At 39.2% G+C, this 288,358-nt stretch overlaps 3 protein-coding genes across 15 annotated transcripts; 1 reads left to right on the top strand and 2 right to left on the bottom strand.

Annotated features, from left to right (window-relative positions):
- Positions 1–7,389: 7,389 nt before the first annotated feature.
- On the bottom strand, positions 7,390–105,115 carry LOC134211007 (transient receptor potential cation channel subfamily A member 1). 6 transcript variants are annotated; one of them, XM_062687518.1, is made up of 16 exons: positions 104,703–105,115; positions 103,226–103,554; positions 102,957–103,124; positions 67,942–68,189; positions 40,535–40,730; positions 40,169–40,465; positions 38,679–39,488; positions 38,056–38,370; positions 37,860–37,970; positions 19,489–19,683; positions 18,977–19,378; positions 9,599–9,715; positions 9,127–9,298; positions 8,779–9,057; positions 8,590–8,720; positions 7,390–8,157 (listed from the first exon to the last, which is right to left on the bottom strand). In XM_062687518.1, exons 2-16 carry the CDS (start codon positions 103,346–103,348, stop codon positions 7,984–7,986), a joined length of 3,738 nt encoding a protein of 1,245 aa, XP_062543502.1. In that variant the 5' UTR covers positions 103,349–103,554; positions 104,703–105,115; the 3' UTR covers positions 7,390–7,983. The 6 variants fall into 6 exon arrangements, with proteins under 6 accessions (XP_062543502.1, XP_062543504.1, XP_062543503.1 ...); XM_062687520.1 differs by lacking the exon at positions 37,860–37,970 and adding an exon at positions 20,114–20,221; XM_062687519.1 differs by having other exon boundaries at positions 103,226–103,540; positions 104,916–105,115.
- Positions 105,116–122,249: 17,134 nt separating this feature from the next.
- On the bottom strand, positions 122,250–137,738 carry LOC134211004 (otoferlin). The gene is made up of 18 exons (XM_062687509.1): positions 137,381–137,738; positions 137,076–137,202; positions 136,818–137,007; positions 136,098–136,756; positions 131,545–131,670; positions 130,817–131,353; positions 130,451–130,588; positions 129,973–130,371; positions 129,657–129,914; positions 129,051–129,506; positions 128,633–128,835; positions 128,030–128,251; positions 127,828–127,973; positions 127,310–127,772; positions 127,106–127,226; positions 126,714–127,007; positions 126,551–126,651; positions 122,250–122,614 (listed from the first exon to the last, which is right to left on the bottom strand). The coding sequence occupies exons 1-18, from the start codon at positions 137,554–137,556 to the stop codon at positions 122,389–122,391; spliced, it is 4,842 nt and encodes a 1,613-aa protein (XP_062543493.1). The 5' UTR covers positions 137,557–137,738; the 3' UTR covers positions 122,250–122,388.
- An 8,604-nt stretch (positions 137,739–146,342) lies between these two features.
- LOC134211005 (tetraspanin-18) lies at positions 146,343–280,315 on the top strand. 8 transcript variants are annotated; one of them, XM_062687516.1, is made up of 8 exons: positions 146,343–146,536; positions 147,690–147,756; positions 207,995–208,030; positions 250,042–250,203; positions 250,377–250,475; positions 277,725–277,853; positions 278,900–279,262; positions 279,572–280,315. In XM_062687516.1, exons 4-8 carry the CDS (start codon positions 250,138–250,140, stop codon positions 279,722–279,724), a joined length of 810 nt encoding a protein of 269 aa, XP_062543500.1. In that variant the 5' UTR covers positions 146,343–146,536; positions 147,690–147,756; positions 207,995–208,030; positions 250,042–250,137; the 3' UTR covers positions 279,725–280,315. The 8 variants fall into 8 exon arrangements, with proteins under 8 accessions (XP_062543500.1, XP_062543496.1, XP_062543494.1 ...); XM_062687512.1 differs by having other exon boundaries at positions 146,343–146,623; positions 147,693–147,756; XM_062687510.1 differs by having other exon boundaries at positions 146,343–146,623.
- Positions 280,316–288,358: the final 8,043 nt, after the last annotated feature.

Raw genomic sequence — 288,358 nt, 5'->3', positions numbered from 1 at the left:
GAGCATCGTGAGGCAGCGTTGCCGGAAAAGGGTGCGCTCAATGGGGCCACTCTTGAGGACTGCTGGAATACAGTTAAAGCAGCCATTAACGACGCAGCGGAGAACAACGTCTGGTATATGGGACGAAGTCGACGGAACGATTGGTTCGACGAAGAGTGCAGACAGATTCTGGAGGAGAAGGACGCAGCGCGGGCGGTCGGGCTGCAGCAAGGTATCCGACAGAACGTGGAACGTTATAGACGGAAGCGGATACAGCAGACCCGCCTTTTTCAGGAGAAGAAACGCCGCCTGGAAGAAGCGGAGTGTGAGGAGATGGAACAGCTGTGCCGTTCTCAAGAAACACGCATGTTCTACCAGAAGCTCAACGCATCCCGCAAAGGCTTCGTGCCGCGAGTTGAAATGTGCCGGGATAAGGATGGGAGCATCTTGACGGACTTACGTGTGGTGATCGAAAGGTGGAAGCAGCACTACGAGGAACATTTGAATGGCGCTGAGAGTACAGGCAGTGAAAGTCAAGGCTGAAACTGAACAGTTACCGGAGGAGTGGAAGGAAGGGGTCATATGCCCATCTACAAGAAAGACGACAAGCTGGAGTGTGAGAACTTTCGAGCGATCACCATCCTCGAAAAAAAAAACCAGCCGGTATCGTTACTGTAAGGCAAAACTTTCAAAAATACCGTGAATACCAGGTACCATCTGTTAATTGATTTAAAGGCGGCATACGACAGTACAGACCGCGTAGAGCTATGGAAAATTATGTACGAGAACAGCTTCCCTGGGAAGCTTACCAGACTGATCAAAGCAATGGTGGATGGTATGCAAAACTGAGTGTAGATTTCGGGCGAACACTCCAGTTCGTTTGAATCGCGCCGGGACTAAGACAGGGTGACGGACTTTCGTGCCTGTTATTCAACATTGCGGAGAGCCGGGTGTAACAGCCGGGGTACGATTTTCAACAGCTCCACTCAATTTATTTGTTTCGCGGATGATATGGACATTGTCACATTTGCAAAGATGTACTGGTGGTGAATGCATCGAAGACAAAGTACATGCTTGTGGGCGGAACCGAGCGTGACCGGGCCCACCTGGGAAGCAGTGTTACGATAGACGGGGATACCTTCGAGGTGGTCGAGGAATTCGTCTACCTTGGATCCTTGCTAACGGCTGATAACAATGTTAGTCGTTAAATACGAAGGCGCATCATCTGTGGAAGTCGGGCCTACTACTAGATTCGCCGCCGCACCAAATGTGTTATGTACAAGACGCTAATAAGACCGGTAGTCCTCTACGGATACGAAACATGGACAATGCTCGAGGAGGACTTGCAAGTATCGGAATATTCGTGAGACGGGTGCTAAGGACCATCTTTGGCGGTGTGTAAGTAGACGGTGTATGGCGGCGAAGAATGAACCACCTCACCCAGCTCTACGGCGAACCCAGTATCCAGAAGGTAGCTAAAGCACTTGGTTAAGTAGAAAAACAACTCCTTATTTTTTAATCTTTTTCCATAAATTTCAAGTAACCAAAATGGTATGAATTACCGCAAAGTTAGTGCAAAATTGATTGTTTTTGATAGCCCATCTTGATTGAATGATTAGATCATTTAAACTGGTTTTACACAAATTCAAACATGCACTATCGATTTTTCCTTTTCCACTTCCCCCAGTGTACCTTACTTCGTTACAAAGATACCCATCGACCGAAACTTGGAAGGTTCGGCCATTCAGGAAAGTAGCATAATTTGAGGCATGCAGAGAAAATTTTCGAGAGGACCACATAGCTTTTCCTTGGGAGATGTTTTAGCAACCAGTTACGAACGGAATCGTGACCAGGAGTCTTTTTGACTTTCAAGTTCCGGGCAATACACTTTATCTCCTTGGGGCGAACTAGCCAAAAGTTGTCCGTAGCTGCCAAGGACTGGTCGATGTGATCCATTGACTGCTGTACTGCCTCGATGGTGGCAGGGTCACTGGTGGATTGATTGTTGTGAGCAATAGCAAAACATTCAGCTTTTTCCTTCGGACATGCACGCAAGATATCGCCATTGCGTAATGGTGGACTATACTTACTGGTTTTCTTCAGCGCTTTGGTGATGTGCCAAATTTTGTTGTCTCCGCGTTCCATTTAATTGAGTATTTCACCAAATTTGTTGAATCTTGCATTGGCGCACCCCGAGCAGCACAAGTCAGACAAAAATGGTTACAGCAACTTGATTGTGACTAAATCTCGTCACATATCAGTTGCAGAAACCAATGAGGAACATGTGTGCTGCTAGGGACTGGTCACGAATACGATTGGATCAATGGATCCCTGGTTCTCATCCATTGTCGTCGACGCCTGTTTCGAAGTTGGATGAGTAGTTTGGTTTCATTTGATATTGTAGCGGTTTCGTAAGGACGAGGAATGAATTGCGGAACAGAGGCCGACTCAGCTTCAAGAATAGCGTTCTTGATGTAAGCGAATGCCGCGTCGATATCGTTTATGTCCCGAATTTTGGCTACAACTGGATCATTTGGGTTAAATTTTGAACCCGCCAATCTTTGAAACGTGCGCCAGTCAGCGTGTGCATAGCAGTATACAGTGCAAGTGTTTACCGCAGGAGTGGCTGTGATATTGATTTCGAAACTTACGGGTAAATGATCTGACAAAAGTTCATTCAGGACAATTGGCTTCGTCATGTCTGCCATGTTGTTGGATAGAACAAGGTCCAGGGTGTACGGGTTATCACGGCCGGACGGGTGGAATGTCGGTGAGTCTGGGAAATTGACATTGAAGCTAGATCATGACGCTTCTTGATACAAGATATTTCCCGCGATGTCTGGCGTTGAAATCTCCGACAATGAAGAAGGGATTGTCGATGAACACCATAGACCGAATATCGCGCCGAAATTGCGACCACCTGCACCCCGATGACCTCCAGGAAAACAGGCAGCGATGCTACAGATTTGATTCCCACCATCAGTTAAAACGGAGGTGCCAATGACTTCTGTTACTTTAGTAGCGACATCAAGTTGTTGTTGCTCTTCTACCAGCGTCTACGCTTGAAGGACGATTGAGACGAACGCAGTAGAAATTTGGGTGAAGAAAAAACGTATTCGGCCGCAACCAGCTTTCGGTTATTATTGCAACATCTATGTTGTGTCGGTGGACGAAGTCGAAAAACTCTAGATGTTTATTATAAACGGAACTACCGTTCCAGTTAACTATACGCAAAGTTGACGGGTTAGCCATTGTACACGTATTTCATGATCAGCTCTGACAAAGCTAAAAATTGCTGCTCCTTGGTGCAACAGCCTTGCAAACGCCGGAAGAGTTCTCTGGCTAGGCAAAGAAACACTGTAATGCTGAACAAATTTGGGTTCGAAGATTCGACAGTCTGGGAACCTTGCGCACTGCACAGCTTGAGAGAAAGACAATCCATCAATTACACTCGCGTTATTATGGTATGGTTTAACGGTTGGAGCATTTCTGATTGGATTTCGTTGCGCAATCGATGCTGCCTGGTATCTGTATGCTTGGAAGTACGCCGCCGGGTTTCTTCTAGCTGCTTAATGTAGTTCGCGCGACTGGGACAACCTCAATTCCGCAGCAGTGACCCAGGATTGATCCCTATTAGACACCTGCCGTGATGGGGGCACTAGCCAAGCATTCCGCTGTCTGGTAGATCAGTACTCGATTCTGGAAGTAGCCGGTACTCCGAGACGTAGCTACGAGTTAGCGATCTCCACCCAGCAAGTACTGTTGAACACATTCCGCACGGGGGCTGTCCACAAACCAAGTAGACCGATTTTCACATTTTTAACTCCCCTTCTCCCTAGTAAACCATCGTCGAATTTTCTGATACCTCATTCTCCCCCCTCTCCGTAGACTTTTTCCCAATTTTACAAAATATCAATTAAATTACCATATTTAGACGCGCCACTTTTAATTCGCATATTTCTCCAATAAAAAATAATTGCTTATTTTGCTAGATCAGTGATCCCCAAAGTGCGGCCCTCGAAGCCTTTTCCTGCGGCCCGTTTTCTGAGAATAGACTGCATGTGGCCCATTGATAAGCATTATAAGACATGAAAAGCTTTTTAATATTACCATCATCTCAGTGCACTCGGGAACCTGTCAAGATCACGTCACTATGATATTGAAGAATGAATAATAATCGTGAATAGTTTTATCATAGTTTTTATCATAGATGATATGTAGGCCGACAGAAAATATACTTCAATGTTATCGCTGTTTATGATAATAGTAAATTTGTATTTGATCTCGGGAGTTTCAAGTAGGCTGTGATTAATAGCGGACGCAAAAAAAATCCGTCAAAGTTTTTCTCTTGTTTCAAATTGGTTTCAAAACTGTTAAAAAGTTTAAATAATTTAGCTGTTGCTGCTGTTCTACTGTGATTTTCGAATGGCTTTTTGAAGAAATTGTGAGCTAGGACACCGGATTGTGATGAATCTGAAGTTTCCGGAATCTTCGCAAATTTCCCAACCAAGCATATACATACATCATAGTTTTTCAAGCGTGGATCCACCGTTCCAGCTACTGATCTGGTGAGCCCGTTTCAGTTTATTATATTACGTCCATCTAACTACGATTGGGGAAGGGGACGTGAAATGCACGTCACGTAGATCAGCATCAGTGACGTAGAATAAGAGTCGAAAATTGTAATTCTAGTGGTACATTGAACAGTTTTCTTAAGATTTCAGACAACAAAAAATGATTTCAATTCAGTTAATCTATGTTATTCCAGCGTCCTGGGACATATAGTAGAAATAGGACAGCCCTTATAAACGCTCATCCAACCGTGTCTGCACTCCGGGCGCTAATAGGTTAGAACTATTTACAAGAAAACTGTACCTCTAATATTACCACAATAGAACTGTTCCAAGTAATCCACGACTAACTTTGAAGTTTAATAACTCATGAGCTCTACTTCTTACCATGTGTTCAACTTCGCTTATATTTTCTCAACCTTCTTGTAATACTTGTAATACAGGAAGGTATAATCATGAATAATTATGAAAGATGAAAATTGGTGGTATGTGAGTCGTTTGTTGAAGTTGTTTACAGTTTTCCTATGGAGATTCAAAATATGCTGCAAATATTTATCATTTACGTTGTTTATTTCACTTGTCATTTTTTATTGGAAAGTATTCAGAATGCAGAAAGACGATGTTGAAATAATGGTTTATATTTTCATGGGCCTCTTATTGAAATAAAGTCAGAAAGTTTTTACTGTGTGCAGGAACAACTCACTATGGGGATTAAGGCGGACATTAATCGGAAAATCGACTTTCACCAATCAATATTTCATTATTATTTTTTTTTCGAAAGTAGATATACCAGATGAGAAAACACCAAAATTGCAGGTCCCTACGAGTTATAAGATGGGGAGAGACCTTAGAAACATTTCTTGTTCATTAACTATCCTGACGGAGTCACGGATTGGTTCCGGTTTCATATGTTGGATACCCTGCTTTCGGATATCAGTTGCTCCAAGCTTTTATTAAACTTTGCGCTATTTTAGGATTCAATTAAGTATAATTCTTCATTTCATAGCTTACCCTTCGCTCTCCTTATTTAAAGCCTCATTCTCGATACTTCCATCTCCTCGTTCTTATACATCTCGTTTAGTTGCTTCTTAATGTTTCTCTGTTTTACGAGAACATCTCCCTGAAGCATTACTTTCTGGTTGTACCGAAGGGACGATGGGCTTGGCGGCAATGCTTCTGCATGTGCTTCTGCCTGTCGTATTGAGGCGGGTTTGCTTCTGCTACGACAATAGAGGCTTGTTTGCAGCCGTTTGATCATTTATTCATCCACTTAGAATTCATTTGTTGATCAAAATCATTATCATATCAGGGGGGAAGGGGAATTTAATTTCTTTTTGCTCTTTTTTCGTTTCAGAGAGCGAGCAAAGGCGCTTAAACCTAGGCTATTAGCCAGGGCAAGGCTAATACCTTCGCCCCATCCGAGGAAAATCATCGGCAAGGATAATGGAGTGGCATAAATTTCTTAGCAAAGTCACTCCCAACGTATTTCCACAAATTTTCTATCATTTGCTTATAATGATACTCCTAAACCACATACCCTACCCACCATCCAATTCCTTGACATCTATGAGGGCGTCGGTGAGTCGCTGGCCTCTCGTTAAGTAGATGTCATATCATCATTCCCTTCCCTTTCCTAATAACGGAGAAGATGGGGTGGCCGGCAATGATAGCTTTTATGTTTTATCATTCTGGACCCCCAATTGGATTTCCATTGAATCCCAAATGGAAATCCATAAGCAATTGGGGTAAGAAAGGTAAAGAATATACATGACAACTATCAGTATGCAATCTACGAAATACTCCGTTACAACGCAAAGCAACGCAACGCAATAGTAAATTTGTATTTGATCTCAGATTTGAAGGATGATTCAAGATTGAACTACAGGTAAAAATAATGTAGTCATACACTGCTCCGTAATAAGAATGCTTTTATTTTTCAAAATAAGTTAGGTTTTGGCAAAAGTGAGCTAGAATTTGGTGGATTATCACCTCCAGAAAATAAGTTGAATATCAACAATGGATACTGTTCAGAATACCAAACGAATTCTTTTCAGAATCATTAACAGATTATGCTCAGAACCTTCAAACGGATTCTGTTCAGAATCTCAACAGACTCTATTTGAAATTTCAAACAAAATCCGAAAAGATTCTCTCCCAATTCTCGACCGGAATTCCGTTCAGAATCCCGAAAAGATTCTCTTTAGAATTTCAAACGGATTCTGTTTAAAACCATGATCCGATTCTGTTCAGATCCCAAACGAACACTTTTCAGAATCTCGAACGAATTCTATTTCGAATAACAAACTGATTCTGTTCAAAACTCCAGATGGATTCTATTTAGAAGCTCGAACGAATTTAGCTCAGAATGTTGAGCAAATGTTTTTAAAAATCCCAATAGAGTTTTAGGTAACCCCTTCGTTATTTGCTACAATAAGTTATATTGAACAATAAACCTCGAGCATGAAGCGGTAGCGAAAGCGATTGCCACATGGGAATCGCTTAGAATACCGTATAGAATATTTTCTGCCAACTAAGCCGAAAAGATGCTATGGCGAAAAAACATTTTCTCAAATATTCAATAATCCGTAATATGCAATATAAACTGAAAAACAAATCTTACAAATTGACTGCGGCCCGCTTCAACAGCTCAAAACTTCTGTGCGGCCCTTGAGTAAGTAGTACCTAAGTACTTATGCTGGGGACCACTGTGCTAGATCTTAACCACTTTTGCACTTTTGTTTTTTTTTACTATAGGAACTCAAGATTTTGTGTTTTTCATAATATATCTAGCTGTAAAAAGGATTTTCTTTCTGAATAAAAGCACACGCGATGCTGTAAATACATTTAATGTGATTAAGATTAAGCTCAACATGACACAAACGTTAATAAGTTTTGTTTTTATATTAGAAAATTGACCATCTCGATTATTATGGTGCACAGAAAAGCGTGACAAAAGGCTGTGGTTCTATTATAGAAGTCGAATTCAATGGTGAATATTTTTGGGAAAAATGCCCGAATCAAGTTTTATAATACATTCGTAAATTTCATTTTAATGCAAATACAATCCTACACAACCATGTTTGCCGATTATAGTCACAGACAATAAATGCCATAAATAATGCAGGCACATTAAAAAACACTTAGTCCAACCATGTTTCCAGGAGTATTACAACATGTACCATCTTAGTCTACGAATCGCTGTTTAGGCTGATAATACATGAATAAAAACCGTATCTTCTTGTATTATATGCTCCCTGAATGCCGTCGATGTGTTCAATAGCCATTAGACAGCTTCTGTGTGGGGTTGTATCAAATAAATATTCCAAACGGTTCTTAATAATATTTCCTGTATGCTCCTACACAGCGCGCTCACAATGCTGAACTCTTGAAGTTTTACAGTTAAAATGTCCAATCGTTACACAGCTAAATAGATTCATTTGCCAATCGATTTATTGAAGCTCATCGCAGCACGAAGCTTTTTGCGGATTCTCGGTGAAGACCAACGCGATGTGGCGCCGCCGGGACCTCGCAGGGCGCCGATACCGTTGAAATCTCTGGAGGCAACACCTTCGTCCACGTCGTCAGCCTCTGTTTTGATTTCCATTTTCTGTGAAGTGAATTTTATAAATGTAGATCTTTCACTGCTTTGTCTGCATGCATTGTCTTTGATACTTTAACATTTAAATTTAATTCGACTTACAAATAGAAAATTTTGACTGAGTATTATAGAAATAAAATATATTTGAAACAATTTTGAAGCTAAACAAACCGAACCCCCAAAAAATCCCAAAAATATATATAATCTTCCGGAACATTCTGTCAGTAATAAATAAATCTCCCAAATATTCATTCTTCACTTATGAATAGTTAAATAATGTTTCATTTATCTAAGATTGGTGGTCAAGTCTTGAAAATAATGTTTAAAGTAGGTATTATAAAACTGATCGTACGCAACCTTTAAGCAGGGTGCAATTAATATATTTTAATTATCGTCTGTGAAACTTAAGATGTATTTTAGTATAAACAACGTTTTTGTTACCTGAACAATTAGACGAAGCAGTTGATGTTGGTTATCCAACGCAGAACTTATTTCACGTAATTTCCTTTTATGCTTCTCTAATTCTGTAACGACGTAATCTTCATTGTTGTCCAGCACGAAATCGATTCCCCCTGCATATATAATCAGTAAATTACCCAAATTAACATACTCGAAGTATCTCGTACAAACCTTTGCATTCATCGCTGAAGGGGTTGCAGAACCATTTGCGCAGCACCGAATCCAGGAATCCTAGTTTACATTTCTTCTCGTTGGGATATTCAATCAGCTCCATTTTATCAACCATTTCCAGCCACATTTGCGGTAACTTGCGCTCCAACTCTGTGTGGAGAACCACCTGCATGGCCAGCCGTTTCAATTGAGCATTACGTCGAACGGACTCGATATCGCCAACCGCCAAACCAATGAGCAAATTCATCAACAGGATTGGCATTAGTATCATGAAAAGGCCTAGATTGAGACAAACCAATAGGGAAATTTATGGACGATTGAAAAACATAGCACTAGAAACGGTCTTACAAAGAATTGCAAACGAAGGGATGGGATAGAGGAGGTGGTTTTGATAGAACGGCTGCACATATGTTCCGAGAATATCCATCTCGCCAAGCATCATGGAAAACGTCCTTAGCAATGACATCGGTATGGACGAAAACGACAAATGGTTTACTTGTGTGTCCATCATCTTTGACACCTGGAAGGAAAGGATAAGTTCATTATTAAAATGGGAAATCGAAAAGAACAGTGCTACGCCATATGTATGTACGAATGAGATTAATTCAAATCATATCAACTTATTTGAATTTAATTATATTCCCTAAATTTTAAAACTCAATTTAATGCAATTGTCATATATAATACTTAGAAGATACTACCCAAGCTCATTTTTGATCAGAGGTAATTAATTGTTGAGCATGTATTCAAATTAACTCTTTTAATTGCTTTTTTTGTCATACATAGAACCGAACAAATAAGCCACCCTCTCAAACCTTACCTTTGATAACAGGATGTAAAATGCGAGGCCGAAGGCAATTATCAAGATTGAAAACACAGTTAGCACTTTTATCAGCGTTTGAAGAATCTCCAGGAACATCACCACATATATTCCAACCTGTTGAAATTAAATGAAACAAAATTAATAACTGTAACGAAAATGTGAGCTATTGCCTCATAATAACACTTCACATTATGATTTCCATGATTTTTTTATGGGTTGGGATTGCTTAGAACCCATCACTAATTGCTTTTTTGAGAGTAGCATACCTTTTGCAGGGAAATTGGTTATTGTCATGGAATTCCGGTAATTTAATGCAAATTGTTGAGGTTTATTTTTAATTCAAACTTCCAGTAACCCATTGAGCAACAAATTAAATATTTGAAAAAAAAAATGTAACGCTGGAAGTTCCCCCTTCTATCAATTGTGTAACAATTCGGCATCCCCCTGTCTAACATGAAAAGCTCTGTTTTTGAATGAATTTTACATTACACTTTGATTATTTAATGGTAATTCAACGTTAAATAAAACAAACATAACAAACTTGGAATAATATTTTTTTGAGTGACTTATTCTAAGAGTCAGTCAGTATGGCACTGGCTGCAAATGTTCATCGATGCTTATGATGGTAGCCCGTCGTCATATTCAACGTATCCCACTTCATTCATATTAGAACCTTCGTCCGTTTTGCCTCCTGGTCCTCGATTATCATCATTTCCTCGTTTACTTATTGGATGGTTTCTACCATTATGCCCTGTCGTATGGATTCGGTTATGTTGATTTAATATAACTTGTGAAGCAAAATATATTCCACATGTCTTGCTAATACTGCTTTGCAGAGCCTTCTGTACTGAAGGGCAGTAAAAATCATATGGTAGTTATTATAGGAGAGAACAGTGCATTATGTATCCACTAATAAAATCACTAACTTTTTTGTAGGACATTTTTGAACGAATTTTACGATTACAATTCCATATTAGTTGTACATTATTGAATTGCAATGGAATCCCTTCATTTATACTTAAATTTACCGATTTGCGATTCTTTCATCTCACCCGTAAAATTGGCGTTCAATCCGTTAAGACTAAACAAACAACCATGCGTTCACCATTATTTTACATGCAATTGCGTCATTTTATACCACCACTCGGGTGTTTTGCTCCAAGCCCATTATAAGAACTTATTTTAAATGCGTTAGAAAGTCATAAAGCCTTGTTGTTTTGGGTAGGAGATCATTGACCTTCCGTTCCAGGACTAATAGTTTTGGCTTGTTTTAGAATAGTTACATTCTAATAAAACGTGTTAAAACAATGCGACGAAATGATTAAAAGACAGTCTGAGATGTGCAGTGAGAAGGTGGGGAGATTTGATCTCCGGGGAGACTTGATCACCCCCTGTTTTATCGAGAACTAAAGTAGATTTTTTCTAGCGTATTTAGTATATATCCTCTAGACAAATGATATTTATGTGGTGAGTTATTTTTTGGAATGACAGCCTTATTTATTCTGCAGGGCGGATTGTATGTTTTGACCTTCCTAAAGATTTTTTCATTCCTCGCAAAATTTGAACAACTTCTCATAACAATGACCAAATGCTTTCGTTTTTTCATAGCACTAAGCCATAAATATGATTAATGATCTGTACTGATGAAAATGTCAACATTACATCAAAGTTTTAGGATATTTGGATTTGAAGTTATTGCCTCAATATGGGGACACTTGATACCCCATTAGTCACCCATACAAAAATAATAAATCTGTTCTCAGGCTTCTAGTTTTTTTTGTAGATTTGACAGATTTGATGAAGGGTTGGCAGGAAATAAATTTTATCGCATAGATATCATAGAAATGGGATCAAGTCTCCCCAAATTTTAAAATTGCATCTGCTGTCGAATTCAATAACAAAAATCTTTCATGTATACGCACAGTAATTCGAAAGTTCCGCGTATTTTGAATTGTCATAAAGACTGGAAGAGCAGAAAAAATACCTCGAATTTCATCAATTAATAATCACACCCGAAAGCAACAATTAATTCTATTTCCTCCGCGTATCTCAGGTTTACTGCGTGCAATGACCTATTCAGAAAGCTGAGTAGGAGATAGTGTAATGTCTCTACATTTTCCTTAAGTTCACCAAGTTCAATCATATCCTGACAGGTACGCATAATTCGACCTCAACAGTCAAGTCGTACTCAGTGTCCATTATCTACTTTGAGCCAATTTTGAAGGAAAAAAGCAGAAGGGTACTGCCAAAAAATCGCGAATCATGTTTTATTTGGTGGTGTTCTAACAACCACGGTACAAACCGTAACGCTGGAAGTAAGTCATTAGTTTTGAAACATTAAATATAGGCATTCTTATAATACACGGCAGACTGCGATGAGCCGGATACCAATTTCATACGTATGCCAAAGAGCATCCAAAATTCCAAAGCAGTTAAAGTAGAGAGAATAGATAACTCGGAAGATGCCGTAGTCTTCGTTGTATACACGATGTCTTATGGAGCTGGCGAATGATACTCCATTAGGCGTAGCTTTACCAAAAGAAGGCAGCCAAGGGTAAATATTCTAGGAGTTCCAGAAAGGATATACACCAGAAATAGGGACACTTATTCATGGAATATTTTCGAGGGCCTTCTACACATATCTTACCGAATGGATTTTAACCGTTGTGTGACCGGCAAAAAAAAACACCCTTAACAGGCCGGCAGGGTACCCGGGTACCCACGAAACTAAAATGCTTATATCTCTGGAAATTTACAACCGATTTCAACAATTTTGGGCTTATTCGATTCAGAATTTTCTCTTCTATAAAGATGTTACCAGGATGAATCGATCCGGTCAATTCGATTCCTGGAAAATCCGGATTTCCAGGAACATGTCCTGCATAAACGATACTGATCGTGGATTTCGATACCTAATCAGCTATACGGGTATCAAACTTCTAGAAATTTCATCAGTAGATTGATTCTTATCGATTTGGGTCCATCAGAAGTGCAGATTTTCGATTGGCCATTCCAGAACAGGTTCCTCGAGGGGTCATAGGTGGCCATGAACATTGTTCAATGGAACATCAACAATATGGGTATCAAAATTCATGAAATTAACTCTTGCGTATGTCCTTGATGATCCTAGGCTCACCAAACAAGTTGACTCAGGAGTGGCCATTCTGGAACAGGTTCCCCGGGAGCCGGGGGTGCCCAAAATTATTTCTCATTGGAACCCCAACAATATGGGTGTCAAACTTCTTGAAATTGTCTCAAGCGTTTATTTCTGATCTATTTAGGTTCATCAAACAAGTTCACCCCGGATATCCAGTTCCGGAATAGGTTCCCTGAGGAATCAAGAATGTCCATTAACATTTTCAGAGCTCATTGTTATAAATCAATTTATCTAGCAATGTCAGTGCAAAATCAATGTAAGGACCACTCATTGACGCCGGGTGACCAGCAGGAGACCCACCATAAGATTCCGGACACTCGGAGATATGATCGATTCCAGAAATTCTCGCTTAACTTTTCAAAAGGACCTAAGTAACATTTTTTTCATGAATTAATTTGAGTACTGCAATCGAAAGCTGTCATGTTTTTCTGTTGATTGCGCTATTCAAATTAATTCATCAAATTAATTATCCTTGGGAAGCTCCGAATCTGGAGCAGTGGTTAATTCTTGAAATTCGTCATTTGTTGTGAGAGCCCCCAAATGGTGCTCCAGAAGTGCAGAGGCATCCAGAGCAGAGGTCAATTATTGCAGTTCGTTCTAGAAACTTTCGAAAATCGTTTGTAATAGCAGTATAGAAGCAGAGTCTTTGATCGCGCTTAGAATCATAGGGGCGTAACTGTATTGAACGATTTCTCTTCATCGATTTTTTATTTGCTTCAGGTAGAAGATGCAATCATCCTTCATTACAACCATGAACTTTCGGCAAACTACCGCAATTCACTACATTGATAAAAGGAAAATATCGTCTAAGATAAATCGATCAATACAGTTACGCCCTTATGATTCTAAGCGCGAGATTGCGAATATCATTCATTGATCCCGAGTGGTCACCAAGAAGTCCTCCTGAAATACCGGAATTCCCGAAGCAATCGTCATTTCTTACATTTTGTTTTCAACAGTTGCGTAATCGTGAACAATTTTTTGTAACAAAGTAAAAAAGAAGGATAAGATAGCGGGCTTGGTAGTCATAAGGCTACTGCTTCTGCCTCATACGCAGGAGGTCGTGGGTTCAATCCAAAGTCCGTTCCATTCTCCTACTTTGTATCTTTCTTTATATTTATCTCTAGCAATCGCCCGAACTGGAAATGGACTTCCATACCATTTCCATTTCTTTTCCTATACCTTCAACTTGACTATTCTAGCCGTTTCTGCTAGAATTAGAAATGAACTAAAGAGCTCGTTTCCTACATCAAATTAGAAATTACATCAGTTGCTTTCTATCTATAACATTGACAGTAACCAACACGGACCTCTGCCTCTCGAACCTTAACCCAACAATTCCAATAAATTCCGTACGAACAGAGGTATATTCGGCTTGCAGTGGGCGAGTGATTGCATCATCATTTCCACCCCCTTCCCTACATTGACTTGCATTCTGAGTCCACTGATAATCTGTGTGAAACAAAAATCTGTAACTAGATGCGCTCCCTCAGTAGATGAAGAAACTGGCTAGTCTAATCAGTTTCGTCGTTCCAGTTTCAAAATCTACCTGTCTGGCCGTGAAGGCCGATGAGATGTCGACGGATGAGATGTTTAGCCAGAAGAAGGACACTATCATTACATGGTCGCATATGCTCATGATCTTTGCGGATGACATTGACTACATTGGTAACGATCACAGGGCAGTAGTGGAGGCTTTTGCCCTAATGAAGAGGGAGCAGGCGAAGATAGGGTAAATCATCGACTCTACCAAGACGGAGTACATGGTTGCGGGAAAAGATAAAGGTAGGCGTATTGGTGTTAGTGCTGAGGTAGTGCTTGATGGGGAAGATGTTGAAGAATTTGTTTATCTTTAACACATGACATGTGACAATGACGTTTCCTGTGAAGTGAAAAGACGTATTGCTGCTGCGAATAGGGGCTTCATCGAATTCTGGAAACGAAATTTGCTCTGATTCGTTAGGATGTAAAAAGAGGTGGACCGGAAAGCTTTTGGGGTTTTCGAGCGAAAAGTGCTACGTACAATTCTCGATGGGAAATTAGAAAAAAATTGTGGCGCAGACGCATAAATCACGAGCTGTATCAAGTGTAAAGAAGAAAATATTGTGAATCGTATAAAATACGGCAAACTCCAGAGGGCCGGTCACTTAGTGCGAACGTCGGAAGAAAGAATAGCAAAAATAATATTCACCAGAGATCCGGATAGAGGCCAGCGACTTCGTGGCTGCTGCACGCGGTGGAATCGGACCTGGGAACCCTAAACGTTTATGCTAAGTGGAGGAACATCACCCAAGATTGACAATTATAGAGCTCTACAATACGTCAGTCAAAGGTTGTTTAGAGCTTCTAGTGGAGTGTCTTCACTTGTAATAAGGCGGTTTCGAACTATCCCATTTTATTCCACCACTTGAAATGAACGAACGATTTATTGAAAGTCGCAGCATTATTGGATGTATTGTGGCTATCCGTTTAGATTGCATCAATTATGCTCTCACATTTCTCAACAAGCGATTTCTAAAAACTCACAACTTTCTAGGACGACTTAAAAATTGGCACATCTTCGAAAGTTCCGAAGCTTCCAGATGCTCACCTAACGGCCACACGGTGTCAATGAATGATCCTCGAATTGAGTTTGATCGCACACAACTACAAAAAAAGTAGCAGCTTTCTAGGGCGAGTTTCTAGAATCTAGTGCCCTCCCGGGGTCAACGTGTGGTTCTTGAAATGATATTGCTCTCATTTTTTGCTCATAGTTTTGTGAAACAGTACGGTTTATGAGAATACATTTAAAAATTGGACCATTTATCGGAGTTTTGCTCTCACATTCATAACAAACCACTGTATTCTAGGACGATTTTCAAGAATTTGTTTTTACTATGGGTGTTCCGGACATTCAGCGCCAGATGACCAATGGTCAATGCGTTGGTCATGCAATGATTTTACTCTTACTATGCTACAACAAGTAAAAGTTTTTAGGATTCCCAGAATTGGCATTACGCCAACAATAGATTTATAAAAAAATCGCAACTTCAAAATATAATCGTCTACACCTGGTCATTTCTCCTGATGTTCCAGAACTTTCTAAAACCACTTAGTGGCCATCCGGGATGAATGAGTAGTCTTTGTATTGATTTTGTTCGCTCATTGCTTCGCATCAAACTTTTAGAATCGGCAACTTCTCCGGATGTTTCGGAGCTTTCGGTGGCCCACTTAGTTGCCTTCTGGTGTCAAAGTGTGGTCCTTGCAATGATTTGGCTCTCAACACATGGATTAAAAAAGCCTCCTTTCAAGAGGCTCGGAAGCCTAAACTGCAGCTTTCTATTTTTTTACTTATATTTATTTATATTGAAAAGTATTTATGGCCACTTAACACCCTACGGGGACCTGTTCTGCAATGGAAACTATAAAGTCAGCACGTCTGGTGGCTCTAAAACAATCAGAAACACACTGCTGAGGCAATTTCAAGAAGTTTGATGCCCATATTGTTGAGGTTCCATTGAAAAATGCTTATGACCATTCTTGGCCCCACTGGAAACCTGTTCCGAAATAGCCACTCAAATTTTCACACATCTGTTGGAACCAAGATAATAAACAACAGCCTGCTGTGGAAGTTTCAAGAATTTGACATCCATATTGTTGGGGATCCAATGAGAAATGTTTTTGGCCAACCTTAACCAACCCCCCCCTTCCCCTCCCCACCCGGGAAACTTGTTCCAAAATGGCCACTCCGGACTCAACTTGTCAAGAACACACGTTAGAAATAATTTCAAGAAGTTTGATACCCATATTGTTGATGTTCCATTGAAAAGTGTCCATGGCCACCTATGATCCCTCGAGGAACCTGTTCTGGAATGGCCAACTGAAGATCTGCACGTCTGATGGACCCAAATCAATAAAAATCAACCTGCTGATGAAATATCAAGAAGTTTGATACCCATATTGCTATTTACCTATGGAAATCCACAATCAGTATAATCTATGGATGACATGTCCCTAGAAATCCGGATTTCCCGGTGATCCGAGGGTCCGGACCGGTCCAATCCTAAAACAGCATGATAAAGGACAAAATTCTGAAGCGAAAGAGCCCAAAACGGTCAAAAACGGTTAAAAATTGCCTAAGATATAAGCATTTTAGTTTCGTGGGTACCCGGGTACCCTGCCGGCCATTTAAAGGGTAAAAAAATGTCGGAACCCCTCCCTCCACCCCTCCTGAATCAAAATTTCAGTTAACCCGTACAATCGATTTTGGCCGTAATTATTGTGGATATGACAGAGTTTCAACCTCCTACTATGAAAATTTATTTAGATATCGCTAATTGAATTCCAAAAAGGTACCCGGGTACCCAGCCGGCCACAAGGGTTAAAAGTGGCAGTTGATACCAGGTATGTATTAGAGGAAGAGTGCCAGAGAAGAAAACAGATTATAGAGAACATGAAAAAAGGCTTTATGATAACTTCGGTGTGAGGATCGATCAGCCAAGGCAAGATACAGCAGGGTGAAGTACAGCTAATAACATATGTCGACAAGCGTTTTCGAATCCAAATCTTTTGAGTAAAGCATTAGATGTCAACGAATATCTAAAACACAGGTTCTTGGACATTCTGATTGCGATAAACCGCAAAGAGCCAATGAAAAGTTGAATGGTTATTGCAAAGCAATCCACCGGTTATATTTGCAGCTGTATGGTATAAAATGGTATAAAATTCCTGCTACGATGCATGAAATCTTTGACCATGCTGGGTATATAATAATTCATTCACCAGTATCACTTGTTATGTTGGCTGAACATGTAGCTGAGTGATAACACAAGCACTTAAAAAAGCCGGATTCATCATGCCAGGAAAGCAACAGTCTATATTGAAGAAATTAAATTTAATATCCTAATTTAAAAAAATCTATATTGAAGAAATAGATGACAATTTTGTTGAAGATGTCCATGTATATAAAGAATAAATAAATGTAGTTGCAGTATAATTGTACATCTTGATGCATTAATTACACAAAGTTCGTGTAGTCTTAATGGAGCTTTATATTGTATTCCCTTTCACTTGTTTTAATCTGAATCTGTTTGCAAAGGCCTGTATTCCACGGGAGACTTAAAAAAATGTACAACTCAGAACAAAACACAATTTTCTAGTTGGAATTCTATGGGTCTGTGCCATAATAAAATACAAATGTATAGACTTCTGTGTACGTTCATGGACAAAATGGATATATTCTTGTAGATCAAAGGGCTATATTCCAGAGAGTTTAGAGACATTAGAAGTAATAATGACCTGCGAAACATGTATCAAATGGAAGTTGCCTCTCCGTTTCAGTTTTGCTTTGGGCAGCAGGGACTAGGTCCAAGGGATGGCGAGTCGTGGGGCTTGCCTAGAATGCGGTGGAGTATAACAATGGGCTCTGTTAAACTACTTTAAAAAGCTGTACGTATCACAACGCAGGCACCGCCAAAGCGACCGTATGTCAAAGCGCGCTGGTCCAAGTCTTGCTGTCGAGTGCTTCCTGACGCAACTCCGGCGACACAGGAATTTTGCGCAGGCCAAGAATTGCAGAATTCGATTGAAATGAAAACGAGTTTATCTTAACTTGATCCTGAACAAGTATGAAAAAAAAACAGAATCTAAGAAACAGCCTTCACCGGAAAGCAATGATATATGTAACGCTTTGTTTTCGCCTAATTCCCATTGGGAACTAAGATTTTTATGCAAAGCTTTGTAAATCAAGTTGAAATGAATTATCAGCATCGGCCTTGCATGGGGCATGGTTAAGGGCTTGGCGATTCTTCCCCAGGCCACTGTGTTGGGCTTACCTACCACGTGGTGGGGTTTGGCAGTGTGGGCTCTGTAAAAATTCACATGCAAAGTTTATGATAGAAAAGTTGCACAAAGAGGATTTGATAACACTGATTCTGAACGATATTCATGATATTATTTTGGCAACTTTCATTTTCGTTCAACCCTTCAAGTGACTTGATGTGAGTGTCCACTTCTAAAGCTTGTTAGTCCCTTATCAGAGTTTTCCACAAACGGCAAACAAATATAATTTATTTTTGTTCTTGTATTTTAATCCATCATAATTATTATAATTGTTAGATAATAAACTGTCAGATGGACCATGATATTTGTTATAAAAGATTATGCAAATAGACAGTCACTTAAATAGGCATATTGTGCCCGTTTCCCATGACTTTTCTAGCCCTCCATTATTGTCTTACCTGATCAAATCGTTGTAAAAAGAGCAGCAAGTTGAACCATGACAGGAAAACTGTAATTGATGCCGCGGAGTAGTTACCGTTGTAGCATCGGCCGTTGTTGAACATCGGCCACACCATGATCAGCGCGGACAGGTACAAAATCCATGACACCAAGTTGATGGGCTCAATCAGATAGTGCCACTTCTGTTGGTATGCTTGAATGATCTCCCGTACCGCGTTGCAGAATATGTAAATGATGATGGCCACTCCCGACACCAGGGTGGTTGTTGTAATTGGCATATACTCCTCTGGGTCGATGGTTTGGTTGCGGTATGACATAGAAGGAACGGGTGCAGAACGTGCCGCCATTACCACTGGCTGGTCCTGTTCTTCGTCGGGAGTACTATCAGGAAGAGTAGTTTCCTATGAGCAGAATTTTTAAAATATGGCTGTAAGACGTGATTCGACTTTTGACGCACAGTACTATGCTTTTATTGAACATCGGGATGAAAAAAGATTTCAATGTTACTCACGATGCTGGAGGTCAGTGTCACCGGTGGGTCTGTCATGAGCTGAGATGTGAAAACTGTAACGAATAGTAGGAAAACGCTGTAGAATAGAAGATTCGCCAGGTGGAAGTACTTTCCGTAGGAGTTCCATTTCATTTGAAGGTATTTTTGGCTCAGTGGATGGGCGAGCAGCTCTACGCGACCGTGACTTACCATGGCCTGTGGGGAAACATTATCGAAGTGAAAATGGGAAACTGTTTGGGGGTTCTTGTGCAGTGCATTCATAATTACATAGGTGTAGGACTAAACGGCGATTACGAAGCATTATCAGCATGCATTTGCAAGATGAAGTTGAAAAAAAACAACACTCTGGATATTTACAATTCGGAAGTCATCTTTTTATTGAGAATAATTTCATACTAGATAAAGGGTACCATGCTTTATTTACAATGCATTGAGGGCCATGTAGGGTCATCAGTTTAAATGGCTATTATATTGTGCATGCATATGTGATCAAATGAATTTGATTACGATGAAACGCCACTTGGGGGAAGAATGACTGATGGGGTTGCACGACAGAACACTTTCAACAATAAATCATTTACTAAGGAGTGTAATGCACGGTGGGCGAATCTAAAAGTCCACTCACATTAACTACATGCAACGGTGGTGGGCGCCACTTGGGATCGTTCGTGGCTTTCCTGATTTGTTCGATCTTCTCTTGCGATTTTTGATACGCATGAAAGGAATATTTAATCTATGTGACATGAAATGAGAAATGACAGAGACATATATTGATAAAGAATGTAGATAAGACATGTATAATTTGTAAGAGCAGCTCAGAACGCCATTAATATTTTGTCATTATAATGTTAAAATATGATCATACTTTTATGGCACATAATTATACAATGTTGGAATATCAGTTACAACTGCTCCTATTTTGTTATTAAAACTAGTAGCCGTATAACGCTTTCACAATAATTATTCATAGAGTCACCAACATCCACTGATTTTTTATAGGTTTGTGCGTTTTTTTGGATATTCTTACCATTTATGAGTCTCATGAAATTTTACTATTTTTTCTCCATAAAAAGAATACAATCAATTAGGTCAAAATGAGTACCGTTTCGATTCGAAATCTGGGCATCTAAGCACTGTTGAAATTTGATTTCAATGTTTCAAACGGAATTAATTACTTGACACTAATTGATATCATTATATCAATTGACACTAATTGATATTACTCTATGAAGATTAACTTATCAAATTTGAATGACATTTTGTATGCACAAAATAGCCAATATAATAAAAATTTTGGACATCGCTTGCTTCAAAATCTGCACACAGTATATGGAAAACTTCGAATTACGAACATCTTGAGTTTGGCTGTATTGAGCTGTATTAAGCTCAAATAATTATTATAATCAATTATAATTATTATAATCAATTATAATTATTATCAATTATAATCAATTCAATCTCTTTCAAGAATCTAGGATATAGAAAACTTTGTATATGCGTTTAGCATTGTGTATATTCTAAGATTTAGTAAGGTTTTCATACAGATTTGTATGAAAGCCTAGCATTCCTCGGTTGTATGCACAATTCGTATTTTCATTCCAAATTTGTGGAAAACATGTTCATCACATCAGCATACATGCATATGGAGACGCATGGTGCATTGTTTCATCAACTCCTTGGGACTGAACTTTTTGCTCAAAAATTAAATGTTTATAATATTTTGCATATCAGTGATGACGCTTGAAATTAAGGACAACTTGAAGTTTTACAGGGGTGATGACAAAATACGGAAGATTTAATTCTGCATTGAACAGTCGGAAATGGCTTTTGATTAAACATTCCATACATCCACTTACAACTCGACAGTTCAGGCATTAAATCATAGTAAATACACTGGATTCTGTTTTTACGCGATTTACATTTTCTCAATTTTCTACTCATCCTAAATGTTTAACGTATATAAATTATCATGTGATTTTTCTTTGATTTATTCTGGATTTTTGGAAACATGTTGCGAAGATTTTGGTGGTAAATTGAGGTCACACGATCAAAAAACCGAGCGAAAAAAAATCGTGTAAAAACAAAATCCTGTGTAACTTATACTTTGAAATGCGTATGAAACGTTCTGCCACAATTTTCCCCTTGTCAGGTTGCAGTTAAATCAAACATGCCTAAAAAATCCATAAAAAATAAAGTTTTAATTCGCAACAGTTTTTAATTGGCGTAAATTTAATTAATATTATCTTGAACTTCATAGAACATGCAAAAGATTAGAAATGAAAATAAAAAAATATTTGACAAAAAACATTTTTAAGGGGTTGTCGGCATGAAACGTGGATATGTCAAAAATAATGAAATAACGATCTTCTTCTTCGATAACTCCATATTTCAAATGGAACTTGGCCTGCTTTTCAACTTAAAGTCTAGATCATTTAGAAATGGGGCACTTCATTTTAGAGATAGTGTCGTTCCTAGTGGTCGGATAAGCAAGTTTTTCACCGCGTTTAATAATTAGTAAACCATTCTACAATGGTACTACAATATTGGAGTCCGGTTTATACCAAAAAAATCTGAGCCCGTCAAATTGTCCTCAGTTCCGTACAATAGAGTCATTTAGGGTGATTATTAACCAGAAACTGAAGATGAAGGGAGCAGTCACCACTGACATTGGCCGTATGGAGATTTGGTTGAATCAGCTAGCCTAAATCATGACTGAAGAAGGTTTTTGATTTGAAAGCTTTTCTATGCCCAGGGAGTCTACTATGTTTTTCACCCGCAAACGCAAACATCCTAGACCGGACCGAACTCGCCATCTCCGGATTGGAAATCCTACGCCTTTGCTCGCCAATTGGAGACCCAAAAATCTATGAATTAGGAACTTGACGTCTTCGACAAAGTTTTTAAAGAGAAATTTTGCTACAACTTTTGAGAAGAAAAACCTTGTATGTTGTAAAATGAAAAAAAAAATCATCTCACTTTTGAGGGGATTGTCTGAATGTCTCTGAAGAAGCGCATTAACTTACTGATAAAATGTCTAGAAGACACTATTGATGATGATGATGATGATGATGATGATACTACCATCTATTGTAGCAAGGCACCTGCCGATAGCACTGGCCATTAGAGTGATTCAAATTTTGACTTTTTTGCACCCCGATGCTTAAACGATTGCATTTGCCATTTAATTAAATCTCCTAAATTTTTAGCTAATTTGGATGTAATTTGATTGTGCACACGTCATTTGAAGTTTGTATGAAAATTACTATGGAAATCGTCATTGATGTAAAAGATCGTTCCGTGAGGAGACCCATGAACTATTTGAATACGATTAACGCGTCCACTTCATAGAACACTTCCTAAGCTGAAAGACAGTTGTTGATGTGAAGCGATTTGACTTTTGTAAGCAAAGTTATATAGAAAACAAAAATGCTCATTATTGATATTGATGTTATTCTTTTACGTGTTAAATTGAATTTCCCACGATTCAGTGTTTCCTTAATAACTTTTCTTGTAAGCATCAAATCGTTTCGCATCAAAGATGAGCTGCTTCCTTGCTAAATTTGGTATGTAGCCAATGTTTTCGTACGTTTTTGAACCTTAATGGGAAGCGTTGTGGAACGATTTGTCCAAAAGTTACTGTTTTCATATCGATTTTCATACAAACTTCATATTGCGCGTGCTCACTCAAATTACAACCAAATTAGCTGAAAAATTAGGATGATTGCTGAAATAGCAAATGTAATCTTTGAGCACAGGGGAGCGAAAAAGTCAAAATTTGAATCAGTCTACTGGTCATATCTGACGAACGATTTGATCATGATTGTACTATTGTATGTATTTCATCAAACTCCTGTACACTGCGTCAAGTAGATTTAAGACACCCCTTTATTTTTTTAATTATGCTGGAAATTTATAAAAGTTTCTTTCAAATTCAATTAAAACTCATTCATTTCATTTTATAACATAGTATTTTTGAGATAATATTTTTGATATACAAGTGGGCAACTATAGCAGAAATTGTTTTTTGACTTGTCAGAAAGATTTAAGACATGCCCGCCGATCTATTTCAAAATCATCCATATTTGAGACAGGCAGTGTTGCAGCGATTCTTCAATACTTGATTGGGCCTCCATTCTTATTAATAACTGCAAAAACTCTGTGTGGCATACTGTTAATTAATTGCTGTCGGCCATGGAAGAACATCGATTTTTTTTCTCCTTCAACCACTTCATCGTCTTGGTGCTCTTGTGGATCGATGCATTGTCTTGCTGGAAAATCTTAGCTTAGATCGCGAATGACGCTGTTTGAAAGGCAGAAGATTCGCTTGAATGACACTGATGTAATCCTTGCTGTTCATTTTACTGGAAGTGAACGCTAAATCCAGCTTTCCACGGGAGCAGAAAGCACCCCACACCATACAACTTCCTCCTCCAAAGTTCCGTGTGGAAAAATGAATCTCATCCTTTCGTAAATCGCGCCAATATGAATTAAATCCATCTGGGCCATCGAGATTAAACTTTTTCTCATCACTGAAGATAACCTACGTGAATAAAAAAATTATGTATTAGGTTGAGTATTAGGTAATGAACGCAAATAACAACCATCGTGAATCTTTTAAATTTTAAAGAAATTACCAAGTTCCAGTCCCGGTTCATGTTAGCTTTGGCGAATTCCAGTCGGGCTACTTTATGTTCCGGTTTCAGGCAAGGCACTCGCATCATTTTTTGACGACATATGTTCGGATTTTTCATCAATACTTGTCGAATTGTTTCTCGAGAAACATTCAAATCGAGTTCGGCCTTGATTTGACGGAGTGATTTCGTGGAGTTAGACGCCGTATTGACAATTTTTCTCTTGTCTCGAGTTGTTAGCTTCTGTTTGATAGTCTTCGGATAATTTTTGCCGTAGTTTTCCGGGTCTCGCAGAAAATTTCGAACAACGCATCGTGATCTACCAATATCTTTTGATATTTGCTTAATGCTCATGTTTTTCTTGCGATAAGCGAGTATTGTGTATTTTTCTTCTTGTGAAAGATACTTTCCTTTCGGCATGGTTCTAAAAAAACACTCCAAAACTTCGAGAACACACTAAACTTGACCGATCTACAAGGTGTTTTATAAGTATTTGACACTCGAAAATGTTGTTTATATTCACTGTTTAGACTGAGTATGTTTGCAAGTGTTGCCAGAAAATTATTTGTGAATGCTTTTTAAGTGCAACTGGATTGAAAAATATATCGTTATACTAGAATTGTATGAGGTAAGTGATGAATTTATGGGGTGTCTTAAATCTCCTTGACGCAGTGTATGAAGGACCAAAAATGGGTGGGGTGGTTCCATAAGCTTATGCGAATCCACGGGATGAATAGAGAATCTCCTTCCAGAAAAAAGTTCGTACATACAATTATATAATCTAGCCCTCGTTTCCCAGATTGACCCAATAGATGGGGAGAAGAGCCCGCCCTTTATCCACGAAATGTTAACAATAAGAAGTTGGCGATTCCACTCTTCCCAAATCGCTTCAATCGGGTGCCCTTTGGTTTATAATAATATAGTTTCACTATAATTTTCAAGTGGAAGGCTTAATGCGTTTATGTTAAATATACAGAATTGTATTAGGTAGTGAAGTTTAGTGAAAGTATTTATATGTATTAAAGTATTTATATGTATTAAAGTATTTATATGTATTATGAAAATTGAAATTTATAAATATTATTTTGGCATAATTTCTTTAAAAGTATGATTTTTCGGTCGAAATTTTTCAAATTTTACGATACGAAACGAAATCAGAAAATCAGATTTCGCCATTTCCAAATTCCGTGAAATTCCGCGGAAGTTTGTTTTGAATGCCATGAAACGCAATTTTTTGAAATACCGCATATGCTTATAGTTATTTAAAAATTAAATAGTAAGGAGGTTTGTCATTATCTTATGCTCCATGCACGAAAAACATTGTTTTATTTTTTTTTTATATACTTTACAAAAACCCATTTTTTAGCTTACGTTGTACGTCCTTTTTTGTATTGAGGCAAACCTGATACTATTGCTGAATCACAATTAGGTCGTTCCAGCCGACCATGTGCGTCGTATAGACCACATTGTCAATAATTTAGTATAGTTGATCCTTGAATGTTTTTCATGTTTCATCACTTTTTCTCTTCAGCAATAAAAATCCCAAACTGCTTGTTTGCCGGATAGATTCCAACTGACATCTCAGGGGATAGTGAGGCCTCTCTCGCAATAGCATCGGATTCACCACCATTCTTCTGCCATTCTATTTGGCATGTTATAGGTCTGCGGTCTTCGATTGGCACAAGATCTTGCTGGTTATCTTCACATCCGGTGTTAATTCGCTGGAATGGTAGTTCGACAGACGTAAAAGACGCCCAAACTAAGCATTCTCTCATTTTTTTTCGAAATTTCAAAAAAAAAAATACTTTAAAATTATGGGTTGAACTTGGGGAAAAAAATATGGCGTATAAAAAAACACTTTCTTCACCCACAAATTAAATTTATGAATGTTTGGAAAAAATACGTGATAGGCCAAATGTCTAGAAGACACTATTACGCTAAAAACACGATTTTAGCCGCATTGGTGATTGGGGGAGGTGTGAATCAGTTTCATGCATTGGAAATTTTTCGAAATTTAAATTAAATTATTTCTAGAATTCCTTCGGAAGTTTCCCCAGTAATTCTTCTGGAAGTTCCTTCAGGAATTCCTCCCAAAGTTTCACCAGAAATTTCTTCGGAAGCTCCTCCAGAAATTCCTTCGGAAGTTCCTCCAGGAATTCCTCCAGAAGTTCATCCAGGAATTCCTCTGGAAATTCTTTTAGAAATTCCTTTGGAAGTTCTTCCAGGAACTCCTCAGCAAGCTTGTTTAGGATTTTTTTCGGAAGTTCCTCTAGGAATTTCTCATGAAGTTCCTCTAGGAATTACCTTGCAAGTACCTCCGGGATTTTCTCTGGAAGATTCTCCAGGAATTTCTCCGGAAGTTTCTTCAGGAATTGCTTCTCCATAAGTTGCTCCAGGAATTCCTCTGGAAGTTCCTCCGGAAATTCCTCCAAAAGTTTCTCTAGGAATTCCTCGGGAAGATCCTTCAGGAATCCGTCAAAAAGTGCCTCCAGGAGTTCCTCTGGAATTCCTCAGGAAGTTTTTCCAGGGGTCTAAGTTACTCCAGGAATTCATCAAGAAGTTCTTTCAGGAATTCCTGCGGAAGTTTTTCCATGAACTTCTCTGGAAGATACTACTGAATTTCCTCCGTAAGCTCCTACACGAAGGTCCTCTAGGAATTCCTCCGCAAGTTCCTCTAGGAATTCCTCCGGTAGTGTTTTTGGTACTCCCCCCAAAGTTTTTCGAACAATTCATCCAAAAATCCTTCAGGATTTTCCGGAAAATACCTCCAAGTTTTTTTTAGGAATATCTTGAAGAAATTACCTTGGAAATTCTTCCAGAAACTCTCTTTTGTTCCAGGAATTTCTCTATGTGTTTTCCAAACATTCCTTCGAAAATTACTTTGAGAGTGCTTCCAGAACAGGTCCTGGCAACAGGTTAAAGCGATAGATGTCCAGCGCTTAGGATGGAGATCTTTCAAGTTGACCCTTTGCACCACCGGAGGTGTATAGCACCCATAATTAAGTAAGTAAAGCTTCCAGAAATCCTTTTATAAATTCCCCGGATTTCGGCAAAAATCTCTCCGGGAAATCGTTTCCGAGTTTCAACAGAAAATCCTTAACCTTCCTAATGTATTCGGGTCTATATGATCCGAAACGTACTTTCAAATGGTAATAACTTTCTAACGCGACAATGTGAACTTCTGAAACTTTTTGACTATTTCGTGGAAAACTTAGTGAGTAATTCTCGCTGAGACCGGGCCACTATTTGCCACTATTAAGGTTCTCAAAAATGCCTTAATTTATGTTCATTCGGCCGGAGACGAGCCAGCCTCGGGCTGAAAGTCTCCTTAATAAAGACAAAAAAAAAAGTTCATTCAAAAGCTTTCGGCAAGTATATGAAGGATCCGACTTAAATTCCTTAGAAAGTTGGACCCCTCGTTAGCTATACACGAAATCATTTTTATGGATCCCTAGAGTTTTGTCAATTCTTGACTCAACAAAACTGTCATAATTCCACCATTTCTCAACCGATCTTTAAGGTCAGCATGTGATTGGAAAGTGGGGTCTTGGGATGCTATAATAAAAAAATGCAGGCAGCCTTATTGAATCTTGGCCGACATCTTGGATTTATTGTTGAAAACTTTCGAATGATCGACTGTTTATTGTTATTTTAACTTAAAACGGCTACGCAGTCTTTAAGAATAAAAACAAGATTTATATTTGTCCAACGTTTCGACACGGGGTTGGTGTCTTCATCAGGGGAAAATATTATGTTTGTTCCTTGTCTAATGTTTAGTCTTACAATAACTGTCTGGTTTGGATATTTATGGATATTATTTTGGAAACACTTATTTTTAACATTGATGACACTGGCAAATACTTAACACAGATTTTCTTTATCAAACCGCCTGATTGCAAACCCCCCTTTTTTTAAAACTAGACTGTTATTGTAAGACTAAACATTAGACAAGGAACAATTGTTGAAAACTTTTTTTTCGCTAGATCAACATCCACCGATTTTGAATAATAATTCTCAAGTGTATGTAGTGTATTATTTTCCGTTCATCAATGAAAAAGACGAGAATAGTGAAAAGAGGTCTTTTAGTTTTCCTTGATTGTTTGCATTGGTATAAACATTATTATTATTATTAATATCTTTATTAATGAGGTTTTCGGCCCTGGGCCGGTTCACCTCGTACTAGGGCTTCCATTCCCGGAAACGATTTCCCGGGAAATCATATTTCCCGGGATTCCCGATTCCCGGGATTTATGTATCAGTTTCCCGAATTTCCCGGGAAATGAACTTACTAAAATATTTTGTAATAATTGTCTTATTTTTTTAAATTTGATGATAACGGATTTTGGGTTATCAATTACATTTTTTTACTAGCATCATCTCACTATTTCACTTTTGAAGTTTGATAATTTAAGTTATAACTAAAAATGCTACAGAATCATACGGTGCATTCCAACACGTGTTGAAGAGAGGCGAGACGAAGAACCAGTTTGTATCTATTGTTCGTTTATTCAGTAGGTCGAATTCAGTCGAATTAAAAATTAAGTGTCTCAGGCAATAGCAGTGACCGCTTTGGCAGGTTTGTCCTATTAATTTCAAAGGTTTTTTTAAGACCTTCAATCCTTTTTTATTCAATTCCCGAACAGACTCATATTCCGGAGACTCGTTTGTATTTTGAGATATTTCTGAAACATTTCATTTGAATATTTTCTAATATTGGTGGACTAACAGATCTTGATGGAAAAACAGATTTTAGGTCTTTAGTATGCGATCATTACAACTGTCTGACAACAAATACTCGCAAAACTTTTGCAATTTGATGTGTTTTAGGTGCTGTTCGCCATTTCAAGCAAAGTTTGACTGAAAAAAATGGACTAGTCAGGATCATTAAAGTACGACAATCAAGCACTTGCCTGAAAGCTCTTTTTTATTTCGAATGGAAGAATTCTCATTTCAAATATTTCATTCACCTGCTTTAAATACAAAATGTGTTCAAGTGGACGAAAATGTGTTCAAGTGGAAAATGTTTTATCATTCAAAGATGACCAGATGACTCTATGCACTAAAAGAAGTAGTCGAGTATAAGAATAGTTCTTGTTAGGAATATTTTGGCGATAATAGAAGAGAATCTCTCGAAGCCGTCGTTGTCCAAAAACTGGAAAAAAAATGCGGATACGACCTGAAATTTAAAAAAAAAAATATGGGAAAGTAGCACATAGCGGAGCTCATCAGGACACTGCAAATCCTACTCTTGAGCCAGAGCAGATGTTGATACTTATTTCGAACTGAACCAAAACTTTTTTAGGCTTTCAACAACTTTTCATCATTTGAGGACAAAATAGCAAGCATCCCTGATGTCGAATGAATATTTTTGAAATGATATTTTACGACAAAATTTAAACTACGATTTTGAATTAGTTTCGAGAGTTTTTTTTTTATTTCCCGGCATTGGCGTAACTAATGAAAAATTCTAGGGGGGGCTAACTTTTTTAAAACTTTTCTATTTTAACACTCATAACACAGAAAGTTTGCCATTTTCGCTCGATTCAACTGATGTATATTATTCGATACCAGATATCAAGGCACGACTTAAGTATGTTCTTCGACGCTCAGCCCTGTCACAAAAATCAAGAAATGTCGTAGGATTCCCAAAATCCTTGATAGGTTCAGAAAACTATAGGTGTTGCGCTCGCCGTAAATATAATGTGAAGCACGATCCTTTTTTTTTGTCTTTATTATCGAGACTTTCAGCCCGAAGCAAGCACGATCCTGATTTTTAAAGGATTTATTGATATGCTTCGAACCTAAATACATTATAAATTAAATATTGGATAAATTAATTAGTTAAACTCTTTTCGTCAGCTTTCAATTAAGTGGCCTGGCAATTCCTACGAGCTTTCAAACGGCGATCTGACCACAACAAACTAACCTTTCTTTTCTGTTAGAATAACTTCTAGGATGATTTAAAAAAATCAGTTTTACATCCCATTACAACTTATTGGTCGTTAATTTTCAACATAGTTAAAAAAGATTGCAACAAATTTACTTATAAGAGCATTTGTTAACACATAGGAACATTTAACACATCTTTTCCCTCAGTAGGTCTGTTTCACGCCTACTGAGACATTTTCACTGGTTTCATTGCTGCAGTGACAATAGGAGTTTAGAGAATTAAAAAGTATGCGGAGTTCTAAAATCCATCAGGAAGAATACAAAGTTCTTTCTTATTCAACTTTCAGTTACCTCTACTAGAAATCTAAGAGTTTTACCGAACCCTTCTCAAAAAGCCTGCAGTGATAATTAAAATGCGCTGCAGCTTTTAGGATTGGTATTAGTTATGAAGGTTAAGATCATACGCTCGATTTAGATAACAATTACAGTCAAACCTCCATGAGTCGATATTGAAGGGACCATCGACTCATGGAAATATTGAGATGAGGAATATCAAATCTTTGGAAAGCCGTTTGAAGGGACCATCACAGTAACCCAGAAAATATTTTTTAATATGGCATAATATGCTTCCATGAGTCGATATCGAGTCATAGAACATCGACTCATGGAGGTTTGACTGTACTTACAAAACCCTGGAAAAACTTGAAAATCTCAAGGAATTGTCCATTATCCATTAAGTAATACTAATAAATAATATATTTTAATTCACTTGTTGATGAGGTATTTCCTTTGGTATTTCATAAGTTATAACGTGTTTTGAGGGGTCCAGCTTTTGTCGTGAGCAAGTCTTATAACAATTGCTCGAGGTTTAAAAACTTGAGCGAATAGATTCAACTTGCTGTAGTGTTTCGAAGAGAGGGATTGGATAATGAATTCTCTGCATTTCCCCCGTATATAATCAGTGGACTAGATATGAGCAATACTTATACAAAGTCACAAATTTTCTAGGGGGGTCTAGCCAGATCCTAGGTGGGGCTATAGCCCCCCCTAGCCCCTCTGTAGTTACGCCAATGTATTCCCGGGATCCCGGGAAATCCCGGGAAATTATTATTTTATTTCCCGTTTCCCGGGTAGTTGATTCCCGGGAAAAATGGAAGCCCTACCTCGTACACCCAACCGGCGCACACTGGGGATTTTCAAAAGCAAAAGGCTCGAAATTCAATTACTCCAGCTGACGCTGCAAAATTCCCAGAAAGTACATGTTTCCTGAAGAAAAAAGTGCGATGAATCGATTGCGCAGGGTTTCGTGCTGGGCAGACTACTTTAAAGTGCCCATTTTGCCCCAATTCCCCTAAAAATCACAATATTTCTACTATCTCTCAGGGTGACGCTGATGTTTCTTCAATAAATATATATGCGTAGGGTTTCGTGATGGGCAGACCCATTTAAAGTGACCATTTTGCCCCAATTCCCCTGAAACAACATTTTTGCTATGCATCGAGCTGACGCTGATATTTCTTCAATAATTATAGGTTACATGAAGATAAAAGTGCGATGAATCGATTGCGAAATCGTTTCGTGCTGGTCAGACCACTTTGAAGTGCTCATTTTGCCCCAATTCCCCTGATATCACAATATTTCTGTAATGCCTCGAGCTTACGCTGATATTTCTTCAATAAATATATATTTCCTGAAGGGAAAAGTGCTATGAATCGTTTGCGTGGGGTTTCGTTATGAGCAGACCCTTTTAAAGTGACCATTTTGCCCCAATTCCCCTGAAATCACAAATTTTTTGCTATGTCTCGAGCTGACGCTGATATTTCTTCAATAATTATAAGGGAAAAAGTGCGACGAATCGATTGCGCGGGGTTTCGTGCTGGGCAGTCTACTTTAAAGTTACCATTTTGCCCCAATTCCCCTAAAATCACAATATTTCTGTAATGCCTCGAGCTGACGCTGATATTTCTTCAATTAAAATATGTTTCCCGAAGGAAAAAAGTGCGATGAATCGTTTGCGTGGGGTTTCCTGATGAACAGATCCTTTTAAAATGACCATTTTGCCCCAATTCCTCTGAAATCACAAATTTTTTGCTATGCCTCGAGCTGACGCTGATATTTCTTCAATAATTATAAGTTTCCTGAAGGGAAAAAGTGCGACGAATCGATTCCGCGGGGTTTCGTGCTGGACAGACTACTTTAAAGTTACCATTTTGACCCAATTCCCCTTAAATTACAATATTTCTGTAATGCCTCGAGCTGACGCTGATATTTCTTCAATAATTTGAAGTTTGCTGAAAGGAAAAAGTACGATTAATCGATTGCGCGGGGTTTCATGCTGGGCAGACCACTTCAAAGTGACCATTTTGCACCAATTCCCCTGAAATCACAATATTTCTGTAATGCCTCGAGTTGACGCTGATATTTCTTCAATAAATATATGCTTGCTGGAAGGAAAAGTACGATTAATCGATTGCGCGGGAATTCATGCTGGGCAGACCACTTTAAAGTGACAATTTTGTCCCAATTCCCCTTAAATCACAATATTTCTGTAAAGCCTCGAGCTGACGCTGATATTTCTTCAATTAAAATATGTTTCCTGAAGGGAAAAAGTGCGATGAATCAATTTCGCGGGGTTTCGTGCTGAACAGACCATTTTAAAGTAACCATTTTGCCCCGATTCCCCTTAAATAACATTATTTCTGTAATGCTTCGAGCTGACGCTGATATTTCTTCAATAAATATATGTTTCCTGAAAGGAAAAAGTGCGATGAATCGTTTGCGTGGGATGTCGTGCTGGATAGACCATATTAAAGTGCCCATTTTGCCCCAATTTCCCAAAAAATATTTCTACTACTACTACTACTCGAGGTGACGCTGATATTTCATTGATAAATATATAAATATTTAAATGCATTTTTCATATCCTACCTTACCGTCATGACGCATCAGCCGGGCAAATGCGTTCTTTGGAAGAAGAGATCAAATCTCCTCTTGTCTTAAATCGAGAAAATGTGAATTGAATTAAATAATCATATCTTCTTTTGCCTTCCCCAGGTAAATGCATCTCTCAAAGAAGAGATCAAATATTCCCTTGGCTTAAACCGAGCGAATGACTAAATTGAATAAAAAAATCATATCCTCTCTTGTTTTCTGCCGGGCAAAGGCATTCCTTGACAAAAGGAATCATATCTTCCCTTGTCATAAACCAAGAAAATTTATCAATTGAAAGATGGAATCAAAGTGATTAACTTTAATTCTATTTTAAAATAAATACTTTAATGAAATGTTTGATAAAAAGGGATTCATATCTTCCTTTTCCATATCGCACTTTTTCCCTTCAGGAAACATATATTTAATGAAGAAATATCAGCGTCAGCCTGAGGCATAGTAGAAATATTGTGATTTTTGGGGGAATTGGGGCAAAATGGGCACTTTAAAGTAGTCTTCCCAGCACGAAACCCCGCGCAATCGATTCATCGCACTTTTTTCCTTCAGGAAACATGTACTTTCTGGAAATTTTGCAGCGTCAGCTGGAGTAATTGAATTTCGAGCCTTTTGCTTTTGAAAATCCCCAGTGTGCGGCGGTTGTTAGATTTTCTAACAATTCTGTATAAGAATCTACCAAAACCTGTATAAAAACTGGGCATATGCGAAATTGCTAGATTCTTATACAAATATTGTATAAGAATCTAACAATATTGTAAGCTTTTCTTACATTTTTTGTATAAGAATGTAACAATTTCGCATATGCCCAATTCTTATACAGGTGTTGGTAGATTCTTATACAGAATTGTTAGAAAATCTAACAACCGCCGGTTGGGTGTAGGTATAAACAAATCAAGAAGCAAAAAAATAATTATTTCATTTGGGAAGATGAAGCAGACAATGACTGAAAATTTCTGTAATTAAAATAAATCCCTGGATATTATCACTGAAAATTTTTAAATGTTTTTTTTTTCAGCTTCGCTATGTTATACCTAATATTAGTAAAATACAAAAAATCGTTCGTATAAGATTGTTTGTTTTCTTGTGTTACCTCAATAGAACTTAAATAAATAACTATTTAACTCAATGAATTAATTCTCTTATAGTTTAAGGCAGTATAAAAAGCGACAAATAAACTGCAAAACAAATGTCCATCAGAAGAAAATTATTATGGTATGTTTTTCCATTGGTATGTCTCTCACAAGTTTGCGCTATTTTATACCGATTCAAATTTTCTTCCATCAATAAGGTCATCTTCTGTTTTCCATGAAGCTTAAATATTTTGAAACTCAGCGCATCATCCTTTGGCGAGAAAAAAGATGTTGATCCAAATTCGAATGCAATAATTATTAAAACCCCTTTCTAATAGAAACTTTCAGTTAGTATCTGTTTCATCTCCTAGCCAATAAATACTTTACATATAGAAAAGATAGATTTTTTACTTCTTAATTTTTTAATACTAATACACAACAGCAAGGGAAACCTTTTCACTATTCTCGTTTTCTTCATAGGTGACATTTGGGAAAATAAATTCGTAATTATCGAAAAGAACTCTCGTTTACCTTTATAATCACCAATACCAAGATTCTTGCATTATTAAATTCAACAACTTGAATACGGCTCCTTTATGCTCAAAAATGTGGAGCCTTTTGAACAAAATACTGTTGTAAACATGTTAGACAGAATAGTGTGTGAAATCAAGGAACTGACGTTGTAGTACCATATGAGCTTCAAAAATTATGCTCGTTGGTCATATTAGCCTTAAAAAAAGTATTTGGTAAATCGTACATACTTTTTGATAAAAAAAACATACCCCTGAGAATTTTGGACACAAAGCACAATATACAGTGACCTGCATAATAAAAAGCTCACTTGCCGTTTTGCATACAAAATGGTCAACTTTGGAGATCTAGATCTCGATTGCGTGTGAACCAATTTTGCTGCAAATTTGACCAGAGCTCAAATATAACTTGAATTTTACCACAACTACGACCATATTGATTCATAGGGTAAAAAATTATCGTGGTAATACCAAAACGATTTTTTTTGCCCTCCTTAGCCGTGCGGTAAGACGCGCGGCTACAAAGCAAGACCATGCTGAGGGTGGCTGGGTTCGAATCCCGGTCCCGGTCTAGGCAATTTTCGGATCGGAAAATGTCTCGACTTCCCTGGGCATAAAAGTATCATCGTGCTAGCCTCGTGATATACGAATGCAAAAATGGTAACCTGGCTTAGAAACCTCGCAGTTAATAACTGTGGAAGTGCTTAATGAATACTAAGCTGCGAGGCGGCTCTGTCCCAGTGTGGGGATGTAATGCCAATAAGAAGAAGAAGAAGAAGACCACAAAAAGCACAAACCTGGATTTCACGCTTATTCTGCGTCCTAATACGGTCGCGCCAAACGATACACCGCAATGCTATTCACCCATAAGAACCAAGTAAACGGTTGCAGAAAGCGTGGCGGTACCTTCCCTGAAGAGTGCAACGCGTGCAATTTTGAGAAAATCAGGTGATAGGTAATTGATTTTGAAATGCATTAACCACTCTAAATTGAATTCAACAGTCAAAGGAAGGCATCATCCCCACTGGGGAATAAATTTGAGGTTTTTAAGTGAAAATTTAAATAGTCGTTACCAACAATTTTCATATTTTGAGTTACGTCAGTTTTGTTCGAAACAGTGATATAGGTAATCAAAGAATTTATGCGCGATGGAACATGATTTGGATGTGCAGAACAGTCTCGAGACTCGCGTTGTTTTGTTCTGCATTGTGCAGTCGAAGAGCTTTTTTTGTCTTTATTATAGAGATTTGCAGCCCTCGGCTGGCTCATCTCTGGTATCGAAAAGATAATTAATTAGTGCGCGATCTAGATGTGCAGAACAGTCTAGAGACTCGCGTTATTTTGCTCTGCTGTGTGCAATCGAAAGTTAATTATTTGGTGCGGGATCTGTGCAGAACAGTTTCGAGACTCGCGTTTTTTTGTTTGACTTTGTGCGGTCGAAAAGTTATTCGATTGGTGCGCGTTCGAACATGATTTGTATGAGCAGAACGGTCTCGAGACCTGCGTTATTTTGTTCTGCAGTGTGCGGTCGAAAAGTTAATTATTTGGTGCGCGATCGGTGCAGAACAGTCTCGAGACTCCCGTTTGTTTAGTTCAACTTTATGCAGTCGAAAAGTTAATTAACGGGTGCGCGATGGAACATGATTTGGATGTACTGTACGATCTCAAGACTTGTGTTATTTCGTTCTGCTGTGTGCGTTTAAAAAAATTATTTAAATGGTGCGCAATCAAACACGATTTAGATGGGCAGAACAGTCTAGAGACTCGCGTTATTTTGTTATGGTGTGTGTGTTAATTATTTGGTGCGCAGATCGTGCAGAACAGTTCCGAGACTCGCATTTTTTTGTTTCGCTTTATGCGGTCGAAAAGTTAATTATTTTGTTCTGCTTTGTGCGGTCGAAAAGTTAATTAATTGGTGCGCAATCGTACATGATTTGGATGTGGAGAACAGTCTTGAGGCTCGCGTTATTTTGTTCTGCTGCGTGCGATCGAAAGTTAATTATTTGGTGCGCGATCTGTGCAGAACAGTTTCGAGACTCGCGTTTTTTGTTCAGCTTTGTGCGGTCGAAAAGTTAATTATTTTGTTCTGCTTTGTGCGGTCAAAAAGTTGATTCTTTGGCGCGCGATCGAACATGATTTGGATTATTGCGTTATTTTGTTCTGCTTTGTGCGGTCGAAAAGTTTTTTTTGTCTTTATTATAGACATTTGCACCCCTCAGCTGGCTCATCTCTGATATCAAAAAGTTAATTTATTTTGGTGCACGATAGAACATGATTTGAACGTGCAGAACCGTCACGAGACTCTCGTTATTTTGTTCTACTGTGTGCGTTCGAAAAGTTAATTAAATGGTGCGCAATCGGTGCAGGACAGGCTCATCACTTGCGTTATTTTGTTCTGTTTTGTGCGTAAAAACTATACATTACACGTGGCATACCGTTTATCAAAACGAATCTTGCTACCTCCCTATCCCATATACCCAACATCCCAGTGATTACTCGTGGAAGTGCAGATAACTCGGCTTCTATTAATGCGAGTATTACGTCAAGGTATTTCTACTCATTCCCTGATTGACTTGCATTCGGACACTGCCGGCGTCGGTATTGCTTAATTTTGGGCCACCAGTTTTTCCAAACTGAAGGTGATATAAGTCCCAAATATCATCTGTTGGTTCTTTTTGTAATTACGGATGGCCTGACAATAACGGAGTAGCAACCCAGGGCAGTCAATCATGTTCATTCTCAATTTCAATCCAGTTTACGGCGGGCGGTCGTGTCTTGTACATAACCATTCTTTTTTTTAAGCAAAATCTCTCCAGAGTAAAGATATTACGAAATTAAAATAAAAAATATCAAGAATTAAAATCCACGGAAGTCGAACATTTGTATCGAAAAACTTTAGAATATAATCTTGCTCCATGGAGAAAAAATGCTGTACTAAAAACTTATGTTGGTGAAATATAATACACAAGAGTATTAGAAAATAAACGCAATGTTCTTTTTTGAAATAAATATACACACAAAAGTTACAAAATATTTAACTGTTCAGATATTATTATTGAAATTCATGCGAAAGCGCAAAGTGAGAACAACCAAAAGATTGGATGAAATCAATCATTGTAACCGTTAAGGTGAAAGGGGCGCAATATTCATTATTGCATTCCATGCTCATAAGAAAAATTTATTATATGTACAAAACTGTGCACGCATATTAAAATCGGTAAGTATTCTGATTGAAAAAAGGCTAGATTTCCGGGCCCTCTATTGAATGGGCATTGCATGCATCTTTGATAATTGACCGAACTTACGTTCAGTGCTGGCAAGGGAATTGGTTTCGAAATTTGTACCGCCTCTCCGGTCCGTGAATCCATTTGTGCGTACATGGTCGGACATTGCAGGCAGCTAAAGCAATATTTTATCTAAATGGTATCAGAGTTAATATATCTTTGTTGGCACTTATAGTACAAAAAACAAATAGTACTCGCCTCTCAAAATCATACTCACATAGAAGCTTTTGGAGTCTTTTTTGCAGTTTGCCTTTGTGATACAGTTATCCTGGACAGCTTCAAACACTCTTGGCATAGACGCTATCAGGGCCAATGTTACGCAGGGATGTTTGTCGGACTTCAGAGCCATCACTTCGGGTGAACGTTCCTCGTGAGTCGCCATGGCCAGTGCTGCTTCCGGGTATTTGTAGTAGATGGCATAATCAATGGCACTCATGTCCATGTAATTGTGTAGCAGTTTGCATCCCAGGCTCAGCAGCAGAACCACCGCGTTCGGTTTATTTTCCATCGATGCCAAATGAAGGGCCGTATTCTGTAGAGTAGGGCGAATATTTAATAGCGCAAATTGATAAATTTTTGTATTAGACCTTCGTAGCGTTCGTATGAGCTAATTTAACATAGCTTATAAAAACATTTTAGTTATAAGAAAAAATCAAGATTGGCCATCAAATACCAAGTGTGTAACCAATTTGGTATAGATGTTGGTTGTGAGAAACTTGAATTAAGTACACACGTAACAATATCTATTATTTGATTTGCAATCTCACATGAGTGAGGAAAGATGATCTTCAATTATGTTTATCTTCTGAATCCAAACGAATACCAATTATGTTTACTTACCCCATCTTTGTCCACTTGGTCAAGCAAATGCGAATGCACCGAGTGCAGTAGCTCAATCGTTTGCGTATATCCTGACATTGCCGCCAGGTGCAGTGGATTACGCCCGTTATGATCCCTGTGAAGTAATGCTCCCCGGTTGAGCAACAGTTGCACCACTCTCGTGTGCCCTTCCTTCGAAGCGATATGCAGTGGTGTGAGGCCTTCTCCGTCGCTTTCGTTGATGATGAACGTACCCTTTTCCGAGTCCAAAAGTTGTCGAACTGTGTTGTAGCGGCCATAACGGGCGGCAAAGTGGAGTGGACTTTCGTTGTTGTTATTTTTCAGATTGATGCACGCTCCAAGCCGAATCAGATTTTCCAACGACCGAATGTGTCCTTCGCGACTAGCGTAATGCAGAGGAGAGCAACCCGTTTCATCTTTCTCATTAAGAAGCAATAAAAGATATGCTTCGGATTGTGTGCAACTGACCTCTTTGGCAAAGTCATCCAGTCGACCACCGTTCATAATGACCAAGTGCAGAACGTTCCGCGAATTCACGTCTTTCAAGCTTATGTTAGCTCCAAGGCGAATCAAAATCATAACAGTTCGCCAACCACCACGTGACGCGGAAAGTAATAATGGGGAACGATTTTCCTTGTCCAATGCGTTTATGTCGGCTCCTTCTTGCACGAGGTACTCCACGATTTCCGGATGGTCAAACATGGCTGCACAATGTAATGGAGTCATTTTCTGGATGTCGGTGCAATTTAAGCTGACACGTTTCTCCTGAGGCTGTATCAGGAACATTAACTTAACGATATCGATGGCTCCCTGATTGAATAAGTACAATTTGTTAAACTTTGGCTGTCTAATGCCTGGTGTATCGCAAAAATTAGTAAAAAAATATCTGCTATACTAAAAATAACGAAATTGTTTATCTCATAGGTATTGGGAAAATTAGCTGCAAATAACTTATTGGACATAAAATTGTAAGATCTACAAATTTTCTTTCTATAACTTCCACTTTTATCGAACCAAAAGTTGTTCATTGATGTCTGATTAATAAAAGCATTGTAAGTTGTCGTTGCTATGTGCTTACTCATTTTGTTGAATGATTCAAATATGCGATCAAAGGCAGTGCAAGTATATAAATGTTCTCTTTTCGACAGGGATGCCTAAAAACCAATGATAGCAAAATTCTTTGACCATACACTGTAACCCTTTGTGCTCACTCGAGATTCAGATTGTTGAAGCGGAATACATATTACGTAAAAGTTGCAGTATGCCGAAACGCAAGCTGCCTGTCATTAATATGCCTGCCGACAAAACAAAAGAGATGCTGCAACTGCTACGGTGTGATGCAAAGCTGGAGTACCATGCGTTTCCATCCGTTTGAATTTTGTGTAATAAATTTCATTACTTCCCAAAATGTGTAATAACTGTGTCCCTATTTCCAAAACCTCATAAATCATAAATCAATTTTCAGATGAAAATTTTCCCGCAATCATTACCTGTGCCGCAGCCAGATGTACCGGTGTCGAAAAGTCGTGCTGCTGGGTGGAGATTTTTGCTCCCGATTTAAGACACAGTTCAACGGCCTTGATGTCGCCACCGTGAACGGCGGAATGCAGAGGAACGTTTCCCTCCGAATCGTAGAAGGAAATCATTTCCTCGCGCGTACAGCCTTTCGATTCTCCCCACTGGAAAAAGACTTCCATTGTTTTCGAGCTGGCATTTTTGGCCGCTTCGTGGATCGGGTAGTAACCGTTGTTGCACGGTCTTCGAGGACACGCGCCAAATTCGGATATCTGTGTAGTGGATGAAACGAGTATTGAACATAAATAGAAAAATTGAAAGGAAAAGTCACTATCGCTTACCAGTATTCTGGCACATTCCTCGTGGTCGTAGATGGCAGCCAGATGCAATGCTGTTCGACCGTGTTCGCCTCCTTGTTGTATATCGATGTTTTTCCTATATTTTCCCATCGCCTGTAGTCCTTTGACTTTGTTCAGCTCGGTGGCCAAATGTACCGGTGCCAGTTTCTTGTCATTCAATATATTCGTTGCGACAGGTCTGCCAATAAAATAGATTAAGAAATGGTACACTTGATGAAACATTCCAAAGACTGAAAGTTTCATTTCATGTTGAAAGGTTCATCGATTTGCTTAAAGCATTGAGTTATAAAGCAGTAATGTGTGGATCGGGAGAGACACATCAATAAGTAGCGTAAATGACATATTATTGGTGAGAAGTTTCTCAAAAACAAAATTTCAAAATATTCGGAGGAAATTGATCCCTCTTCAAGAACATGCAGCCGAATTCCGGTGGAAAAATGTCTTGAAAGAGAAGACAATTTTTAAGAGATTTTGGTTTTTTTCTTATTTTGGAATTCCGGTGATTTCTTGTAAGAAAATATTTGACGTTTAAAAAAGAAAAAGAAAATTAAATTTTCTTCGAGATTTTTGCAGCAGAAATCAATCGTTTTTATTTATTCTTTTTGTGACAAGTGATAAACATATTACGGAATAACTATTTATTCGAAATTATTTCTAGAAAAATGAAAACATTAATTGTAACATATTTTGCAAGAAAAAATGGTACAAACGACAAGAGAAAATAAAACTACTTCGTCACCGTTGATTTTTGAGAGATATTAGTAATCCTTTCGAAATATCGGACGGTAATTTCGTGAAACTGTTCAGAATGCCAAAATATCTAGCTGAAAAATAATTGACTTGATGGATCAGCCGTTGAACGCAATTCCGTTGAAAGATGAACGAACAACAACAATTCCGGTTCATCTACAGGTTCTGACAACGTTGAGATATCTTGGTTCAGGTAAATATATTGCAATATTGTGATTTGAAATTTATTTTTACAGACTTAAGAAACTAATAAGATTGGTTTATGCTCTCAGCTAATATAATCCATTACATTTTAGGTTCTCATTAAGTGACCGTTGGGCAAGATAACTTACTGGCAGTTTCACAAGCAACATGTCATCGTATGTTATCATTGCAATGGACAAATATCTTTTGGGGAAGTTTGTTGTATTTCCAACTGATGATACAGAGTTGACTCGTCTCAAGCAAACATTTTTCCAGCAGTTCAATATTTCCGGCGTCATTGGAACCATTGACTGCACACATGTTGCAGTTTTGAGCCCCCCAAAAGACGTGGAGCATGTTTACTTGAATAGGAAAGGTTACCACTCGAAAAACGTTCAACTGATTTGTGATATAGAGCTTCGCATATTTAATGTAAACGCCCGATTCGGAGGTTCAACTCATGATGCTTTCATATGGAAGCGCAGTCAAGTTCGTCAACATTTAATGCAAAAGTACGAAAACGGAAGCAAAAATATGTTTTTGTTAGGAGACGGAGGATATCCCACCGAAACATGGCCTTTGGTACCATATTCAAGAACTGTGAGACAATCACAAATCGATTTCAACACAGCTCACTGTAAGGCACGGAATCCTATCGAACGGTGCAACGGTTTTCTGAAGTCCAGATATGCGATACGAGAAGGATTTCTGTGGTCAGATTATAAATTGTTGCGAGATAATCCATAATTTCCTTGTTTCTAATAAATATCCAGTAGCGGATGTCTTGGATGAAAATGTTAATAATGAAAATAATGACCCTTTCGACGCAGCGGACCGTTTTGGCCATGATGATGATAATGATGGGCTTCTTGACGTAGGAAGAAGAGAAAGAGAAAACATTGTTAATAATTATTTCAATTAGTATGATAGCTCCGATCCGAATCCGATCAATCTAATTGCTAAATTAATAAACTAAACAGATCACGTTGTTTTGTTTTTTTATATGCTATCACTTGAATATACATAAAGGCAAACATCCAATATTCAATCCCTTTTCTACCAAACTATACAGCCAATTAAACTAATAATTTCATATGATCCAAGACGAAAATCAGATGACAGAATTCAATTTCAAGAGATACAGGGGAACTTTCTTCAAATATGTTCATAAATGACTGTTCTATCCAGAAAGAATATTGAATAGGTATGGTTATGGACATAATGATGATCTAGACCATCCAAACTATCATCATAGCTTTACCATGTATTGGATAAATTATTAGTTCTGTAAAGTATCATGACCCACTCCTAGACCATTCTAGAGAAGGGAAGGAATGGTACAGGATCTATTACAATCGCTACTATCAGACTGTCCGAAAATTCAAAACAATTCACAAGACGATTTACAATGCCCCACCATGATTATAAGAATAAGAGAATAAGAATAAGAACTCAATATTTAAAACAGCATGAAGACTTTGATGTCTTATTCATCATTATCGAGAGTTGGCTACATGATACACTGTTATCGACACTAAACAGTATTCTAGGATCATCTACGACACTCCAAACTGGCCCCAGGTGTCTTCTTATTGGCGTTACGTCCTTTACAGAAACATTGCCGCCCCAAGGCTTAGTGTTCGATACATCACTTCCATTGTTATTAACACTAGGATTCATTTGTTCAGAAAATCATAACCAAAATTTCGAATGGCTATATCTAAGTTGTTTTTCAATCTGTTTCCTCTGTGAACCAGTACAATTAAATGTAAATGTAAAACATATATGATAATTGTGGCGAATAAGGCGACCCTGAATAAAGCATTCGCATTTTTTGGTTGCATTGATATATAATGTAGAACGTATGTCTTATTTCACAATAAAAATTATTAAGTTTACTTCTTTAAACTAAAATATTTTCAAATAACAATAATGAGAAAAAAAGATTACAAATTTGAAATTCAATCGGAGTAGGTATTTGAAATACTAGCAATTATGCAATTTGGAGATCTTAGGACATCTCATGTAGTTAGATATGAAACACAAGTGAAGCACATACACATGAAGGCCATAATTGGGTTGACACTGTTGCTGGATACACCGTGAAAGGCGTGGTTTATTCAGTAGACAACTAGATTCAAAATCAAGGGTAATATGGAAATCTCACAACAACTGATTTGCCTGTATATGGGCTGTAGTGAAACATAGTACTTGGAGGACATAATTGTACTGATTCCGTAGCTGGACACATCATGGAGGCTTTGACTGATTCGGAAGATTATTTGATTAAAACTCCAGAACAATATGAAGATCCGAATGCCATTCTGTCGAATGGGTCATTTGGCTGAACGCCATTTGGCCGAATGGCGTTTGGCCCAGTAATTAAAATACGTTTCCATATTAACTGTGTGAAGTGAGTTGTGAGTAGTGAGAAGGGTTTATAGTGGGAAGCAATAAGTGTGAAGTGACAAATGAGAAACGAGTAGTGTGAAGCTATTGGTACAGACAAACAGACATAACGGTGTCAGGCCATTTGGCCGAATGCCATTTGGCCGAATGCCATTTGGCCGAATGCCATTTGGCCGAACGCCATTTGGCCGAATGCCGTTTGGCCGAACGGGTCATTTGGCCGAATGCCGTTTGGCCGAATAGTAAAAAAAAATTGACCTCAGTTTACGAGTGGTTCTTCTTCCTACTTCCTTCTTCATTTTTCCTTCTTCTTTCTTCTTTCTTCCTACTTCCTTCTTCATTTTTCCTTCTCCTTTCTTCCGTCTTCTTACTTCATTCTTCCTTCTTCATTCTTCCTTCTTTCTTCTTCCTTCTTCTTTTCTCCTTCCTCCTTCCTCCATCCTTCTTCCTTCCTCCTTCTTCCTGCTTCATTTCTCCTTTTTCCTTCTTCCTTCCTCCGTCTTCCTTCTTCCTTCTTCCTTCTTCCTTCTTTCTTCTTCCAACTTCTTTCTTCCTTCTTCTTTATTCCTTCTTCTTTCCTCCTTCCTCCTTCTTCCTTCTTCCTTCTCCCTTCTTTCTTCTTCCTTATTCCTTCTTCCTTTTTCCTTTTTCCTTCTTCCTTCTTCCTTCTTCCGTTTTCCTTCTTCCTTCTTCCTTCTTCCGTTTTCCTTCTTCCTTCTTCCTTCTTCCTTCCTCCTTCTTCCTTCTTCCTTCTTCCTTCTTCCTTCTTTCTTCTTCCAACTTCTTTCTTCCTTCTTCCTCCCTCCGTCTTCCTTCTTCCTTCTTCCTTCTTCCTTATTCCTTCTTCCTTCTTCCTTCTTCCTTCTTCCTTCTTCTTTCTCCCTTCTTTCTTCTTCCTTATTCCTTCTTCCTTCTTCCTTCTTCCTTCTTCCTTCTTCCTTCTTCCGTTTTCCTTCTTCCTTCTTCCGTTTTCCTTCTTCCTTCTTCCTTCTTCCTTCTTCCTTCTTCATTCTTCCTTCTTTCTTCTTCCAACTTCTTTCTTCATTCTTCTTTATTCCTTATTCTTTCTTCCTTCCTCCTTCTTCCTTCTTCCTTCTTCCTTCTCCCTTCTTTCTTCTTCCTTATTCCTTCTTCCTTTTTCCTTCTTCCTTCTTCCTTCTTCCGTTTTCCTTCTTCCTTCTTCCTTCTTCATTCTTCCTTCTTTCTTCTTCCAACTTCCTACTTTCTTCTTCCTTCTTCCTTCTACCTTCTTCCTTCTTCATTTTTCCTTCTTCCTTCTTCTTTTTTCTTTCTTCCTTCTTCCTTCTTCATTCTTCCTTCTTCCTTCTTCCTTCTTCCTTCTTCATTCTTCCTTCTTTGTTCTTCCAACTTCTTTCTTCCTTCTTCCTTATTCCTTCTTCCATCTTCCTTCTTCCTTCTTCCTTCCTCCTTCTTCCTTCTTCCTTCTTCTTTCTCCCTTCCTCCTTTCTCCTCCCTTTCTCCTTCTTCCTTCTCTATTCTTTCTTTTTCCTTCTTCCTTCTTCCTTCTTCATTCTTCCTTCTTCATTCTTCCCTCTTCCTTCATCCTTTTACCTTCTTCCTTCTCCTTCTTCCTTCTTTCTTCTTTCTTCTTCCTTCTTTCTTCTTTCTTCTTCCTGCTTTCTTCTTTCTTCTTCCTTCTTTCTTCTTCCTTTTTCCTTCTGCCTTCATCTTTCCCCTTCTTCCTTCTTCCTTATCCCTGCTTCTTTCCTTTTGCTTGATTTCTTATTCCTTCTTTTTTTTCTTTCTCATTCCTTCTTCCTTCCTTTTGCCTTCTCCTGTCTTCCTTCTTCCTTCTTTTTTCTTTCTTATTCCTTCTTTCTTCCTTTTGCCTTCTCCTGTCCTCCTTCTTCCTTATTCCTTCTTTTTTTCTTTCTTATTCCTTCTTCCTTCTTCTTTCTTCCTTCTCATTACTCACCTCGTAAGGAAACGTATTTCAACTATTCGGCCAAACGGCATTCGGCCAAATGGCGTTCGGCCAAATGACCCTTTCGGCCAAATGGCATTCGGCCAAACGACATTCGGCCAAACGGCATTCGGCCAAACGGCATTCGGCCAAATGACCCTAAACCGACATAACACATTGAACATTTACTCATCAAGTTCATCGTCGTTCAAACACCAACGACATCTGTTGATTTCAGTTAGTTGGGAAAATCTCGAACCAGATGGCGGTAGTGAGCAAACGCCAAACTCGAGCAAAAACGATGCGCGCGCCACGGGTGATCGATTGGCCAACTAATGACTTTTTGAATTGACCAGTAAATCAGTGATGGAAACTTGATTAGTGTTATGTCTGTTTGTCTGTGCTATTGGTAAGAAGTGAGATGTGATAGGTGAGAAGTAAGAGAGATAGTGAGTAGCAAGCAATAAGAAGCCAAATAATTTCTGAATGAAGAATAAACAAAGAAAGAATGAGGAAAAGAATAAGTAAGAATCAAGGAAGAAGAAGCAGAAAAGGTAGAAAGAAAATGGAAGAAGAAAGATGGAAAAAGGAAAAAGTAAGAAGAAAGAAGCAAGACGAAAGAAGGAAGAAGGAAAACGGAAGAAAGAAGTGGGAAGAAAGAAGAATAAATAAGGAAGAAGGAAGAAAGAAGAAGGAAGAAGAAAGAAAGAATAAGTAAAAAGAAAGAAGGAAGAAGAGAGAAGGAAAAAAGAAGAAGGGAGAAGGAAAAAAGAAGAAGGGAGAAGGAAAAAAGAAGAAGGGAGAAGGAAAAAAGAAGAAGGAAGAACGAAGAAGGGAGAAAGAAGGAAAAAGGAAAAAGGAAGAAGGTGGTGGAATTAAATGGAATTGTACTAAACTCGTCTTATGACAGTGAAAACATTTCACTAAAAAAGAGCTAAATAATTGCCCTATTAAACATTGATTTATTCATATAAAAAACAAATTCATTTATTAAAATTAAAATAAAATGACAAGATGACATAAAAAACAAGATCAAAACATGTTATGCATAGGTTTATGAATTACGGTTTAATAACACTTGTAAGGTTTCGTTGATGGCATACAGTGCCTCCACCTTCTGATGTTTAATCACTAACTTCTTCTCCTCAATGAGCAGCTTTTTCTCGTGCAGCTCCAGTTTACGTTTCCTGTATTCTTTCTTATCAGCCTGAATGGATTCAAGACAATTAAAAATTTTGGTTTCCATTGTTTGTACTCCAGTATCTGAGTACCGCTGACCTCTACCAAGTTTTCGACCTCTGGCGGGTGTTGTCGTTCGTGTCGGACGTGTTTCGGCTTCTTGCATGATGTGCGGAGTTGTTGCTTCAATGTCATCACTCTCTTCCACAGGTGCAACAAGAGCATTACCGCGTGCATCGTTGGGCACATGATCGATTTCGTTGCCGGTAGCAACCACATTTCCATACTCTTCCTCCAGGTATTCAATTTCTTCGGCATGAGCGTCGTGTGGTTGTTCCGGAACGGCATCGCCAGTGTCAAAATCCACTGCAAGGGTCTACTTGATTCACGTTACGGTCAATTTCAAAGGATGTATGTAATGTTTAATAGTATCTTACCTGTTGATTGAAACCACCTTCTTGTGTCCTTCCATCTCCGTCAAGTGTATCCTTCTGCATTATGGCAAGGATGGTTTTTTCAAGCTCCGTTAAAACATCGCGCTTCTTTTTAACCATTCCGTTTTCGCCGCTTTGACGATTTTGGATTAGCAACCACTTTGTTTTTTGTTTTTTTGCTTCAGGTCTCGCCACGAAAGCTCCCATTGATCGGCAGTCTTTCTAGCACCTCCAAGAGCATTCAGCGCGTTGCCTAAGCTCTCCCATTTCTGTTTTTGCAGCTCCTTCCCTCGTAGCGACTGAAATCTGTTGTTGGCGAAGTCCAAATTGTCGACCATGAAGTCTACTAAATACTTCTTCTGCTCTACGGATATGTATTTTTAGGCCTTTAAACATGCAATAAAAAAAATTATTTGAATATTCATACACTTTTATTTAAATACTTACGCTGTTGTGGATGCCATCACGCAAATTTGATCTTTTATTTAAATCTTATTTAATTAAAATCTTGAATCTCATTGAATTTAATTATTTAATTATTAATGAATTTAAAACTTAATGAAGCGAACCGATTTCAACTCACGCTTTTGTTTACAACGTTATGTCCATTCCAGCTTGAGTTTTCAAAACATCCCAATGACTTTCGACATATTTTGAAAATCGAACAAGGTAAACATATAAGGCGATTGAATATAAAATGTGTAAAATGTCATTAATTAAGCATACTGAAAAAAATAAATTCCAATTAAAAGCATTTCAGAATATCTTCAGATGAAAATCGACGACAAATAAAATACTTCCCGTTATTGGGATATTTTCAATTGTCCAGTATATAAACGATCGTCATTGACATCTAGCGTATAAAAATTGAACTAGGTTTTCTCTTTGATTAAAATTCGAGTTATTTCTTTCTCTTCGATCTTTCGGAATTCGATGAAAAGAAAAGAGATTTGTTGAAAGAGAAAGAGATTTGCGGATTTTCTTCTCTTGAAGAGTTTTTTAATTTTTTTCTTCAACCACCGGAATTCGGCTGATGGTTTGATAAAAGAAGAAAAATGCTTACTGATTTTTTGAATGTTTTTGCTTCAAAATACATAGATTTTCTGGCTTGCTATGTGTATTCATGAACGAGATTTGTTTTGGGATTCAGCAGCGCATGCAGTCTTGGAATTTGGTTCCCCTTTTTAAGATGTCTACTCAATCAATATTTTTTCAAGCCAACTCTTTATTTTTTTCAATTTTGCTCGCTAAATTTGTGTGTGGGTGACTAATGAGGGATAAAATGATTCTATCTAAATTTAAGTTTAAAGTTATAATGTTTGTGCTCGAGCTAAACTGTAACATACTATTCTTGCCAGTTAATATAGAATGTTGGCAAAGATATTTGAACTCAAAAGCTTAACTGTCTCATATTTGTTGAATTAATTAATCTGTTCATAATTATATATAAGACAGATTTCTTCAAATGACCAAAAAATAAGGCTTTTTTCGAGTCAAGATAACAACTGGTGCAAATGTAAGTACACAGTTGCAATAAAAGTTGTTTATTTGTCATGCAAATTGATTGAATCTATTCAAATACAACTCTTTGTCAAAAATATTCTATAATTGTGCATGTTCCGTAATTTAAGGAGTATAATTTGAATGAAGGGCTGCAGCAAAATGGTGGGTTGACATCAAGAAATGAGCGCCCAACAGAGCTTTGGTCCCCACAAGTTCCTATCTCACGCTTCCACTGCTCGTCCGATGACAAAAGACCGCCAGCTAAGGGTTGTGTACTCAGCTGGTAGTGCAGTCTGGGCACTGTTGTCCTTCTGACATCAGCTAGATTGAGAAGATACGCCTCGAGCATCTGTTCACCAGAAGGTGCGGCTCAAACAGCGTCTGCCTGGTACCCAGCGGCTGATTAACGAAATGCTGTATCGCGTCAGCTAAGGTGGCAGCCCCATCAGCGCGATGTAGTGAACGCGACCCCGGTAAGGTAGCTTACTGAAGCCTCTCAAATATTACGAAAAATGGAGATAGATGAAAAAGAGAACGTTATTTTTGGCAACCGACCCGGCAACGAAATAAACTCGGTACCTGGAATGTCAGGATCCTAAATGAACCTGGACGAGTGGGATTTCTGGCTCATGAACTGCAGAAGGTTGGAGTGAACGTGGCCGCTATTCAAGAAGTCCGATGGCCCAGATCCGGAGAACGTGAATTCCAAGCCGTGGACCCCACGACCAACACTGCATTCAAGTATAACATCTATCACAGCGGCGGCGGAAAAGCAGAGCATGGAGTTGGTTTCGTAGTGATGGGCAAGTAGATGAAGCGAGTGATGCGGTGGAAACCCATTAGCGAACGAATCTGTGTGTTGAGGATACGGGCAAATTCTTCAATTACAGCCTAATCAACGTTTACGCACCGACAAACCATAGATCCGACGACGTGAAAGACACGTTTTATGAATGTCTTGATAAAGCCTATGGAGAGTGTCCGAAGCATGACGTGAAAATTGTTATCGGAGACGCTAACGCTTAGGTCGGAAGAGAGGATTTTCTGTCGCATAATTGTTAGGGAGAGCCTTCCCTCCGCTACCAATGACAACGGCCTACGGTTAGTAAATTTCGCTGCTGCCAGAGGGATGGCCATCAGTAGCACCTACTTTGCACGGAAGAACATCCGAAAGCACACTTGGAGACACCCAAATGGTGAAACTTGCAACCAGATAGACCATGTTCTGGTGGATGGGCGCCATTTCTCGGATGTTATCGATGTGCGGACATTCAGAGGTCTGAACATTGACTTTGATCACTACCTCGTTATCAGTAAAATTCGATCACGGTTGTCAATTGTATCGAACGAAAGATCACAGCGAACGATGCGTTACAATATCCAGCTATTGTCGGCGGAAGGAGTATCGGCTGAGTACCGCCAGAAGCTCGACGAACGGATAAGTGCAATCAACGTTAGCGACAACATCAACGATCTATGGGAGTCGATCCATAGAGCGGTGAGCACAACAACACGAGAAGTGCTAGGCACTGCACAGACCCAGGACGGGTTGGTTCGAAGTGGAGTGTCAGACGAGAAGAACGTTGCCAGAAGCCGGATGTTGGTGTCGGGTAACCGATCGAACCCACCGCAGGAAGATGAAAGAATATGAAGAACAAGTGATTAGCGAGGCGCTGGAAAAAATGGAGCAGAATGATATCCGGAGGATTTGTGCAACGACCAACAAGGGAATTTGCTGACAGATAAAACCGAAGTGGCTGCCAGGTGAAGGCAACACTTCTAGACTTTGTTCAATAGTGGAAGTGACGGTGTATCTGTGAACAGAATAAATATTGGCGACGATGGACTGCTGTGGAGTCACCTACACTAGATGAGTGTGGAAAGACGAGGAAATGCCTGCTAGCTGGTTGGGCGGCCTTATTTGCCCTCTCTTTAAGAAAAGGCACAGACTAGATTGCGCCAATTACCGACGAATAACCCTCCTTTATTCGGCGTACAAAATTATGTCCTGTATTGTGTTCAACAGATTGAGACCGCTTGAAGAGTCCTTCGTCGGCGAATACCAAGCAGGTTTTCGTGAGGGCCGATCAACGACGGATCAAATGTTTACCCTGAGACAAATCCTTGATAAATTCCGGGTGTATAACTTGCAGACAAATCATCTGTTTATTGATTTCAAGGCGGCGTACGATTCAGTGAAACGGAATGAATTATGGAAAACTATGCTAGAACATGGTTTTCCGGCGAAACTGATACGGCTGATTCGTATAACGTTGTACGGATCGAAATCAAGTGTAAGGGTTGCGGATGAAATATCGACGACTTTGTTACCTTAGATGGATTAAAGCAGGTTGATGCACTCTCGAATCTACTGTTCAATATAGCGCTTGAGGGAGCGATTACGAGAGCTGGTGTGCAAAGAAGCGGTACCATTATCACAAGATCGCATATGCTCCTGGGATTTTCGGACGATATCGATATTTTCGGGATTGATCGCCGTGCCATGCAAGGGGCTTTTGTGCCTTTTAAGAGAGAGACAGCGAGGATTGGATTCACGATCAATACCAGCAAAACGAAATACATGGTCGCTGACAATCAACGTGGGTTCATTAGTGGTGGTGGTAGCGAAATGGTGCTGGATGGTGACAAATTTGAAATGGTAGACGAATTTGTGTATCTTGGAACATTAGTGACGTGCGATAATGATGTTACCCGCGAGGTGAAAAGGCGTATTTTAACTACAAATAGGGCTTATTACGGACTTCCTAATCAGCTTAAGTCCCGTAGCCTGCAAACGAAAGCAAAACTCGTGCTGTATACTACTCTGATTCTTCCGGTGGCTTTACACGGCCATGAAACTTGGACGTTAAAGGAGGCTGATCGGAGAGCTTTCGGAGTGCTTGAGCGTAAGGTGCTGCGGACAATACTCGGCGCTAAACAGGAGAACGGTATCTGGTGGCGTCGCATGAATCACGAGTTGTACCAGGTGTAAAAAGGGCTGGATATTATTAAGCATATAGAACACGGCAGACTACGGTGGGCTGGTCACGTTGTTCGTATGCCGGAAGAACGTCAAGCGAAGATAATATTTAGTAGATAACCCGGAAGAGGCCGCAGGCTTCGTGGAAGGCCGCGTACACGATGGCTTTTTGCAGTTGAAGAGGACCTGAGGGCGTTCAATATTCAGGGCGACTGGAAGCTATTGGCCCAGGATCGAGTCCAGTGGAGAAGGATACTCCATTCGGCGTAGGTTCAACGAAGCTGTAGCCCATCAAGTATCAAGTATCAAGTAATTTAAATGAATTACACTGTATTTCTCCGTATAGTTGAAGAAACGGCATGGCATAACAAAATAAGACTGGCACCACGTTCCTAGTTTAAAAAAAACTTCTACTCAGTGAATCCAGCAGTCAATTCCCTACAAGTATCTTGAATACATTGTTTATCAATAAATGCCTAGCTAGCTAAATATAAGCGTGGCTACAACTCATTGTCACAGGAAACGCATCAGAAAAGTATTGCCGAAAAGAAGAGAACTCGCGTCATTATCACTGATGAAAAAGGCCTCTGCCTAACAGCACTACCATTCAAGGCTTCAAGACACGATGTCCGTTGGATCACATGCACATGCGTTAAATTAGTGCGTCAATGCCAGATATGTAACGCGGCACCAAACAAAAATAGTCAACATGTGATACCACCACGACAGGATATGTCTTTGGTTGCCATCTCAGTGCTAATGGCGTAAGCACACCCATCGTATCAAGATCACATATCCGAGGGGAGGGTGAGAAACCCTGCTTGCAGAAAAAGTTTTATATAAGATCTTTCGTCCGAGTTTGTTACTCAACTTAATCGGTCAAAGTGTTAAAATAAACTCACAACTAACTTATGCACGACCCAATTCAAATAATAGTTTAAACCTACCAGACAGACTCATTGTACGCGATTCGCGGGATAAGGATTGCAGGGACAAACACAAAAGATATGAAGCTGTTGTAAGTAAATATAGTATATTATTATCGCGTAATGAGTTTTTGATTTTTATTCATCGCTTCTGTTTATTTTTCTTCTCGATTCAGAGGGCGAGTAATGGCGCTTGAATCTAGGCTTATATGTTGGACATAAGTATTGGCCGTGTTTTCATAGTAATCTGTATGAATTCATACGAATACTTTTGTACATCAGTGTACAAGCACTAGACTAAAAACTGTGTTCGATCCCAAGGAGTTCAGGACACAAGGAGTGACCATTAACCATTTTAGCTAGGTCACTTCCAATGATTCAGCAACCATCAACTAAAATGTAAACGTAGCGGTTGGTCCCCGTTCTATAGCTTAATTATCAAGTTAAGAATTGATTCTCACAGGTATTTTAAACAACGCTGCACAGTAGGCCTGGCCGCTTTTATGTTTGAACCACATTTATGATGTGCTTCAAGCATAAATATTGACAAGAAAAGTCTATCACTTTCCAGATGTCTTTCACGAACTGGCTGTGTATGTGTACACTAGACTAGACTAGACTAGAAGTCCAATAATAATAATAGGAACACTGGAAGAATCTATTTAAGAAATTCCTGAAATAATTGCTGAAACAATTTCTAACAAATAGTTTTAAGTAGTTCCTAAACCAATTTCCGCAGATATTCTTAAAGCCATTTCTAAAAGAAATCCTAAAGAAATTTCCTAAGGAGTTCTTCTAAGGGAATTTCGGAAGATTTTCCTGAGACAATTTCTATAGGTATTTCCGAAGAATTTTGCATGGGAATTCCGACCAAATTTCCAAAGCAATTTCCAATGGAATTTCTAAAAGAATTTTCGAAGAAATTCTTAAAATATTTCGTTAAGGAATTTCCGAAGAAATAATCGTCGTCCACAATCAGGACGTTAGGCAAGCAGATTCACGCTTCGATTGTGTGCTGTTCAATAAATGGTGTTCCTTCCTTTCCTTCCTGTCACACTCTATCGTTTCATACGCGCTCTAGCGAACGGCTTTCAATCTGTTGATTTTCAATTATCTTTCGATTACCTACTCCCTCATACTTTGAGTAGAACTGACCGATAAAGCCGATAATCAAATCATTCATTACAATCATGGTCGTAAAATCTGTTTCAATTATGAAAATAAAATTGGCTAAAAAAAATGAGGTTCTATCCAATAAGATCGAAATCGGGTGATTAGAAGAACACGTCACGATATGGACATACCTCCATGAGTGGTAGTGCGAATTAGGAAATTCCTTTAATAACACTATCCAACAAAATTGAACTTTTTTTCGCTCCCTTCAACCATTTTTAAAGTACTTAATAGATTTTTTTACGCTGAATTCATGTACGTATTCAGATTTTCTGTAACACGTCCAGTTTTTGAGAAAAACGCATTTTAATTCATGAAAGTACGTATTTTCATAGAAATTTGGTTTATCTCCCCTGCAAAACTGAATTTTGGCTCCTCACTTTTAGAATACAAACTTTATTCTAAAAGTGAGGAGCCGAAATTCAGCTTTGTAGAGGAGAGAAAACGATTTCTATGAAAATACGTACTTTTGTGAATTGAATTCCGTTTTTCCAAACAAATGAACGTGCCAAATGAAATCCAATAACTCACATGTATTCTACAAGGCCCATCCTACAAAATTCAAACTTTATTCTAAAAGTGAGGAGCCGAAATTCAGCTTTGTAGAGGAGAGAAAACAAATTTCTATGAAAATACGTACTTTTGTGAATTTAATTCCGTTTTTCCCAACAAATGAACGTGCCAAATGAAATCCAATAACTCACATGTATTCTACAAGGCCCATCCTACAAAATTCAAACTTTATTCTAAAAGTGAGGAGCCGAAATTCAGCTTTGTAGAGGAGAGAAAACAAATTTCTATGAAAATACGTACTTTTGTGAATTGAATTCCGTTTTTCCCAACAAATGAACGTGCCATATGAAATCCAATAACTCACATGTATTCTACAAGGCCCATCCTACAAAATTCAAACTTTATTCTAAAAGTGAGGAGCCGAAATTCAGCTTTGTAGAGGAGAGAAAACAAATTTCTATGAAAATACGTACTTTTGTGAATTTAATTCCGTTTTTCCCAACAAATGAACGTGCCAAATGAAATCCAATAACTCACATGTATTCTACAAGGCCCATCCTACAAAATTCAAACTTTATTCTAAAAGTGAGGAGCCGAAATTCAACTTTGTAGAGGAGAGAAAACAAATTTCTATGAAAATACGTACATTTGTGAATTCAATTCCGTTTTTCACAACAGTTGAACGTGTCAAATAAGATTCAACAACTTACTTAGATCTTGTACGATTTCTTCTATATAATTCAAACCTCTTCCTCAAAGTTATAAACCGAAAACCAGCTTTACAGAACAGAGAAACCAAATTCCCATAAGAATACGTAGTTTTGTGAATTTAAACCCGATTTTCTCAAAAACTGGACGTGTTACAAAAAATCTGAATACATGACTGAATTCAGCGAAGAAAAATCTTTCAAATACACTAGGAATGGTTGAAGGGAGTAAAACACTGTTGACTAGTGTAATTCCTTCAGAAATTCGATTACAAATTCTGTTCCCAAATCTATTCAGGTTGTTCTTCGGAAATTCTTCCTGAAAGACATTTGGAAATCTCTCCAGGAATTTCTTCTAAAATTTATCCTGTCGCAACCTGCAAACCTAGCGACTTGCTGTTCCATGTTTCAACGTTTCAAGCTTCCAATAGTAATCCTTAATTCGTCAGTTAGGTCTTTGCCGATTAGATCGAGTTGTATTATTTCTTATGTTGTTCGTAATGATTTGTTTTACAGCCCACGGTCGCTTTACGGATCATGCTTGATTCATGCAGCTGTTTACAGAAGTTTAACAGAGCTCCACCACATCCTAGGCAGTGCCCCACCACATCCTAGGCAGTGCCCCACCATCCTACAAATCGCAGAGGCATGGGGTGAGATCCACATAACATCTGATAACTGAACACTGCCCTAGTAGATACCATTTATAAAAGATCGGTATGGTTCAATTCTCCCGTTGCTACTTATGCAATGAAGCTTGTAAAACATCTCAACATATTCTCTGCTTATGCAGTGCACACATCCAACGGAGGTTCAGAATATTTTTGGCAAAACCTTCCTAGAGCTTACTGATACCTAAATCGCATCCTCAAGGGAGGTAGTTGGCTTTATTAAGCTGACACCGACAGATTGGTGATTCACAACACTGTTCATTATTAGTACACTCACTCACATATGCAAACCGTGCAGTAATATTAATTTAGACAATTGCCGTAACAGTTCTTCTCCCTATGCCCTGAACTACGACAAAAATTAATGATGGAAAGATATGAGACCACAGATTCGATGGAAGTGATATCAATTTGTCATCGCTCAGTTTCGTTCCTCCTTCACTTACGAGAATTGGAAATCGGTAACCGAATTATTAGTCCAGTGAAAATGTATGGTGGTGTAAGAGGTTGACATCAACCTTTCGTTTTCGTCGAAGAAGTGAAACACAGTAAGCAGCTCTGAGGAAGGAATGATATCGTTATCGTTATTGGCGTGACACTTACATTATACGTCTTTACTATGAAACATTATCCAGCACTCTAACGTTTTACTTAATCAATTATTTGGAAAGAAATTCTTGGTTTGGCTTATACCAACCAAACAAAAACGTACAATTGACCATTCCAGCATTAAAAGTGCGAGGTGATATGGCAATGTCACGCGATGGAAAATGCAACCACTCGCTCTCATAAAGATATGGAGCTCACGGCAGTTAATGGTCCACTCGATGAGGATTTGATTATGGAAATTGTTTATGAGAATCATTCGCTCGTTTAAATTTTGTTAATTGCAAACTTAAATGCTTTTTAATTGTATGTCCACTAATTGGTAATAAATGGCAATGACGTTTGATACTGTGAAATTAGAGTGAATTTAGTTTGCCAACGATTCAATATCCCGATATGATTTTATTCAGTTTAGCACGGTCCATTTTATCAAGCGTCCAAAATATTCATGTTGGCAGAAGAGAATCATATTTAAGCTTTTATACGTATCTGTATAGATTATACCGTGGTGGAATTACATACAGCTCGTACAAACATTATTTGCATCTATTATATCATATTGTATTATATTCATACAATAATTTCATATGAAGCAATTTAAAGATAAAAAATCGCCATCCAAAAAATCATAACTACTGCCTCTGAGCTGCAAAATCATAACTACTTTTATAAAACTATTGGACTATTTTACCATTTTTTTTTTCATGGAACAAAAGCTAAAATTAAATATTTTCAAGAGAAAATACGAAGCCCAACGATTTTTTTGATTTTATATAGATACACCACGATTTTTTTCTTTAACTAATTTTGACATATTTCGACTACGATTAGCCATACAAACAAAATCTCCAATGCAATTTACTGAACACGTGCATGGAGACGCATGGTTGCTCAATTTGATATTTTTGAGGCTGTCTACATAGGGGAACTGGGGGTAGGACGCCCACGTTAAGGAAAATGCCGTTTTTATCAATGAAAACTACCAGTTCAGCCAGTTTTCACCAGTGCAAACTGAAGAACAGCTTATCAGCTACTGCCTACCGATGCGATGACAGTTATCTAATTAAACATTTTACTGTACAGAAATTTGATTTTAAAAAAGCACCTGCAAAAAATTGGTTTTGAAATCATGCGGGGTGAGATGCGCCAGTGGATGGGTTAAAACGCGCATGTGCTCATCGTACTGATTTTCATTTTAATTGTATACATTAAGGCAATTAACCGAATGTTTCAGCTGTTTCGGTCATACGAAATGTGCATGGGCTTACTGCCCCACACCGACCGCAGAAGTTTGAGTGCCCATAAGATCGTATTAAGACCGATTTTGACGACGGTTCGTGTGGAACATAAAGAATACGAGTAAGCAGCATGGCTCATGGCTTATTTTTTAATTTATCAATGGATAACAGTGATAGAGAGACTAAATGCCACCTAGCCAAAATTGAGCTTGAGCTTGATTGACTGCTCGTAGTTGCTACTCCATTATGACCAGATCAGCTGTTCTTGCACAGGGAACCAACAGATGTTTGCTTGGGACTAACACACATCTTCAATGTACAAGTACTGGTGATCTCATTTGTTAGGTCATACTGGCGCCTGCCACGTCAGAATGCAAGTCAATGTAGGGAAGGGGTAGGAAATGATGATGCAATCACTCGCCCACTGTAAGCCGAATATACCTCTGCACTTGCCACGAGTTCATGCGGAATTTGTTGGAATTTCTGGGTTAGGTTGGAGAGGCAGAGGTCCGTCTTGGTTAACGAGCTGCCAATGTGATAGATAGGAGAAGGTAACTGATGGAATTTCTAATTGGATGTAGGAAACGAGCTCTATAGCTCATTTCCAATTCTAGCAGATTACTGTTATAATACTCAAGTTGAAGGTATAGGAATAGTAATGGAAACGGTATTGTTAATTATAAAACTGTTCACTGGCCAGATCAATTTTACGGGTCACTCGCGGAATAGCGCGTTTCGGAACTTAGCTTCAAAAACACTGTTTTAAAGTAGACTGCGACACGACGGACAATTTATTACTATGAACAAAACTACAAAACGTGCAATAATGAATGGACTGTATTTTTCTTCCCGACCGGCACGGGTGATATGCAAGAGCGAACTAAAAATTCTATCAAGTGCTGCGATCACTGTGATCGACGCGACGGCAGTTAGCTGCCGAAGAGCTACCTATACTTTGACCTGACTCGCTGGTACGCATTTACATACGCAATAGATATAGTATGAAAAGAAACATACGACGATGAAACACATTCGTATTGTCTGTCTTGCTGCTGCCTATCTAATTGCCTAGTGAGGTGCATCTTGGGATGCAACATTCTAATTCTGTACGTAACATGCCGGCGGCCTTGAGTTCTCTCAACACAAACTTAACTAACAATTCGACTAACATTCTAACTGACTTAACATAACACAATATGTTCAAATCATTGATTGTAACAAACAATAGTAATTCACATAATACAGAAATCTCGATCCTGTTTGGCAGCTCACTGATGACGATGTCCTAATCGCGTAAACGATGAATCCGTGCACTGATGTCATGCGTCTATCAGAAATGGAATTCGCCACTGGAGACTCCGATGATGGACTGATCGAATCTGTTGAAGATAAACACGACTGTAATCCTAGACACGGACTTACAGAGGAGACACGTAACTTATGGTTCGGCCCCCTGGCGAAATGCGGACGGACTGTCCTAATGTTGCCAAAGTTGCCCCGTGGGGGCAATGAATACTCATCTGTTGTGCAGCTCCCTGCTGCCGGTGACACGATGAATTGAACTGATGAACCAACGACGATAAAATCTGGAACTAACATCCGATGGGGTAGGATCTGCGACTCTTGCACTTCAGTTGGCTAGTAGATACCGATGACTAGCGATGTACAGGTGAACAGGAGATCTGTCGAAGAATACGAAGCGATTTGGATCCAGAACAAACACAAAAGCGGATCGACGTAACTTATAGATCGCCCCCGTGGCGTAGCGGTAATGCACCGCAAAATGCCGACAGTTGCCCCATATGGGGGCGTACTTAGCCTTATGATGATCCAAAAGCAGGAAACAAGAACTGAAGAAGTCTCACTGATCAAGCAGACGATTTGGCAGCGAGGATGTCCGAAGCAGGTGCAGTTGATGGTCACATCCCTAGTGAAGGAAAGCAAAGCAGTAGGTTCCAACAGAATACTAAGAAGGGATGCACGTAACTTGAGGGTCGCCCCCAGACATCAACGGCTAAATAATTGCCGCCTGCTGCCTTAAGTGCCCCAACGGGGGCAGAAATACTTATTTTACTTGACGGACTTGACTACTGAGCGTGCTCGACTAGATGCTGATTGTCCCGGATGGGAAGTATACAAATCTTCTGGATACCTCTACGGAAAGTTCCATACTGCGTACGAACTGTAACTACTCGAATGATGTCATCGGCGCCTGGGTGGATCTCCGTCACTCGTCCCAAGTGCCACTGCAACGGAGGCAACTTGTCTTCTTTCAGTAGGACCATCGTTCCAATGTGCAAGTTGTCTCTTCTCCTCGTCCACTTGTTTCGGTTGTGAAGGTCCGACAAATAATCTGTTGACCATCTTTTCCACAAGACTTGACTGAACCGCTGAACTCGACTCCATCTACTCAGTCTGTTTTCCGGAATTTCTTCTAGACTTGGCTCCGGAATTACAGTCAGTGGTCGTTGAATTAAAAAGTGTCCCGGAGTCAGCGCTTCCAGATCTCTGTGGTCGTTGCTGATCGGAGTAATCGGTCTCGAATTGAGGCAAGCCTCGATCTGCGTTACAACAGTCTGCAGCTCGTCTGAACGGAGAACGGTGTTACCGATGACTCTTCTCATGTGTCCCTTGAGCGACTTAACTGCAGCTTCCCATAATCCACCGAAGTTCGGCGATTTGGCAGGAATGAACTTGAACTCTATCGAGTCGTTGGCTGCTTCTGAAACTACCATGTTTCGAAACTGTTCTGCTCTGAATAGCCGATGTAACTCACTGATTTCTCGTCTCGCTCCAACAAAGTTCGTAGCATTGTCACAGAAGATCACTTCGGGCTTCCCACGTCGTGCGACAAATCTTCTCAGGGCAGCCAGGAATGCCTGAGTTGTGAGATCAGCTACCATCTCTACATGAACTGCCTTGACTACTAGACAGACGAATACGCACAGGTAACACTTAACTGTTGGCATCTTGCGCGACGCTTGTCGCACGTTGAACGGACCGCATTAATCTATTCCAACACGAATAAAGGCAGGAGCTGATGTCACTCGTTCCATCGGGAGGTCGCCCATCAGCTGTTCATGGACTTGTGGACGAGCTCTGAAGCAGGTCACACATTCGTGCACTACCTTACGTGCCAAGTTTCTGCCTGACAGTGGCCAACATCTCTCCTTCATGCAGGAAAGCATAAGTTGAGCTCCACCATGAAGCAGTCTGTGATGGTAATCTACCATGATCAATTTCGTCAATGGATGGTTGCTGTCCAGAACAATCGGATGTTTACGGCTAGACGACACTGATGCGTGACGAAGTCTTCCGCCAACACGAATTAAACCATCTCTCAACTGTGGATCCTTCGTGTGTAATCTTGAGCTTGGTTTCACTTCACCCTTTGCAACCAGATCTGATAATTCGACAGGAAAGCATTCCGACTGAGCCATTTTTACCAACGCTATTAGAGCTTCTTCATGTTCCTCCACACTGAGAACTCCAATTCTTCTGAGATCACGATTAGCAACTTTACAGTTGAATACGAAACGACGTATCCAAGCCGTTGAACGAATCAATTTGAGCAATGATGAATACCGGATAAACATTTCACTAGTCGGTAGTACCTGCAGTGCTGCTGTCACCAACGGCTTTTCCTCAAGCGTAATTGAATCAAACTGCTGTACTGTGTCATCGCTCATCTTCGGCCATGTACTGGAATCCTCTTGAAGCCACTCAGGCCCATTCCACCAAACAGAACTCTCGGCTAGCTGTACTGGTGTAACACCACGCGAAATAATGTCAGCCGGGTTTTCAACTCCAGGTACATGATTCCAAATACCTTCTCTGGTGATGTGTTGTATTTCCGATACTCTGTTGGCGACAAATATTTGCCATCTGGACGGATGAGACGAAAGCCAGCACTTCACGATCATGGAATCAGTCCAGAAGTATGTTCTCGCTGGAATCTGAATGCTCTCTGCTACTGACTCGTACAAATGCGCTAACAGCAGGGCTGATGACAACTCTAGTCGTGGTATCGATTGTCGTTTCTTCTTCTTGCTTAAGTCCTCCAAAGGCGCTACCTTGGATTTAGCCATCAGCAGACGAACTGTAGTGCTGCCCTCTCGTGTAACACATCGCAGATAGATTGCTGCTCCGTATGCTTTCTCCGAGGCGTCACAGAACCCGTGTAGCTCACTTGAAATCACATTATCGTCGAATGCAATCCAGCGGGGAACGGAAACTGCATCCAGTCGATCCAAATTTGTCCGGAACTGTAGCCATTGTGACTGCAGATCTGCGCTCAACGGTTCATCCCAAGAATACTTCTTTTTCCAAAGCTCTTGGAGAAACATCTTCGCCTGCACAATCACTGGCCCTGCTAATCCGTACGGATCGAACAAACGAGCGGAGTCAGAAAGAACGATACGTTGCGTAATAGGTAACGACTGCTTCCAGAGTGGCATTTTGAACCAGAACTTATCCGTAGCTGGCTCCCAACATAGTCCAAGGGTCTTCACCGTGGACGACGAATCGATGTCTAAAAGTTCTCGCTTGTCTCGCAAATAACTTGGAATTGCCTTTAAGATTGCTGGCTGATTAGAGTGCCACTTCCGGAGATTGAAACCAGCAGAACTGAGTAGCGACGAAATATCGCGACAAAGGCTTTGTCCTTCCTTGACAGATTTCGCACCAGTTAGCATGTCATCGACATAGAAATTGCGCTTTACGACCTTGGCTGCTGCAGGGTACGCCTGTTCTCCTTCTTCGGCACACTTCTTCAGACTTCGAGTTGCTAAGTACGGCGCTGACGAAGTGCCGTAAGTCACTGTACTCAACTGATACGTTCGAATTGGCTGATCGACGGACTCTCGCCAAAGAATCCTTTGCAATGGCTGATCTTGTTCGACTACGTTGATCATTCGATACATTTTCTCTACGTCAGCGACTATAGCGTACTTCTGGAGGCGGAAACGAAGAAGTATTGACAGCAAATCGTCTTGGACCACCGGTCCTACCATCAGTGTGTCGTTCAGGGAAACTCCAGAATCTGTAGCACATGAGGCGTCAAAAACAACTCTGAGCTTCGTTGTCGTACTGTCCGGTTTCATGACTGCATGGTGTGGCAAATAATAGCTGTGGATAGGTTCTTCCTCCTCCTTACGTACTTCTCGCATATGGCCCATCAGTAAATACTCGTGGATGAATTCAGTATAGAGAGCCTTCATTTCTGGATTTGCAGTCAGACGGCGCTCCAAGCCCATGAACCGTTTGGTTGCTATCTCCTTCGACCTTCCCAAATGTTCCATCATGAACTGCTTCTTCGGTAGCACCACTCGAATTTTTCCATCAGCGTCTCTCGTTGTCGTCTGCTCGAAAATCGATTCACACGTAGATTCTTCGACGGAAAGACAGCTTTTCGTTCGGCATGACTCCAAGTCCCAAAAACGTGCCAACTGCTCGTGTCTCTCTTCGTTGGTGACTGAGGCTGTAACAGCGCTGAACGTGGTGACTGGACTATCAGTTATTTCTCCAGCAACTATCCAACCCAGTTCGGTGTTTCGTAAAATCGGACCAGAATCCGATAGTTTCAACTGCTCACTCAGCAGCAACTCGTAGAAAACTGATACGCCAAGGACTGCATCTATCGCACTGGATTCGTGGAACCTTGGATCAGCTAGGCAGATGTCTGATGGCAGCTTCCAGGAACTGATGTCAATAGTTGTCTGCGGCAGATTCACAGTAATTCGAGGCAACACATAAAATTTCACATCCTTGGTTTCGAATGAAGAATAACGTGACAGGATCCTCACTAACACCGATTGTTTCGACACTGTCATAGAATCACCAACACCTTTCACAGGCAAGTTCTCGTGTGAACGCTTGAAATTCAACCTTTGAGACAGGTTCTCTGTTATCATGCATATTTGAGAACCGTTATCCAGCAATGCACGAGCGATGACCGTATTTCCGAAGCGATCGGCGAGTTTCACGAGAGCGGTTGACAAAAGTGTGGTGTTTCGCTGGCTACGAGCATTGTGTGAGGTAGCAGTGTGGTGAGAAATAGTTGGTGTTTTTGTGGGAGGTGGCTGTCGTGTATGTGGTGGAGTGGTGGTTTGGACGGGTGTTTGTGGAGATATTTGAGTATTATTCATCCGGGATTGATGCGATTGCGAATGCTGTACTGACTGTTGACGAGACTGAGATTGAGCGTTTGAGTTCGCGACTTGAGGCCTGTTTGGGATGCTCGACGTTTGGTTCTGCGTGCTAGAAGCGGATGGATAATACGGATGCAAAAGATGGTGATGACGTTGTCCACACTTTGCACAGGTACGTCTCGAACAATCTGCTACAAAATGTCCAGAACACAAGCAATTCAAGCACAGTCCAAGTCTTCGGATCAACAATTTTCGGTCGATCACTCTCATTTTGTCAAAACGACGACACTGTTCGATGCTATGCGGTCCACCATTGCAGACTGGACAATTACATGAAGCAGAAACAAGCGTGTGAACTGCTGAACTCTTGAATGATCTTCTTTGATCACTTAAACTGCGGGCTGACGTAGAATGCAGAATTGCGCAATGCTTCTCCAGAAAATCAGTCATAGCATCATACTGAGGAATGTTCTTCGAACTGTGATGAGTTTCCCATTGACGAAGGGTTGCTGTATCTAGCTTCTGCGACAACATGAATGCTAGAATTGTGCTCCAGTTCTCAGTGTTTTCTCCCAACTTTTCCAACTGCTGAAGATTGACCTTGAACGTCATCAGGACGGTATTCAGGGCATCAAACGACTCCGACTTCATCACTGGAACAGAAAACAGCGCCTTCAGATGTTCGTGTGCTATCAGCTTATGATTCTCATATTTCGCCTCGAGAATATTCCACGCAATGTTGTAGGTGGCAGCACTCACCTGAACTTGGTTGATCTGAAGTAATGCTTCATCTCTCAAAGATGCTCGCAAGTAATTAAACTTGTCGATTGGACTCAAATCACCGTTGTCGTGAATCAACGATTTGAAATTATCGCGGAAAGTGATCCAATCTTGCAGCTTTCCGCAAAACGATGGAAGCTTCAGCTCCGGATACTTCAACCGGGAAGGTTGGCAGGCAGCTTGACGTTCAGGAATCTCTACTTTCGTTCTAGGGCGTTTAGCAAGCAACGCTGACTTCAAACGAAAATACGAATTTTCAAAATTCTTGTATGTTTGCACACTGTCACCGCCGACGGGAGCATTCTTCGCGCTATCAACACCATCGTCATCAGCTGCACTTTCAAACTCTTCGCTGGTTTCGTCTAGAAGCACATCAATGTTCACCCTAATGATACAGAACCGATCAAAAATTTCATCTAGTTTCACTAAACGTAATTCAACCATATCACTGTCACGAACTGCATCAAAATTATCCACAAAATCTTTCACATTCGCCAAAGCTGCGTTCAACTGATTCTCCTCTTTCACCAGTTGCCTCAAATTGGACTTCGGCATTCTGAATAGCACAAAGATCACACTTCACTAGCACTGAACCACGACCGAGACCTCAAGCGGAACGGATTGACAGAATTGACAGCTCAATTATCAAATGGCAAATCGCAAATGTGCCGAACTAAATAGTCAACCGGAGAACTCAAAATTGTTTCTCCAAAATTCCACAAATAAAATTCAATTTGTCCAAACCCGCACCACAGTACGGTAACAGAGCGCTTGCAAATTTAACTCAAGACAATGCGCTTCTATTTGGCTAGCGTCACATGCAGACCACGCTGAGCCCAAGCCTCCTCAACCACACATTCACACACACTCTACTTAGCTGAATTTAGATGGTTGATCCTTCGGGGTATCCAAAATGTCGAAATGCAGCATCAAAATCCAATATTCAGCATCAGTTGTGAAGAACGTTGATTCCAAACTGCATACACGGCCTCACAGGATATTTTAAATCACTTTCGCTAACTGCTATCCATTGGCAGTAATTGATTAATTTGCTCACTAGCAGAAGACGGATATCGATTCCGTACAATGGATCAGAGCACACTTTACACTCCGCATACTATTTTACAAATTCATTTTTCACGCGCAATATCGACGAACAATGGGTTGGACACACAATTGACCCAAGCCACGCGCACTATTCACCAGGACGTGGTCCCGCGGATTGATCTTATCCGGCTCGAAGGACCAAAAATGTTAGTTATAAAACTGTTCACTGGCCAGATCAATTTTACGGGTCACTCGCGGAATAGCGCGTTTCGGAACTTAGCTTCAAAAACACTGTTTTAAAGTAGACTGCGACACGACGGACAATTTATTACTATGAACAAAACTACAAAACGTGCAATAATGAATGGACTGTATTTTTCTTCCCGACCGGCACGGGTGATATGCAAGAGCGAACTAAAAATTCTATCAAGTGCTGCGATCACTGTGATCGACGCGACGGCAGTTAGCTGCCGAAGAGCTACCTATACTTTGACCTGACTCGCTGGTACGCATTTACATACGCAATAGATATAGTATGAAAAGAAACATACGACGATGAAACACATTCGTATTGTCTGTCTTGCTGCTGCCTATCTAATTGCCTAGTGAGGTGCATCTTGGGATGCAACATTCTAATTCTGTACGTAACAGGTATGTTAGTCCATTTCCAGTTCTAGCGATTGCTAGAACATGAGAAATAAAGAGAAAGATACAAAGTAGGAGAATGGAACGGACCTGGGATTGAACCCACGACCTCCTGCGTATGAGGCAGAAGCAGTAGCCATATGACTACCAAGCCCGCTTAAATGCCACCTAGCCAAAATTGCATCAAAACAAGTGAAAATCGTTTTTTTCAGTTTTTCATGCATAATTAGAGTAAATTCATGAAATGTATGCATCCAATGGCAATATTTTCCATTGCTTTAACGTATAGACTATTGAAATTAATCACAATGAGGATATTTAGCCTTATTCAAGGGTGGGGCGTTTTGAACTTTATGGGCGTGCTACCCCCAGTTCCCCTATTGGGGAAATGACGGCTTCGGCCGGTTTTGTTCTATTATTATTTGGGAGGGCTGGGTTCTGTAACTAATTATGCTCAAATTTGGCACAAGCATTCTTTGCATACCAAAGAAAATTGTGGTCAAATTTCATAAAATTTCACCTATTTTAGATCAATTTTTAGAAAAAAAATGAGATCTCTAGAAAGGTTCACATTTATGATTTTTGTATGTGACATGAAAAACAAAAAATATTAAAAATAAAAATAGAATAGATTCACTATAAGTGGTTATAGCTCCAATTGTTGCGTTAGCTTATGTTACGCCTAATTGCACATCATCACACCATGTTTAGATCAGATATTTAAATGATTCGATAAGACAAACACATAAATTTATTCAAACCAAACACAACTTAATTGAATAGAATATCATTTAGAGATTTTGGTAGAATGTCTCCCACTTGCCATAAGACACGTTAGTACTATCCCATTCAATTGATAGTAACTTTACAGAGACGTATCCGATCGCAACAATAAGGTACTTGATTCTAAAAATTTAAGGTCGAAATACGTAACTGTAAAGTTTCTAGGAAGCAGTGGAATTCAAAGGAATAGTACTTACTCGTACTAGTCGCACTAGTGACCCGATTTCGTGGTTTATTTATATGACATTGAATAAATCGTGAAGCTACGTATTTTTTCATTGAAAAGAAAATCGATTGATAGAAAATCGGTTCAATATTTCACAAGTTATAATTTCTTATGAAAGGGAATTTTTAAAATTTTCGTGTTTCCTGCAAACCTAATCTCAAAAGTGGTCACCCTAATGACATAATAATGGAAAATATAAGTTTTCATATGTTCGGAAAGAAACAGTAAAATATTTCAAAAATCTGAGATATCGTATATCTGTTTGCGTGGAATTGCTATGATGCCAAAAACTTCTTCATTGTAAAAAATGTATCTTTGTACCACATTAGAAATAAAATTAGCAAAAAAATAGGTTAAGCATTTGTTTGCGGCCTTGTTACTGTCCGACGTCGGGTCGTACCAAATCATTATATTGTTTGCTAAGGCACAAGACCGAGAATTACCAAGAAATTTTAGTTTCATCTTTTAGAGTCGTCGCTTCCGTTGAAGCCCGACCATTATTGCATTGTGAAACGGTGTTTAATATTTCTCCGAATATCAAAATTAGATTGTGATACACTTACATTTTCAGCAAAAACTCCAACGCGTCTAATGAATCGTTTTCGACGGCCACGTGCAACGGCGTGTTCCCGAGCGAATCCTGAGCATTAAGATCCCCACCTTGTGCGCTGATGAAGTTGAGAATATTGATGCGATTCCTAGCCGCGGCCTGGTGTGCCGCTGTCCGCCCCCTGCTGTCCTTCACCGCCAAGCGCCCGTTATCTCCTTCATACAAACGAATGAATTCATCTAGGTTTCCCGATTCCGCAGCCTGTGGAGAAGGAGAATGAAGAAGATTTCTATCAGATATGATAAAAAGTTATGTTTGATGAGCGTTAACGCATAAAATGATTTCCTCCCCGCAGTAGCTGAAGATGGAAAATTTAGAAGTGGAAAATGGTGTTAAAAACGAATTAGCACATCGCATCCATAGCAATTAATTAATATTGCATTAGATTCGTTGTTTGGAGAAAGTGGAAAGGGTTTTAACCTAAAATGTGTGACGTACGTGCACATGAGAATCATTGCAAGTTTTGTGACGATGGCGTATGAGTGGCATAGCTATGAATTTAACTTCTACCGTTTGTTTTTCGAATAATCTTCCTAAAACAGCCGGGATCACAATCGTCAGACGCTCATTATATATTTTATTTGCTTTTCGGCTAATGAACTTCAATCTAGGAGAACACAAATATCTAAAAAATCTTAATATAAATCTGTATAACACCATATTTGAAAACATCCTTTGCCGAAGCTACCAATGTGACTGACAAGGAGCACAGACCAACAAATGTACCGTCAAGCGCTTTGAGTAACGCCGGGCAGAAATAAATTAATAATGCATAGAACATTTCCGTTTCAAGGACAATTATAAACAAAACAAGACTAGATAGATCACACCATCTATTAACTAATAAATATAATCCAATTGCTTTGTGTCGGATGCTACATTTCACAAAAAAAGACTGATTAATCTTTCTCGCGGAAAAAGTGAAGCGCGGAAAATTCCACTATTCCCGATGTACATGATTCTTTACCAACAAGTTTTCCGGACAGTCATACGTTCCAGTGTCAAAATAATAAAACAAATATAAAAAGTGTCTATGTGATTTCTATATTTTTAGTGAAAGGGAGTAAAATCTCGGACGCTTAAGAACTTTCTGATTTAAAAAACAGTCTGAAAACGCATTTTAAGTCACACCGTTAAAATCACCATTGCAATCGTGAAGCATTCATTTTTGCACTCCGTGTTCAATATGTCCGAGTTAATGCGTAGATTGTTTGCAATTTATGAACTTTTCCGGCTTCTGTTTGATTCAAATCTCGGACTGCAGCTGTAATTTCTCCATATTTCGGACACAACAATTCAAACCTCGGACGCCTGATTACACAGTACCGAGAAGAGTAATTACAAATATCTATAAATGGATAGCTCAGGCTGCCTTTTAATTATTTCGTCGCCTTAAATTAATATGCATTACATAGAAGAAACTATTCTAAAATAAGCCAGAACCCTGGGTCTTTTCGATCCAGCTTGATGAAACATCTCGACGAAATATTTCAGCAAGTTTTTCATACATGTTGTATGAGTATGTCCGAAATTTGTAATGATTATGCAGTGAGAAAAAAGAAGTTTTGAAACGGACTAATTTTGAAAGCAAGCCTAGTTCCAGTTGGATTGTAGAGCCATTCATTGCAGAAGTGTATGTAATGATATATTATTTCTTTTCATTAAAGCAAATTAAAGGGTGTATTCGATAAAAATGGCACACACATATTTACTTACTAAAATTAAACCGATTATCGGATGACCGATACCGATTATCTTGAAATTTTCAGAGAATGAAAAACTTTTAATGAGTTATGATTTTCAAATTTTTGTTTTATTTGATTTCATTGCCCATCACTCCACCCATAAAATTTTGTGCAATCGATTTTTCCTATGTTTTGTTGTTTTTATCCAAATTTTCTTCATATCCAGTTCTGTTTTAATAATTTTAGAATGTTTGCGAAGTTTTGTCTTTAGAATTTATCAATTGAGCGAAGTTCCGGTGAATTTTGTGGGTTCAAATCTTTTGGCACAAATTTAGCTCCGTTAGCTCGGTACCACTGCAATAGGTTAAGACCGTAGTTGCAAGACGCCAGATGAGGCCAAAACAGTTTTGATGCTTTGTGTTTTCTTATGAATGGCAAAAGACGCTTCTTGAGACACTATTCGGTATAAATCGTACTGTTGAATGTTCCGGAAGTAATGAAGGGAGCGCTTACTTCACCACATCCGCAAATCGCCTGACTTGGCAACGAAATATTCATGCCCATGAAGTTGACGGAAGTCAGCCTTGAGGTAGGATTCATCATCACGATGCAACAGGATTTGATGAACAACTTCGTGTAAAGTTTCCGGGCGCGGGTTTGCAGTGGTTTTATGCTTTTCATTTCGGTTTGGGGCTTTTTGCACCTTGTAAACATGTAACCCAGCACGTTTCATGGATTTGTGCACGAAATCAACCGACACCTTGGACTTGTTAGCAACATTTCGTTTAAAAACTTATTGAGCTGTTCTACCACTCCTGTGCATTTAACTGTCCACTGGACCGCTTCTACGAACACTTCCTTGCTTCCTTTGAAAACTCAGATGCTCCTTGAAGGTTCTTATTACACGAGATACAGTTGAATTTGCAATCCTAAGCGTTTTGCTATGGATCGGTTGGACGCCTCCGGATTTTGATTGTAGGTGCACAAATTTTTTTCACTGGCAATTTCTTGTTCCGACGATATGATTAGAACCACTGTATGAATAACTATGAAACTCTGCAGATGTAAACAATACACTATGAAAAAGATTTGCTCAAATTTTCAGGTTTCTTACTCATACGGTTCAAAAGTTATAAGAGATTTTCGGTTTGCCATTTTTATCGAATACACCCTTTAAGATTGTCCCACTATATCTAGCAGGCGATAACCAAAAGAATATAGTGTTAACAATATTTTTTCCGGCTGTTTATTATGATTTTCTTATTATTTTGGGAAATGTTTATTCACCAAACACCATCTCATATAATTGAATGATTTATTCATCGGAGGGTCATCGGTCGTTCACACTCAATGCATTGCTTTGTGGAAATTGGGAATCCTGGCATATAATGCGATAGATAGGCTTTGGCGATAGAGCCTATCTTGTTAACATTTGTAAGCAAGTTTGTTCAATATGCGTAGTTCACATCTGACTCTCATTTTTTTGTTTTAGATTTGTTTTAGAATTTGTATATTTTGATTCAAGCATAATACTTTTTAGTGGTCAAATAGTATTTGCATGTTCTAAACTAATTCCAAATTGACTCTGAAGTAGTCAAATATATCTAGTTATGTTATAACAATGATTCCCTTATATTTGTTTGATACAAATTTTATATATCGATGCATGTATTGCCGAGGTAATTTTGAACGATGATGTTATGTTGTGCAAAACTGCCATCTTGCTGAAATAATGTTTTCAGTCATACCACCACCTAGTGGCCAAATTCTAAACTAATCAATGCATCATGTTAAAGCACACGCCTTCCTGCATAACCTTTTTGAAACAGCAGTTTAAAATGGGTAGGATTTTCGGATATAAATAAAATAAGTATAAAAACACTGTTTTTATACCCTATTTTACCCCTTCGCGCTAGATACCAACACCGCTATGGTCAATCTCAGGTAACACCCTAAAAGATGATTAAATTATCTTCCAAAACAGCCAAGAAAAATCCAGAATTGGGTTGTTTAGGGGTATATATGTTTTTACATATTCTGAATGTGCATAAAAATATTAGCCGAACCTCAATTTTCCATAATTTTTGGAGCCCCGGAACTATTTTTAATTTGCATTTTAAATTTGTATGGGACTAAAAATTTGTTCTTATGCTGCATGGGCCAAATGTCATTCTATGAATGTTAGTGTCATTCTATCGATTGAAATGGCTTATTGTTTGCTGTATAAAAATGTAAATAAAAGGTTTACAAACAAAATAAAAATATGTTGGAGATCAGGAAAGCATTCTCTTTATGTTAAACTATAAAAAACCTCATATTTTTCTTCGCTAAACAACCCAATTGGTCTAATAATAAAAAAATCATAACAATTTCAATTTGGGTTCAATATGACCTCAGAGCACAGACTGCGTAAGTTTTTTGAGCGCAGACAGAAGGTTATCACCATTATGCGGTATCAAATCTTTGGAATATAATTCTTAAATATATATTTTGAACTATATATATTTTTTTAATATATTTTGAACCAAAAAAAAAATGCGCAATTTTAACCGAATTTTTTTAAACAATATGTAATAGTGGCCTTGAAAGAGCTGATTTATTTTTAATAATGCGCCTTTTCAGTCACCAACAGCAACATAACTAAAATCTAGTGAAAACTTTCATTTTACTGCCACTATCGGGTTAGGGACAAAAGGTCGAAAGACAAAAGGTCGAAGAGACAAATGGTTGAAAAGGGCAAAAGGCACTCATTGAATGAAATTTATTAAATTTTTAAGAATAGTGAAAAATAAAAAACATTTTTTGCCAACTGTATAGGGCAACTCTGTCTCGTGCAATACAAATTTTATTCATTCCCTAAATCAACTATCTTTGTTATCTCTAACAGAACTATCTAGATATCCATAATATTATTTCATAGTAATTACTCCTTCTTTGAAAATTGTTCATTCTTCAACATTAATTGATGAGATGAGTGTGTTATTTCTGCTTGAAGTTGCATGCATTTCAAAAATTCCTTTGGAATACACCCAATTTGTTATAAACTTGTTATTGATCGACCTTTTGTCCCTTTCGATATTTTGTCCTTTCGACTTTTTGTCTTATCGACCTTTTGACCTTTCGCCTTTTTGTCTTTTCGACCTTTTGTGTTTCGGCCTTTTGTCCTTTCAATCTTTTGTCTTTTGACCTTTTGTTATCATAGATTCTGTTCAAAAAGAAAGGGAGTGAATTCATGCCCAACGCCGATAGCGCGAAGTGTTCGCGCTCCTCGATTTCAAATAGCACCAACAACGGCATACACAGTGCGCATCGGCAACAATCAGCGATGAGAGAGCATAGAAGGCGAAACGAGTCATCATCATCGCCATCATCATCATCATCATCATCATCATCATCATCATCATCATCATCATCATCATCATTATCATCAACATCATGCACGCCTAGAAGGAGCTACGCTGTGCCAGAACATTCCACGTCCTTCTGGAACATCAAGCGTGGAGATATAAATATGCGCGCATTGCGCGTGTGGCTTCAGTTATATTTTTACCCCGCGTAACGTACGTAAGTTAAGTGATGTTTCATAAGTTTGTAACTAGTAAAGTGTAGTGAAATAAAGTGAGCGTTTCGTTAAACAGTAACTTGCCAGTGTTTGCCTTCTTGTCCGAAAAAGACGTTTTCTGACATTGGTCCTTCGAACCGGATAGCGTGAATCCAGCAATCCAGAAGGCAAGGCAAGTTTCGCGAAATCGTGTACGGTCGCACTGTGAAGAATCGCGTAGCGGGTCGGTTAGTGTGCACGAAAGTGATAGTCACGGGACCGTGGTAACAGTGTCCGTCGCTGTAAGGGGGACTGTTGGTTTCGAGTAGTTCACTATTTTAGTAGTTCGTCGGTTTTAACGGTAGCAACGCAGCTACAGTATCCGATACAGTGCTTTGGCGCGCGTCAGTCGTCGATTGTAATTTAATTCAGACACGAGCAGCTGATTATTTCAACGACGTCACCGGGCAACGGCACATCAATTTTCGACAGAACAACGAATCCACAAAACGTTTAGCATGGTTCAGTTAAATCAGCAGCGTGTGGTTATTCTCGGACGCATGACACGGATCGAGGTGTTTATCCGATACATCGAATCGAAGCCTGGGATTACAGCAGCATTGGTTCGAGCGCGATTAGAAGTCGTCGACCAATGCTGGGCAGATTATGACTCAGTACAAACTGCCATCGACGCAGAAGAAGACATAAACAAGGAAGAAGAAGAAGAGAAACGCGCAATCTTCGAAGATAGATGTATGAATGCAAGAGCTGCATTGCATTCAATCATCGAAAGATTGCAAGGATCAGGACAAATGATCGCGGGTAGCAGGCATTCTCAATACCAGCAACCTGCAGTGGAACCACAAAAAATAGCTGTGCAACTGCCCACATTAGAGTTGCCAACGTTCAGCGGTGAATACACTGATTGGCCGACATTCCGAGACACGTTTGATGCGCTCATCAATAAAAACGGACAGCTATCAAACGTGCAAAAGCTACTTTACCTGAAATCAACCCTGCAAGGTGAGGCAGCGAACATGTTGGATGCTATGGACATTACCGATCATAACTACCGCATAGCATGGGACCTACTTGTGGAGAGGTTTGAAAATCTACGACTAATCAAACAAAAATATTTGAAAGCACTGTTCACAATCAAGCAGGTGCCTGAAGATTCGCCAAAGGAATTGCGTCGTTTGCTAACTGAGTTACGTTAATGTACTGAAGCAACTTGGCGAGGCCACTAATCAATGGAGTACAATTCTGGTATACATAATTATCAGCAAGCTTGATAGAGCATCAAGACGAGATTGGGAAAACCAGACCCAGGACGACGATTCACCGACATACGAAGAGATCATCCAATTCATCACCAAAAGATGCCACACGTTGGAAATATTGATGACAGCGAAAAGTGAACATCACATGCCTATGCATTCTAATCCACAAGTGTCGTTTATGTCAACGATCTCAGTGGGATGCAAGGTATGTGAAAGCAAACGTTACCATCCGATATGGAAATGCAAGAAATTCATCGCGATGAGCTATACAGCAAAGAAACGTAAGGTTAGGAAGCTGAAGTTGTGTTTCAACTGCTTTTCTTCAAAGCACGAAATGGGGAGTTGTAGTTCTAGAGGCTGTAAAATTTGCAATGGAAGACATAATAGCTTGTTGCATCGGTCGAGCGATATCAGGCAATGTCAGGTACATGATCAACATAGTCAGTGTTGCGTGAATTCATTTGCTTTTACAGCAGAACCAATTCAGCGGATAAAAGGAAAACACCAAAAATATTCAGCAGAGTTGAACAGCAGAAGCTCTGTATTGCATAGAAAGTACAATCCAGAGTATCCATCACGCATCTTCAAGGTACTCCCAAGAACTGGCATACGGAGAAGAATAGTCAAGAATCAGATTGTTGAAGGCGAGCCTTCAAGGCCGGCGGTATGTTCAAAAAGAAAGGGAGTGAATTCATGCCCAACGCCGATAGCGCGAAGTGTTCGCGCTCCTCGATTTCAAATAGCACCAACAACGGCATACACAGTGCGCATCGGCAACAATCAGCGATGAGAGAGCATAGAAGGCGAAACGAGTCATCATCATCGCCATCATCATCATCATCATCATCATTATCATCATCATCATCATCATCATCATCATCATCATCATTATCATCAACATCATGCACGCCTAGAAGAACGCTGTGCCAGAACATTCCACGTCCTTCTGGAACATCAAGCGTGGAGATATAAATATGCGCGCATTGCGCGTGTGGCTTCAGTTATATTTTTACCCCGCGTAACGTACGTAAGTTAAGTGATGTTTCATAAGTTTGTAACTAGTAAAGTGTAGTTAAATAAAGTGAGCGTTTCGTTAAACAGTAACTTGCCAGTGTTTGCCTTCTTGTCCGAAAAAGACGTTTTCGTACAGATTCCTTGCACTGTTGCCAACGGATAATTTCTGCCGTCACCAAGCGATTGCGATTTACACGTTAAAAAATATTTGTCTCGGCCCAACCTTCTATCGAGTAAAATGATGGTTCTGTAAAGAACCCATTTGTATTCAATAATACGTTTTTCCAATCATAAGCAGCAATAAAATCGAAATAAGAATCTAGAGAAAATTTCACTTCATTGCTACGGTTAGTCACTCGATGATTTACCGCTGAAACGCGATAGAAGCCATCCATGCGAATAAGTTTTCGCAGCATCTCACTCCGACGAGCACTTGCGCTACTGCCGAAGCCAACACGCAGGCAAATTGGCTATCGAATATCATAATTCTGCCTTTTGGAAATTTGCCACAAGTTTTGAACTTGAAATTCAAAAGGACTCCTTATGAATTAGATTTTCATGGCTAATACAAAACATAATATTTTCTTAAGGCACCTTTATGAAATGTCAATGAAGCATTCTGGACGATATACGCTAAACATTAACCAATTCATAACCCTACATTATGAATAGCAAAAGTAGGGTTTGGAGGCCATAATCATGCCTTATGACTTTCGTAATTCCTATGAAACATCTTAATGAATTCATAATGCAGATTTATGAATTTATTATTGCATTTTCCTAAATATTATTCGATTCATAATGCTGCATAATGAATTTCTAATTCACGCATATTGAAAATTTTCTCGAATTATGGCCATGTGCTTAATGGCAGAAAATAATTAAAATGTTTGGTTCATTCATGCGGTTATGCATACATGTGATTTCCAATTCGGTTTTGGTTGTATCGAGGACATCGAGGGAGTATGAAAAAACAAGTGGTGTCGAACGCGCATACTAAAATGTCTTCGGATCTGGAAAAAAGTTGCTCATCTCATTCGAATTAAACTGTTCACTTGCAATTGTTAGCGCAATTATTAATTTGCTATTGCTATTCAACACTTATTATTCACCGTTGACACCGAATCTTCAACTTAATAATTTCTTCAAACTCCCTCGATGAAAAATTCAACCGCACGGCTTGAAAAACTTAACAATTTGTGAGAACATAATTCTCTTGGCTGAAGCTCTTCCTTGAAATCAGGGAAACTTAAAATGAACATGATGTTTTTCATAAAATTCCTTATGATTCCCTTCAAATCAACTTTGAACAAAATACCGAAAGGTGTCTTATGAAATTCGTTACATGCTACTAATGAACGACATAATCCCAATAATGAAATATGAAGAGCTCAGGATGAAAATCATTATGTTTCAACGATGTTCAAAAATCTTGTAGATTCATAATTTCTGTCTTATATATTTCGTATGTTCATTTGCCTGAGTGAAGCAATTATGATTTGCACTTTGGAGCAAATGCCTTGACCCTGGTTTTTCACGGAAGTACTGGCATCGAACGAACGAAAGGGGGAGCCTATGGTTGCTTCCGACGAAGGGAGTGGGCTTCGATCTTCATTGTACTCGGATACTACGAAGTCGAGGTCCAGTTTTCGCGACAAAATCGACAGAACGACCGGAATGAAGCATCGAACAACCAAAACAAAAACACAAAACAAAAAACAAACAACAAAAATCACAAGCGCGCGCTAGGGGGAGACGTAGAAAAATTTATTCGCAAAAATCATCATCCTGAGAGGAAATTTTATTTGCCTGCTAGGGACACGGCAGGTATTTTCATCTGTTCGTCATAGTCTCGAAAACCAATAAAAGAGACGCTTTTTTGTAAAACTCATACGTGCCAAATCGTAAGCTCAGGAGAAACGTTCTGCTATAGTGGAGTTCTAGCAAATGTACGTTGCTTTCGTTGGTTTTAGCCCCTACGACGATGGACGGAAATACCTGCCGTGTCCCTACTGATTTCATCCATGCTAATCAATTTTCGCAGCGTCTCCTTCTGACGCGTGCTCATGATTTGAAGGCGATGATCATCATGGACAGAGGGAACCAAAGCCGTCACCAAGTACACTAGCTCTAAGTGAACGAGAACGACGACGTAGCTCCAGCTAAAACGGCGCTTTTCTCGGCCTCAGCCGTGCTCACAGAAGTGAGAGATTTTCATACCATGCACGCAGAAAATCAGAATTTTTATTCAAAATTCCACATCACTAGGTCCACCTGAACAGCTTCGTAAGCGACATATTCAAACGTTTCGAGCCTGAGACATCCCGTCTGGCGCACTACCACAAACGCTCATCAATCACCACCCTCGAGATTCAGACCACCGCCAACCTCTGGCTGCCGTCTGGTATGGAACAAAGTCTTCACCAAGTATATCAGCTCCAAGTAAACGAGAACGAGGGGGTAGCTCCACCTAAAAAGGCCCTTTCAAGTGCCACAGCCGCGCTCATAGAAAAGAGGGGTTTCGTACCGCGCGTGCAGAATATCAGAATATCGAAAGAAAATTCCACTTCACTGCTAAAGACGCCAACGTTAGAGGCGTCATCCATGCTAATAATTCTTTGCAGCGTCTCCTTCTGGCGAGCGCTTTTAATGCTACCTATTCCAACTTTCTGCCGTCGCCACTATGAACAACATTTTTTGGCACTACCTTCTCTCGTGTAAAATGGTGGACATAAAACGAATCGTTTTTAAATCCACAATGCGCCTTTCCTATCACTCAAAGCAACCAAACGTTAGTCCGAACCTAGTGTAAAATTTTTACTTGACTGCTGCTGTTGACCGACAGTCACTCGATGATTTTCCGCTTAGTCGCCTCCATTCCAAATACATTTTCAGTACGGTCACTGATGTCCCGGGACCACAAACGACGTAATCAACTCTTTCTTCTCATAAAATTTTGGTCCTGAAAAGAACCGATTTTTTCACAGTGCGCCACTGACCAGACTCCAGCGCCAGAGAGAAGTGAAAATGGAAAAATAAGAAGTGAGAAGTGGGAAGTTCTTCCGTCTTCTGTTTCCCTTCTTCTGTATGTCCTATATCTCCCTACTCACTTCTCACTATTCATTATCTCGCTTTTCACTTCCCAATCATCATCTCTCACTTCTCACCCCTTGCTTCTGTTTATCTCACTACTCACATCGTACTTTTCACTTCGCAATCATCACATTTCACTTCTCACTTCTCATTTCTCACAAATCACTGCTCATGTCGAACATCTGATTTCTCACAACTCGGTTCTTTATTCATTTCGAACATCTCACTTCTCACTTCACTTTATAAAAAAAAGAAATTACAACTATTTGACCAAACGGCAAGCCAAATATAAATGTGTTCCCTATCTCGATACTTTCTTTTCTAAGATCCATCGAAGATTTTCCATCCCTTCATCTCTCAAAGAGCACTGAGAGATAATTTTAAGATAATGTAAGTAACGGTACTATATGTAGTATAAAAAGATGTTATCATTATTCGATGAGATTAGATTAATTTTATTGTAAAGCTTTTCAGCCCTCATTATTTGTTTTGGCAAGCTATGTTTTTCCATTTCTTCATTGCTAAAAAAGTAACAGCCACGAAAGAACGTTTTAAAATTTTATATACAAATTTTCCAAATCCTATTATTTTCATCCAAAATTTGACTTACCTGCAAAAGTAGCGTTGGATTTACGCGTGTACTTGGTTGCAGTCGAAGGACCCTCGACCAGTTGACCGGTATCTTGAGGGGTGTTGCAATCGACAGTCCCTTCCTTCGGGAGTTGTTGTGTAACATTTGATTGAATGATTTCCGGCTGTACATCGCAATTGGTAGCATTAGTTAGGTAAGACCTACCAGCTCTGGTGGAAAGTTTTGAGAACACTGAGGATTTTGCCAACGGTGGGAGATTTCAGTCAAGCAGCTACTACAACCTTAGGTGGGAATAGTTCCGATTTGTGATTGGAATGGGGTACAACTACGCAACAGTATTGTGCAAGTGAAAAGTGATCGATACCTGTGGTACGGGGTGACTCGTAGGAACGTGATTATGTTACACTTTCTGTTACGGTAGTGATTTAGTTTCAGAATCCTTACGCTTACGCATTAGCGTTATGACTTCACAAGTGGTTTTTCATAATTTATTGACTTATAACCGACAGAACGAACACACTATTGTAACTGTGATTGCATCTCTAGGAAATAGGATCGTTGTACATTTCATTATATTGATTGAACATAACACTTCGTGAGTATCGCAAACACAATCTTACACAATTCAAGGCAATTGAAGCATTAAGGTCCCCCCAAACACATGCGATTCTATCGCTTGGTGACTGCAATGATGTTGCCGTTGGTATGAAAACGTAAATGGAACATTGCCGACCCAACGATAAAATCACGACGAATAGTTGTCGCCATCGCGGCGATGAAATCGCTTACATCTGGCTTGAGCTTACTAAGGCTGGCAAAGGCAAAGGCAGGTTTTAGCATGTTAATCAAATCTTGGAACAGAACATTTCGTCCAATTTTAAAACGATTATTTCGCACCAGAAAAATTGCATCCATAAATTCACAATGCACAATTAAAAAAAGCTAATAAGAAGATTTGACCACGCTCCATTAAATTCAAATCAATTCAAATCTATTCAGCACAATAAAAAATTCATAAGCGCGAAAAAAATTACGATATGGTAAAGTTAAACGAACAAAACTTCAAAACAGTTTATAACTACCTACACATATCCGAATTGTCAGAAATACTGACTTGAACCAATGGTACAAATAACGTTTCATTCCAGCAAGCACATAAATACAAATATCAAGTTCCTAGCTTCAAGGTTCTTGAAAGAAATGCGTACAAGGTGTTTGGATTTCAAAAAGTTTATCCTCAATCAAGATTTTTGTCCGCACAAGTTGACGATTATTAGGAAGTTACACTGGTAGACGTTTCTACCAACAGGAGGAAACTTCAATAGCACAGTTTTCCACATCGCTAAACTCTGCCAATTGTGTCTTAACAAGCTGCAGAATCGAGTCACATAGCGAAGCATCGACTGGTTTAAGAGCAGATACGTGTAAGAGTTTATTGCTTGCATTTTATTCACTGATGATGTCGAATGATGTTGCATTTGAACAGCAATGATGAAAGCAGATTCATATGGGCTTTCACATTCTTTCGCATCCATTGTATAGAAAACGTAGAGGTAGTCCCTCTTGTATTGACTCTTATGATTGAAAATTTAGTATAAGCAGAATTATTTTATCTAATCCGCAGTTTCAACCTGGTCCAAACTGTGTCATAGACGGTGTCTAAATTTCGTCCCAAACCAACGGTAGAAATGCCGGAAGTAATTTTTCTTTTACTCAAATTTAGATCGGAAGCGCCAACATAAAAGAGAACCTAATTTAGAGATTTTCTTAATTGCGTGTTTGACAGAATTTGAGAAAAATCAACATATTGTAAGTCTTATAGCGAAAAGTATTCAATATTCTACTCAAGAATATAACAGGAATTTCCAGAGCAAGCATGTATTCTAAAAGTGTTTCAAGGGATTGTAGTGCGCATGAGGGGGTAAAATCACCGGAAAAGCAGATACTTTTCTGTCATTCTATTCCTCAGTCCTTACTGACTAATACATTGTTGCTTCACAGCTAAGTCTTCATGAAACACTTCCTTAGTTATCAACTGCGAGATTTCTAAGCTACCATTATTGTATAATAATATATGATCAGGTGTACTCGGTGATACTTATGTCCAGGGAAGTCGAGGAAATATCCAACTTGAAAAGTTTGTAGACCGGATCGAATCGAACTCAGCCATCTTCAGCACGACTTTTTGGCAGTTACGATTTTTTCTACTAGACTAAATCAAGGCTAATGTTTATATTTTTGTTTCAAACCGAAACGACTAACTATAGATGGTTAAGGGCTTGAAAACTATTTATGAAATATCTCTATTTTTAAGAAACATAATATTTAGAGCCAAGCAGTCAATGCGCCGTAGTTAAGCAAAATTTCAAAAATAGTTGTTGATTCCGTGGGGATTGTCCTTAATGCTATTATTTTGGGAAAATCGATTTAAAATCCACTAGCCAGCTAAAACAAGCCATTGTTATTTAAAATACCGATGGCAGCTTTCAAAATAATTCTATTAAAACTGATGTTTGTACTTCGCGTGTAGAGTGATTATGTGTGCACTAATAAACATAATGAGTTAAATTAATGGATTTTTGCCAATAAAAATGTGTGGAATTTTCGCAGTGTATAATAAATTTAATAAAAAATTAATAATATAATACTGCGATATATGAGCTTCCGTTTCCTTAAAGTTATTTTCCACTTGGTAGAGAGATTCACAACAATTTTAACATGTCCGTGTGGATTTTGTGGTCACCTGTAGACATGAGGATTTATATGTTTATGGCATGATCGGTGATGGAAAACTGCTAACGAGGAATCGAAAGAGGAAGGTATGTACTAGGTACGCAAGAGAGCGCAAGATTGAAAATGTTTTGAAACTCAGCCTGAGCCATATGATCGACAGTTAATTGATAAGTCAGTTTTCTTCTGCCAAACGTTCCGATGGGTTAGAATTAGAAATCTTTTGAACGGCTCGTATAGTATATTGAGGTCCTGGATACAGATTCACGTGGAAAGATGCATTTTACGCTAAACTGTATTTTTCATAGCAACAAAGGTTGTTCGCAATACTAACGACATGATTATGGTGACTTATTATTACACCCTGGGTTCACATATTTATGCTTAGTTTCATTGAAAAAAACTCAACATTTACATAACTTTTATTCGTACTATGGTTTGAACTGCACTGTTCATGGTTTCAACTAAATTCGTATCATGGTTTGAACTACTGGCAGCAGCTCCTAAATATATTACTAATTACATGCATGGAACGCTCAGGAGACCTATAGAAAAGCAAATTTGTTTTAGTATTCATCTTCTCGCATTAGATAAGTAACTTGAAACATGTCTAAATTATCGATACAAAAATTACGATTTCGAAAATCCGATTTCAAAGGTGGAAAAAATGGATAACTTTCTTCACGAACAACTTACAGAAGAGATCAAGAGCTTATTCGAAAAAGAATATTGCAAAGAATTCAGTGAGTGCTGTTTCATGGACGTGAAACGCTTCTGTATGTAGTTATCGAACTCGTTTTGCCCTAATGGCCCATATATCGCGAGTTTCCAAACTATTCGTCATTTTATCTTTAAGACATTGTTCTAAAATTGTGTTTATCTCTTCACTGTGGATCCACAGAAGGGCACTAAATATGTTTTGTTGGTAAAAGTTGGAAATTTAAGGGATCTTGGGGTCAAATAAGCATCAAAGTGCATTTTATGTGCAATTTTCATGTAAGTATTTTGTAAAAAATAATAATATTTACAGATAAGTGTTGATATTATTGTTTCAAAGTATTGAACAGATATTGACAAATGTTCACAAATCATAGGGTTCAGGGCTTTTTTTTTAAATACATACTTAATGAATTTCTCACTTATTTGTCCCTTAATATCTTAAAAATCCATTTTAATGTAATATATGGATATTTGTTTTTTTATGGTATCAATTTCTGTTAAAAAAATTTATGACAATAATATAAAGTATTATCTGTAAATATCTGAATAATCAATAGGCTGTAGATTTCGCCAAAATTGACCATATGTAGAGCTACATCAATGCAATCAAGTTTTTTAATTACCGTATATTAACCCTAAATGATCATTCGACGTAATATAGTGCAAATGATTTCTTGGATATTATTATTTTTTACAGAATACATAAAAACTTCACATAGATGCTGTTTGATGATTACTTGACCCCAAAATCCTTAAACTTCCAACTTTTTCCAACAAAATATGTATAGTGCAATGCTAGAGGAAAACAGAATTTCAGTGTAATTTTTAAAAGATAAAAGTACCAAAATATGAATAATTTTGATGTATCTGTCTCATGTCTATAAAACATCACTCACTGAGTTTCTTGGAAAATTCGCTTTCGAGTAAGCCCTTAACCTTGTCTGTGAGTCGCTCGTGAGAAAAGTTATCCTATTTTGTATAAAAAAAATACATTTTATGAGCTGTATGACCCCTAAATCCCCTATAATTCAATATTTTTAATGAATTATATGATTATTTGTTATTTTCATTATATAATTGGAAAATATCAATTAAATTAACATCACTACATCATTTCCTTGCTCAGAATCATTGAGCTATATTGTTTCATAGGGGAATTTGGGCAAAAAGGTAAGAAAAAAGAGTATCTCCCATCACCTCCTATCCATGATCACATCAAGACTCATAACATATGACTATTCTTGTCTAAATCCCTTAAATTTCCAACTTTTACCAACAAAACATATTTAGTGCCCTTCTGTAGATCCACAGTGAAGAGATAAACACAATTATAGAACAATGTCTTAAAGATAAAATGACAAATAGTTTGGAAACTCGCGATATATGGGGCATTAGGGCAAAACGAGCTCGATAACTACATACAGAAGCATTCTACATCCATGAAACAGCACTCACTGAATTCTATGCAAAATTCTCTTTCGAATAAGCTCTTGATCTCTTCTGTAAGTTGTTCGTGAAGAAAGTTATCAATTTTTTCCACCTTCGAAATCAGATTTCCCCATTGTGTTTTGTCTCTCCTTCATCTGTTTCGGTTTCGAGCGCTTTCTTAAGCAGATAATAGGACTATTATAAAATAAAAACACTTGTAAGGACGTGGCGCTCCTTAGCCGTGCGGTAAGACGCGCGGCTACAAAGCAAGACCATGCTAAGGGTGGCTGGGTTCGATTCCCGGTGCCGGTCTAAGCAATTTTCGGATTGGAAATTGTCTCGACTTCCCTGGGCATAAAAGTATCATCGTGTTAGCCTCATGATATACGGAATGCAAAAATGGTAACCTGCCTTAGAAACCTCGCAGTTATAATAACTGTGGTAGTGCTTAATGAACACTAAGCTGCGAGGCGGCTCTGTCCCAGTGTGGGGATGTAATGCCAATAAGAAGAAGAAGAAGAAGAAGGGCGTGGCCAGGTTCTTTACAGGTACTTTTTGAGGTACTTGCAAAGAAAATTATAGAATTAGAGGCATTTGAAATTCACACAGGGTGACGCTCCAAAAAACGTCGGGTCTTCGTTTTCACTTATTTAACATATTTTTTGCTTTATTTAATCAATGTTGACTTATGACTAGGATTCTTAATGAACCTCAACATAAACCAAACGCCAAAGTAATTTGATCTTTATGCCACGCTGATATCAATTTATTCAAATTTTCCTAGAAAAAATCTTATTCTTTTTCGAGGTTTTCTAATCTTCGCAACATATTTGCAACCACCTCGGCGACAACATTAAGATTCCTATACACTTCCAATGAAAATTAAACTCATCTAATAGCTCTATCAGTGTTGTAAAATGTTATTTGCATTGGTTGGTAAAATTTTCCCAGAACTTTTTTCAGAAGTTAGCAATTGATTCTTGATGTATGATGAACTTATAGCGCTTAAATGTGTCTACAACTTTGTCTAACAAGACATTGCTGTAAATATGTAATCTGGGGCGTGGGAGGCAAAATATCATTCAAATGACATTATGTCAAATGACACGTGACATTTTGGAGTTTTCACTCTCCAGCCTTAGATGTTATATTAAGGGCAATGAACAAAAATATAGCCATACTCAGGCGTTATGAGTACATCTAAAATTATGATGTGAATTTAACTTCTGAAGAAAGTTATTAACAAATTAGTCAAATGACATGCAGATGACATTTTATAAGCCTGAGCTCTATGTTTTTTACTAGGTGATTTTTTAAAAAAGGCACTTAAAAATGCTCAATTTGTGCATACCAATTTTTCGGACCCAAAATAAAAGCCAAATATTTTCTAAATTTGACTCAAAATATTCGGAAAAATTACATCACGTTTTTTAAATGGATATAATCTATATGATGCATAGTAATTTTTATGGAAAATTACATGCATTTCAATTAATCATTTCCGAATATTTTTAGGAAAATTTTCCGAATATTTTTCATGGAAAATTACATGCCTTTCAATTATATCATTGCCGAATATTTTTAGGTGTGCTTATAATTTCTGGAACAGTCTATATCAGAGCTTCCCAAACTTTTGAGTATGCGACCCACCTAGCAAAATTCTATATGTCTCGCGACCCACCTATGAAAAAATGCATTTTACCAAGTAGTATTAAGCATTAATTGAATCAGAATGTCATCTGTTTCGGCAAGTTTTACAAAAATATTCACGTTACCTTCATGTACAAATGCAAAAAATGACAAAAATGATATTGTATGTCAAAATGTTTTTATTTTACTTCATTAAGGGGCAGCTTTTAGGCATAAATGTTTTCTAAAATAGCGTGGTAATGAATATTTAAAATAAAATGCGAATTATGTTCCTGAAAAAATGATCAAAAGATCCGGCATTCGAGCTGCAATTAATATTTATTCTACGCGACCCACCAACAATCCGCTCGCGACCCCCCCGGGGGTCGGGACCCACAGTTTGGGAAACCATGGTCTATATTATTTGCATTTTTGAGTCCCAGCGGCTTCAATAGTGGGATTGTTTGAATGTACTGAAATTAACTTCTGTCGTTCTAAAAATATTTACTGGTATCTTGATACATACACTGAGACTCGATTAAAAACTGTGTAAACAAATTTTCGAAAAAATGATCTTTTGACCAAACAGTAATCGACCATATATCAAATCAAAACTGGGAACCATCAAATTAAATGGCTCACAATTTTTTACGTTGTATTTTTTTTAGGTTGACCGGGTAGGTGAGACCTACTGGAAGAAGTGAGCTTCTGTTGTTACCGATGCGTCGCCACCATCCGAGGGTCCTGAGCATTGAGGACCTGAGTCGGAGAACTAGCATTCGGGTTGAGGGCTCAAACGGAACATGGTTGAGGATTGGACAGAATTCGGTTGGAGACTCGGACGGAGACCGATTGGAGGCTTTGACGGAGGCCGGTTGGAGGCTCCGACGGAACCCAGATAAGAGCTGGGTCAGTTGATTCAAAAGTATATGATTACTAATGCCGTTCCTGTTCACGTGACTAACATCCAGGTTACTTCGATCTGGCAGCCAATGGTGATGAAACTAAACATGCACTACAACGTGATGCATAAATTATGGCCAATTGAAGCTTGTTGATAAATAATTTAAATGACTACAGCGCCACTAGCGTTCTAGTACTTATGTTTCTACTGCTCGGACAGAGCCTGATTGAGCGCTCGGACCGAGTACCCATTTCGGCACATCCTGGTCGTGGTGACCGCGAGGTGACGACGAGGTTTTATAGAGTTACCTTCGCTGCGACTAACAGGATGATATTAGGTACCAGTAGATAGTCTGTAACTTAAGTCGAGCATTCTTCCACTAGATATTAGATATCATCAGTAACAAATCTTTCAGGTCGCTGTTGTTATCGGAATAAAACCGGGTCGACAATAGACCGGCGAGACAAATAATTTACTTGTACATAAAACTACAGGTCCCGCTTGCCTCGGTGTACCTTACCCTGAATTTTGACATCGAAACGTCCCATAGTCAGTACATCTTGATTTATTAATAATTGTATTTCTTTCATGAGAGCAATTGAGCATTGCAATTTCGACATTAAAAAGGAATGTAGAGGAACTGACCTAGGGGCCCTCCTTAGTCTAGCGGTAGGATGCGCGGCTATAAAGCAAGACCATGTTGAGGGTGGCTGGGTTCGAATCCTGGTGCCGGTCAATTTTCGGTTTGAACATTTTCTCGACTTCCCTGGGCATAAAAATATCATCGTGTTAGCCTCATTGATATACGAATGCAAAAATGGTAAAAGTGCTGAATGAACAGCAGCGAGGCAATGTCCCAGTGGAGGATGTTAAATAAATTGATGATGAATAAATTGAAAGCATTGCTTTGTTTTTGATGGGATGCACATCGTAGCCATGAGATGAAATACAGGAGCAGTTCCGCTATGTATTAATAATATAAATAATTTCAAATTTTTACGTTATTTTGCCTTATTTTGCATCTTAAACAATCTCAGTAAAGCCCAAAGTCGTGAAGCGAAAATCCCAGTAAAGCATAACGTAGAGAAGGTCTTCAAGGGCCCTCCTTAGCCGTGCGGTAAGACGCGCAACAAGTTGCATTCGACGAGGAATCTTGTTCCATTGTACCCTATTAGAAGCTGGTAGTATCGGACTATGGGATCAAAAGTTATGGTTTACAACGCACAAGAAAGTCACCTTTACCAATAGGGTGATAAATCAGATTATGTCATGACATAATAAATGAATGCAATAATGGTATGTTGGCAAAACCTAGCGAAACATCACAGGTTATAACTGAAGAAGTGCTTAATGCTGCTAGGCGAAAATGTCACAGTGTGGGATGTGAAAGCAACGAAGTATAACTGCTGGAGAAAACTTTTATCACTTTTTGAGTAATATAAAACTATAAAACTAATATCTAATATATAAATTGTTGAAATATTTAAAACAAAGTTTACTGTACAAGCTCAAAATCAACAGGAAATCTTGAACAAGCTGTAAATAGAACTCTTAAGAATTTTAAAAGAATTTATGATATTTGGTGCGGTTTTGGTCACCGTAAAACTTTATATTTTCTAGTTTGAAAGAAAATATGAACTTATTGTATGTGAAAAAGACAATTTTTGGAGGAAATTTCTGTAAACCTGTTAAGTCGTTTTTTTGTAAATAACTGAGAAAGGTTTCACTATCGCGGGTGAGTTTTGATTATCCACGATTTTTTGAAAATTTGGTTTTTTCCATCCCTGAATTTCTAAACATTTGCACGAGTTTCAAGTTATTAGGAATGATCACTTGCTTCATAAACTTTTGAAGGAACTTGTCATAAAACGAGTTAGACCTATCCCATTAAAACTCCACCACTTGTAACTAAATCAATTTATAAGGAACTTCTAGTGAAATTATTAATTTATCCAGTTAGGAAATTGCTTAATTCATGGAAATTGGAAAGAATATCGTCTTGTGTAATGACAATTGACAAATTTCACTAAAAACAGGTTCTATTCGAAGATTCGTTTGTTCCTACAGTTCTATCTAAATAACACTGAATCACTGCAACAAAAGGACAAAGTCAAATTTAGAACATGCATGAGGTTGGACAATTGAAATTTATCTCAAATCTGCACTCATTTGTAGTTGGATTAATTTTACTTTTAGCTGTAATATGAAATCATTACTGTATTAAATATTTTTGTTTGTTGAATAGCATGTGGATGGGTAACACACGTACATATTTCTTAGAGATGCATTCTTGTCACTATAACTACTAATAGGAAATGTTGTTTTACATGATTTATTCTCTTCGAGGTTGAAATGCAACTTAACAATTTCTTTCAACGATGAAATACACTCTGAGTTTTTCCTTTCAATCAAATCGTTTTTGCAAAACTTCAATCTTTCGAAAATCTCTGCAGCAATAATCCAAGCGCACCGGCAGAAGTTTCGAGTACATGTGGAAGAAGTAAGGAATCACAACGAAAGCACAGTTTTCTTATCAACAAAAGCTACGGTTATATCGTAAAGACAAGTGGACAGATTTCTATGGGGCACTAATATTAATCGAGATTGAAGTCACAAATTTTGCCCTATACCATTCTAGGAGGTGGAATTCGCGTCGCGTTTCGAGATGAACTAAAGATCTATGAGCGTAGAACTGCTATTTTATAGCTGCCTGCGGCACGTTAGCAGGATATTTTCTTCTGTCCTTTCTGATAGGTGATGAAAGCCAGTGCGAATGGAACCGAAAGGATATGCTCGTGCTTATTCCCGATATACCGATTCAATCAGTGAGAGCAGAATTCTTTGAAGTATTCATGTATACCTATTTGAGTTGGTGCTGAGTTCAGAAGCCAAACCTGGCACCTCCAGCTGGACAATACCGTGTCCTTACTGATTGGACAAATGGAGTTTTGATTTATAAAACCATCTATAAGCTTCAATATTATTTATTTTATTTGTTCTGCGTATTATGCATCCACCTTTTCATTAGCAATATATTTATTCATCTATCCAAATATGGCAACACTTTCTTCACGAATCTGATCGTTTACAGCTGATTGAAACTCTCGACCCGCCAGAAGTGGAGAAGTCAGCTGGGAAAACTTGCCAATCGACATTGGCTATTGGTGTGCTTTTGTCTTATGGCTCATAATTTTTCCCATCGGTTTGATATCATTTTCCTCGAATCGAGAGAATAAGTGATCCATGGAGACTGAGAGTACACAGTACACATGTATACAATTTCAAACATGACGTGCGGTACATTTTGCGCTCATCATTATCGATGCCCTCATAAGTAGCTAATAAAGTTTGATACTTGTTAATATAGATTTATATAGGTATATAATTGTTCTTATAGTTTATGTTATCTTTAACTTCATCAGCAGTATTTTTCGGAGTTATAATTTTATGCATTCATTTTTGTAGCTATGCAGGTGGGACTATTCAGTGCATATTTTATTTATTTATTTATTGTTGTATCCATCTGACATCATGGTCTTAATGTATAATACTTAATTAAATTATACTAAACAATTAATTGAATATATGTGATGTACGCAAACGTTGTCGAAATGCTTCCGAAGATAAATTAAAGTCAAATAAAGAATATGCTTCTCGAAATGCTCTGCAAATAGAGTTGATTGGGTCATTGGTTCCATAAATAGTGTTCCTAGCTGATAGTTGTATCAGTTGCCTCGATCGAAGGATACGTTCAGGGGCATAAAAACGAACACGTTCCAGCAGAGCAGGGAAGTCGACTTCACCATGTATTAATTTGGCGCCATAAACTGCCCGGTTAGTTTTACGACGTACATGTAGTGGTTCAATTCCTAGTAAGGCACAACGGTGTTCATAAGGAGGCAAATTTAACGGGTCACGCCACGGCATATGAAGCGAAGCCGCGTCCTCTCTGGAGTGGCCTCAGCCATCTCCAGCTCCTAGGGAATGTGATATTGTCGGTGGAGAGAAGAACAAGCTCTACCTTAACTCTAATTTTATTATCTACTTACATACTATATATATACATGATCAGGTAACTATCGAGAGGTAAATATTCATAATTATTTACCTATCGATGAGCTGCCTGGTTTTCATTGTCCTGATCTACCTTGACGGGTAGATGCTTTGAGACAATGTAGTGGTAGATCACCACACATATTTATTTACAAAAAAAAAACTAATCCGTATGTTCTGAACCTTGCACTACTAGTGGACTGTATACTTAAGTTTTTAAGGTCCAGAGCTGCACTTCGAGGTCAATGGCTTTGTCCTGACCTGTTCACTTAACTTGCACTATCGGATACCGCATAGAAAATCTCTTGTTTGGGTGAGACTAGCAAAAAACAGTTTATTCCACCGGGTTTCAAAGAATACTGAATTTTAATATAATTTGTTCGAGCTACCGACCCTACGATCAGTGATCTTCCTACAGTACCTACACATACTGCGATAGCGTCGATAAGATACGTCGATACGTCGAACACGAACGATTGAGTTTAAAATTAAAGAGAGAGTTAACTGTGATACTGATAAGGGGCAACGGGGCTTAAAGTTTTGGAGATTACAGATCACCGTAGTTTGGAATAATGATGCAGTGTGTAAAATAAAGTATTTGATTAAGGTGTAGTTATTAGATTGAACCATAAAAAGGATCACAGAGTTGGGAATCGAATCGAAATCGATATTCGTTGGGTCAGCATTTATCTGAAGCCGTGGCAAATCTTTACGCTAAAATTAGGCAATTAATACAAAAAGTTGTTCCGTTAGACATGACCAAGAAACACAATAACATTCCCGCTATTTTCCCATTAACGTATGACAAATGATCTATAATCTTTAAAAAATGATCCATAAAAAACTAGAGTGGGTGTTAAGAAAATTATTTTGAGCTTTTTAGTGGAATGTCTTCACTTGTCATAAGTCAATCCTCTTGAATTTCACCACTTAATTGTATCTTGACAGATACGTATTTCGACCTCAACAGTAAGGCCGTCTTCAGTGTTCAGTCGAGTCAAGTACGAGACACTGAAGACGGCCTTACTGTTGAGGTCGAAATACGTATCTGTCAAGACACAATTAAGTGGTGGAATTCAAGGGGATTGTACAAACTCGTCTTATGACAAGTAGAGTGGGTGTACCAATCGTCGCCATACTACAACTATTTTTTAATAAGTAAAAGGCATGTGGGGTGGACTTTATATATCATATATTCCTGCTTCTTAGAACAGCTGAGAAAACCACAATAAAATTTGTTATTATCCTCAAAATTGGTTAATCCATAATAGGAACGCATGAACCAGTTGTGGCACTATTCTTAACTTTTATTCCTTATTTGGTAAGTCCCATTATTTTCTTATGGGATTGGCCAAACTGGTGCAAAGGACGTCAAAAATTAGGCAAAATCAATTTACTTTGCTTGTTTTAGAGGAGATTAAATGTGTTATAGTACCACATGAATATGCTTTGTCGATATGAACTTGGTTTGCGGTGATTTGATTGGCCATTTGGCAATAAAGCATTAGTGCGATAACTGGTGATATAGCCACGACTGGTACATCTATTTTGATCCATAAAAAATCACATTTGCGCAATTTTCAACGTGATGAAAATTCATAATTTTGGTCATATTATCCTTAATTTTGTTTATATGATCCATTGTTTTGGTAATATCCACATTTAATTTTGAATTCATTCATTTAGCATACATCTGATCAGATAATACTGAATCGATAACTTGACGCCTCTATCCTATGGACAGTCTTCAAGGTGCAACATGTGTGAGATGTTCACCTAAGTTTATGCACCCAATCAAACATTGCTTGCTATGTTCGAACTTGCACATAGCAATCTGAACACGAGCCTGAACTCCGATACACCCAGGCGCAATGTACAATGTTCAAACATCGAGTTTAAACTTGGGTTCAAACATGTGCGCTTGCACACGAGAATGCTACGCTTGGGTAAATGAACGGGTTGCTAGGGAAACTATTGTTGATTCTTTACGTTTCCCAGCCGTGTTATTCATATCTAGAATAAAAGAATTTAACCAAACTTCAATGAAGGTATGATTGAAAAATTGAAACATGTTGTGCACATTTTTCGCACTTCCATAACGAAGCGTTTATAGAGGTGTGGTCTTGTTTCAGGACGTCTTAGGTTCGAATATGCTCAGAGCGGAGCTTTTTGTTCCATTTTCGAGGTTCTGAAAGCAATTCTTCTTAGGATTTCGGGATTCTGTAACCACAAAAAAATTGATTAAGGTACCCCGGGGCAAGTGAAAATACGGGGTAAGTGGGTACTAGGACTGCAGATGAATCGATGAACGTTTTTAATGGTAACAATGTTCTAGAAAGATGAAGCAGAACTATAAACGAAATCACTCGACACAAAAATATTTGGAATCAAAGCCATTTGAGGCACCATACTAATGCTATTGCTTGATCATGACTTTAAACTACCGGGAAAATCTACTACTTTTATTTTAAATCAGTGGATTTCCAACTAAATAGTCGTTTCTAAATTTATCATTGATGGGGAAAGTATATATTTTGAGCCACTAAATAATTGTGTGACATCGAAAACGACTTAAATTTATAAATTAAAGCTAAAATCTGCCATTTTCATTTGCCCCTGATTTTTAACATACATGGGGTAAGTGGGACATATTTGAATAACATTTTCGATAAAGCTATTTTAATTGTTTTTATATGGCTGTCTAGTGACAAATATTTTCGTCATTCATTTATTCTGAATCAGATACAGTTTGATTTCGTTTTTAAAAAGTATTGTACAGTTGTTTATCAAATGTTTATTTTACATTCTGAAAATTATCTCCCGCATGAAGAAGAGCAATGGCTATAACTATGCGATATTCTTCTGTTCACAGTGCAAATAATCTATTTATTCTACAGTAGGCCAACAGAATTTGTCTTGCGCTTTGTTATTTTCAAACTTCGCATCAGATTTTCAGATAAATAAAGTGCTTAACACATAAATTGGCTATTTTGTTCTGTTACAAATTAAAAATACTGCGCATCGCTGAATAAAAACGTTTCTTCTGAAGTATTGATTTATGTAATAATTTGTGTTCTAAACGAAGAAATATTCATTCTAAAAGTAAAAGTGAATGAAGATTTGCTTATCCTTGCCACCTAAATCATTTGGTACAAAAGTAAGCTAATGAAGAACAAACCAACAGCCAAATAAACAGCAAATCGGCTGTTGTCTTGTTTTCATTTCTGCTAAGATTATAATCCCTTTCTTGTTGCAAAAATAAAGTCCGACATGCAACCAATCTCCATCCATGATCTGAAAATACTAATACTCAGAAATAATATGATCAGTATATCTACATTCCTCAAATTAGTTTCGTTCGACAGTAGAAAACAGAATAGGTCCCACTTGCCCCGTTTGAAGGGGTAAGTGGGTTCTGAAGGTAAACTTATTTCTTGCACTACCAATATTTTTGTAATTGAATAAATGGCCTCCAACACCTCTACACTTCAACAATGGAAGCATATAATGGTGTATCAGTGGTAAATCTTTTGAAATAACCTGTTTTCTAAGTATGCGTGAACAATTTTGCTGAACTAGCGTTTTTTTAGGTCCCACTTTCCCCGGGGTACCTTAGTTCATATTTCTAAAATTTTGGGATAAGATTTTTCTGACGTTTATATGGGGATAATTTATTCTACTTACTTTGCGGTGGTACTTGATAAACACACCGAGAATCTGAAGTGAAGTTCTGGGTTGCATAGAGATTTCTTTATTCCAGGGAGAGAGGGTTTTCGACCTTTTTGAAGAACCTTATGATCAACGGGGCTCTAATTCCAGTTTCCTATTTTTTTAGATTATCATAATTGGAGATTTTATCTTTTATGAGAGCCATGTAGTTTACAAGACTTTTATGTTTAAAGATTTGTGCGCTCATTTCTGACCTGGAGCTCCATCGTTTGGGAATTTTCTTTATATTGCATAATGTCATCGGCGTATTATTTATACATAGCAATATAGAATACATTATGAACAGACCCCCTACTATCTTTTAAAATTTCTATCAATTTGAATTTTTGTTTAACATCCTCCCTCCCCCACTAAAAGTGTGTCTTAGAACTTTTTGGAATCAACATCTATATTTTATTCACAAGGATGTTATCGATCATTTAGTAATTTGCGTTCGATCATTTAGTAGTTTGTCAATAACTTATTCCAGAAGCTGAATTTCAAATTTTTTAAAATGTGTTGCATGGTGGACTTCAAATGCGAAAGTTTTTCTACAACTCTGCCAAATGGTTCGTTGAAAGAATTCAACTATTAGTGGAGTTATAGCGCTAGTTGCAGTAAATTGAACTAAATGATTGGAATTTTGCTATCATTTAGTCTATGTTACTGAAACTATAGCCATAACTCCGTTATTAGTTGAATTCTAACAACGAACCATTTAGCAGAGTTGTAGAAAAACCATCGCACTAGAAGTCCTCCATACAACACATTTTAAAATTCAGCTTCTGAAATGAGTTATTGACAAACTACTAAATGATCGAACGCAAATTACCAAATGATCGATAACATCCTTGATTCACGATATGCAAATCCCATCGTATCTAACAAAACAAAATGCATGCTTGCATATGTAACGGATATAAAATAATTAGGGGCTACATTTTAGACAGACGAACAGAGACTTAAGTGTTTAACCTCGTTTAGAACATAAACGCAAGGTCACTTTAAATAATCATTACATTGGAGGCTGCCGGTTGTCTTACCGGGAAAATGCACATAATATTCAGTTGTTATGAACATTAAGAATAATATCTGAAGATTGTATGCAAAATGTTCAGTAAACAAATTGTTGTGATATTGAGATATCGGACCAAGCGCAAACCACCTGACAAGGGCTGAAAAGTGGCATTTATAAAACTAAAACTATTCATGTGCCATTCATAAAACAATCCAAAGACAAGGATTCAAACACTAATGCCCTGAGTGAACGCCAAACGAGTTACCACTAGGCCATCACCGCTACTAAAGAAGAGAAACAACTTGACCAATATGAACAGATGAACAGCATGCTGTGTGTAAACTGATGTTTAAACTTCCATGTTCAAACCCGTGTGTTTGAACTTGGGCGCACACTCGTGTTCAAACCGGGTGCGATTTTGGTTCGGTTTATGATGAACTCGGTTTGGATCTAGTATGCATGTTTGAGTGCGAACTTGCACACGGGAAAACTGCACTTGTTCAAACGCGGTTCATGTTTTCGTGAAGACTGCCTATGGTTTGATGCTACGTTTCTTGTTTTGAAACGTGTTCCGCTCACCTAGCTAGATGCATTCCCTGCCTTCTTGTATCTGTCGGATCGTAAGCGAATATCGTCTTTGCATGATTGCCGTCCGGCATTCTTGCAGCATGCTCTGCTCATCGTATCCTTTCAGCTTTCTTCATTTTCTGAATACTTGGTTCACCGTAGAGTTGGACGTGCTCGTAGTTCATCCTTCGCCGTTCGTTCTCTTGCACATCGCCAAACACGTGTCTTTCGAGTGCTTGCAAGTCCTTCCTGAGCATTGTCCAAGTTCACGACATCCCACCGGTGTTGTGTTTTACATGATACATTCGATGCGGCTTTGGTCTTTTGACGTAGAACTATGTCTGTCTTTCCTATATTGAGGTACACTTTACAAGTATGTATCCACATTAAGGTGGCTCAAAAAATATTTTTTCAATTTTTTGATGGGCCGCCCTCTTATTCGGTTAAATCAGCCAAATCGGTCAACGTTGCGGTGCTAAACACGTTGGAAGTTTATATGCACAAATGTATGCAGAAACATCGAAAAAAAGTTTTTTTTTTCATTTAGTTCTTGTAGAATTGAATACAGAATGTTATGCTGAAAACCGCGAGAAGATTGGAGTTTATTGAACAAAGATATTAGAATTTTACTGGAGTTTTGTATAGGTGAATTTATTTCCTTTCATAGTTAAAAGAAACGAAATTTGCTAAAACCCCACTGCAAAGAAATGTTAATAACAAGTTAATAACTCAACCAAGAAAACTAGCGATAATCATACGAATATCTTATGTTTTTTTGCTATAAGAATTACTTATAAAATTCATTCGATTTTCTTATGAATTGTGTGTTATTTGACCGAGAATGATTTTCATAACTTGTCTTATGAAAATATTAAGTTTTTTTAAGGGACCATGAAGAAATTCATAAGGGAATCTTATGAACATAAATCATTCTTGCATATGAGGGTCATAATATTTTCAATACGATTTTTATACATGCTGTGCTCTCTCAAGAGATAAAAAAAAATAATACAAAAAATCGCTACAAACCATTGTATACAACATAATAATTTATTGTTCTCATAAAGTCGTAGAATTACATTTTGTTTTATGAGATTTAGACTAAAGTAATAATTACTATTTGATTCGCGAACATTTTTGTACTTTTTTTTTCAATGTGCCTATTAATATCAATATTGCTAGATGGATGTTTCATCGAGAGTCGAGATGGTTGCATCGCATGACTTGGGATTCTTAATAGTCGTCTCATAGACGGTGGTTTCCTCAGCTTATGGTGGGAAATGTTGAATGTTCTTATCGATGAGCTGGTCAACGTCAACAGGATTCTGTAATATATGAATCATGATCTTAGAAGCGTGAAAAAGAAAAGAAAATCATATCAAGAGGAAACATTTACTCACCTTTCTGATCCTCCAATTAACAACAAACACCTACAACTGGTCGATCTGAGAAAAGATACATAATATTTTCTTTTTGATGGGCAGATGTCTGCTGCACTTCGTTGTGTATCGTCGAACAAACTTGCAATGGGAAAGTACTATCGTCTACTGGATAGTCTGCAATGTTGAGTTCTCATTTCATAAGAATTGTCTTATGAGTTTTTCACATTAAGAGTAGTGATGAAAATTATAAGACAACTCTTATGATTTTTTCCTATAAACAACTTCTATGAAATTTATAAGATATAAAAATGAATTTCATAACAGGTTAACTAATTATCATAAGAGGCTCAATGAAAAAGAAATTCTTCTATTTTTTCTCGCTTCATAAGATGAGGCTTATGATGTCCCTAAGAAAGATTAGTTGAGTGTTCACCGGGCAAACACTAATCTTCTCGCGGTTTCCAGCATAACATTCTGTATTAAATTCTTCAAGATCTGAATGAGTATCATAGTTCTTCATTGTAAATTGTGTCGTCTAACTGCAAATCACTGTTTTTGGATGTTTTTGCATACATTTTTGCATATAAACTTCCAACGAGCTTAGCACCGCCCAAACGTTGGCCGATTTGGCTGAAATTTTGACCAGAGCATCAGGGCATCAAATAGAACCCATCAAAAAAATTGAAAAAAGTTTTTTCCATACTAATTTGACCCACCCTAATCCACATGCTCATAAATCATATTTGAAAAGTGATCCGTTCGCAGCAAAATCTATTATTGTTATCTAAAATTGTACCTCCAATTATAGGTGAAGTCAGTACTGGAGTTTTTCTTGATCGTCATGTGAAAGCGAAAACAGTTGCATTTTCATTTTCAAGAGACCAAATGAAAATGTAGTGGGCTCCCAGTCACTGTCACATTACAAGCAGTCATGATGGGAATGTTGCTTTGTTATGAAATCAAAATTTCTGAATTGTTTTAATAGATCTGTGCAAATGACGATGACTAGTCGATAAAATGATTATATTTTTCCTGATTTTCGGGTTACAACAGCTTGTTTACAATAGTTTGATGCGCTTTCATGAAATAAAAATCCGTGTAAATTTAGTGGAATTCCTTTCATTGCTTATGTTTTCTATGCAACAGGAGAGAAAAAACTGGGTGCAGTGCTCCAATAGTTGCGCTATTTTTTTATTCGTGTTCCTATAGTTGCGAATCCCATTGTTTTCAAATAGAATTTGCAACTATAGGTACACTACCGCAACTATTGGTGCAAAGCAGAGAAAAAGATAAGGTATTTCAATAATACTTTACCGATTTTGATGCAATTCCTAACGTGTTTTCTCTTATTTCGTGTTATGACAGCTCGTCAATTTGATAGACTATATGGGTTGCTGCGATTAATACGTAAGATATATGTATTAGATTGTGTGGAACCAGCACTACCGCAACTATATGAACACCCGCGGCTATCGGAACTTTTACCCTAACAGTTGAGCAATCGGTTTCGGTGATTCAGTACTACATTCCAACTGGAACTTGGTCTGCTTTTCATCTTAGTAATCTATTAAAGCCTAGATCATTTAGAAATGGGGCACTGCATTTTAGAGATAGCGGCGTTCCTAGTGTTCGGATATGCAAGTTTTTCACAGCATTTCATAACTCGTAAACTATTCTTTTCAGTCTATTTTTTTTTATTTGAAACTAACGTGGTTTCAAAATATTCACCATGCAGGAAAAGAAACGGAGAATAATTATGCACAGTCCTACAAAATCCATCTACGTCAAAAGCCGGATTTTGCCCTTCATTCAGTCCCATGATGGATCATTTACGTTTGTTCATCAAAAAAAAAAAAGTGATTTCATCAAATTGTCCTCAGTTCCATACAAGAAAGTAATTTTGGGTGATTTTTAACCAGAAACTCAATATGAAGGGAGCAGTCACCACTGACATATGAAGAATTTATGGAATCAGCTAGCCAAAATCATGACTGGAGAAGGTGTGCGCCGACTGACAAAATAACGAAATAACGATGCATGACTCGTTTCAGTCATTCATATAAAATACAATAATATATCTTTTGTTTCATCCTTAGAAAGTTTTTCGATCAAACTAAAAGTTTTAAAAAATACACACATTTGAAAGTGCCCTATTTCTAAATGATCTGGTCTTTAGCATTTCTTTAGTTATTAATTGAAAGGTTTCTGTGCAGGGTTATTAATCGATAAATTATCGTCGTTAATTTAACGCCATCTTCGATAACGATAACGATAATACAATGATGCTTCGTTGACGATAAAGCAAGCGTTTATTTATAGTTAGCGTTATCGAGTATTCGTTGATTTATCGATAATTATCAAGTCAACTGTAAAATGCACTGCCTTTGAAAACACAAATATTCACAAGTTGGTTTTGTAATATCTATTTTAACCACTGGTATTAAAAATTATGTAACGCCTTTAAATTTGGAATAAATTTGGGAATCAAGGGGGTCACCGAATTTTCCTAAAACATTTTTATAGCCAATCATCAAGAGAGCCGCAGTTTTCCATAGTTACTAATCTAAGAACAATTCTAATGCCTAAACTTATGTTTAATTAAGCGTGATTAACAAAATTTCTATTTTGGAGATCCTGAACACCTGTATACATTTTAATGACTTGTTTATGACTCAGAGGAAGGACCAAGCTTCTCAATCCAACTGAGTCGTGCTGATCATCACCGATTTCAATCGAAACTGGCCATCCAAGCCTGATATGCAATACTATAAGTCACTGCAATAATCTTCAGCACTTGAATCCCAATATATTGCAGAGGTGTTTCAATTCCAGCTGCATATTCTTGCTTATCCGATGAATATTGTCTCAGAAGAAGTCATCATCCTTATAAGCGAATATTGAAGTGCTCTATCTCAGAGAAGCATTTCCTTCTGATTTGCGCAAATATCCGTGACTGCATGTAATAGCCAGTGAGTAATCGGCAGAATACTTTCAGAGTACTAAAAAATTCACCAAACCATCAACAGGCATTAGGGATTATTTATAGAGAGAAAATCAATATTATCTCTGCCCAACCTGCAGCAATTCGGGTCAGCAAAGATCTCGACTTCTGTCAAAATTATACCCTAACTTTATTTGCATAATCTAGTAACCACATTATAGCGAAGTATCGAGTTAACTTACGTTAAATAGGCGTTGAATTATCGAACACCGGTAATTATTTAGTTGATTAATCTTTATTGTAGCATCCGATAACGTTGAACACAATCAACTTTATCGGCGATAACGAGAAATTAACGATTAACAACCCTGTTTCTATGCCCGCCTTTGCACGAGTATGTATCTTGTGTTGCAAAGTGAATGAATACACTACTCCCAGGGTGTCGAGAATGTTTTCCACCCGAAAACAATCGGATCAAGAATCGATCTCGCCATCTCAGGATTCTGCGCCTTTGTTCGCAAGGCTAACTAGAAACTTCAAGCCAGCATAGACGTCAAATTAATGCAACTTACGGCCGTGAAATTAATTAGATAGTGCGCGTATGGTTGTGTTTTAGGTTACACGCTGGTTTGATAAGACGAAACATTTGTAGAGTATTTTGAATGCGCCTATTTATATCCCATCCCATCCCCGCTTACCGAAGTAATCCAGATAGAACATCCTTTATAACTAAAATCCCATCCCAAGACAATCGTGGAGATGTAGAGGTATACTCGGTTTCTAGTAGCAACGAGAGTCGGACTAACAGACCTTCCTTTCCTATATGACCGTAAGGACGAGGCCGGCACCGTTATTGACTATAAATATTTGAGGTTCCGAAACGTGTATATGAGACTGGATAGCTAACCCCAAGCTCCATTCATTTGGTTCTCTGTACAATTTCTACGAATTGTACGGTCATAATGCACATGCTCATGCTTATTAGTTTTAAGATATTCATTATGACAAAAAATGTCAGATGGATTTAATAAAAAATAAATAAATAGATGAATAAACTACCATTGCGCGGTATATTGATGAACGCCTATAAGGAACTCTCCTAAATTTTATGCCGTTGACTAGCACCAATGCCCTAAGAGTTCGTGGAGCAGTATCAGGCGGGATTTTTTAGTGGACGCTCTTCCACGGACCAGGTGTTCTTCGTAGGGCAGGTATTGCGAATGAAATGTGCCTACACATCATCCTTATTGTCTTCAAAGCCGCATATCATACAATAGATCTAGACCAGCTATGGCAGCTAATGCACGATCATGGATTTCTGGCTATTCTGGCATGGTTGGTTGAGGCGACGATGTTTCGGGTGATGTGCGTAATTCGAGTTTCAGGGGCTGTCTCGAGTATCTTCGAACATGCAGAAGGTTAATTATTTGGTTTCGCCGACGACATTTACAGGGGTTAGACAAAAAGGTTAAGATAGGCAAAATTTTGTCGAAGTTCAAATCAGCATAACTTTGCGTAGAATAATCCGATTTTGATAAAATTGAGACCATCGGACGCGGAATCTAGTATACTGCCATACCCATGCAAAACCTCATATTGATTCTTGGCCACCGAGGATGTTCCGGGTTTTCCGATGCTATGTTGAAAATGTATATTTTCTTCTGCTTGTTATTTTATGTGACGTTTACTTTCATCATGTTTTATGCTTTCCCCAGAAACTAGAACTAATATGCTGATCAATGCTGGCCGCAGATCAAAAATATGTCAGGTATACACAGAAATATGGCCATTTCCGCGAAAACGGTACGGGATTGGCCATACACCCTGAACAAATGTCACTTTCGCAAAACACCCGGAACCTGTTACAAATTGGCCAGTGAGTCTGACGGTCCTCAAAATGTATCTTTAATATAGATTTTATATTTATAGTCTTGGAAAAAGATGAATTTTGACACCCATATATGCATGGTTCCAGATGGTTTTAAAACCAGCCACTCCTCGAAGGCCCCTGGAACCTACTATAAGCCACCCTTATATGGAGGGTGGATACTATCACCCTGGGCCTGGGAATGTTTCTGTAATCATCGTCTCGCAAAGCCATTATTGCATTATTTGCATTATTGCTATTTGCATTATTCAGATCAGTTATCATTTCATCATATTCCAGGAACCGTTTTTACGGAAATGGCCATATCTCGGCGTAGTTTTTATGGATTCTCGATCTACAGCCAGCATTGATCGGCATATTAGTTCTAGCTTATGGAGAAAACATAAAATATGATGAAAGTGAACGTCACATAAAATGACAAGCAGTTCAAATGCATTTTGAACATACCATCGGAAAAATGAGGGCCAATATGAGGTTCTACACGAGAACAGTATACTAGAAGAGTTTCCGCGTTCGATGGTTCCGGTTTTATCAAAATCAGATTTTTCTAGGCAAAGTTATGCTGATTTCAACAAAATTTTGCCTATCTCAACCTTTTTGTCTAACCCTTGTATATTACGGCACTTAACTTTGTGAAGATGACCGACATCAGACTGAAGAGGGAAGCAAAGCGGATCGGACTACTCATCAATAAGTCGAAGACGGAGTACATAATAGGAATAGGCTCAAGAGAGGACATAATTAAGAGGAATAATTAACCGAAATTAAATATAAACCTGTTCATCATTTACTTACCCGCAAAATCCGATAAGGGCTTTCACTCAGCAAGCAAACTTCGGCGTCGCCTTGGGAAGTCAAAATCGCTTGCAGTTCACTGGTTTCAAGTTGGTTCATATTGGTCTCTTTACTTCCGTGAAAAGCATTATTTCCCTTTGTTCTTCGAAGTCTGGACAGCAGCCAATTCTGTGGAAACCGTTGCACAAAAAAGGCTGGTATTATTCAAACTGGTCGACGCCCTTCGTTTATAGTTCACAACTGGCCACAACATACAGAGGATTGCCTACCCCCAAATGTGGTACATTCTGTAGTTCTTCATCCTCCGGCGGGGTTCCGCAAACTCCGAATGTACGTTCCGTTTCCGACCGTACCGATCTGGCACTATGCATCAGATATAATGGCGTCGGCATGGCTAGTAATGTTATTCTTCCGGAGGCATGCACATACTTTCACTTGATGATGAATTTGATATGGTTCTGAATATTATTTTATGCCCATTATTCTTTCACTGAGCTACAGTTATATTATTACACTTCCATATCTCCTCGATTTTCAAATGTTCAAATGTTCAAATGTTCATCACGGAAGATGTGTAGTTGTTTCTATGAAATGTATTCTAGATTTAGATTTTTTATCGTTTAAATTATCTTATTAGTAATACAATATTAATGATTTATCTGATCTTTTAATGCATTTTGTAGTCCATATTAGACCTTCAATCAGATGTTTTTTTTTGATATTTTAGGATGATATGGAACAAAAAAAATACCCGAATTTTACTAATAACATTTGCAAACGCTGCATGTGTTTGTCATTTTTGAGTTACACTTATAGGCATTGCCCTCCCTCGCATAACAGTCCCATTTGAAAGAGCGCGATATCGGAGAAATTATGATCCAACATTTTTACATAAAGTTCTGTTGACACTGACGCAAGCAGTAAATCTTGAAGTGAGTGGTTAAATCATTTGTATTACAACGTAAATATTTGTGTTACAAATGAAATATATTTAAAACACTTGTTTTGAAGCAAAAATTATTAACCCATACGGAGCTCGCATATTGATTCAAAGCACTAGAACGCAAATAAAACATACGAAGGTAACACGAAGTCTTTGGGTTATCAGAGAATTAAGAAAATATTAGATTTTGAGCCTGCTGGGAATGTAAACTCGAATGAAAAAAAAACTTGTCGTTTTTGACTTCTGAACGACATATGTTGTCGGAAACAAAAACAGCAATTGCTGTGGTAAAAGTGGTTTCAGATTGATAACTTATTGAATTCTAAACCAAAACTCTAATCTGTGTATGTATTGTAAACATTTGAATTTTAGGACAAAAAAATTAAAATTCAAATGCGTCAAATTAAATTTGTTTAATTGTTTATTAGGAAAGCTTTGATTTGTAAGTTGTGTAGATATGATAACTTAATTGGAGCGATCAAGTGGATTTTTCATAAATTAGAAAAAAAGGACCCTATTTTTTCCAAAATAAAAAATATGGGGATACATCTCAAATTAAATCTGGAAAATCCATTGTATGTTAGATTTATGAAGCACACACTTAAATCATTAACTTTATTTACGGAACAGTTTTGCAGTAGAGATTTCGGCGAAATCTGCTATTTATTTCAAGTGTGTAGCAACAACCTAAAAAAAACAAATTGGACATCTATCCACTAAAAATAATCTTTCATCAATTTATCGAAATTTATCGTTTCTTTGTATTCAAACTCCATTGAATTAGATAGAAACATAATTCTTACAGGCTTCTTTCGCGCACCACTTATTTTCAACAATTCAAAGCATAATCAGTTGATTCTCGTTTCACCAACACAATATTTATTCCAGTAAACATCCTCCATATGTCCACTTGGGATCGATCACAAATTTTGTTTCATTTCACGCTGTTGTATAAACAGATCACGTTTCATCACTGACCAACCATGCGGTACCGATGGCACTATCATGATTCTTACTGTTGCTTCACCCGATGAACATGGATACACGTACGGCTACTGATAAATCCTTTGAGAAACAAAAATGGATTTCCTAGATTTTTTGCACTTTCAGGCCAGCAATAATGCAACAGTTTCTGTCACTATATTCCAGTGCAAAATAATACAAGTTTGCAAAAATCTAAATGGAACTTTTTCTTTCCGGGGAATGCACGTTTGAACCACTCGACGGCCGCGGAAAAACTGACTATGATGCGTTGATCAGGCTGGAAAATTAACTATCCGTGGTGGAAAAATTAGCCTAGGGCTCGCCCCAAGAAAGTGAAGAAGGGGTAGCGGAGTGCAGGGAAATAAATAAGCTAACAATCCGTATGGCTGCTGGGAGGGTGCCATGGATCCGTATGATCCACCGCGCCCTCCCAACAGCATTTGTTCCGATACGATAACAGATAGTGTGACCGGATCCAACGCAATGTAAGCCATACGAATGTGTGTGCACCATTTGCAGGAAGTGTACACATGAATGGTACGGCCAGATCATTTGGAAGGAACATTATATACATAGTAAGTAGGTACATCAGTTTTGCGCCATTTGATAGAATATGTGAGCAAATGTGCGACACATTGACGAATGGTTGAAAATTAACAATGAATAGATGTACGATGACATCAAATGCTATGGCACAAATAACGCGGAAAAAGGAGTGTCCTCACATGATACGCGTGGGCGTCGCAAACGATTAATTTGTGGTACGTATTGTCTGAGTTCCTTTAAAAGTGTAATATTTCTTTCTTCTTTTTAACTAGGTAGCTATAGATATCTCAAGAAACAATTTCAATGCCATTCTTAAATTTTTAATGATTCATTTATATTTTGATGTCTAGCTCAATGCCGCATGATTAGTTTTAATACTATTCTTATAGCTATCTTCACAACCTACATTAACCATTCAATAAAATCACAAATGTCAAATTTTGAATGAACTTATTAGTTTGTCTTGACCATTTCATTGACCAAAAAAAAGTTTTTTCAAAATAAGTATAGTTTGCATGAAAATGGGTTTCCTCCCAAAAAATCAATGGACCAGACCAAAATCATATGCGCGACCACTAAGCTACGGCTTGTAGAAATAATAATTGATATACTGGAATGGAACATTAGAAGACATTCGATGTACTTTTGATTTTAATTATAGGCAGCGTTATAATGCAAATTTTATCCCGATTTGATAATACTGTTTTCCCTATACAGTCTTATGTACACCAACATTTTATGCACGCTAATGAATAAAGGGTCGTAAAAAACTGCTCTTTGCTGTTGCCTGTCGTTTACTTTTCGAGTTATGTGCCCCTGAAAACGCTATGTAGTTTTGAAATTGGATTCCAACGCGATTCATCTTAAATAAATTAAAGGATCGAATGAACAACTAAAAAAAATGACAGGAAAGGTCAAGGCCAATGTATATTCCAATGCGAACATTTATGGGAACTGTTCCATCCTCATCTTCGGTTCCCATATTAATTTAATATTATGAGAGAGTTCTGTCTGAACATAAGATTTGAATAAAGGTATGCTTTCTTAAATTGAATGGAGTAATAAACACCCGGGAGGAAAATAATTATTCGACGTTTTTAAGGATCTCCAGTAGCCCTGCGATCAAAGGCATAGGATTTCCAATCCGGAGATTGTGAGTTCGATTCTCGGTCCGGTCTAGGATGTTTTCGGGTTGGTACTTTCTCGACACCCTGGAGGCCAAGGATATAGTGCAGCGGTTCTCAACCTTTTTCTCGAGTGGTACCCCTTCAGTTCATGGCACAGCTTGAGGTACCCCCTCTAGTTTTTTTTAATCTACCGCTAGCTCAAGTGTAAAAGTGGGTAATCGATTTTCATTGGGCTTTTATCAAACCTAACCATCCAATTTGATTGAATTTTCAAAAACATAATTTTGGGCTTATGAAGAATAATTCACGTATATCGACTTATCAATTTTCAACCTTGCTAACAATCATAATTTTTATATTAATTACAACACGGATGCGTTACGAAAACAAAGTAAAACTTAGGATACTTAAAAATTAAAGATGTTCGGTGTTTTAAAAAAATAAAACAGTTCTTCTGATGCAAGACAATGATGAAGGAGGCTGGGTCCGATTCCCGGTTCAGTTCAGAAAGTTTTCTCGACTGGGTTGGGTAGTTTCATCGTGCCAACAATGCAAAAATAACAACAAAGTTTTGAAGCATCGCAATTAATAATATAGTGCCAAGGAAAAGTAATGAACTCTGCAAGGATTTTGAATTTTTACTAGGTTAAAAAAATATCTTTAAGGGGGTCCCGTAGCGTAGTTAGCTACATGTTCGCCTTACAAGCCGATGGTCATGGGTTCGATTTCCAGCCCCTCCACCCAACCCTCGTCAGTCGCCGGATCGGGAGCCCATACGGTGGCGTTTGGGATACGCGCCTTACCGTCACGGCTGCCTGATGACGACTGACAACTTGTTCTTCTCGGAGGCATTCCTCCAACGTTACCCGGATAAATGGCAACCGAACAATGCAACGATCATTGGATGCACGATATGGACAAACGGACACAATGGACTCACGATGAGATGGACTGGCAATGACAACAATAATGAGTAATGGAAATCTAAAAATAGATTCCGTGTGGATTCTGTCGAGCAGAAAACCAGCAAAAAACCAGCAAAAAACCAGTTCCCTTAATTTGTATGAAAAATGTGTCTGTGTTGAGAGAATATTATGTTTGATTTTATTTTGAAGAAATTTTCACGACATTACGAGACCTATCGAAATTTACAATATTGATTATAATTATTTATGGAAGAGTGAGCAAACACCAAGTCCGAAAATGCAGCACGTGTCAGTTTTGCTGTTGGTGAAATTTTGTCAAAACAGTTGAAACCATTCCAATTTAAAGAACGGAGAACTTGTTACGGAATGCATATCGGTTGTTCTTGACATCGTCTGCCCTAAGGAAAAGCCTCCTTCAGAAGCATTAGATTTTCGCGGAACACGGTGAAGATCAAAAGTTCTTGCAGGAGATTTGAAAACTACTTTTTTTGAAAAAGACTCCTGCCTCAGATTCTATAGTTCCGCAGGTGATGATAATACTGATGTGAAAACATGGCACATGTAGCTATATTCTCAAAAGGGAATTGTAGATCGTCTTGAAATCATAGAGGAATTGGCAGCTTTGATTCCAATGAGTACAACGTCTACCGGAAAAGACTTTAGAAAATTTGTTTTGACCTGTCTGAAGGAACTTGGACTCTTCTTTAAAAACTGGCCTTAAGGACTGTTCATTTTATTGAGAGGACACTTTTACATAACTATATAAACAGATTGGTTAATTTTGATGGAGTTTGCTTTATCGTATATTATAATACACTGTCAATCAACTGTAATTTTTGAAAAGAGATAAAACAGATTAAATCCAACGAAATGGCGCTTATTGTCAAAGCTTCTCGAATTTTGAGTAAACATAAGCTTTCTAACACATTTTCTGTAAGCAAAATTTACAGTTGTTGAAAAAATGTAAATCGGCATCTCAATAATTGAGATTGTTTTTTCTTTTTTTTTTTGTGTCTTTATTAAGGAGACTTTCAGCCCGAGGCTGGGTCGTCTCCGAAAGTTGAGATTGTTATGAATATCGCAAATTGCTGAGTTAGAATTATTTCGTTGGTAATTGGATTTCATTTCTAGAAGGTCAGATTATATATTGAATGAATATAACGAAAAAAAAAACAGATTTCTAGAAAGATTGATGGTTTAAAAAACATAGACAATACAATGTAATACAATAAACTGAACAGTCCTTATCCTTACATCTGATGTCGCTGGCACCGGCAATCATAGGAAAGAGCACTGTCATTATGATATTTCTAGGAAAGGCGAAGCTTCACCAGCTGCATGCTGGCATTTCCCTGTACATTGTATTATTCAACAAGAAAATATATGTTTTAAAAGTATGCGGGTGAAACATAGTGTTTGGTTAAAACGGACATTAAATGAGAATTAAATGGGATTGTACAAACTCGTCTTACGACAAGTGAAAACGGACTTGTTAAGAAATTAAGCTAAAAACAGTGAATTTAGTTGATAAATTGTATGCATAGAGCCTCTGAAAATAAAATTGTTGGATAATAATTAATATATTGGTAACTTAAAATGATTTTACTAAAACGCATGTTACATCAATAAAAATCACTTAAAAATGTCATTGGTCTGAACAAAACTCGGAAATTCGAATTCCCTAATGAATGCTTGGTTTTCGGAGGTAAACTATACAAATTTTTCAAAATAAAATTTTGTTAAAAAAAATGTACGTACTTTATATAGTCCATATTACCCACACCAGAACGTGTCCGTTTTACCCCACCATGATCCAATTTCTTAAAAAATTCTCAAAAAATCTAATTTTGAGATAAATCATCAATTCAACCCGTACACAATCTTTGGATAGACTAAGTTTGAGATCCTCGAGAATCATGCGGATTAGTTTTGCCGATTTCTGTTCTGAAAGCTTAAATACTGCCATAGTTTACATTAAATCTTTGATAAACAGAATAGTTTTCATTATTTGAATGTAGTAAAACATGTTGAACTCATAATTGGAAACAAACAATAAGATCCACTTGATGGAGTGCCAAATTTGTAACGATTTAGCTCAAACGGTCGATTTTTTGCAATTATATAATACAACATCCGCCATTACGCATTTTTGTCTCAGGTACCCCCAGAGACCAGCAAAGGTACCCCCAGGGGTACATGTACCCCAGGTTGAGAACCGCTGATATAGTGTATACTATCCATACAAGAGACATACACAGATAGAAAAATCCACTGAAATTTACGGTAAAAATCATGCACATAAATGGAACATCAATACTAGCGTAATTCCACACGGGATATAGCCTGAACGTATACAATATTCGACGTGAATCGTCTATATTGCATGCAAGTTGTAAGCAATATTGTTAGAAAGAGGACCATTTCAACAAAGAATAGCGTAAATGTCCGCATGTCAAATATTACGCGCTGTTTACTTTTCGTTATTTTTTTCTGTGTACTCATGCAATAGAAAAGCTTTCCAGTCATAACTGAGGAAATGTTAATACACAGAATACTAAGTAGAAAAGCAGGCCAAGTTCTAGTAGGAATGTAGAGCCATTGAAGAAGGAGAAGATAAAGAAGAAGAAGATGAATAAGAAGCAGAAGAAAGAAGAAGAAGGATCTTCAACCTCAAGAGGTTCACTGTCCTATGAAGCGTTCTCAATAGGCATACACTAATTAGTGAAAATCCCAAAGAAAAGTATTGCCTATTAACGGATCTTTTTTTCTTTTCTTGAGCAAGGGTGTTCTGGCAGCACTGCCACTCCGATGAGTCGTGAGAAGTGAGATGACAGCTGACAGCGAGTGAGAAAGAAAGAGAAAGAAAAGTGATAGATGTGGTAGGACTGTCATCGATTAGATAAGAGATAAATAAAAACATAAGAAAGAAATAGATAATCAAAAATTTTATATCGGATTCTTCGGAATGGCTTCCTCACCTTCCAAGGATGAGCAATGTTTATTCTGCTCAATGTCGGAATCAATGTCCGAGGACATTGACTGGGTCCAATGTGGGAGGTGTAAATACTGGGCTCATTTTTCGTGCGCTGGTGTTGACCAAAGTGTTGTCAAAAGTAATTGGCTCTGCCCCCAGTGTATTCCAAGTAGTGATCTGCAGCTGAAGGTTCCTGAGGCGACCACCAAGAAGAGGAGTAAGAAGTCCGGCCAAAAAAGCGATGGAGAGTCTGATCAGGGAGTTGGTTCCGACGTTGATCCAATTGAAAAGCAATTGATGGAGGAACAACTCGCCAAGGAGAAGGCCTTCGCGAAGCAGATGGCGGCGCGGAAGAAGCTACTTGCTCGACAGAAGGCGTGGAAGGAGGAGCAGCTGAAGCAGGAACGGGAGATGCGTGAGCTGGAGCTGGAGCTGGAGCGTTGCAGCAAGAGCAGGACATGTTGGACGCTCAACTGGCTGCGGAGAAGGATTTCTTGAAGAAGCGAGAAGCGATCCGTAAGAAATTCGACAACAGCTCAAGAGAGTTAATGCGTTCAAGGACGAAGAAGGCGCCGTTGGTGGGAGATTGAACAGTGAACCAGACCGGAAGGTGGAGGAATGGCTGCAGCAGTCACCGAATGCTGACAAGCAGCCGTCGGCCATGGATTTCAGGGGAGCGTCCCTGAAAGATGGAGTCCCGCGGGGAGTAGGAGTGGTAATGAAAACAAACAAGGCGAAGTCGATGAAACCGGTGAAAGAAGTGCCTGAGATCGTCGACAACGAGTCTGAGTCGAGAGAAGAAGACGAGAGTAGCAAATCGTCGGACTATCCAGCGAAAAGCAGCAGTCACAGCAACAGAGCTGGTGACGGGCCGGGGCGAAATGTCGGTCGAAGCTCGAGGGGCAGCTACGTTGGCGACGGATCGGAGAGAGCTGTCGGTCGCATTACGAGAGAGCAGCTAGCCGCTCGGAAAGCGGTGTCTCAGCATCTTCCAATGTTTCGTGGGGAACCGGAAGCATGGCCGCTGTTCATCAGCAGTTTTGAACGCACTACAGCGGCGTGCGGGTTCACAAATTTGGAGAATCTGAAGCGGTTGCAAGACTGCCTGCAAGGAGATGCGCTCGAAGCAGTCAGGAGTCGGTTACTTCTACCTGATTCCGTTCCGAATGTGATTCGAGACCTTCGGAGTCTTTTCGGCAAGCCAGAGAAGCTACTGGAGCCGCTGCTAATGAAGGTGAGGAACGCTCCAGCGCCTAGAGCGGATCGACTGCAGACTTTTCTAAATTTCGGCATTACGGCGAAGCAGTTGTGCGACCACTTAGAAGCCGCTCGGCTTAAGACCACCTAAATAACCCGATGCTGGTGCAGGAGCTGGTCGACAAGCTGCCGCCAAGCTATAAGCTGGATTGGGTCCGGTACAGGCGGGGTAGAGTAGACAGTCCGCTGAGGATGTTCACCAACTTCACGAACGACATAGTTTCCGACGTCTCTAAGGTGGCGGAATTCACCATGCTGTCGATGAACGAGCGGGCGCGTCCTGGAAAGGATAGTCATCGGAGAAAAGAGTTCGTGCATATGCACGAGTCCGAGCAGAAGCGAAATGAAGTTTCTCGTAGCGATGTGGCCAAACGGCCTTGCTGGATTTGCAAGCAGACCGATCATCTGATCAGGAATTACCAGGAATTCAGCAAATGAACATCGCAGAACGGCTACGAGAAGTTGAAAGGCAGAAACTCTGTGGAGTCTGCCCAGGCATTGCAAGTTATCCCATCATTCGATCTTCTGAGCAAAGATACTGATGATATGCTGGGATATCGATCTTAGTCATCTATCTGCTCAGTAAACAAAGCGCAATGTTCGCCATGGAGAAAAGTTTTTCACTGCTTTTGTTCTAGCAACGCCCTCGCAACGTGACCAAACTCCGAATCGCACTCGCTATCAGGATCATCATCAAATGCTCTAATGATAATATCTTTCCAGAGTGCACTTTGATTAGGGATAATATCTTTGCACCAGCAAAGATGATATCCTGTGCTGAGATGATATTGCAATGCCTGAGTTTGCCTGAACAAGCACAATGGAGGTCGCTGTCCTTCGAGAATTCGATGTGTGATGCGGAATTGCCAGGGAGCTCATCATCCTCTGCTGCACCGGATTGAAGAATCAGTGCAGCTGCAGAAAGCGAAGTCAGATTGTACAGTAATTTTCCGGATGATGCCGGTTACACTCTACGTCGGTAAGCGACAATATGATACCGTTGCGTTCCTAGACGAAGGATCATCAGCGACGCTGGTGGATGATGCGGTGGCAAAACGGCTGAAGGCAGAGGGGACACTCGAGCCACTGATTGTGACATGGACGGGTAACATCAACCGGTTTGAGAATGAATCTCGGAGCGTGGAGATGATGATGTCGGCTAAGGGTTCTAGAGAGAAGTTCCCGTTGTTAAACACGTGAACGGTATCCGAGTTGCAACTTCCGAAGCAGAATGTGAGGTACGCAGAGACGGTGCAACGATACAAACACCTCGCGGGGGTACCGACGAAGGACTTCTCGTCCGGTGCACCAACTATTCTCATCGGGTTAGACAATCTGCACCTGTTTGCGCCACTTGAGTCATGTGTCGGAAAGCCGAGCGAACCGATCGCTGTACGATCGAAAATGGGCTGGACGTACAGACTTACCTTAATCACCACTCTGTCGCACCGGTGAGCAACCAGCAGTTGCATGACTTGATGCGTCAGCAGTACGTGCTAGATGAAACCATATCTTCGTCGTATGCCGCTCCGGAACCGGCGGAGGATAAACGCGCTCGAGAAATCCTGGAGACGACGACAAAGCGAGTAGGCGACCGCTACGAAACAGGGTTGCTTTGGAGGAAGGACGAGAGAAGATTTCTCGACAGCTACCCGATGGCCGTTCGACGGATGAAAGCTCTCGACCGTAAGTTGGCCACGAAGCCAACGCTAAAGGAGAATGTGTGTCGACAAATTAAAGAATATCAAGCAAAAGGGTATACATACACACAAGGCGACGACCGCTGAGCTGACGAAGACGCCACCTTCTTCGGTGTGGTATCTGCCATTGAACGTTGTAGAGAATCCGCGAAAACCGGGTAAGGTACGCCTGGTCTGGGACGCTGCAGCGGCAGTAAATGGAATATCCCTAAATTCGGAGCTGCTCAAGGGTCCGGATATGCTAGTTCCCCTCGAGTAATCTGCCATTTCCGAGAGCGTCCGGTCGCCTTTGGAGGTGACATACAGGAAATGTTCCATCAAATCCGCATCGGAGGATAAGCAGGCACAGCGGTTTATCTTCAGGGTCAATAATGATGAAGCTATACAGGTGTACGTTATGGACGTGGCAACATTTGGCTCAACGTGCTCGCCCAGTTCAGCGCAGTTCGTGAAAAACCTGAATGTCGAGCAGTATGCAGATCAGTACCCGGAGGCCGCAATAGCGATCGTCAAGCGGCACTACGTCGACGACTACTTCGATAGCGTGGACACAGTAGAGGAAGCGATTCAGCGAGCGAACGAGGTAAAGTACATCCATTCCCATGGAGGTTTTCATATTAGAAACTGGGTTTCAAATTCTGACATGGTTTTGGAGAAGCTTGGAGAGCGAAGCAGCGGATCGACAGTGCTTTTTAGTCAAGATAAGGGAAGCGAATACGAGCGCGTGCTTGGGGCTGTGTGGGATACGGTCGAAGACCTATTCTGCTTTGCCACCGCGTCGAAGTCGGAGTATACAAAAGTCCTCCATGGAGAAGAGCGTCCGATGAAACGGATCATGCTCAGCATCGTTATGGCTCAATTTGATCCCGCTGGGTTCGTCGCGCCAGTCACTATTCTTGGAAAAATGCTGATCCAGGATCTGTGGCGCACGGGTTGCCAATGGGACGACATCGTGGATGAAGCGTCATTCAAGAAGTGGATTCGCTGGACGAACATTCTGGCGGATATTCAGGCATTCAAGTTGCCACGCTGCTACTTCGGCAGGGCACGATCGGATGAGGTCCAGGACGTGCAGCTGCATATCTTTGCGGATGCGAGCGAGACGGCTTACGGGTGTGTGGCGTATTTTCGAGCCGTGGTAAGAGGAGAGGTGGTATGCGCGCTGATAACAAGTCGAGCGAAGGTGGCGCCGTTGAAGCAGCTATCGATTCCACGTCTGGAGCTTCTAGCAGCGGTACTCGCTGCACGAGTGTCACAGACGGTACGTAAAAACCACAACTTCGCCATCAGTAAGATGGTATTCTGGATCGATGCTGAGGTGGTATTATCATGGATCCGGTCGGATCAGCGCCGATGCAAGCAATTCGTGGGTTTTCGGATAGGATAGATCCTAAGCCTAACGCGGCTGGCAGATTGGCGATGGATGCCGACGAGCCTGAACGTGGCGGTCTGTATCATAAACTCGCGTAGGAGATAAACACCCCGACAACAAACACCGCGGTAACCGCAATGACCTCCATAGGTCACCGCAACCCACCCGCAACGTTTTCGTTGTTGGGTGAGCATGGTGTTCATTGCATCACAGTAGTCTCTACTGTAGCTGCTGATTTTGTTCAAGACACCACCAGCACTGTAGTTTCAACATAATCTGTTAAGACGCTGTGTTCACCGCATTCCATATAACCTCTTCCCAACACATCCTCTCAACGAGGTTGTCTGGGGTTGTATTCATGTCGCTGACAAGCAGTATGGTATTGCGTTCAACATCGAATCGCGTACATGCAAACATCACATGCTCTGCCGATTCTACCTCACCTACACATTCCGGGCACTCCGCAGAATCAGCGAACCCGAACCTATACAGGAAGTTTTTAAAGCAGCCATGTTCAGACAACACCTGTGATAGGTGGATGTTGACCTGGCCATGCTTCCTACTCAATTCGACCCACCCGGAATTAGCCTGTGGGTCCAACGACCTTTGACTGTGGTGTCCCATGCTCTCTGCCATTTGAACAGCGAGGCTGCTCCCTTGACACGTCGCACTTGCACCGAGTCCCTTTCGTTAAAGCACATCTTCCTCTAGGAGTATGTCAATCGGCATCATCCCAGCTATCATGCACACAGCCTCATGATGTGGTACGATACGCGCTGGCGACATCAGCCAGTGTACTCTGATAAGTTTCTTCACGTTGTACTTGGCATTTAGTGCTACGGCCCATGCTGGTACGCCGTAGCGGATGATAGACAATGCTACACCCGCTATCAACCTACGCACTTGACTATGCACCGCCGATCTGTTGGACATCATTCGTGATAAAGACTTTATCGCCAATGATGCCCGTTGGCATGCATAATCGACGTGGCTCGTGAAATTGAACTTATCGACGATCATCACATCCCGATGCTTTATTGACCTCACGGAGTTGATTCTGCAGGTTCCTACTCTGATCCTCGCTTGTTGCAACCAATGGTGGTTATGCACTACAACAACGACCTCGGTCTTGTAATGTGCAAGAAATAACTTCCTCGAGTTGAGCCATTCCTCTATTCTGTCAATCGCATACGAAGCCTTCAGTTCGACTTCAACGAGAGTGTCACCCGTTACAAGTCAAGTAGAAGTCCGAATACGTATCTGTGGATACATTCTTATTTTCCATAAGAGGTAAAATGAAGAAGAATATGCAGATATAATTTTTGTTTTATTTTCAGCTAAGTGGTTCATTAAAAATAATTATTGACATTCATTATATTTAGCTCCTCCAATTACTCGTTGAAGTAGTATGACAGAACGTTCACTTAATTGCTTGATACTTGAGCATTCGCCAAATGAAGTATCCTTCTCCAATGGGCTTGATCTTGAGCTAATCGCTTCTAGTCTCCCTGAATGTGCAGTCTCCTTAGGTCCTCTTCAACTGCAAAACGCCATCGTATACACGGCCTTCCACGAACTATACGACCTCTTCTATGTTCTTTACTGAATATTATCTTCGCTTTACGCTCGTCCGACATACGAATAACGTGTCCATCCCATCAGAGTCTGCCGTGTTGTATAAACTTAACGATATTCACCTGGTGTCAGTGTTGGTAAAATCACTCATAAATCTCAATCAACGAGCGCTCCCGTGCGAACGAAATCGTCTGCGATTTTAAAGGAATGCATTACGCTTGAATTTTTCATGCTAAAACGCATCATTTCACTCATTTGCCAAAAAATCATTTTGGTTTAAAAACGCATTTGAAATTAATTTTGGGGCAATTTATTGCTTATACATAAAAGAGTGTCTAATATTTTATGCGACAAACGTCAATTAATTGTTTTTAACGAAGGAGAACAAAAGAAAACCTACGATGATTCAAATGGATGATTCAACTCATCCATGAGTTTTTAGGTGTTGAGTTGGGTGCGTTTCAACTCACGCTTGATTTGAATCATTCATGAGTTTTGAGATTTTGAGTTTTTACCAACACTGCCTGGTGTAACTCGTGATTCACGCGACACCGCCAAAAGCCGTCCTCCTGTTTACCGCAGTACCTTACTTAGCTTGGATTAGCTTGATTGCCTTGATTGCCTGGACACATCGTAGTTGCTAGTCGTGACTGGCCGAGAAACAACCATGAGCACAGCTCACCAATCGAATACCCGACTAGAAGAGCATAACAAAAACTGAATGCAATTTTAACACATTGTGATATTTTATTAATAATTTTTTTCTTAAAGTGTGTACGGAATCAAAATACTTCCCTTTCAAAGGTCGATAACATTTCACCTCCTTGGTTGATTATAATTTGTGTAAGACGGCATCATCATGTGTAATTTAAATTGCGTGAGTTTCATTGCGAAATTTACAGTAGTTTCGAAATTTTGGAATTTTGGAGGAAAATCAATCTAGTTTTGTTCAGGCCGGTTCACTTTTATGATTTCTTGTTTTCAATTTTTTGTATTAGTTAGAGGCGTCAAAAAATATGGGTTTTTTGGCAAAGTTGTCCTTAATTAAGCCAAATAGTCGACTGCGAAAATAAAAGGAGTTCATTTGTTTGTTGGAAAAGATTTCGGGCAGAAATTTTTTGTTTTAGGACTCATGCAAAATCTTATGAGTTCATTTATGAAGAAAGCTAAACTGACATAGTTATATTATATTGTATTTTTAGATTTCAAGACAATCCGTTAATAGATTTTTTTTTTGACAAGTAGGGGAAACTGGACACACATGATCCCCGGGGACACATGATCCCCCCCTGTTTTCTCGAAAACTTATCACATTTTTATACCAGTGATATGTGCAAACGGACCCATTAGATAGATTATTGAATCTGAGTAACATTTGATATTAGTTACTTTATGTATATGGGTTTTAGAGAAGTTTTAATATTTAAGCATTCTCAATCCTTTTTTTCTTCAAAGAAGAAAAGTTTAATAACTTTGAATATGTCCAACCAAAACGTACCAAATTTTTACTGGACAAAGTTTTATTATTGTAGAATTGAATAAATTCATTGTATTAACTATTGCTTATTTCAATTTAATACAATAAACGAAATAAGATAAATACTCAACATGGACACACTTGATCCCCCACAGTTTGGACACACTTGATCCCGATATTGCATATATTAAGGCGTTTGTTGTATACCGTCGCATATTATTGTATTGTATGTAACTAATTGATCTGTTAAAATTCTTTTCTAGTTAAAAAGTAGAAATAAATTTAATGTCTCTTTAGTTTTGTCAATAAATTTGAATTTGAAATTTGAATTTCTCAATGGCCTTATTTCATTAACCAGAACAAAGTGTGATTGAACATACTTAGTTTTAATTAGTTTTATTAAATGCATTTTAACATTATTTTCAATGAAAAAGAGTATAAACTAAGCTTTGAAAATACTCAACAAACAAGGCTTAAAGCAAAGGGCCTAAAATTAGTATTGTTCGATCAGGTATTAAATTCTTTCCGTTTGAACTAGGAGAAGTTTGCTTACAATCACCATTTATTTGTAAATCTTCTTAAAGAATTTTGAATAATAGGCTCATTCAACAACTTTTGGTCAGTCGATTAAGAGAAATCGCATTTGTGTAACAATAACACACACTACAAAAATAATGATGTATGACAGTACCAAATTATATTGCTAATGTTATTATTTAATGTATGAAGTCACCATCCTGGTATGATCACGGTTGTGGTATTGGTAGTAGTCTGGCGATCTCGATGTATCACAGTTTTTTTTATTGGTCCAAAACAGGTACTCAGGGATATTTACCATTGGCCATGGCATTTGCCTTGTGGCCAATTTTCAGAGATTTAATAGAAAAATTAGATTCTAAAATTACAAAGATATTTATATTTACGTATCGATCAATCATTGTTTGTATCATAACTGTATCAATCACAAAGAGAGATCCTCTGGGGAACATCATATTTGTCGTGATATGACCACTGTCTTTTAGTGGAGTGAATGGTTAGCAAAAAAAGTGGAGTTAGTGGAGAAAATGGCCAATTTCGTTGCTTTAGCAGACATTCTATCTGTCACTATTACTTTATTCGAGAACCAAAATACTTGCCTTGCTTAATACCGACAATATTTAATTTTCGTACGACTGCTATTACGACAGACTATGAAGAATTGTTAGGATTTGAGGCTAGATTAATTTGACCTTTCATTAGACTTGAAAGAACCTAAACATGTTCAGCTCATAAAGGGATCAATTTTCCCCTATATGGGGATCAAGTCTCCCGCAAGTTTTGAAAATGCCAAATTTTCTATCTTTCGGCAAAATCGATTTTTTGGTAACTTTCATGAACAAATAATTGCTTCCAATGACGTTTTTGAATAGCTAATTAAATTCTTTATCAAGTACATCAAGAAGCGTGCAAATCTGTGCATGTTACATCGAGAAATATCCTAAACAAAAAGTGGGGATCATGTGTGTCCAGTTTCCCCTACTTCTAATTTGATTCAACGTTCTTTAGTAGCCATTATCTTTCAAATGATTTTATCATTATATGATTTTTGACGTCCTTTGCACCAGTTGTCGCACTAGTGGTCCCTATTTGGCCAATCCCATAAGAAAACAATGGGATTTGCCAAATAAGGAACCAAAATTAAGAATAGTGCCTAACTGGTGCATGCGTTTCTATTATGGATTAATCAGTTTTGAGGATTATAACAAATTTTATTGTGGTTTTCACAGCTGTTCTAAGGAGCAGGAAGTTAAACTTTTCGTTTGATATATAAAGTCGACCAGTATGCCTTTTACTTATTTAAAAAAAAAACAGCTGTTCTTATGTATGGCGACAATTGGTACACCCACCCTATACCATAAAAAAATTTAAAAAAAACATCAGGGCACCTGATTGAAGAGATTTGGATAGAAAATGTGGAATCGCCAACTTCCTATTGTTAACATCTCGTGGATACAGGGCGGGCTCTTCTCCCCATCTATTGGGTAAATCTGGGAAACGAGGGCTAGATTATAATATTTTGTGTACGAACTTTCTTCTGGAGGGAGATGCTCTATTCATTCCGTGGATTCGCATAAGTGTCTCTGCTTATGGAACCACTCCACCCATTTTTGGCCCTTCATACAGGATTCTGATGAAATACAAACAGTAGTATAATCATGATCAAATCGTTTGTCATATATGACCAGTGCTATCGGCCGGTGGTAGATGGTGCTACAATAGATGGTAGTATAATCATCATCATCAATCTGGAGATTTGTTACGGCTTGTAAATATTTAAAACTGCAACTAAAACAATAAATTATATATCTGATTTTTTTTTGTAAAATATGCTGATTTGTTTGTAACAAAATTTGAAAGTTTTATGTTCCAAGTACTGTAGTTTATAATTTGGATATTTTCACAACATCTTGCACCAAGCTTCTAACATTTTTTTTTGTAGAAATTTACTACCGTTATACGTATAACTAAATAGGTGACGATTCAATTATGACGTCCATTACTTTTTCTAGCTTTCTAGACACTCCTTCCTCCTCTGTCTCGCTTTTTTTATACCTAGTATTATAAGTACTGTCACAAAGTCTTAGACCCGTTCCCCCTTAAAACCTGAGACGTAAATTTTGAGCGACGCAATGGAACAGAATGTAATCGAAAGATGAAGTGAAGATATAAACAATCCATCTATAATTACCACTTCATTTAATTTCCTGTGGTCAAGCGGGAGGACGTGAAAGATTACCCCCCTGAGCGATTATCCGCCGTTGCCTTGACCTATTGCAAGGCCAAATTTATGACGATATCTTTAATTATACCGTCATATGCTCTTGAGTGTGTATCTACGGCGATGTCCTTTCGAATTTGAATCCTGTGCATGTTGATAGATTTCGGTAGAGATGAGCCAGCCTAGGGCTGCAAATCTCTATGATAAAGGTATAAAAACAAAACATTTCGTTCCTACCAATTTTGCTCCCGGGATTTCGGTCATCATCGATTTTTGGTTGGCAAATCAATTTTGAAAAAAAATGATGATTCGCTCGAAAGAATTGATTTTCTTAGGTACAGCCTGGTACAGCATATTTTTTTTCACACTCGTAGGGCATAAATTCATTTTTAAAATCGATTTTAAAAGATGATTAATCCTCAACATTCTCTCTTTGACTGACTACGACCCGATCACGCAAAGGCACGCCCATCACTTTGAAATCTGATCCACAGCTTTGGTGGATGATATAATTACTAGGGTGGTTCAAAAATCGATTTTGCTCCACAGTGCTCATCTGATTCTTTATCATGTTCTGAGTGTCCTGAAAAATTGAGCTCATTTGGATTAAAACTGATTTAGCACAAGCGATTTCAAGTTTGCATGCAAATTAGTATGGGGAAATTTATGTTTTCATTATACTGTTGATGACGTAATTATTGGAACGATCAATTGAGATGCGATTTTCACTGAGTGAAAGATCTTGAGTATTCCTTTTAGCTATGTAGGTTTTCTTTTAACCTGCGCTTAATGGGGAAGCGTCATCAACAGTATAATGAAACAATAAATTTCCCCATACTAATTTGCATGCAAACTTGAAATCGCTTGTGCTAAATCAGTTTTAATCCAAATCAGCTCAAATTTTCAGAGGACACTCAGAACACGATAAACAATCAGATGAGCACTGTGGAGCAAAATCGATTTTTTGAACCACCCTAATAATTAACCTTTAAGCTTCTAGGGATTTCGACTGGATTTGTTGCTTATTATCGGGACTTTGGGCTTCCAGTCACATGAAAATGTTGATAATTTCAAATCATTGCCAACGTTTGGATCCGGATGTTTGAATCATATCAGCTAGAGCCCCCCACCCACCCATTTTCACGACTTTCAAAACAGCTTTATTACGTGTCCTCCGTAATATTTTTATATGACTACTCATATTTAATAACACAAAATTGGCATGAACTGCGTTGAAAAGCAAAAAGTTATCTAGGTTATTGCTTTAGGGGGGCATATTATACCGTCTTACCCTATGTTCGTAATTGTTTCCGACGGGTTTATATGATATTTCCTCATGCAAAAATCACTAATAAGGTTGAGTCAAACGTGAAAACTAAATTTAAGATTCGTATGGAAATTTTGCATAGGCCGTTCATAACGCACATTTTCGCCTACTATGCAGGACAAGGTCTGCCGGGTCGACTAATGTTATATAAAGAAAGCATTTATCCTCTCAAGTGCATTTTTTTATCCTTATGCACTTGTCAGAAAAAATCTTTGCTGAACGAGAAAGACAAAAAACTGATTCATCGTCTGTTGACACCATTAATTACAACAGACATATGCTACAGGCGAATATTATGAAAACTACCACTTTTCCCAATCAGCACATTTATATTTGTAATTAGCCACTAGATAACAAACTGATAACATATTCAACAAGCCGACTTGGCGCGACACTCTACGACGTATTCAAATAAGGGGTGTTCGTTCACCTAAGTTCATAAGCACACAAAGACAATTTCACAACGTTAATCCTCTTCAATTCCTGTGCTGACAAAGCCATCCAGGGTGGCCTTCTTGGCGAAGCCTCTCGATATTATCTCTTTGGGTGTGTTGCTTATCAGCCCGATGCAGAGTAGCACGACGAGACCTATTGCAAGCAATATCAGACACACTTTGCGTGCGAATGGCCACAGGATCAATCGGAAGGACTTGAGAGGGTTGCGATACCAATTGAATGATGTGTCTGGTCGCCTACAATGGATCAAAAGAAAAAATGATAGTCTAATGATTAATACGATTTGGTGGTGATGTGGAAGTGTTTTTATTTCTCTTGTTCGATTTTTTTCTAATTAAATGCGAGAACTCAGACTCCGACGAAGCCGGTTAAAATCCTTCAGGCGTCATCATTTGGACGATTTCAGTGTAACTCTCGGCTGGACGTGGGTGTGTCTATTGCAACGAAATATGTACATATGTATATTGAATTGTGATGTTATGTACATGAGGGTTGCGATCTAAAATTATCATTACACGCATTTCGAGGGTTTCTCTAGGGATGCTCACGAAAAAATTACAAAAACTCAATTGATTTTCGTAAAATCATGTTTTTGATTATTTAGCCCTCTAACACCCAAGACTGTCTTTATACGGGATACGTTTATTTTTTTTATGATAGGTTTACTGGCCTGACTCTGAAGATAGTAGGGGAACTGCTCCTTGAATTCATAACATGTACCTAAATCAAAACCATTCTTTTTTTTTCTTGAGCAAGGGTAAACGGAAATCTGCAACCAGACACCTGAGGAGGTACTCAGGTAGTGTGGGGATGGGTATGTCATGTAACTCTTACCCGACCCACTAAAACCAAAACCCTTTCGCCAGTCCGTACCCCCGGCCCGCAATTAAGCAATACATCAGGGGGAAATCAATACCATTCGAAAACAAAGAAATGGTGCGCTAATTGTTTTATTTCTAATTTTTGTGATTTTTTTCAGCAGTGAGCACGCGGAAAACATCAAAACACGACAAAAATTGAGCCTAAATTACCTGTTTTGCGAATGTTATTGATATAGGAGCATGTTATTAATAATGGAACAGATACCCTAGATACCTCTGCACCAGACCTTTGAAGATTCCTTTCGAAGCAGTTCAGCATACACAGAACATGTCGTTCAAGAAGACACTGTTGCAACTGAATCGGAGGGAACTACATTCATAGTCAGAGAGGTATATTGTTAACTAATTTCGTAATATTTAAAAGTAATTTTTGTCGTTTTATTTTTAGAGTCAAATAATTTTGTCAATTTTTATGTTATTTATATGCCTATTATCGTTATGAGCGCTCAAAACCTACCGAAGCAGTTTTTTCGACTCACATGGAACATGTTGCCAATTGGGAGCTGTCCTGATCTCCATCTCACTGAATATGTGCGGTGCGGATCTTTTCTCTCTTTGCGGAAGGAAGTTTTTAATACTACCCGAAGCTATTTTAATTTCAACAGTGCTTCTCAGCGCTATTTGTACCCACTGATCCCGTTACGATCTTTGCAAGGACCCATGCCTTTGTTTTACGTTGGACCCGTTTGCGAAAGTAAAATTCCGACAAGCGGTGGTAATCCTGCAGGGACACCGTTCTGGAAAAAAAAACCTCTTAGAAGGTCACGTCTTCATGCTCAGCAATGAGTATTAACAAAAACAAGAGGAAGGGGGAATCCCTGAATTCTCCACTTCCTTCAAAGAAACAAGGTTTCAAGACCGTCCTGTCCAAGCGCGGAAAAAATAGAAGTTAGTTGGAGGCTTCAGCAGATATTCCTTCTAACTCTAACGTTGAAATTATTTTGATTTAATAAAGCGGTTCTCAACCTGGGGTACATGTACCCCTTGTTAATACCCATTCACTTGAAAGGCGAACGTGTAGCCAACTACGCTACGGGACCCCCTTTCCTTGAACCAGCTTGTAAGCTTTATTTTGAGAGGTTTCAAGAGGCTCGGAAGCCTCCTTTCAAGAGGCTCGGAAGCCTCCTTTCAAGAGGCTCGGAAGCCTCCTTTCAAGAGGCTCGGAAGCCTCCTTTCAAGAGGCTCGGAAGCCTCCTTTCAAGAGGCTCGGAAGCCTCCTTTCAAGAGACCCGGAAGCCTCCTTTCAAGAGGCTCGGAAGCCTCTTTTAAAGAGGTACAGAAGCATCCTTTCAAGAGGTCCGAAAGAGGTCCTTTCAAGAGGCTCGGAAGCCTCCTTTCAAGAGGCTCGGAAGCCTCCTTTCAAGAGGCTTGGAAGCCTCCTTTCAAGAGGCTCGGAAGCCTCCTTTCAAGAGGCTCGGAAGCCTCCTTTCAAGAGGCTCGGAAGCCTCCTTTCAAGAGGCTCGGAAGCCTCCTTTCAAGAGGCTCGGAAGCCTCCTTATAAGAGGCTCGGAAGCCTCCCCGAGTAACACACATGTTGTAAATAAGTGTATAATACTTATATAAGACCAAATTTGGTCATATATGAGTTATTGCAACTAAATCAACGTGAATTGTGCTGCTAGGGTCCTTTCAAGAGGCTCGGAAGCTTCCTTTCAAGAGGCTCGGAAGCCTCCTTTCAAGAGGCTCGAAAGCCTCCTTTCAATAGGAAGCCAAACTCATTAGGAAGCATCCAAAAGTCCGTTTTTCATGTATCTAATGAACTTTGCCTATTTTCATTCACAGCGGAACAAAATTGGAGGTACCGTAATCCGAGGGAAAATTGATTCTTTTTTTTAATTTGTTTTGTAAATATTTTCCCCGTAAGTGACATCATAACTTTTTTCATATTTTTAAAACATGCAGATCTTATAATGCTGTTGTTCTTGATTATTTGATAATTTTAAACTAGTTTAAAAAATAAAAAACAAATTTGTCGGCTTTTTTTCTTTTGTTTTTTGGGGTAACTTTGATCAATCATTTATCTACAGAGAAAGCATATGCATACACCTTAAGGTAGGCAATTATAGTAGGAATCTCTTACGCTGAAGCGATGTACATCGATTATTTCGAGAATGACATCATCACTGATAATGGAATTATCTGGTTTTTCAACAATATATATCAAAATTTCGAAACAAAAACTATGGATTAACCAAGAAAATAAGATTGCTTATCACATAACTATAGGTACGAGCTTTTTTTTTGTTATTATACTTGTTTTGAGTGCTTTTTGGCAGCTTGCTGTGAGTTCAAAAATTAATGTTGATTTTATTGTTCAAATTTTGACGAAAAATAAATGCAAATTCATCCGAAGATTGAAGAATGATTTATTCAACAGCAAATTTAATCATGATTGGGATACCTAACTCCCAATAAGTAATTCTGATAACAGGAAATAATACTTTATTCATTTCTTGTAAATGATAAAACTGATCAATGTTACCCCGCTGATCAATGTTCCCCTCATAAGAAAAAGGTTGAGAACCGCTGTTATAATATGTGGTATATTTTTATTATGTTACTTTAAATTGAACCATAACAAAATAAGACTGGCGCCACGTTCCTAGTTTTGATAAAACTTCTACTCAGCGAACCCAACAGTCCATTTTATACGAATGTCGATAAACTTGAACACATTAATAATCAACCTATCTTGCTAGTTTTAAGCGTAGCTACGACTCATCGTTACAGGGAACGCATCAGAAGAGATCTCACATCATTATCACTGATGAAAAAGGCCTCTGTCTGACTGCATTACCATTCAAGGCTCCAAGACACGATGTCCGTGCGTAATACATACACATGTACATGCGTAAAATCAGAGCGTCAATGCCAGATATGTGACGTGACACCAAAAAAAATCAACATGTGATAGGGGAGAACGGTCCAAAATGCACCCCTTAAGCTTTTTCGATGTTTTCGCCCATATAAACAAAGATACCAACGATTTCAACGTATAGGTGCAAAATTTACAAATCCAGCTACATTTCACAATTATCTCCTATTCATAACAATAAGGTTTTCATGACTTTCTAACGCATTTAAAAAATGTTAAAAAAATAGGTAGAGGTGTGATTGGAAATGTGTGGCAAATATAGCCAATCGCTTAATTTTTAGGATGTTGCTTTACTTTAAGGAAATACTGCAGATGCGATTGTCTCGTTGCTTTTGGACCTGCCTTACATGCATTCATTTCTCAAACTAGATTTGAATATCAATCCATCATTTAGGGTAGAATGAATTTTTACTCACTCAGGTGTTGGCAGCTTTTGCGGTGGCTTGCGTCCTTTGCCAGCTGGTCGCAATAATGCTTCCTCCTCGGTTAGAATTTGAAGCTCTAATTCAATTTTTCCCTAAACGAGGTGATTCCTAATTGTATCAATTTTTTCTCGACAACAATGAAACAAAGACATACCGTTTGGGTTAGCTTGTTGTTTACTTTTCCAACTATAGGATACCAGCCGCGTACTTTGTCTTCCCGGAACAAATTCAAATATTGATCTCGTTTGGTGGCACCAGGTGGTTGAAGAGAGCATTTAGCAGCCTTCGAAGTTGGTCGTAGAAGCTGCGCCAGATCCAAGTTCAATGTGCCGAGAAAGTCATCGCGCGAAAAGAGATCATTATCCCAAACCTGCACCGTCAATAGGGGAGGAACTTTCTGCTCGGTGTCAAGTTGCTCGTAAAAACTTTTCTTACGAGTAACTACCATCTTAATGAGTGTGGCGTAAAGGGTGATGGAAGAATAATTATAACACTATCACAACTAATTTGTCAACGTTTAAGAGTTCGTTATAGTGGATGTCTTACCATAGATTCTGAGCTAGAATAAATAAGTGGGAATATCATACGCCAGTTGAAGTTTCCCGTTCCGTCCAATGATCTGTAGTGTATGTCGGTGAACTGAGCATCATTCACGTTTTGAAGCCAGCTGATAGGTTTAGGTACACGAGGAACAAATGTTAAATAATAATTTCAATTTAAAACGACGATAATAATTAAATGTCAACTTACCACTTTACATATATGTCGCTCATTTTCGTCCCAAAGATATTCCGTTCATCCAGAATCACGTCTTGGGTGTTCCATACAATGATGCGTAGCTCGAACGGTTTTGGCGGATTGGGAGTAATGTCTATGAGAGTCGGAGATGAACCTGCCGGATAGACCTCAACCCACATCTGTAGCTGTCCTTGTTCTATTCCTGGATGGTTGGGATGAAAAAGCGATCTGGTTTCCACGTGCTCCGGCACTAGATGACACCCAACGACAGGAATTTTGTGGAAACTGTTAAGAGTAGCTAGGGCCAGCCTTTCATGGATATCCTCAGTCTTAGATATAGTGGTGGAATCGTGAACAGTAATTCCGGCAAGGTGAACAGTGCTAGTAAAGTAATTGGGACCGATAATACCGTTCTGGAAACATAGTTGGTCCAACAGGGCACTTGGTTTCATAGGGAAGCGCCAAACATTGTAGCCTAACATTTTGTTTAACTGTATAATAATGAAGAATCAAATGATAGAACCTTTTACCATAAGCGTTGTATTCCTGTGGCAGGCCAAACATAGCGAAATGTCTCGTTCGGAAGCGATCTTCAATATCTATGGTGGTTGATCCTATCAAATCGTCTGGCGAGCAAGTGTCTCTATCAATCACTGATATTTTCAAAGCATTATCTCTGTAATAATGTGATATAATTATCTCCATTTAACCAATCATTTATCACGAGCTCACCGAGGAAGTCGACCATGCATTACGAATCTTCTTCCAAACAGCGGATTGGACTGATCTTTGATGAAATGGGATCGATCAACGATTCTTTCATCTCCGAACTCTAATTTGACATAGGCATCGGAAAGACTAAATATATCGCGGGATCGTAAGTTCTTTCCTTGGACGATATAAACAACCACGATAATGTTGGTTTCTGCTATCAACTTCGGAATGGAACGCAACCTGTTGAAAATATTCATCTCTTTAATGGGAATACATACTTACGCTGAATTAATGATGTAAACTACTAAGCTTAAGCGATATGTTGGCGCGACGATAAAGGCTGCTTACCCTAGATAAGTGTGACGGTAGTTGATAGTAAAAAGATTAGGCAAAATACGTACAGCTTGAACAGTGAACAAAAATGTACTCAATTTATTTGCACTAAAATACCAGGTTTTTCAACTTGATAAAGTGTGTGTGCATTTTTTGGGAATGTTTAGAAAATTATTGAGATTTGCATAGTTATGCATATCTCAAACTTCATTGTTCCATTAGCCTATCATGCATGTATGAAGCATATACTAAGTAATATAAAAATAACGATTCTGAATGATCACTTACATGCAATCTGTGCTCGGATCAAGAGTTCGATTTCCATCTGAGTTTTCCTCCGAAGATCGAATTATAATCTTACATTTTAAATTTCCGTACGTTTTCAACCGTTTCATATTGTTGTGATCGACCTTTTTCAATAGAGGAACCGGTGTACTCCAATCATGAAAATTCTCAAACTCTGGAACTTTCTCCAGTTCGCAAGGGTAAATCTATGAACAAATAAAAAGGATATTATGGAAGAAGTTTATCTGATATGGTAATAAGCAAAACTATGTGAAGAGAATACAACTGAAATAGAAACTTTCTCATCAGTGTAAAAATATTCTCAATTTCTCAAGTATGAGCCAAAAATTCGTTCTAGAAAAATATAGGTAAGAATTTTTGAGATGTTCAGCCAAATAGTCTGTATGAAATAGAGTCTCACCATCAATTTATGTTTACGATCGGACGTTTGGGAGCTACAACTGTTGTAAAACTTGGTCCACCACGTGTATTCACTCTCCAATGAACCTCTTCTTTTCATGACTGCTTTACCGTCAGATGTCTTGTGCCGAGCTTTGATTTTCCCCGATATGACTGTTTTCACAGCATGCAGTGCGGGCAGTACTTTGTTTGTGAAAGTGGATTTCGTTTCAGCTGACTCAATGAGAGGTTCCTGTTCTGCACTATAAAAAGTGTCGATGGAAATCCTTTCCATCTCATTATGCGACCGATAGTTACTAATCAAATACTGTTTGATGGGTTCTAAACTGGTGTCGGTGAATAACAGTTCTGGATGGGTGATAATATTAGAGCTGACAACACGATCACCTTTCAACATGGTGTACTCAACATGCTGGACTACTAAAGGTGGCCAATATTCAAACTTCGAAGGTAGCATCTGTTGGAAAAAAAATGATCACTAAATGTAATCATTGTAACTACTATTGATGAATAATATTGAGTGATTAATTATTGATGCAATTAATGATTGTACATTTGGTGTGCAATATTCCACTGATCATATAACTTTTGTCTTTTTTGTTCATACCAAATATCCGGTATCATACACATCTGAGAAGCTCATTGAGTGTCCGGAGCTGCGATTAGACAAACCACTCTTCAGCTTCAACTCGCCAAATAATACTTGTACTTGATATCTTCCAGCACCACTACGGCTCCAATTGTGCAAGTCTCGCAATCCAGCAAACAAAACTTGAACATAGAACTTTTTTGAACTTGGACAAATGCTTTCCGGGATTCCCGGCTTCACTTCTATCGCCACATTGTTGTCACTGCCTTCATTTATCTGTTGTGTAAACTATCCAGTTGAAAAAAGCATCGTCATTCTATCTATTAGTATTTACCTTTGCTATTGAAACAGAAAGTAATATATCTGCCATACGTTGACCGTTCCGATAAATCCCTACCCACCGCAAAACTCTATCCATACGGTTTCCGTCGAAGCTTTTCCACAAGTCATCGTTCGGGGTGCGTGTAAACTTCTTTCGAATTAGTGATATTTTATTATCCACTTCCTGAGGGTGATGACCGCTTTGAATGGATAGTTTATCACCGGGATGGTGCGCAATTGTCACACCTTGCTGGTCATTATCCAATAAGGATTGATTCCTTAGAGACGACGTACCGGAATTAGCAGGTTCGTGGAAATTGACTTCGGCTTGTGGTGTATGAGTAGTTGTAATTGCTGGCCTTAAACGGCATTTCACCCACCCAACACCGATTACATCATTTTTCTGCAAACACTTTAAAACACACATAAAATGTTGAATGAAAAACTAAACAAGATTTATCCATTTCTATGTAGCAAAGAATCTTTGTCACCTTTCGTTTATCTTCATCGAGTAACAGAAGCATGATGGTCAGTTCACCACCACGGAGACTATCATTGTAATCAAGTAGTTTTAAATTGCGAAATTCAATAACCTCATTCCAGAGAGGAGACAGTGACTGAGTAATAACCTTAGTGGGAGGAACGTTAATAGAATATGTATTATTAGATTGCTTAACTGAAAAAAAGGCAATAATAGGTTTCGGTTGTAACGAAACATAAAATTTATTAAACATATCAAAAAAGACGAATTCCAAAAAAAAGTATGCATATTTGGAATAAACGTGGCAGAAACAATCATAAAAGACACGTAATATGTTTTCCAAGACGTATAAAGTCATAATTCCTGTTCTACTCACCGATGTAGCCATTTCATAGCTCTCCATCAATACTACCAACATAGGATCACTCAAACCGCTGCTGTCGAATCCGGCTTGAATTTTTCCCTGGTGCACATTGACAACACACTGCACCGGCAAGGAAACTTCCGAACATTGAACACATTGGAGATGCTGGGGGATATCTCTACCAGGAGAATCTTCTGGATTTTGTGCCGTGTCCTGTCGTGTTTCGTAAGCTTTTGCCTCCTGTTCATTGCCTACCCAAACCACGACATCCAGCTTGGCATAAACACACCCGCACCAGTTGGGGTCACATGAATGTTGACAACGCGAGGGTCTTAGCAGTATCGCTTTTCGTTTCCCACAGGATGAACTTAGATCATTGACAGCGATGCCATCGCTAGCCAAATCCGAACCAAAGTGCATATAATCGATGGTTTGCAAACGGCAGATCGCGTCATGATGGTTGCAATGTTTTGCACTGGCCTGTTTGCAGCAGCCGTATTTTGTTGAATGTCGAATAAGCAGTATGGCATCGGGGAATGTGTTCTGTTCCTATGATTGTGAAAATGTTAATTTGTCAGAGATAATCAATTAAGCTTATTCTAAGACTCCACTGTAGCAAGATAAATGAGATCCGAATGCCAGACACACCTAGCTCATGGTAATGTCTGACCAGTTAGTAATTTGGAAAATATTCAATGAACAATTTTCTTTTGAATTATTGAATGTTATGATCGACTTACATCATACATGAGATCTTCAAGAATATGCACAAATCGATCCAGTACAGATTCGGCAGTTGAAATATTTTCCATCGACGGTTCAGATAATGATTTCTTCAGCTGGTTCGTTTCAGAAATGATAGAGTCCTGAAAAAAATTATAGTCGTCACTAACATGACCCTTAAAAACAGTTTTCTTTTTTAAAGTGATGGCTCAGCAAAATTTTAATCGGATTTTGGTTTTGTTTTCTGTTACCGTTTTTATGGAACAAGTGCCTAGGAATGTGTTCTATAGATATTTGGCCTATCTAATCAGATTCCGGGCTTTTATGAATGCTGATCCTAGAGTGAAGTGGCCACTTTTCGATCGGCTCTATTACATGACCTATTATTATTTTATTGCATTGTGACTTGCGTTGAAGTAGATTTTAATGAAATTTAATTCTGAATCGGATTTGGATACGAATTTGATTTGCATTGGATTTAGACTGAATGTGAATTAAATTGCGATTGTTCTGGATTTGGAATGGATTGCTATAATACTTAGGATGGATTCAAATCGGATTTGGATTGGATTTGGATTGGATGTGGATTGGATTTGGATACGATTTGGATTGGATTTGGATTGGATTTGGATTGGATTTGGATTGGATTTGGATTGGATTTGGATTGGATTTGGATTGGATTTGGATTGGATTTGGATTGGATTGGATTTGGATTGGATTGGATTGGATTTGGATTTGATTTGGATTGAATTTGGATTAGATTTGGATTGGATTTGGATTGGATTTGGATTGGATTTGGATTGGATTTGGATTGGATTTGGATTGGATTTGGATTGGATTGGATTTGGATTGGATTTTGATTGGATTTGGATTGGTATGGATTTGGATTGGATTTGGATTGGATTTGGATTGGTTTGGATTGGTTTGGATTGGTTTGGTTGGTTTGGATTGGTTTGGATTGGTTTGGTTGGTTTGGATTGGTTTGGATTGGTTTGGATTGGTTGGATTTGGATTGGTTTGGTTGGTTTGGATTGGTTTGGATTGGTTTGGATTGGATTGGATTGGTTGGATTGGTTTGGATTGGTTTGGATTGGTTTGGATTGGTTTGGATTGGTTTGGATTGGTTTGGTTGGTTTGGATTGGTTTGGATTGGATTTGGATTGGTTTGGATTGGATTTGGATTGGGTTTGGATTGGTTTGGATTGGATTTGGATTGGATTTGGATTGGATTTGGATTGGATTTGGATTGGATTTGGATTGGATTTGGATTGGATTTGGATTGGATTTGGATTGGATTTGGATTGGATTTGGATTGGATTTGGATTGGATTTCGATTTGGTTTGTATTTGGTTTAGATTTGGATTGGATTTCGATTTAGTTTGTATTTGGTTTAGATTTGGAATGGATTTGGATTGGATTTGGATTGGTTTTGGATTGGATTTTGATTGGATTTTGATTGGATATGGATTGGGTTTGGATTGGATTTGGATTGGATTTGGATTGGATTTGGATTGGATTTGGATTGGATTTGGATTGGATTTGGATTGGATTTGGATTGGATTTGGATTGGATTTGGATTGGATTGGATTTGGATTGGATTGGTTGGTTTGGTTTGATTTGGATTGGTTTGGAATGGTTTGGATTGGTTGGATTGGATTTGGATTGGTTTGGATTGGTTTGGATTGGTTTGGATTGGTTTGGATTGGATTGGTTTGGTTGGATTGGTTTGGTTGGTTTGGATTGGTTTGGATTGGATTGGTTTGGTTTGGATTGGTTTGGATTGGTTTGGATTGGTTGGATTAGATTTGGATTGGTTTGGATTGGTTTGGATTGGTTTGGATTGGCTTTGGATTGGTTTGGATTGGTTTGGATTGGATTGGTTTGGATTGGATTGGATTGGTTTGGTTTGATTTGGATTGGTTTGGTTGATTTGGATTGGTTTGGATTAGATTTGGATTGGTTTGGATTGGTTTGGTTGGTTTGGATTGGATTGGTTTGGTTGGTTTTGATTGGTTTGGATTGGTGTGGTTTGGATTGGTTTGGATTGGTTTGGATTGGTTTGGATTGGTTTGGATTGGTTTGGTTGGGTTTGGATTGGTTTGGATTGGATTTGGATTGGATTTGGATTGGATTTTGATTTGGTTTGGATTTGGATTGGATTTGGATTGGATTTGGATTGGATTTGGATTTGGATTGGATTTGGATTGGATTTCGATTTGGTTTGTATTTGGTTTAGATTTGGATTGGATTTCGATTTAGTTTGTATTTGGTTTAGATTTGGAATGGATTTGGATTGGATTTGGATTGGTTTTGGATTGGATTTTGATTGGATTTGGATTGGATTTGGATAAGGTTTGGATTGGTTTGGATTGGTTTGGATTGGTTTGGATTGGTTTGGATTGGTTTGGTTGGTTTGGATTGGTTTGGATTGGTTTGGATTGGTTTGGATTGGATTGGTTTGGATTGGATTGGATTGGTTTGGTTTGATTTGGATTGGTTTGGATTAGATTTGGATTGGTTTGGATTGGTTTGGATTGGTTTGGATTGGTTTGGATTGGATTGGTTTGATTGGTTTTGATTGGTTGGTTCAAATCGGTTTGGATTGGTTGGATTGGATGTGGATTGGTTTGGATGCGATTTGGATTGGTTTGGATTGGTTTGGATTGGATTGGTTTGGATTGGATTGGATTGGTTTGGTTTGATTTGGATTGGTTTGGATAGGGTTTGGATTGGTTTGGATTGGTTTGGATTGGTTTGATTGGTTTGGATTGGTTTGGATTGGTTTGGATTGGTTTGGATTGGTTGGTTTGGATTGGTTTTGATTGGTTTGGATTGGTGTGGTTTGGATTGGTTTGGATTGGTTTGGATTGGTTTGGATTGGTTTGGATTGGTTTGGATTGGTTTGGTTGGTTTGGATAAGGTTTGGATTGGTTTGGATTGGTTTGGATGGGTTTGGATTGGTTTGGATTGGTTTGGATTGGACTTGGATTGGTTTGGGTTGGTTTGGTTTGGATTGGTTTGGATTGGTTTGGATTGGTTTGGATTGGTTTGGATTGGTTTGGATTGGTTTGGTTGGTTTGGATTGGTTTGGATTGGTTTGGATTGGTTTGGATTGGTTTGGTTGGTTTGGATTGGTTTGGATTGGTTTGGATTGGTTTGGATTGGTTTGGATTGGTTTGGATTGGTTTGGATTGGTTTGGATTGGTTGGATTGGTTTGGATTGGTTTGGTTGGATTGGTTGGTTTGGATTGGTTTGGATTGGTTTGGATTGGTTTGGATTGGTTTGGTTGGTTGGTTTGGTTGGTTTGGATTGGTTTGGATTGGTTTGGATTGGTTTGGATTGGTTTGGATTGGTTTGGATTGGTTTGGTTGGTTTGGATTGGTTTGGATTGGTTTGGTTGGTTTGGATTGGTTTGGTTGGTTTGGATTGGTTTGGATTGGTTTGGATTGGTTTGGATTGGTTGGTTTGGATTGGTTTGGATTGGTTTGGTTGGTTTGGATTGGTTTGGATTGGTTTGGATTGGTTTGGTTGGTTGGATTGGTTTGGATTGGTTTGGATTGGTTTGGATTGGTTGGATTGGTTTGGTTGGTTTGGTTGGTTTGGATTGGTTTGGATTGGTTTGGATTGGTTTGGATTGGTTTGGATTGGTTTGGATTGGTTTGGATTGGTTTGGATTGGTTTGGATTGGTTTGGATTGGTTTGGATTGGTTTGGTTGGTTTGGATTGGTTTGGATTGGTTTGGATTGGTTTGGATTGGTTTGGATTGGTTTGGATTGGTTTGGATTGGTTTGGATTGGTTTGGATTGGTTTGGTTGGTTTGGATTGGTTTGGATTGGTTTGGATTGATTTGGATTGGATTTGGATTGGATTTGGATTGGATTTGGATTGGATTTGGATTGGATTTGGATTGGATTTGGATTGGATTTGGATTGGATTTGGATTGGATTTGGATTGGATTTGGATTGGTTTTGGATTGGATTTGGATTGGATTGGATTTGGATTGGACGTGGAATGGATGTGGAATGGATGTGGATTGAATTTGGATTTTATTTATTGTTTTTATGTCTTTATTTGAGTGTTTTTTTAAATTTTATATTAAGTTCAACACAAGTTGAATCTGAATTTGGATTGTATTTGGATTGGATTTGGATTGGATGTGGATTGGATTTGGATTGGATTTGGATTAGATTTGGATTGGATTTGGATTGGATTTTGATTGGATTGGATTTGGATTGGATTGGATTTGGATTGGATTTGGATTGGATTTGGAATGGATTTGGATTGGATTGGATTGGATTGGATTGGATTTGGATTGGATTTGGATTGAATTTGGATTGGATTGGATTTGGATTGGTTTGGATTGGTTTGGATTGGTTTGGATTGGTTTGGATTGGATTTGGATTGGATTTGGATTGGATTAGGATTGAATTTGGATTTGATTTGGATTGGATTTGGATTGGATTTGGATTGGATTTGGATTGGATTTGGATTGGACTTGGATTGGATTTGGATTGGACTTGGATGGGATTTGGATTGGGGCGTAATATAAAATATATATTGCACACATACAATTTGCTCCACGATGTACAGCATCCACTTATGATCCCAATGCGTTAATCGTTTATCCTTTCTGACATTGAAATCAGCACGCGCGACCTTCAGACTCTCTCCGAAGTTTTCCAGGACGTTCCGCATGGCGTGCTTGAGCGGCTGAATTCCCTTTTCACCATTATCCATCCGGAATAAAATGTATTTCTGCAGGAGATCTCGCCCTCGCGTAAAAGCTCGTTGCAAAGCATTTGATACAAGGCACTTCCACCGAAAGTCCGGACAGCGAAAATCAACCGTTAACATTGGTCGACAGTTCTCGGGAAACTCATGTAGATTAGCTTTGCAAACTTTTGATACTGGTAGTTTCTCCAGCTTCAGGTCGATGCAGTTGGAGGATTGCGTTAGACATTTCAAAGCTATTGCGATTTTCGTCGGTTTACTGGTGTCAAAAACTAAGGCGTTGAATATAATGAGCTTCATGAGAAACCGTTCTTCTGTCCAGAAGGCTGATGTATCCAGCAGAGTCGTAATCGGTAAAACTTGACATTTTCTCGGTGAAACGGAACGATTGTGAACGACTTCCGTAGAAATTGACATGAGTAAACGGCCAATGTAAACCGCATTCTGTGGTCCTTGATAAAAATACAGATATGACGGACCAAATGTTGGGAAGGAATCTGTTCAATATCGTTAGATTGACTAGTGGACGTATCTGGAGCGACACAATGGATTACTTACATACGCTGTCAATCTGCTTGGATAGTTTTGAAAATGGGATGCTTTTGCTCGCCAATACTCGTCTATGACAACAATCGCTAACAACAATATCAAAAATAAAGGTTTGTGAGAGCGATGGAAATGTTCCTATGAAAGAAATCTTTTCATTCCACTCATGAACGGTTTTGCTTTGCAACAGTTTAGTTCTCGACTACGAATAATTATGAGTAATCAAATTATAGTAATCAAATTATAGTAAAGTATGTTGTAGAATATCACCTTTATACCGCTATATGATACTTGAATTGCATAATCAGTTTTGGTGGAAAATTCGCCTTGGTAAATGTTGATCGTGTATTTTACTCGTTGAAGATTCTTACTATCGACATGCGGTTCCAGAAGGTTGCTAAAAGGTATGTAATGCTTTTATTACATTATGTTTATTCTTAAAGCTTCTTTTTTTTATATAAGTAATGTTAATCTCTATTTGCACGGTAGGTATATACAAGAATATATGACGTGATTCTTGTTAATTCTATAATTGATAAACTTATAGTAAGTCTCGATACGAATTAAAATCTTACTCTTCAATTGTATCACTATCCGTTATGGGATGAATAACTGGATTCCGTTGCTCCTGTTTTGACACGATAGACAGATCAAGTTGTAGGAATCCAACGTTTCCGGTTTCAGAAGGAACCGCACATTCTTCTAGTGCAGCCCACTTCTGGAGAATTGCGTGATCTAGAATTGAACACATTAGATATGGTTCAACATTCTGATGATTCAATTGATCGCGTAACTAGGACTGTCCCAAATGGTTTTTAGATCAATGGAAAACTCTCCGACACAACGGTTTTTCGAAGAACAACATGTACGGTGAAACAATACAATGCTCAAATTGTTCTGTAGCAGCTTTTCCAGTGATGTTATGGTCTCAAATACGAAATACTGAAAAGTTTGTAATAAAATTGAAATTTATAAATTTCCAAAAACTATGTGTTTACCTCGTTGAAAAAGGGACAGTCTGAGTTTTTGAAAGTGCGAGTGCGCTTATACTCGCCATTGAATGAGATCAACACAAAAGTGTCCTCGTTCAGAACGGTTAAGTGACGGGCTTTATGTACGGTAATGCAAACTAAGAAAGGTTGACGAATGCTTTGAAAGCAAAACGGAATTACTGTTGACATCCTCTAACCTGTCGGTTGAATATACTGTTCAAGACGACTACTAGATTGATGATACCTAGGTATTGTGCCTTGCATTAAAATAACAACTTTCGTGATCATTTTCCAAGGCTCTCATAGATGTGAAAAATTTATCCGCAGTACAAATAGCACGTGCTATCAAAGCATTCATCGCCACCACGGCATACCACCGTGCATCGCCACTACCCACCACATGTCGGCCAAATTTTCAAAATTATCAAAGCAGCTTTTTTTCTGGCGATATATTTTTCTTAGGCGACTAGCTAGCGCTCATTTTCTGTTGCGATTAAAAATAAGCGGAGGAGTAGATTTTTACCTACCCGAGATATCTATTAGCAGACCCATCGAAATTCATCTTAAAATAGATTCATTAAGTACGAACATTAATTTTGTTTTATACATATAAAAATTGGAGAAAAAACATACAGAACACATACTGAATCGATTCAACGGATAAGTCTAATTTTGATTTTCACAACTTTTTAGTCTTGTCATAACAGTTTCTTTTAAAGCATTCGAACAGAACGAATACCTATAGGTATACCAGTTTGAATCGGTCTATCCATTTTCAATTGATGCGTGGCCGGACTTCTTATTGGCATTTCCTCCCCCTATGGGATATTGCCGCCTCGCAGCTTAGTATTTATCAAGCACTTCCACATTCATTAACTCCGAGGTTTCTAAACCAAGTTACAATTTTTGCATTCGTATATCATTAGGCTAACACGATGATACTTTTATGCTGGGAAGTCGAGAATATTTTCAACCCGAAAATTGCCTAGACCGGACTGGGAATCAAACCCATCCACCTTCAACAAGTATTTGCTTTGGAGCAGCGCATCAGACAGCATGACTAAGAAAAGCCCCAACCCCAACGTTGTTTTTATTTTTGAATGTGCATTGTCGTATTGCTTTGATGCCAGTTCCTTGCAATTAGCAAATTTGAATTGCAAACTAAGCTAATCCTTCAAAATCATATATCAAACCTGCAAATTAAACTGTTCGGGTTGAGCATGGAACACTAAATGAGGAGACGATGTACAATTGTTATGTACATAGTTATTACGTAGTTAATATTCTACATGTTTACTCCATGTATGCCGCTATATGTGGGTTTAAAGTAGGTAATCAATTCATTTTCGCAGGCGAAAAGCTTCTAATACCACCGACAGTTTGATATCGAAAGCTGAATAAGCATCATATTTAAAAGCGTTCGGAAGTTTCAATGCTCTGTAAGCTTTTCAGCTCTTAAAGCGGTAAAGCTTTGGTTGTTCACATTTGCTCTCTTTTTTCCACTCTCCATTACACACGCTAAGGAATTTTATCAAATTTTCTTTCAGTCTGGCACTAATATATTAAATTAGGAAAGCTTTGATCACCGCGTGACTTTATCGAAATTAATTTATTGGCTTTTTTAGGTGATAAGCCTGTCTTGGTACAGTGATCCCCACGTCATTATCCAAGCCGTTCCTGGCTGGACGTTAGGTAGAATAACAGCGATTTCAACAATGCTTGTTCTCTCATATGACCCTCTGCTAATCTTCAGTTTCTGTTAATTTCACACTTGGTGCTCGCTTGCGGTGTCAATCGAATCTGTATCTGTATCTGTACATTTCGCTTTATGTAGTATAATTATCACCGAAAAAAGCCAATAAATTAATTTCGACTAACATATTAATTTTCTTTCCTGAAAACATTACTTCTGTCTATTAAATGATTTAATGCATGTGGATGGGTACCAAAACTGGAGGCCCTAGCCCAAGCCCCGTAGTCTGCAAACGAAAATAAAACTCGCGCTGTATACTACTCTGATTCTTCAGGTGGTTTTATACGGCCATGAAACATGGACGTTAAAGGAGGCTGATCGGAGAGCTTTCAGAGTGTTCGGTGCTGCGGACAATACTCGGCGCTAAACAGGAGAACGGTATCTGGTGGCGTCGCATGAATCACGAGTTGTACCAGGTGTAAAAAGGGCTGGATATTATTAAGCTTATACAACACGACAGACTGCGGTGGGTTGGTCACAGGGGGTGACATTGGGCCAAACAAAAAAAAAGTTCAGTGTTGAGGATGCCTCGATTCAATCGTTTGGTTTCGGCTTAGTGTGATACACGTTAAAAATAATTGCCTACATTACGACTCTTACCAACTATAGATAGTAGAATCTATAGATGAGCGAAAGCATCCCTGTTAACATTTTGGTTTTATACTGGTTTTATCACACATTTGAAGAGTAAATCATGGTCTTCAAGAGCGTTATAAAATTTAAAATGTTACTTGGGATGGCTGAGTGGGTTTTTTTACCGTGCACACGCGCATAAGACGTCACAGCCTTTAACATTTCCATTGAAATCGTGACGTCATACCCGTTTGGAGACATGTTTGACAGTTTGTTTGGAAACAGAGGATTTATATTCGCTCATCTATATATTCCACTATCTATATTACCAACTATAGAAGGCAAATCAACCAAAGCGCATATTATTCGGCTTGGCCCAATCTTACCCCTTTTTAGCCTGCATTGCTCGTTGCTACGTAAAACCAGAACCGCTATATAAAATATCCATAAAATTCGATAAAACAACATTAGATTATCGTAACATGATAACCAGGCATCCATCGATCTAAAAACTAGTTATGTAATAGATTTGTGGGGTATTACTGACACTATACAATACGGGTTCATTCGATTAATACTTTTACATTCAAATTCCAAGCATTATGGTACGAGCACAATTAGTTCTTGGAATTTGTTTTGTGATTTCTGATTTGTGAAATTATATTAAAATTCTCCTAGTTTAAACAGTGATATGATCAGGTTTCTGAGATACTGAAGAAATTGTCTACTGATTGTTTTGTGAAGACTTCAGAAAGTAGTCCCAAATGCGTTCGAAGATATGAGGCATCTAGAGGTACAAAAGAAATTGTAGGAATCTTAAATTGAGGTTAATTCAAAAGCATTCCCTAAGCCCCCACATTAAATCGGGTCCGGAAGGGGTTTTGAACTCCGTAAAAGATTCGTTGACGATCATACTGTTTCGTGATAGTGGAATAGAAATCTCTGGTAGTTAATAAAAATTATATTCACGAAAAAACAGTAACACTACAGGTCGACCACTTTTATATATGAAAAATTCAAAATCAATTTTTCGAGACGTATACCCCATGAAAATAAAGTTTTTTTGCTCCCAGAAGCTACTGTCAAAATTTAAGTCAGATCCATCAAGTCTAAGTGGATGCTCAACGAGCATGAAGTTTATAGTTTATAGTTTTATAGATTATGAAGTTTATCAATCTTACTAAAAAGTTATTCCAATTAGTAAGATTGATAATCCATGTATCGAAAAAGATTATCGTCCAAAAAGCATCCTTTGCGCTCTTTCTAAAGTTTTTGAGTCAGTACTTTCTAAACAACTGAATGAATATTCAATCCAAAATAACCTGCTATGCGCTTTCCAATCGGGGTACAGTGACTGCACTGATTAATATTGAAAATGACATAAGAGAAGCACTAGATAAAAAATGATCACTATCTTTACGCTCTTAGATTTTAGTAAGGGATTTGATTCTATTTACCACCGACGATTATGTGAAAAGTTGAAACACAATTTCCACTTAGACCATTTCTCCTCAAGTTTAATTCTATCCTATTTTTCCAATCGGTTGCAGTATGTCGACTACAATAATCATCAATCCGAAATTATTGCAGTCCAAACTGGGGTACCACAAGGCTCAATACTCGGTCCATTACTCTTCTCGATGTTTGTAAACGACTTACCATTGAGTTTATCTTTCTGTAAATTTCACCTATATGCGGATGATTGTCAGCTGTACATCTCCGGAGAACCTAGCACCACACCTGAAATCGTTTGTCGGATGAACTCAGATGTTCAAAATATTTTAGTGTGGTGTGAACAGAATGGACTGATTCTTAACGTAAACAAAACACCTATAATTTTTCACACTAAACGTGCCACCTTACCTTTTGTTCCTTCAATTAAAGTTGGAAACGATTTCATCATGTATTCTAATGTGGTTAAAAATCTTGGCATTCTAATGGATTCAAATTTAAATTGGACAAACCAGACAAACGCTGTTTCCAGTAAAGTCTACAACGCCTTGCACTCCCTACTTTTGCTGCGGCATTGTACTCCTCAACACATCAGGATTCAACTTGCCAGGTCACTTTTAGTACCTCTATTCGATTATGGAGACATATTGTTTGGTCTTGTATCAAAGGCAAATCTCAAAAAACTAAACCAGGCTTTCAATGCAGTCGTAAGATACGCATACAATCTAAAAAAAAGTATGACCATATATCTCTCATAAGAAGTCTTTACTTGGTTGTGATTTTGTGAATCATCTTAAGCTAAGAACATGCATCCACACATATAAAATTATAAATGACCCCCCAATTTACCTCCGAAACTTCTTCAAGGTTGCCCGCTCTTCTCGAGCATTACTACTTATTGTTCCAAGAGCCCTTTCTAATAATTTGAGAGATTCTTTTCGTGCTCGTGCTGTCAAAATTTGGAACGAATTACCTCGTAATCATAGAAGCGAAACGACATTTGTCTCTTTCAAACGAAATATGAGCATTCACTTCAATTCCCAATAGTACTTTGGTATGAAATTACTTATTTTATTGTGTTAGAAAATAGTACATAGTTGCGTAAGCTTTGAAAACTGTTAAGTGGTTATTTATGCGATTATAAAGATTATGTAGATAAATAAATAAAATAAATAAATAAATAAATAAATAAATAAATAAATAAATAAATAAATATGAGGCAAATCAACTAGATATGTGGGAAAATGCATGCTTTCCACATTTTTATCTCTAGGTGGCGCTGTAGTCATTCAATCCCGCTTATTAGTGACATTTACAATCTTTACATTATTGTGAAGAGGCTCCCGAAAACCATGAGTGATCTTATCAAAAACTGAGGTTATCAACTTTAAAGGTACCCTACCCTACCCTACATATGCCGAGGGTCTCCAGTTAGCCTTGCGAGCAAAGGCATAGGATTTCGGTTCTCGGTTCAGTTAAGGACAAGCATCACGGAATCCAAATGTAAAAGTACAACTGTCATTTTTATTATTTCACGCATGCTGCGACGCAGCAAAGCTGGAATAATAAAAATTACAGTTGTGCGTGGCTTCCGTATTGAGTGGTGTGCCCTTGAAAACGCGAGTACGTTTATATTTGGATTCCGTGATGCTTGTCCTTAAGGATGCTTTCTGGTGGGAAACATTGTCGACTCCCTAGTGTATCTAACATTGTATTTGCCACAAAAGATACATAGGCACTCATTACTCATGCGGGCATAAACAAGCTTTCAATTGTTACCGTTACCCAAGTAACACGGTTTGTTGTATGAGTGTAAAAAATACATCTTTCGAACATATAGTTTGTTACGTTTTGGTATGAAAAACTGCTTTGATTACTTTCACACAACCCAAACAGCGCAAAAAATATCGATATTTTCAACATCTTTCAGTTGCAACCTTGTTTTTGATTGCACATTCACAAGACTAAACTTAAGTACTTGTGATGTTTTCAGTAACCGACTTTCAACATGGTTCTGTTAAATTGAATACCAAAACAAAAATGCTGACCAACACGTTCAAAGAAAGAAATTTTATTCAAAAAACGAATGAAAACTAGCATGCATGAAATGATGAACACCATTTTAACAATATTAATAAACATATACAAACTGAATAAATAAATCAAATTTGTTTCGAAGTCTCGGTCGAAACATTATATGCGGCTCATGTTTCATTGGCTAAATTTTCATTTTACTTCTCCTAAATTCATGCGCCATTGATTGAACTATGCCAAAGCATAATTTTGAAATGGATATATAAACAAATTATCGAATCTGCAAAATAAAAACAATATGGCGAGTTGTCGATAAACAACAGGGTCGATGAAGAACGTTCATAACATTGATCTTAAAAGATGTTGAAACTACGTTAAACTTCTATCGTTAGGGTATATATTCTGACGAAACAAATGCCAAAATATGAACATGTTATGACCTTGTTCTTAAAGTCTTCCTGTAGACATGTTTTATGTTGTGAGAATGTAAAACGAAACATCTCAAAAAACCAAACAAATGTCAAAAATTTACATGTTATCAGCAAGTTGTGAGAATGTAGTTTGAAACTTCTTCTTGATCAAATTGCTGTATGTTTTGCAAAAACCTTATCATAGCTTTGCTTGAACATAACATGTTTTGTATTTCATTTTCCCGACCTTTATTCAACATCATTATTAGGTCTTAGTTAATAATGATGTTTTCGGTGTTACTTGGGTAGTAACAATAAGCCTGTAAATTAATGTAAAATTTGTTCATCCTACCTATTTATATATATATATATATATATATATATATATATATATATATAAACTCCGTGTAAATCTAATCCTATTTAAATTTAAATAAAAATGCCATAAAACTATACCCCTAGGTCTTAGGTTAGGCACACTACACACTACATTTAACATGGAATAAGAAATACAGTTCAGTGGATGCAGAGGTAGACAGAATACGAGATTAAATCAAATAGAGAGGTTCACAAAAGTTTCCTAAAGAGAAGACGAAAGTTTATTGAGCTCTTTCCTAAAGTGGACTTTATACAAGGCAGACGTTAGTGAGCTTTATAGCTCATAAAAAAGTTTCAAGGTTGAGATAGTGGTGAAATAGTGCCGTTTTTTGGTTAAGGTGCAACGAGTGAAAGTAGAATCAGGTATGATTAGTTACCAATTGCTATTACTGCCGTTCTACACATGCTTGTACCAAATTCAAAAAACGACAAATGAGAAAATGGCATTTGAAATTGAACACTAATTTTCATTGCTGGCGTATAACCATAATGCAATATAAACTTATTACATCACAGAACCATTCAGAAGACTTAATTTCATTGAAATCATTTTTATTTTTCTCTCACAAATAGAATTTGCGACAACGATTATGAAAATAGTTTGGCGGGACAGTTATGCCGAGAAATAGAGCACTTGTTTTATGGTTTCTACGCATATCAGCCCCGTTCAATACATTATTTTGTGAATGACTACTGCGATAGACTTACGTCTCCACATGCTTTATCTATGGAAGTGAATCTGCCACGTGGTTGAAGTGATTATGTCGCTTAGAATGAGTATTTTACAAATTGCACCCATTAACAAGTGCAACAGGCTAAGATTGAAAGATCTAAACAGAAAATGCTATTTTAATGTGTGTTGCTCCATAAAATAACAGAATCCGCCATAATGATGAATTTAATCACCGCGAGACAATTATGCGTAGAAATTAAGCAATGGGACAAATAGACTTGATGTTGTTTTCAATGAATTTCCGAACAAAGTTCGAAATTTGTTAGAGTTTTCTAAAAGTATACATCAAAATAGAATGCTTTATGGTGAAAAGTCAAAATCCACAAAAACTAACATGGGACAACTATGCGTAGAAGGGCAGTATAGAATATTACTTATAAAGTCCATATACCTGTTAGGACCCGGTTTATGTCATTTCCTGACAACCACGGTATCAAACCACCCAGTGTTCACAGAGAAGTGGCAAGTTTCTGTGAAACATTGCCTGTGAATATCTCCCGAGTAAGGTCGAAAGTTGCTCCAAGGTATACGTCTGTGGGCCCTGCCCGTCCGACGACCCTGAACCGGTCGCCAATCATCCAGAACCGTTCCCGGACCACACTACGAGCACGAGGCTCATCTCTGCAAGCAGTCATCGTAACCGTGCATCGAACTGTCTGCCGGCCGGCCAGGTATATGTAAAAAACCTACACTACACTGACACACACCCACACAGATTGTTAAAGAATAGGGCAATATACGAAAATATTGTGATACACTAGATTTTGTAATTTCCTTCATTTACTCCCCACATATCCGAGGTCTGATTAGCAAAGTAGAGAATACTCCAGCCGACCTTGAGACCAAAAGAGGTTCTCCAGATCGAGCTAGCCGATAAAAGAGGTAGTTGTGAGACCCAGCCTCACACGGCAGGCCGTTGCTTAGCCAAGCTTGCCGAGGCCTTTGTCCTGGCAGTCCACGTGCTGCCCTTCCTAGCAATTACACAATTGGTAAATGAGAAATTGAGAAAGTTGAAAAGCAAACCAAGTTCCATTTGGAATGTAGAGCCATAGAAAAGAAAGAAGCATGCCGAACAAATTTTCAATAAATTGTGTTCCAAAAAACATCATTCTACTACCCTAAACCATACTCAATTCACTCTCTGTGTCTCTCACCAACTGCATCACATGCAGTCAAGCTCTAGGCCCCCTCGTCACAGCATTGAAACTGGCCCCAGCGCGCGCGTCCAGTCGGTTGCGTGTGATCATCGAGTGTGGTTCTCTCTATAGCTCCGTTCCGATCGCCCTTCAACAGTGGACACACGCGCGCGCCCATTCATTTTTCCATCGTTGTTGACTGCCCTGTGGTTCCCTTTTTGGCGGTTAGAGATCGAATTCCCCCTGTCAAACATCGCCATCACCGGTCGGGTCTGTGCTTGGGACTAAATAATATCGTTCGTTCGTTGCTGTTTATTGTTCATCTGCAGAGGAGCGTTGCTTTCAACGACTAAACAGGTTTGGGGCATTTCTCCTTTCGCTCTAGAGTTTTGTTTTCGGGGTGTTTTCTGTTTTTTTTTTCGGTGAGGAATATTGTTTATTGGTACGGTTGTACCGCTAAAAGTGTGCAAATAGTGACTGGCAATGAAGAAAGGTTCTTGTTAATAGGCTGAAATTGAGAAGAATAACACGAGATGCCCATTAGTGCGAGAGCTAGACGGTCCGAGCTCGGCTGTTAGTGCCATCAATTCGAACCGGAGACGAGAAACGAGCTCAATTATTATTCCCAGCGAATTCGCGGTTTGTGTAGTGCATTTATAGCGTTCACGCACAAGAAGAGGAAATTAAATCAACGAAGTAATGTAAATACGAACCAAATAAAACAAAACAACGTCCAAAAGAGCGATTGCGGTATTCCACCTTAATCAGGGATCGAATTAAAATACAGACAAAAAAAATGCAAACCAAAATGACGGTGTGGATGGAATTGAAATTCGACCAATCGTAATCGGATTATTAGATGATTAACGAATTAAGGAATCATGTGTTGTAGTGCCAATCGGTGAAACATAAAAAAAAGCCAATATTGAATGAAGATTTTAATGTACATATATGTACAAGTGTTTGCTTCGGAAAAAATATTAGATTTTTTTCATTTAACCTAATCAACAATCGCATTGAATTTGAACCGCATAGGGAAAATGACGACATTGGCAAGTGTTTTATGATTGTCAGTGTTTGTTCAACTAGATTTTTATTCTTTAAAAATCATCTAAAAAATTGCAAAAACATGCCATATACGTTATATTAAATTTGACTAAAAATATCGGATTTATCAAGAAAAGTTTATCAGTTAATCGCTTTAGTTGAACTTAAAAAAAACATTATCATTATCATATTTTATTATCATATCGTAGAAAAGTCTTCTTGATCTACGATGAAAAAAATCAGGCATCTGCTTTGAAATAAATAAAGAAACTACACAACAAACAGTAAACAATCTTCAGAAGCAACCACTTGTTTACATATAACTGTGGTAGTATTACGTAGAATATAACAAAAATAGATTAAATCTATTTTTTAGTAGCGGAGAGCAGCAGTCGATAGCAGCAGAATATTGTGTACAATCGTGAAACTGTTCCTATTATTGGGTAAGTCTTAAATTTGTTTATTTATTGTGCTTCTTCATAATTTGTTTTTCTACGTATCTAGTAAAATTTGACCTGGCATTACAGATTATCTAGGTTTGACAATGCCTCGCTTCTGGAGACGTGTTTAATTCTTATATTGATTGAAATACCTGGAAACAAATAATTCTCTGTGTGTCCGAGAATATTAGCTGAACCAGTAGGTATTTCTTTACGCTTTGATTATTTTTGTCGAGTTTACGCTTTAATGGTTTTATGGATGATATTTAAAGTTTTATAGCTTTCAACTACCTACCTTCTAATTTTTCTAAATGCAAATTATGTTGTGTACTTTTAATCTCAGAATTGTTTAAACTAAGAAAAAACGAAAGCTTGTCACAATTACATTACATTTCGTTCAGTCGTGTTTCACAAACGAAGGTAAATTTATATTTATGTTTTGTAGAATTTAAATATTTTTCATACAGTACGTTACAAAAAATATGGACTGTTTCGCCGGCTATGATATTTCTTTCGAGATTAGAATCAGAATAGTGTGTACCGTCAAAATTATGACACATCTGGGTGAGAGGCAGATATTTTTCCAAAACAATATCTTAATTGAAACTCTAAATATTGTTTTTGATTGTTGAAGGATCCTACTACATAGTATAGAAGTTTTTAGCAAAAAACAAAAAAAAAATCGAACGGTACTAGGTATTTTCTAGGAGAGATCGACTATGATGGTGTTATTTGAGGTTATGGCTTTCAGTCTTCTTATGCTCTAAAACGGGGTTTCCCTAGTAACATTTTGGTTTTATGTTAGTTTTATAACACTCTTGAAGAGTAAATTATGATCTTCAAGAGCGTTATAAAACTTGAAATGTTACTTGGGTTACGTTTTTATCCGACGTTTCGGTTACATATATTGTACCTTTATCAAGGAGTTAACTAAGTCCCGTTTTATGGTTTGCATTTGTTCTTAGCATAGAACGTTTTTGTCACAACTTTATGTACAAATGGTCCCTCTATTGCTCGATAGGGGCTAACAAATTTGAATCTATCCGGATACCAGGAATTATAGTGCAGTATTTTTTTGGCGCAACTTCGCCCTTCCATGATGTTTCTCATTTTCTAGCAATTGCTAGAACTAGAAATAGGCTTTCATTCCGTTTCGATATTAGTGGAAAAGCTCGTTTCTGGCGTTAAATTTAGATACACCTTTTCATTACTACCACATTGGTAACCCGTTAACCAAGACGAACCTTTGCCATGAAAACCCCTAAATTTCAATAAAATTCCGCATGAACTAGTGGCGAGTACAGAGGCGTTCTTGGCTTATAGTGGGCGAGTGGCTGCATCATCAATTCCTTCCCATCCCCGATAGACCGTGAGGATTTTACCAGCGCCGTTATCTATCATTTAGAATACAAGAGCTCTCGAGCTACACAGCAAATAATTTTGAAAATTCAACGACGTGTAAAATTGCAGCTCATCCCATCAAACGAATTAACATTCGATATTCAATTTAGTTTGATTGAATTTTACAAGCAAGCACCATTTAAATTTATTTCGCTTTAAAAGAATAGTGAGATCGATTGAATGTTACGTTTATTTGCATGCTCCAAATATGTGCATGCAAATACATTTAAAATCACAACATATTTTTATCTGTGTATGTACATTAAGGTTTGAGAGCAAGCTTCCGTCCATTGGTTTCCTGTGCAATTGCGATTGTTCTGGTCAATCACGGAGTAGCAACTACGAAATGTATGGTCACCATGCCCATGATCAACGAAATCAAATGTGAATCTGGTAGTAATATATTAAATTTGGGAAATATGCACCCAAGAAGCTCCAAGTAAGTATGTTGTGAAAATCGTGAGGTTTTTTTCCGATTCATGTTAAGGCGAACCTCAAGTAAAGAGTAAAGAATTTAGAAGTTTTGATACCAGAACCACGTCTGCTGGTGAGCGTTAATACCCTCAGGTGACAAAGATAGTGGACAGCTTCAGTTTCATCACATGACAATGCTGTTTGATGTTTCTCAATGTCAGGGAGAATAATGAGCGATAAGGGTGTCGATGACAGAAAGTACATTATGATTGCTAAATGGTTGTTAAATCCGTTTATAATTGTTAAATAAATGCTGCGACCCCTCGAGAAACGTTTAAAAAAAATGTAGAAGTAATTCTGGCATTCAAAACATATTTCACAAATATCACATTTTTATGAAAAGATTCTGTTTATTAACAATTAAGAAAAGATACCCAAAAAAACTAGTGCGGAGGTGAATGAATTGGTCGGACTTTAAAATCCAAAATAAAAGAAAAAACTAATAAGACTTGAAAGATTTTTTTTAACTCGAGATTATTTGGCCACTCATTTTTAATTAACTTAATAATAATAATAACTAACTAAAGTCTGCCATTTAAAAAAATAAAGTTTATTATAAGGCCGATACAAATATTAAAAATCTATTTTGTCTCCCCCCCTCGGATTTATTTTGCCAAAAAATGATATTTTAAGGGGGCAACAAAATAAAATTCGGGTAATTTTGAGGATTTTCGAAACATTCTTCAACAAATCCGAGGAGTTTTATTTTAATTTTTTTCATTTTAATATTTTTTTTTATCCCCCCCCCCTTGACCTTTCGGTGATCAGTAGGACAAAAAGTTAATTAAATATTTGTAACGACCTAATTTGTGGATTTCTAATAAGACACCATGGTTTTATTGGATATTCAAAATTTTCCTAAGAATGCCACGTCGAGTTCATATAAATAACAAATTTAAATCAAAAACTTGATTTAAATTTGTTATTTAATCATAATTTAATAACAGGTAAAATCGTACATTTTAAATTTCTTCATTATTTTAATTCTTTATATATGTATCAACCAAATGGTCCTACCTAAGATTGATAAGCTTTGTGAATCCAAATAGCTCACCGCCTAGGAATCAATTAGATAATTTTATATCATTCTTTAGCTGTTGTACAGAAAACTTCGAGCTCATATAAAACAACAAATGTTGTTGTAATTATCAACATAATTTTGTGACACAATTTGTAACTCTCTATCCGTTCCCGTGACGCCGGGTAGATACCTTATCGTGGTGTGCTACTTAATATGAGGTACCATGGTCACATTGCTAGCTTCTGGTTGATCCAACGAATATCATCCGCAGTCACTGGCCTCTTGCTTCCATCCTATTTTTCCTTACGATAAAGATGGACGTGGCCAGTAGCAGTAATCTTTATGCTTTTGTTGTTTTAGCCCTTTATTGATTTCTGATAGCATTCTACATTCTACATGGATTTCAAAAATAACATACTAGTTTGCAATCTACGATTTATACCGTAACAATGTTGATGTTTCTTGTAGTTCTATACCCGGTTCAAAACATCATACAAAAGTCACTATTTGGTCACTTTTTCTGCAATTGAAAGTCACTATTTGGTCACCTTTTCGTCATCGTTGGTCACTAAAGTCACTATTTTGAATGGCATTCATCGCTACCAGCCCTGGGTTCGAGACCGCATCTCTCCATTCTCGAATACGCCCTACGCTCGCCAAGTCATTCTGTACCTGGTCAGCCCACCTCGCTCGCTGTGCTCCACGCCGTCTCGTACCTGCCGGATTGGAAGAGAACACCATCTTTAAAGGGTTGGTGTCCGTCATTTTTGCAACATGCCTTGCCCATCGTACCCTTCCGGCTTTAGCTACCTTCTGGATACTGGGTTCGCCGTAGAGCTGGGCGAGCTCGTGATTCATTCTTCGCCGCCACGCACCGTCTTCTTGTACACCGTCAAACATGGTCCTAAGCACCCGTCTCTCAAATACTCCGAGTGCTTGCAAGTCCTCCTTGAGCATTGTCCATGTTTCATGTCCGTAGAGGACTACCGGTCTTATCAGCGTTCAGCTGACCGCAGTTTCTTTTGGAACCCGTAGTAGGCCCGACCTCAACAGATGATGCGACTTTGTATTTCGCAACTAACATTATTAACATTATATTATCCGCCTCGATTATGCCCACAAGCATGTACTTTGTCTTTGATGCATTCACTACCAGTCCAACTTTTGTAGCTTCAGGGTTCAGGCGGGTGTACAGTTCTGCCACCTTTGCTAATGTTCGACCGACAATGTCTGTCATCTGCGAAACAAATAAATTGGCTGGATCTGTTGAAAATCGTACCCCGGATGTTACACCCGGCTCTCCGTATGACACCTTCTAGCGCAATGTTGAACAACAGGCACGAAAGTCTATACTGTCGTATGCCGCATTGAAATCAACGAACAGATAGTGCGTTGGGACCTGGTATTCACGGAATTTTTGAAGGATTTGCCGTACAGTAAAGATCTGGTCCGTTGTCGAGCGGCCATCTACGAAGCCGGCTTCATAACTTCCCACGAACTCATTCACTAATGGTGACAGACGACGGAAGATAATCTGGTATATCACTTTGTAGGCGGCATTAAGCATGGTGATTGCTCGAAAGTCTTGTCGCCTTTCTTGTAGATGGGGCAACGCCTTCCTTCCACTTCTCCGGTAACTGTTCAGTTTCCCAGATTCTGGCTATCAGTTTGTGTAGGCAAGTGGCCAGCTTTTCCGGGCCCATCGTGATGAGCTCAGCTCCGGTTCCATCCTTACCAACTGATTTATTGATCTTTAGCTGTTAGCTAGCATCCTTAACTTCCCTCAAGGTGGAGGCTGGTTGGCTTCCATCGTCCGCTAAACTGACATAGTCATCTCCTTCGCTGCCTGTACACTTAGCGCCACTTATATGTTCCTCGTAGTGCTGCCTCCACCTTGCGATCACCACACGTTCGTCCGTCAAGATGCTCCCAACCTTATCCCTGCCCATCTCGACTCGCGACATGAAGCCTTGCGGGATGCGTTGAGCTTCTGATAGAACTTACGTGTTTCTTAAGAACGGCACAGCTGTTCCATCTCCTCGCACTCTGCTTCTTACAGGCGGCGTTTCTTCTCCTGAAAAAGGCGGGTCTGCTGTCTCCGCTTCCGTCTATAACGATCGACTGCCGGGTACCTTGCTACAGCGCGAACGCCCGTGCTGCGTCCTTCTTCTCCATAATCTGCACTCTTCGTTGAACCAATCCTTCCGTGACTTCGTCCCTCATATCTGCCGTTGTTCGAGCTCACCCTCTTCCTTTGGGGTGCTGCGCGTATGCAGTGTAGGTTGCTTCAGTCGCTCTAGGTCGTACCACGGCGGTCGTCGGTACCGAACATTGTTGATGACGGATAGTTTTGGGCGCAGTTTAACCATCACCAGATAGTGGTCAGAGTCGATGTTAGCGCCACGATATGTCCTGATGTCGATAATGTCGGAGAAGTGCCGTGCATCAATCAGAATGTGATTGATTTGTGATTCTGTCTGCAGTGGTGATCTCCAGGTGTACCGATTCGGAAGGCTGTGTTGGAAGTAGGTGCTGCGAATGGCCATATTCTTGGTGGCGGTAAAATCAATTAGTCGTAGGCCGTTGTCGTTCGTCAAACTTTCCAATAGTCGATCTAAACGCCTCCTCTAGGCCAACCTGAGCGTTTAAATCTTCTATGATGGTTTTGACGTCGTGTCTTGGGCAGCTGTCGTACTCGTGTTCCAGCTACGCGTAGAATGCGTCCTTATCATCATCAGTGCTTCCGTAGTGTGGGCTATACGTTGATTATGCTGAATTTGAAGAACCGGTCTTTGATTCTCAACTTGCACATTCCCAACTTGCACGCGCCTTTGCATATCGCAAAGTAGATGGTATGATTACCTCTAAACGTTCGCACCATTGATCCGTTACAACAAACCTCCTGCAGCGCTACGATGCCGAATCCACAGTCCTTGAGCACATCGGCGAGTATGTGTGTGTTCCTGATAAAGTTGAGAGATTGGCAGTTCCAAGAACCGATTTTCCAATCGCTAGTCCCTTTTCGTCACAATGGTCTTCGCCGATGAGAAGAAACGTTCTGCTATAATGGAGTTCTTCCTAATGGACGTTGCTTTCGTAGGTTTTAGACCCTAAGACTATGTACGGATATACCTGCCGTGTCCCTAATTTTAATAATTATTGATATGCACAATGGAATTTCCTCACCAAATTTCAATTCGTCTGTCCGCAATGTGCGTCATCCTTTCTTCTACAACCAGATAGTTTTGATATGGTTGTATTCAAAGATGGAAAAACTAATTCTCCGTTTGGTGAAAATCAGATAATATTCGAATCCTTGTTAATAGGTTGTATAATAGTGTATGAAGGTTGTTGGGCAAAAATCATAAAGACAAAATGTCGAGTGACTAAAATCTAGAATCTATGGGTTCGGAAGCCTCCACTTGAGTTTATGCCTCTCAGCTGCTTTCCGAAAAGCTCAGAAGCTTTGCTGCAATAGTCTTAAAAGGCTTCTTTTAAGCATCTCGGAATCCTTCTTTTCAAGAGGCTTGAAATCCTCCTAAGAGGATCGGGATTCTCAAGAAGCTTAGAAACCTTCTTTCAAGAGGCTCGAAGGTCTCCTTTCAACACGCTCAGAAGCATGTTTCAAAGATGCGGAAATGCCTCCTTCTAAACGAGGCTTGGAAGCTTCCTTTCAAGAGGTTTGGAAACCTGCTTTCAAGAGATCGGAGACCTCTTTTCAAGAGGTTCGGAAGCCTTCTTTCAAGAGGCTTGGAAGCTTCATTTTAAAAGGCTCGGAATTCTGTTTTAAACGAGGCTTGGATGCCTGCTTCCAGAAGACTCTGATTTTTAATCGCGGCTTTAACTTCTCTTCCTCTGCCATCTTCAAGGTTTCGTCTGAGATCCATTGTTTTCTCTAAGTGTGCCTTCTTGGTAGAGGAACTCACTGATGAAACTATCTCATGCATCTCCTTCCCGGATTTATGGATCTTTGGTAATTATTTTATCCTTGGTAGCACCGGGCTTACTGTAGGAGTTCAGTGCGAGATTTCTCTTGTTTCGGACAGCAGAACTATCGTGCGATCGGCCGAAATATTGTGTTCTGCATTGCGCGGCCGGTAATAAGAGTAGCCACCTGAACAAGTAAGTGCAAGGCGTGTTTTAGTCGTCGGGAAAGAAATAAAATATCTATCTTGTGTTCGGTGGCTCATGCGCATGTCGCGCGCGGTCGAAAAAAAGCGTGTTCTTCAATAGTTTTCTGTAGCCATCGAGCAAGTGAGTACAGATTGCTGCGCTTCCGTGCGGTCGTCCAAAACGCGAATCTCCTCAGTTTTCATATGCCACCGGGCGTGCATGTTTTAACTTTTAACTCGAATTACTGTTATTTCCCATCCCATAGATCGTATCGCTTACCAAAGTGAATCCAGATAAATTATCCTTTGTAACTAAAACGATATCCTATCCCAAGACAATGGTGGAGATGCAGAGGTATACTCGGTCTCTAGTAGCAACGAGAGTCGGACTAACAATCCTTCCATTCCTATATGACCGTAAGGACGTGGCTGGCGCCGTTATTGACTTTAAATATTTGAGCTCCCGAAACGTGTACATTGAGAATGGGTAGCGAATCCCAAGCACCATTCATTGTGTTCTCTGTACAATTTCGCAAGTTCAGTCAATCACGGAGTAGCAACTACGAATTGTGCGGTCACAATGCTCATGCTCATGCTCATGGTAGCACCGGGCTTACTGTAGTAGACTGGATTCTCCTTCATCTCCTCCAAAAATCCTCCTCTCATCATGGTTCGTTGCCCCGTGCTGTCCTTCATTGATGGCGTCTGCTACGATATCCCTCGCTGCGCTGTATTCTAATCCTGTTGCTCGAAGTTTCGGAAAATGAATGCCTCCATGATCTGATATTCTCCATGATCTGCTTCAATCGGTATTTGTACTTAAATGGAATAGTACTAAGCTCGTCTTATGTCAGGAGAAATAGATTTAGTTAAAATTTATTGGTAAAATAGTCTCGTAGCAATGAAATGACATTTCTCTACACTGCTTAGAGGACATTTGTCGTTATCTCGTACTTGATTCAACTCATACCAGCGGATTCAAGTGTGAGGTTATGACATTCAAAGATATAGGACTAATTCATATGATGAAGACATTCCTAGTGAAGAACCGGTTCACTAAAAAAACAACTTATGTATAAACATTTGAAAGAAGTCATTGCATAGTTGAAAAAAATCACATAATACATCACATAATATTATTACATTTCGATTCAGATCTTCAAATCCATTTACGAAATTGGATTGACCCCCCTTGTTTATTTTCCACTTCACTTTTTCAACCAAAAGTCAAACCACTAGCATGTCTTAATTGACTAAACCGAAACTAATAACACATCACATCAAATCACAGTTCAGTACAGAAAAAAGAGCAGAAATCGTCCAAGAAAGCAGGTACCCCATTATTTTTGATGTTGAACTTCCGGTGGATGTTACTTCTTGCGGCGATTTTGTCGCCGAGCACTGATCGATTTTCTGCGGTTACCCTGGGTACGACTCCAACTTTTCTTTATCCGAATCTGTGCGGCGGTGATGCTCGGATGTCGCTGTCAGTTAGTTCACCAGACGCAGCGTGTATCGTTCCCTCTCTGCTTACTTATAGGTTCGATCAAACTTCAGCCTAATCACCCTCGTCGTTTTTGTTCACACTTCATTGGCTTTGCCGGCTTAGCTGGTGATGTAATAAAGATAGTGTTTCATTTCAGGAAGCATCAGTGTGGTGAGGGAAAAAATCATGCTGATGGCGGGAAAATAGCCCTGCGACCGAAAAATGATTCAATCTTCGATTAGCTCGCTTGGGGATCGGACTTGACTTTCAGGTTCGTCCATCATCACCTTCTCCTGTGATGCTCTTTCTGTCTTTTAAAGAAAAAAAAAACCTTGCTCACCTCATTAATTTTAGTGAGTCAGTGGTCTGACCGGTATTGACAGCATGTTTTTGTGGAAATCTTCTAGTGGAGAATTGCTGCAAAAATATGCAACCACTGACTGGACCAGGGTATGCGCTATGGAAGCACGCTGTGAAAATCTGAAACATTGTTCCTCAAAATCTTTAGAATTTTATCATCACCTAGGATGTGTTTCGTTTGTCTGAACGTTGCTACATGCTGCGTCCGACAACTCAATGAGAAGATCGTTTCTAATGAAACCAATTTATCGTTCAAATGAAGCCCTCCATGGCAGTCCACCTCAACGAATCAACACGTAGCAATTTGAACGAGGAATGAATCCATCCATGAGATCTCTGATGTGTTGCATATATGAATCAATTTATGATTGAATAGAGGTATGCAGTGAATCGAATGCATAATTGTTCCATGTAAATAGATTGTTGCATGAACCAAATCCACGTTTTCATAATATCAAGCTTTGCCCAAAACTCTCTACGAATTTATATTTGAACATCAAATAATATTTTAGTTTATGTGTTGATGTTTGATTTATATTTAATTATGCGTATATTTGCTTTTATAATTCTCAAAGATGGAATTGGGTTACCCTCGATTTAGTAAGTATTAAAACTACTTCACGCGAACTTGTGCAAACTTTGTTTGGTATGTCAGGATCCCTACCATTTAATCGATATATCGTTAAGCTGCGAGTTTCGTTGGAGATTCACCAGAATACAGCCATATCGCATACCCTTACAATCGAGGTCACCATTGCTGCCCTAATAGCACCGTGCATATGCACTTGCTGATCGCCCAGCAGTGCGCCGTCATGGAACCAAACACATAAGACCAATTCGAGTCATAATTTGAAGTCCCGCCGGGTTGACCGATATTTCGTGGTTGGTATTACTTTTATTTTTCTTCTGGCTTTTTCTTCTTTCACTTCACATATGAGCAGGCCGGTCGCTGACGTTCATATGCAGGAGGGCTGCAATTTCTCAGTTCTTCTGGTCTGCTAGGGACTGGAAAAATGCATTCCGACTCCACCAAACTGAAGGGGCCGTTCACGTTTTAGCGAACAAAGTGGCCTGCTTTGGATAAAAGGAACAGGTTTCTTTCACAGAGAACGAGAAAGGGGTCTGCAGCAAATTAACCTCGTGGGCCGGGATGGCGAATTGTGTAACTTTTGAGGTGACGTGCTAAATAGTCATTATAATGATTTCGATCACGTAGAGTTGTAGAAAGAGTATCTAAGCCAGTGATGCTAAGTAAGTCGTTGAACGTTGAACACTTATTACTAACTACCGTGTTGTTTTCACCTTCGGTGACACTATCATTATCTTCGTAGCACTGAACATTAAATAGTATTGGATTTTAAGACGACTGGTAGTAATTAAAATTTAGCCTTGACAGATTTCTAGCAGTTATTTTTTAAATACATTTATAACTTTATCAAATGGTTATGTTATAGAACAAAAACTTACACCTGACATAAGATGAATTTAGTATACTATTCCGTTCAATTCCACCACGTTGTGGAATTAAATGGTATAGGGTGGGTGTACCAATTGTCGCCATACATAAGAACAACTATTTTTTTTAAATAAGTAAAAGACATGTGGGTGGACTTTATATATCAAGCGAAAGGTTTTACTTCCTGGTCCTTAGAACATCTGTGAAAACCATAATAAAATTTGTTATAATAATCAAAATTGATTAATCCATAATAGGAACACATGCACCAGTTGTGGCACTATTCTTAATTTTGGTTCCTTATTTGGCAAATCCCATTGTTTTCTTATGGGACTGGCCAAATAAGGACCACTAGTGCGACAACTGGTGCAAAGGACTTCAAAAATTAAGCAAAATCAATTTTTACAATTATGCTTTGCTTGTTTTGGGGAAAATCAAAGGTTTTATCGTATCATATGAATATGCTTTATCGATATGAACTTGGTTTGCGGTGATTTGATTGACCATTTGGCATATAAAGCACTAGTGCAACAACTGGTGCTATAGCCACAACTGGTACATCTAGCCTAGTACTAAACTTGAATCAATGAAAGAGCTCAATAATGGTTTGAGAATTCTGTTTTTCTATCAGTGCCTCTTTCAACTAGATATTGGTCTACTGAAGCTATTTCAAACTTGTTCCACTTGATTTGTATTCTTCAAAATCAAGGTAAGTTTATTTTCCATCCTCACTTCAGTTCCAACAGTTATGTTTAGCATAATTTATTATTTTAGTATATACAATACAAATATTATTTGTAAGCCCGATTTGAACGTTTAATAAACGTAAATAGTACGTTTGCTGAAAAAAATTGAGCCCTGCGAAAAAAAGTGGCAGAAATTATTTTTTGAAATAACGATTTTTAATTTGATTATAAGGATCTAGAGGACAATTGTAAAGGTAAATCTTCTTTAGCGTGAAATTGATTAGTCATTGATTTTTTTAAACTTCCTTGTATCATTGTGATTTGCGAATGCAAAAATGATAACTTGGATTCTGGAGCTGGAGCACGATGGGACACGTGACCCATCAAATTGAACCTTCACTCCTCCTTGTACTTAAATTGCCAGAAATGTTCTAAAAAAAACTGGTTTCAATTTATTTTGATAAACAATTCCCAAGGAAATTACTTGGTTTTCCTGAAATAATGCCCGAAAGAAGTCCTGAACGAAGTTCTGAAGGGATACTTGCAGAAAACTCTTAGAATGTTGAGGAATTTCTGAATTTATCCCCGTAGTAATTTCTGGAGGATTTTCTGAAGGAATCCCTGGAGAAAATTCTGAAGGAATTCATGGAGGAACATCCATAGATTTTTTTAAAGAAATTTGAGAATGTCGGCATTTCCTTTAGGAGCTTCTTTGGTAATTGCTCTGGGAATTCGTACGGTGATATCCGAAAATTCGTCTTAGAATTTTGGAAGGAAATGAAGGAGAAAATTCCGAAGGAATTACTAGATGAATTTTCGAGGCAGAGCAAAGACACTTACGCGAAGCCTTCGGGATAGAGAGAATCTCCTTTCAACAGTGTAATCCAACAGATTCACAATCCTTTTTGGTTTTTCCTAGGGATGGCATTTTTGAGCAAGGGCGCGTCAAATCCATTACAACTGTGGGGAACTGTACCCATCTACATGGGTAGAAACTTTTAAAAGTATGCTAAAAATAATTCGTGACGGAATTACTGATGGAATTGTTAGAATTAATCTTCGAAGATTTTTTTAAGGATTTTCCAGAAGAATTTGTTAAAAAAAAATTTGAGGGTATACTAGACTGATTTTCTTGATGACTTACCGAATTAATTTCTGAATATATTTCCTAGGGAATGATTTGAAAACGAAAAAAAAATCTGTAGAAATTTTTGAAGGAACTACAGCAGTAAATTCCCAAGGAATTCTTGAGAATATCCAAACATTCGCAATATCGATATTTTGGGAGTTTTTCTTGGCATGTAGTCGTGATTGTAGAGTCAAAACTGAGTTTGTTTCACACTGTCCAATTTTTTGAAGAAATGCTTGGAGAAATAAATTCCAATAGCAATTTGTTTGGAGAATCCACATTTCAGAATTCCTTCAGAAATTCATTTAAAAATTCTGTTTGAAAATCTTTTCAGGTTCTCTTTTGGTTATTCCTTCGAGAATTGAGTCGGAAGTTCATTCAGGAATTTCTTCGAAAAACACCCCGGAAAGGCCTTTAATTTTTTTAAAGGAATTCCTTTGGAATTTCATCCAGAAAGTCCTTAGGAAATTCTTTCAGTAAACCATACAAAATTCCTGCAGGAATAACTCCGGCACGAATTCTAATTTGGGAATTTGAGTGTTAAACTTATTTTCAATTAAAAAAAAACACTTAAACAACAATTTTAAAAAATGAAGGAATTTACAAACAAAGTTTCCGAAGAGTTTCCAAGAGAATTTCCGAAGAGAATCCCAAAAGAATTCGTAGATCAATTTTTAAAGAAATTTTCGGAGATCTACAGGAATTTCTGGATGAGTTGCTAAAGTAATTTCCGGAGGAATGTCCGAAGGAATTCCTTTAGGAAATTCGGAAAGAATTCCTAGAGAAAGTGCTAAATAAATTCCAAAAGGAAATTTCGAAAAAAATGTCAAAAATATCTTCCTAGAGATTCAGAAGAATTTCTTTAAGGAATTACTGGAAGAATTTTTATTAGAAATTCCTAAAAGAAATTCCCGAAGGAATTTCTAAAAAAAAATCTAAAATCAAATTCCGAAGGTTTTTCTCTAAACGAATTTCCGAATGTATTCCCAAAACAGTGTTCGTAATTCTTGAAGGATTTTCCATGGGTATGTTCAAAGGAATTTCTAAAAAAAAATTGAATGAGTTTCTGAAGAAATCCCCAAAAGACTCCGTAAAGGAATATCTGAAGCAATCCCCGAAGTAATTTCTTAGAAAATTCATGAAGGAAGGATTTTTGTTTGTGCTAACGTAAGAACTCTTGATTAATGACTTGTAAGGTAAAACAGATTTTGAGTTTTTTTGGAAAAGATGTTTTGATACACCATTTGAGGTAGTTTTTATGAGATATTGCGAAAAAAGATTCGGCTGCGGATGGGACTTGAACCCACGCTATTCCATTAAGTACACGGACGTATTATCAATTATATAACAGCTGCCCTTGCGAGAAGTTGTTCCATAACCAGCTAATAACGGTGGGATATCAGTCAATTCCCCGTATCCATCGAATATGTACTTCTACTTGTCGTATTAAGGAGCTTTTGTTTCTGCAACGACGATAGAGGCTCGCTTGCCACCGTGCGTCTAGAGATGTCGCAAATTAATCGATTACTTCGATTAATCGATTCATCGTTGTGATAATCGATTAATTTTGAATCGATTATTACCCAACGATTAATCGATTCAATAATCGAGAGGAATCGTGAGTAATCGATTAGTTACTAATCGATTAATCAGAATTTTACGACATCATAAGGATGTCGAAAATTAATTGATTATTTCTATTAATCGATTCATCGTTGTGATAATCGATTAATTTTGAATCGATTACTATACAATGATTAATCGATTCAATAATCGACAAGAATCAAGAGTAATCGATTAGTAACTAATCGATTAATCGGGATTTTACGACATCTCTACGTGCGTCCGACCAACTACGGTGTGTGATACTGCAGGGTATCATCGTTCTCTTTTTATTGATTAATGACTAGTGAGGGAAGTCAGTAACGGGTTGGCGGTCATATGGCTACCGCTTCTGCCTCATACGCAGGAGGTCGTGGGCTCAATCCCGAGCCCGTTCCATTCTCCTACTTTGTATCTTTCATATATTTCTCATGTTCTAGCAATCGCTTGAACTGGAAATGGGCTTTCATCTTCTTCTTCTTCTTCTTCTTATTGGCATTACATCCCTACACTGGGACAGAGCCGCCTCGCAGCTTAGTGTTCATCAAGCACTTCCACAGTTATTAACTGCGAGGTTTCTAAGCCAAGTTACCATTTTTGCATTCGTATATCATGAGGCTAGCACGATGATACTTTAATGCCCAGGGAAGTCGAGACAATTTCCAATCCAAAAATTGCCTCAGCATGGTCTTGCTTTGTAGCCGCGCGTCTTACCGCACGGCTAAGGAGGGCCCCCGTTTCTATATTCTATCCCCTATCGGTCCTTCTATCGGTATAAGGATGACGTGGCTGAGCCGCTATTCGTCTGGAAAGATTTGGACGTCTGTCCAAGAAACTCATGCACGATGCTCTCCCTACAGAATCGCAAGCGAGTTAGCTCGTGCATGAAGCCTCGATTATTGAGATTTGAGTATGATTCTACCAAAACTGCAAGTGAGGCAAAATACTCCCCGAAAGCGTTGGCAACTTCCGCAAGGTCTGATATGGTGCGAACTTCAACGTTAAGGTGGATCGTAGTTTTTCCACGCTTGCCACTGAAAGCGTTTACCCTAGCAGTACGCATCACGTGGAGTCTCGCATCCTGAATAAGAACAGCATCTAGCGAATAATTATTGAAAAAAAAAATGATAATAGTTCTCACAGTACATCGCCTTGTGGATTTTACGAACTTTTTGTGAACTTTGATTTCCACTTGCACTCGAAAAGGTCGGAATACACTTCTCACTTGAGTATGTGAAGATTGGAAAGTCGATGGCGGTGGCCGAATGGCCGTTGAAGAAGGTGATGAACCATTGTTGAGCTGCACCAGGTCAGTGGATTGCTCCAGGCTGGGTGGAGCGCGTGCATATCTCCCAAGAGGTGGAGAGTCATCAATATTGTTACTTACCTTGTTTCTGATGTCGGGAATTGGGCCCTAAGAAAGGTACATGTTGACTTATTGACATGCTACCTCGGAGACGGACTCCAACGACAGGGATGTCTTCGTTGAACTTTAGCACGTCAAAAAGGATGTCCTGAAGGACCCCTATTGCCGCTGAGTGCCTAATGTTGGCCGCTACCTCAATAACCCACTTGTATCTTCCTCCGAGGAAGTGAACCATAGAGCCGGAGGATATACGGTTAACCTCCTGTAAGTGGAGGGGGCTGTAGTTAATTAACAGCTCGAGGTTCGACAAGTTATTCCAATAGCCGTTCATATTCTATTGGAGGCAAAGGTATAGGATTCCTACTGTCTATCCTGACTCGAGCTGGTTGAAGATAGGTGCAAGGTGGCCGACGTGCTGGTAGAGTTATGGTGGTCTATGGGGAAAATACCATCTTGAGGACCAGAGTTGTGGCGCTCGGTTGTGTCCAGGGTAGTGCTGCTGTAGGCGGAAGTCCCTTGAGGGGCCCAGTTTGGGTGACATCTGTGCGCTGGAATAAGGTTAGCGAGCAGAGATGAACTAAGAGTAGACATCGTCCGTCGGGAAAGAGCAAAGCGTTCCGATAACACCAGATAGGTTACGCTTGATTCCCTTGAAGCCCTCCGGAGAATCCGCGACTTCATACCTTGCGCGTATTATATGTCTTGCAAAGGGATAATGCGTCCCTCTTCTAAGCATATGCGGTATTTCGGAAAAACTCGTTTTAGGGCATTCGAAACGAAATTCCGCGGAATTCCGCGGAATTTGAGTATGGCGAAATCTGATATACTGATTTCGTTTCGTATCGTAAAATTTGGAAAATTTCGACTGAAAAATCATACTTGTAACGAAATTTAACGGAATTTCGCGGAATTTCGAAATTATTTTTTAATAATTAAATTTTTTAAACATAAAAAAAAATCGGCGCGCCGCTGAATAAATCATTCAAACTCTACTCAAGATTTTATACATATAAATTTATTCACTAAATCTCACTACGTAATACAATATCTTCAACAAAACCGCATTCAGGTTTCCACTTGAAAATTTCTTCAATGCTTTTTTGAAAGTGTTCAAGTATAAATCGTAATGCATATCTGTAAATAAGTGACGTAAAGTGACGTAAAAATAATTTGTACATCTCATCGTTTTGGTATGCTCTATTTTTAATAAAGTTGACTGAGTTGTGTAAATAAAATGTAAATTTTTTTCGTTTATTTTGGAGGCTCAATTGCCGTGAAGCGTTACGGAGCCGAGATCAAGTTAAATATTACATTTCTTGATTCTTATACATATAGTGTTAGTTTTGGGGAAATGTAATGTATTATGAGGCGATTGTTCGATCTGTGCTTTAGTTGTGGAAGCTTTTCGACAAGCGAAATAATACTCACTGATCTACTGAGTATTGTTTGTTTTCCGTTGTCTTTTGAACGTATTCAGTTTGAACATCCATTGTTTGAAAACAGTGAGATAGAGATGGTGATATTTCAGAAGTTTTCCTGATTTAGTAGATTTTTAGATCTTTGCAGATTTAAGAATGCTCCTGATTTGGGGCATGTACTCGTGAACTAACGAGTTCACGGTGTATTTTAAGTCACGGATTCGGGAAAATCAATCACTTTTTCTGCAACGTTCTGGAAAACGTGACTGAAGCTCCTGAATACATGACTTATCACTTATCGCGATACTTTTTTGCTAGTTCACGAACTCGGGAACCTTTTTTTTGCGTGTGGAAATCTAGAATTTTCTCACATTTTCTAGATCCTGCAGATCCAGATTATTCAAATGCTTCAAAGCTGCATCGGTTTTCTGTTGCAATCGTGCCGGTGCGGCGCGCTTTCCATAGGGCAGTTTGTTGATAGTTTGGACGTGCTGCTGGTTTCAAAAGTTAATATTAAGCAATAAACGTAAATGTCTGCGTTTGATTTTGTTGGCATAAAAGGCCTTTACATTATTCTCAAGGTCTGCAAAGATTTAATTTTAAGTATTACATATATTCATTGTTTGTCATTTTTTAATCTATTTTTTAAGTGAAATCTTTTGTGTTTGAATCTTTCGCTTCTCTGCAATAAATAATGGAAAGAAAGGAAGATAAACATAGAGTTTTGAAACACATTGTTTGGAAGATTATGTACCAAATTAATTTGGTTACACTGGCCACCACCTCGTCAGAGCTACCGATTGAATAGTAACATTGCCGTCTCGATTTAATTGTCACATCATGTACTAGCTTTCAGCAAACACGTACAGTTTTGACTCAAATTCCGTACACTCTTGAATTCTTTGGCAATATTGATCCTCAGTACAAAAAAAAACGATGAAAACTTTAGTCTTAGGGCGCTAAAACGCCAGTGTTCGGGATTTGAGTTGTTTAGATACTCAAAATTACCTTAATCCTATAACTTTAGTAGACCCTCAAGACCCTCAACTTCAGTAGGCTCAAGTTCTCTTAATTATTCAAATATGTTACAGATTTATTTACATTCCATCTCAAATGGCAATGCAACGCAAGCAGGCTGAACCCGGGACTGTCCCGCATGATCCGGGACTGGCCACTGTAACCTAATGCCTACATGCAGATTACATGATGGTTTTGCTAAAGTAAGCGGCTATTATTTTTAAGGCTCGACTCCCACCACAGCGTTTCATAGAATTTTTCTAATTGTTCTCAGTTCTCACACGAAGTGAGTGAGAGATGAAGTGATGAAAAAAGGTTTTCATCTAGCAGTAACGATTTTCGTTTATCTTCCAAGGCATAAAGAAAAGTGATGGATGAAAAATGTCCCTCGCCATAACCAAAAAAATGCTCGCCTAATATTCCCAACGGACCTCAGTAAACATTTAGAAAAAGTCGAGTTTTCTACTGCAACCAACAGCTTTCATACTGCTTAGATCTGTTGAAAAGACCATTTTGGAAAGTTTTACAGATTCAATAATTCTTCATGAACTTGGTTGAAAATTTTACTGGAGACTGTATTCAAGATGTTAATTGAAATGGAGGGGTGGCACTTTGAATCTGTAATATTTTTCAAAATGGTAAACAGATCCAATCAATATGAAATCTGTTGTTTGCAGTTACAAAATTAATTTTCTTCGCGATTTTTTCTATTTGTTTTTGCATTATAGGTACTAAAAACTTGAAAATAAAAATTACATGAAAAAAAATTTCGTTTCGTTCCGTAAAATTTCTAATCAAATTAACCTCGATTTCGCTTCATTTCGAAGTCTCGGAAGTAAATATAAATTTCGTTTTGTTTTGTTTCGAAACAACAATAGCTTTTTTAATATCGTTTCGTTTCGTTTCGTCGGGCAAAATTGTGTTATCGCATACCCTTACCCTCTTCCGTATATTCCCCGGCACCGAGGGGTATTCCCCAGTTCTGGTGTGGGAAAGACGTCCGCACAGAAGGAGCCTCGACTACCAGAAAATCTGGACAAAATGTTGCCGAACTTTTAAAGCGTATGTTCTGCCTTCACCTTTCGGAAAAGCAAAATCGATTTCAATTTTTAGAAATTGCTTGACCGACTTTTTAATCAAGAAAACCGAAGCACCGGAGCTCTCCGCGGTCGTTCCCTGAATCCATAAAGGCTGACATAGTCCGATGGAACTATGTACCATCGATTTTCCTATGATCCTGGCTACTACGAATGGGGGGGATCAACGGCCGATAACTCGCCAAAAAACGCGAGAGTCGCGATGGGATTTATTTGGTTTACAACAAGTGACAATCACACCGTGCGTAATGGTAACGCCATGATCTAAACGTGACAGGTTGAGGACCTAGTTGGAAGAGTACCACAATGGCAGTCAATATGGCACCGGACCTTCCACGGGTCAACCCCACACCTCCCGCACTCATCTCCCACCAACATTCGAATGCATCGAATAACGTCGAATAAAAGTTTAATATTCAAATTACTAACCTGTTAACAGCATATTTATTCACTTCCCGTGATAATGAACATGTTTCTTCAAAGAGTCCTAACTATTTCGGCTCGAATTATATCATAAATCGGCGGTTTCGTGAAAATTTAATAGCCGTTCGCGATTTGGTGGGTTTATCATTATCATTACACACTTCTCCGCACATGAGCAGCCCGAAATGTTGATCGAATGCAAATTAAACTTCACTTCTTGGAATCAGTCAATTGTTCGAAGCGAAAACTTAATATAAACTACTATTTTTACCAAAAAAAAACGATTAAAAACTGATCGCAGAGCGAATGTAAACACCGGCACTAATAATTAGGGTGGTTCAAAAATTATTTTGCTCCGCCACGCTCAGTCGATTATGTTTCATATTTTGGGTGTCATCCGATGGTTAGGGTTGGTTTGAATAGGGGCTTATCGTGCACAGGTCGTTTCAGGTTTGTATGACAATTGATATGGCGAGGTTGAATTTTACATTATTCTGATTGTGGCACTCCGTCTTTGGGCGCTGGCGAGGGGGAGACCATATGACTGGAAGAAATATTCAAGAGCTTTATTTGGAAGTCGATTTTTATCGAGGTTGCGAATCTTTAGCATGATAATAAAGCCCCAAATACAATCTCAGCGGAACGGCAACGGAAACGGCAAATTTGACAGTTAGCCCATATATTTTCTTTCAAATTTGCAGTTTCCGTTCCGCTGACATTGTGTTTAAGGCTTACGGCTTCTCAGAAGGCATCAGCGAAACGTGTAATTCAACAAAATAGTCAGAATTTATCTTTGATATCTATCGCACCAAGAGCAGATACTTCATACAAAAATGGAGTGACATGGGGGTGAGCGGGGTATAAAATGCTATTTCAATGGATTTTTGCTAAGGTGCGGTTTTCGTTCAGTGAAGTCTCTGGAATGTTGCTTTCAGCTATGTGGGTTCTCTGCTCGCCAGCGTCTGGAGGGGAGGCGCTGTAGCGAGTGTAATGGAAGGTTTAGTTTCCCATATTAGTTTTCATACAAACTTGAACCGGCTTGTGCTCAATCAGTTTTTGTTCAATTCGGCTTTTGGAGGACACTCGGAGCATGGGACGGAATCGAGTGAGCGTGGTAGAGCTGGGTCGTTTTTTGAACCACCCTACTAATATTCCTTGTAGTTTTATAAATATGGGCGGTATTTTGGACCACCAGTTCGACGGCTTATATTTTGGACCACTGAGTGCAAATTCCTCTTGGTGGTCCAAAATAAAAGCCGAAATACATCTATTACCCTACTACAGTATACTAACTAGAAATAATACTTTCAAAGCTTTGTTTTGGTACTCAACCCACCTTCACCTTGAAGAAACACATTCAAATAAACATATAAAAATCAGAGTGTATGTAATTAAGAGTGGCGACACTGTCAGAATTGGAACAAAATTCATCTGTCATTCCCATACAAAATCGTGTTCCAAACGAGCAGGAGACCTGTCAAATGCGGCACATGTCGCCACTCTTAATTACATACACTCTGATAAAAATCATTTATCGTCCAGCGATAATAACAAAAACCTTCGCACGATAGTAATGCTCGGTTGAAAGTGAGCTCCATATTAATGAGAACTTGTAATTTTTAAAAGTGATGGAAAAATTAGTTAAATCGAATGGAGCCCTTTAATAATGGTAACGCTTTTACTCCGTAAAAAACAACGAGCAGAGTTGCCAGAGTTGTAGGGAAAACATCGCGCCACACAACACATTTCGAAATTCTGCTTCTGAAATAAGTTATTGACAAACCACTAAATGATCGAATCGAAGTTACTAAATTCGTGCCCTGAAATTATGAAAAATATTTACCGGAGAAAAATAATTCGAGAATTCTTGAAATTTTGTTAAATCTGGGATGAACTTTTTAGTGTTTCCAATTTTAGTAGAAAAAATATACCAAAGTTCCTAGCACGGTAACCGAATCATTTTTCACTCTGCAATAATGCTTTATAGGGATTAGCTGATGTTCGGAACACTAAAATTTTTGACTAAAATAAGGACACTTATGGCAATGAAAAGCTGAACCATTTTTTTTTATTCCTTTTATTTATTTGTTATGCACTCTGTGTTACCGCTACTATAAAGAGATCTGCTGTGGTATTCTGCTGTACAGAATCCACACAGAATCTATTTTTAGATTTCCATTACCATTACAACAATAAGTCCATCTCGTCGTGAGTCCATTGTGTCCGTTTGTCCATGTCGTGTATCCATTGATCGTTGTATTGTTTGGTTGCCATTTATCTGGGTAACGTTGGAGAAATGCCTCCGAGAAGAGTGTCAAAGTATCAGTCGTCATCAGGCAGCCGTGACGGTAAGGCGCGTACCCCAAACGCCACCGTGTGGGCTGCGGATCTGGCGACTGACGAGGGTTTGGTGGAGGGCTGGGAATCGAACCCATGACCATTCGCTTGTAAGGCGAACGTGTAGCCAACTACGCTACGGGACCCCCCATTCTGAACCATTTTGTAAGACACAATAAGCCACAACATTATACTGAAAACAATTATTAATTATACACCACATCTACAGAATCCAATGAAAAAGGACTAATAAAGGTACCGAAACGTCGGATCAGAATTCATATAGCGTTTTAGCTGGCCATCAGACTGCATAGCTGATAGACAATGCACTGAAAAAATATACACCCATATTCTTGTTAACGGATGAACGTCCCTTCTGTGGAACGAATACCATTCGTTCGAATCATTTTCCCATTTGCTTTTTCAGGCGAAACAAGAATACGCACCAACTTTCGTTCGAAAGAGCATTCGAACGTAAACGAGAATATGAGTGATACAACACACGGTAAGAACGCTTCATGTTTTTTTATGCTATCTTCATTTTTTCAGCAAAGTGTGAAAAAGTGAAAAAGATAGCATGAAAAACGTATCTATCAATGCGTTAAACGTTCTTACCGTCTATTACAACTATAAAGTAGCAGTAGCGATCATTGGTGACCCATGGTGGCAGTCTATCAAGAAATTGATAGATAATGGTACTTTTGATGAGCACATATAAAGAAATGACTTTCAGCGACCGTCAAAATCTTTCCTATTACGCCTCGCAACCGTATAACTTGATGGTTATGCCGAACCGTAGGCGCGATGTGGAATCAGGGCCGATGCGCCCTCCAGTCTACGGACCGAACATGTTATTCAAATTATTGGCATGAAAAATATCATCTAGATAGCCTAATAACATGTTTAAAAGCCCAAATATAGTGAAAGAAAGTATGAATTGAACATTAATTTGGGAGGCGCGAATCATATTTCATCTAAGCCTATACCTATAAATCACCGGACATTGTTTGGCATTTTTCATCGCAAACCTCATGAGAGATAGTCGGACGAATTCAACATTTTTTCTTATTCGACGATTCACATCTCGCCCATTCGGTACCAAATTACTATACTATTTTGCCTATTTGGGTGTCTCTCACGTCACTCGTAAATCACTCCGACCCGCGTATAGGCTCCGGGCTAGTGCCAGACTAGCTTACACGATTGCAAGGCAAGTTGCGTCGCCTTTTGAGTCGTGGGGAAACTATCTGCCGGTCGTTTCTTACAACGTGCTCATCGGAAGTTCCATTATCTATCAATTTCTCGATGGACTACCACCAGCAGTGGCGAATAGCCGATGATCGCTACTGTTATTCAATAGTCGTAATAGACGGACGGATGCTGGCGAACGAACAAGTTTTATCAACGAAATCGAATGGTTTTGACTACCCACATTAGTGAATAATGAATGTATAAATTGTGCATTTTATGTTCACTCGAAGTATTGTGGCGATGACTCACTATGGCAGCGGGGGAGCCACAGAAATGTGGCAAAAGAAAACATCCATTCATACTATTACGGTAGGAATTTGTTTGGTTGTAATTAGTGAAATTAGTTTGAAGCTTTTATGGGTGGCTAATGCGATTCGTCACATGCAGCAAAACTAGATTAGTAGATTAATTATTGTTTGGTGATCGCTTATAATAATTTGCTTTGTGCTAATGTAAGATAATAGTAAGCAATATTTTTGTGTGTGTCTTTATTTGAGAGACATAAGGCCCTAAGCTGGCTCGTATCTAAGTTATATTATTCATCGTAGAATAACATTATTGTTCGTTATTAACTGTAGAGCCAAATATGAGAGCCTTTGATGAGGAGGATATTTGATTTTACCTTATGATTTAAAATCATATCACGAAAAGCATTTTCAGTATAAAACCATTTTTGTTTTCTATTAGAATCAATTTACAATTAAATTCTTCTTCCAAACAAATGAAGATATGTGAACCGATTAATAAAATTTAATGGGTAGATAGAATATTTGTTCAGCACCCCCTGTTTCCATCAATTGACTAGAAACCCAGAGATACCAACCATGTACTAAAGCCACACATTACCATTAGTGAATTATGTAAATAATATACCACATAGTAATGACACAATGAATTGCCCAATAGAGAGCTGTGTAATTTTTTCCTCGAACGTCCTATCAGTTAAACTGATACTAGGGGCGTTAGGGTATCATGTAAAGAAGAGCATAGGGCAAATGCATATTTCACACCACTGCTTTGTAACTCATCCAGCATAGAGGTATCTCTTACGAGTAGAAGTTCAATCCTCTTAGATGGAACTAAATACTGTAACATGGACACTTTCCTAGGCAGAGTATGCTTAACTTCCTGCTAGCTGCTTCACGGCATCAACACAACTCGCAAAATATAGTAAAAATTGAAATAACATATGGCCTATTGAAATAAGCAAATCTTATGCATACAAGATTTACTGAGAAGGTGATCATTGATATAAATTAATGTTCATCAAATTTTCCCGAAGTACGGTTAGAATTGACTTTGCATTTGAATGTGGATAAGTGATGGTTCAAAATCAGTATTATATATTTTTTGTACTCAACAGTAATTTAAGATTGGATATTACGTATTATTAATTCAAAAATCTATTTTCTATTTTTCATAGAAATAATCAGATTGTATTGTATTTTTCACTCCTCTGGGTAGTTATGTGATTAGGCGAAAACGATCCACGCTTAAGTCACCGAGTTAGGGAGTGTTGAAATGCACACCCTTTTGGCTTCTTGTACAAGGCAAGTGTGACCACTTGCACTCACTTTCAGGTTCAGCAGTTAGCGCCTTCCTTCCGCTGCTCGGCGGCAACAGTGCGTCTGGTAGGTATTAGTCGGTTTGAACGCTATGAGGAAGGGGAGCGACAAACACCGATACGATGAGACGGTTTCATGTTTCGTTCGATGGGAGGCAGGCAAGTGCAGCGAGCTCGACAACTGTGAAATTAAAGAGGAACGAGGGAAGGCAAATAGTCAAACATATGTGTGCCGGTCGCGGGGCGCGCTCATGGTATATACAAATATTGCCTCATTTGACAATTAATGTAAGTGTTTTGTTTTACATTTGTATTTCGTTTGGTTTCAGTAAAAGTAGCGAATGTGATTATCAACGGTCAAATAGTTTTTTAATTGTGGAACTGTTTTCCTATTGGCCATGTTTTGGCGTCATAGCTACTGCGACTACCAATTGCCTTTCTTGTTTCGAGGAAATGATAAATTTCACATTGGGGATGTCTAGATAAAACCGGGATTTAATATGATGTTTTTATAAAATCTTTTCTTACAGATTTATTGACAAATGCAACAACACAGGCGTGTTAGTTTGTTTAAATGCTAAAATCATGCAATCATGCTCTCTGAGTCTTTGAGATATTGTAGAATTGTCCTGGAGTTTGAATCAATTGGTCTACCAACTCAAACACGACTTCCATGATGTCCCCAGCCACAGTATCAACCAAATCAAGTCCTCCAAGTATTTATCTTTCATCTCAATTCATAGTATTTGAGATGTTTCATGATCTCCAAATTGTGCTTTAGTAATCCACCGAACAAATCACGGTTACCATTATGTTCTTAGCTTCGACATCAAACCATTTGTGTCCTCAAAGTATGTGTCTTCCCCTTGCGTCTCAAACCCAGGCATATGAGATGTTTCAAAACATCCTAATTGTTCTGGAGTTTTCATTAAATATTGTTTACTGACAGTCCACTGTGGTCCAGGATACAGATTGACGCGGAAAGATGCATTTTACGCCAAAACTTTTTTTTTTTTTAAGTGTTTCTCTACAAAATTGTTCAAAATAGTAAGGCCATCATTATGGTGCTATCAAAAAATTGGGTGGCCCATTAAATTTTTTTTTATTTCTCGAAATAGGGAGTGAGTGCTAGTAATGAACCCCTAAGGACGAAAATTTACTTCAATCGCTTCGCCAGAGTCAGACTCATTGCCTCAGACTCAGACATATTGCCATTATGTAGCACCAGATGACAAGTAACAGTTATCAGCAATGCGTTTCGTACATAAAACATGCTAAAACATTCATTTTTACTACTAAAATAAGTATTTTAAAATAATGAAGCCAGATTGCCTATTATGGACCCCCCCTTGTGAGCTAGTAACGGACCCTCTAACGTATTTACTTTTACAAATTAGTTAATATAACTTAATTTTAGTATCCCAAGCCAAAACAATTGCATGGAACAACTACCCTGATATGATACGTGAAGCAACTTTATCCAATGGAAATTTGCAAGAAATCATTGATTCCAACGTTAACTTTTGGTTTTTGTTCAGGGGGTCCATTATACGCACGGGGTCCATTACTAGCACTCACTCCCTACTGCCATGTAATGCTCTACAAAGTTGTAGCGCAACTTATTCCAATAAGTTTTGCTAAAAAAGCTTTTTCTGTTGCTCTGCAGTTGCTGACTTGGAGCAATTTTGCCTAATTGGATTAGGGTGTTCCTCAAAAAAACAGTAATTTTTATCTACTTTTTTGTATCAGATTTTCCGAAAAAGTCGTCTTTGGGTGACTATTAGAGCTAAAAAAAATGCAACTTTCGATGGGTATATATATATAATATGCTCAATATCTTTTTCCGATCAAAAGTTATATTAGTTTTTCTGTCAAAATTACATTTTTTCAAAATAAAAAAATAAATCTGCATTTTTGACATAATAAAATATGAATCGCTTTTTCAACTGACGTGCAAACATATTTTTTTTGGTCTGCCCTAATCGGAGATATCAACTAATGGAAAAAAGTAATTTTGACAGAAAAACGATTCTAGCTTTTGATGGGAAAAGGATATTGAGCATATTTGTACATCAAAAGTTGCATTTTTTGAGCTCTAAAAGTCACCCGAAGACGACTTTTTCAAAAAAATCTGAAACAAAAAAAGTAGATAAAAATACTGTTTTTTAGAAACACGCTAATCCAATTCGGTGAAATTTCTGTAAATCAGCTGCGCCACAACTTTGTAAAACATGTACATGTATACATGTCAGTATTCGGAGAAATAAAAAAAATATATATGTTTTTGCCTTTCTCGTATACCAAGTATACGTAAAGGCTATATAATCGCTGACCCATAGTGTTATATACCGACTCAGTTCGAGGAATTGAGGTGAAGTCTGTGTGTGTGCCAGTGCGCACCCACCCAAAAAATGTGGCAAAAGTGTCACTCATTTTCCAGACACTTATCCTTAACCGATTTGTTGCATTCGACGCAGAATACTGTCCCATTGTTTCCTATTAAAAATTGACCAGATCGGACTCTGTTCTCGGAAGTTATGGTCAAAATACCATTTTTTTTACAAAAAAAATCGATTAAAAAATTTGTCACTCATTTTTCAGGCATTTATCTTTAACCGATTTCCTCGCATTGCCGATTTCTTCAGTTACATTCGACGCAGAATCCTGTCCCATTGTCTTCTATTGAAAATTGGCCACATCGCACTATTGGCTCAGAAGTTATGGCCAAAATACTATTTTTATAACACACGAGAAAGGCTCCATCACCGCTAGGTGGATTAATCTGTTTTTTTTTATAGAATGGGCCACTCTATTTTTTAATAGCACTATAATAAATAGTAAGGCCTGTTCCGAACAATTTTGTAGAACATTTTTTTTTCTAGAAGATATAGTTTTGGTGTAAAATGCATCTTTCTGCGTAAATGTATATTCTGGACCATCCTAGACTGCTAACTAACTTTTCAAATCCTAGAAGGGGCTATTTTTTTTTGTAGGGAGGGCTAAGCTCCCCCTAGCCCCTCCTTATTTACGCCAATGCTTGTTGTTTCGAATAACCAGAAAATTTGTTGTTGGAGCACCGGAAAATTCGCGGTTTGGTCGAAAATAGGGAATACAATAATACAGTAATATTTTACAGCTGTAAAAGGATATACAAACATTTTTTGGGAGACAACAATGAAAAGAAAATATATAAATGGGGGTAATGGTAGACATTTAAATGGACAACTAGAGGAAGGCATTCTTCAAAGATAAGGTAGAAGCTATAGTGTGATAAAAAAATTTCCCCCTAAGTTTGAAGACAAATGCTAACGTATTTTGTTCATTTGTCAAATTTAATGTTTGCCCCAAAATGTCGTTTGGCCGTACATGTCATTTGGCAGTACGGCCATTTGAACGAAAAGTCATTTGACCGAACTGGTCATACGGCCAAAAGGGCAGTCGGCTGTCAATAACGTTTGTCGAATGGTTCACTTCATCGAAAATGTCGTTTTTTCCGAACAAATTATGTGACAACGAAAAACATTTGACCAAATAGGTAGTTCGACAGAATATACAATTACAGATTAAGCCTAACATGTTGTTTTGTTAAAAAAAAACTGCTAGATAAAAATAAACATATTGCGAAACAAGGGATGCGAAAATAACAGCGTAGATCTTAATGTAACGTTTTGTGTACATTGTACTGGTTAAAGTGAAGTATGTCGTTACATCCCCGTAGCTCTATTCCATATAGTGTGCTGCAAATGATGACAAAGAATTGCCTCAAATTACTCGTTTCTTACTCCGAATGCTTACACTTATCTCGTCTCGCTTCTCAATATTTTCTTCTTACTTGTTTCTTCTTATTTCTTGCTTTTCACTTATCACTTCTCAGTTATCACTTCCAATTTCAAATTTCTCACAGTGAGAAGTAAGATGTAACAAATAAAAAATAAAAGGTGAGAAGGGAGCTAAACAAATACAAGTGACGAGTGAGAAGTCTCTACTACTCACTACTTATTGGCATTACATCCCCTACTGGGACATTGCCGCCTCGCAGCTTAGTGTTCAAGTGTTCATTAAGCACTTCCACAGTTGTGAACTGCGGGGTTTCTAAGTCAATGTACCATTAGGAAATCGAGACAATTTCCAAACCGAAATTCGTTTAGACTGGACCGGAAATCGAACCCAGCAACCTTCAGCATAGTCTTACTTTGAAGGCTACAGAAGTATCATTTCTTCTTATTCTCATTGACATTACATCTCCCACAGAGGCATAATTTATAAAAAAAATTATCGTTTTTTTTATTTTTTTGGCGCCCTATTTTTCCGAACACAATGACCGGCGCCATGAAGACGACTCCATTTGAACCCTTCACACCCTTGAACCCTTTGAACGTATCCACAAACACATGGGTCGGAGCGTGCGGCTTTACTTCCTTTTCAAAGGAAGGCGTGAATTAGAATTTTTAATTTTCATAAATTTGAAACTAATGGCTGTTTTTGGTCATAATCAAATGGTGATCAATGTGCACCAGGTGGTCAAATTGTCTTTCGGATGCTGTTTTCTTCATGCAATAAGGCCAAGGATTTCGCAGACGGTGCAAATCTGTTTCGGCTATTACTGGATTCTTCTACAATTATTTTGAAAGAAAAAAACTTTACAATTTTGCAAGTTTTCCTTGCAATATCAGTATAATAAGCTTCATTTGTTGTATAAGAAGCTTGCGATTTCGCATACATATGCCCAGTTTTTATACAGTTTTTAATTGGTTTTTATACAGAATTAGGAAAAAATCAAACACCCGCTGGGTAGACCCGCAGGACCCGAAAAACTGAGAGATTTCAGTCGACCGGCACTCCATATAATTGAATCTCAAAACACAACTAATAATAAATTTAAAACAGACAAAAGCCTAAATACAAATTTAATCCCCACATATTAAGTGTGACCAACGAATTGTCAAATATTGGATGCTTTCCTTTCTTTCGAAACGCCATCCCACAAAGAGAACGAGAGGCCATTGAACTTACTTCGGGTTCCCTGTGCAGTCCCTAAAATTCCCGATGTAATAATTATGTTTGTTATGTTGTACCTTTGACTTCCCGTCTCCGGCAGTTGAAACACTTCGGTTGGGCTTGGGTTGAGCGGATTTCTGTGGGGCCAAACCAAACATAAAGAGGAAATGTCTTTTTTTCAGTCGAGCCGAGCCGATCGGTACCAACTGCTCCCCATTTTCTTGCCGTTGATTTTATCTGATGGCTTCCATCCAGAGGGGAGCGATTGCGTGATATTTATAAACACGGTGGTCTAGTCTAGTTCGGGAGGGGAACAGGTAGTTGACTCGCTGCGTTGTTCCCGGATAATGGCATTCATGTGTGTATACATAACGAAAGTGCCACTTTCGCTTGCATTCTTACACAATTATGGAGTTACGATACCATGGGATTTTCCAGTTATCAATTTTTAAATTAAGTTTTGAAATAAATTTCAGCATAATCAAATTCAAAATGCATGAAATTAATTCTTCTTTAATTATAATTCAACTAATATAAGGCGAAACTGTTACATTACAATAAATCAGCAAGTATTACAAATAAAATTAATAACAATTAGGTAATGATAAGTAAAGATAAAACAAATCATAAAAAAGACAACAAAACTAATCTTGTCGTACCTACCTATATTACAAGGGAGAATTCAAAGGCAAAAATTTTGTATGTTACAATATGGCATCTTAAGAGTTATATGAAACAGATTCTTTCCTCAATAGAGTAGTAAATGGATCATCGAATATGCTAATTATGTTGGCCTAACGTTTTGTTGTATGCTGTTGTACATTTGGTTCTAAAAGTACATACTTGCTTCTTTTCTTTTCGGCGCCAGTGAAGCATGACCACTGGGGATGGCCAGCAAAGAAATAATGAATTTGCAAGCAGATCATTTGCATTTATTTGGTTGTGAGCACACCGGTGTTATTCCTTGACTAGAAATGTGAACATTTTGTTTATGCTAAATGCCCACCAGGTCCAACCTCCATAAACTCTGATATCAGTTAAACCATTTCAGTCACGTCACATTTAATCATCCCTATGATCCCACGTGTTTATTGTGCAGGTCATCACCGATTCGGTGTAGGAGCAGAAGGGAGTCATTAATTCAATCGTCATGTGTTGCAATGAACGAACATACCAACAATAAGAAATCGAAATAGCGATTCAACCTGCTGCGTCGTCGCACCAACACACGCGGCTTAGGTGCCCACGTTTGCTCACCACCGGACACGTTCACCGGCGTGGCAAGGTACCTACTTCTATTCTATAGTTTTTCGCATGACACGGTCAGAATACGTAAATAGATCGATGGGCTCCGAAGGGTTCTCGGAGTCGAAGTGACTTCATTCTTGAAGTTTGTCTCGGATGCACAACCACACACGCTGGCCTAGTCATAGTCACTTGGCAATATTGGAGGCATTGTCTCGTTTAATGAGCGTGACGATGACGGCGGCGGTGGAAGTTTTAACGTGCGTGGGATTGTGATGAATTGGTGTAGGTATTAATAATAGGTACCCTACAATGGAAAATCTTTGAGATGAAATCGATCCGATAAAAGTGACCTCAGTGAAAATAAATTCTTGAGCTGTCTAAGCATATGTAGATGAAGAATGCTGTATGCAATTACATGGCATAAAATATACATGCAATATGTACTCATATTACGTGTTAATGTTAATGTAATGTAACATGTTATTCGAGTTGTCGACAAGAGATAATCGAATAACATATTAAATGCAGGTATCTTAGTAAACGTGCCCAAAAAAGGGTAACCTGACTGTATGCGATAACTGGCGAGGCATTATGTTGCTGTGTACCGTTCTCAAAGTTCTGTGCAAAATTATCCTAGCTCGGATTCAGGAGAAGATCGATGCGACTCTCCGGCGGCAGCAAGCCGGATTCCGTGCCAGAAGATCCTGTGTGGACCATATTGTCACGCTCCGCATCATTCTGGAGCAGGTCAACGAATTCCAAGAGTCCCTTTACTTGGTATTCATTGACTACGAAAAGCTTTCGACCGTCTCAATCACGAGAATATGTGGGGCGCCCTGAGACGCAAGGGAGTTCCTGAGAAAATCATCGGCCTCATCGAGGCACAGTACGAGGCCTTCTCGTGTAGAGTGCTGCACAATGGGGTCTTGTCCGACCCTATCCGGGTCGTAGCTGGTGTGAGGCAAGGATGTATTCTATCACCGTTACTGTTCCTCATCGTAATCGACGAGATTCTGGTAGATGCGATTGACCGTGAACCAAACCGCGGGCTGTTATGGCAGCCTATAACCATGGAGCACCTAAATGACTTCGAATTGGCGGATGATGTTGCACTCCTCGCGCAACGGCGCTCTGATATGCAGAGTAAGCTCAACGACCTTACCGAGCGCTCCTCTTCGGCAGGTTTAGTCATCAACGTCAACAAAACCAAATCGTTGGATGTAAACACGGTGACTCCTTCCAGTTTCACAGTAGCCGGGCAACCAGTGGAGAATGTTGAAAGCTTCCAATATCTTGGTAGCCAAATGGCGTCAGACGGCGGTACCAAGATCGACATAGGCGCACGGATAAAGAAAGCAAAGGCTGCCTTTGCGAGTTTAAGAAATATCTGGAAAAACAGGCAGATAAGTGAACGCACCAAAATACGAATTTTCAACTCTAACGTGAAATCTGTGCTGTTATACGCTAGCGAAACATGGTGTGTATCAGTGGAGAACACTCAACGGCTGCAGGTGTTCATCAATAGATGCCTGCGGTATATAATTCGGGCCTGTTGGCCTCACAACTGGATCTCAAACAACGAGCTCCATCGTCGTTGTCACCAGAGGCCGATAGCAACAGAAATTCGGGATCGGAAGTGGGGCTGGGTCGGCCACACTCTACGTAGGGGCGGAAACGAAATCTGTAAACAAGCATTAGACTGGAACCCAGCGGGACATCGCAGCAGAGGCAGACCCAGAGGCTCATGGCGGCGAAGCCTCAATAAAGAAATAAAAGAAGTCGACCGAAATCTAACCTGGCAACAGGTTAAAGCGATAGTCGGGCAACGCTCAGGATGGAGATCTTTCAAGTCGGCCCTTTGCACCACCGGAGGTGTACAGGATCCATAAGTAAGTAAGTATTAAATGCATATATTCTGAATATACCAAGTATCTGGCACTGTTAATTTACATCGTCCCGTAACACCGGGTAGACACCTTAACGTGGTGTGTTACGCAGTAACCCTTTCAGGACGACTTTTTTACGAAGATTTAATATAAAAATGTAGGTTTTTCACTGGATCCTGTCAAAGCTAGTATAGATATAACTGAAAAAGCGTTGAAATATTCGGATGTTCTTGGCCTTCCAAACTGTTTTGGAGTACAATTACTCATGCATCAGGAAATATGTCTAGAAGCAAAATATCCTAAGCTGAGATATAAGTCTAAAAATATCTGGTGAATACCGTGCGGGACCGAAATCCGTACAGCACCGAAATCCGTCCACCTCATGAGATATCAATAAATTAAAGGAGGTTAGAAATAATTAATCTTATCCTGTTCAGATACTTGATAGTAAGCTTTTAGGGCATAGAATTGTGAAGAAGGCTTTGAAATTAAACCAACAAAAATCAAAAACAAATCTCCACCCACCAAACGCGGAGTTTGTGCCGCCATTTTGTTTTCGGGTAGAGCATAATTGCACCAAAAGTAACTGTGTTTTAATTGCTAATTGCAAATCATTTCATAAGATAAGCGGAATACAAATCGAAGGGATCGCTTCTCAAGGTGCGTAACGAATTATTTACAGTGGTAGTATAGTTAATAAGACTGTTTCAATTTAAATATTTAGTTAAGAAATAGCTGTACGGATTTTGATCCTTTGAATTGAGATCCGTCCACGGTGGACGGATTTCGAGTCAGGAGTAGTTGATTTAATTCATTATTTTATCATATTTTTCGTAGTTTTTAATGAGTAAATGTGAAACACTTCAAAGGTAGAAGCCTTCATGCGCCTGTGTCAATGACAAACGTTTTATTTACATTCGATTCCTATTTTCTAATGACTTTTTCATAAACTAAGGTGCTTAATTGTACGGATTTCGATGCCCCACGGTATAATTATTATCGGTATCGAACCCATGACCCTACAGTACGCTAAACTGGTGCTTTAACCAACTAAGCTACGAAGGACCTCCGTCGGCCTTCGCAACCTAGCGGCTACTGAGTTGGTTAAAGCACCAGTCTAGCGTACTGTAGGGTCATGGGTTCGAGTCCCATCGAAGGGAAAGTGGTTACCTCCAATACATTTTCCAAATCAATATCTTCCACATAACGTACATATTCACATATGAGTTTTCATAACATTGTAAATTAACGTCCAAGTCGGGTGGTTTAATCCCCGGAAATAGGCAATTACCTTTGATTGAACTTATAAAAAGTGTTAAAGCTGTAGATTTTTTATTTTTCATTTCTCACTTTTGATCGGAAAAAGATATTGAGCATATTTACCCATCAAAAGTTGCATTTTTTGAGCTCTAAAAGTCATCTGAAGACGACTTTTTCGAGAAATCTAAAACAAAAGAAGTAGATTAAAAATACTGTTTTTTGAGGTACACCCTAATCCAATTAGCTAAAATTGCTCTAAATCAGCCAACTTAAGAGCTACAGAAAAAGTTTTTTTTAGGAAAATTGATTGGAATAAGCTACGCTACAACTTTGTAGAACATAACATGTCAATATTCCGAGAAATAAAAAAAACTTTTTTAATGTTTTTTATATGATGGGCCACCCAATTTTGTGGTAGAACCATAATGATGGCCTTACTATTTCGAACAATTTTGTAGAACAACAGTTTTTTCTGAAAAATATAGTTTTGGCGTAAAATGCATCTTTCCGCGTAAATCTGTATCCTGGACCATAGTGCAACGTAAGGATATTATTGTAACACAAAACGCATTGTAGTTTATAATGGCTATGATTTTAGTATCAACTAAAGTATTATTGTTTCGTTGGTGAATATGAAAGTGAATACATATGGTTAAAGTATGAGCATCTGAGAAACATTTGAATCAAACATGTAGATTGTGGAATATTCATGTCACAATTAGGCTGATCTTTATCTTCCTTCAGAAATTCCCTTTCTTCAGTGAAATTTGATTTTTTTTTTCCGATTGGAGTTGTACTGCAAATCCATTCCGTCTTGAAAAGCCTTACCTTGAGTGGAAGGCAATAACTACCGTAACACTGAAACCAGAAGGCTCCACGTGAAATGATTTTCTCCGACAGCAATTAGGGATATCGCTATTGGGTAAGCAACCAAGTACAATCAAATGCGCAGAGTATCAATCTCGAATTAATTGAGCAGAGTAGTTCACAAAATGTGTGCAAAATCAAGCATGCAATTGCTTCGAATCCATGATTTTGCACAAATTTTGTGGACGTCGTGTAACAACTCAAAACAAGATATTACAAAATCAAATATACTGTCGCCAAGCAATTATAATTTGCACTTTAAATAAAATTCGTGTCGGAAACCTTCGCTTCCACAAAATTATGATCCTGAGAATCGATTTGTTTTCAATCCTATCCTAATCACAAACTGCAACAAAACCAAAGAAATATCTTGAGAAAATTTCACTTAGCTGCCACTAATGTTATCCATGCGAATAAATATTTGTAGCATCTCCCTCTCACGCACCTCTCCCTCGTGATTCTGCGTCGCAAAGTGGTTAATTTGCACTTTGAACAAAACTCTTCACACAACATCCTTCCCTTGTACAAAATGCTGGTCCTGAGGAGAAGAACCGATTAGTTTCTTGTGCATTGTTACATTTTGAATCACTATCAGCTTACGAAGACGGAACTGGGACCGCTACCGCTCTCCACGACATTTCAAATGAAGTGCCACGCGTGGACTTTAACTTTTTTTTAACTTAAATTCATTTTTATTTCAGCATATTTGGTTTTAAACGTATTTTACATTTTGAGTGGTTGACCTTATGATCCTTCATCTCTAATAATTTATGATGTTGACTTTACCAACAATTGTATATGGTTTAAAAATAATACTCCTACAAATTAAGCCTATAAAAGGCATTGGTTTGGAATTACAAAAAACTAAAATTTGATAACCTAACTACTCTATATACATTAAATGGAATTTGATAACCTAGATTGGAACTAGCGCCCTAAGCGCTTCTTGGTCCGAGTGCAAGCAACGGACCCTAAACTTTTCTTTACACTCACCAAAGCGTTCATGTAAGGTTTTTATTCCGGCCAGACGGTGGACCTCAGATGTTCTTGTCCTGGGAGGGGTGTTGAGGATCATCCTCAGGAATTTGTTTTGGACCCGTTGAAGTTTGAGGTGGTGGGTTTTAGCGCAGCTCTCCCAGAACGGCATGCCATATTCGATCACAGGGAGGATGATTTGCTTGTAGACAGCAAGCTTATTTTTCAGGGACAATGACGAACGGCGGTTGATCAAAGGGTACAGTAGTTTCAACAAAACGTTACATTTTGTCACCGTTTTGTCAACCTGTTGCCTGAAAATAAGCTTGCTGTCGAGGGTCAAGCCAAGGTAGTCGGCCTCATTGGCCCATTCCACAGTCGTGCCATTGAGGATGATTTTACAGTCCCCAGGCGGAACAAATTTAGGGGATTTGGAGTGGGGGAAAATGATGACCTGGGTCTTCGCCGCGTTGATACAGATCTTCCAGCTGGTGAGGTACTCTGTCAGGGCATCCAGGCCTCGTTGGAGTTTTGCCACTAGCGCTCTGATCACTCTACTGTTGTAGACGATGGAGGTGTCATCTGCGAACAGAGACAGAATGCCGCCTTCTGGAGGTTCTGGCATGTCGGAGGTGAACAGATTGAAAAGCAGGGGCCCGAGGATACTGCCCTGGGGGACGCCTGCGACGATGTTGTGCGCATTGGAACTCGCTCCGCTGATTGAGACCCGGAATGTCCTTGCCGACAGGTAATTTTTGATGATTTTCACCAGGTAGCTGGGAAGATTGTAGCGTTGTAGTTTGTACACCAGGCCATCATGCCATACATTGTCAAATGCCTTCTCGACATCGAGTAAGGCCATGGCGGATGTTTTGTCTGAGGACGTTCCGTTGTCTTGTTCCGTCTGAGGACGTTGGTAACTCGAGTCAGTTGGTGTACAGTTGACCGACCGCGTCGGAAACCAAACTGTTTCTCGAGCAAGATGTTGAGATTTTCGGCAGACTCAAGTAACCGGTGATGAATAGCTTTTTCGAATAACTTGGATAACCCGGAGAGAAGGCTAATGGGTCGATAACTTTTGAGGGAGGAAGGACCCTTCCCAGGCCACCGGATAGGGATGACTTTCGCTGACTTCCAGGACGATGGGAAGTAGCTGAGCCGGAGACACTGATTAAAAATCAGCGAGAGGTGCTCAAAGAACGGAGCACTCATGTGTTTGAGCTCGAGGTTCAGGATGCTGTCGAAGCCTGGGGCCTTCATGTTCTTCGACGATTTGATATAGGCCGTCAATTCGCCAGCTGAGATCTCCAACTCCTCCGAGAAGTCGTTGGGAATCAAATGGATGTTGTCAGCATGCTCGTTGACGGCTGCTTCATGTGGACTGACGATGTTCTGGCCAAGATTGTGTGAGCTGACGAAGTGACGACCTATTTCAGCGACCTTCTCTGCAGGAGTTATCAAGCGATCCTTAGAGCCATTATTGACTAGTGGGATCAAAGGTGGAATGGGCCGAGGCTTGGATTTTAGTATTTTGGTCATTTTCCAGAACGGCTTAGCATAATCTGGGAGAGTGCGGATCTTATTCGAAAAGTCGTTATTTTTTTAGTTCCACCATTCTGGCCTTGATAATTCTTGTGATTCGATTGCAGCGTGCCTTAAGCTCAGGCAGTCCAGTACGCTGAAACTGCCTGCTAGTGACATTCCGCAATCGAATCAAATCTTTGGTGAGTGTATCGATGTTTAAGGAGTTGCTTACCTGCCGAGCCGTCGGGACATGCTGCTCTCTGGCCACCGAGATTGCCTCTTCGATGGCGCACAGCTGGCGGTCGATACTTTCCGGCGTCTCCGGACGCATCTCGTAATCGACGGAGTTATCGACGCACTGCTGGAACCGCTGCCAGTTCACTCGGTGGTAGTTCCGCCGCAACTGCTGGTGCCGATTGACCGAGGAGCCCAGTTCCGCCACCACCGGATAGTGATCCGAACTGAGCTCCTGGTAGACAACCGGCTGCGAGACGTGGTCACTCAGGTTTGTTATGTAGAGGTCGAGGGTTGCATGAACACCGGACCTACTCAGCCGAGTGGGGGAATCCGGGCTCAAGATCGTGTAGTGGCCTTCCTCCATGTCGTTGCTCCAGATGGTGCCGTTTCGATTGCCGCGACTGTTGCCCCAGGCTTGATGTTTGGCATTCAAGTCGCCGGCAATGATATACTGGCCTTGTCTCCGCGTCAGCTTGACGATGTCCCTCCGAAGGGCAGCCGATGATCCATCGCCGGCTTTGGCTTGCGTTGGACAGTACGCCGCGATGAGCGCGATTGTGCCGACCGAAGTGGTGATTTCGACACCGATGGCCTCGATGACACTGAGCTGGAAGCTCGGAAGCAGACGACAGTTGATGTTGTAGCGAAGAGCGATGGCCACACCACCTCCCCTGGTCGGCCGGTCGAGTCGCACGATGCGGAAGTCCGGGATGTTGACGTTCACCTCCGGTTTTAGGTGCGTTTCGGTGATGAACGCCACGTCTATTTCCTTCTCCTCAAGGAAATCCTTCAGCTCGATTGTTTTGCTCTTTAGCGAGCAAGCGTTCCAGTTGACCAGGCCCACCCTAGCAGCCATTTTCGATGATGAACATGCCAAGAGTGAAGACCTGGTCGAAGCGGGTTTTGCAGCCGCGCAGCCGAGTGGCGAGCTGCGAGAAGATCGGCATCAGTTGCTCCGGAGTGTACAGCGGAGCAGATTCTTCCGGTGGGACGGCTTCGTTCTCCGACTGCCGATGGAACCCAGGAGAAGGGAGCGGGGGCCATTCGCTGGTGGATGGTGCCGACGATGTTGGAGCTTGGACCGATGCAGCTGCCGCTGCCAGTCGCTTGTGCGGCTGTAGCGGTGGGAGTATTGGAATCACACGACGGGGAGCCGGGATGGCTGGAAAGTTCACCTCGTTGATTACAGGAACACGGTTCTTCTTCGGATTTCCAGGAACTCGGCTCGCTTTGGGCAGCCCTTTGTGGTGGCCCGATGTTTGTCGCCACAGTTGGCGCACTTGGGATCGGCCACCTCCATTTTGTCGCACTCATCAGTCAGATGGGGTTCGCCACACTTGTTGCAGCGCGGCTTCATGCGGCAGTTCCTGGTGCCGTGCCCGAAATTGAAGCAGTTGGTGCACTGCGTGACGTCGCGGTGCACTGGCCGATATCGCTCCCAGTCAACGACGGTGTAATTTATAACGCCGACCAGCTTCAGGTCCTTCCACGTAGTGGAGCCGTGCTCCAGGTGGACCAGGTAAAGCTGGTCGCGATATCTTCTCGTCTTGTCGTGACGAGCGATCTTGTGCACGGCCACCGGTTTCAATCCGCAACTTTCAAGCTCAGCTTTTAACTCCTCTTCTTTCATGTCGTGGAGTCCTCGCAGCAAAGCCTTTAGCGGCTTCGTGCCGGGGTGGTCATGAGTGTAGTACTCATACTTGTGGACCTCGAGGAACTCCACGACGGATTGATGATGGTCCCTGTTGGCCGGCATCACTTTCACGCCCTCGCTGCAGAGCCGAAAAGTACATTTCAGCCCCTTAGCGATCAGCTGGCGAATTTTTGGGCGTAAATCCGGCGGATCGCCCTTCACAAACACGGGCGGGCACTTCTCCTTCCGCTCCGGTTGCATCTGCGGCAGCTGCGATTGCTGCTTCTTCCTCTTTTTCGGCGGATTGCCGGCGTCATCAAGCGGCAACGGCGAGAACACGTTGCTCTGCAAAAGCTGCTTGGAGGGGTTACCCGCGCCTCCAAGAGCAGTGCGCTTAGGCACTTTTCCAGCGACCGAATCGGCCACCGAGTCTCCCATGACGGGTCCGGGAGAAAATAACGCCAACGCGACAAGCGAAAACGTAAACAGCGAACGAACGAGAAAAAATGCGCGAGCAAAAAACACGTCCGTACGTGTTGCTGTCTCGAACTGGAATGCCACGCGTGAAAAAACACCCTAATAAAAAATCCCAAAAGAATTACAATAGAAATTATTGTCACAGTACGCTAAAATTAATAGTAATTACATTAAAGTCTATTGTGGCTCACAAAAGAATTACATTGAAGCCTATTGTTTTCCACCATAAAGCCTATTGTAAATGGCAGTTTTACAATAAAAAATAGGGGTTGTTATGTATCTTTACAATAAAAAAATCGATTTTTTCTCGAACAAAATTTTGCTATTACAATTGAATTTATTGTAATTCTATTGCCGAATTTTTACTGGCAATAGAATTTATTGTACGTCTATTTGAATAACAATATGGCACTTTAATTGGTATGATATAAAAACAATAGAATTTAATGCCCATCAATAAAATGTATTGTGTTTTTATGATATTTTATTATAACTCTATTGTATTTTTATCCGGGCAGTTTTCTTATAATATAATCAGTAAAGGAGGCCCATTAGACCCGCTACTTTGTTGTTGGTATGAGTGCAAATGCCATGTAACCGTAATACTCACCAAAGGGGCGTGGCTACAGCGTTAACTTTATTGATTACAAAAAAGCAGCTTGTCCGCGCGCGTGAACCATTTCGTTCAAGATACCGCGAAGAGCAGACCGCGGTTCCACCATCGGCATAGGCGGAATTCCTACTGGAAATTTTATTCCCACCGATGGTGTGGGTCGTGCGCTCGTCGTCGTCAGCATCAGCAGCGCTCAGATTAAAATTTCTTGTCTGAAGTACTAACGATTGGCTACCATCAGTAAAAGCAGCTCTTAAGCCACAACTTAAGGCGAGACGAACTTTAATCAAAGTACACATTATTCGCTTGGTGATGGCAGATAGTTTCCGTCGGTAGCGGAATCACGAGCGCACGTCGAAGAAAGGCGCAGCCGAAAATTATTCGTATGGATAGCAGCAGTCAAGTGAAATTTCCAAAATTATAATTTTAGTAGGTAGTCTGCTACTTGTTTCAGGTTTTATTTCCATCCATGCGAATACGTTTTTGCAGCTTCTCCTTCTGACACGCGCTCGTGATTTTACTACCGACGGCAACATTCTGCTGTCGCCAAGCGATTATAATTTGCACTTTAAACTAAATTCGTCTCGGCTAAACCTTCGCTTCCACACAATTGTGATCCTGAGAATCAATCTATTTTCAATACCTACTCAATCACAAACTGCAACAAAACCAAATAAATATCTTGAGAAAATTTCACTTAGCTGCGAATATATATTTGTAGCATCTCCCTCCGACGCGCCTCTCTTTCTTGCGTCGTAAAGCGGTTAATTTGCACTTTGACCAGAATTCTTCGCACAATAACCTCTCCTTGTATAAAATGGTGGTCCTGAAAAGAACCAGTTTATTGATCCTGCAACAAAACCAGATCCAGAACCATGCAAGAGCCAGAGGTGAACCAGCCAAGGGCTGAAAGCCTCTTTAAGAAAAAAAAACCATGCACGAAAATTTCATTGCAGTCCGCTAACGCTGATGATAGCCACTCGATAGTTTGCCGCTTAACCGCTACAGATGTAGAAACCAGCCCTACGATGCTAGGACCAACACCATCGCTCTATGCTTTCTCCGTTTCCTGGGTATTTTTATACAAGGAGAAAATGAAACGGTAGGCCATAAGGCCCGTAACATACATCATTCTGATATCCGAATGAATGAATGCATGAATGGGATTGGTTGTTTCTGATATTTTTGCTGGGTAGGTCAAGAATTGAAATTTCCAATAGTTTATCGTAAATAATCAAAAGTTTTAATGAAAATGACAAATTGCTGGAGAGTTGCGGAGTCGATTGATATATAAATCTCAGAAATCCATCAAAAGATAAAGGCTCTATTAACGTTCAAAATCTTACATGATTTCGTGATGGACCCCAATTTTAGATTCTGATTTGACACCCAGTACTTTCGGGTAAGACGTTGCCCAACGTCAAAAATGCGACTACCTTTTAAAGCCGCTGGAAATGAAAATATGAAGGAAAATGCTAATGGAATTTTTTTTTACGCCTTCAGCGACAAAAAACACAAAATAATGGCTTTCAATAGTAAAATGGAAGAAAGTTACTCTTGCATATGGTTACCATACCAGCGCACTTCAAATGCACGGGACGATCGCAACCATTTGCAATGGGGGAGTTTGTAGCGGCCTATATTTAGGTAAATTTTGTTGCCCGCTACCGGAAATGATGGGCATTTTATTTTTATTCAGAAAATACTCAAATAATTCACTGGAATTTGAAAGTAGGGGAACGGTTCGCGCTTCATCCCATAGCTCCGATTTCCATCCCTTCAAAAACAGAGCAATGAAAAGGAATTTGGTTTGTTTCTTATTTTTGTGATTTTTTTTCATCAGTGCGCACGCATGTTAGCAAAAAGAAGTTTTGCGATGAGATGAATATATGTTCAATGAGATGGAAAACGGAACAGTTCCCCTATATCATAAAGTACACTTAATGTACTAAATGATAAAGTGATTTTTTTCAATGAGTTTATTCGATTTATCGCACTTGAAAGATTACTAAATTTTGAAACAAAAACTATTTTTTTCGGTTTTTGTTTTTTGTTTGGTTGCGACAAGAAACCATATGCGCTTTGATTTTGGCTCAGATTATGTATGCTTTCCAACTACAATTTTAACATTGCTCAGATTTGTCGTATCGATCAATCGATCAACCAATATTCAGGGTGGCCCACAACCGGGGCCAGCCTGCAACTGGAGGCACTTCCCTAGATATTGTTACCGTATAAGGTAACAATGAGGCAACGAGCTGACACGGGTTTCAGTACCATAAAAAAAATAATCAAGATTTGTAAGACTTCGCACGTAGAATTTTTTGAGACCATGAATACCCACATACATCTTCAATTTATTTGAGTATTCTGGCTTAATAGTGTATGTACCACTAACGCCTCTGACTGACGGACCAAGTCAATCGAGGCGAATTCCTCGCGACAACACGCACTCCGGGGCGAGTTTGGAGAGGGAGAAATAAACGAGGAAGCAGGATGCGAGGAGTAAAACGAGGACTGACATCGAAGCGAGTTCCAATCGCTCTTGAAAAATCGGATCGCTCTTGAAAAAAAGGAAAAAAACCGCGTGTTAAGTGAAGTGTCCGGGAGACCCGGCCGCGCTAGGCATCGGACCTTTTGGGGTCAAGGAGATCGCTTCGGAAGACAACAGAAACCACGGCCTTCCACCGACGATACCGTACCGCTCGTAGTTGCCTTTACAATCCAAACAGCCGGCCACATGGTAGCCTCGATCCGTTTGGAGTACCATAACATCTTGAATTCAAAAAAATTAGGTTGTCATAATGCCCATATGTCTATTGGACTGGATTGGAGATTTACGGAAGATAAGAACATTGCAAGAACCTTTATTATTCTGTTATATAGCTGAACTCGAGAATGTATTGGGTATATGCCGACGCTGAGAACATTGCAAAATCCTTGGTAGATACCATGGGTTTAACTTAAGAACGTTTTGGAAAACGTTGAGTATATCATATACCTGAAAATTGATCCCTGTCCCAACGATCAAGATGAATAAACTTGATTGAGTGTTTAGATTTATCAAACAATGTGGTTTTATAGGATCCAAACATTTCAGATTCATCTGCATGCTTTTAGCATATTTCCCCAAAGTTTCGGATATATGGGTCTTTAAGATATAGTTAAACTTGACCTCCAATAGTTTTCCTGCGTAACCGATTAATATTTTTGCTGAAGAAAGTAGGGACCTAGCTCTCTTCTGTAATTTTTCACAGCCAAACTAAAACGCTGGGCATATATGGCCCATCCGTCCTGAAAGGAGTAAGTAAGTGCCACATCATCATTTCTTTCTTCTCCCTAGTAACGGTGAAGATGGGCGTGGCCAGGAGTAGTAATCCTTATGCTTTTGTTAATTTTATCTTCAACTGGAATCAAGGACCCCTCCCTTTCTTGATTTCTGATAGCATTCTAGATATGGATTTTAAAAGAAAAACATGAGTATCACTAGTGTCCAATCTACGAATTACACAAATGCTTATGCTAATGCTATCAGACACTGTTAATTTACATCGCATGGACAGCAGTTAGTAGTTATATAACAAAAAATGCTTGTATGTGGGAACTGCTCCATTTTCCATCTCACTGAACTTATATTCATCTCATCGTGAAACAAAGAAATACGGTACGAATTTTGTCGTTTCTTTTTGTTAACATGCGTGCGTACTGCTGAAAAAATCACAAAAATAAGAAACAAATCAAATTCCTTTTGTTTTTGTGGGGTGAATATTGGAGCTATGAGATGAAGTCCAGGAGCAGTAACCCTAGATAAATTTTGACTTTAAAATAGAAAAATGGAGCTCAGAACGATAAATCAGTACATCAGGTGCACTCAGTTGTAACATAAGGTTTTATGAAACTGTACCGAAGACTCAAAACCTTATATACTCGAAATAAAGCACCAAATTTTCCCTTTCACTGAGCGAAGAATTTTCCAACCGTGAAGGTTTGAAGTTCGTATTCTTGGCGCAGCGCGCATCATGCAGTGCCAGTGGTTACCGGCGCGCAACAAGTGGGTCTTTTGCTTCATACTTTACCGCAGCTTGGCCGTGACCAGAGTAGGAACCATAAAGTTATTTAATCCCCCACCAACATAATAATAATAGGTAATGGAAAATCATCACACACTGCCTGCTGATAGCTCGCGAGTAACGAACTATGATGAGGTCGTACACTTTTGCCTCCGGAGTTCGATTCGCTCCGATGATGGTGGCAGCCCCACCATAGACATATTTTTATTAGATTAGACTGTGTATGAAGAAGATTGTGGACTTCTCACTCACATACTTCCAACATAAAAATCGGAGGTCATGCATGCAGTCAATAAGAATAATTAAATATTGATAAAGGTACTTAAATATTCAGTTTACGACAAAACTATGGTTTGGCAATTCGAAATATTATGTGTCCTTGGAAAAATTTCACAACACTAGCTTCTATTGAAACAGTGTTTGAACTGATCCACCAATATAAAATGTAAGAGTCGTGTCAAATGGTTTTGATATCATTCTTTGGAAAATTTAACAATTCTTGTTTCTTTTGAAATGCATAAACCTCGACATAACCTTTGTGAAACTTCGAATAAATACAAAAAAATGTAGTGGAGTATTGGCAAAATATCATTATTATCCATGGTTTTTAGCCCGGTAATTGGACACCTGTCGTAGCTCTACCTAATAAAAAAATCAGCACAAATTACAACGACGACGTTGAACATATGATCATCGCAGTGATCATGTCGTTATTCACGATGGCTTGACCGACGCACAGAAGAGTAACTAGAACAAATTCGTGGACAAAACCCAAAAAATTTTTTTTCAACATTTATACATTCTAATATTTTTTTAGATACTTAAAAACATTCTGCATACTATGGCTATTTCAGAAATGACCCAAAATTTTGTAAAAAAAATATAATTAGGGCTCAAAAATGAGGTATTGGATTGGATTTTACCTACTTTATTTGTAGAGTATTTGTTAAATCTGATTTTTACACAACATAAATGTTATCAAAAAGCTATTATTAGACACAATGAGTAGATTATAGTTGTATGTCTCTATTTTGTCCATGTTTATGGTCAAATTATAAATTTTATGTTTTAGGTGATGACCACTTCAAAATCACTATTTTTCCTATTTTTATGTTTTTCTTCAGAGGAAAAGTTAATCTATACGGCAAGATCCGGCAAAGATTAATCACTTAGGTGTAACTTCAAGATATGGACTAAGCACTCCACGTGAAAACTCGTCCGCAAACGTCCGCAAATTAGATTCTGAGCTATTTGACTAAAAGGCGATTTTTCATCATTTTAAAACAAAATTTCAACATTTGTTCATAAATTACCACATGTAATCCAGGAAAAAAAATGTAAAATGCATGCTATTCAGCATGCATTTTGTCAAGCCATAAATAGAACAATGGGTCTCCCATGAGGTGCGTTGATATCTTTTTGAAAACCTTATATTAAAATTGCTTATCTATAACTTCTGCATTGTAAAGAAATCTGTTACTACCTAGATTTAGGATGAACCCGTTTTTATTGAAGTGATCATAATTTATGAACAGTGCCTTATTATGATAGTTTCGTCATGGCTAGCTATGATATCTTGTGGGCTTCGATTCGGACATGGTAATCGTTGTTGTTTCGAGCCATGGTATATAGAATACAGGTGATTTATATTTCTTACTACAGGCTTCACCTTTTCAGACCCTAATTTTTAAGGTTAAGATTTAAGTTAAGGAGAGAAGAGTGTTCAATCAAAAAACAGTGTTTAGTTTTGTACATGCGAATTTATACAACCATTTTTCTTTTGGGATCTTGGGCATGGGTTAAAATAATTTAATTTTTTTTACCCTATGTAAATGTTAGAAAATCCATCTAAGGATACAGCTTTAACTACGGGTTTCTTGCTACTATGTGGAATATAGTCATTTTAGAATCGTTTGCGTAGCGAAAGCAAAAGATTTTACATAAAACGCGAGGTTTTATTTGAAAATATATGTGCTTTGGCATTTTATATCTGGTTTTACACTGTTAGGTGGACAGATTTATCCAAAAAATGCATTTTCTTGCATAATTGGCAATTATTACTTCGTCCTAGGAATATCATGCCCAAATAACCGCAAAAAATAGTTTTGGCCAAGAATTGGCTTATTTACTCCTATGTGCGACGTGATTGAAAAATGAATGATAATGATGACTGCACGACTCTTCTATACGATTGTTCTGGTCCAACGATGAGTTCTGATAGCTTTCATGCGCTTATGCCAGACGCTTCATCATCCAGCCGGGGCAGCACAACGGATTCTCTCTGTTTATCACTCTCGCGTGACACAGTTTCCCCTATTTGTTCGCTTCTTACTATTTATGGAATGGTGTAACTACACCTAAATCTACACCAACGTGGTATGGAACCTGAATCGGAACCATCAGCGAGATAACTAGTTGAATGAGATGCTCTACTCCCCAGCTTCAATGACAAATCTTTGTGCCGCGTTTGCCTTGCAACAGTAATACAGTGAGCCACTGGTACAGTCTGGTTTTATACTGCACGAACTTTTCTGCAGCTATATTGCCAGAGCTTATAGGACTTTACTCACATTTAGATAGATATTAAATTAAACTTTGAAGTTCAATGCAATTACCAATTGATTCTTACAGAATAGACACAAATACGGAATAGACCAAAGGCAAAACAAATTGCAGGAACAAAAGATCAGAGGATTGAACATTGTAAAATTTAATGAGTTCTAAAAACAAAATAAAGAAAAAAAAGTTATTCTCTTTTAATTGGTTTCAAATTATTTGTATCAAAAGTCTTATAATGGAGATCATTCATTGTTATTAAAACAATTTAATAATATATTTAATATTTTCATGTATTTTTTCAAGTTATCTTCTTCTTTGAGTAATACATCCCTCACTGCGACATTGCAGCTTTGCAGGTGTTCAGTGTTCATTGAGAACTTCTATATTTAATTTAGGCTTGCATATCGCGGAGTACTAAAGTGTCCCTTTTAGAAGTGTAATAGGAGACTCAACTGTATCTAATTCATTGCAAGCGTAGTTTCTAGTGGTAAACTTTTAATAGCCTGTATTCAGCCAGTATGTAGCTGAAAAAGGTGCGTGGAAATTGATTGATTGATTGTTCACTGTGGGTTAAAAGTTACATAACTTTAAAGCACAATTTTGGAGGTTACACTCACATGACTAACGTCTGAAGACGTCTTGAATTATCCCGTTGTGTTGCTTTCAAGTCTTGATCTAATCCGCAAAGAAAGTTCCGTGATGAACTTTTGTTAAATTAAAAATCACGTAAATAAATCAAAAAAAAAAAAAAAATCCGCAAAGATCGCTCGTTTTCGGTATTTTCTTTATTTTTTTTTTAATTTGCGGCAATACTGATTGCTTTGAACTAAATGTAAACTAAACAATGTAACGTCAAATAAACGTTTGATACGTAGTTCATAAGAGATTAATCCTACTTGGAGAGATGCTTATTCTACAAACCAGATATATCCTAATGTGTCAATTAAGTATGATAGCTGAATAATATTGAATCAATTCGCTCAACAAATTCTTGGACCATAATGCCATAATAATAATGCCATAAAATAATAAGTTGAATTTTTACAAATGGGAATTACTTATTTTAAAAATAATAAATAATGTTTTGTTTAACTCAAGCTTCAAATCTCGGGTACTTATTCAAAAGGACGTATGTGATTTTGTAAACAAAGATTCAAACGTCGATTAGTCCGATCTGATAGTCTTCCCACGCAAACCATCACCATAGACAGATAGGGGGAGAGTTCGGCTACTTGTTGGTGGTGTTGGTTTCCGTGGGAGTGCCATCAGATCGGACTATTCGACGTTTGAATCTTTGTTTACAAAAACACATACGTCCTTTTGAATAAGTACCCGAGAAATATCAAGTTTAACGTTTGAATATTTAATAATATAACGGTTAAATTGTTATTTTTCAACTAACCAACCAACTAACCACTAATTTATTTAAAACTAAATAACTCATTGAATCTTCTGACTAAAATAATTAGTTTTCTCTTTGCAAAGCATTTTATCGTTTCGGCGAAAAATAGTTTCCAATGATGGACGCGTCGTAAAGCTTAGTTGCAATTTAATCACGATTTAACCAACTTTCCATCCACCAGGCGCAGCCTGTTAAGTAGTTATAACCCATTGTTTTCATTTTCGCATGCTTAAAGCGCGTAGAATTTGCAACACCTACAAACGCCATACCCACTTCTTAGACCGCACGTCTAGCTTACACATGTTTGCTCGAGCAGATTTGACACGTGAATAATAAATATTTTGTCGAATATTTAGCATCACTTACGCCCTACGACCGACCGGTACCGCGGTGGATTCACGGCGAGGGATGATAATCCAAAACGCACCACATGTCTATCAAAGTTCATTTTTCAGTATTTTGCCTTTTGCAGGCAGTTACTTTTGATAGTGTTCAAACTTGAATCATCGAGCTTCTCGTATTGGAGCTATGATATCTTCATAAAATCCATTATTCTACGTTTATTTATGCAATTGGCGAAATGGGAACCAAGACCAAAACTTGTACTGTCGTTACCCTTAAAATGATTCTACGAATAGTTTCATGCGTCGGTAAAGCTTTAACTATTCTCCCCATACGCCTTTGCTGATTCTCCCCCAAAGTGACCGAAAGCATCGCATTTGCGAAGGCAACAGCGTGCGGCTTATGCAGATTTTCAATAGATCCTCCTTCGTCTCCAGTGTCTCCACCCTTCTTTGGATTCGATTAAACCCATCGCCTAGGCGGGTTGTGTTTTGTGACATTTGAGAATCATTTACAGTGACCTTCGCCTACCAGGTGGTGAGTGTGGAGGTTATTATTTCTTGGCGTAAGTGAATAAAAATAAACATAAAATGAGTGGAAACAAGTTTCCGCTTTCAACTCATTTTGCTATGTGGTCGAGTATGGGTACTGATGGAACACTGGATTCATGAATATTGATCTGGGAGCAGCAAACGGATTGGGTAAAAAATTACAATACAATATCCACTAATGACAGGGTAAGTGTAATTTGGTTACCGTAGCAGTATGACCGGTATGACCGTCGAGATGGTCAACAGATAGGGAGAACTTTAAAAAAGTGGTGATTATTTGATTCTTTTTCAAAACAACTTCATTTGCCCATATTTTCCTGTATTGTTCAGTTCATGAAGGATTAAGTGCAAAATCTGGTCCAACCGCCAGTTCGGCTCGGGATAGAAGCAATTCCGAGCTTTTTGATAAGCTGTTGGTGTGTTGGGTGATGGGAGGTGTTCAAAAAAGTCCTCGTTCGTCTACGAAGGGTGATGGGGGGTATACCAAAAGTCTACGTAGGGTTTTTAATTTTTTTTAAATGTGTAGAGTACGCAAACGGAATTACATGAGTATTCTGGACTTGTGGAAATAGGCATACTAGAGGGTGGAACCAAGATACGTGCGAGGGGCCAAAAATCGGCGGCGGGGTTTTCGGTTTCACGCTGAAAACCTTTGTAGCCAACGTCGGCGGTGGCGTGAATTGACGTCGCAATTTTTATTCTGTTCATTTGTTAGATTTTTTATGAAAGTTTTTGCAATACTCAAACGGGAGAATCTTCTGAATTTGTCCAGAAAAAAAACAAATGAATTTCACTGAAGTAATAATCTATATTTCGAGACGTAAAACTATTCCGGGTTTCTCCACGAAATTCCTCTGTAGAGCAGGAAAGTTCAACTGAGTATTTTAAAAAATCGTTTGGGGCCCTCCTTAGCCGTGCGGTGCTGCGTGGCTACAAAGCAAGACCATGCTGAGGGTGGCTGGGTTCGATTTCCGGTGCCGGTCTAGGCAATTTTCGGATTGGAAAGTATCATTGGCATAAAAGTATCATCGTGCTATAGCCTCATGATATACGAATGCAAAAATGGTAACCTGGCTTAGAAATCTCGCAGTTAATAACTGTGGAAGTGCTTAATGAACACTTAGCTGCGAGGCGGCTCTTTCCCAGTGTGGGGATGTGATGCCAATAAGAAGAACAAGAAGTTTGGAAAACGTTTTAGTTCTCTCTTCTACGAGAAAATATGTGGAATTTTCACATAAACGTCTTTGGAATTTCCAAATTCTTGGAAGCTTTTTGCCATTTGCAAGGGAGTTCCTCAAATTTTCCGCGAGAAACCCTTCGGGACTTCCACTAAACGTTTTCCGGAAAGTTCCTGGGCCATTCTTCCGCTAATTTCCGCGAGCAATTTTTTGGGCATTAACGGGTATTCTTCAGAATGTCCTTCGTTATTTCCACTAGAATTTTTTTTCGGGATTTTAACGACAATTTTTTCGGGATTGCTAATGGAATTTCTTCAGAATTATCAATGGAAAATCTTCGGAATTCATAAAGCAACTGCTGAAAATTGAATTTTGTTGTAATGTTTTTGTACTATAATAGTTTTCAATAATGGAATTACCTAACACGCTATTGACCTTCGTATTATGTATTTCGAAATGCACAACATATATGATAGAACAGTAATTCTGTTACAGAATTTGTTAAGTAATAAGAAATTCCGTGTGTTCCTCTCACTACCATTGTTAACAGTTCATGAAGAGTTAGTACGTATTTAAACCTCCAACTCGATTTTTTTTCCAGCGGTCAGTTCAGCCTAGGATAGGCATCGAGGTTTTTCCAACTAATTGCTGAAAAGTTGCTTCCACTGCATACAGTTTAGCCTCGAACGAAGCTCAAAATTCGAGTTTTTCAACCATCTGCAGGGTAACACAATCTCTATAACTGCTGTTGGTAACGAGGGCTAAATACGATGAATGCTTAATTACCAAAACTTATTTTGCTCTATCTCGAAAAAGGTTAGTGCTCCGTTTAGTAGATCTCACACCATAACACACTACTTCAAAGGGATCTACCATGTACGGGAAGATGGAATGGAACTGTGTTAGTGTGAAGACTATGCTCAAATAAGATTTTTTTTTATCCGTAAAATACTGATACCTAACAATGATAAGTCTAGTATAAAAAAAAGTTTCAATAGACAATCGTCAATTAAATTATTAATAATGTTATCATAAGTTTTTCATACATTGCAATATTGGAAAATTTGCGGACATTCGTATAAAACCCATTTGTCACAAATGCCAGTTGACAAATGACCTTTATATTTGACCAAACGAACATTTGTCATGATTTTGGACTATGAAAAAGAATTGTTATTTGGTATGATTTGTCTACACAAAATATAATATTTTACCTAAAGAATGTAAAATTAGTGCTTGGAGGGATCATGCATTAGTATTGCGCGTCGTTTTGTTCGTTAGAAGCGCCATCCTCCGCAGTTTGTCAAAGCCATCGGGCATGCATGTTGTGTTTTGGCCGCCAGTGTACGCGTTCAAGGAAAAGTCGCGAGGTGAAAAGAAATTTCGGATTTGTGGAGCAGAGTAACGAAATAAAGAAACGCGCAACGGATCGTGTTATGGCTTTGTCCAAACCACATGTGCTTTGAATTGATTGAAGCATGGTTTTCGTCTTTGTTTTCGTACAGATAGCTAGTCGCGTAGCCAAAAGTTAAAACACTTCTTCACATAATACGATCACGTCATTATAGACGGACTAGTAAACAACAGAATGGTGGCCCAAATAAACAAATATTAGGAACTCTGGTAACATTAGAAACATCTAGAAAGCCTTTACTTTATATTTTACTTTAAATATTTTATTACGTGTAATTACAAAGGCTTTAAAAAATCTTCGCATTGCAGCAGACGCTTGAAGAATAAAAATATGGAGTCTTCAAGCTTCAATGCCGTCATGACGATTTGGTTGCACGACGTACTGTCGTGCGCGTCATCGACGATGCGACGAGTATCACTGAAGACACGACAACTCGTCGCTACTGTGGCATTTTGAACTGCGACGAACACTTTTATCTGAGTTGCCTCGAGTCCTTTATTCACCTGGTATAACTCGTATACCTAATCGCTACCTTCGAGCGCTATATTGAACAGTAAATTGGATTACAAATTATGCCGTAAATTCATCCGCAACCCTTACACTTGATTTCGATCCGTCCAACGTAACACGAATCAGCCGTATCAGTTTTGCCGGAAAACCATGTGCTAGCATAATTTTCCATAATCAATTTGGTTTCACTGAATCATACGCTGTTTTGAAATCAATAAACAGATTAATGTCGGCTGCACTCGAAATTCATGAAGGTTTTATCTCAGGGTAAACATTCGATCCGTCATTGATCGACCCTCACGAAAACCTGCCTGGTATTCATCGACGAAGGACTCTATAAGCAGTCAAGCAATCTTTTGAACTAATTGGGGGACATAACTTTATACGCCGAATTAAGGAGGGTTATTCCTCGGTTATTGGCGCACTTCAACCTGTGCCCTTTGTTAAAGATTGGGCAAATGATGCCGCCCAACCAACTAGCAGACAATTCCTCGTCTTCCCATATTTTATACGTAATATGGAGCAGAACTTAATTAGGCTGTTCACTGCCATGTTTGAGAAGTTAAGCCAGGAGCTGACTGTTCTTACGTGACAGGGTCGAGTTGCGATTCATCAAAGAGTTTAACAACTTCAGCAAAATGTTGCATTTGTCAACAGCTTTGTCGACCTACTGACGATAAACTTGCTGTCTAATGTAATCAGCCTCATCCATCAACCATTCCATTGGACTGCCTTGAGTTAAGACTCTTGACGAGAAGAACGTTGCCAGAAGCCGGGGATGTTGGTGTCGGGTACCCGATAGGATAGGTAAAGCTTAGATCATTTAGAAATGGGACACTTTGAAATGCTTGTATCTTTTAAACCATTTTTTCAATCAAAACACTTTCTAAGAAAGAAACACGGGTAATCTTATTATATTTCATGAAAAAATGTGAATCAAATCATTCATCACGAATTCGAAGAAATTCTCGTACTTTTCCGTTAATACCTCTCATTAGCCGGCGCACACCTCCTTCAGTCACGGTTTTGGCCATCCGGTTCCACCAATTCTTCATCTGACCAAGGTCGCTGATGACTGCACCCTTCATCTTCAGTTTCCGCTTCATTATTGCCCAATATTTCTCTATCGGGCGAAACTGGGACAATTTGGTGGGTTCAACTCTTTTGGGATGAATTGGACTCCATTGTTGTTGTACCATTGTACCACATCCTTGCTGTAATGGCAGCTGGCTAGATCTGGCCAAAACGTAACTGGACCATCATGGGACTTAATGAATGGTAAAACCCGCTTCTTAAGGCACTCCCTGGTGTATACTTCCGTATTCATGGTCTTATTCGTCACAAAAACGCTGGTCTTCTTTCCGCAAGAGCAGATCCCTTGCCAAATCATGATTTTTTTCGCGAATTTATCTGCGAAAATGAACTTGTATTTACCAGGAACCTTGCCGCGTGCAGGTGCCTTGTAGAATTTGACCCCTGGGATTTGTTGGAAATCGGCTTTCACGTAAGTTTCATCGTCGAGCAAGAGACACCCTTCGCGTTTCGTCAGCAGTCGGTCGTACAGCCTACGAGCTCGGGATCTGGCCGTTGTTTGCTGTTTGAGTGTTCGGTTTGGTTGCCTACTTTCACGGTAACACTTGTAGCCTTCCCGGAGGCGAATTCGCCGCACTGTACAGCGATCAGCATTCAGTTTTTTCGCCAAATCATAATCAGAGATGTTGGGATTATCCTTGACTTTTCGAATGACCTTCAACCGCAGTTGACGATCAAAAGTTCCACTCCGACGCTTGGTTTGCACTTTGCGAGCAGTCGTTAGGGTCTCCTTATACCGTTTTATCACTCGCGCCACGGTACTTTTGGGATAACCCAGCAGTTTTCCCAGCTTCCGGGCTAACGCAAATGGGTTTTGCAGGTGGTTGTGCACAATTATTTTTCTTCTCTTCCTGCATGATAAATATCTCGGAACTACGTTAGTTTTAGGCAGCGAAAAAATTTACCGAGCAGTACTGTATATAAACAACAAAACGCTGTCAAGAGCTTGCATATCTGACCGCTGGGAGCGCCGCTATCGCTAAAATCAAGTGTCCCATTTCTAAATAATCTAAGCAAAAGCAAGTCTTAAAACGAGTCCACCGAGACGATGAATCAAAAGCAGACTAAAACGAGCCCACCGCAGGAAGAAAAAACGGTATGGAGAAAAAGTGATTTGTGAGGCGCAGGAAAGAATGGAACAGAACGATATGCGAAGGTTTTATGAGACAACGAAATTTTTTGTTTGCTCAATGTTTCAATGGGCTATGCCATTTTTTCAAAAGATTGAAACGTTTTCATTGCTGAAGTGACTGCAAAGCCGAAAAACCGCCGGTGAGAGTTGCGATTGATCAAAAAGTTTAACAACTTCAGCAAAATGTTGCATTTGTTAACAGTTTTGTTGACCTACTGGCTGACGATCAGATTGATGTCTTAAGCCGAGGTAATTCCATTGCAGTGTCGTTTAAGATGATTTTACAATCCGTAATCGGAACCGGAGTCTTGTGAATCGCGAATGAGGAAAGAGAATGGTCTGGGTCTTCGCCACGATGATACAGATCTTTCAGCTGGTGAAATATTCTGTCGGAGCATCCAGACATAACCCAAGTATCCCAAAATAAACTATTTTTTCATGCGATGTGAAAATGGGATTTCAGGGGAACAGTAAGATACTTCCAATACGAAACTGGGACCAATATGGGTGCTAGTATACGCAATTGAGACCAATGTGGGCGGAGGCAGTGCGAATCCGTACATGCGAAAGCGCAAAATGTTGACTTTGGGGAGTTGATAGCAACCAACAGTACGCAATTGAGACCCATCAGGGCGGAGGCAGTGCGAATCCGTACATGAGGGAGCGCAAAATGTTGGCTTTGGGGAGTTGATAGTAACCAACAGTACGCACTTGAGACCCATGAGGGCGGAGGCAGTGCGAATCCGTACATGAGGGAGCGCAAAATGTTGGCTTTGGGGAGTTGATAGTAACCAACAGTACTTGAGACCCATGTGGGCGGAGGCAGTGCGAATCCATACCTGCAGGGGCATTTTAAGAGACTGTAAAGGTGATCGGCCGTACGGCACACTATTTTTTGTACACACATACACGCTCACATCCACACATATAGCCTAGACAGACAAATATAAATTTTTGGATTTGTGCAAAGCTTCTTAGTTGTCGACCAAGTGTGACTAAGTACGCCGGAAGGGCTGATCCAGACCTCGTTATGGCTTTAACGTTAGAGTTCTAATCACTCTATCTTCGTAGATCATGGAGGTGTCATCTGCAAACAGAGACAGTGGGCCACCTCATGGAAGTGCTGGCATGCCGGAGGTGAACAGATTGAACAGCAGGAGCAGTCCCGGAATTTCCTTTTCGTCGGATAGTAGCGTAGTTTGGACATCAGACTGCCATGCCAGACGTTATCGAAGGCTTTTTTTGCATCCGGAAGATTCATGGCGGATGTTTTGGTTTAGAATGTTCTTGAGAGACACTGAGAGAAGGCTGACAGGGCGGAAACTTTTTGAGGAGGTGGGATCCGTTCCGTTTTGCCTTTCTCGTACAACAAAGTTGTACCGAAAGGCTATCATTTCACTCCAAAATCGAACTTTTTATAGAAGTCTCGGAGACCCATGATGTTATATACCAATCGACTCAGCTCGTCGAACTGAACAAATGTCTGTCTGTCCGTGTGTATGTGTGTGTGTGTGCACACGAAAACCGAAAAACATTAGCCAATTTTTCATATAGTAATTCTTAACCGATTTTCTCGCAACAAGTTGCATTCGACAGGGGACAAAGCCTTGTTGATCACTATTGAATTTGATAACGATCGACCATTGCGTTTAAAAGTTATTAAGAAAATGGAATCGAACTATATAAGCGCCATGTAAGGTTGGTGTCTTGGCTAAATGCGAGAAAGGCAGTATCACCACTCGGTGAATTAAGTTGGTTTTTTTTATGGAGATCACCTTGGCTGACTTTCAGGCCATAGGGAAGTAGCTAAGCCAAAGGCACTGATTGAAATACACGGCGATTTGATCAAAGCACTGCTCACTAATGTGCTCCAGATCCAAGTTGAAGATATTATCGAAATCTGGAGCCTTCATATTTTTTTTTAAATTTTGACATAGGTTGTCATTTAGAAAGGTGTTATCACCAACTCCACCGAACAGTCGTTTGAAATTTGATACAGATTGTTTGTATGTTGGTCAACAACAGCTTCTTGCGGACTGATGATATATTGCCTCAGATTATAAGAGCGGGGGATATGTTCCGCATAAATCAAAACCGCGTAAAAAACGACTTCACTGAAAACCTATTCTTCGCGTGTTTTCCGACCTTTTTGAAAAACCGCGTAATAAACTTAAAAAAAAACCGCGTAAAACACGGCGTAATTCCCGAATACCGCGTAAAAAAATGACTTCATCGAAAATTTGTTTTTCGCGATTTTCACGCAATCCATCGACCTGTTTCAAATATGGTACATGACCCTTGTGGTACAGATAATAGAATGTGTACACAGAACTTCTGGGTCATCCAAGAAATTCCTGGAATAAGGCCTTTAGATCTACACGCGTAACCAAAAGTTTTTCTTTTTTTTCTTCCTTCCTTAAATTTGTTGTATGCTAGTTGTGGTACAGAGAATAGAATGGACTTTCGAGCTGTTTCGAATATGGTGCATGCTCCTTATGGTACAGAGAATAGAATGTGTACACAGGACAATTTCTTGATCATCCAAGAAATTCCTGGAGTAAGGCCTTTAGATCTACATGCGTAATTAAAAGTCTTTCGACCTGTTTCAAATATGGTGCATGCTCTTTGTGGTACAGAGAATAAATTGTGTACACAGGACAACTTCTTGGTCGTCCAAGAAATTCCTGGAGTAAGGCCTTTAGATCTATACCCGTAACCAAAGGACTTTCGACCTGTTTCAAATATGGTGCATGCTCTTTGTGGTACAGAGAATAGAATGTGTACACAGCATAACTTCTTGGTCATCCAAGAAATTCCTGGTCATAAAAAAAACTAGAATAAGGCTTTTAGATCCATCGATTTGATTTAGATGCGGTAGTAACTATAAATGGCACAAATATTTGGATTCTACGTACTTGAACTGTCGTCAATTCGAAACGTTGTAGTTAGTTTGCCAACTGTCGTCAATTCGAAACGTTATAGTTAGTTTTTTTTTTGGAAAAAATGTTATTTTGATACACATAGTTAAGTTTGTCATTTTATGGTGCTTTATGAGATATTGCGAAAAAAGATATAGCTGCCGGTGGGACTTGAACCCACACTATTGCATCAAGTACACGGACGTATTACAACAGATACGAGAAGATGTTCCATAACCAGCCAATAACGATGGGGTATCAGTCGATTCCCCGTATAGTTAGTTAGTTATAGTTAGTTTGAATCAAACGTGAATACCATTTTGCCAAGTTAATTATACTTAGATTATCAATCGATCGAAATTTCTCAATTTTAAGTTTGAAACACTCTCTGGAAAAAAGGATGCAAGGACGGGAATAACAGATTATAGGGCCTGCGAAATGTCGAACAAACTGGATAACAGGGGTTCTGTTCATAATGTGAATAATTAGTCCGCCATAATGAATTTTAAAATGGCGTCAAAAATCGATTTTTGAATTCTGTTCATCGATCTTGATTGATAGACACCCATATTGCATGGTTTCATTGTTCAGATCACTACGAAACTGCGTAAAACTTGAATTTTGGTCGGCCATCTTGAATTTCAAAATGGCGTCAAATTACGATTTTTGAATTCTATTCATTGATCCCGATTGATAGAAACCCATATTGCATGGTTTTATTGGTGAGATCATCACGGAACTGTTTTAAACTTAAATTTTGGACCGCCATCTTGGATTCCAAAATGGTGTCAAAAATCGTTGAATTCTACTCATCAATTATGATTGATAGACACCCATATTGCCTAGAGATATACAAATGATCTTTGAAACCATCATTCTTGCAAAAAACATTCCATGTGTTTTCCCTTGAAAAAGACTTAATATTTTTTTGAAAACCGCGTGAAATCCGAAATCCGCGTAAAAAACTATTTTTTCTAAAACCGATCAAAAATCAATTCTCACGATTTTCACTTGTTTCCGACCTTTTAGAAAAACGCGTAAATCCTGAAATCCGCGTAAAAAACGACCCCAGTGTATCGTCCTAGCTCTTACGCCGGGCAAACGCATGCTTCATAAGAAAGGATAACATCGATCTTTACCTTAAGCCGAGAAAGGCAGACTTATTCCATACACCATTTCCCTGACGTTTTTCAAAGCAGCTAATTTTGCTATCAGTTAACGATTTCTCTATGTACGCCTCAAGATCTATCTTGTGGAAAAAGAGACAAAAAACGCTTTTCCAATATGATATTATTCATTCCAGCACCATTCTCAGCCAAACAACAAATTTTAAAAAGAAAAGATCAATTATAACAGAAGTCCGCACTCACTTTCGTTGTAAAAAATTATGTCCAATATTCTTCATGTCAAATGAACATTATGACAAATTGTCTAGAAGTGTCTGAAGAGAATTGAAATATTGTTCACTGAAAGCTAGTTTTTGCACCCGTTGCTCTACAATCGTTTCCATGTTCCAAAGCTACAAACAACACCTACTTCTAAAACTTGATAAACAATCAATGCCACATTGATATACACCCAGGTTTTTTTTTACACGGTTTGGTTTTAGTCGTTTGAGACCTTCAGCGTCAACGAAACAATGAGTTAACCCCACCAAAAAATTCACAAAAAATCAAAGAAAATTCAGGGGGTATTTAAAAAGCAGTGGAAGTTCAGGTTTACCGAGAAATTAATGAATTCCAACCGTGTAAAAAAAAACCTGGGTGTACAGCAGTCTATCATGTGCTTTATCGCGGATGCTGCGGTCTGCAATAATGTAATTCTTGTCAGGACTTTCACTTTCCTAGAAACTCTCGCCACGCACCCGTGAAAAGGGACAAATATAAGCGGATATTCGTCGAAGAAGACTTGTGAAAACAGTAAAACAGACGTCACGTCAACCTTCCTCTCTGTAGTCCATTGGCATTAGATGTTGACAACGATCGCAGCATCATCGTTTCAGTCATCAAACGATTCCCTGCATTACTCGATGTTGCACAATTGTTGGTGGAAAATCCGAACTAGGAACGTGCCAGCATAGCAAACCTGCAGCACTATAATAATAAATGATTTATAGTAGGAGTACAAAATGAGCTTTGAAGCTCTTTATAGGTCGACTTTTTAAATTAATCCTTTTAAATAGTTTAAATATATAATTTTATAATTCAGTTAAACCTTTTAAATTTTAAAATCCATTTCACTATGTTTGGAATAAATTGAACCAATTTTTGAACATTTTGTGAGCCCTTTTCCATCGTATAACCTGAGCAAATGTATTTAAGTACTGTTATGATGCTGCTTTTGTTCCCTCACATCTGTTGGTAAAGAAAAGTTGCAAACTCTGTACCGCAACATGGTCATAAAGAAAGCGAAAAAGGAACTATCAAATCACCATAAATCTATCGTGCGCCGTGAGCGCCTGAATACCCCACACAGCCAGACAGTAGCGGTTAGAAATATTTTTCGCATTTTATGTGGACTAACCATGATGATCACCTGTTTGTCGCAACAAGCACGTTCACTTTCCGTTTACCTACTGGTTAGCTTCAAACCTACCTAACGGGGTGTTGAGTGAAGATGCTTCGCTACATAGAAACTCTTCAGTATTAAGTTGGTTGATACTCACGTATGGGAAAGGAACACAAGGCAAAGCGTTTAGCAGCCTGTGAGGGACATTTATTATGTACGAGCAATTCAAAACTCATTAATAAGTATTGATTTCGAATTGGTTTTAGGTAGAAACGATTTGGGAGAAAAGTTAGAAGTGTTTCCTTTAAATAAAAAGATTTTACCGTCCAGGACAACAAGAGATTCAACCGTAATGAAGGCTCATCACAAATAATCTATATGGTCTTTATGAAATTAGAATATGTATAGCAAAGCACTTTTATGCTTGTTCTCCTATCCAGATAAAACTAACTTGCGGTTATCACTAGAGAGTAGTGAGAACACCGGCGGTATTATTGAACGAGAATTGAATAAAATTCCAACTAATATCATTTCAGCTTAAATTATTTTCAGCTGTTCATTCTATAATCAGTTTTCTATTATTTAGAAATTTATTCATAGGTAACAGAAAACATAATCTCAAACGGTATCATTTTTTTCTTTTTCAGGTTGACCAGTACTGCAGCTGCAGTATCTTGTTCACGGTGAGTATTCATTTGCATTTCCTGCTCCTTGGCCACGGGCGTTACATAAATTCGCTTCAAACCTATTACCATTCAACAACACCTCTCTTTCGGACTCTCGAACCAAACCGTTTTAAGTAATTTACTGATGCTTGCTATGCAGAGTGTCAATAGACAACAAACCAACATATCCAACTCGTAAACCCAACTTTGACATAATCTGTATGCACAGCACATGTCTACTAGCAGGGAGATACTTCGTCAATTTCAGTTGAAATGCAAGTACCCAGGTGAGATTATCTTTCGGTATCATCTATCGGCATCTTCTGTTTAGCAGTGTCTTACGAAACGATCCAATCTGTATGTAAGCAACCCTTCACGGTACATCGTGGAAAAGGGCTCCCCGTGAAGAAAGCTAACACCTGACAGCTAACAACATCAAGCAGCCATCATCCCTGCGGCGGAACCTATCGATTCGAGCAATTAGCATATGGGCGCGCACTTTACGACTTTCACGTTCATGACTCAGTTGCCCCAGAGACGTGTTCAATGGGGACCAGTAGTGACCAAGATGACAGAAGCAACCGCGTTTGTGATCATTGGCGTAACTAGAAAAAGTTCTTTGTGCTTTTTGAAAATATTTAATAAAAAAAATTTACATTTACAATGTCACTCGAATATATTACGATTTGTTCTGAATCAGACATAAACTTCAAATCATTGTTTTAGATTGGTGGGTTTACTTTTCCGGTTCTTCGTTACATTACCCAGATTGATCCACCTAGTGAAGATGCAGGCTTTTTCGTGTTAAGCTAAAATACAAACCTCTGTGAACGAAATCATTTTTTTTTGACAGAGCATCCATATGTTAATCCGCGATGACTGATTAGTGCGCGAAATATAGTTTTATCGTTCGGTGCACCGGATCGTCCGCGAAGAGTAATAAATATCTGCTTCGAAGTTTTCAGGTTATCAGCCATTTAGGGTAATAGTTTTGGAAGTAATCCAGAAACCACAAAGACAATAATTTCAAAAAAAAAATAGATGATAAAAAACGCACAATCAAGATTAGGAAATCCTTCGAAAATTCTTTTTCAAATTCTTCCAGGAATACTCACGGTAATTGCTCTAAAAATCCAAAGAAGATACATCTTGAATATTCGCATCCAGATTTTGCAAGGAGTCCACAGAAAATGTTTATATGAATATCCCTAAAAGAATTGCTTTTGATACTTCTTCATAAATTCTTCAGAAAGTTGCTGCAGGAGTTTCTTTGAAATTTCTTTCAGAAATGGAGTTCCTTCATGAATTGCTTCAGCTATTCCTCCAGGAATTTCCCTGGAAATTTTTAGCAGAAATGCTCCACAAATCCATTCTCCATTCACTCCACTCCAGTCTATCCAACTCCTCCGAGAATTCCTTGCAAAATCATCCAGGAATACCAGCGAGAGTTTCCACAAGAGTTCCTCGTAAAATCTTCCAGAAATTCCTCTGGACATTTCCCCAGAAATATTTTAAGTAGTTCAAAGGAAAATTTCCCATGAGTTCCTACGGAAATTACCATCGAAGTTTCTCCGGAGATCTCTTTCTGATATCTTCCGGGAATTCCCCCGGGAGGCATTCAGATATTCCTCTGGAAAGTCCTCCAAAAATGTTTCTAGGAATTCCCACAGAACAGCTCTAACAAAAGCTGAAAAGCCACCTTCGAAAAAAACGAATCAATTATTCTTCATGAAACTAAACGATAGTTTAAATTTACTTGAGATGGAAAAACTTGACTTCGAGACTGGCATGTTCAAGACGGGAATGATCGAGACTTAGTATGCTGAATACATCACAGATTTCAAATGTGTGAAAAGTACTGAGTTATAGCGATGAAAAGTTGTGTCATGATGGATGCTTTATTGTAATATATTCATTTGGTTGACGCTTTCATGAATAAATTATGTTCCATCAGCTTCCATTGGGCACGGCAAATGCTGGGTAAAGCGTACCATTGGTACTTCGCGTACCTGAAGGAATAAAATAGACCCCATCTCGCGGTCCTTAGCCTCTTACCCAGCAACTCCTATCCCTACCTCCCCGCGGTGCTGGCCGGGATACGAGCAACCTTAGGGAAGATCGGGTAACCAACCCTGGTGGGAACTATGGTCGTATGCTGACAGGGAAGGGGGGTTTGCTTCTCTCCGGAGGTACAAATATTACTGAGCGTCTGTTCTCCATGTTAGGAACGGCTCACAACAGCTTCTGTTCTCCAAGTTAGGGGCGACTGATCATCGTCCGAGTGCCAGCGAGGGACCCTAAGTGAAACTGTGCACCATGGTCCACCGGAAATAAGGTGGAATGGTCTTTCGGAAATTTAGGTGGTTTAATATCAGGTACTGCAAGCCAGCTTTTAAAAAACTTACGCAACGAATAATCAACAAGAGAGTACGGATTCGAACTAGGAAAAGGGACTAGCGATTGGAAAATCGGTTCGTGGAACTGCAAATCTCTCAACTTCATCGGGAGCACACGCATACTCGCCGATGTGCTCAAAGACCGTGGATTCGGCATCGTAGCGCTGCAGGAGGTTTGTTGGAAGGGATCAATGGTGCGAACGTTTAGAGGTAATCATACCATCTACCAGAGCTGCGGCAACACACACGAGCTGGGAACAGCTTTCATAGTGATGGGCGATATGCAAAGGCGCGTGATCGGGTGGTGGCCGATCAATGAAAGAATGTGCAGGTTGAGGATCAAAGGCCGGTTCTTCAACTTCAGCATAATCAACGTCCATAGCCCACACTCCGGAAGCACTGATGATGATAAGGACGCATTCTACGCGCTGCTGGAACGTGAGTACGACAGCTGCCCAAGCCACGACGTCAAAATCATCATAGGAGATTTGAACGCTCAGGTTGGCCAAGAGGAGGAGTTTAGACCGACTATTGGAAAGTTCAGCGCTCACCGGCTGACGAACGAAAACGGCCTACGACTAATTGATTTCGCCGCCTCCAAGAATATGGCCATTCGTAGCACCTACTTCCAACACAGCCTCCCGTATCGGTACACCTGGAGATCACCACTGCAGACAGAATCACAAATCGACCACGTTCTGATTGATGGACGGCACTTCTCCGACATTATCGACGTCAGGACATATCGTGGCGCTAACATCGACTCGGACCACTATCTGGTGATGGTTAAACTGCGCCCAAAACTATCCGTCATCAAACAATGTTTGGTACCGACGACCGCCGCGGTAGGACCTAGAGCGACTGAAGCAACCTGATGTCGCCACTGCATACGCGCAGCATCTCGAGGCAGCGTTGCCGGAAGAGGGTGAGCTCGATGGGGCCCCTCTTGAGGACTGCTGGAGTACAGTTAAAGTAGCCATTAACGACGCAGCGGAGAACAACGTCGGGTATATGGGTCGAAGTCGACGGAACGATTGGTTCGACGAAGAGTGCAGACAGATTCTGGAGGAGAAGGACGCAGCGCGGGCGGTCGCGCTGCAGCAAGGTACCCGGCAGAACGTGGAACGTTATAGACGGAAGCGGAGACAGCAGACCCGCCTTTTCAGGAGAAGAAACGCCGCCTGGAAGAAGCGGAGTGCGAGGAGATGGAACAGCTGTGCCGTTCTCAAGATACACGCAAGTTCTATCAGAAGCTCAACGCATCCCGCAAAGGCTTCGTGCCGCGAGCCGAAATGTGCCGGGATAAGGATGGGAGCATCTTGACGGACGAACGTGTGGTGATCGAAAGGTGGAAGCAGCACTACGAGGAACATCTGAATGGCGCTGAGAGTACAGGCAGTGAAAGTCAAGGCAGCGGAGGAGATGACTACGTCAGTTCAGCGGACGATGGAAGCCAACCAGCCCCCACCTTGAGGGAAGTTAAGGATGCCATTCAACAGCTAAAGACCAATAAAGCAGCTGGTAAGGATGGTATCGGAGCTGAGCTCATCAAGATGGGCCCGGAAAAGCTGGCCACTTGCCTGCACAAACTGATAGTCAGAATCTGGGAAACCGAACAGCTACCGGAGGAGTGGAAGGAAGGGGTTATATGCCCCATCTACAAGAAAGGCGACAAACTGGAGTGTGAGAACTTTCGAGCGATCACCATCCTTAATGCCGCCTACAAAGTGATATCCCAGATCATCTTCCGTCGTCTGTCACCATTAGTGAACGAGTTCGTGGGAAGTTATCAAGCCGGCTTCGTTGACGGCCGCTCGACAACGGACCAGATCTTTACTGTACGGCAAATCCTTCAAAAATGCCGTGAATACCGGGTCCTAACGCACCATCTGTTCGTTGATTTGAAGGCGGCATACGACAGTATAGACCGCGTAGAGCTATGGAAAATTATGGACGAGAACAGCTTCCCTGGGAAACTTACCAGACTGATCAAAGCAACGGTGGATGGTGTGCAAAACTGTGTGAAGATTTCGGGCGAACACTCCAGTTCGTTCGAATCGCGCCGGGGACTAAGACAAGGTGATGGACTTTCGTGCCTGTTGTTCAACATTGCGCTAGAAGGTGTCATGCGGAGAGCCGGGTGTAACAGCCGGGGTACGATTTTCAACAGATCCAGCCAATTTATTTGCTTCGCGGATGACATGGACATTGTCGGCCGAACATTTGCAAAGGTGGCAGAACTGTACACCCGCCTGAAACGTGAAGCAACAAAAGTTGGACTGGTGGTGAATGCGTCAAAGACAAAGTACATGCTTGTGGGCGGAACCGAGCGCGACAGGGCCCGCCTGGGAAGCAGTGTTACGATAGACGGGGATACCTTCGAGGTGGTCGAGGAATTCGTCTACTTCGGATCCTTGCTAACGGCTGACAACAACGTTAGTCGTGAAATACGAAGGCGCATCATCTGTGGAAGTCGGGCCTACTACGGGCTCCAGAAGAAACTGCGGTCGAAAAAGATTCGCCACCGCACCAAATGTGTCATGTACAAGACGTTAATAAGACCGGTAGTCCTCTACGGACATGAAACATGGACAATGCTCGAGGAGGACTTGCAAGCACTCGGAGTATTCGAGAGACGGGTGCTTAGGACCATCTTTGGCGGTGTGCAAGAAGACGGTGTGTGGCGGCGAAGAATGAACCATGAGCTCGCCCAACTCTACGGCGAACCCAGTATCCAGAAGGTAGCTAAAGCCGGAAGGGTACGATGGACAGGACATCTTGCAAGAATGCCGGACAGCAACCCTGCAAAGATGGTGTTCGCTTCCGATCCGGCAGGTACGAGACGGCGTGGAGCGCAGCGAGCGAGATGGGCAGACCAGGTGCAGAACGACTTGGCGAGTGTGGGGCGTATCCGAGGATGGAGAGATGCGGCCTCGAACCGTGCATTGTGGCGTCAAATTGTTGATTCAGTGTTATCTGTTTAGATGTTAACTAAATAAATGAATGAATGAATCAGCTTCCATTGAGTTGAACTTTTGTGGTATACCCCTAATTACTATTAACTATTCGCATCTTCTAGGTTGATCACCATTTGTCAAGTAAACAACCTAAGACGCGTATTTTCCCAGTCCGGTATAATTAAGTTAATAAAACCCACTACCTTTCTAGGATTTGCAGTCCAAATATCTCCTGGTTGCATAAAGCCACTATTTAGAAATTTAGATCTACCCTTGTACAATGCATCACAACTGCAAAGCAGATGTTCCGAGGTTTCACGTTCCATGTTACAGAAACGACAGATATCATTAACATTGGGAATTATAAATCTCTTTGATTTAGCACACTTTTCGGCAACCAGCCAATTGGTCATCAACCTCGTTTCGCAAGCTCGTCTGCCTTTTCATTACCTCCAATGCTACAGTGCCCTGGAACCCAGTACAGATTTACGGAGTTCTCTTGGCACACCTTTTGCAATGAAAGAATGCAGTCCCAGACAAATTTTGACGTACATTTAAAGCTACTCAACGCTTTAAGTGCCGCATGACTATCTGTGAAAATACAAATATTTGCATATCTATATTTCCTTTGTACACAGATATTAGCATATTTCATTATAGCAAAAAAAAAACTCCGCTTGGAACACCGTTAGATAGTTTCTCCATGGTGAACATTACACTTTGTTTGCTGAGCAGATAGATAACTAAGATCGATATTCCTGCATAGCATCAGTATCTTTGCTCAGAAGATCGAATGATGGGATAAATTGCAATGCCTGCTTTAACCGCTTGGTTCGCTAGCGTTTCAATTTCACGGAAGGATCACATTCCACGGCAAAGGTCCACGCGTTCAAAAATTGTGTTCAACAAAATACTATAATTTTAAGAACAAACCCAGATTAATCCACCTAGCGGCGATGAAACCTTTCTCGTGCATCGTAAAATGTATTGAAAAATCACATAAAAGCACTTTAGGGGAATAAATCGCATTTTTTATCATATTGCTTGTTTTTGCGTTAATTACTATGCATTACCACAGACACACATATATACACACATACAGACATCACCTGGGTTCATCGAGCTGAGTCGATTGGTATATAACACTCGGGGCACATAACATAAGTGTAACTTCGAAGAGAAGTCGTAGCAAAAAGTTGGCCCCCTTTTGCTTCTCGCCAAAGTTGTATAACTGGTACGGGGAACATCGTTCTGTCATCTGAGAAAAGCGACACGGAACTAAAAAGTGGTATAAAAGTTAAGCCCTGCACGGTCTAATAAATTAACCCAAAATTTGAATCACATTAATTGCATATTATTCGGCGATTCGGTCGCACGAAAAAAAAAGTCTGTTATTTCATTTTGTATGCGGTACGTAGCCGTGTTTCGTTTTATTTTCTCATTGAATTCAATGCATTATGAGATAAAATATATGGTATTTTTAAGGTATTAAAAATGATCAATTTTACCACATTAGGCATCCATTAGGCAACATAAATGTTGTTGTTGAACGCTTGTCACCTCCCCCTTGAGGGGGGGCCGCATGAGACGGGGACAAAAGTAGAAAAGAGGCGAAGATGGCACTGGCTCCCATTGCCCACGTACCCAGAACCGCCAACAATAGGTTCTAACTATATAGGGACCAATTAACAAAAGCACAATACTCGGAATCACCGCAACAAAAATAAAAACATATATTTCACATGCAATACTTACGCTTATTTATGTACTTACGCTTATTTATTAACCTACAGTTTAGTATTTTGTGTGTGTGTGTCAGTGTAAATAGTATATCCCGCGGCGACCGCTAACCGTAGTGTCTGCCCGGACAGACCCAGACTGCTCGCCGGCACCATGCCAGCTGTCCATACCAACTGCCACTCTGGTTCACCATCGCTCTGAGATGCAGCTTGCATAACAGGCTACATGATTATGTAGCGAACGAAAGGCCTGTTAAGGGAATGCCAATGTTATCACTTTCTGCCACTATTGAACCATTTCGGATTTGCTTCAAACATTCAACTCGACCCTTACCGATCTCTAAGCTAAATCAACACTATTCCATCATTGCAGATTACCGGCGCAGGCACAAAACATTGGGATCCATCTCTGTTAAGTGAATCAGATTAGGAATTTGTTCACCATCCCAAGGAAACTATTAACTGCCCTAGGCTTAATGAAACACCCACTATATTGCACCACATCTACTATTTTAGTTCCAATGAATCCAACACAACTTCTGGATAAATGTCGGTCAGGCAATTTCAATATTGTGACACCTCACTTTCACTCGCTACGGGAATACTCGCGCGTAATGTCTGCTTGGCAGTTAACCGACAACTAAGGAGACTGGATTTTACAACTGCCCAAGCTGGTGATCGGCCGTCGCTCATTATCGATAGGTGATTAAGAGTCGGGAGATCATCTCAGAGTGGGGAGATTATCTCAGGGGAGCATTTGGCTTGATATAGGGTTCCAGGTACCTAATTATGGTACGTTTGGTAACCAGTACTACTTTGCTATTAGATGATACTGTGCTCTAGGCACGTGGTTTTTCAACTGCCCTCTTAATTCGAGAGAGTGAGATCTGGCTGTCTTCTGGGGTTTCTGCGACGGCTGTTCTGTTGTGGTGTGTTGTGTTCTGTGTGACGTGATTTACATGGAGATAGATTTTTGTTTCCATTCCGTGCGGCGACTTTGTCAGCTGTTTTGCAGCTATCGCGAGGCCGTCGGACGTGTGCAGGTTACACGCTTTTGAGTTTTATTCAGATCAAGGGCCTATTAAGTTGTTTCATGTTGATAGAAATACATTCTGACCTTGATCTTGACCTGTGCTCTTGAGATTGAGTGAGCATTACGAACACTGGTGAAGTATACAATTTTAATACCAACATTTGAAAAGGATTTTAAAAATAAATTTTTCAAATGATCGAGGATGAACAACACTCTTAAGCGATCACATATCCAAATAATCAATTGAAATAACTATAATGTTTGAAAGCACCCGTCACAGTCTGACTAAGCACCTGCCACTAAGTCAGACTGAGCCCCGGTGACTCATTACAGGAAATCCCATCGTGGAAGCTGGGCTGTCAACGGCGTTTGGTGGTCATCCTATGGAGGAAGTCAGAGTAGACACGACAAAGAAGTTTGACAGTTTATTGATAATAATTATTATTCCTTCACGTGAGTTGCAGTTGTAACCACAGAAATGCCAATAGATTACTAATTTCCAGTTGGAATATAGTGATATAGAAGAAGAAGCTTGCGATGCACTTACGAGATCGACTAATTTACCAAAACCGTCTGCTAAACTATTAGCAATTGTTCAATAGCAAATATTATCATACATCAATATTGTATGTAACACACTGAAATCGGTTTTAACGCGGAGGATATGGGCCGCGTAAATTAAAACAACGTAAAATCCGCGTAAATCCCAAAATATGTCTGAATGACCAGCTGAAATCCCAAAATTTGAGTGAAAAAAATCCCATAAAATGCGATTCGTGTAGAAAAAGCCAATATAGAAAAGACAGACGTAGTTCTACGTCAAAAGAGTAACTTCCTGCATAGAAAAAAACCATTTCGTCTAATGTACTGATTATAAACTCATTTTATTACACACCGTTAACATTTACGTTGTTGTTCATTTAAATTAATACCATAATTGCTTTTCAGTCATGTAACAGTCCAGAATTATGCGGGTTTTTCACGGTAGGAATAATATTAACATAAATACAGTACCCATTAATGGGTTAAGTCATCTCATCGTGTAAGGTTTGATTGTGTTTACTATATTTTTTTCCGTGTTTCGAAAGTGAACTGGTATAATGCCTTTGACATTACGATGTTCTCTATACCACCTCTGAATCTGTACTTGGGTACAACTTTTTGAACCCGAGTTACACATATGTTATGTGCTCGGGGTCTTCTGTCAAAAGTTCAGTCTATAGTCTTTCAGTACAACTTTGTTGTACGACAAAGGCAAAAACACATTTTTTGACACTTATAGTCATTGCATTGAATATAAATAAACGTGAAAAGTGAGAAATATCCACATATCAGTGCTGTATTTGACTGTTCTTATATATGTATAAATACCTCAAATTGTACATTTTTTTAAATAACTGGGACACTTGCAAAATTTGCATAAAAAATATAATCTAATAATCGGCCGTCAGCGTTTCTATCTGGCTCGAGAAGCTATTTTCATTCATTATTGAATATGTAGGTTTTGAAACAAAGCTCGCGTTTCAAAATTAATAATTTAAATTTGAAACAAAAAAATATATTTTACATAATTTAAAATTATTGCAGTAAGTGACACCAAGACACAAAAGGTGGATGTAGAACAGTGATCCCCAAAGTGCGCCCCCCTCCAAGCCTTTTCCTGGGGCCCGTGAAGGATTTCGGTGAAAAAAACTACATGTGGCCCATTGTTAAGCATTGCATGCCAAGAATGGCTTTGTGCCCATTTTTATTTGGGGATTCGATAAGGTTGCACCAACATAGTGGTAGAAGCTTCATATAGAAAGCATGAATCGTAATATTATTACCATGATCAATTAAATTCATCACTTCATGAGCATACTTCTATGTTATTGTCCCGTGCTATAAAAATAGCAAATGCTGTTTTCCCCGCAGATTTAAACGAGCTAAATGTTGAACTTCATGTATGAATAATGTTGTCTTAAACTGCTTCGAAATAAAAAGGCTTTTAATCCTAAAAACAAGTTAGGACTCAACGAAATTCAACAGATAAATTGCTAAATTATTACCTCTTGGAAACACATTGACTATCAACTATCATGTCATCGTACTTTAAGCTACGGTAAATTGAACGAAATCAGGATGTTTTCAAGCTCCGATATTGATAAAGAGAGGGTTTCAGAAAATTCACTTGAAAGGAAAATATGAAAGCAATGTTTTGTTTTTTTAACCCGTCACTATCCCCCACACCAAAGAACTCGCAAATGGAGCCTCTTGGTAGTGGACGCAACGGTCTCAGCTCAGTCTGTGCAGCAAGAAAAAAAACATTTACAACTATAATTATTTCTAACATGAGCTGAGACATAAGCAAAATGCAATTTAAAAAAAAAAGTAAGAGAGTGAGTAGGTTATGACAGCCCAGTGGAACATAATGTTCCTTTTAAGGGAGTCACTTAATCTTAATTACAAATAAATTCAAAAACTACTTCGAATTAAATACCAATAATAACTAAAAATTATAAAGCAACAGTAATTAACAATATCCAAATAGAAAAGGAAAAATAGTTTAAAATACTGGGATCCAAGCATTCTATGAAATATGGTATTTGAAAGGGCATAGATAGGAAATAAAAGTTGATAGAACTTCAAAGGTTTCAATTCAAATTTCCATTTGTTGATTCAAATTATTGACACAACAAACTCTCTTTACTCAAGCTAAAACGAAGTCAGAAAATGTAGTACGGGCCAGTTTTGCTGTTAGTAAGATTTTGACAATAAAATGAAAATACTGACATGAAAAACGTGGCAAAGGTGGCTGTCTCATAAGAGAAATTGATGGCAATTTCGAATGCCAGAGAAATTGGCAGCTTTGACCCAATGCAAGGAACAACTAACGGGAAAACCTTAGGACTGTTAAGACCTGTTTAAAGGAATTTTTTTCTCGTTCAAAAACTTAAGTGACCCCAGGAAGCACTAGTCAATCGAAAATGGTTCAGCAACTCAATGGTGACTGAATTTGGCCATATATAAATTACTGTAATCTATGTGTAACATGTTTGCTGCTCGGGACCTTACGATTTATGGAGCACCAGCAATGACATATGTGAAGACCTCGGCTACCTGTTGGTGGTGTTGGTTTGCGTGGGAGCGCTATCAGATTCGACAAATCGACGTTTGAATCTTTGTTTACAAAAGCAGATAAATCGTTTTGAAAATTTGATATTCAGATGCTGTTGACGGAAATGAAAGCCAAATACGGAGGCCTGCTGTATTATTGCGAATTTCATTGACTAAGCCTTCACGGAACCGTGAAACAACTCACTTTATGGTTCCTTTCACTCAAATCCGCCCTTGCGTGGAAGAAGCCAAAAATAAGTTAAATGCAAAAAAAATCCGGTGAGTACTTTGCCTTTACTCCCGTGTTGAATTTTCACCCACTATGAAGTTTCACCAACTCAAATTTATGTTATTTTCACTCACCCGAGACTATGGTGAAAACAACTCAAATTTGGCTTCTTCTACGGAACAACACACGTTGGGTCGATGCAGTTCTCTTTGTTTATAATATCATTCATGAGAGGGAGTGAGAAAACTACCTAATATTGAGTTCAAAATTTGAACTCCGTACTCAATGTTGAGTTCTTTAAACTTTTCTTTTGGGTTCTTTATTTTTTCTGTGTTGGTACCATGCTTGAGGCATATAAAAACAGACATAACACATTGAATATTAAGCCATTAAATTCTTTGTCGTACACACACTTACAACATTCCTTTTTTTACTAAGTTGGACATACTGATTTCCAAAAGTTAACTCCTAGTGTGCCGCTGTAAACACGCTCGAAGCAGGCGATTCATTTAAATATCGTGTTCAGTTTTTCCAGAAAAGGAAAAAAACAGGCTTATCCACCTAGCAACGATGATGCCTTTCTCGTACATATGTATTGAAAAAATCACATAAAAAAGGTCAAAAAAGCACTTTACATAGGGGTATAGATCGCAGTTTTTCTATCATTTTACTGGTTTTGCATTTTCCATTTTTGCATTGCCATTAAAAAAACGATTTTGAATTGTTTTTTCCACAAAAAGAAACAATGATTTTCCAATAATTTTGGAATGCAATGTCGGATCGGGCCAATTTTCAATAGCAAACAATGGGACCGCATTCCCCGTCGAATGCAGCTTGTTGCGAGTAAATCGAGTAATGCTAAATTCCAAAAAGTGTGTTTACCGTGAGAGACGTTTTTCGCAAGCTGTCATGACAAAGAACTGATTCGGGGGCAATACTCCGAAATAAATCTATTTTAAAATGGTTCAAACATGGGGGGTATTGGTTCTGATGATGCATTTTTTCTGTCATGTGAGTTTCCTAGGACGTCGCGTTTACTCTGACACACAACTAGGAAGCGGTAGAAATGAGCCGAAGAAATAAGCTGCTCCAGGTAAAAGCCCGTCGCTGCTAGAATAAATCAAAGCATTGATTATTCTCATTAAAATCCTAAACAGTCCTTTTCAGGACTATCAATTTTGATCCCATACAATTCCGAGGACCGCTCGATACTGTTCCACCAAAAAATCGCTATAGACACCTCAGATGCAAATAAAATTTCTACGTAGTATTGCTGCTATCAAAGGCGGAAAATTAATTTCTACTGATATCGATATCGACGCGTTTGTTGCGAATGCACTTTTTGCAGTCAGCTGTTCGGTAATTTCTCTTAGCGGGCTTGGTAGTCATATGGCTACTGCTTCTGCCTCATACGCAGGAGGTCTTGGGTTCAATCCCAGGTCCGTTCCATTATCCTATTTTGTATCTTTCTCTATATTTCTCATGTTCTAGCAATCGCTAGAACTGGAAATGGACTTCCATACCGTTTCCATTACTATTCCTATACCTTCAACTTGAGTATTCTAACAGTAATCTGCTAGAAGTGGAAATGAACTTATAGAGCTCGTTTCCTACATCCAATTAGAAATTCCATCAGTTGCCTTCTCCTATCTATCACATTGGCAGCTCGTTAACCAAGACGGACCTCTGCCTCTCGAACCTAACCCAAAAATTCCAACAAATTCCGCATGAACTCGTGGCAAGTGCAGAGGTATATTCGGCTTGCAGTGGGCGAGTGATTGCATCATCATTTCCTCCCCCTTCCCTACATTGACTTGCATTCTGACGTGGCAGGCGCCAGTATGACCTAACAAATGAGATCATCAGTACTTGTACATTGAAGATGTGTGCTAGTCCCAAGCAAACATCTGTTGGTTCCCTGTGCAAGAACAGCTGATCTGGTCATAATGGAGTAGCAACTACGAGCAGTCAATCAAGCTCAAGCTCAGCTGTTCGGTAATTTCTCTACAAATATCTCTGCTGACGCCACCGACGTCATCATTGCTGTTGACCAGTTGCTGCTGAGATTGCTACCGATGGAATCATAATGATTGCATTTTTAGAAATCGAAATATTCATAAAACTGAGGATTAGAACTAAACCTGTAAGTTGCATTAATTTGAATTCTATGCTTGCGATGTACTTATGGGATTGGTTTACCGAAACCGATTGCTAAACTTTTAGCAAATTTTCAACAGTAAGTAATTGTAAAGCAATATTTCAATTTATTGGATATGAAACGTTGACTCTTTCTTGATCAAATGGTCTGAGAAAATTGAAAATCTATCGAAAAACGGCTGAGATGTTAAAGATCGAAGTCTATCATATTTTCTTGACGTTTTTCGATTTTCCGCAATCGCAAAGTGTACCCGGTAGTCCCAAGTCAATAAAATCGTATTTAGTTTTTCTCTGAAATTTTTTTGCCCATTCTGGAAAAATGAAAATTAAACTTTGTAATGGCGTTACCGACTGGATTTGCTTCACTTATTCAAATTTTGGCTTTCTCAGTCTGTTGAATTAAGAACGATTAATTGTATACGTTCCCAACGTTTCGGCCGATTGGTTTTAACTTTTCTCAAGGGTCGTCCTTGAGAAAGGCCAAAACCAATCGGCCGAAACGTCAGGAACGTATACAATTAATCGTTCTTAATTCAACAGACTGAGAAAGCCAAAATTTGAATAAGTGAAAATTAAACAATTGTTTATTTTGAAATCATGTTTAAAATTATGTACCGAATACTTTCTAGTCCAACAGCAGGTGTTGAATCTGAATATTGACCCATGGCTTGAAAAGGTTGAAACCTCTTCTCAACGAGCTAGACTTTACTAAGGAGGTGCAGATCAGCGCTGTTGACTCTTTTAATCTTCCACTGATCTTATGCAGCTCAAATATGTCGTCACTGATCTGCACCCCCTTAGTAGAGTTTAGCTAATGTCTCTTCCCTACTAACCCTTTCAAGAAGCGTTGCTACGCTGATGGTACTAATGGATGTAAATACAACCGAGGTTTGGGTTTTAAATTACAACTCACGTTACAATTACATACTCTCTACTTATTGGCTTCCATCGTGTGCCCTCCGCCGGTGCCCAGCGCCAACTTGAACTCCGTGTTCAACTTTGCCTGGTGTGCCACCATTCGGTGGCGGTAGCGAGGCAAGACTTTCTAAAATCGAACTATAGGATCGTCGTCGGTCGTTGACAAAAGACCGCCGTGACAGGGACCAGTGCATGCATTGGCCGCCACCAGCTGACTAGACCTTCCTCACATAAAGATGGATATTATGCAGATGTGATGCAAGTTTTGCCTTGTGAAAGGGCTTTATCTATCCAACACGTAGCATCGCCTCCGGTTGCACATAGATAAAGTACAAATTGATAATGTTAGTTGATGGCGGCTGAAATTGATAATCAATCACTGTTCACACTTGTCCGAACGGAAAAGGGCCCTGAGGGAACTTGTCAAACTGTGTATCGATTGAAACATATTAGGGTTTTTTTGTTTATTATTACGTAACATTTTATATCATCTTTAATCGTTCGTATTATTATTTCGAATGAATAGGAATAACAGACGACTGGAATTGGTGTTTCAACCAAATATGTTGCTATTATGCGCATAGTCAGTTTATGGAAGCATATTCTGGGAAAATACAATTATATAGTTATTTAGTATTGTAGTTTAGTAGAAAACGAAACAGATTCTCGAGCTTCAATTTTGCCTCTAATTAAATCATATAGAAAGAATTATCTATAATCTTCGTAGTTTCTTAGTGAGTACTTAACTTTGAAAATTTCCGAACCACAGAGTTTATTCGATTTTGGCAAATTTAATTTTACCAATAAAACCATTCTATTTTTGGCTACATCCTCACTGGCCTTAACAATGCAAATTTTCGAAATCATAATAAATTTATTCCAAATATGTGACTTGAATTAGTCTCAGCAAAAATATTAGACAAAACAAAAATCAAACAATGGCGCACGAGTCGTAAAGCAAGCGAGTTCCCAGCCGTACATTCAGGTCAAATTCATCCCGTTGGAATTCCGATTACTTCAATAGAAATAAAGTGGCACCGGGTCATTTGTTTTATTGTGTTCTTTCAATTTAATTCACAACCATTTCAGCAGTTAGGTCCGCCAAATAGCATAAGAAACTATGCAATAGTCAGTTCTTATAGGCAGCGAGTACCCCAGCGCCTACTGCTCTTGTATGCAGGGATGGCATAAACAGTAGAGATGGTGATGAAACGAAAAACTATCTCCGCCCAGAGAGGTGCTTCTCAGCACAAGGGTTTGGTATTCACTCCCACTTTGGCGGTCATTGCCTATGTTGATTACCCACAGGTTTGGGGCAGAATGGTCTAAAACGATCCTGTGATTATTGTGCTATTTAAACTATTTGAACAGTTATTTATGCAACATTGCAGCTCGTTGGCATAAGTTGTACAATAAGTTCTGAAAGATCCCGATTTTAAGGAATTGGATGAACGTTTTTGGTTATTCTGAAAAAATGACCTTGATTTGATTATTCAGGTCTGTAAGGTATTCAAAAAAATGATCATTTATGCATTTGAATATCCACGATTAACTGGTCGGAATCACTTCTTCTTCATTGGCATTACATCCCCCACTGGGACATTGCCGCCTCGCAGCTTAGTGTTCATTCAGCACTTCCACAGTTATTAACTGCGAGGTTTCTAAGCCAAGTTACCATTTCTGCATTCGTATATCATGAGGCTAACACGATGATACTTTTATGCCCAGGGAAGTCGAGACAATTTCCAATCCGAAAATTGTCTAGACCGGCACCGGGAATCGAACCCAGCCACCCTCAGCATGGTCTTGCTTTGTAGCCGCGCATCTTACCGCACGGCAAAGGAGGGTCGGAATCACTTTAATAAAGTTAAAAAAACATTTAACTGGTCGGGGTTCGCACCAAGCGCCTTTTTGACTGACTGGAAATGATTCCACACCAAATCATCCTTATATTTTTTGTTGGATATCCTCAGTCATAGTTTTGAGTGATATCCGGTACGATTTATGATCAATTGAATCTGCTACACGAAAACTTGTACAAGAAAATGGGTGATTTTTCATTGGCGCATGGTGCGGTTCGTCAGAACCAATTGATAATAAGAAATATAATAAAATGTACCATTCTCCCTCCTAACCTAGGTGGAAGCACTAAGATGATAAAACAAAAACCGGCTGTCTCTGGTGGCATGAATCGCGTGGTTCCAACTGCGGAAAAAAGTATTTCAAGACAAATGTGAAATGCCACGGTAGGGTAAAATGACCAATCGGCATAATTACATTAATACAGAATGATATGAACATTGAGTTTTGGAATTCTATCTGGAGAAGTTAACTTACATTTCGACGATATAATTTCTGTGGATTAGAAATGCCATAGATGGCAATTCAATAAAAAATTAAACACGTTGTCTGTCATAGGAATATTTTGGAGTGTCCATAATAGGGAGGCAGAACATCTCGAAACGAAGCATGAGAATCAAATGGAGAGTCAAATATAAGGAAGCAACTTGATATCAGCGGAAAACGTTGAGTAATCGAGTGGTTTATGTATGTATCTTAACGATCTTGTTATTAGATACTACACTGAGTTAACATGTGGTTAATATTCTCGCCTAATAGCAGCAAATGGAAAGTTCCACTATTGGAATGTCCACTATTGGTCTTTTCCCCTTACGTACCTACCGCGTCCATAAGCAAGGTTCCTTTTCAACACGATGGAGATGAATCATGAAATATAGGTGAACTATAATGACATGACAGACATCATTATTGTCGTTGTTCTGCAAATGTGGGCCCTCATGATTGTCAGCATCAATTGTTAGTTCAGACTAATGTTAAGATTCTAATGATGGCAGAATAATGGATACTATTCACTGATCTCAGAATCTTCGATATAAGCTTTAACATTTAAAATCGGCGTAATGAAAGATGCATAAGCTGTACACCTCCCAATACCGGACGCTTCTCAAAACGACATTTGAAGAAGTTCTTCAAACACCATATGTAGCATGTAGCACTAGAGTGATTCAAATTTTGACTTTGTTGCTCCCCTATGCTTAAACGATGACATTTGCCATTTTAATAATCGTCCTAAATTTTAAGCTAATTTGGATGTAATTTGACTGAGCACAAGCATTTTGAAGCTTGTATGAAAATTACTATGAAAACAGTAACTTTTGTGAAAAACTGTTCCCCATCATTGCCCATTAAGCTCTAAAAATGTATGAATACGTTAGCAACATAGGAAATTTAACAAGGGTAAATATCGTCGTTGTTGCTAAACGATTTGATGCTGGCAACAAAAGTTATTATGGAAATACTGAATTGTGGGAAATTCAATTTAACACGTAAAAGAATAACATCAATATCAATAATGAGCAATTCTGTTTTCTTTATAATTTTGCACACAAAAGTCAGATTGCTTCGCAACAACAACTGACTTTCAGCTTAGGATCTATTCTATGATTACGATGCGTTAAATATATTCAAATAGATTCTGGACTGCTTAACGTAACGATCTTTTACATAAGTGGCAATTCTCATAGTAATTTTCATATAACCTTCAAACGGCACGTGCACAACCAAATTACATCCAAATCAGCTAAAAATTTGGGAGGACTATTAAAATAGCAAAAACAATCGTTTAAACACAGGGGAGCGAAAAAGTCAAAATTTGAATCACTCTAATGTAGCACCATGTAGCATCAAACACCATATGTAGCACCATATCTAAAGGAAACTATCTAAAAATATTTTATCTGTATGGATTATTTTTCCCTTTTTTTTAACTAATTTTATTTGCTAATTATCTAATACATGCATTCATCTCTTAGACTAGGTGTTCCGTGTTTTCTTAACACTATCATCCTTACTTGCTATGTCATATTTTTAGTTATTATTAATACATTTCAATTGCCTCTGGCAGTTAAAATTTTTCCTCTGGTTGAATTGAACCATGTAGGAATTACAATGTTTTCAACTTAAACTAAACTTAACCTATTTTATACTAAGGGTACAAGGAGTTAACCGTTGCAATAGAAGATTGCAACGATTTTTGTCTAAAATTGGAAATAATTTTGTTGGACATTTGTTGCAATGTCTCAATATTAGAAATTCTATGAAGTCCATTGGTACTATACCACGGAGGCAACTTCAGAATCATTTTCAGAATTTTATTTTGAATCCTCTGAAGTGCCTTCTTTCTGGTATTGCAGCAACTAGTCCATATTGGCACAGCATACAACATGGCAGGTCTGAAAATTTGTTTGTAAATCAAAAGTTTGTTCTTAAGACAAAGTTTTGATTTTCTGTTTATAAGTGGATATAGACACTTAATATATTTGTTACATTTGGCTTGAAGGCCTTCAATGTGATTTTTAAAAGTTAATTTTTGATCTAGCAGAAGTCCCAAATATTTAGCTTCGCTAGACCAATTAATTGGAACCCCATTCATAGTGACAATATGTCTGCTAGAAGGTTTCAAATAAGAAGCTCTCGGCTTATGTGGGAAAATTATAAGCTGAGTTTTGGAAGCATTCGGGGAAATTTTTCATTTTGCAAGGAGGTGGAGAAAATATCTAAACTTTTTGGCAATCTACTACAAATGACACGAAGGCTCTGCCCTTTGGCTGAGAGACCTGTGTCATCTGCAAACAAAGATTTTTGACACCCTGGTGGTAAATCAGGTAAGTCAGAAGTGAAAATGTTATCTATTTTATAGATTTAGAATTCTGATAGTTTACCTGCAGTGAGCGATCTGATAAATAATTTTGGATCAGTTTAATGATGTACAGAGGAAAATTAGAATTCATCAATTTTACAATCAAACCTTCATGCCAAACACTGTCAAATGCTTTCTCTATATCAAGAAGAGCAACTCCAGTCGAATATCCTTCATATTTGTTGAGCCGAATTAAGTTCGTAACTCTTAACAACTGATGAGTGGTAGAATGCCCATGGCGAAAACCAAATTGCTCATCAGGAAAAATTGAATTGTCATTAATATGAACCATCATTCTATTTAGAATAATCTTTTCAAACAAAAAAGCAAACTGACTGGGCGATAACTAGAAGCATCAGCTGGATTTTTGTCCGGCTTCAAAATAGGAACAACTTTGTCGTTTTTTCATTTATCTGGGAAGTATGCCAATTGAAAACATTTGTTAAATAAATTAACCAAAAAGGATAAAGCGCTCTCAGGAAGATTTTTGATAAGTATGTAGAAAATACCATCATCACCCGGGGCTTTCATATTTTTAAATTGTTGTAATAGTAATAGAATAGTAATAGATCTCACTTCATCCAAATTAGTTCCCAACGAAGGGTCAAAAACATTCTCTTGATTGTGAATTTCTTCGAAGCTCCGTGTAACCTCATCCTCAATTGGACTAGTGAGACCTAGACTAAAATTATGGGCACTCTCGAACTGATGAGCAAGTTTTTGAGCCTTTTCGCCATTTGTTAATAAAATTTTATTTCCCTCTTTAAGCGCTGGAATTGGCTTTTAAGGTTTTTTTTAAGAATTTTCCTTAATTTCCAAAAGGGTTTCGAACTGGGATCCAACTTCGAGACATTATTCTTAAAGTTGGTATTTCTCAGAAAAGCGAAACGTTTTTTAATTTCATTTTGCAAATCTCGCCAAATAACTTTCAACGCGGGATCGCGAGTTCTTTGGTATTGCCTTCTTCTCACATTTTTAAGACGGATCAGTAGCTGAAGATCGTCGTCAATAATAATGGAGCTGAATTTAACTTCACATTTCGGAATTGCAATGCCTCTGGCTTCGACAATTAAATTTGTCAAAGATACGAGAGCATTATCAATATCACTTTTGGTATCGAGAGGAATATCAACATCAAAATTCCTATCGATATACGTTTTATATGAATTCCAATCAGCTCTATGATAATTAAAAGTAGAGCTGATTGGATTATAAATGGCTTCTTGTGAGATTTCAAACGTCACAGGAAGGTGATCAGAGTCAAAGTCAGCATGAGTTACCAATTGGCCACACAGCTGACTTGAATCCGTTAAAACTAAATCAATTGTAGAAGGATTTCGACTGGAAGAAAAACAAGTTGGTCCATTGGGATATTGAATAGTATAATATCCCGCAGAACAATCTTCAAATAAAATTTTACCATTGGAATTGCTTTGAGCATTATTCCATGAACGGTGCTTGGCATTGAAGTCACCAATTACGAAGAATTTTGATTTGTTACGAGTCAGAATTTGAAGATCAGCTTTCAACAAATTCTTTTGCTGCCCATTGCATTGAAAAGGCAAGTAGGCTGCAATGAAGGAAAATTGTCCAAAATTAGTTTCAACAGAAACTCCCAAGGTTTCGAAAACTTTGGTTTCGAACGAAGAAAATAATTTATGTTTGCTACGTCTATTCATGACAATGGCGACCCCACAGGCGCTGTCAAGACGATCATTTCTGTAGATAAAATAATTTGGATCTCTTTCAATGGAGAGTCCTGGTTTGAAATAAGTTTCTGTTATAATGGGAATATGCACATTATGAACTGTTAGGAAGTTGAATAATTCATCTTCCTTACCCTTTAGAGAGCGGGCATTCCAATTTAGAACTTTCACACAATTATTTGGATCCGTTGAAACGGAGTCCGATAACGATTTTTTGTGTGTACTTTATACCAACCTGAACAGCTTCAGGAATGGTATTTGCTTTGAACATTGCATCAATCATGTGATGCAATTGTTCAGTTAAAAAATCAAAATCGGAAGCAGTCATGCTACCTGAATCGGCAACATGGCCATTATTTTCCGTTGGGACATGGGTATAAACCTCATTTTGAGAAGAGAAATTTTGTCTACCAGCAGCGATGTTTGCATACGTAGGTACATTCGAAAAATTGGAATTTACTGAAGTGCTTGCTACCCGTTGACGAGCGGCAAAATTTGTTTGTGAATTGTAGTGGGTATGAATTGCTCGACCGGTAATTGGTTTCGAAATTTGAGCGTTTGAAAAATTTCTACCCGTCAAATCTGGGATCCGATTGGAATTTCCCGTCATCAATTTTGCACGGGAATTCAAAACTTTTTTGCGTGAAGGGCATTCCCAGAAATTGGATTTATGATTGCCCCCACAATTTGCGCACCTAAATTTATTGGAATCTTCTCTCACAGGACATGCGTCCTTGGCGTGAGAGGTTCCACCACAAATCATGCATTTAGCATCCATGTGACAATGTTTGGTTCCATGACCCCACTTTTGGCACTTACGGCACTGGGTGGGGTTTTGGAAATTACCCCCAGGCCTGCGGAAATGTTCCCATGTAACACGGACATGGGACATAATACAGGCCTTTTCCAAACTTTTCATATTATTTAGTTCACTTTTGTTAAAATGAACTAAATAAAATTCTTGAGAAATGCCCCTCTGGGAAGTACCAGAGTGGGATTTCTTTTTCATCTTAATTACTTGGACTGGTGAAAATCCAAGTAATTGAGAATTTTCAATTTTATTCTCATCCAGTGATTTGTCAACACTGGGGAGACCTTTCAAGACGACTTTGAACAATCGCTCAGTTTTGTCGTCGTATGTGAAGAATTTATGGCGCTTCTCAGTTAAATACTGAAGAAGACGTTTGCGATCGTCAAAGGATCCCGGCAAAACGCGGCAGTCACCCTTCCTAGCAATTTGAAATGAAACCTTGATCCCCTGAAGGTTACTCAAGATTTCATTCCGAAAGCCAGATTAATTGGAAAACTATTCCCACAATTTTACTGCTGCAACTTATTTTTGAAGTTTGGAATCAATAATGTTATAGTCGAATACATAGATCTTTTCTGATTTTTCAGAGATGAAAATTTTTGTCACATTTTGGACAACGATCATGAGTTGTTAGCTAGATTATGTAAATGTAGTCCAAAACTAGTTTCGGTATCAGAGCAGCTGTCCCAAGAATCATACATTTTTTTTCATGTGTGCAATTAACAGGAGAGCCCAATAACTTCTTTATTTATTTATTACCAGACTAAGGCCGGAGTGGCCTGTGCTGCACATAAAAGTCTTCTCCATTCAGCTCGGTTCATGGCTGCACTTCGCCAACCACGCAGTCTGCGGAGGGTCCGCAAATCGTCCTCCACCTGATCGATCCACCTTGCCCGCTGTGCACCTCGCCTTCTTGTTCCCGTCGGATCGTTGTCAAGAATTTTTTTCACCAGATTACTGTCCGAAATTCTGACTGCGTGCACGGCCCACCGCAGTCTTCCGATTTTCGCGGTGTGAACGATGCATGGTTATCCCAACCGCTGATGCAACTCGTGGTTCATTCGCCTCCTCCACGTACCGTCCGCCATCTGCACTCCACCATAGATGGTACGTAACACTTTTCTTTCGAAAACTCCCAGTGCGCGTTGGTCCTCCACGAGCATCGTCCAGGTCTCGTGTCCGTAGTCCGGTCTAATAAGCGTTCTGTAGATAGTCAGTTTGGTACGGCGGCGAACTCTATTCGTCTTGCGGAGTCCAAAGTACGTACGGTTTCCAGCCACTATGCGTCTTCGAATTTCTCTGCTGGAATTGTTATCGGCGGTCACCAGTGGTGGTGAGTGGCTTACATTGACCTCTCTTGAGCCTCTTCCTTTCATGTATTTCGTCTTCGACGTGTTGATGACTAGTCCAATCCGTTTATCTTCACTTTTCAGTCTGATGTAGGCTTCCTCCATCCTCTCAAAGTTACGTGCCATGATATCAATGTCGTCGGCGAAACCAAATAACTGGACGGACTCCATGAAAATCGTACCACTCTTGTCAATCCCTGCCCTTCGTATTACTCCCTCCAAAGCGATGTTGAATAGCAGACACGAAAGACCATCACCTTGCCGTAACCCTCTACGCGTTTCGAAGGGACTCAGTTTATCCGGAAATCCGTTTTCGTGCATTAGCTACCATAGCTGGTCCCGATCGATTGGATCATATGCGGCTTTGCAGTCGATAAACAGATGATGTGTGACGTTGTATTCGCGGCATTTCTGCAATACCTGACGTATGGCGAACACCTGGTCTGTGGTAGAGCGTTGCCCCACGAACTCTCTTGCAATTGGTGTTAGTCGGCGGCATACAATTTGGGAGAGTACCTTGTAGGCGGCGTTCAGCAATGTGATTGCGCGGTAGTTGTTACAATCCAGCTTATTGCCCTTTTTGTAGATGGGACGCACGACACCTTCCATCCACTCCTGCGGCAGAACATCATCCTTCCAAACCTTGGTAATCACCCAGTGCAGCGCTCTAGCTAGTGCCTTATCACCGTGTTTAAACAGCTCTCCTGGTAGTTGGTCAACTCCAGGGGCTTTGTTGTTTTTCAGCCGGCCGATCTCCTCCTGAATATTATTAGATTCGGAGCCGGAAATCGCATGTCCTGCGCGCGTGCTCCTAGGTTCATTACCATACCGCCACCGTTGGCTGCCATATCGTCGTTCAAGTGCTCTTCGTAGTAGAGATGGGCGCTCCGCTCAGGAGCTGTTCGAAAGATTCGCTTCTTTACATTGAGCTGATGAACCATGGATCTTTTTTTAAGAACCCCAGCTTAGCAGTTCGCTTCAAATTGATGAAATCATTGTCAAACACACGCCTAGAGAAGCTCACTCGAGCGTACTCACTCGAATACGCGCGCTGTTGTTTTTTGTACAACACAAACGAAAATACCACGCTCGCAGTACACAACACAAGCGAGCTTGTATGAGCATTCCAGTCCAGTACCGCGCACGTGCTGATCGTTTATTGCAGTTTGCGTTGATATCGCCAAATGCATGAAGATGCAACAAACTTGCAAAAGATCTTGCATACAGTGTTGCTGTACATTTTATCATTCAAGAAGATTATATTATAATCGAGGTTGTAATAATATGTCATGCTATTTAAGCAAAATACAATGAGGCTTTACTCTACATTTAATATATTGTGATAGAGAGTTCATTTTTCTTGGAAAAGCATGATGAAACTAATAAATAAAGCGAAAATAAGTGGAATTGTTTGATAATAGTTCCAAAAACAAAATGAAAAACATTTTAGCACCACTGCCCCGATGTACACATCGAACCAAAACTAAAGTAAATCCGATGATTAACACGCTTAAATGGACACATCAGCATGTATTTTGACAGCTCGTTCCTGTGCAAGTTGCTTGCAGGTTGTCTGCAATGCTAATTTTCGTTGCAAATTGCAATATTATTTGCACCTCAAGCGCAAGCACCATCAAGCCAAGCAACAGAAAGCATTTCTGCTGCAGGAAGGAATAAGAAACACACAAGCAAAAATAATCCAACTTGCTTGCCGTCTATTTCTAAACCCATACCCACATACTCGGCGCTACGAACGGACACACAAAAGATAGTAGTGCTGTAGCGAACGAACCGTACCAAGCAAAAGATCCGAAGATCCGAACAACTCTCAGTTCAGCTCATGTCGTCGTCCAGCTCGAAATTGCTGTGACATGGAAGCGAGAGCTGCGCTACCAGCTCAGATCCGTGCGACACGGATCTCGATTCGAATCAGTTGCGACCGATTCTAGCGAAACATGTTTTTTTTTTTTTGGGCAAGGGTAAACGGAAATCTGCAACCAGACACCTGAGGAGGTACTCAGGTAGTGTGGGGATGGGTATGTCATGTAACTCTTACCCGACCCACTAAAACCAAAACCCTTTCGCCAGTCCGTACCCCCGGCCCGCTCTTAAGCAATACATCAGGGGGGGACTATTGAGAACGCTCACGCCTATGCTAACGCACTTGACGTCAATACACACAACATCGACTTCAAGGGTGGCACCACCCGTCGATCGCAAGCTATGATAGTAACCTAACGGTCCGTATCATAATCTCACGTTGAGACGAGCACCCGACAACAACCACCGCGCGTGAACCGCAATGACCGCTATATCTAGATACTGAGGTCCCCGCAGCCCACCCGCGACATGTTGGTTGTCGGGGTGAGCAAAGTGTTCACTGCATCACAGGTGCCCTTACTGCACTCGTTGGTTTTGTTCAAGACGCCACCACCGCTGCAGTTTCGACATAAACTGTTGAGATGCTGTGTTCACCGCATTCCATATAGCTTCTTCCCGGCACATCCTCTCGACGAGGTTGTCCGGGGTTGTATCCATACCACTAATAAGCAGCATGGCATTGCGTTCTACCTCGAATCGCGTGCATGCAAACATCACATGCTCTGCCGATTCTACCTCACCTACACATTCAGGACACTCCGCAGAATCTGCGAAGCCAAACCTTTGTAGGAATTTCTTAAAGCAGCCATGTTCAGACAACACCTGTGTTAGGTGGAAATTGACTTGACCATGCTTCCTATCAATCCAGTTGGACACATCTGGAATCAGTCTGTGGGTCCAACGACCTTTGACTGCGGTGCCCCATGCTCTTTGCCATTTAAGCAACGAGGCTGCTCTCTTGACACGTCGCACTTGCACCGAGTCCTTTTCGTTGTAGCACTCCACATCCTCCTCTAGGAGTGTGTTGATCGGCATCATTCCAGCTATAACGCACACCGCCTCATATGATATGGTGCGATATGCGCTCGCGACACGTAGGCACATCAGCCAGTGTACTCTGATCAATTACTTTACATTGTACTCGGCTATTAGTGCTACGGCCCATGCCGTTATGGCACGCCATAACGGATGATAAGACAATGCTACGCCAGCTATCAGCCTACGCACTTGACTATACACCGCCGATCTGTTGTACATCATTCGTGATAAAGATTTTATCGCCAATGAAGCCCGCTGACATGCATAATCGACGTGCCTCGTAAAATTGAGCTTATCATCGATCATCACGCCCAGATGCTTGAGAGACCTCACGGAGTTAACTGTGCTGGTCCCTACTCTTATCCTTGCTTGCTGCAACCCATGGTGGTTATGCACTACCACGACTTCCGTCTTGTGATGTGCAAGGGACTACCGTCTCGAGTTGAGCCATTCCTCCACTCTGCCAATCGCGTATGAAGCCTTCAGTCTGACTTCGTCGAGAGTGTCACCTGCTACTTCTAGCATTACGTCATCCGCGAAGCCTTCTATCTTCACTCCGGCCGGGAGACTTAAGCGCAATACTCCGTCGTACATAATATTCCACGGAACCGGTCCGAAGATCGATCCCTGTGGAACACCCGCGGACACTACGATCGACTTTTGACCGGCATCAGTGTCGTATAGCAACACCCTATTCTGAAAATAGCTTTTCAGTATCCTGCACAGGTAATCCGGAACTCTCAATCAGTGCAGGGAGTCAGCAATTGCTGCCCAGCTAGCATTATTAAACGCGTTTTTTACATCAAGTGTAATCAACGCACAGTACCTAATACCTCTTCTGTTTAAACCTCTCGCTATCTTGGCCGTATCCGTTTCCGCTCGAATTGCTTCGATGGTAGAACGGCCCTTACGGAAGCCATACTGGTTGCTAGATAAGCCACCAGCACACTCTGTATAGGCCGACAATCTATACAGAATGACCCTCTCTAGCAGCTTTCCAGCTGTGTCGAAGGATCCCCCGGCTGTTTGCCAGGCTTCGGTAATACAGTCAAACCTCCATGAGTCGATGTTCTATGACTCGATATCGACTCATGGAAGCAAATTATCCCATATTAAAAATATTTTCTGGGTTACTGTGATGGTCCCTTCAAACAGATTTCCAAAGATTTCCTATTCCACATGTCGATATTTCCATGAGTCGATGGTCCCTTCAATATCGACTCATGGAGGTTTGACTGTAGCACCAATTTCTGCCGTTTCCATCGATCTGGGAAGTTTCCTTCATCCATGCATCTCTGGAGGCAGCTCCTGAACATATCTGGATTGGCAAGAATGGCGTGTTTAAGGGCCAGGTTTGGAATACCATCCGGGCCTGGCGCCTTATTGAGCTTAAGTTCTAGGTTAATAGAATTAAGGTTCTAGCGAACCATGTGGTTCAAACGAACCGAACAGGGAGTTGTGTCTAGAGATGTCGCAAATTAATCGATTACTTCGATTAATCGATTCATCGTTGTGATAATCGATTAATTTTGAATCGATTATTACCCAACGATTAATCGATTCAATAATCGAGAGGAATCGTGAGTAATCGATTAGTTACTAATCGATTAATCAGAATTTTACGACATCATAAGGATGTCGAAAATTAATTGATTATTTCGATTAATCGATTCATCGTTGTGATAATCGATTAATTTTGAATCGATTACTATACAATGATTAATCGATTCAATAATCGACAAGAATCAAGAGTAATCGATTAGTAACTAATCGATTAATCAGGATTTTACGACATCTCTAGTTTTGTCTTGCACGGAGCGAATCTTTCGCTTACGACGGGTTTTCCCGCTAGCATACTGCTACATGTGCACTCTGTTTGTTTGTTGCACCGTGCTCTGTATTTTTTACTCTCTTGTTTTTAGTTCTCTCGCATTTCTGGAACCAATTTAGATGTATGCGCTCGCTTGTATGAAAAGTCAACTACGCATGGTTAGAAGCGCGCGCAAACAAGGCATTGATTGACTGCCAGTATGAAGAGAAAACTATTGACACGTGATATGGTCCATATCCATATGACTAGGGAGTAAATTCAAGCTCTATCTGGAATAAGGGCGAATGTCGCAAGAGAGAATTCTCTTCATCGACTTCCCCTCTTTTGAATAAAAGTGACAAGCAGCTGATTTCTTAGCGGTTTATCACCTCAGAACGATAGAAATCAATGTGAACTTGCATTCTGAGATGAAAAAGTGCAAAGAAATTCCCTGCTTGTCACTTTTATTCAAAAGAGGGGAAATCGACGAAGAGAATTCTCTCTTGCGACATTCGCCCTTTTACCAGATAGAGCTTGAATTATTCAAATTAACGATTTGAGAAACGTTATCAAGGTAAACATGTAACTTAGAATTATTAATAGAAAATAATGTTGAGTTAGATTTTGTATAGAAATAAATGTGATGATTCTAAATGAACTTCTAGACTTTAAAACTAGACAGTCAGAAAAAGCGTAATAAATGTTATTAGTTTAAAACTGTCTTTTTTCAAAAGAAATTATTACCTCACTATAGCTTAACATTTTAAAAATTTCAAAGTGAGGCAAATAGATGAATGATGAATGAATGAATTACATAATTTTTTTTAAAAGATTTGAACAATAATTAAAATCAAAATAATAATATCAAACATTATTTTTTAATATATGTAGCATTGATGAACTGAAGAGCTGATCTAAGGAGCTGACTCTTTTCAATGAGCTGAACAGATCAGATCCGCTCACTGCAATGAGCTGTTTTGCCTATCTCTAGTTCGTAGTGCTGCGGCCACCTTTGGATCACCTCACGCTCGTTTGTGAGAGGGTTCCCGTTTATGTCCTTACACATATCGGGCTGTGGCCCTTACGTGAACGGTTCAACTTCTCATAGAACTTTCGTGCGTTATTGCGGCGGTACAGTTCCTCCGTCTCTTCACGGTCTCGATCTTCCTGCTGGCGCATTTTCCTCCGAAAAATCGAGTTTTGTTTGTTCAGCGCCCGTTTTTATCGTGCCTCGTTTGCCCTCATGCGGTGTTGCAGCAATCTCGCCCATTCTTCTTCTCAACTAACTGCTCACATTCGCCGTCATACCAGCCGTTTCTCTGATCCGTGCCTAGTGCAGCGGTTGCGGTGCTTCCAATGGCGGATCGAATATCTCTCCAGCCATATTCAAGAGACGCTGCGTCTAGCTGTGCTCTTCCGTTGGGAGTGCCACTTCCAGTTGATGCGCGTAATCTTAGGCTAGTCTACCGTCTTGAAGCCGCCCAATGTTTAGCCGCGGCGGACGACTCCGACGCGTTTTGATCACCGTCGAGAGTTTTAAGCGCAGACATACTGCAACGAGGTAGTGGTCGGATTCAATATTCGCACTGCGGTAAGTGCGTACGTTCGTGATGTCGGAGAAGAATTAACCGTCGTTTAGAACGTGGTCGATTTGGTTTTCCGTTACTTGATAAGGTGATTTCCATGCGGCTTTGTGGATATTCTTGCAAGGAAAAAAGTACTTCGGACTACCATTCCGCGGGAGGCTGCAAAGTTTATGCATCGTTGGCCGTTTTCGTTCGATACGGTAAGCAGACTATCCAGTCCGATAACCGGTCTGTACATTTCCTCCGTTCCTGCCTGAGCGTTCATGTCACCGATGACGATTTTGACGTCCCGCAGTGGACATCCATCATATGTTTGCTCCAGCTGTGCGTAGAACGCTTCTTTATCTTCGTCGGGTCTCCCTTTGTGTGGGCAGTGCACGTTGATGATGCTATAGTTGAAGAAACGGCGTTTTATCCTCAGCTTGCACATCCTTGCGTTGATTGGATGCCACCCAATCACACGTTGGCACATCTTACCCAGCACTATGAAGCCGGTTCCCAGCTCGTTGGTGGTACCACCGCTTTGGTAGAAGGTAGCCGCTCAAGGACCGTTTTCCACAGTTTCTGTCCTGTCCAGCAAATCTCCTGCAGCGCCACGACGTCGAAGTTGCGGGGATGTAATTCATCGTAGATCATTCTGTCGCAACCTGCGAAACCTAGCGACTTGCAGTTCCATGTTCCAAGCTTCCAATCGTGATCCTTTAATCGTCGCCTAGGTCTTTATATCGATTATATCGAGTCGTATTATCTCTTATATTGTTCGTAATTATAACTATAATTAACAAGGATAATTATTATCCCTCCGTTAGATTCATGGTTTGCCCCTTGAAAAGCAATATTTACTGTGTTTTCTTCTTCAAAAATAACACATCTATCGGAATACGTTTGCTTGTGTTAATGCATTGGTAGATGTTATTCCTTCTTTGAAGGTAGGCGTTTGTCCGAATTATGGCAATGGTGGATTTCATCCCTTCGTTAAAAGTGAGCGATTACCCGAAATAAGGCAATGATGGATGTGATCCCTCCTTAAAAAATAGATGCTTGCCTGGTTCAAAGCAATATTGTATGTGATATCTTCTTTCAAAATAGGCAATTCTCCGAATTAAGGCAATGATGGATTTGATCCCTTTTAAAAAATAAAGCGTTTTCCCGGATTACGACAATGGCGGATGTGATCCCTTCTTCAAAATTAAGAGCTTGCCCGAATTTAGGAAATGATAGATATGATACCTTTTTTCAAATTAGCACTCCCCCGTATGATAATGGTGTGATCATATATTCAAAATTAGACTGTTTCAAGGCAATGATTGATGTGATTCTTTTTTTTTCAAAGTTTGCACTTACCTGGGTTAAAACAATGGTGATCCCTTCTTACAAAGTAGGCGCTTGCCCGGATTAAGGCAATGGTGGATGTGATCCCTTCTTTGAAAGTAGGCGTTTTCCAGATTAAGACAATGGTGGTTATGATCCTCTCTTTAAAGGTGAGCGTTTGTCCGGGGTGAGGCAATGGTGGGTAAGATCCCTTCTTATAATGTAGACGCTTGCCCGAATCAAGGCAATGGTGGATGTGGTGTGCGAATGACGCAAAAGTGGATGCGGTTCGTTCTTTGAAAGAAAGCGATTGCCCCGATTGAGACAATGTTGAATTTAATCCCTTCTTCAAAAGTAGGTGTTTGTCTGGCATCAAGAAACGAAAATTGAGATTATTTTTTTTTAGAAGTTGCCGTTTGCCAGGAATAAATCAATGATGAATGTGATCCCTTCCTCAAAAGTAGTTCTGCCGTTTCGTTTGCTCGTCCTTCCGAAAAGTGTCTCCCATCAGTGTATTTATCAGAACATATTCTTGATCTACTCTACGTGCAAAAATACATCGAATAACCCTTTCTCTATCATAGTTCCAAATTATGCCAAATGTCCATTAGGCCAAATGATCCTTGTAGTTCAAAACTATGAAAAATGTTTGTTATGCTAAATGCCCGGTATGCCAAACGACCGCAAATGGCCTTTATATCAAATGACCTTATGCCAAATGGCCAAATACCCCAGACCCGTGAGTGACTTAAGTTGTCCTCTCTTGAATATATTCCTATCATGTACTTCGTCTCGACGTGTCGAAGATCCGCTGAGCTTCTCTCTTCAGTCTAATGTAGACTTCTTTCATCTTCACAGAGTGGGATATGCCTGACGTCCATTATGCCTAACGTCCATTGTGTCTAACATAGTAATAGCTTACGTGAGTGTTTCTACTTCTCATGAAACTTTCGTGCGTTATCAGCGCGATACAGTTGCTCCGTTTCACCCATGCTACACAATTTCCATCACTAACTGCTCATATTCGCCGTCATACCAGTCGTTTCTCGGAACAGGAGATACTGTACCTAATGCAGTGGTTGCGGTGCGACCAATGACGAATATCTCTTCAGTCATCTTCAAGAGAAGCTGCGCCTGGCTATTCTTTCGTTGGATGTGCCACTTCCAGCTGCTGCGCGTAGTTTTGGTCTAGCACACCGCTAAGGATGAGACGCCCAATGCCGGTTCTCAGCTCGTTGGTGGTGCCACAACTTGGGTAGAAGGTAGCTGCTCGATGCCCGATTTTCCACACTTTCTGTCCTTTCCTGCAGCGCCACAACGTCGAAGTCGTGATGATGTAATTCATAGTATATTACCCTGTCGAAACATGCGAAACGATATTCCAAGTTTCCATTCGTAATCCTTTATTCCTTGCTTAGGTTGTTGCTGATTGTATTGAGTCGTATTATCTTTGGCTTTGGGACATTTCGTCAAAAAAAACTTTTAATCGAAGGAACATTTTATCGAATGGACATTTCGTCAGGGGTCTCCAGTAGCCTTGCGAGCAAAGGCGTAGGATTGCCAATCCGGAGATGGCGAGTTCCATTCTCGGTCCGGTCTATAATGTTTTCGGGTTGGAAACATTCTCGACACCCTGGGCATAGTGTATCCATTATACTTGCCACACAAGATACATATTCATGCAATGGCGGGCATAGAAAAGCTTTCAATTAATAACTGAGGAAATGCTAATTGAATACTAAGTTGAAAAGCAGGCCACGTTCCAGTTGGAATGTAGAGCCATTGAAAAAGAAGAAGAAGATTTCGTCTGAAGTGAATTTTAGCATAGATTTTCGCTTGTCATTAGACGAGTTTGTACCTTCCCATTTAATTCCACCACTTGATTATATCTTCAACATATACGTATTTCGACCTCAACAGTAAGGTCGTCTTCAGTGTCTCGTACTTTCAAGTGGTGGAATTAAATGGGAAGGTACAAACTCGTCTTATGACAAGTGAAGACATTCCACTAAAAGGCTCAAAATAATTTTCTTAACATAGATTTTCTTATTTTTTGCTTGTACTATCTATATTCTTTCCCCCACTCAATATTCACACAATACTTAATTAGTTCTCTATAATAGTCAACTCAAAACTTTAATTCGACCAAATGGCCATTGAACGAAATGTCCCTTAGACGCAATGTCCTTTCGATCAAATGTCATTCGACGAAACGTCATTTGACTAAATATCCATCGACCAAATGCTATAGATTAATTATCTCTGATGTCATTCTTAATTATTGGATTTACAGGCGGCTTATTGGGCCTTCGAAAACCTCCTGTCTTGCCGGAGGGCGTGTCAGGTCTGTTTAGTGTCCCACCCAACACCAGGACTTGGGCTAGTGCGCTTTGGAACCTGCTCGCGGATACAGGCAGCTTTTATAGAAGTTTAACAGAGCCTATTGTAAACCCCACCACATCCTAGGCAAGCTCCGCAACTCGCAGTGGCCTGGGGAGATGTCGTCAACCCCTTGGACATTCTGCTGCTACTGTGTTGCCCCAGAAAGTTGCATAGGTTGTACACTAGGGGAAGGGGGCAATATCCCCTAGCTAACAAAGACTGCTTTGATGTCTTTGCTGTAACGATTTTGACGGATATTTTTACCGTATTCAACAGTTAAACAATATAGCTAGCTGATGCCATCTTAACATTATAAAACAATATTCACATATGAGTTTTCACAACATTGTAAATTACAAAAGAGGTGATGATATTTTGTTGCCGGAAAACTCAAGAGGCAAAACGCTGGCAGCTCTTAGGGAACAACGCACCGCGCGTCGGCGAATTAAAATTCTGGTATGGAAAGTGCGTGGAGACGCGTTGTACATTGTAGGTTAGTCCCACTAGGGCGTTTTGCCTCGCCAAAATGTTAGATGTTTCCTCAACATATGGAAAATTTTGGTTTTCCATACCTTCCTATCGATAATTCTGAAACTTTTTTAGCCTAACCTACGTAATTTTATGTCTAGTTTTGTTACAAACATCTCAAACAAGGGAAACATGAGGAAATACCCAAAAGGCTTTTCGCATTGTGTTTTGGAGCCTCTATCCCAATTGCGGCTGACAAATTAAAAGCAGCACTTTACTCGCCAATTTTTTAAACTGATAAAAGATGAACCTATGATAAAATGCTGTTTTTAAAGTGTGTGTAGTGAAACGCACTGACTATGCAGTATGGAATAGCGTTCCCTTCATGCAATTTTTATTCTCTTCGTCTGTTTCATTTCTTTGAATTCATACGTAGTCTTCAACTTCATTCATCACGATGCAAAATCGTACTTGATGTAGAGAGATACGTACAAAAGCTTTGCCGTGTTTTAGAATCAAGAATAGTAAACAAAACATACATTCATTTTCACTCTCATTTAGACCTGCTGTGTCATTGCCCACTGATCGTACTCATATTGCCGCTTCGTTTCGGCGAAACCTAGCGTGAGCCATAGCTGTCGGGGCTCGGCAGTCTTCGACATGAATTTGTCGGTCGATATTATGCAACAGATGCACTTTTGCCTTCACCGCGCCGCGCCGCATGCTATTAAAAAGCACCAGCTGAAGCGCTCAGGCTCTCGATTGGCCACGGGCAGCCCAGTGTGCATCGATAAGTTATTAAGATTTATGATTGCGGAAACCGGTTGATTACATTCAGCATCTTTTTAGTGTCTATACTGACTCCTTACATGAATGAAATAAAAACAAAATTAGCGCAAGTGCATACGAGAGCTCGCACTCGAGCGTGAAAAAGGTTTTGCAAATTCTAATGCAGTATCCAGAGTCTCTCAACAGGGCGGCTAATTGCTAGTTACATAGCGATTTATCTGTAACCTCGATAACTGTTTCGAGTTCATTGAACAAGCGGCGTGGACCATGGGTCGGATGGATCGAGACGAGAATGGGGAGGGTGGTTAGAGAGTAAAAAGCGACCCCCTGGTTACAACTTTTCCGGACTTTCTAAATTAGGTTATGCCTATGCAGGTAAATCGGTAAGCGCGAGGAGGTGATTGAGATGAAAGGGACAAGACTGTTTTTAGTGTTTGTCGAATCTAGTGGAACTAGTGTCTGCATATCTACATGCATCTAGCGGTCGCACACTGACTGGACTGGAAATTTCACTTTCAGTTGGGTGTACTGCTGGATTCCCCTCGCTCCGTCCCATCTATTCCATTGGGAGCCGTTTGTAACCGGCCGCTTAGTGAGGGCCATGGCACTTTCAGTTTCAATTGAAGTTGAATGAAGTCACCTCTCGGCGGCCTTTCGCTGCTGCTGCACAGATAATTGAATAAATTATATAGCCTGGCTAGGCAATAGTAGCATTGATAATAGAAAAGGTGGGATGGTAGATAGCCTCCCGAGGGTTGAGGATTAAAAATTTACCGTTGACACATTTCGACATGCATCTACTGCTGCTGCTGCGACAGCAGTGAGAGTGCATGTGAGTTGACACAGTTGGAATAATTGTTACACGTCAGCGATGCATTAGTCACTAGAATCATTGTAGATATCGCATCGGTTGCATGTTACAGGTGTGGAACGGCATATTAGTTTCTGGACAAATATGTAGGTCATATACACATCCGGGATTTTATATCAATGTCGTACTGGAATAAAAAAAAATGAATTCATTCGTCTATACTTATTGCAAGAATCCCCGTGGAATGCAACGATCGTATGAGTATGGATGCCAAAAATGAGATTGTGATTTGATTGAAAATAGTATTTCAAACAGAACTATTGATTAATATAAAATAGGAAATAATGAAACGGAATTCCTCGTCAAATGTGTGACTTGTAGCGTATTGTGTGACTTGTTGTGTATTGTAGTGAATTAAGTGCTTTAAAAAAGGCAAATTTACCATTGACGCGATCATCTCTTTATACATTCACTCACAAACATTTTTATAGCACTTCCAGAAACCCACAATTCTACAGATTCAATAGCTCAATTTTTCCCACCAAGCAAATCACATTTCAGTTAATCTCATAATTGCGTTCAACAATGTGTGCAATCGTCGAGTTCCGCCGCGGGAATTCACAGCAACTCCCCAGCATCTCCCCCCAAACAGATTATACACCTCTTGATCACACGTGCTAAGCTGAAGCAAAACGTCGGACCAATTAGTGTATGTTTCCTCCAGCAGCTTCCAGCGCATGTCGTCATAAACTAGCTGCTTGTGCACTTATCTTAGTGATTCATGTAGAGCGTAGTTTGCTTATGGCATATTAAGTTAAATTGAATTATAAGGAGATAAGGAAAAAGATGCAACCTTCCTTACGCAAACTTTGTTGTTTCTCTATGGTTTAATCTAGAAATGTTGATTCATTAGGTCACTAAGCCATAAGCGAATTTTGGTCAACTATCTAAAACATTGCACTAAATTAGCTCGATAATAACTTTCTTTGTAATATCTAGTAATTAATAGATTAACTAAATTTTTAACATAATGCTCCACTTAGCTAATAGTGTTCTACACCAACATATTTTTGTAATGTTTTGTTTATTATCATCTTATTTTAGTACACCATTGAAGATTTTTTCTGAATAACGGAAGCATATAAATCAGTACAAGACGTTTTCACTTGCATATTTTTAAATTATTTTACTCTATTTGATTGCTCGCATTAAACAACCGGGGTTATCTCTTGTGCAAATCGAATTAACACGTTCCATAAATGCGTCGCACGCAATGTTAATGGTATGGCAGTATCTGGTTGACGTTCTAAGATACGGGAAACAAAGCCTATAACAGAGAAGAGACGTTGATGATTTGTCAAGTTGAAAAAAAAAACAAACCATTTACAATAGAGGCAAGCGAAACCGAGAAATTATGGGGTGCAATTAGTCAGCAGCCAGTGATGCTACTAATTGGACTGCCATCACGTTGCACCCATCTGTCATCGGCCGGAAGAGGTGCATTGGAGAGATAAAGAACAGCCGGATGGCTTAATTTGAGTGGACTGCATTTTGACATCTACTGGCCAAAAGCTCATACTGGTTGGTATATTTGCTTTATGATAAAATGCTGTTGGGAAAACTATCTGACTATTTAGAATACACACTTTCAGTGCGTCATCTTTTGTAACAAATCGAACATTGCTTTTCTTATAGAGGGTAACATAAATTGGCAAATGCTGGGTAAAGCGTACCATTGGTACTTCGCTTACCTGAAGGAATAAAATAGATCCCATGTCCTTAGCCTCTTACCCATCCACTCATATACCTACCTGCTCGTGGCGCTGGCCGGGATACGAGCAACCTTAGGCAAGATCGGGTAACCAACCCCGAAGGTGCAAATCTTACTGAGCGTCTGTTCTCTATGTTTGAAACAGCACACAACAGCATCTGTTCTCCATGTTAGGGGCGGCTGATCATCGTCCGAGTGCCAGCGAGAGACTCCAAGTGAAACTGTGCACCATGGTCCACCGGAAATAATAAGAAATGAAAATTTAGGGGATTTGGTGTCAGGTTCTGCAAGCCAGCCTTTAAAAAAAACTCACGCATCGAATAATCAACAAGAAAGTACAGACCGGAACATGAGAGAATGTGCTGGTTGAGGATCAAAGGGCGGTTCTTCAATTTCAGCATAATCAACGTACATAGACCACACTCCGAGAGCACTGCTGATGATAAGAACGCATTCTACGCGCAGCTGGAACGTGTGTACAACAGCTGCTCAAACCACGACGTCAAAATCATCATATTTCCTATGATGAACGCTCAGATTGTACAAGAGGAGAAGTTGAGACCATCGATTGAAAAGTTCAGCGCCCATCGACTGACGAACGAAAACGGCCCACGGCTAATTGATTTCGCTGCCTACAAGAATGTGGCCATTCGCAGCACCTACTTCCAACACAGCCTTCCGTATCGGTATACCTGGAAACAGAATCACAAATCGACCTGATTGATGGACGGCACTTCTCTGACATTATCGACGTCAGGACATATCGTGGCGCTAACATCGACTTGCGGAAGAGGGTGAGCTCGATGGGACCCGAATACCAAGTCTCAACTCACCATTTGTTAATTGATTGCAAGGCGGCATACGACAGTATAGATCGCGTAGAGCTATGATGGACGAGAAAAGCTTCTCTGGGAAGCTTACCAGACTGATTGAAGCAACGGTGAATGGTGTGCAAAACTGTGTGAAGATTTCGGGCGGTGGACTTTCGTGCCTCTTATTCAACATTGCACTAGAAGGTGTCATGCGGAAAGCCGGGTGTAACAGCCGGGGTACGATTTTCAACAGATCCAGTCAATTCATCGTTTTCGTGGATGACAAGGACATTGTCGGCCGAACATTTGCAAAGGTGGCAGAACTGTACCCGCCTGAAACGTAAAACAACAAAAGTTGGACTGGTGATGAATGCATCAAAGACAAAGTACATGATTGTGGGCGGAACCGAGCAAGACAGGATCCGCCTGGGAAGAAGTGTTACGATATACAGGGATACCTTCGAGGTGGTCGATGAATTCGTCTACCTTGGATCCTTGCTAACGACTGATAATAATTTTAGTCGTGGAATACAAAGGCGCATCATCTGTGGAAGTCGGGCCTACTACGGGCTCCAGTAGAAACTGCGGTCAAAAAAGATTCACCACCGCACCAAATGTGTCATGTACAAAACGCTGCTAAGACCGGTAGTCTTCTACGGACATGAAACTTGAACAATGCTCGAGGAGAACTTGCAACCACTCGGAGTATTCGAGAGACGGGTGGGGTGCTTAGCACCATGTTTGGCGGTGTGCAAGAAGACGGTGTGTGGCGGCGAAGGGTGAACCAAGGGCAGCATGTACTATGTCCAAGGGCTTACCAAACCCCTCTCCACGGTCTTTGCGAGTTAGGGGGGCTGCCTAGGAAGTGGTGGGGCTTGGCAGCGAGCTCTGTTAAACCTCTACAAAAAGCTGCATGTGTCCGCAAGCAGGCCCTATCAAAGCGATCGTGTGCCGCTCAAAGCACACAGGAGCCCAAGGAGTGCCAATTGGTACATCATAATCAATGCCAGCGAGGTCCTGATTATGGCATTCTGGCCGCGTGTTAACGGACCTTGTTTTGAACATCGTAATATTGTGAAAGCGAGGGCTGCCTGTCTGACAATCTACTCTTATAGTAGAGCCGGGTGAAACTGACTCGAAACGGCGAGTGGGCTAATTGCTAGGCTGTCTTCCGTACCCTAAAACTGTTGCGGGCCGTGCAGCACGCTGTCTAATCCTGCCACCAAGTCGCCGGGCCGCAAGAGGGTACCAGCTAGCCTGTGCTATCGGCACAAGGGACCAAAAAACCAAGGCAGCTGGTCAGTAGGACAAAGCGGAAGTCAAACGCATCTCGATCCGCAAAGATAGCTAAGGACAGAGGCGAGGCCTTGTTGGTCGGTCGAGAAGACCTCTGTACGCCTAAGAGGTGGTCCTTTTGGCACGCAAGTGGCCTACCTTAGGTTACCGGTTGCGGAAGCCAAAAAGATAATGGAGCGAGGGAAGTTGAAGATCGGCTGGTCAGTATGCCCAGTGAGCAAACTCCAGCCGCCTTCAGTGGACAGGTGCTATCGGTGCTTAGAGTTGGGGCACAAGTCCTACAACTGTAAGGGCCCAGACCGTAGCAACCTGTGTCGTCGTTGTGGTGAGGAAGGGCACAAGGCGCAGGAATGCGATAAGGCACCAAAGTGCCTCATCTGCGCCAGCAAAAAGCAAGCCTGTAACCACGTTATGGGTGGATCTTCGTGTCCCATCGGAGAGACAAACAAGAAGAAGCCGTGCAAGTAACACAGCTGAATCTTAACCACTGTGTAACTACCCAGCAGCTGCTGTGGCAGTCGGTCTCGGAGTCGAGGACCTCCTGTCCGACCCGTTCAACGTCCCTGTCGATAACCGTAATTGGATGGCGGACGGGTCTAGGATGGCGGCTATTTACACGACGGGACAGTACCCGATCCAAGAGGTGGTACACTCCTCTGCTGAGGGTGTCACGATATCCAAGATCAATGGTGTGTTCTATTGTAGCTGCTATGCCTCACCAAGGTGGCCATTAGAACAGTTCAACCAGATGATCGATAGGCTATCGTTTGACCTAGTGGGTCGTAATTCGATCGTCGTAGCAGGAGATTTTAACGCTTAAGCAGTTGAGTGGGGCAGCCGCTGCAGTAATCGAAGGGGTCAAGCGTTACTAGAGGCGCTTTGGATTGACATAACATTTGTCAGTCCTGGTCTGGCACCAGACTTGGACTGAAGGGTGGACGAGGGTAACACCCATAGTGATCATCTAGAAATTCGCTTTAAGATCAACTATGGCGTGCAACATCCGAGGTCCGGAGATCTCCATCAGGTCCGTGGGTGGAGAACCACGGACTTCGACAGTGAAGTTTTCACCACGGTTCTGGGACTGAATGCCAACACTAAGGTCCAAGGTCTAAGCGGAGAAGCGTTGGTAGCTGTACTATCACGCGCGTGCGACTCCACCATGCCGAGGAAAGTCCTGCCGAGAAATGGCAGACGTCCGGTATACTGGTGGAGTCCCGAGATTGAGCTCTTCGATCAACCTGCCTCAAGGCTAAACGAAGGATGCAACGTGCCCGCACCGAGGATGAAAGAGCGTACCGCCATGAAGTGTTTCCAGCTGTGAAACTGACCTTTAACAAGGCCATCAAGAGCAGTAAGAGAGCGTGTTTCGACAACCTATGCGAAGGAGCCAATGCGAATCCGTGGGGTGACACCTACAAAATAATCATGGCCAAGACCAAAGGGAGGTCTTCACCCCCCGAACGGTCCCCGGATAGGTTGGCGAGGATTGTCGAGGTCCTCTTCCCGTCCCGAGCCACAAGTCCCTAGCCTCCTGCACCGCAAGGCAATGTGGGTGCGGCCGAAATGGTGGCTCCGGTGACGAACGAAGAGTTACTCGCTCCGCAAGGTTCAATACTGGGCCCGGTATTATAGAATCTTATGTATGACGGAGTTCTGAAGCTAAAGCTCCCTCCTGGTGTTAAGATCGTCGGCTTCGCCGATGACGTAACCTTGGAGGCCTATGGGGAGTCAATTCTCGAGGTAGAACTGACCACAGCACACACGATCAGCACGGTGGCGGATTGGATGAGCGCTGGAGGCCTGGAGATCGCTCAACATAAGACGGAGATGGTTATTGTCAACAACCGCAAGTGCAGTGATCCACGTGGGTGAAGTTGCGATCGTATCAAAGCAGATTTTGAAGCTCCTTGGGGTAGTAATAGACGACAATCTGTCCTTCGCCAGTGTGTGTGTGCGCCAGTAGACGTAGGCTACTGGAAGGCGTTGCAGTATCTATTCTTAGGTACGGTGGCCCGTCCTGAGCGAGAGCTCTGGGGTAACCAGTTACATGCGGAACCTTGAGGGCACGTACCAGGAAATACACACTAAAACATACCTTGGGTCCTCCCGGAACTGCCTTTCGATGCTACTTCGGAAGGTGGATTCTTTGCGCTTTCAGCATGCTTTTTAAGTTGGTGGACTTTGCGCTTTTCCGTTCAGGTTTTCGACTTTCCGTTTGAATCCTTAGTTAATTCTTGTTAATTCTGAGCTCTGGTCAAATTTTCAGCGAAACCGATCAAATTGAAACCGAGATCTGGATCTGCTGACCACTACGACCTAGTCCCTGGCGGTGATTCTAGCCTACTCCGATAACCGGTTTTCAGTGCTCTTTAGCCAACCAGCTCGCAGCTTAATCATTGACCCATCCAGCTCCCGCCTCAATCGTCAACGACATGGATATCCTTGGAGGTGTGGATTGTATTTTAGAGGTGTGAGCTCGGTACCCACCGGTAGACAGTGGATATTTTTGCATATTTAATATATAATCCCCTCCTCAAAACACATGTTTTCGGTCTTCAGTATTGTTTTCCACATATGTAGTAAAAGTAAGACGAAAGTCGATAGCCTAAACTTGTAAAGAGTACTTGGCGGCAATCAGCCGCATACACGCTAGAAATGGACAACTCAATATTGAGTCGAATACGACTCATTTTCATTAAACAATACACCTAATAAAGAATACACGGAGTATTCAACAATAGGGGAGGATTTTAGCCGTTCAACATTTCGCGAATTAACTCAAGAGATTTCTAATATGACAATCTCCATTTCACCCAATACATTTTAATGCCCATCTTGATGCCCTTTTCACCTTTCTAAAGATCACATTAAACCAATTAGAAAACCGCTTCCAAAGGCCACTAATTGCTCATCGTTTCTAATCATGGACCTTTTCGCATTTTTCTTTCCCTCATTCACAGATCAAAGTGCAACTTCATTGCTACCGTCGCCGCTGCTGTTGCCGCAAATAGCCAGCATCGCCAGAGGCGGAAAAACGACACCGGCTTTCTCGCGCCATGGGGTGCGACTGCGAATCATGCATAGCGAAAACGCTACTATCAGTGTTCAATTTCGTGTTCTTCGTAAGTATTGGAGGCATCGATCGTTCGGTTGGGCGCGATACCTCCGACTTTAGATGCGCGATACTGACCCATAAAACGACTAAACAAAGACCCTTCCGAGCGAGCGAAGCATTCACTCACGTTGCACCTGCAAGGTTCACGATGAGTTATTCGTCTAAATCTTTTATCTCTAGGTTCTGGGATCCATTGTTCTAGGTGTGGGATTATGGCTTGTGGCCGACAAATCATCATTCATAGCGCTATTGAAAATGGTTGAAAGTGATCAGCTGGAGGTGAGTAGCGTGGTATGATATTATCTTATACTATATGATAATTTTTGCGTCGACCGTCGCTTGAGCATAGTTTGAATTAATCATAGGTACCTATGTATATATATTTTTATTTATTAACAATTGTTATCTATTGACAAGATTTTTCAAGATTATTCTCATTATTGGAACATTATGTTCAAAAGTATTTCAGAACTAAAAACAAAAAAGGTAGTTCTGCGGTAATACACCTATCTGTTGCAAGCAACATTTCAGCTTTGATGGTAACAATGATAGCAATTTAATTCCAATGCAATTAATTAAGATTCAATCGATATATAGATTATAGCATATAGATTATAGAAATACTACAAGCTCTACGAACGAACCATCATAGGGGGGCAGCAGCGGATGTATTGTTTTGTAATATCCATATTTGTTCAATTTACATATTTGAACTTGGATTAGCGTTTGACTGAGTTATTGATTTTATGGGAATGGTAGTTATACTCGTCTTATCTTTCTCGTAGTTTACATGGAAGAAATGAACTACCCAATAGTGAGTTCAATCCATCCTACTTCGACATTGCATGCGGGAAGCCAAGTTCAAGCATATGATTGAAATTTCTTAAGTTTCATATTAAAAATATACTTACCTACTTTAGGGCTTATCCACCTAGCGTGCCTAACTCGCGCATGTTCATAAAACCACTCGGAGGCCAAAATTTCGATAGTTTTATATTTGATATAGTACAGAACGGCTATTGTTTTTACGAAATATTGTATGTTAATGCTTCGGAAAATCCATAAATTACGTTCAGGGAATCAATTTTTTTGAAATGTGCCTGCGAAACAAGCGACAAAAGAGAACCAACGACAAAGCTTTGTTTTTGTCGGAGATAATAATGACAAAGATCCGAATAATTTTGTCAGCAACAAAAAAGAAAACAATCTTGTTGCTAACTTTTCATCTCGTTATTTTGCATTATTTCTAGTGAAAACTTCGGTTTTATGCTATCATAGTTTCTGATTTTAAGGAAATATTCGAGAATCGAACAATGATTACAAAATTAGCAGCGTATTTTCCGAGATATCAGATCAAGCAAAGCAACTGATTCTTGTCATATTGTGTTCGGGTTCTGATAAAGGTTTGTCGCTAGCTGCTGTCGTATTCCAGCCGAAAACGGCTGAATGGAATCCGCCGTTGAAGAGCGGTGCGACTGTTCGTTTTAAAATTCGACAACAAACTGACGGTGCAATCTTCGTCGTTGTTACTCAACCCGAAGGCGCTACCAACACCATCTCACACTGCGGTGGCAGCAATACGCTAGCATTGCTATACCCCGCCGCGCAACCTCTCTCAGCCCCTCACAAGCTACCGATTCATTGGCACACGCTTAAATGAAGCAAAGTTCGTCAAAAAATTCAATATGTCGCTCTCCATACTCTTAAATACTCAATCATGCACAGATTCTTTCACGATAGAGATCAGTATTAGTGCATATGCAAAATTGAGAGTTCGAATCAAGTCTAATGTAAAACTTGCTACATTGTACGGTAAATTGTGGCACGCGAAATATGCGATTTCACGATTGGTATATTTGATTGCTTATGTTTAATGTACTATCCGCAATAGCAGAATCATTTCATAGTCTAGAATCACTTATACAAACTAAAATCATTAGCCGCTTACTCTGAATACTACATCTTTCTCCTTCCCTACTCTTTCATCTTTGTAAGAATATGATTTCAATTTAATAAATATTTCATTCTACAGAAAAATCATACCCAAGTTGCTTCAAAATAAATTAAAACAATTCTGAATATTGTAGTACCATCAACATCTAATTCAAAGAAGAACAAACTGGATATGTTAAGTACCGTCATATTTTTGCTAAAAACTAATAATGATTGTGGGTCACATTTTAATTTTTTTTCGGAATTCTACTAGCTCCTGCACATTTCGGAATATACAAAAAATGCCTCGGAGTCCTGCTCGGTACTCGCAAAGAGCAATCCTCTATAGAACTTGCAAACGTAGTCCTACGTCAACATTCTTAGGAGTTTTACTCACTCTGGAATAAATAAAAAAACGCCTCGGAGTCCATTTGCAAAATGTATTCCTTCATAGAAGCCACAGACTTAATCGTACGTCAACATGTCTCGGAGTTCTACTCGCTCCGGAACGAACAAAATTGTCTCGGAGTCCTGCTCTGCATTCGTGTGGTCTTCTATAGAATACCCAGACGAACATATCTTGGAGTTGCATCGGAGTCCTGCTCTGCATTCGCAAAGTATACTCTTCTATAGAATACACAAACGATGTCCTACCTCAAAATGCCTTGGAGTTCTACTCGCTCCGGAATAACCAAAAATGCTTTGGAGTCCTTCACATTCGCAAAGTGTACTCTTCCATAGAATACACAGTCGTATTCCTACGTCAAAATGCCTCGGATTTTTTACTCGCTTCGGAATGAACACAAAATGGAATAAACACAAATTTTCTCGGAGTCGTGCTCTGTATTCGTATATTGTCCTCTATAGCATACCCAGACGTAGTCCTACGTCAACATGCCTCGGAGTTCCACTCGCTCCGGAATCAACAAAAAAATGCCTCGGAGTCTGCATTCACAAAGTGTACTTCTCTATAGAATACCCAGATGCAGTCCTAAGTCAAAATGTCCCTGATGTTTACTCGCTCCGGAATGAACACAAAATGCCTTGGAGTCCTGCTTTGCATTTTCAAAGTGTACTCTTCTTTTGAATACACAGACGAACCCCTACTCCAACATGCCTCGGAGTTCTACTCGCTCCGGAATAAACACGAAAATGCCTCGGAGTCCTTCACATTCGCAAAGTGTACTCTTCTATAGAATACACAGCCGTAGTCCTACGTCTACGGAATGAACACAAAATGTCTTGGAATCCTGCTTCGCATTTGCAAAGTGGTCACAGACGTAGTTCGACGTCAACATGCCTCGGAGTTCTAATCGCATTCACAAAATAAAATTCCTCGGAGACCTGCTCGCTCCGGAATAAACAAAAAAATGCCTCGGAAACCTGCTCGTTCCGGAATAAACAAAAAATGCCTCGGAGACCTGCTCGCTCCGGAATAAACAAAAAAAATGCCTCGGAAACCTGCTCGTTCCGGAATAAACAAAAAAATGCCTCGGAGACCTGCTCGCTCCGGAATAAACAAAAAAAAAAATGCCTCGGAGACCTGCTCGCTCCGGTATCTTTTATTCTATCCTCGGGAGACCTGCTCGCTCCGGGATCATGTTTTATTAAATACTCGAAGACCTGCTCGCTTCGGTATTTTTTCTATGATTTCGGAGACCTGCTCGCTCCGAAATCCACAACATGAGAGCATACTTACCATTTAGTAACTAGCACATTAATGGATGTGGCAAGCACCATTTTCATGCGCTAGTTACAAATATAAAACCAAACACTACCGACTGCGACATGTCGTATTCCAGCCGAAAACGGCTGAATGGAATCCGCCGTTGAAGAGCGGTGCGACTGTTCGTTTTAAAATTCGACAACAAACTGACGGTGCAATCTTCGTCGTTGTTACTCAACCCGAAGGCGCTACCAACACCATCTCACACTGCGGTGGCAGCAATGCGCATTGCTATACCCCGCCGCGCAACCTCTCTCAGCCCCTCACAAGCTACCGATTCATTGGCACACGCTTAAATGAAGCAAAGTTCGTCAGAAAATTCAATATGTTGCTCTCCATACTCTTAAATACTCAATCATGCACAGATTCTTTCACGATAGAGATCAGTATTAGTGCATATGCAAAATTGAGAGTTCGAATCAAGTCTAATGTAAAACTTGCTACATTGTACGGTAAATTGTGGCACGCGAAATATGCGATTTCACGATTGGTATATTTGATTGCTTATGTTTAATGTACTATCCGCAATAGCAGAATCATTTCATAGTCTAGAATCACTTATACAAACTAAAATCATTAGCCGCTTACTCTGAATACTACAGCTGCGTTTGTCAGTGACAAACTCTGTTGATGACAAAGAGTATATTGTTAGGCGTTGCTCGAATATTGATTCCCTGATTACGTTACATTTGTAGGTGTTATATTTTGAAGATATGTTAAACATCGTACATATAGGGTGTACCAGAAAGCATAAGCACGATTCCCGAGTAGACGAAAATAGCTCAATAATATCAAATGTTAATAAGATAGCAAAATAAGATATGGACATGATTGATATAAGAGATAAAAGATCAGACGATAATATCAATATTTTGCACTAAAATATCATAAGGATATCAAGTTATGCTATTTGTAAGAAGTAATCAATATCATGTGCCATTAGTTTGTTCTTATTCATAGCATATCTTGATATTGAAATGATATTTCAGTGCAAATTTTTGATATTGTTGCCTGTTCTTTTATCTCTTATATCAATCAAGTCCATATCATGTTTTGTTATTCTATTCATGGCTTCTGCCCGGGTTTAGATGTGCTCCTATTGTTTTGAGCTAAATTTTAAATGACACGTAATTACTGAGCATATTTGTTTACGTTATAATCTGTCGTTCTGTTATTCATAAGTGCCATTTGGTTAAGTTTTCATGGGATTGCGAAGCTATTTCTTTGAAAAGCGCAAACAGAATGATACACCATTCCCAACATTCACTGAGTCAGATGGCGAAAATAGAAGATAAGAGCATCGGAGCAGTTTGCAATGCGATTCGATAGTATGGTGATGAGTTTTTATTTCATATGAACCATATGCTCGAACGGAAAATCGTTCAATCTAAAAATGGTCAAGATTTGGAAAAATCTGAGAACGTCGAAGAATAAAGCCGACCGAACAAGATACAAAACGAACTATGGACTTTCAGGAAGCAGAAGAAGAATAAAAGAAGTAAATAACATGCTGCATATGTCAGAACATGGGCCCATAAGCTGTACGATAAACTTTTGTGTGGAAAACCGTTATGCAAGGTGATGACGATGATAAACCATGAGTGAAATTTGATTAAAAGATGCTTCCACGGGACCAGTTTAACATGATCCGGCGTGCTGGTAAAGTTTTGACGATGTTGATAAGCAAGTTTATTTAGGAAAATTCTGTAAAAAAGCAATGATTTTGTAAACAATTTGAAAGTGTGTAATTCTCTCAAATCCATTTGCAACGATCGATACAATAACAGTTGATGTGTACGTTCAGGAATTCTTGTAGCGGCGGTTATTGTCCATTATCTGAAAGTATCATAACCCAGTACTATATTGGCCGGTGTTGATATCAGTCTATTACGCGATGGACACGGTAATCTGGTACAAAGCAAAAAGAGTCAAATCCGTACTCAAGGAGATGTATTCTCTACATCATTCCCCTAACTTTTTGTGCTGGTACATTTGTGAAAGGATATTAAGGAAGTGGACTCCATCATAATTTTGTAAAAAAAACTAACAGTGGGTAATGTCTGTGACATAGCCGGAAGTGGACGTAGGACCTGGGTGGTGCGGATAGAATCGATTTGGTTGTCAAACTGAAGCCAAAATTTTCTATTGTGCCGGAGCCAAACATTGAAGATTGTGGTTATGTTCGTTTCTGATCTAATATTGAGAAGTATTGTTATTTTTTTGGGAAAAAATAAAAATAAATTTTGTTTGAGTTTTGTATTCTTTGTAACAAATATTCTCACATTATATATCGAGTGGAAAAAGCACTCGTTACGAAATTTCAAGAGATTCAGCAGCTGATTGGAGCATGAATGTATGTAAACAATCGTAAAGTCATGTAGAGTCTAGCGCATTTGTGCGCTTTCATGCAGCGTGGAAAGAGAAATTCGAAGAGCGGGAAATGTTTGACAGTCAAGTAACTGCAAAATAATTTTGTTTATGGGAGTGATTTCAAAATATCCCTCTGCTCGCTTGAGCGCAGAAAAGCGGCTCTATCCGCAGTACCCAGCGTAGGACTTGGCTTGACCATACATGTAAAAATACATATTTTGCTCAGCATTATTACACGTTTCGTTACCAATCTAGAGAAAAAATATCAAAATGGAAAGCTATCAATCGATTTTCCATCTAATGTTGATTTTTTTTTTGTCATTGATGAAAGTATGTAAAAATTCTCGCTTTTCAAAAGGACCTAAGTAACATTTTTTTCATGAATTAATTTTAATAGCGCAATCAACAGAACAACATGAAAGCTTTTGATTGCAGTACTCAATGCCATAATTGCCATAAAAAAGATGAACTATAGCATAGGGAATCCGCCGAAGCTCCGCCTTTTCGATGAATAATACCATTGTAAATCAGCTGATGGCTACACCTTTACATTGATCAATAAAGCGAATGATTTCTTCATTATAGCATTACAACTTAAGCCGATGTTCCACCTCTTTGATGAATACATCACAAAACATTTGTTGGTTCTACCTTTACGTTGACCAACCAAGCAAGAATCCCCATATATTGGGCAACAGACAGCACATTCACACCATCTTGAGTTACCAAAGATGACTAACGCCTAAAAATGATTGCCAGGGGTGCGATAATTGCAAATATTACACTAATTTTACAATTTTTAAAAACATTAAATACATTTTTCAACATTGCATTTTTAAACTAAGATTCCAAAATGGGATCATGTGATGATTTCTAGCACATTATTTCGACATGTTATGTTGCACATTGAATTATACGTTTAAGCACCCCTCGCAATGTCTCTTCACTACATTGCTTGTCTTTTGTGATACCGCGACGCTACTGCGTTAACTCTTCAAATTAGCTAGAGTGGTAATAGAGTAGGTATACTTGCTGAAACACAAAATCACGTTAACCAAGAATATTCAAAAGCTTTATACCAACGTTTGAAAGTTACACAAAATTCAGTAGCTATTTACCTATTCACATCAACAAATAAATCAAATTTTAAATTGAAATATTTAGACTCAAAACAGTGACAATTTTTGGAATTCTGATGGAGAAATTTCAAAAATTTTCGTTGAGATCTTAGAATAAGAAACGCATTTTCTTTTGTCGTGAGCGAGTAAGACAGAATTTTGTAACAATTCGTCGCCATGAACGCGAATTAATAAAATTGTCACGCAAACGCTCTCTAATTAGTTGATTGTACTACATTTTTAAAATGATTCTATTGCGAAAAACTCTTTAGTAAGTATATTAGTGGTTCTGAAAAGATCCATTCACAATGTTAGATGTAAATTTCCTCTTGAGCGGTTCAACTGGGAGTTTATGATTGTTTAAAACATTATGAATCGATGTCTGCAAGAATACCAAACGCTTAACCGCTGCTGTCATCGGCCGAGAAAACTTGACCAGTAGTGTTGTCGTCGACACTCTATCGTCACACACCGCCGTGCTGCGTTTACTGTTGGCTTCTCGACAATGCCGGGCTGAAAATGCCGATGATGGTGACCTGAGAATGCTGACGATTCTGCCCTTAAAAAGGCTTAGGCTTGCGAATGCGTGGCTGAGACGATGATGCAACCGTTCACAAATTCCGACGATGCGCTGCTGTTATTGCTTTGCCTGTTTCGGTCAGATTGAGAGGAAAAATTCGCGCTGCGCTATTTTATGCCTTCCTAGCAGCCCTAGCGTGAGCTCATTCGTCGACGTCTGCACCAATCAGAACGTGGTAATGGAATGATGCAAGAATGATGCGGTACCCATATTTATAGGTTTTCGTGAATTCAATGTTTTGCTTTGAAAACAGTTTTAGGCCTATTGAAACAAGTTCTCGGATATTATCAAGCATTAATATGAAAGGCATACTTGAAAGCTGTCGATTGAGGGGTTAACTGCAGAAATCTGTTCACTAGGGTAAAAGCTATATTAACGTTTGAAATCTTTCAACACAGCGTAACGCGGCCGATTTAGAAATTTTGAAATGACACCCGGTATAGTAAAGAGAGACGTAAGTCCTACGTCAAAAGATTGAAAATGTAGGCTAAATCATTGACAAACGGTCCGTGCTAAAGCTAATGGGTACCATCTGATCAAAATCCCACTCCTTGGCGTACGATCAAAAAGGATCTCGAAAAAGTAATACTGATCTGCAGTAAAGTAAAGGACATAAAAGCGAAACAGTAATCAATTATTTCCAAAAAACAAAGTCATGTTATTTTTAAATCGTGCCTTATACTTTCTGGGACACCCTATAATTATGCATGTTACTACAAAAAATGACGATTGGGGAATGGGGATAGATCGCAACATTTTTACGTAACGTATTTTATGGATTTCACCTATTGATTTTATGGGAATGAAAAGCTTTAAGTTTAAGGACTCTATTGGTTCCAATGACGCTTACCAAAGCGACAAACTGTCAGCTATAGCAACAGTCACATCGCTTTGTTTTGGAGGAACCTGTATTATGATTCGTAATTATATCTAGACCAACATTTGAAAAGGGCGTAACAGCCAAAATTTATTCCTTCTGATTCTTTGTCTACATATATAGCTATATATGTGGACGAAGAATCAGGAGGAATAAATTTTGGCTGTTACGCCCTTTTCAAATGTTGGTCTAGATATATAAGATTACCTACATAACACTAAGATCAGTATAAAGGGCTTTGGAACAGAATGTCGAAAGACAAAAGGTCGAAGGACAAAAGGTCGACGGACAAATGGTCGAAGAGACAAAAGGTCGATGGCACAAAAGGTCGAAGGGACAAAAGGTCGAAAGGACAAAAGGTCGACGGGACAAAAGGTCGAGGGGACAAAACGTCGACGGGACAAAAGGTCGAAGCGACAAAAAGTCGAATAGACAAAAGGTCGAATGGACAAAATTTAAAAATCTTTAATTATGTATACATGAAAAATACTAAATATCACAAGTTTGAAAACATATTTCTGAAGAAAAGTCTAGCTTATTACATTTCCTAGGGATTTCTCCTTCTTTATTTCATGGGCAGTTCTTTAACCAATTTACAGTGAATATACAGCAGCCAGAGCGAGCATTGTATGATTTTGATTAGTTCTCGGGACGATGAAGCTGAATAATTAGTACTTGTTAGATCTTGTAACACGTGTCGCGTCAAGTGTATGTTTGAGTGATATACGTTGGTTTTGGTATCTTTGAATCAGTGTCGTATAATAAATTATTTCGCCAACGCGACTTCCTTTACATTACATTCCGATGTCGATCATGGAGATACAGAAGATTGTCAGTCTCTTGTATAAATGTGTGTCAAATTCATTTTCCACTTCTCATCATGTATTAGATGGGGATGTTATTGGTTTTAATTCAACGTGACGTCGTTATTGGTTTTAAATAAGAAATAAACACTGAAGCATGTACACAAAGACTGGCCTTAAGCCGTACATAACAGTTTACATTATGCACATTATTCGGTGATTCAACCGTACGAATCATTTTAATTAACACTAAAACCATTGGCGTAACTACAGGGGGCTAGGGGGGCTATAACCCCACCTAGAATCAAGTTAGCCCTTCCTAGAATTCCTACGACTTTGCATGAGTATGGCACATGTCTAGCGCTCTGATCATATCTGGGCGTAACTGCAAATAATGAATTCTTATCATCTCTCTCTACAGTGAGTTGAATATATTTTATCATGTTTCGAAGATAGAAAAAGATTTATATATCTTGGGTTAGGAATGCTAAACACGAAGGATATTACACTTCCTTTATTCTCAGCCCCACATATAATTGCTTAAGGTGAATTGCGTACGAATCTAATTTCTAAAGTAAATTACACTTTCGAAGGCACATAAAGCCAAAACACAACTTGTTTTCAGTACGCAATTGAGATAAATGTTGGAGGTGGAACAGTATTTTCATGCTGATTCGAGGCTGATTGAAAAAATAATGAAAGCAACAGACTAACAGAACAAATACTATACCTGAGATTTTTTTATGAATAAAGAAAATTCAAGTAAAATAATAAACTGCCTGTAAAATTTAGACAACATGAAAAAGACAATTGTTTAACTTGAGCAGGAGACACAGGATGATTAGGTTACCGAAGAATTTCTAACAAATCCTGACTTTTATTTATCAGCAAATCAATCAACTCTTTAAGATTTTTATGGTTACATTGCATTGCATTCCATGTATTTTGTGCCTATGACCTCTAGCTTTCCAACATAGCCCTTAAAGATGCATGGCATTTCTAAAAGGATTGTCAAGTGAAACCTTTCGATATTGTGATAACTGAGTACAACGTATCGTATGCCTGTAACAGCATACATTTTGAAGGCATTTCTTTCTGCAGATTTCTCTAGTAAAGTTTTCAAGCGATGTTGCTGCTATTAACCGAAAACTTTGAATTTCCAATTATCTTGATAATCCGAAAAAAAATTTAATAATCCTTGAAATCCGAAAAAAGCTCGGTAAACCCTGAAATTTCAAGGAGAGGTAACTAAAATGTATAAGAAGACATGAACACCGTCTTCGACCAGAGGTCGTACAGACTGAGCCCTTAACACTTAGCATGAGACAACGGACAGGACATATAACACCCAGTGGACCAGTGGAGAATTTTTCGATCATGAAAAGTTTCCTCCTTACCGGGGGGAGATCGAACCCATACTCCCTAGCACATGCGTCTATACAATTGACGTCGCTAACCGCACGGCCATGAAGCCCACAATAACTTGAGATTATTTCTAATGGATATGTAAAACTCGAAAGTTATATGCATCTAAAGCTCTTAAGTTTTTTACGTATCAAAGTTATTGGGAATCCCACGACATTTCTAGATTTTTATGTCAGAGCTGTTCAAGTCGTCACTGGATGTATTGAAATAGCTGTTTGGTAGGCCAACTTGCGGACAGTTGAACAAAAACAATAACTTTTTTTGTGTTTGACTGTAAGAATAGAAAAAAAGTTAGCCCCCCTAGAATTTTTCCTTAGTTACGCCAATGACTAAAACATGCGTGATGTTGTATTTTGTGCAACATTAATGAAAAAATCTCTCATGGTACACAGCATGAACGATCCTGCATGAGTGTTCCAGTATGTAATCATGATTGTGCATATGCAAGCACTCGGAGTATTCGAGAGACGGGTGCTTAGGACCACCTTTGGCGGTGTACAAAAAGACGGTTTGTGGTGGCGAAGAATGAACCACGAGCTAGCCCATCTCTACGGCGAACCCAAAATCCAGAAGGTAGCTAAAGCCGGAAGGGTACGATGGGCAGGCCATGTTGCAAAAATTCCGGACTACAACCCTGCAAAGATGGTGTTCGCTTCCGATCCGGCAGGCACAAGACGGCGACACAAGATGACAGCGAGCGAGGTGGGCAGACCAAGTGCAAAACGACTTGGCGAGCGTGGGGCACATTCGAGGATGGAGAGATGTGGCCTCGAACCGTGTATTATGGCTTCAAATTGTTGATTCAGTGGTTTCTGTTTAGATGTAAACTAAATAAATGAATGAATGTGATTATGCATATTACATATTGGTGGTAGAGTTTTGTGTAGAAATTAGAGGTTATGGGTTCAAGTCAAGATTGGGCCACCTTTCTCACGAACAGTCTGTAGGTCGGCTATCTGAATCGCTCAAAAAGGTGTCTAATATTACATTTTCCTTGTACCCAGATACATAAATTCCATTATTAAGACATTTTAATTTCTTGAAAATATGGGCAAACCTGACCCTTTTTTGGCCAAGTGTCACCCCCGATGACGGTACTTACATCATAATTTTATTTGTATTGTTCGCAATACTATGGCTTTTCAATTTTAACCAATTTTGTAATTTCAACCTTTTGTCCTTTCGACATTTTGTCCTTTCGACATTTTGTCCCGTCGACCTCTTGTCCATTCGACCTTCTGTCCCTTCGACCTTTTGTCTTTCGACCTTTTGTCCTTCGACTTTTTGTCATAGATTCGTATAAAGATAACAAGAAAACTGATTTCGAAGATTTAAGAAAAGGCTAACTTTCTAAGTTTGTTTTTTTATTTACTCGTCTTTAAAATCATTAATGCATATCTCGTACACCAAGTTGTAACGAAAAGGTTATAAGTGGACTCCAAAAACAAATTTTTGATAGCAAGTCTGGAGGGCCGACTTTCATATACTGATCGACTCAGCTTGACGAATTGAGGTGGTGTCTACATTTGCTCGGCCAAACATAGAGTAGAGTGGGGCAAGAGTGCGCGTGGGGTAAGAGTACGTTTTCGATTTTTTGAAGTAATAAAAAAAGATAAACTAGCAGCACTGCATCAGTTTGACAGGTATTCTGGCGAACTATTATCATGTGTAATTGTGAACGATTTGAATAAACAACAAGGGAGATATGGAGTTAGATAACTTTCTGGTCATTTTGCTAAAAATAATTGGATTTTCCGCAACTAGTATTTCATTACCATATATACGTTCAATCAGGTGAACATTATACCATTTCGATAACCTATTATATAGCGTACTTTATGGTACAGATCACCAATCCGGTTGGTTTTCCAAGAAGTCAAAACCATTACTTGAATAATTTTTGGGACTGTGGGGTAAAAGTACGCAGAAACCAGTGGGGCAAGAGTACGCATATGAATTTTCAAGTTATGATGTCAAACCCGTATCTCCGGCCGAAATTAGACTTCTTCCAAAGCGTAAAGATTCACAACTAGGAAATAAGGGACAGAATTCGAAATTATCACAAGTTTTTAGGATAAGTTGAAGTAATTCGGTGTTAAAAAGGATTTAGCGAACAAAGCACTGAAGCGAAATAATGAAATTGTTTTAGGACTTGTTGTACACTTAAACAAAGTACGAAAACACAATTTCATTTAAATGATAATTTCATTTAATCAAAAGAAACATTCATAAATTACACAACGTTTAGCTGGGAGAGGTTGCGAGATGTGTGACGATCCATATAAATTTTAGAGGATTCACACAAATAGTGTAAGATAGGGGGGGAGGGGTGATGAAATAGCCAAATTTTACGTTACGTGATTGGTGGACTTTCTTTAAGGAAAATGCCTTTGTATACGCCACCCGAAACCTGATATATATTTTTACCTCTGTAGTTTTTTGTATATATAAAAAAAACAATGGTTTTTCGTATGAAAGTACACATTTTTAGGACCCCCTCCCCCTTTAAGAGTTACGTAATCTTTAAACATTCCCTAATATATGCTCATTATACATCAATTAAATGTTATTAACTCTTATTTGTGTTAATATATACTTAAAGCACATGATTGGATAAATGCGTACTCTTACCCCACCCGATGCGCACTTTTACCCCACCGGTGGGGTAAGAGTGCGTTTTTCACTTGTCTTGCAATAAGGGTTCTACTAAAACGAATCTCAATAATTTCAATATTTTTTCCACTGGGTAACATAAAGGAAGTGTATATGAATTATCGACACTGATTTGATATGCAGAAGCTTGCTTCATAAGGGCCACATGATCGATTGAAAACTAAGTGCGTACTCTTGCCCCACTCTACTCTAAGGATATTTTTCTGAAAATGTGGGAAATTTTCTTCAGGAATTTCTTTCGTATTTCAGTCTGGAATTATTTTATAACTTAATTTAAAATTTGTTTGGAAAATCATAAATATTTTTCTCTGAAAATTCCTTATGAACTTCATTAAAAACACTTCTCCTAGCTTTGTTTCAGATACTCTGCTAGTATTTTTTTTCGAGAATTTCTTTAGGAAATCCATCGGAATTTGCTCAAAAAATTCTCGTGGGACTCAAATCAGGAACTCCATCGTGAATTTCTTCAGGAAACACATCACATCGGATGCTCCCGCAAAAAATATTTTGGAAATTCCTTATGAAAAAGGAACTTCCCAGAGCAGTTCTTGGAGGAACTTCTGCAAAATAGCTTGATAAATTTCTAAGGGAATTCCTAAACGAATTCCCGGGTAATTATTGAAGAACTTTTCAGGGGAACTTTTCCGGGGAAATTCTTGGTGAAATGTTTGGGAGAATACATTCATTGGGAAAAAAAATTGGATATTTTTTTGTAGAAATTTTAGGGGAGCTACCCGCAGAAAACTTGAGAATTACGGCAAGATCTTTCGGGAGATTACCTGACGAAATTTTCGGAAGAATATCTCGAAAAATAGCCACAAGAATTTACAGACGAATTTCTTAAGAAATTTTCCGGAAGAGCTCTTGAAGGAATTTTCGGAAAAAATCTCGGGACGTGAGTAGGACATGGGTATCAATGGCTTTCACGTGAGTTTCTGAAGAAATTAATGAAGAGATCTTGGTGAAATTTCTGGAGTAACTTAGGAGAAAATGCCAGGAGGAGTTTACATGGGAATTTTTGAATGATTTTCTGGTGAAAGTTCTGCGAAAAAAACGTGGAATTTTCTAAGAAAATTCCTAAAGGAGAAAATAAGGGAAAGTCTTGGGAATAATTTAAAGAAATAACGGAGAAATACTTGGAAATAATGTAGGATTCCTTTTTTCTGGAGGAACTTCCAGAAGAATGCTGGGAGGATCTTCCGAAGGAATACCTGGAAGAACTTTCGAAGGAAGTCTTAGAGCATCTTCCCGAATAATTTCTAGAACAACTTCCGAAGGAAATCCTGAAGGAACTACCGGTAGAATTCATGAAGGAACTCTCGAAGGAATTCCTGGAGAAACTTCCAGAGTAATTCGTGGAGGAAATTCCGGAGAAATTCGTGGAGGAGGAACTTCCGGAAGAATTCTTGGAGAATCTTCCGAGGGAATACCTGGAAGAAAATGGAATTCCTTGAAGAATTTCCGGAAGAATTCCTGGAGGAACTTCCGGGGGAATTCCTGGAGGAACTTCCGGGGGAATTCCTGGAGGAACTTCCAAAGTAATTCGTGGAGGAATTTCCGGAGGAATTCGTGGAGCAACTTCCGAAGAAATTCCTGGAGGAACTTCAGGAGGAATTCTTGAATGAACTCCGGGAAGAATTTCTGGGGGAACTTCGGGAGGAATTCCTAGAGGAACTACTGGAGGTATTCCTGGAGGAACGTCCAGAGGAATTCCTGGAGGAACATCCAGAGGAATTCCTGAAGGAGCTTCCGGTGGAACTCCTGGGTGAACTTCCGGAGGAATTCCTGGAAGAACTTCCGGAGGCATCCCTGGGAGAACTTACGGAGGAATTCCAGAAGGAACTTACGCAGGAATTCCTAGAAGAACTTCCAGAGGAATTCCCGGAGGAACTTCCGAAGGAATTCCTGAAGAAACTTAATTTTTTCGTTTTCCTCCTCCTTCATATTTCTTCTTTATTTCTTTTCTATTGTTTTTGTACCCTTTTTATCCTACTGGTTTTGTTTCTTCCTTTTTCCTTCAATGCATCAGTCTTCAGTCTTTTCTATTCTATTCTTCTTAACCATTCTTCTCTCTTCACCTCTCTTCCAACTTATTTCTTTTGCTATTTTTCTTCTGTTTTCACCCTACTTATTTATTTTTCCTACATTTCACTTTTGCAGTTCTCGTTTTTCTTCTTTCTTTGTTTACTATTTCTTCCTTTTGCGTCCTTTTTCATTCGTTTTCCTTATGTTATTTTTTGCTATTTTTCTTTTGTTTCTTCTGCTTTATTTCTTTTTAATTTATACTGTTTTTCCGTCTCAGTAAGTACTTCAAGCTGACGTTTTACTTTGTTTTTTTTTCAACTTCCTACTTCCTGTATTCTACTTCTTGCTCATTTCTTGATATTACTTCTGATATGTTTTGTATGTGTGTACACGGAAGCTACGAAAAACATTTGCCAACTATTCATTTTGAAATCCATGAACGATTTTCTCGCAACTAGTTTTATTCGACAGGGGGCAAAGCCTAAATAATCACTATTGATTGTGATAACAAACCACCGTTGCGTTTAAAAGTTATGGAAAAATGGTACATCATCGACATATAAGGTTGGCCAACTATTCGGCCAATTGAACCTTAACCGTCCTACTTCCGCCACAATCGCGAATGAAACAGCAAAGGACTGTGGGATGTAAATGGATGCTGTTTCGCTTACCCTAATAATATGAAATTTTATACTATTTAGTTTAATATTCTTCCAAAGTTGATAGTCCTTCAATATCGAATCAGGCAAAGTGCATAATAGGTCGATGGACAGATAAATATAGCATAGATGTGAGAATACAAAAAAAATCAGAATGGGAGCAATCATAACGTGTTCGAATATGTGTTTCATGTCTCATTCAGAAATACTTCCGTTACGCAAATACTTCCGGGCAGCAAAATAACATAACACAGCTCAACAAGATTTTGTCCCTAACACCAAATAATGTGTCCCTAGTAGATTTTTGCTCGCTGAATCCGAATCTGACTTCAGATTTTGTCTAACACGTCGAGATTTTGAGATATACCTCAATAAATGTCGTAAAATCAATGAATTTAAGCATTTTAGAAAAGCCATGGTTAACCCTATAGAAAGAATTACTAGTCAATCAAGGTCCAAAATGGATCACAAACATCTAATCTTTCGAAATGTGGTGCATTTTGAATAAGGTAAACATAATAAGTGTGATTTTTCTACAATTTTAGTAAGTGAAAGTTATTTAAAAATATGTTTTATGCGAGCCTTTTTCGAAGACTTGTGTACAAGCCTGGTAATTATCTGTGAACGGTTTTGAGAGGAAAGTAAGAAGAATTCAATGTAATAGTTTGTCCAAGCAAAACAAAATAATATGTTTTCATTGAAGTAAGTTCTATTGAATGTAAATATGATATTGTATTTCCTCTGCCGCGATAAATTTTCAATAATTGCTCAAGTGATAGGTGTATTTACTGTTAATTGAAGCTCTTTTATTATGTTCATTCGAATAAAGCAAGTACGAGAACTGTACGCAGCTATGATAGAAATTTGGGCGGAAAATTATCAATTAGCAAAATCAATCAACGAATCGATAAGTTGCATTCGATCGTTCTTGTGTTTGATTGCATACAAGTTGAAGCAACAGAATAAGGGGTCGTTCAACAATGATGTCACATGTTTTAGGGGGGGAAGGGGTCTAAGATTTTGTGACAGTAGATGTACTAGGTATACAAAAAAGCGTGACAGAGGGGGGGAGGGGGTCTAGAAATCCCAAAAAGTAGTGGACGTTATATTTGAATCGCCCCTAATCGGAAAACGTCAACAACCTACTTGTGCGTGAGGGACTTTTTATTTGATTCGCGTTGAAAATGCTGCATGGATGTTGCAAAAATCCCAATGCAATTTCTTTTATCTATGGTCAGTTTATAACAGTGAAACGGGAAAAAGTTCACTAGTTTTATCAAGCTTTGTTATGTGCTAAGACGCAAAGTAATGCGCCAGAAAAAAACACTTAGGCTCCGCTCCACTTGTGTGCTGCTCAACATGTTACAGTTACCCGAGCATATGGTTAAATGATCCGCCAATTCTGCACTCTGATATTTCTCTAATTTAACAAAACAACGGCATGAATGAGAAAATTTACAATGCAGTTACAAAATGTTTAAGTTTCAACTTATTTTCCGAGTGCTGGAATGTATTTTATTAGTCAATGTGGGATGTGGCTTGAATGCTCTTGTAGGGGAGCTAGTAGAGGATTTGAATTTGTTCAAATTGCAATTCGATCTGTTTCCTTTTTGATTAAAAGAAAGGAACTTTCTGGATCATCATGTTCGCACTATATTCTAGCACAACACAATTGCAACATGATAACGGATTACGTGTGGTTATTGGAAGTTGATCGATCGAAAAAAACAACCAGAAATCGAGCAGAATAACATTTTAGGAGGAGGAGAAATGTTGAGCATAAAATGAAAAAAAGGATATTTTATTAAAAGTCGAATGAAACATATATTTACAAACTGACTAGTATCTCTATACTTCATTCAACATTTTCATACCCCAGTTCCTCTGGCCGCATGTTGTTGAATTTTTGGTGGCTTCGAACTGGTGCTGAAGGCGTTTGCATGCAAGTTTTTGAAACGGACTTGCATGGCATGTTTTTAAATCAAATCCACTGAACCTAAATTCAAGGAAAACCGAATAGAAAACAATTGTAACGTGCAAAGCTGATGGAAATTCATTAGATCAGATGTGCTTATATCGTTTCGGGTATTGATTGACCTAAAATTATGTTTATATGCTTCACGAAAGTCCTTCAAAAAATGCCAATTTCTTCAAATTAGCGGTATTAATCTAGCTATATCTCAAAATTTGGACGTGTTAGAGCATATCTGAGGACAGATTTGGATTCAGCGAGCCAAAATCTACTGAAGACACATCAATTGGTTCTGAGGACCAGCAAAAAGTTAAATTTTGTTCCCCTGTGTAATCTATATCATAAGCAATAATGGACCTGTGGTAAAAAGAAGTAGTTTTCAAACACACATACATTTGTTGATTTATGTAAAGTGTAAAAAAATGAAGATTACATTTCATGTAAACATTCGGTTTTGTGAACTGCAAAAGTTATTGCAATACGATTTGAACAGGCAAAATTGCAATGTCCATGAATCGGCACAAGAGAAAATCCAGACATTTACTTTGCAAAACCTTCGTGACCCAAATATATATTCTAGTTGCATAGTCGTAGAGTAACGACCTATGGGTCAAAGAACTTCCAACTGCAATTAGGAACCCTTGCAAAAAACATGCACGAACTGACCACGAACAAAAAGCTCTATTTGCATATCTAATCATGAAATGCAGTTTTAAATTCCAAGCCACTTATGCCTTCGGGCTCCCGTGTATTACAGAAACACCTCTGAATTAGTGGCAACAACCATAACGGAACGGAGTATGACTTTTTCCTCCATGGTTCATGTTCTTGAACAATACAGACCATTGCAAGGCTTATTCTTTATCGATTCAATCAAAATCAAAATTCTGGCGAACTCTCTGGGAACACACTCGGAGCAAAAAGTTTACTGGGACACTCATAATTGCCCACCAGCCACGTGTTCCTTCTGCCATCACGGGTACCGCGCCATCAAATTGCATTCAAAGAAAGAGAATTTACAAGGAAACAGGTCTCTAGGTCCGATCTGTGCACGACCAGCCCCGAAGTGGAAATGTTGTTCACCTTTGGCTTGCAGTGTCCATTTGCGCTGTGGAGCCGGTGGTTGTCATAAATTTTAAATTGACAAATGTCTGAGCCTAACCGGCCCCCTTCCCCTTGAATATGAACATCTGGTGCAATGAAAATAAATTCACTATGTTTTTCTTTTACTTTGCTGATCCTGGATAGAATCTCTATGCAACATTGATTGTAGAATACATATTATAGAAGATACAAAAGATATTTTACCAGATAAAGATTGTCGCTTCTGTTCCCTTTGTTCTGCTTTTCGAAAAATGTGTGGTACCTAACTGTCAAATCGTATGTATTTTTCCTTCATTGACATTTAGATCCCCTATCCTCGCCTATCTTTCGAAGATACTGATGATAAATGAAGAATCGAGCATAACTCCTAAATGATGTTTTTTCGATTTTTTCACATACAATAAGAAACGAATGATTTTGTTGTCTAAACTGAGTTTTTCTTCAATGGAATTGGAAGTTAGCCTGCTTTTTACACAGCATTTCTACAATTGAAACTGTTAGGCTGGACCGAGAATCGAACTCGTCATCTCCGGATTGTCAATCCTACGCTTTTTCTCACAAAGTTAACTGGAGTCCAAAGTTGATTTTTGTATTTAAAATGATAAAGTTTGTTGTTTAAATAAAATGATAAAGTTTGTTAAATTAAATAAGGTACACTGGGGGAAGTGGAAAAGGAAAAATCGATAGTGCATGTTTAAATTAGTGTAAAACCAGTTTAAATGATCTAAATGCGTTCAATCAAAATGGGCTATCAAAAACAGTCAATTTTGCACCAACTGTGCGGAAATTCATACCATTTTGGTCGCTTGAAATTTATGGAAATAGATTTTAAAATTGGGAGTTCTTTTTCCACTTACCCTAGTGGGATGGGGTAAGTGGAAAACGCATGTTACCTTGACCTTCAATAGTGATGAGTAGTTACATACAACTAAAATCAATACGATAATTGCTCTGAGTATCTTTTGTGGAATAATTTCATTACCTTAACGGAATAGATCCTCAAGGAATTCTCGTAATAGCTAGGGGAGGGCTTGTTTTGCCTTCTCGAACACTAAGTGTACGTAAAATCTATATGTTCGCCCAAAGATGAACTTTTTAAAGAAAAAATGGGACTTACAGGGTTATAAACTAATCAACTTAGTATAACGAATTGAGATGATGTCTGTATGTGTGTATTTGTATGTATGTGTGTGCGCAAAGCACGTACAAAATTATCAGCTATTCTTAAGCACTTGTCCTTAACCAATTTGTTCGCAAAAAATTGCATTCAACGGCGAAACTTGTTATGAATAAAAATTAATGTGAATTATAGAATATATTTACCTATCAGTGCTATTTTTAACTTTCTTATACATTTTTTTTTCATATGTGAAACATGTGGAAGGCATCAATACCGATAGGTGGATTAATCTGGCGTTTTCTACTTTATATTAGTACAATCACAATGATAACAAAGAAGGAACATATTAAGATTCACAGCTATCGAAATAAACCCTAGAGGGAAGAAAACAATTGCGTAATTAGAACATTATCCACTTCCCCCGCAGTGTTTGATACATGGAGTAAGTGTAAAATCTTTGAATTATTTCCTTTCTTGGTACAAACCACTACTAATTGAATGGGATTAGTTTAATTGTATTATAATGGTCACCTGTGATATAAATTCACTTGAAAAAGGGACAATTGGTGCAAATAAGAATTGATTTTATGAATGCAAAAATCAACTTTTCATGAAACCTAAAATTACAGTTCATGCGTTAACCGTGTTAGTGTATGTATTATACAAGTTTCAACATAGTATTGGTGTGAGCATCAAAGTATATTCTTGCATAATGTTATGATGTGGTAAAAACTGTAAAGTATGTACAATTCCAATTTTTCGAGTTGATTTTTACACTTACCCCCTTTTTCCACTTCCCCCAGTTTACCTTAATATTAATAGAGAACCGTACAAGAAGCAAATGTGTGTTTCAGATATTATAATTATTTTTTGAAGGGGGGTTCCGTAGCGTAGTTGGCTACACGTTCGCCTTACAAGCGAATGGTCATGGGTTCGATTCCCAGCCCCTCCACCAAACCCTCGTCAGTCGCCGGATGCGCAGCCCATGCGGTAGCGTATTGGGGGACGTGCCTCACCGAACAAGGCTGCCTGATGACGACTGACAAAACTGTTCTTCTCGGAGGCATTCTTTCAAAGTACCCGGATTAATGGCAACCGAACAATGCAACGATCATTGGATGCATAATCGCATAATCATAATTATAATTTTCCAATAGGTTTTGTTGGTATGTTACAGAACAATGTCACAGAATATTGTACGATGATTAAATGAAAATAGTCAGAAGTATGAGAGAACATAGTTTTGAAAATTATATTTTTATTTGGAAATATTTGAAAAAAACTAAATGATATGTAAATGTAAGAAATGTAAAAATTACATTCTAAAAACTACGTCTAAGGGGAAGACTCGGATACAGGGTGTAAAATGAAAATTTCAAAATTGGGGACCGTCACGAAATCATGTAAGATTTGTAACATTAATAGGTCCTTTATCTTTCAATGGATTTTAAAGATTTATATATCAATCGATTCATAAACTCTCCACCAATTTGCCAGTACTATTGAAACTTTTGAGTATCATCGCTAAACTATTGAAAATTTTAGTTCTTTCATGCATCATTCATACCCTATGCAGCGCGTTCCAATCCTTGATAATTGCCTACTTTAAGGGGAATTTTAAATTTTTGAAATGGGGTGTATGAATGGGTGGCCCAGCTGCTAGACAGTGGGGTCCCTACTCCCTCACAGAGTGGAGATGATGCTAAAGCTGGGTAGAAGTGTCGGTGGGATAGTTCCTACTTTGGTTTTACGTAGTTTACGTCAAGCGGTCGTGTCTTGTATACAACCCTAAATATTTTGGCAAACTTCAATGAAAACTAAAGTAAAATGTGGAAATATATGGGAATATTTGTAAATAAATTACAATTTATGAAAATTATTAATAAATCCATCAAAATAAATAAGGATATTTTTGAATACACGAAATATTATCAAAATATTTGACGACATAAGAAATTATTCGAAAATATATGACACTATGAATATGTATTCGAAAATATTACGAACACATAAATCTACTAGGAATATTTTGCATTTTATTACAATGATAGTATAAATGATAGGCCGGTGGATGTCCAGTATTTACTTTTTATACCTTCTCTCAACATTTGCCATGTTTCGAACACTGACTTTTTAACGTCCTAACACACATTTTCATATATTTTCTAATATTGTCAAGCATTCCCGAATATTGTAAATCGATCTTATTCACCAATACATTCCTACACTGCCATATTGATACCGAAATATTTTCAAATACTTATAAATACTGTCATATATTTTCGTATAATTTCTTATGTTGTCAGATATTTTGATAATATTTCATGTATTCAAAAATAATCGTATATCTTAATTTATTTTGATGTATTTATTAATAATTTTCATACATTGTAATTTATTTACAAATATTCCCATATATTACCACATTTTTACTTTAATTTTCATTGAAGATTTGCAAAAAAATCACATTCTCATTTTTACATTTTTTTACATTTACATATCAATTTTTTTTTTTTCAAATATTTCCATATATTATGATTAGAATTCTGCACACCGTATCGAACGACAACGGCCAACGATGCATAAACTTCGCAGCCTCCCGCGGAATGGTAGTCCGAAGCACCTTCTTTCCTCGCAAAAATATCCACAAGGCCACATGGAGATCACCTAACCAAGGTACGGAAAACCAAATCGACCACGTTGTAATCGACGGTAAATTCTTCTCCGACATCACGAACGTCCGCACTTACCGCAGTGCGAATATTGAATCCGACCACTACCTCGTTGCAGTATGCCTGCGCTCAAATCTCTCGAGGGTATACAAAACGCGCCGAAGTCGGACGCCGCGGCTTAACATTGGGCGGCGACAAGACGGTAGACTAGCCCAAGAATACGCGCAGCAGCTGGAAGTGGCACTCACAAAGGAAGAGCAGCTAGGCGCAGCGTCTCTTGAAGATGGCTGGAGAGATATTCGATCCGCCATTGGTAGCACCGCAACCGCTGCACTTGGCACGGTGCCCCCCGATCAGAGAAACGACTGGTATGATGGCGAATGTGAGCAGTTAGTGGAAGAGAAGAATACATGGGCGAGATTGCTGCAACACCGAACGAGGCACGATATAAACAGACGCGGAACAGACAAAACTCGATTTTCCGGAGGAAAAAGCGTCAGCAGGAAGATCGAGACCGTGGAGAGACGGAGCAACTGTACCGCGCTAATAACACACGAAAGTTCTATGAGAAGTTAAACCGTTCACGTAAGGGCCACGTGCCACAGCCTGATATGTGTAAGGACATAAACGGGAACCTTCTTACGAACGAGCGTTAGGTGATCCAAAGGTGGCGGCAGTACTACGAAGAGCACCTGAATGGCGATGTGGCAGACGAAAATGGCGGTATGGTGAATGCGGTCAGGACATAATTCTACCGGCTCCGGATCTCCAGGAAATCCAGGAGGAGATTGGCCGGCTGAAGAACAACAAACGGACCAGGTGTTCGCCATTCGCCAAGTACTGCAGAAATGCCGCGAATACAACGTGCCCACACATCATCTATTCATCGACTTCAAAGCCGCATATGATACAATTGATCGGGACCAGCTATGGCAGCTAATGCATGAACATGGATTTCCGGGTAAACTGATACGGTTGATCAAAGCGACGATGAATCGGGTGATGTGCGTAGTTCGAGTTTCAGGGGCATTCTCGAGTCCCTTCGAAACGCGCAGAGGGTTACGGCAAGGTGATGGTCTTTCGTGTCTGCTATTCAACATCGCTTTGGAAGGGGTAATACGAATAGCAGGGATTAACACGAGTGGTACAATTTTCAATAAGTCCGTCCAGCTATTTGGCTTTGCCGGCGACATAGATATTATGGCGCGTAACTTTGAGAAGATGGAGGAAGCCTACATCAGACTGAAGAGGGAGCCAAGCGGATCGGACTAGTCATCAACACGTCGAAGACGAAATACATGATAGGAAGAGGTTCAAGAGAAGACAATGTAAGCCACCCATCGCGAGTTTGCATCGGTGGTGACGAAATCGAGGTGGTAGAAGCATTTGTGTACTTTGGCTCACTGGTGACTGCCGAATATGATACCAGCAGAGAAATTTGGAGACGCATAGTGGCCGGAAATCGTACGTACTTTGGACTCCGCTCCGATTGAATAGAGTTCGCCGCCGTACCTAACTGACAATCTACAAATCGCTCATTAGACCGGAAGTCCTCTATAGACACGAGACCTGGACGTTGCTCGTGGAGGATTAACGCTCACTTGGAGTTTTCAAAAGGAAAGTGCTGCGTATCATTAATGGTCTGCATATGATGGACGGTACATGGAGGAGGAGAATGAACTACGAGTTGCATCAGCTTTTAGGAGAACCATCCATCGCTCCCACCGTGAAAATCGGACGACTGTGGAGGGCCGGGCACGTAACCAGAATATCGGAGAGTAATCCGGTGAAAATGGTTCTCGACAACGATCCGACGGACACAAGAAGGCGAGGTGCGCAGCGGGCAAGGTGGATCGATCAGGTGGAAGATGACTTGCGGACCCTCCGTAGACTGCGTGGTTGGCGACGTGTAGCCATGGACCGAGCCGAATGGAGAAGACTCTTATATACCGCACAGGCCACTTCGGCCTTAGTCTGAATAAATAATAATACTGATTAAAAGGAAGGTAGAAGATATCAATAAAGAAGGGAGGATAGAAGAATGAAGAAAGAGCCTAAGTAATATTCAGCCCGAGAGTTGCAATTTCCACCTATTGTAGTATTACGTCAATCAGCATTCGGCCAACTGGCCTAACACCAAGTAGGATACAAATCAGTACATCCTCTCTATTGAGAAACCGATCATCGATTTACATCTTTGATCGATCTATCTTTCTGTTAGACTTGGTGCCGCAATAAGACATTTGAGTTGCATAATTTACTTTTCAATCCCGAGCACAATAAAAGTATTAACTCTTCCCGGTACTTCAAAGTCATGATTAAGCAGTAGCATTATTATGATGGTAGGTCATTTGGCATAAAGTCGTTTGGCAGAAGACAAGAGAGGCCCCAAAGCAAGTCCATGCTGAAGTGGCCAGGCTCGATTCCCGGCCCGGTCTAGTAAATTTTCAAATTGGAAATTTTCTCGACTTCGCTGGGCATAAAAGTATCATCGTGTTAGCCTCATGCTATACGAATGCAAAAATGGTAACTTGGCTTATAAACCTCGCAGTTAATAGCTGTGGAAGTGCTGAATGAAAAATAAGCTGCGTGACGGCAATGTCCCAGTGTGGGTTGTAATGCCAATAAGAAGAAGAAGAAGACAAGAGAGAAAATGATTCCTTCTTTCAATCCGGACATTTGATCGTATGATTCGTATGATTCCTTCTTTCCAGAAGCACGCTTTCTGACAGAAAGCAACAGATGATGTTGTTTCTTCATTCAATTCAGACATTTGTTAGGTTTATGGCAAGTGGAGATATGATTCCTTCTTCCGAATGGTACATTTGCCCGACGGAAGAAGGTCAGAGAGAATATTTGCTCGGTTTACGGCAAGGAGATATATGATCCCTTTTTTTCATAGAATGCACTTTTCCGGCAGAAGGTAAAGGAGGAAATGACTCTATCTTTCAGCTCAGGCAGGTTTCTTATATCAGAGTTTACTCACTTCGACAGTAGATGGGAGAGATTAGCGCGAGTGTGAAAACATTATTTTTAGTGCAAAACGCGAACAAACTCGCTGTCTATCCCATACAAAAATCCAAGATGGCTGAATCATTTTTCATATTTTTTATTGTCTTTATTAATGAGGTTTTCGGCCCTAGACCGGTTCACCTCATTGGCTGAATCATGAAACTGGGAAGATATGATTCATTTTTTCGAAGTATGCATTTACCAGGCAGAAGATAAGAGAGGATATGACTCCTTCTTTCGATTTAGGCATTTGCTCGGTTTAATTCAAGGGGAGATATGATCTCTTCTTTGAGGGATGCTTTTGCTCGGCAGAAGGCAAGAGAGGATATGATTCCTTCTTTTAATTCAGGCATTTGCTCGATTTAAGGAAAGGGAAGATATGATCCCTTCTTCCTAAGAATGCATTTACCCGGCTGATGATAAGGTAGGATATGAAGCATATGGTGCCTATGGTGACTAAGCCCGACAAATGATAGAAATGTATAAGCGTATGAGATTTCTTTAAAAAAAAACTTTTAATAACGCATGAGCGAATAAGAATCCTTCTACCAATAAAAGAGAGAAATGCACAATAGGCAGGATTTCCTGCATACCCTTACGGCCTTACATGGAAAATAAGACTAGTCACCAATGTGTGTCAACATTTGAAATAATTCCAGTTTTACAGAGCCTTCTTAATTCTTTTTTGTATGTTTGCCAAATGACCATTATTCCAAACGACTTTATTCCAAATGGCATTATGCCAAACGACTTTATCCCAAACGGGGTACAATCCATTGATACCTTATATTCTTGTGTCGGGTGTTGATAATTCTGCTTCAATTTTTTATAACATAGTTCATAGTTCAAACTATGAACATAGTCATAGTCATAGTCTATAACATAGTCATAGTTCAAACATGTTCGTTCATTGACTGATCGGCATCCATAGCACCTTTTTACCGGGTGTTTTCACTTGCCCCGGGGAACTTTATGTCAATAAAATAATAATACAATTTCATTAATGCAACTATGTCATACACGCTCTATAGTCAGTCGATAGACAGACCGACGACCCATTAATGGAACCATTGTTGGCGTTGAATGTTTATTAAAGAAAACATTCACAACATCCTCCACATAACGAGCTGCTGTTCTTGGATAAAATAAAACGTTGCTTCTAAACTGCCTACATACTAAAGGATCGTCGCTGTAAAAATCCACCGCATGTAGGTACACGTCGAAAAATATGACCAAATACTGAATCACATCATTGCTCTTACCCCGTGCCGCCAACCGACACACATCTGTAAATAATGCAGACATGAGTTTCAATTCAGACACATTGCTTGTAGCAGGATTACGAAATGTATCAACTATGTCAAACGACCGAGTCGCGTGCTATATTGCCATGCTGCTAGAAGTTGATTGTTTAATTAATTGCGCTAACCTCCTCATCGTCTGTTTTCTTTCTTCCCCAGCACTTCACGCAGCCGGCAGTGATAGAACAGTTGGCGTACTTTTTGATCGCCATCGGGGCGATCATGTTCTTCCTGAGCTTTCTCGGATATTGCGGTGCGATACGAGAAAGTCAGTGCCTGCTAACCACGGTAAGTTTTTTTTACTTGTTTAATTCATGATGTGAGTTACATTACCGAAACAAAAGAAATGAATTAAACACAAAATTAACGGCAAAAGCATATCGGAAACTAACAGAAGAATTGTCCCGTAAGAAGGATGGAAATGAAGAGGAAAGCTAAAATAAATCAATCGATTTGTTATGACAATCTCAATGATCTCAATAGAAAAACCAAAAGGAGACAGAACATATGTAGAAGAAAGATAAATTCAAAACTCAATGCTATCAAAGATTCTATTTTTTGGTTTTTGAGTTCAACGTGTCTTACAAATTACAAAAATCTGATCAACAAGGCCGCATTTTCCACATTATCTTAAACGATTACAATTGTTACCAAGCAGTGCAACTCATTGCAATATGAACCGGTCGTTAAAATAAAGTTTCCTCCAATGGAGCAGTTCCAATCTCCTGGTGCTGGTCTTGTATCCACTTACCAGTTTGAATGCGGTGGTATCATTGCGAGTATACTCGATTTCATATGTCTTGTCCAAATCTATGCATATTATCGCTACATTTTCTACACAATTCTAATGCACAGCGAGTTGTTCACAAACTTAGCTCTCGAGTAAGCACGTGCTTGAAACATGTTTCCGCCAATTGAGTCTCGGTAATAAGTTTGACTACAGTGTTACCTCGAACAACGCCTTTTTTACACAAGGCACGATTCGGAAATGGTGTCTAAAACATGTTCATATGTAGTAAACGTAAATTTAAATTATTATTTGAAGAACAGATTTAGATATTTTGATTGAGAACAAGCTTCGGTCCCGTTGTTCTATGTCGATAAGAAACGCCCATAGCTTTATTGGAAACATCACTTTACAAGTCATACGCTCTGCAATTGCTCTCGATGGAGTACCAGGCATAGCACGAGAGAAACTCGCCGAACTGGAACTGTCTTGGGCAACTTTTATAAACTGCCGAAAATGCTGCTCATTATGCAATTTCGACTGAACTCCATGCTATTGTATAGATATATTTATCTCTTCATCATTTCCTCCCTCTTTCTCTAAACAGTACGGACTGTTCCTGATAGTGATACTGATACTGGAGGTTACCGCCTGTGGACTGGCGGCCGCCTACAAGGAGAGCGCCAAGACGGAAACGAAAAACTACTTGCAGACGACCATTTCCAAGTACTACTCGAGCAACGATCGCAACCAGTCCGACGCCGTGACGCTGATGTGGAACTATCTGATGTCCGAGATGCACTGCTGCGGGGTGGACGATTATCGGGACTTCAACCTGTCGGACAAGTGGAACGAGAGCAAGGGCACTCGGGTCATCCCGGAGGCGTGCTGCATGCAGACGACGCTGTTCGATCTATTGGACAAGAATTGTCCCTACTCGCCGTCGGACAGCAATAGCTATTACAAGAAGGTAACGATAATATGAACGTTTCTTTGAGCACAGTGGTCCGTTCTAGCATTAAATGTGAAATTTTGTGACATTGCCATATATTTGTTTTGTTTTACAATACATTTTTTTAATAATTTAATAAAATATTTTTTTAAATTTTAATTGAAAAACTTGTTAAAAAAAACAATTGGGTCTCCTCACAACAACACATATTCAAGAACACAATCAGAAGTCTTCAAACATTTCAACAAATGGAAAACTCTATACGCCTTATGTGCAATCAACACATAATATCCAGCTCCAATTCACTAATCTCTTAAATTCTTTTAGGGTTGCTACAATGCACTAATCGACTGGATAATGTACAACCGGAATTTGGTAATCATCGTGGCCATCGGAGTGGGTCTGGTGCAACTAGTGGCGATATTTCTAGCATTTTGTTTATGCAAATCAATCGAAAAGTATCGAGGAATGCGACTGTAATTCGATACAATTATGGTTATTCAGGTGGAGCACATCACAAAATGGTCCAAAAAATGCAATCAATCAACCGACTGTACGCGGTCCGATTAGTCTGAAGTTTGGTCGAGCTGAGATTTGAATCTCGGAAGCAAGATATCGTGGAATTGTATGTTCAAAAAATCGTATCGTTAGATCCATATTCATGTGTTTAGATAAGAAAATGCTGTTCGATTGAAAGAGGAAGGTGATCGAACGTTCAAGTGCACTTTTATTATACACAACTAAAGTTAGGAGTAGCGATACCGCTGGTCAAAGCCAACACTCAAGACAGTCATTCACAAAAGTAGCTGTTAGGTTTTCGTAAAGAAAAGAAAAGTTTTTCGTTTCGATTTTGGTTTTATTTTTTGTTTTTTAGCGGCCTTCAAAGAAAAGAGAGTACATGTATGCAAAACCGTTGTACCGTGGATTTTTACACATCATGCTTTATTGCAACATAATCTAAAATTTATCATAGGTCATGTTGTATAAATTCGAATTTCCGATTTTATAGTTACGATTATGAATTGTTTTATTTTTTGTTTATGTAGAAATAAATAAAATAATTTAATACTATTTGAGGGTCTACCATTCATTGAAATCCAAAATCCCTTCCAACAGTCCTGTTAATTTCGATAAACATTTCACTGCTGGGTCATTCCATATGAAGTACCGAGAAAAAATGCAAACGTGGAATCGAATTTCTTAGAATTGAATGAAATTTTAACCAATTGTTTATGTATGGGTTATAACCCAAAATCCAATATTTCGTGGTGATTGGACCTCCCAGCGTTTAATACGACCATCCCCCTTTTCGGACAAATGTATGAAACCCATCATATTGTTTTGTTAATATATCTGGAACTGTGAGGTCTATAATGAATCTAAGGTAACCATTCGAAAGAAGATTTTTCAAGGAATTTATCAAAAAATATTTTTTGATATGCAGTGTTGCTAAATGTTTTTGTGCGAAAAATGCATTTTTTCCCTATGAGTATATTTAGTATAACCTCACCAACTGTTCTTTGACCATTTTGACATTGGAAACGCTTAAAACCCCGAGGTTATGTTCCGATTTTGAGATACAGTAATATCCCGATTTTATCACCCCCTGGTGAATTTTGGGGTGATGAAACAGGGTATGTGACAAAATTGGAAAAAAAAATTTTCATTTTTTTTTTTAATTCATTCCACAAGTATGAATCATTTCATGCCTTGGAAAGGCCAAATGCGTGAACAGTACCCGTTATTTCTTGATGAAATTGCTTACAGAATATTTCCCAGGTACTAAGACGTCTTTCGTAATAAACTACTGGCGGTGAAAGTTGTTTCATGAAAATCAATGCTGTTTTTGGTATTATTTACGGAAATGAAAAGAATGACTAAAATTTTCAAATTTTGTTGGGGTGACAAAATCGGGTCGAAAACGTGATAAAATCGGGACGTGATAAAATCGGATCGAAAACGTGATAAAATCGGGGTAGACAAAACCGGGGTAGACAAAATCGGGGAGTGACAAAATCAGGTCAACACTGTACAGAATTTCAAAAATGAAAAGTCCTTTTTTCACTGTGAACTTTGAAGATTTTTATTAAATCCGACCATACACACATATACGCATTGACAATACACACATACACAGCTCGATTGGTTGCTTCCCCACTTTCCGCATCGCGTTTGAAATTTATACATTAGCATATAGTCTGAGAGGCTTAGGGACAGTTCGTCGAACGACGTTTAGTCGAATGACACTTAGTCGAAAGTTCATTTGGTCGAAGGGACATTTAGTCGAATGGAAATTTAGTCAAATGGACATTTAGTTGAATGGACATTTGGTCGAATGGACATTTAGTCGAAAGGACGTGAAGTCGAAAGGACATTTAGTCGAATGGACATTTAGTCGAATGTTGAAAGTGTTTAGTTGGTAATAGGTAATAAGTTAAATAGATCATTCGTCAATAGATTTTTGGTTAAATTTAAGTAAATAATCCACAAGATACATTGATAAACTGATTAGAGGAATTCAGTGCAGCAGCAGCAGAAACGAATACGGATTCCAATGAGGTTGCAGAAACACCAGGGTCTCCAGGAGCTAACAGAAACTGCCGGAGACCCTGGTGGATTATAGAAAAATTAAATTCTATAGAAATAGCAAAATATTAGGTACTGATGGTGAAATACCCTCTAATCTATTTTTCGGCACATGGTCAAAAATCAATGATATCAATGTTATATTTTTTTTTGACGTAAACTACGTCTAAGGGGAAGCCTCGGATACAGGGTGACAAATGAAAATTTTCAAATTCGAGACCGTCACGAAATCATGTAAGATTTTGAACTTTAATAGCGCCTTTATCTTCCGATGGATTTTTGAGATTTATATATCAAACGACTCGGAAATTATCTACCAATTTGTCAATTATATTGAAACTTCGGGTTATGAACGTTAAAATAGGGTATCGGATCATTTTGGCAGCACCCTCTTTTCTTGTCCACAAGAGTCTCGTTTCGGCCGTCGCCGTTCAGTGCGGTTGGCTTTTGGACTCTGCTTTTTGTGCGGTGTTTCGCACAAAAAGTAGAACAATGGAGCCGGACCAGTGACCGCGGTCGAAACAAATGTAACAAAAATGCGTAATGTAGTGCATGGTGTATAAACAGGGATACAGATATGGGCATGTTTGTGCTGGCATGAGACGATCAATTGTTATCAATGCCAATGCCCTTGCTAGTAATGCAATTGGCGCTTTGATGTTGCATGAAGGAGAAGAAGCAGAAAGATGATAATCTAAAAAATCTCCACGGGAAACCATACGAAGAAGTTTTTAAAACTCTTCCCAAAAATTCTAGAAGCAATTTAATTTAAAACGGTAAGCAGTACGGGGTTGGACTTTTCTTCTACTGTATGATAAATACAATATTACTATTAAAAATTTTAGTTTGTGATATTGCACTTAGGGTCTGTCTCATTTAGAGAATTAAACTTAAATGTGACAGTTCGAGAATTAAAAAATCACCCCGTTAAAAGAATGGCTGGTGCTACCCAGCAATTCCAATAGGACATCGATGGAAAATGATTCGATATCTGTCAAAAGTAATCTTGCTCTGCGAGCAGGGTTATTTGATAATTATTGAAATGTCACTTTTAAGTTTAATTTCAGTTTAATTATCCAATTCACACAGACCCTTAATACACAGTATAAGAAAAGTCCAACCCCGTACAAACATGTTTATATTAAAAAACGACTTTGGAAAAATGTCGAGCTTTTTTTTTGTAAACTGAAAACTAATAAGGCCGTTTACATATTTATTAAAAATTATGGTCTCCGCAAAGTCAAGGGGGAAGGGGTAATCTTCTTCTTCTTCTACTGAATCGGCGTGAAAATTTGAATGCAGAGCTTTCTTGGGCCGGGGAAGGTTTTTAAGATGGTTCGAGACCCCTCTCCTCTTTGAAACCTGGCTCCTATACAAATGAAACACCAATTTCATCATAACTCGAGATCAAGCAAATGAAATCAAATCTGGCGTGTGGGGGTTTTGGAAGGGAAGATAGGTTTCTGTAATGGTTTGCAACACCTCCCCCTTCTGGAAAGTGGGGCTCCCATACAAATGAACCAAAAATTTCTGCATAACTCGAGAACTAATCAGAGAATAAATCAATTTTAGCCGAAACAAAGTTCGTCTGGTCTGCTAGTAAAAAAATAAATAGGGGGAAAGACGGCTTTGGCAGGTTTTGTTCTATTATTGGCAGGAGGGTTTTTGACGACCAAATGTTATGAAATTTGGCTACAATATTCTTTGATATGCAAAGAATGTTTAGGCCAAATTTGAGCCTAGTCAGTCATAAAAAACCCCTCTGCCAATAATAGAACAAAACCTGCCAAAGCCGTCATTCCCCCTATTAAAAATTTAAAAAAAAAATAAAAAAACTCCTCGGATTTGTTAAAGAATGTTTTGAAAGTTCTCAAAATTTTCCGGAAAATGTTGCCCCTCAAATTGTTATTTTTGAGCAAAACAATCCGAGGGGGGTGGGGGTTGGGACATATTTTTAAAAAATATTTATATCGGCCTAATAATATTTTGTCCAATTAAATGCGCGCTTGAATCAAAAGGATTTAACTTTAATTCAGGAAGTGTGAATGCACTTGAGATATTTTTATGGGTATTACGTGGGTGCAATCATGCGGTACTTATTGTACACGACAAAAGCTTCGGAACGCATACGTTCTTGAACGGGCTATATGAGTTACAATAGAGCTATCACCTTCTTGCTCCCTGATTCAAAAGTCTTGCAATAATATTAATAAAATGGTTGCACGAATATTTTATCCATAGTGACACTCAGTGTTGGTAGAATCATACTCAAATCTGAATCATCGGGGTTTCATGCACGAGCTAACTCGCCTGCGATTCTATAAGGGGAGCATCGCGCTTGAGTTTCTCGGCCAGAATCGCATCGCGCTCACTCACCGAAAAATGATTGCGTTCTAAAAGCGTCAAAACGCAATCGAGGCGTATGTTTTGTTTATATATGCAATTATTAGCCATTGTTTTAGACATTGTTTAATTCAATGCATTCAACAATACAGAACACGTAAATATCATGCAATATGTAAATTGCGATTCGAATCATGAGCAAATCTCTGGGCCATGATTCTGATGGGATTTGACTCACGCATGGTTTGAATCGCCGCTGAGATTTGAGATTTTAAGATTTTACCAACACTGCCAGACAGTGGGAGTTAGATTGTAATAACACACACACCCTCTTTTCTCGTCCGCAACGTTTACTACTCGCGCGCATCACAACCAAATTAATTGGGTTTTGGTACATGATTGGCATTTTATGATTTCTAGTGATGCACGAAAAATAAGATATGCCTATGGAATGTTTCTGAATAATAAATGTTGCAAACGGAAAAGAGGATGCCCCCCTAGGGCTTCTTCTATTGAAATTTTTCATCAAATTCTTCAAAACCCAAATGTAGGCAATTCCGATCGAAGAAAGGCATCATTACTACTAAGGAATAAATTTGAGTTTTCATAGTAAATTTTTTAAACAATTGTCGTATCCAACATTTTTCATATCTTAAGATACGCCAGTTTTGTTCGAAACCAGTGACATAAGTAATCAAATGCATGATGGCACTACAATCCTCAATGAACAAAACTACCTTACGTAGTTTACGTTGGGCGGTTGTGTCTTGTACATAACCCTTCTGATTTTTTTATCAGCTTTATTAAGGAGACTTGCAGCCCCAGGCTGGCTCGCCTCCGATGATATCAATGTTATTTTGCCAATACTTCATCGTAGTCGCCTTTGGAACATTTAGTCTAATGACATTTGGTCAAATGACATATCGTCGAAATGACGTTTAGTCGAATGGAAATGGTTTTCTTATTGTTTTCATTGAAAGTCTTTCTTTCACTAAAAATTTATACAATAATTTATACAATAAATTTAATTCCGACAAAATGGCCATATGACCTAATATATTTGACGTCATGTCTAATGACGAAACATCATTCGACGAAATGTCTTTTGACCAGGTGGAATAGATTCATCATAGTTGGTTAGAGGGGTTCGCTAAAGTCAATATCCCGTCGGGAATATTTATCGTTTTCTTATTATTTGTTCTTTAAATGAATCCATCATTCTTTTGACAATATATGCTGACTTTCATAAATACCACAATAAATCATTCATTTTTTAATTGATATTGACCAAAGTTCTTTTTTTTTAAATACACAGTAAAACAATATGAAAATTAGCCACGACGGAATTCATAATTGAATGTAAAATTCGGAAACAGAATGTGTACCAGATCATAATTTTAAGTTTCTGTGATGTAAATGAAATTTCAATTGAATATATCTTAATTTTACATGACTCTACCGGAAACCTTGGTGACCGAGCACGTGGCTGTCAAAACAAATCATAATAAACTTCACTGCATTTCATGCAAACCGCAGCTGGCACCTATTTTACTCATATAAGAATCAAACAAAACGGATATCTTCGCATATGAAAATAAAGCAGCCTTTATGACGCTGCATTTCATCGCTGCAACTCTTTGTTTTTTGCTTTTTCCAGCGAGAAATCTGTGATGCATTCAGCATACTGAGTCTCAAATGATTCCGTCTTGATGGAGTTTCCGTGTCATGTAAATTTAAGCTATCGCTTAGCCTAATGAAGAATTATCGAATCACCAAAACGTTTAACCTGTTACACCTTGATCAACTCGATATCAAGAAGCGGAAATACCCGAGACGATAACAAGTACGGCTCTCACTCTGCAGACCAATGTTCGATTCCCATGATCTGCTCTAGAGGTGGGCGCTCCGCTCAGGAGCTGTTCCAAAGATTCGCTTCCTTACATTGAGCTGATGAGCCATGGATCTTTTTAAAGAAGCCCAGCTCAGCAGCTCACTTTAAATTGATGAAATCATTGTCAAACACGCGCCTTGAGAAACTCCCTCGAGCGTACGCACTCGAGTACGCGCGCTGTTGTATTTTGTACAGCACAAACGAAAATACCACGCTCGCGGTACACAACACAAGCGAGCTTGTATGAGCATTCCAGTCCAGTACCGCGCACGTGCTGATCGTTTATTATTTGCACCTCAAGCACCATCGAGCCAAGCGACAGAACCATCTAGCCAAGCAACAGAAATCATTTCTGCTGCAGAGAGGAATAAGAAACACACAAGCAAAAATAATCTAGCTTGCCGCCTATTTCTTAACCCATACCCACATACTCGGCGCTACGAACGGACACACAAAAGATACCTAGTAGTGCGGTAGCGAACGAACCGTACTAAGCAAAAGATCCGAAGATCCGAACAACTCTCAGTTCCGCTCATGTCGTCGTCCAGCTCGAAATTGCTGTGACATGGAAGCGAGAGCTGCGCCACTAGCTCAGATCCGTGCGACACGGATCTCGATCCGGATCAGTCGCGTCCGATTCTAGCGAGCGAACCGTGTGGTTCAAACGAACCGAGCTGGGTGCTGTGTCTTGCACGGAGCGGATCTTTTGCTTGCGACGGGTTTTCCCGCCAGCATACTGCTACATGTGCACTCGGTTTGTTTGTAGCACCGTGCTCTGTATTTTTTTACTCTCTTGTTTTTATTTCTCTCGCATTTCGGGAACCAATATTGACGATTAAAGGTTGCATGAAGAAGAAGAAGTCGAAGGATGATATCTGAAAAATATTGCATGGGGAAGCATACGGAAGTTTTTTTAAACTCTTCTCAAAAATTCTAGGAGCAATTTAATTAAAAACGGTTAGCAGTACGGGGTTGGACTTTCCTTCTACTGCATAATTAACGCAATTTTTCGATTTCAAATTTTATTTTATGATATCATACTTGATATACAGTATAAGAAAAGTCCAACCCCGTACTGCTTTCCGTTTTTAATTAAATTGCTTCTAGAATTTTTGAGAAGACTTTTAAAAATTTTCCTGTAAAAATTTCCCCGTGCAATATTTTTCTAATATCATCATTCGACTTCTTCTTCTTCATGCAACCTTTAATCGCAAATAGATGAATGTGCTCGCTTGTATGAAAATGTCAACTACGCATGGTTAAAAGGGTTAGAAGCGCGCGCAAACAAGGCATTGATTTACTGCACCCAGTATGAAGAGAAAACTTATGATACGTGATATGGTTCATATACATATCAGAGACTAGGGACTGAATTATTTAAATTAACGATTTGAGAAACGTTGTCAATAAAATGCAACTTAGAATTATGAATGGAAAATAATGTTGAGTTAGTTTTTGTATAGAAATAAATGTTATGGTTCTCCTAGACTTCAAAACTAGACGGTCAGAAAAAAGCGTAATAAATGTTATTAGTCGGTTTTTCAATAGAAATTATTAACTCACTGTAGCTAAACATTTTAAAAATTTCAAAGAAAGGTAAATAGATGAATGATGAATGAATTAATAAATTAATGAACGACATAAATTTTTCAAATTTTTTAACAATAATTAAAATAATAATATTAACAATTATGTTTTATTATATGTAGCATTAAAGAACTGAAGAGCTGATCCAAGGAGCTGACTCTTTTCAATGAGCTGAACGGATCAGATCCGCTCACTGCAATGAGCTGTTTTGCCCATCTCTAATCTGCTCCTTTTTTGTTTTCAAATAAAAATAATAACTGTAAAATTCCAGCACGTGTAAATTTAAAACAACCTATAATTTTATGTTGTTTAATACGGAGCAGATTTGTTACATCTACTTGACCGGAAATTTACTGGTTTTGTTCGTACTGTGTAGCCATTCGACTGAACGTTATTGGACTAAATGTACAAAGATTTTAATTCTAGAATTCGCTTTTGAACAAACGTCATTCGACCAAATGTACGAAGATTCTTCATTCTGAAGTCTGATTTCGACTAAATGTCCATTCGACGTAGTGTCCTTTCGACCAAATGTCCTGCGTCTCTAGTGGATTAAAAAATCATTTTCGACTAAATGTCCCTTCGATCAAACGTCCATTCGACGTAATGTCCTTTCGACCAAATGCCATTCGACGAAATGGTATAGATTCGTCTGAGAGATGCCGAAAGAGTTTGAAGAATAAGCATTGCTGGAAATATTACAACAC

Source organism: Armigeres subalbatus, chromosome 2 (genome assembly GCF_024139115.2).
Source record: "Armigeres subalbatus isolate Guangzhou_Male chromosome 2, GZ_Asu_2, whole genome shotgun sequence".
In the NCBI taxonomy this organism is placed as follows: Eukaryota; Metazoa; Arthropoda; class Insecta; order Diptera; family Culicidae; genus Armigeres; species Armigeres subalbatus.
Note: the sequence above shows the minus strand (reverse complement) of the source record. Positions and strands in the feature narration are given on the sequence as shown.

Bases quoted from the DNA above. Each gene is read 5' to 3' on its own strand.
- LOC134211007 (XM_062687518.1), bottom strand. From the start codon at position 103,348: ATGCCGACGCCATTATATCTGATGCATAGTGCCAGATCGGTACGGTCG. The intron at 19,684-37,859 runs GTAAGTTCGGTC...GTTTCCCCACAG, and splicing joins TTCCCTTGCCAGCACTGAAC to GCCATGGTAAGTCACGGTCG. The intron at 8,721-8,778 runs GTTTGTACGAGA...TTATATATGCAG, and splicing joins CTTCAGCGATGAATGCAAAG to GGGGAATCGATTTCGTGCTG.
- LOC134211004 (XM_062687509.1), bottom strand. From the start codon at position 137,556: ATGTGTTCAATTCTAGATCACGCAATTCTCCAGAAGTGGGCTGCACTA. The intron at 128,252-128,632 runs GTAAGTGATCAT...TATTTTCAACAG, and splicing joins GATCCGAGCACAGATTGCAT to GTTGCGTTCCATTCCGAAGT. The intron at 127,974-128,029 runs GTGAGCTCGTGA...ACATTATTACAG, and splicing joins ATGCATGGTCGACTTCCTCG to AGATAATGCTTTGAAAATAT.
- LOC134211005 (XM_062687516.1), top strand. From the start codon at position 250,138: ATGGGGTGCGACTGCGAATCATGCATAGCGAAAACGCTACTATCAGTG. The intron at 250,204-250,376 runs GTAAGTATTGGA...TTTTATCTCTAG, and splicing joins TGTTCAATTTCGTGTTCTTC to GTTCTGGGATCCATTGTTCT. The intron at 250,476-277,724 runs GTGAGTAGCGTG...TTTCTTCCCCAG, and splicing joins TTGAAAGTGATCAGCTGGAG to CACTTCACGCAGCCGGCAGT.